Consider the following 252,925-nt stretch of genomic DNA (forward strand, 5'->3'; position numbering starts at 1 on the left):
AGTTTAGGTCGTTCCATGTTTACAGATCTAAAAAGGGCCGGTGATAAACCATCAGTAAACCCAGGCAGTGGCCATCTTTCATTCTTCTCTTTTTTTTTCTCCTCATGTCTCACCCCCAGCCTATCCACCTGCCCCTCTCTTTCTCGTTAGTGCAGGCTTTCTGAAAAAGAATCGACAAGAGGTCAGTCGACCCTGGACAGCTACAATCTTAGCCTGGGGCTGATCAACTGGCGGCCGGCGCTTGAGAAACAAATTTATTCACAGTCAGCCTCCCTGCTCCCGCCTCGCTTTGAAGTTTCTCTCCCAGCACCATCTTCTGACGCGTGACTTTGTGGCTATTACTTAATTACAATGAAGTGTGCGTGTCTGTGTGTGTGTCCTTGTCTCAGTGAAAGTAGGTTCAGCCTTCCCTTTCTGTCCTGCCCAGTGCTCAGGGGTATTTTCTGTGTGATTCCACCAGACTGAATTTTCTTTAAAAAACACAGGTTGCGCTTCTAAAATGAGAGTGATTCCTGGTATCCCTTCACCACACTCTATTCAGCCAAACTATATCTGTCTCTCATTAACATTGCAGCTGTTCTAGTCTGACCTCGCTGAAGAGGACACAATCATATTTTTTACATATGCGACTGTACCGATTCTGTCATGTGTTTTTGACTTAACCTCATCAAGAAACATTATTATGCTGTTTGGGACTAATGTGACTGAGGCATATTAGATGTCCAATCAGATGGTTTTATAGCTTTTCAAAAGCATGCCACACTAAACTAAACAGAAAGGAATAACAGAAAAAGCCATACTAAGGTATCATTTTATTGAATTTCTGTTTGCTTTTTGAACCCTGAGCATTTTTTCCTGAGCCTCTACTGTAATGTGAGTGTTCATTATTCAGCATAAAAGCTATCTACATTCACTTCAAAATTTTGATTTTCAGTGATTGTTCTACGGATATCTACGAAAAAGGCCCAGGCTTACAGTATATCTAAGAATGTCAGACTGCTTGTATTATTCTAGTTACAGCCTACACTCACACCTCTGTAGAAGACCATTAAGGAGAGACAGTTGTTTTAGTAGGTTGGTTTAAAAGGATACAATCAAATCCATTAAAAAATTCCAGAGCGGACGTATATAAACCTACAAAAGGATTAAGATATATTTTGTATTGGGACATCATCCATTATTGATCCGTTTGCTCTACATGTGGCTCCACAAGGGGTCCTGTTTTTTTATTTGCATAAAGATTTCCACTTTCCCAGCCCTTCCCGACACTATAGGTCCTTTTAAGGAGCACTATCTCCAAACTTCAAAGCCTGCCAAATGCATTCCACTTGTGAGTACGCTTCCTCTTGAAATATCCTCATATTTTACAAATGGACCTACAGAAACGCACTCATCTCTGCATTGTGGAGATGTAAATGGACAAGCTGCTGGGATACATCCTGGGGTTGTTTTTCACATAACCTTGATTGCTTTCTTTCTGAAGTAAGTAATATTAAAACTATAATATTAACCCCTCCTATACCCCTGCACAGCCTGTAACCCCTTTATACGTTCCCATTCCCACAATGAAGGTCCTCTGCATTTGTTCTCTGTTGCTGTCATTGAATTGCAGGAAATACACCCCACTATAGAATACCCATCACTATCCATCACCTTGGAAAGTCAGTCCAGAAGCTGTTTCTTGCTGAAACAGTCACCAGAGAAAGTGGTCAGCACCAAGGAATCACCACGGTCCACAAAGGCTATATTGTGCTATATAACACAATACAGCAATTAAGAAATAAAATTATATATGCACACAGATGGTAGAATCTGCTCCTCTAATAACCTCTTTTGTTCAGCTTCCAGAGGTTCATGTTCTAGCTGTCTGTCCACAGACTTGGTCCCTGCAACCTTTTGAAAGCAAAATGTGCACCAAGCAGCACGTTCCCCACATAAATCTTTCACACCCCGTTACATGGTTTTCCTCTCAGACGTGGGTGATTGCAGTCTCAGAGTCGGTCAGACAAGGAAGGTGAAGAGAGGTGCTCACTTACCACATGTTCATTCTAGGATGTAATGAGAAGAAGGTCATTATATTCAAACAAGACTATGACCACCAAAAGTATGGCATGAATGTTTATTTCTGCAGGACTGCAGACGTTTTTGTGGTACATCCTTACTATGTTGTGCTACAAGGAAACGGATTAAACTGTGCAAGGACCTGATGAGCTCAGAACAGACGATGTTAGTTCTTCCTGGAAAACGGCTTCATTCTTAAGGGTGCAACCTAGCTCAGCAACCAAGGGATTCTTTCAGATGAAAAGACTTCACCTCACCTCCACATAGCTAGTTTGCTGCGATTGTCATTGTCTTCTGCTGTGATTGCATTGCAAGAAAGTTTCACTGCTGGAGTCACACGCCCAGAGCACGAAGCTAACCTGATTCAGACTAATCGAAATCCATATGTGTTGTAAACGTTTGTTCAATATAAATCATAAATATAAACAAACAGAGCAGTACGTTTATTTTCAGGAAGACTTTCCTCCTTTTTTACTTTACAGTTTTCCTCTTTCATGTCTTACCTTGTTCCCAAGCCAGAGTCTGGGAACAGCCATCCTCAATCTGCTAGCCTCAGCAAAAAACTGTCCATGTTTGGAAGAGGTAAAAAACAACACAGGTGTTCTATCTCATTAATGATTCAGTCTGATTTCAACCCCTGAACCAGAGCTCATTCTGTACCCCTAGTGGTGACTTACACAGAGATAAGAACTCTTCTTTTAATGAAGACAGACAACCCTTATTTACACTGATAATTACTGGTTCTATTCCTAACTCACTAGGAATACTCACTGCTGAGTAATACTCACTGCTTTTTTCAGTGTACTTAACATTGTAAACTAAAATTATTTGGCAGCTTTCCAAGTTAATTGAACCCTCATTCATGCTAGCAGGTGTCAATAAAGGAGTCAGGTAAATTAACTAATCTAATACACATTTAAGTCACTTCAAATTAAATTAGATTGTCTTCTATTTATAACCAATCTTATGTTTTCAAATATAAAACCCCAAAGTCTTTGGAGAGATAAATACACCCTTCAATTATTACATTTACTAGAAATCTTAACTAGATAGATACTTTATTGATCCTGTGAGGGAAATGACTCATTCCTCTTGCTAAGAGGAATGAGTTTTCAATAAACTTAAAAGCAATATCACTGACAAATGAGTAAACAGTATTTTAATTATTTATTAAACTTAACACATTTGCAATATATAATTGTTAGAGATGGAAGATTTTGTCTGTGATAGTACATCAGTGAATCCCTTTTTGTTGCAACTTGTTACAAAATGTCTTTCTCATCGTTGGCCCAAAACTGCATTGATTATTTTTTAAAAGATTATTTGCAAATTGTATTCTGGAATTAGAGAGCCAGAAGGCAAATTTACTCAACATCTGGTAGCCCCCAACCCCTCCCAAAAGTCATACACACACACCTGATAAGTTTTTTAAAAAGCTGATGTGTTTGTCTGTTAAATATTTAAAGCCCTCTTTCAATTTCTCTTTAAAAACTTATTTGAAGCCACTGAGATGCCATTAACCTCAGGTCCTTCAAACGCCCTGGATTTACAGACACTCTGTCAGCCCCTGTTGTGTCTCCAAAATTTACGAGGATCATTAGGGAGAGAGGGGCTGGGGCTACCTGTGAACAATGGCTGATTGATGCAGTTGAAATCCTTTCAGCACCTCTTTAAAAGTTTCCTGTTTTATTATTTATATTTTGTCTCGCCTCCTCACTGCTCGTTCCTCCTCTTAAAGCTCCTCGTTCACACATTGGCCAATCCTGGGACACTTGACATGAGATGGGTCTCTCTACCATGTCAACCCCCTTGGGCAGGCTTGTAAATCCTTCTCGTTTCTTGGAGAAGCAAGCTGGGAAAAGGAAACACACAGCTCATGTGAAATTGCAAAGATAAATGTAGGAGGGAAGGGCTAGCCGTGTGCTGATCTGTCTTCGAAGCCCGGAAGGGGGGTGATTAAGGTAGCTGAAGCATGGCATACCCACATAAAAGTAAAAGCTACATCAGGATGTTTAGTAACCAAGAGAGAGGGCACAGGGGCTCAGTAGCGCAGTGATTAGATTTGCTAGATTTGCTCAGTGCTGGGACCTTGGGTTCAGTTCCTGTGGTGCTTTCTGTGTGGAGTTTGTATGTTCTCCCTGCGTCTTATAGCTCTCTTTCCACAGTCCAGAGACATGCTAATGCCTGGGATTGGCTCCAGCACTGGAGCACACCTCCACACTATGGTGCACTGGTTAGCGTTGCTGCCTCACAGTTCAAATCCAGACCTGTGTACAGTTCATATGTTCTTCCCAATGTGTAAATAGGTTTGCTCCAGATGCTCTAGTTTACTCCCACAGTCCAAAGACATACTGATAAGTTAATTGACTTCTGAGAAAACCGGCCCTGGTGTGAGTGTATTTGTGTTTGTAGCTGTGTGTGCCCTGTGATGTGCTGGTGTCCTGTCCAGGGTGCCTGTTGCTTGCAGGGATAGGCCTCATCTCCCCTACAACCCTATATCGGATAAAGAATATGGACAAAAGGATAATAGCCAAGACGACTTTCAGTTTTTCACTGTGGCACCTATGAATTTTTAGTTTCTCACTCAAATCCAGAAGAAATATTTTTTTAAATCAAATTTAAACTATGAATTTGAGAACTACTCTATTACTTATTTTTTTTAACATAAAATGTGGTGGGTTTACAATAGCAGGGACGTGGAATCACTGGGACCTTTCTAGTGACCTTTCAACCAGCGAAGCAAAATGGCTCAAGCCAGCCACTTCTGTCTAGAAATGTTACTGGGCTCTTCTCTTCTCCTCTTCTTTGAGAGATTAACAGAAAATACGCTTCACAGGCTGGGGACGACTGTTATATTTCAACATGGTAACTTTGTCTTCTGCACACTGCAGACATTGCTTCATAAGGTTATGGATGTGCGCAGTGTCAAACAATGTGAACATCGATATGACAGGTCTCTGAGACATTCCTGCATCACCACCGCGGCCTTGTCGTGATCACAGAGTTCCTATCTCGGATAAATTCCTTCATCAGGCCAAACACATGAAAATCCATGAAACACATGAAAAAGTTGTTTTTTGACAACTAAAATTACATTTTGTCTTACTGTGTAGTGTCCTGTTAGCTGCCATCTTTAGTTCAGACCCCCTTTAGTAGGATGATAAGGTACACTAGGTTCAAACCTGTTCCTGAATGAGAGTCATGGGTAATTCTCCAACACCAGACTAAAGAGTTTCTTCCATGTTAAACGTGTTACAGTGATTCATGTTCTCCTCCCAGTATTGGATAACCAGTAAACAGAAGTCCATTTCTGTTATATCTTTAAAACTTTAATTTCAATTATTTTTGTATAATGAAATTTGAATAATAATTTACTGTATGAGGCTGTCACTGGAGTTTTTCAGCATGCTCAGCTAAGAAAGTATGAAGTTATTCTGTGCATGTACTGTACAGGATTTTGGAGTTTTGGAAGTGTAAGACACTCTGTATTATACATTAAAAACACATTTGCTATTGGCTTCTAGTGCTTGAGACAGCTGGAAGTAACTTGACTCTGCCATGATTTATCCACCTAATATCCCTACAATTTCCCAGAGCCGCGTGTCACAAGAACAAAATTCCTTCTTTGTTTTGCTTTTGTCCTTGGGTTCTATGTGAATTGAGTCTTCCTTGCTTACTCGTAAGATCGCTGAAAAACATCAGCCATGTTAACATGGCCCATTCCTTTCCATGCTTTTATCTTCTCATGGCATATTCAGTAAGGGAGGAGAAACAGGGACTTTATGCAAGAAGTTGCTTTATACTTTTGTAATGCTCTATTAGTGTGTTTTGTAGCATTGCCAGGGTGCATTTTAGTGGCCTGTTTTAAAGATATAGACAGGATCCCCTTGAGGGTCATTTTGGGGTCAAGGGAAGAAGTCAGAGGGAGCTGGGGGGGTACAGCATGATGGTCAGGAAGATGTTACAAATCTATTTCCTTTCTCTGCCCTTGGGAAACTGCACAAATTCCACTTAACAAGAGAAAATACACTTGGATCTTGGGAATCGGATCCTTGTGTTTCTGACATTGTATGTGCTCACTGTTTTGGGCTGATGTAAAGCCACTCATTTTGAAAAGCAGAGCCTGGAATTTATCACTTTAAATGGTAACAAAGGTGAAGATCATAAAATCACTTCACAACTCACTTTAACAAGTGCAACTTAGGGAATAAGCTGCTTGGTACCTTTCCACTACAGCACACTTGTTTTGATGGTGGAAAAGATTACCGTACAGTAAAAATGTCTATTTTGAGAAATAGCCTATTTTGAGAGCTTTCCGCAGACCACAGGGTACAGGAATAAAATAAAAAAACATTCTGTTCAAATCTTTTTAAAGATTATGTTATTTCCAGTACTTTTGGATATGAGAACAAATGCTTTTTAGAAAGATTCCTTAGGAAGTTTTCTAGCAGCAAGGGAGATATGATAGTTTGATGGGTAAGACAGCTCTCACAGCAGAAATAAAAATTAAAACAGCATAGTATTGTTCTAGACGTTCACCAGAAAGAGTTACTTTTGCTGAGACCTGTATGTTTTTCAAAAAGAAGGACAAAATCAAATTTGAATGAATCTATTTAATTATGTCATATATATAATTTATGTACATTTAAAATCACTTTTAGAGAGAAACAAAGTTTGCATACCTTGTCTCCATAAATTAAATTTGAATTTGCTAGTCTTTCAAATCTCAAGTCTGTCCTTAATTTATCATTTGGTTTATTCTGTTAGGGTGGCGCAGTGCCATAGTGGTTAGCATTGCTGCACTCAGACACCCTGGGTTCTGTCTGCGTGAAGTTTATATGTTCTCCCGTGTTTGTGTGGGTTTCCTGCGGGTGCTCCACTTTCCTCCAACAGCCCCAAAAATATACCGGTAGGTTAATTCTAAAAAAATTGGCCTTGGTGTGAATGTGTGCATGTCTGTGTCTCTGTGCCCTACGATGATGGACTGGTGTCCCATCCAGGGTGTACCCTGCCTTGGACCTGTTGCTTCCTGGGATTGGCTCCAGCACTGGAGCACACCTCCACACTGTGGTGCACTGGTTAGCGTTGCTGCCTCACAGTTCAAATCCAGACCTGTGTATAGTTCATATGTTCTTCCCAATGTGTAAATAGGTTTGCTCCAGATGCTCTAGTTTACTCCCACAGTCCAAAGACATACTGATAAGTTAATTGGCTTCTGAGAAAATGGGCCCTGGTGTGCGTGCATGTGTCTGTGTGTCTGTGTGTCTGTGTCTGTGTCTGTGTGTGTGTGTGTGTGTGTGTGTGTGTGTGTGTGTGTGTGCCCCTGTAGTGATGGACTGGTGTCCTGTCCGGGGTGTATCCTGTCTTGTGCCCGTTGCTTGCTGGGATAGGCTCGAGCTCCCCCACAACCTGAATATGAAGAAGCTGTTAGAAAATAGATGGATGGATGATGTTTTGAAAAACTGAGAAAGCCAATGAAAAGCTCAATCCTAAAGAATTCTATGTTAAGATAACATAAAACATAATAATATTTCCAAATGTCGGAAATGGAAGGTTGTGGTTTGCAGGCTGTTTAAAACTTTACTGGAAGGGGGTATGTTTGGCTATGTAAGACATTCAGGCATAAATTTTGCAGCCACATTGCAGACATGCCTGACATTTATGTTTTGTGTATGTTTTTAGAAGACTTTATTTAAAGATGTTTTATACTTCTGTGTGTGTTATTAAGATGTCAGAATGTAACAAAATCCTATAGTGCCATAGGAACGTTGCAGCCGCTTTGCTAACATTATATTTTGGTTTTGAGAACTGAATCACTGTAAAAGTTGATTAAACAATGTTCCCCGGAGTCAATATTTCTTTGCTAAGTTGCAGCTTTGCATGCTGTTGCTGCAGTTGCATTTGGCTTGCTAGAGTATAATTCATGGATTGTTTGCTTTTTTTCCAGTAAATATGCTACTCATTGGTTAAAACGGTTAATTTTGAAGCAGCTGCCATTTGATTTCACGTTATTTCTCGCTACACTTAATACACTTTGTCTCATCTAAGTTTTAAAACAAGGTACAGTTAATTGGTAAAACATAACCTATTAAATTAATGAGAAAACTGAAATCAAGGGACATATTTGCACCAACTTGTTTTTTTTCTCTTTTTAATTGTGGTTGCATCTGGTGGGGGGGTGAAAATATCCTCTTGGATGCCAGGAAGCGGGAAGGGGCCTTCCAGACAAAGAGCAGCTCTATTCTTCATACACACTCGCGCACCATCTCTCACAGACATCAGCGCATTTGACAAATTAAACAAGCCCTTTTTAACAGTCCAGCCCACTCAGCCTCAAGGAGGACCAATCAAGGGGTGAGCACTGACCACTTCACTTCCACTCTCATCCACACAGCACCTGGTCGCCACACAATTAGGACCCTTGTTTCTGAAAGGAGGGCTCGTTCATCTGGGCTGAGGTCGCTCCACAGGCTTAATTTATTGTCCAGACGCCCGAAAGAAGAGTCAACAGGGTACCTCAGTCACCACGGCCTCATGCCCTCAACTCCCTTCCTCAGTGCTTCGTTCTAAAGGTGAAGACAAAGGACTGACTGACTTGAGTATTTGAGAAAATTGCTAACAGGGCATTCAAGCTCTTTGTTCTGTATGTCAGAACACCTTCATACTCATCCATCTTGGGAACTGAAAAAATCCCCTCACCTTCGAAAGAGAAAGAGATTCAATAAGATCTATTCAGATGTTTTGTTGTATTTATTATTGCTGAATTTGGACCTGCCCTTTTATTCTCCTATTTCTTTGGCTTCCACTTGTGCAATCTTTTTCTCTTCATCAGCTCTCCATGACAAAACGTTTACCAGTATGGGTGTAACATGAGGAATTTGCATAATCTCTTCCCATATGTCAACAAACAAATCCATCCATCCATTTTCTGACAGCTTTATCCAATACAGGGTCACGGAGGAGCTGGTGACTATCCTGGCAAGCAACAGGCACAAGGCAGGATGCACCCTGGACAGGATACCAGTCTATCGCAGGCCAGGCAGACTCAAACACACACACGCACTCACACCAGGGCCAGTTCTCTTAGAGGCCGATAAACCTACTAGTATGTCTTTGGACTATGGGAGGAAACCTGAGCACCTGGAGGAAACCCACAAGGGTAGAACATGTAAACTTCACACAGATAGCATCCCAGGAATCAAACATAGGGCCCCACTGTGTCACTGTGCCACCCTGTTACAATTTTTGTTTTATTCTCCCTACCTAATTTGATGATAAACATGTGTGAATGACTGAGAACAATTCCTTCACCTACACATACTGTAGAAGCTCAATTGCCACACCTCATCATCTTGCAAACTCCAGAGAGCCTGACAGGAGAGTTTGAGCAGTTTGGAGGAGTGGTGTCAGTGATGTCAAGGCAAACCTGCTGGTATCCTGCAAAGTTAAGGTTCAGGAGTTAAGGTTTACAGTTACAGGGCCTGTGATTGAGTGCTGTATTGTTATTTTTCGTCACTGCCCCAGCAGAGCTTAGAAAGCCCCGTCGCATAAAAGGAGTGCCATAGATCTCAACTTGTGCTCAGTGCAAGATCTGTCTTCTTTAATCTGGGTTGTGTCAATATCCGCCCACGATTGGAATTTCTCAAGCACCATTGGTTAGGGTGAGGGTAAACACAAGGATGCGTTTAAAGCCACAGTGCAGACAAATGTCGGAAAAGTAAGAGGTTAAGGTGGGCGTCAGCTGGCCCAGGACCTTCTTGGCTGTTGGTGAAATACAGTATTAGCTCCCACTGTTTGCTTGGCAGCTGCAGGTGTGAAGTGATGTCAATGAAAGAAGCACTATTCCTCCAATAGGTTATAACTCACCTGTGAAGTTTGGGGCATTTCAGAAGGTGATTGGCTCTGAAGGTGGGTGTGTCAGAAGAGGATGTCCTCTGGTCCTCGTTCTCCCTCTGTGTAAACTGGTCTTGTTGTCCACAAGCACTTAAGCAATGTGCAATTCAGGCTTGTCTGGCAATAATAGATAATGGACAGTTCCTACTTTCAAAATTCAATTTAAAAATGTTTTTTTGAAACTTGCGTTTGAGTAAATAGGATAAATATATTAATTCTTGAATGCAGCCATACGCAGTCACGAAGCGTTCTTTCAGGACCCTATGCAGACAGCACAATCCGGAGAGGAGTGAGAAAACACGGGGGGAAAAGCATGCAAAGGGGCTGGAAGGAAAACAGAAGGCGTGTTCTAGGTGCGCTGGTGTTCGGGGGGGGTGTCCGAGGCAAACAGTCCAAAGGGTGTCCACAGGGAAATCCTTGACAAAGCAAATGTCCAGAGCCGAGTGCTCCATCCAAGACAAAGACGAACAGAGTTAAAAGCCGGAGCGGGATCCGGGGAAGAGTTGGGGGAAGGGGGAATAAAAAAGGGGGTAACGGGACCAGACGCTCCGGTCCCGGACCCAGAAGGTCAGGACGCCGTTGTGAAGCCTATGCTGCCGAGTCGCTCCTGGACTCGCGGGTAGGCTGGCTTCCGGGCGTCCATCTTCCAAAGCTGAGCCCAGATTGGCAGGAGCACCTGGCTTTTATAGGACGGGGGGCGGGAACTGGAGGCAGGTGCGGGAGATAAGTACAAAACTAGGAAGGGCTGGAGCGTCCTTAGGAGGAGGGGTTTACGAGCGTAACATAGACAACACATTGCTTCATAGAGTGTAAAAATTATGACACCATTCATACTCCTTCATGAATATTCTTCTAAAAGACAAAATAGTTGGTCTTAAGTAAATTATAATAATGCATAAAATTTGTTAGAGCAGAGATTCACGAAGGTCATAAAAGTTTATTTGTAAAGGTCATAAAGGTTAGAGTTTTATTTGCAGCCTCCCAGAAGGTTTTGTCTTACCTACTGTACATACAACCACATTCAGATGAAGTGTTTCCCCAAGGAAGTGCAGTTTTACTGGTTAAGCAAATGGGAGCTTTGCTTACTTCTTGGAAACTGTTGGTATCTGCACAGATTTATAGAAATAGATATAGATTATTCTGGTAGAGGAAATAGACACAAAAGGGTGTTTATACCTGGTACAGAACAATTTCTCCAAACCATCTTACAAATTTGTTGTGGAGCTGCTCTTAGAACTCAGATCTGATTCCTGACTCAACAGATCCATCCAGCACCATGTAATAATTTAAAGGCTATTCAGTGTTTTAAATATCCTCCACACTAAAATGCTCAATACATCCTGTCTTCAAAATTGAACCTTTCTGTTTTGTACACAGTATTGAATATGTACTTAGAGAAGAGAAAAGAGTTAAATTGTGTGATAAACAGCTACTGCACAATTATCCAGAAACATTGAAGAAAGAGACTGAACACCATCACCCAAACTCGTGTCACTGCCTCTCATTTGGAGTAACAGTTTACCAGGTAAGCAGTATAAGACGCTTAGAGAATCACACAGGATATGTATAGTTAGTGGCTTTGCTCTGAAACTGAGGTACAAAACAACTGGAATTACTTTTTTTGCAGAGATTGACTGTTTCTGTCTCTACCAAAACTAGTACAGGTGAAGTCCCACCAAGCAAGGAGCCTGAGCCTGTAATAATCATATCTGTGGGAAACACGTAACATGCCTGTCCCTAGGAATTCTCCCCGAAGTGAGGCATAATAAAGACGTACAAACTTCTGGCCACCAAAGAAAGCGAGGGAGAAAAAAAGAGTTCTATACAAATGGAAAATTGACTACAGGCAATCAGGAAGTTTATTATGAAATGGTCTGTAGTTCTTTTGTGGCTAAAAACCCCCTTAACCCCCCCAAGCCCTTGAATGGAGAGTAGTTGAAGAGCAAAAGAGTGAAAGAAAAGGGGGGGAGAAAAAAAGGAGATTTTTTTCTGTGCTGCAGCCTCTTTATCATGACTCTCATCTGACCTCTCACCTCCTTTTAAGTCCCAGAGGAGCATCCTGTGACCTTTGACCCAGGGACAATGGAAGCTTGGCCGTTTCCCAGTGTGTGGAGCCGGAGCAAACAACAGGAGCACGAGGAGTGCTCCTGGGAAACAAACTGTTTATTGTATGGCAGGATGGACAGGCCCTCCTTCTCCTACTTTCCTGTTGGGGGACTCCGGAAAAGCATATTTGTGAGGGCTCTGTGTGTGTGTTCTAAACAAAAATGCAAAGCAGAAAGGTGAGGCAGCGGCCTAGTCTGGTTCCTCCGTTCCCATGAATCCTGTGCAAGAGCTCGCTCAGCTTGTTTTGTATGGGAAGTGAAAGTCAGGGATCTACACAGGTGACACATACAATTCCCCCTGGTGTCGAGAGCAACAAATCCGGGACTCCACACCTGGCCACCCAGCACTGTCTAGACTATCTCTTCTTTCCAAGCCGCCCTTCGTCAGCGCTGGCTCCAGTTACTTCTCTGATCTTCTCAGGCACAATTCCTATATAGCAAAAGAATTCCTCCAGTCTGCATCCCATGTGTCTAAGAATGTTTAGGAGAAACACCAACATTGGGCGGCAAGGTGTTGTGGCAGCTAGCATCTGTGCCTCACAGCCCTTGGATCCTAGGTTCAGTTCTGGACTGGAGAGCCTTCTGTAACACAAATACATGTTAACTAAGTTAGCTGGTGTCTCTAAATTGTCTTTGTGTGCTTGTGCATGGGTAACGGACTGGTCAGTCCATAGCGCAGTCTTGCCTTGTCCACTATGTTTCTGATATAGACCCACCAGCAATAGGCAGCTTTATAATGGATGAATGGAAGTGCAACAGCTTTATTACAGTGTAATCATAAACTATCCTCTGTTTATTTTTATGGAGATGATATCCTTGTAATTTAAGGTTCACCTACATCTGTTATGTATGAATATTCAGTAACTTTTTTCCGAACACAATATTAGTCATTCTGATCTAACCTTTTCCTTCAGCACTGCTTGTTTCTCCTGTGTTTCTTCGTTAAAATAATGAATCATCTTTTTTTTTTGTTTGTGTTTTAGGTTGAGTTACTAATGATTAGTTACAAACTTATAAGATTTCTATACATACTTGAATTTTGCTTTGCATTAAGTTTTCCTTCCATGATTTGGTCACTTATTTTAAATTCATTTTAAAAACATGTTGATTAATAGATTGCACTTCCTATATAACTTGTTCAATGGTGTAAATTGACTATCACCTATTGTTTCAGGGATCACTGTAAAGCTCTGAGGAGGTGACTATCACTAAAATAACTACAGACAGACTGGTTAAAACCCCTTTCTGCCACATTCTCCATTGGAGAAATGAGTTTCCTATGCTACAAAAAGCAAGCATCTTGAAAACAGTTGATTGGACTAAAACCAGAGATAATATGTAATGTCATCCACTCCAAGACATAAGAAATGTAGCTCAGATTACCTAATGTTAAGCTTTCATTCTGCCACTGAAATGAAGCTGAATTCCCATTCACCTTGACCAATCCCACTATGCATTAGCTTCTGCTGCCAGAGAGTAAAGACTATAGGGATGATAACCATTCATCTTAAAATCTTGTTTTAAAAGTGAGACTCTTTCTATGACGCGGGGGGGGGGGGGTATGACATCTGCCCATAGCTAAAATTGTGAATAAGGTTAATTGTGACAACAATCAGTACAGATATTTAGTTTTTTATGTACATCAAGTTCAACATGACAATTAATCAGTGTCAATGACACCACTATGTCCCCCCAGAGGCACAAGTCAAAGAATGTCTGTAATTCAATATCCAACTATCACAATCTCAATTCAAAGAGCTGTAACCTAGAGCACAAACTGCAGGAACACCCTATAATTATACAGCCAATTTCCAGGACCTGGGCATGAGTAAATGACTGTCATCTCCCCCCTTTCCTCCATCCCCTCTTCATAATGCTGCAATGCACTATCACACCGTGTGGACACAGTCAGCATTCACCGATTGTCATGACTGACGCTTGGTGCAGAGTCTGAATTATTGAGTCCACAATGGGGTTCGGGTCGAGTGACTGGTCAGACCATGGACAAGTTGGGACACTCTGACTCTTTTTCATCTGTGAGCTCCACAGGCAGTGTAAGCTCTTTAATAAAACTACTGCCCTACTGTATTTGTACAATGTCCCACCAGCATGTCCTTGGCGTCTTTGTGTAACTCACAGCTGAGATTATGCATTTTGATACTGCAAGCCATACCAGAGGCATCCTAACACTGCCACAGCCTGGGGAATCTCTGAACGTGAACTTCACAGAGCTCATGCATTCAACAGGGGAGAGGAATTGATGTCAACTAACAAATTGTAGCAAACAAATTTGTTTTGTGCTTTTTTTTTTATAACCGGAAGAATAGGTCATTCCTTCAGTGCTGCTGAATCTAAGAGTTAAGAAACCTTTTTCTTTTCTTTTGTTCTTTTTATTAAATAAAAAAGCAGGCTCCAAAAAGCATTACACGGTCCATTCTTGATTTGAAGGACAAAAATCAATAAAAAGGCTTGCTTCTATTGTATAACAAATAAAACGCATGTTCTGCTTCAACCTTGTGGCTTATTTGAATTCAAAACAGTTGCTAACAACCCCCTTGGAATACAAGGAAATGAATTGTCTGTGTCTGTTTGCCCACAGCACAGAAACAAGGTTCCTGTAAACAACAACACCTTGATTTATTTATTTTTTAGAGTCACAGAAATAAAGGCTTACATTATAAACATTAACATGTTGATAATTTTTAAAAAATGCAGTCTGTGATTGCATGATATATTCTGTAGTTCTTTCACAACACTTGCACCAAAATTGCCTTAACATATTCTCAGAGTGTTAAGATTACATGCCGGTAGCGATAATGTAGAAAAAAGTTTATTTGGTATTTTAAAACACAGATGCCTTTGTAGGAAAACTGATAAGACTCCTATTGCACAATAGTTTGATCATTTTCAGGTTCTACAACCTGCATGTCTGACAGCTTGTCAAAAGATTTGCAATTCAGATAAAATTAAATGTGTAGCATTTTCTGTGTCATGAGTCCAATTTGTGAAAGAGTAGGCTTGCCAAACCTGAAACAACCCAAATTAGCGTGGAAGTCTCACTCCTTTCACTGCTTTTAAGAAAACAGCCCTGAAAAGACCAGCACACAAAATAATTATTTTAGTAATATAATCTAAAGGACTTTATTTTCATTTGAAAACTATTCTCCACACAGTACAAAAAGCCCCAGAGTTACATACTGTAAAACAGAATTTAAATAGCAGGTTCATTTTGCTAATGTGCATTTCTGGAAATATTTTCATACTTTTATTTGGTGCACAGTGCATGTGTTGTGTGACGTATACATTTCACTGTGCATTAATTTTGTGAATTTGTAATAAACATAAAGGCAGTGCAAATTTTGATATCACAATATTTTCTTTTTTTATAGTAACAAGAAAAGAGTCACCAAACTAAATGACTTTTCTTTAACCTTGCATGGAGTGCAAACAATCCAATAACTATGGATCTAAAGATATCCACCCTACCTCTACTGAAGACAAGAAACTTGTAAAAAAAAATTAAATTACATATTCCACATGCTGCGGTTAAAAAAGTGAATTAAAAATGGTGCTTAAAGATGTTATCAGGAATATGTAGCAATAAAATATTTTCTATCCTGCTGTTAACCTGTTAAGACATGGTCCTCCAAGGATATTGCCTCAAGGGCTAATTTTGATTGTTAAATAGCAAGATTGAATAGAAAAGCATAAAATGACTATACAGATAAATAAGAAACAGTTATTTTACTAAGAAGGTTAAACTAACAGTTTAATTGTGTTGCATGTCTCAGGAGGCTTGGTCCTGGATTTGTACAATCTGCTACAAAACACATAGTTTTGTGCGGCTGCTTCAAAATCTTTGTGCATGATTTCAGCTGGTCTCAGACCCTGGGCAGTACTTGGAAGGGAGAGTTTTAAGGAAAACCAGGTTGCTGATGCAAGTGATGGTGGAATAGTAGGTGGTGGTCTTTCCTCTGGAAGCCAGAGCACTATGCTGTGGGAGGTATTATCCTTTAGATGACATGTTAAATCAAGATCCTGCCTTTTAGTTCATTTACAAAAAACTCATAGCACTGCTCACAAGAGTAGTGATGTTAACCCCAGTATCTTACAGTAGTTGATCTTTGCTCTGGGTTTGATCTGGCCTACCTAAAGTTCACAATAGAAAAGCTGAATCTCAGTTCTCCATGTGCTGCACTACAGTGGTAGAAGACATTGATATTCACTACACCAGAATTCCAAAATTACAGGGTGAAAGGCACTATATAAACGCAAAATAATACACTGAAAGGTATTGAAAATGCAGTTAATGTACAGTATGTCGCAGTTAATGGCATTTGTTATAATCATCCATCCATTTTCTAGCCACTACGTCCAATACGTCCAAAAAGGGTTGTGGAGGAGCCAAAGCATGTGCCAGCAAGCAGTAGGCACAAGGCAGAATACACCTGGACAGTTTTCCAGTCCAGCACAGGACACTCACAGACAGCCACACACACTCACACCAGGGCCAGTTTACTTCCCGAAGCCAGTTAACCTACCAGTACTGCATGTCTTTGGACTGTGGGAGGAAACCCATGCAAACAGGTGGAGAACATACAAACGCCACACAAACAGCACCTCAGGAGTTGAACTCAGGGCCCCAGCACTGTAATGCTTACCACTGCCCTACAATAATAATAATAATAATAATAATAATATCTTTTCACAGTATTAATCCCACAGTATTAAGGGTTACTTTTTATAAAAACAAAAAACAACAGAAAAGAACAAAAGGCAGGATTCTAGAAAAGATGTTGCAGACCTGAACAGAACTTGGTTACATGTAACCCTCTCCTTGCCACATCAGTGTTAGTCTGTGTTGTGCAGAATTATTAAGACATTGCTGACTGCAGTCTGGGCATGAGAAGCTGAGACCTGAAGCGTCTGCATGGCAGAGAGGGAGGGGGTTGTCTGTCCTGGCCTGGTGTTGGGTTAGCCTCAACACCCCTTGTGTTACACTCAGCACCTTTTACAAACACCACAGCCTATTGACAGGGTGTGCTATGGCTGCTGTGGTGCTCAGACGGTATTGATTTGAAATGCCTTTTTCCCTGCTCCCCTCCCCATTTGCTGCCCATCCAGCCTCTGGCACACTGTATGGAGAGGGAAGAAGAGGGATTAGCAGGAAGTAGGATCTATAGGTGGTGCCTGGGAGGCTGCCGGGCCTCATGCAGCAGCTGAAATCTGGGAATCTGGGATACACAGGGGGGATCCGAGTCAATTCCTCAGTCCGACCCGGCAATCCTGCCTGAGGCTTTACAATCTACCTACCTCACTGTCCTTCTTTCTGTCCGTCAGCACTTTTGAACAGCATACATCCTAGATGGGAAATTTGTAAAAGTTCACTGGCAGGCAGAGTAAAAGTGGAAGCAGTTTTGCACCACGGCAAAAACGTTTTGAATGGTGTTGTGTCAGTATATATCCACAAGACGTAGTAATGCCTAACCTCCTGGAGCTACCGCCTATGAGCCGGAGGACACAGGTGGAAACTACATGGAAGTGCATTTCAAGTAGAAAACAGGAGACTCTTCTTTACCAAAAGGGTTGTTGGAATATGTAGCAGGCTACCCACCCATGTGGTTGAAGTCAATACTTTGGCTTCCTTCAAGAAATGGATGGATGAGATCCTCAGATTAATTAACATCTAATTATCAAAGCCTCCTTTCATTTATAACCATTCCTAAATTCTTATGACCTAGATTGAATAAATTGTCTTCCCTTATTTGTAACGGTTCTTATGTTCTTATGAGTTAGATGGGCCAAATGGCCTTCTTCCATTTGTAATCTGTTTTATGTTCTTACAGAGAAATAGAATAACAGCATGGTTATTGAGTGAACGACACACATGGCATAAAACAGACTTTTATTATATGACTTGCATTTGAGATGCAATCTGTATACGCTGTGTATAGCCCTACCCCAGTACACAGTGTCCATGTTATATATTCATTAATTTCCTCAGCTACTCAAAATGGGAAGATGCCAAACAAAATCTGTGCTAATTGAGTAAAAAAAAACATAAAATATAATTGGAGATTGATCTGTCAAGTGGGAGACTGATTTTTTCGTCAAAAGAATAAATCTTTACTGCATTCTTTTATCCACTAAAACATATCCTGCCTTTGTATATGAGTTCAGTTAACTCTCAAATGAGGCACGTTTTTTATATATGTATGCAGCTTCACTGAATGTGAAAACCAGGTCTGTTTTAGCACTCAAGGGATTGCTGGACTAACTGGAGAAGGTTGATTGATTCTGTTGTGGGATGGGGACTGGCCAGTCTAATTGCATTGACAATGGGCTCCCTGATGAAACAGCTGATGTAATCCTGTCAGGGACAATAGCCTTCCTTGTTTTGCCAATACTGTGCTAACAGTAGTCTAATGTCACTGTTTGATTTGGCTCCCCTCAAAACCCAAATTCCACCGCTCTTAGGGAGAGGGGTCAATACATTGAAGTATTTACATTCGCTGTACATTGCAGCTTTCATTTTCTCCGGACTCCAAAAAATCAATATGAAGAAAATAACAATATAGGCCTGCATATAAACAATATAGTTCAGGTGGGTAGCTGCGTCAGCATGCGTAGGCTGCAAAGGAACAAGTAATAGGTTTATTCCATGCTGAAAAAAAGAAGAAAGAGAACACAACGTTTCGGCCGTGGAGCCTTCTTCTTGTTATTTTCTTCATATCACACCTTTGATCACACCTGAAGAAGGCTCCACGGCCGAAACGTTGTGTTCTCTTTCTTCTTTTTTTCAGCATGGAATAAACCTATTACTTGTTCCTTATAAACAATATAGGCTGGCAGTGTGAAATTAGTCCCAAACTCAGTTTGTATCCATAAGCATTTGTTTTGGATTGAACTTGATAAAAATGGCTTAGGGAACCATTATTATTATTATTAGTAGTAGTAGTAGTAGTAGTATTAGTAGTAGTAGTAGTAGCAGTAGCAGACACCCTTATCCAGTGTGACATACTACAGTATATATACACTAATAGTACATGCGAAAATTCTCATGTAATTACAGTAAAACAATAACAGCATGAAAAAAACAAATTACAAGAAAATAAAATTTATATTTTAATGATTTTTTAAGTTCTATGTTATTTAACTTGTTGTTGCTGCTGTTCTGCTTTTGTGTTTTTAGTGATTCCTTTAATGTCTTTGTATAGGAGCGTACAGGCAAATAAGCATTTCATTGCAATTGTGCGTATGACAAATAAACTGAACTGAACTAATCAAATCCACTTTCAGCTCAAAATATGTATTTTAGTATAATAAAAATAATTACAGCTTACAACCACGAGCAACTAGTGTGCCGGTGTTCTTTTTGTTATCACGGGTATTTTACAATTAATGACCAACCACTGGAACTAACACTAAATTAATTTATTTCATTTCTTTCTATCTTAGCAAATATTTCAAATACTTTTCTTGTGAATATTTTTGTTGTGTGGTATCACACCTCCCTATAAATATATCGTATGGTATTTTGATGAAGGATTAAACTTTCAGCTAAATAAAGGATATAACACATTTCCTCTATGTCTTTTAACGTCAAAGGAAGAAAACTCCAGTCTTGTAGTGGCAGATATGAAAATGTGCTGCCATTTTAAAAGAACTGCCAGTTTGAGATTCATTATCCAAAATGCTTCCATTTTGTTTTTGTGAGTACGACTAGTACTTTAGGAACACAAAATCAAACTAAAAAAGGCAATCTAAAGGCCTGGTGTTAAAGTGCAGCATGGTGTCAGTGCTCTCTGGTGCTTTCTCCATTAGAGCTTCTTAGCAAGGGAATTGAGATGGACTTATTATGCAAGACCTCCTGCTATGCTTGCATCTTCACCTCACCACTACTCCAATTAAGGCAATTAAACATTGAACAGATTTGGCCCTGGTAACTGTTAACCCAAACAATGCTATTTAAATGAACACACCCCCATAGTCTCACTGAAGCATCTTCTGCAGCAGTGCTTTATAGTCCAGTCAAACAAAAACTGTCACATTTCAGATGTTTTAAGGTAGCACTTCCAATCTCCAAAACAGCATTAATGCTGCTTGCTCAAAACAATGTCTGAGTAAGTGAGTCTCAGAAGGTAATGGTTTAGCTCATCTGTGTTTTACTTTCATTCTGACTTCCTGCATAAACCGTGATGTGTGTCTCAAGAGAGTCTACCATCGCTGCTCAAATGTTTTTTTTATTGTCCAGGTGCCTGCTGTAGGATCTGAACAAAGACGTAGAAGAAGGATTCTATTTACTATAACACGTCCTATGTCAAGTAAGTAGAAAATGTAATCAGGAGATTGACACAGCACACACACAACAGGATAATCAAGTAATTAAATAACAGGGAAATGCAAGAGATTTAATCTGCCCCACCCCAAACTCGAACAGAAGAGCTTTAAATGAGTGTTAATTTGAACACATGAGCTACACTAAGGAGTGTCAAGGAGCAGATAAAATTCAAAATGTATCACTTGATTGCAGTTTTCTGTTTACCTAAGCTTTCCTGTTTCTATGTAATAGAGAGCTACTGTCGTTACAGTATTGGTTTTAAACTGATTGATGGGGGGGGGGGTAATGATTTAATCAAGGCTCTGATCACAAATTTGATCTAGTATAATATGATGTAATGGATCTAGTATGATACCAGAGCTAGGTAAAGTCATTTTGCTTTAATAGGTGGGCAAAAAGCTTCATTTAATTTTAGATCACTTTAAATCCCACCCTTTTATTTGGAATAATATCATGAAATGAAAATATTTTTAAATATATATATATTCACATTTGGTTCTGCAACAGAAACTTAAATAATATATACAATAAAAAGATTAATTATAAAACAAATTACTTTAAAAAAACAGGTCATCTTCTGTATGAAAGGTGTTAAATATTTCTTGGAGACTAGATTCCTTTGTTTTTGTAGATGTATGAAGTAGGGTGGCTGGTTGAAAGCAAGGATCAATATTTGACAAAAATATCAGCCTTTGGAGTTTAGTACTCTCTAGAAGCTTTATCGCAGAACATAAAATCAATTCTCTAAATGTGAAAGCCAGCGAGTTCATTCAGAGGAAATGAACAATTTAATAAAACCTCAACAAATTTTAGAACCTTTTAGTTTATCTTCTGACCATCCTCTGTCAGCTTACTTCTTTCTTAATCAACAATAAAGCAAAACCTTCAACTCTTATTTTGAGAAAAAAACCAATTCACCACAATTGTACAAAATCAGCTAGCACTTCAGATATTTTATGTAAAGTTTCTAAAAAAATCTAGTTAAAATCTTAGTTCAAACTAAGAATCTCTACGGTAACCTGTACAACGCTTTGTAGAAAGCCACATCTGATAAGAAAATCCTCTGAAACCAGCCATTTTTATGAAATGAAAATATTTGTTTCTGCCTTCTGGGGGGTCTTTAAACCTTTAAAATTCATGACTTTCAGGATCCTACTCGCACACCATCTGTTATTCACCTAGAAATGAGGTAAGATTATAGATGAAACTTTAAAACATGTCCGTACTTCCAAGCACAATGGTGTTTGCCCAGTCGTTAATTGAATATTAATTCACGTACTTAATCAAAATGTCTTGAAAAATCCGAGTGAGCCATAGTTCTTAATCTGGTTTCCTAATTCAGTCTGCTCTACTGCCCTTCTTTCTTAAAAGAAGGTATTCATCAATGTAATTTACACCGGCAACTTTGGTGGTGAAAATGAGTGTTCCGGCAGCTTGTTTAAGGGTTTACAAGAAGCGGTGTGTGGCAGCAGTGTGGTCATGATTCCTGAACGCCCGTGGCTCTGCCTGTTGCCCTCTCTCTTTCTTCCACATGTGCCTGCAAACAGTGGGGATGGAGCCATACTGCTGTGGGAAGCCGGATTAAGCTTTGCCTGTGAAAAGGACGCACGCATGCATGGATTGACATGCTCATTGTGCGAGGCAGTCAGAGCTCCTGCGCCCACTGAGCAGGACTGGCCTGCCTGGAATAAGGTGTGATCAGGAATTTTAATGGCCCCCCATTAGCTCTTGCTGATAAGGGGAAGGGAGGGATTGTAAATTGGTTAACCCCAGGGGAGTGCTTGTACACAGAAAGCCAGTCTATCGATCTACACACCTGGAGGTGATGGTGATGGAGGGGGGGGGGGGGTTCCTAGCTCTGGTAATCACGCACAGACACTGCCTGTTCCTACAATTAACAGCCCAACAACCGAGAGGGAGTGCGTTTATGTGTATATATATATACAGTACATGTGTGGCCGTGCGACTTGCTGGTGAAAACTGTTTAAAAATGAACAAAGAAAGTAAAACTATAAAACAACAAAACAACTCCACATAAAGAAAGATAAAATGCTGTCACACTCTAATGTAGTTACAATATACTATATGGAATCTATTGCAAAGTAAATTGAGGATTTATGAATTTAGGTTTATTTTGATTTTTCTATTTTTTAAGGGAGGGTTTCCCAATTCTGATTTAACCCGACCACTATGCTGCTTTTCAACTTGGTAATGAAATGCATCTTAAGAAGCCTTTGACACTGCTATCTGTTTAAAATTCTAACTTAAAAAATATCAGATTAGCACGAGGCAGTCTGAATAATTCATTCGCAATAAAATCCAATGCAGACTTTCAACAAAAGGGTTGCAGGATTAAAAAAAAAACAATATTAAGTTTTAATAAAGCGTAGCTCTCACAACAGAGAAATGTTTATTATGATCATTACAAAAGTAGGTCTAGTCTGCATGTCAAATAAAATCTTTTGCTTTGTGTGAAGAAACAGTGAAGCTGTTACACAGTAGAAAAAAATGAACTGCAAGCTAAAAGAAACTCTTAAGAGATAAGGCACTTAAGAATGTTATAAGCAGTCAGGTATCTGATAATGTTGACATGCTGAATTAAATCAGAGCTAAGGAAATGGGCCATGCGATTGTATTTGCACACAAGATAATGTGCCTTGCTATTAACAAGTGAAAAGAAAGCTCTCCATTGTGTTACGATTGCTTTACTACATTGTAAACTCAAGAACTGCCTGCATACTGTAGCAAGACCATAATCAAATTACACGCATTAGGTATAAGTAATACACAAATACGTCCTTGTTGGCACTGACAAGGAGACTTTCAATGTTTAATAGTTTTTATTCATTTTACACAAGATTATAAATCTGGAATGAAAAGGCTCAGTACAGGAGCTTCAGAAGGTTGTGTTTGTATAATGCATTAGTAAAACTACATTTAGAATACTATGTACAATTTTGGTCACTACATTACAAAAAAGACATTGCTGCTTTGGAATTGGTCCAAAAAAAGAGCAACCAAATACATCCTTGGGCTTTAAGGAATGCCCTACACTGACAGTCTAAAAGAACGCAACATTTCTAGTCTTGAATAGAGAAGAGTACATGGGGATTTGATTCAGGATTTTGAAACCCTCAAACACATTGATGAAGCAACTCTGGGAAAAGCTAGGAGACACCAGTGGAAACTCTGGGGGAATCAATTAAGACTGAAAAAAAGAGGCACTTCTTCACACAAATGCTTGCGGGTGTCCAGAACAAGATACTCAGCCAAGATGTTAACACCTGCACCCTGGTTTTGTTCCACAAAGTGATGAATATCACATCATTTACTTACCAGCAACCAATGAATTTAGGTAAGCCAAACAGCTCCCTTCATTTGGTATCTTTTCATAAATTCTTATGTGTTCCTGACAATGAGTCAGTCTATATTAGTGTGTTATATGTTTAAATCAGATTACTGATATGAGAACAATAAGGCTTATTGAACATAACATGAAATAGATTTGAATATGGGCCCTTGACATATTGACATGATATATACATACTTTCTTTCTACAGACATACTGACTTCATATACATGTGCAAATCTGTTATTCAGATCATATATAGGGATGAAGTAAATCTTTTTCTGGAAGGTTTCAAATAGAGTATTTCAGATCAAATCTATGACCTACTCCTGCAAAATGGTCTAAATAAGTCACATATATCCAGACATAGTTCATGTGGGTAGTCCACAAAGGAACAAGTAATAGGTTTATTCCATGCTGAAAAGAGAGGAGAGAAAACACAACGTTTCAGCTGTGAAGCCTTCTTCAGGTGTGAGAAAGACAGGTATACTGTATATCCAGAAATAATGCTTTACCTTCTTTGCACGGAATTAACTGAAGACTAAAGATATTAATGCACATTATTGTAACTCGAAATGCAGAATCCAAATCCAATGCAGAAAAAAAATTACATTCACTATTTTTCCAAAATGGGGAAAATTCATTTCATTCATTATTACTGAGGATTAGAGTAATAATGAATTAAAATCGGTTACAAAAGACTGATATCCATAAAAAACACTGAATAGTGTAAATGCTAGTACATTGGTTAAACTAGCAAGACTAGAATTTGCCTCCTCAGCTTGCAAAAGGGGTGGCGATATAGTCTTCAAGTTACAGGTCTGTGAAACATGTCGACTTGTGGATTAGCAAGATGGAAAATGAACCACAGGCGACAGCTACTACTGCATTGTTTTAAACTCCAGCATATTATAGATGTGACACTGAAAACACAGTGATATGCACCCTTCCCAGCCCTTAACTAGGACTGCCCTATGGCCTTGTTCTCCTCTTACAGCAGAACAATTGGTTGTGTACCTTGTGAATCAGGCTAACTCTATATTATATCTTTCAACGGTGCACATAGAACAGTCATACATCACCTTAGCCCCTGAGGGCATGCACATACTTGGGACAGTGAAAGTAAACCCCCTACTGCCAAATGCCAGGCAGACTCAAATACGACAAAAACACACAGGATTATTTCAGCTCAGAATAGAATAAAGCACTGCAATGTAGAATTCATATAATCTTTTGCTCCATAAAGCTGAGCTAGGGCGTCTCTTTTCTAGCCTCTCCACCACATATGTTGACACTGCACAGGTTTTTAAAACATTTAAGACAACAGACAGTGCCACCAGGTGGTCAGCCCCTGAATTGCCACCTTCACTCAAGAGTGACCTTTAAACGTTAAGGCGAATTGTAATATTTTCTTTTAGTTTATTATATCCTATCATTAATTGCATTTATTATTATGCACATTCATAACGATGCCGTGGCTTGCAAGTACTTAAATTAAACTTGTAGTTCAACATCAGCACTACCAAGTGGCCAGATCATGTCAGAGCTCAGAAGTTTAGCAAGGCTGGGCCTCGTCACTACTGAGATGGGAGAGCTCTAAGTTTGTAGTCAATAAGTGACGCGTTTCCTTCTGGACAACAAGTTCCATGTATAAATACAATTAAGTAATTATGCTGTAATAATCATTTTTGTTTGGATGTTTTTATCTTCAGGGTAACTAAGGTTTTTTTTTTGGTGAAAGAAAGCCTAATGTTATCCAATTTCACTCCGGTCATGTGAAACTGCAACTAAACAGCATCTCTAATTCATGAAATTGAGAGGGCCTTGATTTAAAAAACAGCAGCTGAGTCACTGAAGAGAGCCTTTTGTGCGGTGAGGATGAGGCTGGAGGAGGGGGAGGTGCTGAGGACATGGCTGCTAGAGGGCTTCTCTGAGCAGGGCAGACTCAGTACCCGAGTCCCCTGCTGCAGGCCTGACCTCCTATCTTCTCCCCCAGCTGAATCCGATTACAGCCAGGCCCTGAGGACAGTGGGTCATTGACAGAGTGGGATGAGCAGACAATAACATATTATCTGAAGGAATCTCTGGGTTTCCCAAAGAAAGGTCCTTCTCAGTGTCAGAGTGATGAGACGATCCTCAACCTGACATCGAATCGTCCATTTAAGAAGAAAGAACACTGGCACTCATTCATAATTCCCAACAAAAATAATAGGAACCCTTTTTCCCCTAGATTTAAGAAACATAAAGGGAAACTCATAAGGGTTTTAAAGGCTGACTATGAAGAAACTGCAGTACACAACCACCTAATATATAACAAATTCACAATGAAAATGCATCCACATCGCCTACGGTACCTTTGTCTACAGGCTCTTATAGGGAAAACACTGTATCTTAAAGACTTTAATGCCCCTTTAGCCACAGATAAAATGATTACAAAAAACACTAATGTCAAGATTTGGACTGCAGTGATAAAACATAAAACATAAAACAAGTTATGAATTTCAATTTTACTCAGGGATTGCATTGCAAAGTTTATCAAATCTAAAAAGGAAGCTAAACATGTTTTAAATAAATACCATACATTACATTAAATAAGACAAATATGGAATTAAAGATGATTGGAATGAACCAATTTTAATATGTTGTCCCTCAACACTCAATGTTAGCTTGCTGGGATTATACCAAAACACATTTACATCTTTATTTCCACAGTTAATAGGTTTATTTCATGCTGAAGAAAAGAAGAAAGAAAACACAACGTTTCGGCCGTGGAGCCTTCTTCAGGTGTGTGTTTATTTCCACAGTTGTCTGCCATCCTATATTAAAAAGAGAATCCTTGCAGAAAAAAAGATGGTTTCATCTTTATGCCCTGGGTCTCCTAGTTCCTCCCTTCTTACATAGAGAATGTTGCTCCTTTGTGTCTCCTTCAACTCTTGCTTGCGTTTCACGTAACACTTTGTTTTTATTGCATTATAACAAAAGGCAGCTATATGAGCTTGCTCCTCAGATATGGCTATGAGGGGCAGAAAGAGATTAATCAGTTCTCTCCATAATGCCAGTCTCAATGAAATTGTTTTTCTCACTATTTTTAGTTCCCTTAAAAGCCTGCTTGCCATGTGTACATACTCGTATTCTACTGTCAGCCTCGATTTCCATTACTCTATTTTTATTTTAAAAATCCAGAGGTAAATAAACTAAGCATTCACTCTTTAAATACGTTTCTTTGGTGACATGTGACTAACAGAAAAACAGTTGTGTACATTTCAGTCACAACGCCACTCATGTTGCCATAAAGTTTCCTGGCAGAGCTCTGTTTCTTACACTCTCTCAACTGGTGTTCCCCATGGCTCAGTCCTGGGTCCCCCGCTGTTCTCTCCACACCCACTCCCTGTGCCCACTCATCTTGCTGAGCTGTTTTTATTCCATGTTTATGCTGCCAATGCTCATATCTCTCTCCTCTTTTCCTCTCTCTGATACTCTTGTCTCCTCCTGTATCTCTGCCTGTTTGCATTTCAGCCTTTTGAAGTCTTTTCTCCTTCCTCTTCTTCTATGAACTGCTACATCTCTTTTCTTCTTCACCTCCCACTTCCTCTGTCAAGAACGTCTGTGTCACTCATGGCTCAGCTCTCTCCTGCACCACACATTTCTCCTCTGGCACTTTCCTGATGCTTCTTCTGAAGCTTGATTTGTAGACTCCTCCCATTCCTCACCAGCTATTCTACACAGCTTCTAGTCCAGGTCCTGGTATTCTCTGATGTAGATTATTGTAACTCAGCCACCCTGCCTATGCAATCTATCCAATGTCTTTTCTCTTCCTTGCTTTTTGCATGTTACTCCATTACTTTGGCTCCCTATTGCCGATGCAAAACCCTAGTTCACCCCTACCACCCTCATCCACTCTTGTCATGTCTTCTCTTCAGTGTCTTATCTGTCCCTACAGCTCCTCTCGCTGTCTCTTTACTCCTCCTCTTCCTGAGCTCATTGACTCTCCTCCTGTGCTCCACTGTGTGGAATGAGTTGCTATACACAGAAAGAGAGGAGTGGCTCACTCTGTCTGTTGAAGACTGTTGCCCTGCTCCAGACTCATAAGGAACACGTATCTACAGGGTGTCTACATTATACACCGACTTGTTTAGGATGAGACCGTGGAGTGCGTGATAGTATTACTTTCTGCACATGCAATCATAATGAATGGGCCAGTGGTACCTACTGATTGGTACCTCCTGAGCCATTCTGTCACCTGGGAGGTGCAGCAGGTATATCCTTTACTTTTTCAACCACCCAACCCCTCCCTGATAACGGCCCATTCCATGGTCTGATTGCTAGCACAACAGCTGACATTACTGCAGTCCCCACTAGCAGTATATGCTATGGTTGTGGTTCTGGCTATTTCGTTTTGTTTGCTACAGCATTTGTGTTGCACTTCCTGTACTGTACTGACCTAGTTGTGATTTAATTTAATTCATGCTGTTTTATTGTATGTGCTTTCCTCTGTAGTTTATGATGTAATGCAGACGCTGTATTTGTAAGTTGCTCTGGATAAGGGTGGAAATTAAGAAAATATAACAACAGAGAAGTAATGATATTTAAAAATACAAATTCACAATTTTGATTCACAAACACTGGCAGTAGGGTAATTTAGGTCCTTAGGGTTAATCCATTTCAAGGAAAAAACACAAAATATGTCTTTGAAATAAAACAGAGTATCATAAAAATAGTTGAGAAGTGGATGCCATCTTCCCTGTCTTGTAATGTTGAATATGTGCACATTGGAAATGTAATGTACAAGAGAAATACAGGAAATAGCTTGTGTTCTTACTGATCCAAGGATCTCACTTGGATAGTAGTGGAGGTATACTAGGCAATGGGCTTTAATAACATGATCTGGTACCTCAATCCATTCAGATTAATATGTGCACAGACTTTTCTCTGTGCATTGCTTGGATGAACTGTATGCTACAGCACCGATACAAATAATTGATCTTTTCTATAAAACTGCTGGAAAGGTTCATCAATATCTTTCACTGAGTTTAAGACAGTAACTGTAGATTGAAATCCAGTTCCTCTCTGAGCTATATTACTGTTAGTTTTAGTGACAACAGACCAGTGTGTAAAAATTTTTAATCGTGCATCATGCGTATTTTCTGTCCAGCACCCATCCAGGATATATTTCCTATAATATAAATGGGAGTTGGAAGTGATGTGGTCTGCAATTTCCTGTTTACTTACTTCATTCTTACATGTCCTATTCTACGTGTTGTCTAATTCGTTGTGCTCTCCTTCCTCCTCCTAGTCCTCTTATAGATGAAGTGTATTTACCTTTTGCAAAGAATTCTTCAGATTTAAACAGTATGTGTTGTCTACAACAATTTCCATGAAATAATATTTTCAGTGATGAATAAGAGAAAGAAATGTACAAATATGCCAATATGTTCCACTGCCTGAAATGCACATGGCTCTATAAGAGCACTAAAAAAGCTGGGGTTATGGCGCTCCTCCATATTAAAGTCAACACTCCTAAATCTATAACATCGTTTTTTTACATGATAACCAGCATCAAGACCCTGGGTAATATCATGCCAACTAACACGTTTGCAGGTTTGGGTCTGCTCCATTTTGTGCTTGGTGTTCTGCTGTATCAATGTCTACCTTTTAAAGCGGCTCGTTTAATAAAGAAGGGCTTTGCACATCACTCCCTTGGCTCTTTCTCCAGCACTAATTTCTGATAATTTGGTTGAGGAGTTTTTGGTTATCTAGGTATCACAGTAATTGAAATTACAATGTCACAAGAATATACACCATGATTAACAAAACAATAACTGTGCCTTTGGAGTCTAAGAGCTCGATTTTAATTAACTTAATATAATGTATAAAGTTCTATGTTCATGGGTACATTCTCAAGGGTATACACGAGAGCACACATGTCTCGTTAAAACCCTGTATATTGATCTCCAGGAGAAGCGGGTGACATCACTGATTCAGAAGTTCAACTCTCTGACTCCTTCATTGACACCTGGGGAGGTTGTTATGTCAGCAATATGAACTGCCTGCAAAAGTAGGACTGATATCAGTGAAATAGTCTTTCTCATTTCTTAAGCATTTTTTTACACATATTTATATATGTGGTCTATCTAAAACTCAGTTTCAGAATTTGAAAGAATGTTCAGTTTCCAAAAGCAGCTCTGTGTATACTTTTAAGGTTTCCTGTAAGTCCTTTAAATTTCACAAAAATATCCAAACTGATCCCAAGCTAGAGACAAATCCTGGTATCACCTCACCCTGTTATAATGTGTTAAAGCTCTGTGATGATACACTAAAGAAGTGGATTCAAACTGAGATTCAACAGCAGCCGGTCTCTTCCCCTCATACAGAGAGATTAATTGATTAACTCCTTCTCATATAGAGTTTGACAGGACACAGCAGGCACCACTATGGAAACAGGTAATTCTGACCGAGAGCAAAAAGGCACTTTTAATTTATTATTTATACCCATTTGACCTTAAAAAAGGAAATGCAAATGGTGCTAAAAAAAAGATCATTCAGGCTTTTAAATGTCAAATGCCACAATTAAGATTCATTATTATTAGATCTCCGCAGGTTTTCGTTTCCAGCTGAGGGGTAAAAATACCCTAATTAACATTTGGTTAATTAGCCCATGCCCTCATGTCTCTATTCATGGCAGAAACAGAACTTGAGGGTCACTAATGACTAATGATATAAAACTCCAATAAGAAAGAAATGTTCATTCTGTTCAGGTTTGATGACAGACAGTCGATATTTCAAGAACACTGAATCTCACAAAACCTGTTTGTGCAAAGTTTCTGATCTGTCATTACAGATAAAGCCCGACAACTCCCCCTTACCCCCAGTGGACAGATTCCAAGTCATACTGAAAGCAGATTGTTTCATCTGGGGCTTGACAGTCTCTGCTTGAATAAAAAGAAATTCTCTCAAAGGCTGTGACTTCAGAAATCAAGGATTCATTCACCTTTAGCGAACTTTATCAGTTGGGAAGCACTCCAGAAAACAGTTTAAAAGGAGCAATATTAACTTGAGGAATTTAAATATGTGGAAGAAAAAAGAATGTGGAATATGTTTCTGCAAAAATCTGTATAAAATCTGAGAAAGTATATAGTTTTAACTAGTATCTTAACACTGTGTTCCAAGTTACATTCAATTAAACACAGTGCAGTCAGTGAACCTCATGAAGTGTTTGGGTTCTTTGTTCACAATCAGATATTCTCTTGGGTGCATGCTCAAAATAAATATTACAATCCAGGAAGACAGGAACAGATTAATCCACAACCATGCTGAGATTTTGCTGCTGTTGTAATTTTTATCTCTTTTTCATCTGTCCTCACTGGAACCTGCAGTGCGACAACATTGAAATTTTAATGGTCTGACTCTGTTTGAAGCTGCGATACAGAGATAAACTAAAGCACATTTTCTGGCCTCTCCGTGAGGGCTGATTGTGAAGCGGCAGACCCAAAATATTCATTTCTTGTACTTGTCAATTTAAATAGGTTATGTGAAGTGCAGGATTCCTACTCTAAAATACATAAAATGACACAATAACCAGAAAAGACCACAGTTCAGCATGAGAGGACTGTGATTTGGGCCACTGGGATCATAGCTTAATGTGGTTAACAGTTAAAGTCGGGAAAAGCAAATCTGATCGATTCATACAGCCAAAAAAATGTTTGCGATAAAATACACATTATGTTGTTTTATATCGCCGCCTGCTGGACAACGTCTGGCAATACAGCAGCTATTTCTTTAAGTGTCTAATCTCACTGACAATTGCATGAACAATCTGTATATTTTCCTAGATAATGTATATATAATGTAATCTTAATTATATCTCAAATAATGCATTGAAGGAGCCACACTGTGTTCAACATTTTAGTTTTTTACTAACCTTAATTTTTCTTTAGTGAAAATTTTTGCCAGTTTTATTGAACAAAAGTACTTTCTGTTGATATGAATTGCTATAAACGTTTTTAAATGACAAAATAAAAAAAATCCTATATCATGATATTTTAATTGGACAACAGATCAAGTCGATTGCCCAGAAGGTTTAATAAATGTAATAATAAGCAGTTTAGCAGAAAAAAAATAATACAAATTGTTAAAAAAAGACAGAATTCCATTAAAGAAAGGGAGTGAAATAAATTGCAATGATAGGTAAAAGATACTACATAGGAATCTGATTCAAGTTTTCGAAATCCTTAAAGGCACCACAAAGTCACCCACTGGACTTCTTCACAACAAGCATTAAAACACAAACCAGAGGATAATAGTTCAGGTGGGTAGCTGCGTCAGCATGCGTAGGCTGCAAAGGAACAAGTAATAGGTTTATTCCATGCTGAAAAAAAGAAGAAAGAGAACACAACGTTTCGGCCGTGGAGCCTTCTTGAACATGTTAACGCCGAGGGTATACTTTGAAATTGGAGGCACTTCATTAGGCAAAGTCTGGGAATCTGGGACAAACTAGCCAGAAATATTGTCAAAGCTGGATGTCATTCTCTCATCATTTAGCCACTAGAAGCAGCCACTTCTCATTCGTAACCTTCCTTACGGAGGTATATCCTCATCCCAAATCTGAGCTGAAAATAAAGATCTTTAACTCTGCGCAATGAAGCTCTTGAGAATGAAATAAAACGACATGCTTTACTGACACCTAGTGGTAACATCCTACTACTGCATCGGTGCTGTCATCTGTTTACTTGCACCCCTGTGTCCGTCTGGATACTTGAGGTTTGGAGATCCTCGATGATGATTGTTAGAGTAACTTACAACACGTACATACATCCCATACTTGGCTCAAACAAAATTTTTATTTATTTTTTTTTTCTTATTAATGAAACAATTTTATTGTGCCTATTGGTTACAATCTTCTTTTTCCAAGGTATTTCAAGATACACACATCCATGTCGGAGACACTATCTAGGAAGAGATTTGAATTGCAGGGGTTAACAAAAAAGCCTTTATAGGTGGCAACCTTCAGAGACCTTCTCAGAGGCCTCAATCAGATATAATAAAAAAAATACGATTCAAGTTCTATGCGTTCAATGGCTGAATAACTAAGCTGTAGGTCTTACTTGACGATCTCCTTTCATCTTGGATGGCCTGACAACAAACTTTCGCAAAGCTCTTTGGTTTCTGCGCTGCGGTCCGGTAAACAAGTAACTTCCTCTTTTGTTTTCGTCGGCAACATAAATACTGTGCTAAATCTGGATGGTATTCTTTGTGGAAATAAAATCTGCGTTAGATACTACTATACACATATTTTAGGGGGGACGTCCTTAAGAAAATCGTCTTGTTCTAAGTGTGTACAGGTCTACGTAAAAGAACCTGATAACCATTTGTAGAAAACACGACTGTATTAAAATACACCATCTTCGTTGGTTTAGCTGCCACGCATAGGATTAAATCTGAAAGACCGACCTGAAGTTAAATTACCACATAGACCAGAGCACTTCGAAAACGTAGCTGATCAATAATCGAAGCTGAACGATCTATCGAGTAGTCAAATTTTCTCCTTCTGCGTGTAGTTTCCTTGTGTATTCAACTGCTCTTTGATTTACTCAATTCATAATTTATTAAGGACACGGTCATTAGCGTTATTCACGGTTAAGGATTTCCGGTTCACTTCTTCGCCAGGGCTACTGTTTCGCTTAATGGAGGACATTTCCTACATGGCAAGAAAAACGAGACAAACCTGGCGAGTCTACTGGAAAGAGCCAGTAGCACAGAGGAGGTTTGGGTAATTTTTGAGAAATGCAACGTGATATCCAATCGTAGAACCCCCTGTCTTTAGGACAAACCACGGCTTTGCTTTTTGCTTCGCGTCACGTGTGATAAATCCTCTTCTGTAACCCTTTGCGACACAAGGAAGAGAGAGAGAGGTGACGGAGTCATTTTTGACAGCGTGTACAATTTGACTCGTTTCATTTCGGTCTTTTCTGCATAAAAATGCGCCGGGTAGTCATTATCCTGTCGGTGGTGTGGTTGTTTTTAGCAGCGGGTAAGTAAGGAAAACTGCTTAAATTACCGGTGTACTCCAACGTTTTGCTTGTCGCCAGACACTTTCACTTTGTTATGTGTTGTGTATTGCGGGTGTAGTTTTGGCGATTGTAATGTAACGGCCAACACGTTGAGCTCAGCTGCGTGAATCCAAGGTGTCGTTATCGGGGTATATAAAAGAGAGATTTATTGACGACCGATACGTGCCGATTTACTGTTATATCGACGAAATTTAAATCGACGGGATTTTATTTCCGTTCGAAGCTGCGTTTAAGCTAGTGTACAAAACCTGTAAATAGGCGGCCTGTTCAAAAACAATTACAATTGAAACAATCATATGAAAGTGTGCAAGCTGAATGCCTGCTTAAGTTCGTCGACAATGACCCTTGTTCCGTTTCTCGTCGTTCTTCAAACCCTTGCAAAACGATTCTAAACCGGGTAAAATCTGATGTAATGAAAGGGATGCACCGCAGAATGTCGACTGTAATATATGGATGTTACATTGTGGCAACGACAAAGATCACGGTTGTTAAAAATGTGATCCGGCTTCTCAAAGCACTACCTGACGTGAAACAGCTTTCCTGAAGTGCGTAAATATCATAGATTCATTATATGCTTACTTATCAATTATTTTAGTATTAGTAGTTCAGGTGGGTGGTTGCGTCAGCATGCGTAGGCTGCGAAGGAACAAGTAATAGGTTTATTCCCTGCTGAAAACAGAAGAAAGAAAAAACAGAACGTTTCGGCCGTGGAGCCTTCTTCAGGTGTGCTTTTAGTATTAGAACCTTATATCCTCTATATATGCCGCATCAGCTAAAAACAAGACTACTGTGACGGAGATAGTGTTACATATACTGTAGTATTGAGCTTGTGTCTCTTGCCTGTTCTACCTTTTTTGTCAACTTTCTCAAAGCATTTTGAGAGTGCCCAGTGTCTTTAGGAAAATAAATCTGGAAAAAGATCGTTACTGAAACTCGTTGTACTCCACCATGTAATTTTAGAATCTGCTGTGTACTTTTTCTGTTATATAGTTCATATAAACTTGTGAAAAATCTACGATTTAGCATTGCAGAGCAACATCTCTCAATGCTGGAGTGATCGCTGATCACTTTTAATATTGCACTAATGAGTCTGTGATATGAAAAGTTAAAAAAGGACAGTAAGACGTTTGGATCTGTGAATTACAGTGCAGAACTGCTATAGTACATGAATTAGATAAGAAACCTGACTACAATACAACAACTTGTACAGATAAGAACTCTAATAACAGATATATCTTCAACTGCAGGGCAGTATCATTGATTCACAGTTACGTATCGGATGTGTGCAGTAGGATTTTTAAGTGACATCTGGAGTTCTCCTCTTAACACAGGGATTTAATTGGTTTGGACTAGTCAGTCTTTAATTGTTTTATTTATTTTTTCTTTCCCGAATCCATTGTATCCAGAATGTGTTTTTGGTTCATTTAGCCTGTTACAAAGTGTAAGAAGTTTCAAATGTATGATTTTTTTTTCTTAAATGCAGCAAGTGCTGAAAACGCAGCAGGTGTAAATTCAAGTAACAACACCAGTACAACTTCCAAAGAAAATCCAAGCACAGATCCAAAACCTAGTAATACATCTCGTCAGGATCAGGACCAGACAAAAGATCAAGATGCCGCTTCACATGTTGAGTCCTCTACGACTGTTCAGCCACCTGTGGTCAGTGGTCCCAGCACAAGTGCCACCACGTCCGGTAATTCATCTGTGGCAACAAAGCAAATGCAAGATTCTGTGGCAGAAAAACCTGGAACAACGAACACTCAGGAACAAAGCACACCGGGTGAAAATGGCTCTGATGGGGCTAAGGACATAACCACAAACCCAGATTCTGTTCGAGACCCACAAAGTAAAAGTACTAGTGTGCCTGACAAGGAGACAACCTCTGAACCCATATCAGACACAGAAAAGACCCAGAGCACTGAAGAGAAACATTCTGGTGCTGCACCTGGAACCAAGATGGATACCGGTAGCGAACAAAGACCCCTTGATACTGCAGAGAAGCAACCAGAAATAGTCAGTACCCGAACGCCCACTGCCCCGATGACTGGGGAGTCGCAAGATAATGATCAGGACAAGAAGCCTACAGAGACCCAGGAGGAAGGAGAAGGAGATGAAGGAGAGGAAATAGAAGAAGATGAAGGAGAAGTAGAAGAAAAGGGGCAGAAGACCGATGACGCAAGTGTCGATGATTCTGAAGATAACTCACGGATCAACAACCAGGATAGCTCTGGCCTACAGCCCAAAGATGACTCTGAGAGCAGCCACTTCTTTGCCTATCTGGTGTCATCTGCTATGCTGGTAGCCGTGCTGTACATCGGCTACCACAACAAACGCAAGGTAAGGCTGATGTCTGCTCCCTCTAACCCCCCTGCCCTTCTTTACCTTGGCCAGATGCAGTGTGTTGCTAGTCAAGCAGATCAAGCACCAGACAGCCTGCAGATTCCCCTTGCAGTTGGATTTGCCGCAACAGCTTTTGTGTTGCACTGAGCTGTAGGAAGCCCCAGCGAGCTGCTATGAGTTACACTTAGAATCACAAGCTGCAAGAGCTTCAGCAAGGATTGGTAACAGTCAGCAATTCAAACTCGGGCTCATTTGTAAATGCAATCTGATATTGCACCTTACTTAACATTCCAATAGGCCTATAGTGTCATCAGGCCAGATTTGGTAGATCCTGCTTAACTGGTAGTGTGGTGTAGGAGGACCTAGTCACATTAACTACCTGAACTATTAGGAATTCTGGAGATGGAACTGTGCCTATGTTGAACATAGTGTGATAAAAACATTAACCTTCCGTAATATGGTCTGTAAGATACTTTTCTTGCCTGATTTTCATTTGTGTCAAAACCTCCTTCCCCAGTAGAGCAAACTGGCTCAAACGGGCATTTCCCTTCACATGTCTCAAAATAACCTATTCCTTCACTGCTGAAAAATACCACTGCAGTTAACACATGATGTAGTTAGTAAACCCCGAGTCAACTGGCAAGCGCTGAACACTGTTGCTCATGTGGGTGGAGACTCTTAACTCTCTTAACCAGTCTCTCAGAAAAAAACAATCTTTTGGTCTGACCTTAACAAGAAACTAGATACCTTGTCCAGTTTTCTTTCTTAATTGCTTTATTGTCCCAGGTGGGAAATATGCTTTGCAGGTAGGTGAGAAACGTAATACAACACATTTAACACAACACAAACCCATTGGCAAATAAGAAATGTACATGCAGAAGACAAGAGAAGCAAGTTAGCAGCTTAAGTCAACTTCACAATTTAGAAAAAAAAACAAATAAACTGTCATCAGTGTGCAAGAGATACATAAGATACATGTATGATGAAAAAAGAAAAAGTAAAATATACAGTACAATCAGTTGTCGATTTTAAGCAGGTTAATAACATGGGAATAAGGGATACCTTATTTCTATTGCACATAAATCTGGGTAGTCTAAATCAACAATCTGATGAAAGGAGCTCAGATTCCCCGTTTGTTTCCTCAAAAACCTACTTGAGATTAGCTGCATTAGTGTTCTCTTTGGCAACCTCTAGCATATCTGGCACTCTGAACCTAGCATGGACAGCTCTGAGACACAGCTGCTCCAGTACACAGGTACTATACAGGAACTCCTTACTTGTCTGCTTATTGACATTTTGAATTTGTTTCTCTCTCTGTCCCAGATCATTGCCTATGTTTTGGAAGGAAGGAGGTCGAGAACGTTACGACGGCCCAAATCAAATGAGTACCAGAGGCTTGAACAGAAGGTAACAATTTTAAAGGACAGTCTGCTTCATCAAGCCCCTCTCAGCACCCCATTTCACATTACCAGCTTATATTTCTAACCCATTTACTTTCAGATCATAGTTCTTGTGTGTTAGCAAGGCTGTAGTGACTATAGGTCACTAGACATTCCCATTTAGACACCTGTTTGTCTTTTGTTAAAGAGTTTTTGTTCAGACTGAAATAAGATTATATATACAATTTTAAGGCATTCATATAAAACCATTAAACATGATTGTTCATGAAAGTTATGCTTGTAGCTTTCTATTTTCAAACATGTAAGTAATCTGCATGTTTCAATCATCTGGACATTTTCTTGACCGTAATAATTTGTGAACTGTTTTGAAAAAATTAAGGGCAGTAGATACTATCTCTCCTACACGACTAAATTAATGTAATAAAAAGTGGTACACACACTATTGGAAACCTATGCAGTGTGGAACTCGAGCCTTAAGTATTTTTTAAAGCAGTTTTGTTTTAAATGTTTTTTTTTATTGAACATTAACATCTTAGAGATATCAAGCCAAAGGAACTCTTGATTTACAAAGAATAAACAAATTCCTTAACAGAACCAGAGAACATTTAAGTTCCTGTTTTTTATTTAATCATAAGTGATGACTGAGATAACAGCACTTCTAAGGCTGAGGAGTATATAATTGCTGTTTTTAATTTACACTGTGTGGTTAAATAATTAGTCTGTTTTATATAAAAACATTGTGGTTATGCCCCAGTATATACCTGTACTTAAATATAGACACGAATCAACATGCATGCCTTCTTCTAAATGTTTTTTTTCTTTAGTGCACTTTAGTGTATTGTTTGCATATCTTGGACAGTACTGTAACTTGGGATTTATATCTACATCACCTCTCACACTAATCCTCCATAATGTGTCCCTCTTTCCCCCAGCTGTGAAACACCCACTGATGTGAAGACAGAGAAGACCTCTCTGCAGATGATGTGAAGGAAGAAGAGACAGAAACGTTGCAATCTGAACGTTTTTTACATTTTATTTAATGCACTTTGAACGATCTGCAGTTTTTCAACTTGCTTCGTGCTTCTTGCTTGATTAGGTTATTTTTTTAAGCAAATCGTAATGAAAAGAAGAAAAGCATTTATGTATTTTGTGGCTGCATTCTCGTTGCATGCCGTGAAGAGGATAAAATTGCCTTATGCCAGGAGCTTGCTAACAAAACTCTCGACTCAGTGCTGGGAAGTAGACACCGTGGCAGGACTCCTGGGTGTCTTTCCTTTGATAAGACATCTTATTGGCAGTACAGTGCACGAATGTAGTGTGTATAGGCTGGACAGAGAAAACTCAAACCATGACTTACAAAGCAGATGAAAGTAAATATTACATTATTTAAAGATGCCAGGACCCGAGATCTAACTGAGTTAGCTAGCAGAAAGGCGGTCTGCCTTGAAGAGAGTTAGAACAGATGGTTTGTGTCGTCTCGTGGGTTACAGTGTTTGTCTGCTGATGAGAGATATGTAAGAAGTCTTGTGATTTTTTTTTTCCTCAAGAACATAAACAAGGGGCTGTAGACTGCTCACTGGTTTGTGATCTTATCTGTTTGCTATGGGACTAAATTGCACTGACACCTTCAAACTGAAAGGAGAAAAAAGAGAGAGCATGTGATCATTTCTGAGCTGGAAGCCAATCTTCTAATCTTCTACCACAGATTACTTCATCTGTATTTCCCTCTGTGTAATCTCTTCCTTGTGGCAGTGCCTGCAACTCTTTATGGTACTTTACATCTTGTGTGGATTTCAACCCAAAGTGATATTTCTGCAAGACGTTCACAGGACAGTGTATACTCTGATGTATTTCCCTGTGCACTTCAGTACAGCCAGTCTGCTTTTGAAAAGCTCCTTGTCCTGTTATTCTCTTGCAAGGAACTCAGATGACAGGCATTTTAACCAGTATCTCGGTAATGCATGTGTGAAATACAGATGCTTTAAACTGTTCTGAGATGTGGCTCTCAATGGATTTATTTCATATTTGCTAGAAAACATGGCTTGTTTTTTAACTGTGCTGCTATACAAGATCCCAGACATTTTTTTCAGATAAATGCCTCTCAAGAGCACCTTGTGAAAAGATTGAAACCTAGCAGTGTGTGAATACTTGAAAAAGTTTTGCTTTTTTGTGATTTATCTGACCAATCTTCTACAACCACTATGATACAGAGCCTTTGTCAAAATGAGCACCTTTGCCATAGCATAATAAGCATAAGATGGATGACTATGACACAATGCTAAGCACAAAGTGCAGCAGACAAACACTTCCATACCCAGCAGTTACTTGGGTCACATGATCATTCAGGAGACTGCTGCTAGTATAATGAGTGCAGAAAGGCTGTGAGGAACACTCGAGAATTCTGTTTTTTGTGAGGGCTTATGGGGTAACCTGGCCAAGCTCTTGACAATTCTCATTCAAAAGAAGCTGAGTGAGGAGTTTCTAAGGGAGCTCAACCAATCTCTCAGATGCAAGAGTAACATGGTGTAGCCTGAGTCCTAGCTGGAGGTGACTATCATTTCTCTGTGGCTGCCAACAGTCAGCTCAGGACCTCCAATGTTGTAGATGGGTTGAGTTGGCCAGGGATCTCTTGGTTCTATGACTCTTTCATCGCTTCTCGGCCTTTTGGCTAAGATCAAGTGTAGTGGTTCTATGACTCTTTCAACCTCCCCAAATGCCCTGGGTAATTTATCTGCCTCTGCTTAATCAGCACTGAACCCGCTGTGTAAAAAGAGGGTTTGTGGGTCAGATTAGAATGAGGTGTGTTTTCCCTGATGTACAGTAGGTACAAGGGGCATCATTAGGAGCTCAGACATAAAAATACAACAGACAATTTCAAATTGGGTGGGTATTGAATAATTAATTGGTGATTAAAAAAACAAATTGAGTCAAGACTGAGATGCAATAATGATGATGATGATAAAGGATTGTTCCAGAAAGTCTGAATTGTCTTGATAGCAGAGGACTACAGGTGTATCAGGAAGTGATTGTAGAGTGATTGCAGGTCATTTGTGATATTTATGTTCTTTGAAGGCAGCAGCTTTGCTGGGTTTTAGCAACAGACTGCAGTGCTGCAGGTGTATTAGGAAAATAAGCTTATTAATTGAATGATGATAGTTTATGTGATTTTGAATGTTTTATCCTGGGAGTGGGTGGGTGTGGAACTTAATTAAGATCATTTTACAAAGCAGGTCTATGATTGTTTTTTTGCCATGTGAATTTGTTAGAGAAATTACAGAAACAAAGGCACTTGCCACTACAATTGATGGTTTTGTTAACTTCAGTTCTGAAATGTGTTAATTGTGTTACTGGTTTGTTAATGTCTCCTATTTATTTAAAGTAGCATCTTGTAATGATGTGTTTTCATATACGTCATTAGTTCTCAGATTGCTAAAGATATCCTTCACTTTATTTAATTGAAATCAGGAATGCGGTACATTTTGAGTTTCTTCAAAAACTGCATTACTAGTGTGCTATGGAGATGATCAGTAAATATTAATATTCCTGTTGTCCAAATAGGTAATTTTCAGGAATCACAATCCATTCTCTGCAAAAGTAATCATGTTTAACCATGCAGAAAATATTTAGCAAATTAAGAGCACTTGCATTTGAAATGAGGAGCTCAAGAGAAGTGCTTTAGATTATGAGGTCCATCCTTTTTGTTATTGTAGTTTTTGCTTAGATTACTTTCTAAAAGTGGGCGACCCTAGTAAATTATTGTAACTTAAAATCTAAGTGAGTAAAATATTTTGTTTCAGATGTGGTAGAGTGTAGAAGAGTAAGACCAACTCTTACTGTGAAGGAAACTGTTAGGATCCTATAATTTGGTCTAAATGACAAATGAAAACAAGGCTTTCATTTCTTACCTGGGACCCTTTTGGACAGAACACGTTCCTGCCTTCTCAGATGTTTCCATAGTCTGTCACTGTGGTGACAAATGCAGCCGGCTGGTGCAAAGATACTGTTTTGTTCTTTATAAATATTTGATTCACTTTTTTCTGTCAATGAAAAATAAATTTGAGACCTGATTTAACCTGTTTGAGTACATCCATTTCAGAATTCTTTGCTTCTGCTTTCAGGGGACTTAAAGACCAATAAGATTTTCATTGGACGTCCTGGTATTCTTTCCATTACTATAACCAGGCTTCATGCTCCTGTTCCTTCAGCTTCAGAAGAGTTTAGAATATTTGAAGTTGGACAAAAAAAATCCACTGGGCACACAAAGCATTTTAGCTTTACTTCAAGCATAATTTTAATTAAATTAGAAGTATAATTAGGGGTTCAAAGCAATTACTGGAATTACTGGTGAAAGTCCCTAATGAGAATTTTAAGGCAGATAAAGTTTTAGGTATTCCATCCTTTTGTTGAAATGAATTATGAGTGCCTGGCAGATGAAGTTTAATGTAGACATGCACAATTTTGCATGTAGGTGCTAAAAACACAAGCATAAACTATTAATAAAATGGAAATGCTGAGCTAGAAGAGACTTAGAATATTGTGTACAATTTTGGTCATTATGTTCCAGAAAAGATGTTGGTCAGTCCAGAGAAGAGCAGAGCGATGCATGGTGAGGCTTAAACGTCATACACTGAAATGCTGAAGAAAATGAACCTTTTCAGACTTGAGCAGAGAAGACTATGAGGGTACCTGTTCCAAGTATTGAAAATCCTTGGCATCAAAAGTATTGGTCATCACCTTGCATACTGTTTTGGAATAAACAATGAAATACAAACCAGAGGACATAATTGGAACATACATGGAAGTGCACTTCAAAATAAGAACGTCTTTCCACAGAGGAGTGGAGTATGGACTAAGCTACCCAACCAAGCTCTTGAAGCTGATATCCTGCCTTCCTTCGGGAAACACCTGGTTGAGCTCTTTCGATCGATTAGCTGCTACAAAACAGACTAGATGAGATAAATGACCTCATGTTTATAACTGATCCAATGTTCTTAATTCTGCTATACAAACATCACTGCTTACATCACCTAAAGAGCATTAGTTTGGTTACTTGTTGTACAAGTTTTACAAGACCTGAAGTGAAATCCTATATATGTCCAAGTCTAAGATGGAAATAAAGTTAATCGTTTAATTGATTGCTCAGGACGCCACCAGGAGGGGCCATTGTCCCATCGTTTGTATTTCAGCAACGCGTACTACACGTTTTATTTAAAAAGTTGTTTTTCCCCCTAAAGATTTTCTTTTTCAAAATTTCACTTGTGGTTATTTCAGTAGTTTTGTGATCTGTCACAGACTAGAAAAGTCTTTCAGAAAAATGTATTATTATTAGGATAAGTCTAACAAAAGAAAACAAAATTATAAAATAGGATAAGGGAGTTGAACCTTTGATATTCCGTATTTCCTTATTACCCTTTTATTACCCTTTTCAGAGAGGGCAGTGTTAAGAGGCCAAGGTACAGTTTTATCTAAAGCACAGTATTGACATAAAAGAGCCACATGATTTTTTCGTATGTTTAGTAAACCACAACAGGCTTCTTGCTCAGTAAAATAGACTGATAAGATGCAACGTTTTCTATATGTATAACCCTCATGATCGTAGTTCATTTATAAATGACACGTTCGTGGTTTAAAAACATGTAGCAAGTTTATATAAAATGATGTTCACTTCACGGGACTTCGGTGCGGTTCTCGGTAATATTTTCTGTTCAACAATTTAAATCAAATTTAGGTTCACGTGGGAATTTCATAAAACAGATTTAAATGAGTGTCGTCCCAAAAAAAGAGGCTGCTTTTTAGGAAGTCAGATAGGTTCCACACTCCTGACGCTCATAGCTGTCAAAGACAGAAAATATTTTTTGTCTTTTGTTTAATGTGAACACAAAATTGGCACGCATAGTTTTACTTCCAGTATTTTTTTTAGTACACAGTAAATTCATTCAGGTGTCACAAGTTTGGTGTCCGGGTCATTTCACTAAAGATTAAACAACCGTGTCCGGGTTTCCCTTTCTCTATTTTTCTCAAGATGTTAGTAACCTCAGTTTTTGTGAGGCCAGGTGTTCTACCTGCACAGCCAGATCCTTTTAAATGAGTAACACCTGATGGGAGCTGGAGGGCAAATCCCACAGAGGTGATGACAGACGCATTTGTCTATCTATGCTTGATGCATTTCTTGAGAAAACGTGTTAAACTGTCTAGTATGTGACAATACAGAAAGTCCATTCTCTTGGTGGGGACAAATAAGTAGGTGAGAAGTTTCAAAAAGATAAATTTACAGTAGAAAGAATATACGCAGAAGGAGGTGAAGATGTTCTTTTTAATTTAATTCATTTAACCAGGTTAATAACTTAAGAACAAATTTACAATAACTTGGTGAAGAAGCCTGCAGCACAACAAAGTGTGCAATTTAAATCAAAGTATTATTTTTTTAATTAAATCCATACATTTTAAATAATTATTAAATTGTTAGATAGCATATAGTACTGCAATATATTCTGAAGAATTAAATTATTTTCTCAATTAAAGGTCTGTAAATTAATATTCCTCAGGCATGCGGAGAGCGCTGATCAATCAAAGCAGAAATATAACAATCAAAGGAGTTGCATTGTCACATTTGTGGCATTATTTAACGTTCCTTTTTGAATCAATTTCAAAACATTTCATGTATATTATTGTCTTGCAATGCAAAAATAAACCGTATTTATTTAAAACCTATTTTCAATGGCTAAACTTTAATCAAATACTGAGAAGTTGGACTATTTTTTTAACTATAAAATGGAACATGATGCAAAACAACCACTTAGCTGTTCTTATAATTGCACCTGTAACTTATAATTCCCTAAATGTCATTCAAAGAAACCAAAGCTCAGTTACTTATGCTCAGTAACTAGGTGGCTAAATGTGTAGAAGGCTGTGGGCTCAAATTCATGTGTGAACCAAAAATCTGCATATAAAGAAAACTGGTCATTGTAACAGTAGCGAGTTGTTTTGGATAAATGCATTAGCCAAATAAATTAAGAATCACGAGAACAATCCTAGAAAGCAAGACCCCACAACCAGATGCTGCTGTGTTTATATCTGTTCCACCGTGTGCATTGCATGGCATCACATAGCAGGTATCCTGCTGTCAATCCTGTTCAATTCCTTACCTCAGGGCTCTATATAAGTACAATATCAATGACTTTCACCACTAGTTACAAGATTAAATTAGAGAGCTAGCAGTGTTCTGAAACAGGAATAATTCAAGAAGACACTTGATAAAGCAAAGGAAATAACTGTTGTAGAGATCTTATTTTAACATGAAACATATACAGTATACCTACTAAAAATAAAAAATTATAATTTAGGGACCAAAAACCAGGACATTTGGGGAGCACCATATCTGTATACCCTCCAGTGCCACAAGCTAGACAAGCAGTGCCCAGTTTTTTTAGACCCATTCACAGGATGTGGAAACTCAAATGCCTCACTTTAAAGCATACGGGACAAGGGCATAGAGTCAGGAGTCCAGGGTGTAGGGCAACATCTGACATTTGTGACACAGCCCAGACCTTGGTCCGACTGCACCAACTACATAAGCCCTCAGCAGCTTCGCCATGGACCAGCTGCAGGAGCTGGATGGCAACGGGGCCTCGTCAAGCGAGGCTGTGAGCGGGGAGGCTGGGGACAGGTCTTACTGTGGGTGCTGGGCTCTGTCAGCGAACGGGAAGACCTCTCGGGTGAGTCGGGTGACAAAGCAGGGCATGACCTTCTTCCCACCCAGGTCCCTCCCCCTGGCTTCAAAGTTATAGGCCACACGGTAGTTGAGACGGGTGAGGAGCTGGTTGATCTCCAAGTTCTTCCCACCCTCCTCTTCCAGGAGGTCGCAGAGTGTCTGGATGAACACCGAGCCCAAGGGGTGAAGGAAAGCCGAGTACCCTGCCGATGACAGACCACAGCTGTGTTTAAGACTTCTGGCCCTGTTGATCGGTCACTCTCCCAGTCATTCTAAAAGCCACTATAACGTGCTTTCTTGCCAGTAAAATGAGCTGAATTCTCATTCTTCCATGGCTTCTCTTATTAAATCAAAGGTCCAGCACTTTTATTTGAACATTTTTGTATTCATTACTTGTTGTCCTAAAATGTCTAGAAGGCTAAGACTGCTTACCTTGTGTTCCCTTTGTTAAAGCCAAGAAGGTGTATCAGTCTCCCTGTTCCACCATCTTTCATTCTGGGTGATCCGGTACTTTAGCTTCAATAACGCGTTCAGCTTGTTCTTGGTGGCTGACTTTTCCGTGTGACTGGGTCTTACCTGGTGAAGTAGCGAACGTGACGGCGCAGTTGATGGGGATGGCGTGGCAGTGAGAGAAGCTATCTTCTTCCTGGCTGAGCTCTGGCGAGTCTGTCTGGAGTTCCACCCCACTATCCAGATCGGTCCCACGACAAGCCTGCGAAAAACAGAGAAACACAAGCCAATGCTATGGCTCTATGATTAGCAAAGACCTCTTTCTTCACAACTGTGTGGCACTCTCAAAAATGTTGAAAGACATGTCCATTTTGTTTGCAAAGTCAATACCCCAGTACAGATATGCTAGGAGGAGAGTTATTTTCACCCTGACTTAGGTCTTTCCATTAACTCTTCATCTTTAACATTCAAATTCAAGTACAGAAGACTTTTTGCAGTAGAATGTTAGCTCTTCTGTTTAGTTACACATGCTTGGCTTTATACAATTAGTTTTTTTGCAACAAGAAATGATAATTTTCAGTCAGGTTCTCGTACATTCCCAAGACACATTGTAAGAATTTCTGGAGCATAGCTTTTGATAAAAAAAAACAGAGCAGACTGGTTTTGTCAGAGAATTTCGAAGAGAAGTATCTAAGAATACCTAGGAGTATCTTAGGTTAAATGTTTGATTGAGCATGTTTCCAGCCTAATTCTAACCTGAACAAGTAGTCAAGATGATCTTTGTGGCACTGATTAATATAGATTTTATTTTCGTATCATGAAGGAATGTCACAAGATTAATAAACTCAGATCTCTTTTACATTTCACAATCCCTGAGGTCTTAAAGAACCTCTCCTGGGAAGAAATGTGGAAAAATCTGCATCTGGAATTATTTTATGGAAGAAATGAAACTCTGTGGCCTGGACAGTTAAAACTGTAAAAGTTAAAATACAGAGAACGGACATGACCTACCTGCACAAAGAAGACCTTAGTTTTCTCAGCCATGACAGGATTTCCAAACCATCCAAAAATATCTGCTAACCTCACTGCAGCCCCATCTGCCCCAAAAATTAGACCTTCCTCTCCGTGACTAGATAAGACCCCCACGAAACACTTGTCGACTGGCTCTGTGCTTGCTGGGGAGGGAAACGGAAGAAAAGGAGAAAGGAAATGGAAGGTTTGCATGACTGGCATTTTTCTGGATATTTCCCTGTTGGTCTCTTGCTCTTTTGTGATTGTTTTCTTTGCAAAATCTATCCGTCCATCATTTTCTAACTGCTTTATCCGATACAGGCTCGTGCTGGGACCTAAGCCCGTCCCAGGAAGAAATGGGCACAAAGAAGGACCCTGGATGGGACACCACACAATCGTAGGACAGACAAACACAAACTCACATCGGGACCAGTTTTCCCAGAAGCCAATCAACCTGTCCTTGGGCAGTGGGAGGAAACAAGAGCACCCAGAGGAAGCCCACTCAAGCCAGGGGAGAACATACAATCTCCATGCAGATAGCACCCTAGGAATTGAACCCAGGGCCCCAGCACTGTGAGGCAGCAGTGCAAAATCACTGCATCACCGTGCTACATCTTATTTTTAAAAATCATTTTAATAAAGCAGATTACACAAAGAACACATAATGGAGGAATTGAGTAGAAAGCACAGAAAAAATACCATCCTTCTTTTTCTTAGTTTTTTCAGAGTTTTACCTGTTTTCATGTTTCATCAAAACTGGGACCAAAGGTTTTTCTCTTTTAAGCAGTAATGTTTTATGGCTTCTATCAGCTGGGGCAGCCTCCTTGTGTAATATACTATGACCTAGTTGAAGTCAGGTGATTTATGACAATGTCAATTATCACTGCTTCCTTTAAAATCTGTCTGACTTAAATTGAAGGTCTGGGAATTCTGTCTGCAGGTTTACTAAACAGAGGTGCCAAATTGTCTGCCCATGTGAACAGATGCGGAAATATACATCTGGTGGGAAAAGCCGAGACAGTGCACATTAATATAACTGCAACTGCAGATTTATTTATCATGCCTTCACATTACATCCAGACAAAAGCTCTGTCGGATTACTGCATGCTTGGTCACAATATGAAACCCGAAGGGTGTATGACGTGTTCTTAATACCTGTCTTCATGACTGTGGGTTCTGCTGAGCTCTTTTTGCAAAGCTCTTATGATCCTTGTTTCAATTCAATTCAAGCTTTATTGTCCCCTAGGAGAAATTTGTTTTACAGCACAGTTAAACACAACACAGTGACAAATAAACATCACCAAAAGGAGAAAAGAATACAGTAGTGCTACAGCAGAAAAGAAACAAGAGACAAGGTAGATACTTTGCATTGTTTAAGAGTGTAAATGCAGTGGGAATGAAACATATCCTGGATCTGTTGGTTTTACACCTGGGGGCACATTTTTATCACATTTTAATTGATAAACACATTTTATACATTGATTGTTTGTATTGCATGGCTCTAGGCAATAACAATTAAATAAATACATTGCCAATTAACAGTTTAAGAGAGCAGATTTGTGTACTGAAATTCAACCCTGCAGTTTCAATGTGTTTCAGTGTGTGGTGTTAACTCAATAAATCACACCGGCAGAACTTGCTGTGTACAAACATATACTGCATTACATACTGTAATGAATATAGTGATGAATGTATATAAATACATGGTAGTAAGCACTGTTTTTACAAGAGCTGGTACATCGCTTACATGGAGCACCATAAAGACATGCAAGACATTAAATCACACAACTTGGGCCTACCTGTTTTAAATACTTGCTGGATCTCATTTGCAGACAGGTCATTGTGAATGTCCACCTGGAATCCCAGTCGAGAAAGGATCTTGTGGAGTCTCTTTGTGTCTCGACGCGCCCCATTTCGTATGCCCAAATCCACTCCGGGATCAAATTTTGTCACAGAAACCAAAACAGCCTTGTTACAGGTTAGGGGCTTCCTTGTCCGTAAGAATGGCATTGAAGAGGAGCTCAGCAACTGGGAGGAATTAAGAACTAAACCTGGATGGCAGCTTATGGGAAATCCACTGATCAGATATCCCCGTGATCTTAAAAACGAACACAAGTATAGACTTACATTGAACTCTCAAGCTAAAGAGACCTCCAAGTACTGGAAGATGCATCTACCAGTTCCAGGAAGAGAAGAGGCTGAGATCTATTGAGCAAGCTTCCCATAAAGAAAGAAAAGGACTCTTTACACTTCTGAATCATATACTTACCTAAGCGCTGTGAAGCATTTTAAATTAGCAACCACTCCCTCCTGCAGGATAGCCTTATAAGGAAATTGCCGTTCTCCCTTATTTCCCCCTTATGTAAGTTTCTTGATTTGCTTACGCACTTATCCCTGTTCATTCTAGTAAATACACCTGTGTTGAAATCCCAAGAACCTTGTGTTTTCTTCCATTGGAAATTGCCAATTACAAGCACACAGCTGAACATTTTAATTGTAAGAATTTTATGTTTAGTGTTAAACATTTTACAGACTTATGCTGTCAAAACAATTAATTAATAACATTTCATACAGGTTTTCTTGCTATGTTTTGTGCTTTTGTGGGGGGGCTTTTAATTGCATTACAAGAGAGATTAAAAATGTGAAAACTGAATCAGGAATCACAGGAAATTGAGAATTGTATTTTAGTTAATTGTGGACTCTACTTAATGTGCATTTTTAAATTTGTTGTTTAATGATAAGGGCATCAGGAAATGTCATCCTCCCACAACTAAGTTAAATGTTCATGAATGCATTTTTTTTTTAAATGTGCTGCTTCATATGACAGTTATGACACGTGGTATTGGACAGAATGACAATATGGCAAGTCCCAGAGATAGCATTTATACAGTATTGATATCCTGTCCAAGTTCATACAGATTTTACCCCCTGAAAGACCACTGTGGAATTACCTTATGCAAATATGTTCAGTGGTGTCCTGACTAATTTGTACCTGTACATTTCCTTTGGGTGTGTTCAAGATAAATATACATGCATCCCAGTATTGTGAAAGAGTAAAAAGTACCCCAGGGTACAGCAAGTACTCGACATGCTGCGACGTATCGAGTGTTTTGAGCTTTGGCGTCCCCTGACAGGCCACATTCAGTATTGTAAGTAAAACATGAAAACGATACGCAGACCATCAATGGCTTCAATTCTTGGTCGTAAAATCAAGACCCGTGTCTTCTGTAAAGGCGTATTTGCTGTGCTGACCTGATCTTTGTTTACTTTTTTAACGTTTTTCTTAAAGGGTATTTGTATTATAATATGAACCCCTAACGATGTTTTTGATTATATGTAGTCGTTTTTATTGTTTCCTTTTCTTGTTCAAATACAAAGTAAAAACAAACACCCGTGTCTTCCGTGTCTCTTAATTGCGGATAAAATTATTATTTGTATTTTAAACAAGGCACATTCTTAATTTTACTTTTAGGTATCAGCATTTTAATAGAATTTGTAATCAAGTCCAGTTTCTGAATTTCAGACGTCATCTCACATAAAATGATGTACGCTGCAGCATGCATTTTGTAATCCAAGAACGATTTGACTTGAAAATTGCCTTCGAATACCACTTCAAGTTTTTAAGCCGTAACTTAATATTAAATTCCAATTCGTACCGAATATTTCAGCAGGGTACTATTATTTCTATACCGTGACTATAGCTGGGAAATGGAGTCTTTACATGTTGCTACTGCGCAAGCTCGGCGTTGCTGGGGTGGACGGAAACGGAAGCTCGTTTGGGAACTTGTATTCGTCATCTGCCGGCACGAGGTGAAAGCTTTCAAAATATGCGGTTGTATTAAAAAAAAAGATAAGCGATTTAGGGTCGCATGCAGTTTAGAGGTCGTTTATAAGGAACATGTCTTTGTACGCATTTGATGCCTACAATATTTCAAGATCTTCAGGTTCTTCTATTTTGCATTTCATAACTAACTGCGGCTTTTCCTTCGCTTCTGGTATGCATACAACTAATGCTTTCTCTCGGTACGCAAATTAAAGCCGGACTACCGCATGGCTTGCACTGCACTACAGTTTTTAGTTTCAGTTTAAACAGCAGCAAGGCCTGCCTCAGCCTGCGATTAGCAGTGATTGAAAGCCCGAGGTGGAGATCACAGCAGCGAGACAAAGTGGCGAAGTCCCGTGCGGCGTGCCAAGGAAGAGGCGCCTTTTTAAATCCATGCAGGCGATATCACAGGAACAAGCCTAACATGGCGAATAAAATCCCGGACAGGTATGTGGAGAGAATCATTAACTATATAGTTCAGCGGTCGTACCGGTGCATCCCTCTTTTATATCTCCAACTCCGAAAGAACTGGCGAAAGGGATTTAATTGGTCTAATGAATCCAATAATTAGATGATTGATGTAGTTAGGAATTTGGGTAGAGACTCGCAGTTACATGTGCTGCATACTTGTATGCCTTTGATGATTTGGCTGGCTAATAAGTAATGCTGGATGATCTTGATTAATTAATATGCATTTAATGATTGATTTTACTCACTGTGCGGTGCATGGTCACGTGATTTACTGCTTTACGATTTTAATTACGACGCTAATTGTCACCCTCATTAATATGGTGACCACCATGGACCTGAAATATATAGGAACCTTTTCAGGCTCAAGAAACAGCAAAATGAACTTCATTGCTGTTGACACAGGTCAAATCAGACACGGATAATCGACAGTGTCCATAAAACCCAGGGATATCATAGTGCCTTCATTCTCAGTAGCGGATTAGCCCATGGGGAAGAGTAAAACGTTTCAGGTTTAAAGATGGGTGTTTTTACTTTGTTTCAGATGGACAAATTACCAGGCTTTGGGGAAGAGAATTCCAGGCACACGGTTCATTGCTTTTAAGGTCCCCCTGAAACGGGTAAGGTTACCTTACTAGTTCCTATCTCACTTTTGGGGGTTGTTAATAAACAGTTCTTTGAATTAATTACAATGGTTCAATAGTGCTTAAGGTACGGTAACGTTTGTACTGTGTTGAACAGTAATATTTGGTTGTCCCCAGTTTGTATGTATGATCAGTTCATCATTGTCATTCTTCATCACTGCAGAGGTTCCAGTGGGAAGATGAAGTATCTGTGCACTTTAATGTATAAAATTGTCCTATAGTTATTGATTGTCATAATGACAGATGTTTAGCCAAATAGACAATGTCATAAGATGCTTTGTAAGTCATGTTTCAATTAGTGGTTATCAATGAAAAGGCTCCTTACTTTAAGCCATCTGATATCTAATTGATCCTGGGATCATCCTGGAAGAAGTTGAGGTATCGGCTTTATCTTGGCTAGGTAGTTTCTTCAAGACTCCCACAAACCTTTGAGGCCCCTGCTGCCAGTTTTAAGTGTACTTCTGTTTCCATTTGTCTCTATTGGTTAGTGTTTCACTGTTGATTTCGTTGGCTTTAAAGATGTCCATTATGGACCTCTGGTTAGCTTTTCAGTGCCTTTGAGGATTTTGAATGCTTGAATTGGGTCACCTCATACTCTTCATGGGAAAAGAAGAGTTGGTTTTGAGTCTTGATTTCTCCAGACCTATTCAAGAGCAGCGTAATCTTTTTTTTTTTGTGTGACTTGGTGACCAGATGCGTGCACAACATTCTAAATGAGGTCTTACTTGTGAAATGCATGGTTGTAACATAACTTCCCCTCAGTGAAATGTGTAGTCTTTTAAAGTGTGTCCTGTCGTTCTCTGTCGATATTTGCCAGTCTTTTGAGAGTAGGCTGCAGCCCTCTCAATACTTTGGCCCATTTGACCTGGTTCAGCGGCTGCAGGAGGAGAATCAGGAGCTGGGCCTCATCATTGACCTCACCTTCACCACACGCTACTACAAGCCAGAGGTGAGTGAGCCTGTTTAGAAACTCCCTGGGACACAAGTTTCATCTGGTGTTGATGTAGAACCTCTTAAAAACACTACTTGAAGAACTCTTAACACCTTCACAAATCCCTAATTTAATCAATGACTCAAAAGCACTAGACAGTAATTCTAGGGCTTAACTCCCTCAGACGTTTAGCAAAAAGTCACTAGGCTTCTTCAGTTTTCTGAAAACAATTTGGTGGTCAAACTGTAAATTAGCAATAACTAGCTTTAAATAAATTTCAATAAATTGTATTAATGGTCTTCTGACTCACAGTAATAGGTACTGAGAGTCATTTGTTTTTCTTTTATTCCCATTCCAAGGACTTGCCAGAGAGTTTACATTACGTGAAGATCTTCACTGCAGGGCATGAAGTGCCGAGTGACAAAACTATCCTTAGTTTTAAAAGGGCTGTGAATAAATTTCTGCAGGAGAATGAACACAATGGTGAGTCTCTTCACCGAGCTATACCTACAAGTGTGCTGTAAATACTTACGTTACTGTGTGCCAGGGCGACGTAGAGTTAGGAACAGAAGGTCCAACAGTAATTATATCTAATTTATAAGATTTTTTCAGAAATACTAAAAATGCTGATAGAGAAAGTCAACACCAGGGGGCTTTATTAATGTTTAGGGGCTTTATTCATTTTTTCCACAGTTTTGGTTATAAAAAAACATATTATGTACAATGTTAAAAAACAAGGTTAATTTAAAATCAAACAAGTCTTCCTAACTTTCTCCCACTTCAAATAATAATGTGGTAAGCTTTAGATTGTCTGTTCATAAACTGTTTTTCTGGCACTATTTAAATTTAGTATTAAGTATATTCATGTACAGTGCCCTCCAAATGCAGGGACACAAACAATTATTTTTTAAATAGGTACTTATGATAATTGAAGTTGCTCTTTGCAGTGTTATAATGTAATACTGTAGTCATATTTTGAATTTTTTAAATGAGACATCATCCAATCCAGAACTCATTCTGCTGTGTCATCATTTTTATTCTTGCTTCATCTGTGCATGAACAAATCTGAAGAGCTCTGTATCATTCATGTTGATCTCATGATCACAAATACATGTCCTGACCATAAAGGAAAAATTGACTTTACAGTCCCAGTACTTTGAGAAGCTGTATCATGTACAGGTTACATTGCAGAATATGCATGTAGTTAACTGAGTCCAACTTTGAGCATTTACAGTTGGTATGGTGCTTGGCAAGTTTTTTTTTTTTCCTATTTAGACAAGCTGATTGGAGTGCATTGTACCCATGGATTAAATCGGACAGGTTATCTTGTGTGCAGGTATGTTTAACAAACCTTATAAAGGAACGTGCTCTCCATGGGAGTTTTGCTAAAGTGTGTGGGCCAGAGGTAATGTGAGACTGACAGTCTAGAGTGTGAGGAGGGAGAGAATGCTTTATTTAGCCAGCAGCCATATCACCCTGCAACTCACACCTGGCAACCCACTAAAGCTAAGCAGGTGTGAGCCTGGTCAGTACCTGGATGGGAGACCTCCTGGGAAACACTAAGGTTGCTGTTGGAAGGGGTCTTAGTGGGGCCAGCAGGGGGCGTTCACCCTGTGGTCTGTGTGTGTCCTAATGCCCCAGTATAGTGACGGGGACACTATACGGTCAAAAAGGCGCCACCCTTTGGATGAGACATAAAACTGAAGTCCTGACCCTCTGTGGTCATTAAAAATCCCAGGGTGTTTCTTGAAAAGAGTAGGGTAACCCCAGCATCCTGGCCAAATTTGCCATTGACCTTTACCAATCATGGCCTCCTAATAATCCCCATCTATGAATTGGCTTCATTACTCTGTTCTCCTCCCCACTGATGTCTGGTGTGTGGTGAGTGTACTGGTGCACTATGGCTGCTGTAGCATCATGGTGCAGCATGCAAAATTCCCTAGGGCGCTAAACACAAAAGTCCAGGTTAGTTGGCTTAATTGGAAAATGGAACCTAGGTGTGAATGTGTGTTTTGTCACGTGTGCCGTTTGCTTGGAGACTCTATTCTTCCCTGTGACCCTGAATTGGAAGAAGTGGTTAAAAATCTGTTGAATGCTTTAAGCAACATGCTGTACCACTTGAAAGTGAAGGCCCTTGACACACATTGGCCAGAACGCCTCTCAGGCTTTTGCTGATAAATGTGTTGGAATCAGCACTTCCCCAGAAACATGCTTCAAAATAATTTCTCTAAACTGCATTTGCAAAACATAGTTTTTGACAAACTTGCTCTGGTTGGAAATTTTCTAAATATTTTTTTCTGATAATACCAGTGGCTTGTTTGTCATGTAGTCTTCAGTATGCATTTTACCATATAAGTATAATGGGGACAGTACAGTAAACTAAGCCAAAGGAAATTCAACTTGATCAACACTTCTGTTTTCTGTAATTTTCTAAGTTATTAGTCGAGATTCACTTGACCTTTATCCCTTGATCTTTAGGAATTTGGGGCTCTCCAAGGTTGGGGTTAGAGATGATTAATGTCACACCCAGTGTTAATATATAGCAACAATCAAGGCAACAAAACATTCTAGATCAACATTTTTTAACATGTAGTTTTACCTTTCCACATATGTGAAAAGTACTTAAACTTCTGGTCTCATTTGCTGTGTAGTTTACATTTTCAGTGTTGGGTACTTTGTTGTTCTCTACTGTCTGTATTTATGAAATGTACACAAGGGATTTCTAGCCACCAAATCTTTTAAGTCTTTTAATCTTTCATGTTCAGGTACCTCATTGATGTGGATGGGGTAAATCCCAAAAAAGCCATGCAATGTGAGTAGATGGTGTTAAAAATCATGTTTCTTTTTGATTATTCGAATCTCCTTTTGATATGTTAAGTACTGTACTGTTTTTTCATTGAAGTCGTAATTCTTAAGTTCTTCTGGAAAGGCCCTTCTGAGATACTAGATGGATCTTTTAACACAGGTGTTGTCTTTAGTGTTCAACAAGTCCCGGGGTCACTCCATAGAAAGAGAGAACTACATCGAAGATCTTCGCCATGGTCCAAAAAGAAGGTGAGATTCCGAGATCAGTGTTGTGCCTTCATGTCACTGTTTCTTCCTGTGCAATAGTTGCTTGAAATGCTTTTAAATTTACTTGGCAACTGAAATGCATTTTCTGATTGGATCATAAAGGTTTAAGGTGCACAAATAGTGGTTTATAAGGAATATTACTACTAATGCTTTCCCACATAAAAATGACGGATTTAAGGAACATTGATTCATCTACCGAGGAATTTTGTAAGGTTTGAAAATGATTAATTGCATATCAGAGTGGGATCTCTTGTGCAGACATACTAAGTATAACTCAAGGGGTTCTCTTTTCTGTGGGGGCATGGGTTTGTTCCTTCAATGCATACCGAGTGTCTCTCTGTTCCTACAGCAATGCAGGCATGGAGGTGGCAGAGCAAGAGCCGGTCAGAGGAAGTGCAAGTCAGGTGCAGAGTGTTACACCATTCAGTAGGCCTGCACCCCACTGTGGACGGGAATCTCTGCTGGGGCCCTACAAATCTTGTCGGTATGATAAGTCTTTCTAATGTGGTGCAGTGCTGAATGTGCAGTGCCTTGAGTGGAGTGTCCAGAAATGCGCTATATAAGTGTAAGCAATTATTATTATTATTATTAATGTGTAGTAGCTTTTTCACAGATGTAATCAGAAAATGTGTGATCTTGTTAAAATAATTGCTTTGTCTATTGCCTACATATGTCAAACTCCTGATCCATCTGGTTTGGAATACAAAACGTTTAATTGACTTTGAGGCTGCCATTTTTAATGTGTACATACTGTACATGGTGTAGTGCTTAGTTTGCCCTCAATTATTTCCCAAATCTCAGCTGTTGTGTTTCAGCCTAGGGCCCTGCCAAATACACAATGCCAAACGGCAAGATATCACACCTACCCCACCCATTCTCTTATTTATTTTTGTCCTCTGTTCTCAGGCCACCATACCCCCCCTCTGGTATTCAAAGAGACCAGCCCTACCCACCTTTCCTTCCCCGCCCTCCTCCCTCTCGTGGGATGCGACCTCCTGGAGCCCCCAGACAGCCTTTCAGACAGGACTGGAGAGGGCCTGCCGATTCTTATCGCTCAGCTTTGCCTGTTTTCCACCACTGTGCTGGCTCAAGTGGCACCAACGGCCCCAGGCCAGGAACATCCATGAATGGCCAGCAGCCTCCACCACACACTGGCTCTCTGGAAGAACCCCGCAGAACCAAAAAAAAGGCTTACTGGAGGGCCAGAAAAAAAGAAAGGAGGAACCCGAAATGAAGCTAATCTGTATGATCAAGGTTTCAGTGGAAGAGCACATGCCAGCTGGCTACAGTACAGATGGCAAAACATTAAGATGTCAAAACATTAAGAATTTGTAGCTCATGTTAAGATTTGCTCACTCTTTTTCTGGGTGGTGGAAAACTGAAGTAAAATAGCAGTTGTGTTCAGCCTAAACATTGGTTGCTTGAAGTCCCGCACCTAGTACTTCTTACTACAACTGAACTGCTCCTGAACACCCAGATATATTTAAATCTGTAGGGCAAAATTATATATTTATAGCAAAATGGATGGGCTTTCCTGTCACTAGGTAATGTGGGAAAAGAGTGTCAGATCCTTGAAAAATGTCATCAGAAGGTGGACTATCACCATAGATGAGAGGGTAGTCAATAGGACTTAAAATCTTCTGGTATTTTATATCGGGAATTTCTGTAACATGCCTCAACTTGAAAACCTATTATAAATTTTACCTTATAAGAACTAAACATTTCACATTTTTGTTGTGAAATATTAAGCTAAGGCTGCAGATGCTCAAGAAACATGACCATTCTTTTTCTAAAAGATCTCCTAATCTCTAAATTCTTTGCTTTTGTAATGATGGGGAACTAAATCTATTCTGATGGATCGGTTCTGTTTGTGGTATGAACAATCTGCAAAGACAGACAGACATTTGGTTTCATTGTGCCCTTGGTTTGAATGGTCATGGTCTGTGTCCAGTTTAAAAAGTGATATTCTCCTTTTTTGCTTTGCTTCGCATGTTCCTGCTTTGCATCACTTGCGGTTGGATTACAGTCCAGTATTAAAAGCTGAGTGATGCAAGGTGTGCAAATATTTAAGCTGTGTCTAGTCCTTAACCTGTGTGTTTTAAAGGTTCTGGGTAAAAGCTACAAAGGATGACGTGGTGCCAAATTAACATACTTAGCTCCCATTCTTCAGTGTTAAAAGTTTTAAAATTGTGTGCTAGTTTACAGACGAAGACATCTCTATTGTTAATTGAAACAAGGCAGTGCACTGGGCTTGTTAAATCTTCTAGCCTCTATTCTGTTGCTAGGTTTCTTGTCTGATTTATAAAAAGAGGTAACTAAGCATTGGGGTTAATTTGATCATTGTGAATTGTCATCTGCCTGTGAATAGTAGAACAAATTAAATACTTTAATATTAAATTATTGATGCATCAATCAAAATGAAGAAGGAACATCAAGGTTTAAGATAAAAACATTAGACAATATTTAACCGCAGCTTTGTTAATGGGAATGGCTTTTTCACTCTGCTAATTTCTTTTTCTTTTTAGAAGAGAAAAGTTTGCATTATAAAATTCAGGTTTTTTGTAGTGTCTCCTGAAGGACTTAAAATTGCACCAGTTGGTAGTATAAACTCCAGGAGCACAAACACCAGAACCTATTTGTCTAGACTGTATGATTCAATATCATTTACATTTGACCTTTGGTTTTGATATTGTATTTGATTTTAATGGTTTTAACCTAAAATTCTGAGGTGCTCTTTCAGATTCAGTGTATATTTTAACACATGGTCTTATTCATTAGGGTTTCTGTACTTTGACCAGTTTCCAAAAGTGCCATTTCTATTAATGAACATGATGAATAAAGGGCTTTTGTTGAATAACGCACATTTTGCCTTAACGTTTGAATTATGACACTGTGCAGTGCTTTGCAAGAGTGCCACAGGGCACTTTTGAACAGTCTAACAGGCTATTTGGATACAATGGAATTTTATTATTTTTCTTTGGAAATGTATGCATGTTAAAATAATTCCCTGCATTTATACTGCACTTTTCATCCCACTGATTCCAAAGTATTGTTCATCCTGTATAGGAGGGAACACGCTTTTTTCACCACAAAAGAGATACACAAAATGTGTTGCATTTGCGAAGAAATGTACATTCACCTGTAAAAACAAAACTGCACTTCCACTTGTAGCTCCTACAGGTATCCACCCATTTTCGAACCTCTTTATCTCCTACGGGGTTGCAGGGGAGTGGTTAACCTTGTTGCCTAACAGTGCTGGGGCCCTGGGTTCATTTCCTAGGTTCCCGTCTGCATGGAATTTGTATGTTCTTCCAATGTTTGCATGGGCCCCCCCCAGTCCAAAAACACACTAGCTTCTGCTGACTGTGTGTGTACTGCAAAGGACTGGTGTCCAAGTCAGGGTGTATCCCAGCTTGTGCCCATTGCTCTCTGGGAAAGGCTGCACCTCCCCTTTGACTCTGTTGGGTAAAGGAGTTAGAAAATGGAAAGGTGATGTTAAGCCCTTGGGCACCTCAGGTGGCATTCCCAGTCACGCTTTGTACGTGTAAAATCTACACTTCCTCTTTGAGCTTTAGGTGTATCTGGAAATTTCCCGAGATGCAATACCTAAGGAGGTGCAGATTGTGTTTTTGTGAGAAACGCGGTTACTACATTCAAGTTTCATATCCTTCAACAAGGGATGATCGGGATTATTGCAGGGGGAGCTGTTAAAAATGAAGTGGTCTGTTTTAAAAAGAACATAACACATCTTCAAAATGTGTTCAAGGACAGGTTATTTAGAAAATCCAGTGGGATTAAGGGAAGACACTTGGTTTCTAAACTATTATTTTCATGACTGGGGGATATATCTTCCTTTCGGCGACGTTCAAAGATTCAGCCAGAGTAGAACTATTGAAACCATTTTCTCTCTCAGAATTCGATGGTACTCTTTGAGTTCACAGCGCCTGAGTAGCATTTCAATAACGCGGTTCTGCGGCCGCAACTCGGCGATGATGACCTCATTCCCAGCTGATCGTGAGTGGCTGAGACACGGGCTGCGAAACAGGAACAGGAACTGCTCCCGGCAGCAGGAAGTAGTATTGTGACAGGCGTACGCTTGCTTTTTGCATTGTGAAAGCTGCAAAAAAAAAATCAAGAGTCTTTATCAGAATATTTATAGTCGAATTTAAGGCACTGGGGATTGTATAGATAGGTAAGATGTGGATGGTGATAGAAAGTAATTTTTGGTGGTGGTTGTTTCTCCATGTAAACCGATTTACCTGTCTGTTTTTATAATCGTTGTTATTTTATTATCTTATTATAATTAATATAGACGTAAAAGCTTATTTGATCTTATTGGTTTGTCTTGGTTTTTGTCGGTGTAATCTGAACGTTTTGCTCCTATTACTAATTCTTTCATAGATTTTAATATAAAGACCTGGAATTTTGACGTTTTACTTCATGTGAAATTGAAGTTAAATTGGTAATGTGGGTTTTTATCGTGGATTGACGTCAGTCAATGAAAACTTATTTATAACGCTATAGGCTGTATCTGTGTTTTTCATTTCGTTTAAACAGGTGGTAGAAAATGAAAGATAGTCAGTTGCAAGCACTTTTAAAAGGCCTGTCTTTCACCTTGGAATCAGGACTGTGGTTGAAGTACAGTTATCTCCGAGCCTGGTCCGGCAAAAGTTAGTTTTAGAATTTGTGGTGATTTTCGGTTATGATTTGCAAAGCAAAAAATAGTTATTTAATGAAAAAAATGCCACCAGGAGATCAACACAATACTTTCCCTTTGTCATTGCGACGTTAGACGCATTAAATACTAATTAAAACATGTGTAGTAGCACAGAAACACTTCATGAATGCCAACAAGTGCATGAAAGCAAAATCGTTTCTTGATTTATGCGACTTCATCCTCATTGCCTCGTTTTATAGTACTCTTTCTCACTTAGATTTCAGCTGAACCGTATCAATTTGTGCTGTGTGTTTTTTATACTTTCTAGCTAATTTGAAGTAAGAGACGCCACCAAAAGGGGTTAAAGACAACCTTCATGTGAAATGTATTTCAAGATTTAAGTTCCATTTCCAGAACAGGTCTTAACTTTTGGAAGGCTCTGATTGTACACGCTGCCCAAATCTTCGTTTGGCTTCTGGAGAACTAAAGGCTGGGGACTCCCAGATCTTGCTGTGAATCTCTAGACCCCTGCTAGCCAATCCTTCTGTTTATTTCATTTTGTTCGAAGTACGTCTTTAAGTGATCAGGTTTTCCTCCAAATCTTGATAATACTAAAGTAGCAATAAAACCATCACGTTTACCCATTGGTACTGGAGCACCATTGATTGATTGTAATTGGCCAGGATGTGTGTGGACTTACTACATAAATCAATAAGTAATATTCGAGATTATTCTGACTATCAGTTTAATTATTTTTTGCTATCAGCATTCTTAATTAAATTATTCCCCCATGCCTCAAAATGCACAAGAAAGTCAGGAGTTTTCAGCTCTGTTCCTTGTGGACCACAGCTGTATCATGATGTTTGCTTCCAGTTTCGAAATTCTTATTCCGAATGCTGTAAATTCCATAGACAGTGTGGATTATTTAGCTAAATGGACAAATTCAAATTTTGTCTCTAGACTTCCAGGCTGTTTTCTGGATACTCTACCCAGAATAAAGTAGGTTTTGGAAATGGCAAGCTGAAAGATAAAGGATGTACAACAGGCAGGAGATTAGATGAGCTGAACAAGTGAGGTCTTAGGCTTGAGTGGAAGCAGGGATACTCTGCTGCTCTGGGAGGCCTGGAGTCCTGGGCTCTGAGTGACACTGGACGGATGACTGGGTGCTGATGGCACCAGGTGTGGTGTGTTGTAGGTGGAGACCTGCGGAAGCTGGCGCCACCATGCCAGAGCACAGCGATGCACACCTGACGCCCGAGGAGCGCGTGCGCGCCCTCACGAAGATGGGGAGCTCCGTGGACGTGAACGAGGACGTGCCCCCGCGCCGCTACTTCCGGTCGGGCATGGAGATGATCCGGATGGCCAGCGTGTACGCGGAGGAGGGCAACGCGGAGCGCGCTTTCATCCTGTACAACAAGTACATCACGTAAGGGAGTCCCGGGCTGTGTGTCCCTCGACTGCGTTCTGCACAGTGGCCCAGGCTGTGTGGGGAACCCAGACTCCTAAACACATAAAAGGGGCTTGATCTCTGCTCTCCTGGGGCTGAAGGGTTGGATTGGGGCTCCCATAGTGTGGAATCATGAACAGTGTGGCCTGCAGAGCCATTTCATGCAGCTTTCTGCTGGTCTCTGTGTTGAGCTGCATATGTCAGCTCATGTATGGTGGCCTACAAGCAATGCACTGAACAGCTTGAGCAGCAAGCCAAGCTTGAATAAGACGTGCAGTGCAGTGCAAAAATCAGAATAATACCTAAATTATTTTTTTCACACTATCAAGGTACTGGTTTTCTGTGTAGCTTAGAAGATGAAAAAGATGGGGGCAATAGTTGCTTACTTTCTCTTTTGTAGTACTTTAAATGGGGTCATGCTTTCGCATTGTAGCTTACATAGTACTGTAACTTAATATGAAATATGCGTGCTATAGCAATGCTTTTCTTTATTAAATGGTTTTTATAAGCATTTTTTTTGTTATTGTTTGAGGCAACACAGAAGAGAGTTGATAAATGGAGATATTTGTTTTGCTATGTTTGGGGGTTTAAAAGTTATAATAGTCATCTCTAGCAATATAAACTTAAAAAAGAAACTTGGCTTTTGCGATCCATGCGGCTGTTACGTTGTAGAGTCCGCTAATATCCTGAGTTGAGACCGTTCACCTTTTTGTCTCTCCACTGAAGCGTGTTGCATTTCAAGTGCTCTTGATGCTCTATCATCTTTTCTTCCTTAGGCTGTTCATTGAGAAGCTTCCCAGGCATCGAGATTACAAGACAGCCAACATTCCAGAAAAGAAGGAAACTATGAAGGTAGAATGATCAACTCTTCTCTGGTCTCTGCAGATCAAAGATTTATTTCTGATGCTTGATTCCTGTGTTGTGAGGTAATGCCAGTAAAGATTTAGACAACTATGTTAAACCTTAGCAACATCTGACTTTTTAAGACTTTCTGACTTTGCAAGCAAGTAGAAAATCTTTGCAAGCGTCTTTTAAATGTTCTTAGGTTTTAAACTGCAGTGCTGTATTGCTCTACCTTCAGGATGGAGGTTTTGTTTTGATTTGTTCTAGCCATAACTTAAAGGTTCAATAGGCAATTGTAATATAAATGCCTTCTTTTGTGAGACAGAAATTGAAAGAGATTGCTTTTCCTCAAGCTGAAGAGCTGAAGAAAGAACTCCTGAAGAAGTATGAGAAGGAATATGAGGAATATCTGGAGAGAAAAGTATGTAGCTGACACAGGGGGATAATTTAAATGAGTCTGAGAACCAGACTGTCTGATGCAATTGCAAATGTACATTTTTATACATGTAAAGCAATTTATGTCATCTGATCTTTTTCCTGTATTGTTTTCTGTAATATTTTTGTTTGCTGTCAAATATTGCATTATTCTTTTCCATTCTTTCTTTATTGTGTGCTTTTAAGCTTGATAAATCGAAAACTATTCTTTCCATTACTAGCTCTTTGAAACAAGATCTCTGTTTAACACTGTTATTAACATTAAAATAAAACATTGCTTTAATTATTTGACAAAAATTTTGAAAATATTAAGCAATTTACTGAAATCACCGAAGGTTATCTGCAAGAGGAAACCATTGTTTTAGTTTTTATGAACATGAGTAGCTCCTCTGGGCTGCTATGCAGTGTTGATGCCCAGGATGTGATCGTAGAGAAGATTGATAAGGTAGCTGACAAGCCCCAGCATCACAAGTAGCTCAACGGACTCTTGTCTGGTGCCGTTTCTTGGCTTTAACAGTCTTTTCCTGCCGTCAGAAAGCTGAGGAGGCAACCCTGGCTCGCGAGCTGGCCAAGCAGAAAGAGCTGGAGGCAGAGCGACAGCGCGTCGCGGAGCAGAGACGCAGGCAGCAGGAGCAGGAGCAGTTTAGCGCCTTTGAGCAGATGATCCGCCGCCAGGAGCTGGAGAAGGAAAGGCAGCGGATCCTTCAGGAGTACAGCAGCCCCAGCGCCCCTCCTCCTGACGCTCCCCTTGTCCCAGGCGTCCAAGAACCCCCCCAGCCTGTCGTCATGACTACCCCTACCCCCCCGCAGAGTCCGAAGGGGACCTGCGCTCATGTCCCTCCATCTGCACCAGCCTCAGCTCCCACCTTTGACCGCTCGCTCAAACCTGGGGCACTGGTTGCCCCAGGAAATAGTAAGCAAATTCTGTTCTTGCTTGCCTTAGGCCTGTTTTATGCGTTTCCCAGTCCTTACACTGTGAATCTCCTAAGAGTACCTATTTTTCCAAAATATTGTATGAAACGTTCTATGTTCCCATCCAACTATTACTTCTAAAATAACTCCTAATGTCAGGTCACGTTTGCAGAATTGAGGGGGTGAATGTGCAGGCAGACCACAGAATGCTTCATCTCTTTTATTCAGTATATCATAGGTTGGTCATTTTCAAAAGATCTGTTTTAGCCTGATTAGCTATTCGGTAAAGGAAGCAACAAGGTGCCATTGACCAACATACAGAACCAGACATTGCAAGAATTAACTATACAAAATAACTTGGACATTCATATGGTATGAATTTCTTAGTAAAATGCCTTGTGTAAGACCTGTGAAGTACCTGACTATTCTGGTTTTCAGGCTGAAACCTTAAAATATAAATCAAGTAACTTCACTTGAAACAACCTAAAAGAATAGCATGAGTACTCAGCATTGCATCTATTGGAGTTTTGCTGAAAGTTGCCTAATAATTAGGTAGTTATATATCTAATATAAAGCTTAACTACTCTGCTTGTTAGGTGTAAAAGCTCGACCTGTTACACTGGAGGTTGTGGAGAGCTGTGTTGTGGCAGGATTGGTGACGAGTTTCTCTCTATCCAGGTGTGGCGGTGGACAGACTCCGTCAGGTGGCAGTACCAGCAGAGCTGTGCCACAAGTTCCTGAAGCTCGCAGAGGCCAACACAGCACGAGCTGTGGAGACTTGTGGTATCCTCTGTGGCAAACTGGTATGGGGCCCGTCTGAACAATATGAAAGGCTTAATTAATGATTTGGTTGTTAGTGTGGCCACTAATTTTCTGTCAGCTGTAAAGTGGAGAAGCCTGGATGCAGAAACAAGAGTTTTCTGCTGTATAGTGTATATGTAACTTTATTTAATGAACTGCTGACAGTGCTTTGTGCTGTGCTAGTTGAAGTAGAGATTTGCATATGTTGTAATTTTGTTACCATTATTTACTAGCTATTTACTGAACCTTGCCTAGTAATTAGATATCTAATATAAAGCTTAACTACTCAACTTGTTACACTCTTAAGAATTAAACTGTGTGCTGGAGTGTATATATATGTAATACCAGTAATTAAAACATGTAGAATGACAGACAAGTCCTTTTCAACTTTAAATTGTTTATTGAGATGAATTATTTTAGTATAGATTCCTTTGAAAATCTGCTCTTGTAGACTGTTGTATTTAGGATATCAGTACAAGAAGATTAACCGGTTAGCATGGTCAACAATTTATGCAGTTCATACAGTTACAATATCATCTTACAAGAAATATGTTTCTTGGGATCAAAAATGAATTTCTAGATGCAATTTAGGAAAGAAGGTTAGATTAAGGTAGATTCAGTAGTTAGATGAGAATCTTAATAGCAGATTTCATCCACATTTAAATTCTCTGCACTGAAATTTTTTAGTCCTATTGCCACTTAAAAGATATATGATTTATAGAGATTTATGCTGATGCTTGTATCTCCTGTGCGACTTGCAGTGCTGTAATGTGGACATTTAATGTGTTAAGCAGTCGCTGTCTGTGTGAATTTCACCTGTAGGTCTTTGCTTGTGTTTCAGATGCGCAATGCATTCACGGTGACCCATGTCATTGTGCCCAAGCAGTGTGGGGGACCAGATTACTGTGACACAGAGAACGAGGAAGAGCTCTTTCTGGTCCAGGATCAATATGACCTTATTACACTAGGCTGGATCCATGTGAGGCAGAGTTGAAACACTTTCAGTCGTAACCAATCCTTCTCTTTCAGTGTCGGAGAAAAATCCACCCTTAAAATATTTCATCAGCAATTCGATATAAGCACAAATGAAGGTTTTTATTTCGCCATGAACATCTCTCATTGTACCTTTCGAAGTTGGTACAATCTGGAAGTTGGTTCTGGAAGTTGATCACTTCCAGAAGGCTGAGTTTCCTGATTCACAGAGGAGACTTTATATACTTAATACATCACCTTCAATCCCAAACCTTCTTTGACTAAATCTCATTTTACACAAGAGCATCTCCATTCATCACATAGGAATGACTTATTGTTCCATACCTTCTCTGATGGAGAATAGTTTGTGCCATTGATTTATTCAACAAATTCTAACAAATTAGAGAAAACAAATCCCAGAAAATAGAACTGTGCTTAATAGTTTTGTACCATTAATAGTTTAATATCATTGCCATTATGCTATTCTTGTATCATAAAATGATTTACCTTCTGTCTATCTGCAGACACACCCCACACAAACAGCCTTCTTGTCCAGTGTGGATCTGCACACTCACTGCTCCTACCAGATCATGTTGCCAGAATCCATAGCCATTGTCTGCTCACCCAAGTTCAATGAGTGAGTACAAGAGATGGAAAAAGAAGAGGACAGAAATGTGAGGTGGTTGGTGTTCACTGTAAGGATAAAGTAAATGGGTTGAGTTTCGTTTTTCCCTTGGAGAAATTGATTCTCCCAAAACTGATTTGCAATATAAAACAACCATCTACCTGCACTGTTAAACTGGACCCCTAACAGTTTAATGCTGGGGTATACACTGTCTTTGAATAAATAAGAAAACCTTAACAGAATATCTTTAGAGGTGAGGCAGTCACCTGCTTTATTACCACCTGATTTTAAATGACATCCTTTGCAAATCTAGCAGTTGAAAATCAACTTGAAATTAAGACTGTCAGAAAAAAATGGTGCCAATATAGTTATTATTGCAGTTTGGTTATCAAAGTAGTATAGTTCTAATACATGTAAAGAATTTGAACATTACAAAGAAGAACATTCAGACTTTGTTGTGTGATCTTGCTCCTTTTAAAATGTGTAATTGTCACAGAGCAAGACTGATTAATTGGAGGGGGGTTAAGAAAGATGTTCTGGTGAAGCTAGCTTGATAAAGGAAGGTACTTCCTTGACACCAAGGTGCAAAAGTGGTTCGTGAGCTTCTCAGGTGCCATTGTGTGAGGCTGAGGGAGTGTCTGTTTTGTAGGACAGGGTACTTCAGACTGACAGACTACGGAATGGATGAGATCTCATCCTGCAAACAGAAAGGCTTTCACCCCCATCCAAAGGAACCCCCCCTCTTCACTGTGAGTTACACCTCTCTGCCTTTTCACATGAAATTAAATCAAATTCACATGTATTTGTCGTTTCTGCTTGTGATCCATTTATGAAGTTCTGTATGGTCTGCACCGGACTCTGAAGTTGATCACTTCCAGAAGGTTGTTTATCGTGTTATTTTAAAAAGTAGTTGTAGGAGAACTCTGTGGCCGTGGAGTGTCCAGTTATGGTCATGCCATGTTCAGCAGTTTGCTTGTGCAGATTTAAATATATGCATAGGGCTTCTTTCTGTTGTTGGAGGACTGGGTTTGAGGATCAGTTAAAAGTTTGTGCCACAGCCTTTTATTTTCTCCATACAAGTTATCTGACAAGAATTTGTTGTTTGCAAGATTTTTTGTTGTTGCTCTGGTGCTTTTGCTGGTACACATAATGATCCCTTTACAGCAGGCCCAGGTTTTAAATAAGGATCTGGGCTCAGTGTGTACATTTCCTTGTAGGCAATGTTGGTATTGCTTTGACTATTTTAAAACGAACTTGTGGTCTTGTGCCAAACAGTGCAGATGACTTGTGTCTGAGTGCTGGAACACAATGAATAGCCAGGCCTGGCTCCACGTTTTCATGCGTGGGGCATTAGTCTTAATGGGACTGGTGTACGGTATAACTCATTAATCCAGGGGCGGAGTGGTGGCTCTGTGGCTAAGGATCTGCGCCTGTGGCTGGAAGGTTGCCGGTTCAAATCCCATGGCCGGCTGAGGAATCCTACTCCGTTTGGCCCCTGAGCAAGGCCCTTAACCCCAACTGGTCCAGGGGCGCCGTACAATGGCAGACCCTGCGCTCTGACTCCAGGCTCTCTCCCTATCTGTGTGTCTGTGTGATTCATGGAGAGCAAGCTGGGGTATGTGAAAAGACTAATTCCTAATGCAAGAAATTGTATATGGCTAATAAAGTGATCTTATCTTATCTTATGTATCTGTACCTTTCGCATCCAATAAAGTGTTCAACCATAATCAAACTGTTTATCCAGCCAAATATACATCTGTAACGAAGAAGCAGTGGAGTGCTCTTCAATTTTGACAGTTGCTTGTCTCTTTCTTCAGGCATGTGGTCACATAACCATCGCTGATGGGAGTGTGACAGTAATGGATCTGCGGTGATGATGCAGACTTGCATTTTGTCTTCACTTTTCTGCGGCATTTGGGGTTGGCGTGTACAGCACCTTTTTTTTTTTTCAAAGAAGCAAACCATCAAAGACGAACTGAAGTATTTCAGTCATACAATTCAGTCACTCCTTCTCCTGACACGTGTGGCAAGAACTGGAACAGATGTACCATGTGCTCATAATATCAATATGAAGTACAATTATATGTCTTCTACACTAAGCCTTTTTCTTGGATGTCTTTAAGTGCTGCAGAAATATATACCCAAAATTGACAAGTTCAGATGTCACAAATGGAGATTTTGAAGGCTGGTTGGTTTGTATTTGTATAAACACTAAAACTGTACGTAGAATTTACTATTGGATTTTTTTATTTCCATGTTTTGGTTTTTAACTATACTTTGTGATACAGGATGCTTAGGTACCTTAATCAAAAAGGATCATTTCACCAGGTGTGACTTCACAGTTAGGCATATTACACCTAAACATATCTATACTATGCTCTCATAACGTCACTAAATTATGCATACATCTATGACTTAAAATTAATTTAATGTACATTTAATGAGAAAGATTAAGTGTAAATATGCTTTAATCTAACAAAATTGTAAATTACAGATAAGTTTGGGAACTTTTTTCTGAGTTTGGAATAGTATATTGGCACCCTATTTATAATGGTATTAACTATATAAAGAACATTGAGTATTTCTACATGTTATTTCTAGTTAATATGAATAGTATTTTTAAAAAGTTTTAAATTAATCTTAAAGCAGGGAGGTGGTGCAGTGGTTAGCATTGCCACCTGGCAGTTCTGGGTCCCTGGTTTCAATTCCTAGGGTGCTGTCTGCATGGAGGTTGTATGCTTTTCCCATGTCTGCATGGCTTTCCTCCTACAGTCCAAAGATATATCAGTAGGTGAATCGACTGCTGGGAAAAATTGGCCCTGGTGCATGTTCGCGTTTGTGCGCCCTGTGATGGATATTCGTCTTGTCCAGGGTGTATCCTGCCTTGTGCCTGTTGCTTGCCGAAAGAAGCTTCAGCTCCCCTGTGATCCTGGATGGATGCTATAGCAAAATAATCTTGGCACTAAAACTGAATATCATCAAGGGCTCATCTCAAAATTTCAACAGTAAGATGGATGCTAAAACAAGAATTTCAGCTAATTTTCTTTGTGTAGTTGAGGAAGTAATATAACTCCTACATTCTTCTCTATAATTACATCTCTTATTTGTTTCAAAACCATAATTTTCTAATATATTTTGTTCACATCATGGTAAAGTATTCGTGCAGTGTTCACCTAGGAATTTAAATGAATCTGGCACCATACTTTTGGACATTTTTTTTTATATTGAGCTATTTCCTACTGGAGCATGACAATCTTAGGGTTTTGTTTGCAGCACTAAACTGAAAATACACATTCTGGTATCATATATCACAGTGATGCCACTCGGCCCTTCAGGAACACTGAAGGATGGACGGACTGTATGGACCACCTGTTGAATTTAGGTATTTCTCCTCAGGGGGTGTTGGGTCTTGTTGCCAGATTAACTGGTTGCTATTTCCTCCGTGGTTAAATAGAGTACATCTGTTATGGAGCTTTTTATGTACCTTAATAAAAAGGTAGAGTAAATACTGCTTGATGCAAGGGGAGTAGCAGGATCTATTAAAGCCAAAATCTTCATCCTAAGATGAAAACAATTGTGGAGCTACGATTTTGTTGTTCCAGTTTTAATTGGTTGATTGGATGAAAACTATAACTTGCACGTACGGTGTATGGTAGGTTACATTGTCAATGTATTAGTCACTTATAGATATGACTACTTACCAGGTTCTGGGAAATTCATCAAAATGCACTTAGATAAGTTACAATGTGCAGGAAATATTTATGCCCTATATACAAGTTCAGAGTGAACTGAAAACTTATTGCATTATTCTCTTAAATATGATGCATTAGTCCTTCAACAAAGGCTACAGGTCCTCAAAATTAGTACAGTGACCACATTTCTTAAATATTTAATGCAAAGCTTTCAGTTACAATCAACATTATGCCAAATGGAGCTTGCCCCCTCATATCTATTGGATGTTCTTTATCAAATATAATGTTAATATAATATTCTGAGTTTTATTAATACTAACATTACATTATTTCACTAACTGCAGTCTTTTATATCAACAGCAAGTGGTTTTACCTTTTGATGAAAATGGATTGAATAGGGGTTCTCAAGCTAGTAATAAGATGGATCAATTTACTTATAGAGACCATATCATAGAATTTTTAATAACTCCACAACAACAAATGTCATTAAAAAGCTAAATTACAAGTTGAAGGTCTTCAAACTTTAATTGTCAAACATAACATTTTCTCTCCAAAACCTGCTTATCTGATACAGTGGACATTACAAGGGAGCAACAGATACATGGATGCATACTTGAAGATACTTTACATACAGCCCAAAGCAATATAGTTAAGAATTACATTTGTCGGGCTTAATTTACAGTAACAGTACCAGAGTTCTCTACAGCATAAGGTAACTGAAGGCTATCCTATCTTTTCATGTTATTCAGAACATTTAAGGTCTCTTTAATAAGTGACTACTTTGCATACTGAGTACAGTTCTGATATTTTACAGGTTTTAGAAATGGAAAAAATGTTGTCCCAAACATTAAATAAGAAAAGAGAAAGAATACTTTAAAAATAACAGTAGTTACATGATTACAAATGTTTGTATGTTTACATAGGAAACCTCTGAACCCGGAGAACACTGCAAGAATATTAACAGGACAGGAGTGTAATCAAGCAAGCATCCCACTGAAGGATCGAAGCAATGACGAACATCTCAGTTATAGACTGTACCACCACCTTCTAAGGTTTGGATACACATCATAGGAGAAAAAGCCTTAGCTGGTGGGCAGGTCAGACTGAAAAAGTGCAATCACGCAGAACAAGACAAAGCAAACTTTGAAGTATACCATGTGCTGGAAAAAAATGGAGGCCTTTTGAATTTTGGTGTTTTGCTGATCTTGGCAAGAGAAAGTTTCATAGGAAATGTTAAGCGTTTCTAATGGTCCTGTTCACTTCTTTTCTGAGACACCTGTTTGCCCTTTAATTTAATTTATTAAAAAATCATATAAAATTAAACTCATTTCAAAATCTGCTGCATCTGGGGAACTTGGGTTTACAGTTTCATCTCCTTTGCTCATAGTGATTAAAAATGAAAAAAGCAAAATAAAAATACCCTTTTCCATTACTTCTTCCAGCAACTGTTCATTCACAATAAAGCTAATAAAGAAGCAATCCCAGCTGCCAACCCACCCCAGGCCCTGACAGTTACTGAGGTCAGGGCCAGCGGAGTGCTGGAAGTGCTGTGCTTTAGGCTGAGGTAAACGTTAAAACTCAATGTAATACTTTCCAAAACTTTAAATTCATACTTTTCACTAGGGAAAAAGACTAAAGGCAGCACCAGTTCATATGTAAAATGTCAATCATCCATCTTATACTTAAAATCACTTATTTTTGTAAAGATGGAGCCACACAAGAAAAGCGTCTGACTTGTGGTTTATGTGCCATCATTTTGCACGTTAATCATCAAAGAAAAAAATGTGCAACAGAATTAAAACTATATCAGAGAGGTTACAGTCTTCATTTAGGCATTTATAACTATCTGATAAAGTATAAGACACAAAACGTCAAACAACTAGTATGAAGAACTTATGCAATACAAGTTGCACCAATTTAAAAATATATATGATGTATAACTTCAAATTCATATTCCCAAATAATGCATATCTCTCGCAGTATGTACACAATATAAATATTTAAAAAGGTATATATATATAAACACATTAGTGATGCTTAGGATAAAGCCGAAAGCAGGCCAAGTAACCTTGCTATTTTTAACAGTTCTGTATATCCCCTGTCTTTGAGAATTAAGATGGGACCTTAAATTCAGCAGGGATGATGAAGTACCATTAAAAAAAAGCAGCTGTCAGCTGCATCCTAGCAGGATGTGGATGACAAGGTGGAATACTGACATTCCATGGTGAGAGAAGAGAGAAGAGTTACCAATTACAGTCCTCTTAGGTTCACTAGGGGGAAGGTATTTAGTCACCACCACAGAATGCAGTTTTGTGGCCCACTAATATTTCAAAAACTGCAAACAAATATACAATATTTACACATTTTACATAGAGCAAAGCTGTAGCCAGGAGTAAGGCCATTCTTGACATTTACTGAAGTTAACCAACCTGTCAGAAGTTCAGGGCTTTTTTATATAAAAGATATTCATTTAACAAACATGAGTTCCTGTCCTGAAACTGCTACATCACTGTAAATATGGTTTTGATAAAACCAGTGTAAACGTTAAGACTCAAGTCTTTACTGGAAAGTGACTGAAAGGCTGCAGTAGCCAAAAAATGTCAATTTGGAACAAAGAATTATATTTAAAAATAAGTGTAACTGTATAATCACACCACATGAGAACCTTGGGATAGCATGTTTACTGTCAAAAAGAGTTCTTGGAAACATCTTTACCAAGACAGGAGCAGTGTGCTTCAGATGTGAACACAACTGAAAAAGCTCTACTCCTCAGACAGTATGGCAACTTAAAGAAAATGCAGCAAGACCACGATGACTCTGGCCATGATCCTCCTGGTTTTAACAGGACAGCTCTTTGGAGTGGACGGCGTGAAACCAAATTACCTGTTTCCTCGGAGCTGTGCTCCAATGCTTTTCAAAGTAATTTAAGTTAGGTTTTAAATACAACCCATTTTCTCAGGGGTGTTCTTGAATATGTTTTTGGAGTACATAGAAATATGCCATTTCCTTGTTCTTCCCATAGCAGCAAACTGGCGAAGTCCATGCCATCTTCATATCTCTTTCTGCCCAGATCTAATCCATCTGGATCCCTCTCGGAATCTTCCATCACGTTCCTCAGAGGCTTCCCATCCCATTGGCACTGACTTTCGTTTTCTGCGTTTCCTCGGAACCCTTAGACTGGTCACAGCAAAATGACAAACTATGAGTATTCAACAGATCACTGAAGAGTCAAACACAGTAGAACCAAATACCTTTAAATCTACAAATAAGCTCTGATATCCTCATTTTATATCACGTGGTCATCCAAATCATAACTCTCTCTGATGATTGTTAGGGAAACCCAAGAAAAAGGTTTCTGCACATTAATGACTCAGTATTCATGAAGGAAAAAAGGTTTATATTCTGAGACAATGTGGCTTACCCTTCTTCACAACTATAATTAAACTATGTAATACTCATTTTAAGCAATGCACCTTAAATTAAACATCATAGAACTTACTGATGCTACTTGTGCGATTTGGGTACATGGCTCCGAAATGGCCTTAGCAGGTTTATCCCGTATCTCTTCACCCTGAAAACACGAGTTAAGACATCTGCTTATACACTGCTGTGGAAATACACGCCTCATCCAATGCTCATGACCTCTCACATATAATTACTGTGACTTACTGCAGTCTAGGCCTACAACACGCCATTAATAAGACAGAAGCCATCTGTTTGTTTTCAATCACAGAGCATAAAGAAGTGTCTCTTCTATCAGCTTTGCCAAGAAGTAAACTTGCAAAATATTTTTCAACAGAAAGGGAAGTATGCAGACAGAGCTCCTGTAGTCACCTATGGGATCTGTGATAACATGAAAAAGGCAACTTTGTCTCTCACCAATTTGTTTTTTAGGGAGCATGTCATGTAGTGCTGAAGTGAGAATACATGCATAGAAATGTACTGTTTTAAACCTAGTAATATACTGATTTCACAGGGACAAATTATATTCCCAAATTAGCAACACGCAATTATACAAAATATACATCATTGCAAAAAACATGCTGTAAGCTTGCACTGGCCAAGTCAATCATTACTTGCAGCTCCAGTGATACAAGGTAACTACTGCTTTCTTACCTTTACTCCCTGAATGACAGGAGCCGGGTCGACCAGTATTTCCAAAGAGGGGGCTGCTGGTTTCTCGTTCACTGGGGGTTCAGTGCTCTCAGTGAGGGGAGGGCTTACTGTCTGCAAGAGAGCATTTAGTCTTCTGCTTGAAACAAACGTCGGTAAAAAACAGCATTTACCAGCGTTTCAAGATTTCCCTTGCTTTGTGCATCGTTCACTATTGTGTGTGTTCTTAACTTTCCATGAGAATATTTGCAGTTTAGACTTTTTTCATGGACTCTAAAGGTGTTAAGAAAATGAAAATTGTGAGTGTGTGTCCAATTACCCAAAAAGCAAATGAGGTAGTTACCGTACAGTACCGTACTTACAGAAGGTATGTTTAATGATGTCTAACTAGGTTAACAGTGGTTTTATAATTAAAACACAAACTGCAGTATGAATGTTAGTTATTACTGTTTCTTTTTCATTTTTTGGTGAAAAAAGTAAAATTAGGGGGGACTTTTTGGGGAATTAATCAAAATTTTTCCCCATAAGAAATAATGGAAATGGTTTATCTTTTTATGAATTTTCGCTATACGAAAGGATTTCTGGAATGGATTATGTTCGTAAAAAGAGGTATGGGCGTACTTCCCAAAACATTCCTCCAGCACTCTGGTCACATGATGATAACAGGAGTGTCCATCAGTGCCAACAAGGGGCTGGAAAACTGGTAACCAGGTGGGAGAAAGGCATTCAGTCTCTTGTAACCCTGCTTTCAAGCTTGATATTCTCCCACAGGCTTCAAAGAGCGCACGTTAAGTTGGCGAGGGCTCTCACCTCCAGCTTGGGCACTGGCGGGATGATGGGCGGTTTTGGCATGATGTCGGTCAGGTACATGGCACGAGACAGCAGCAGCAGGGAGGGAGGAACATTCTCCTGAAGGTGCAGGTCCAGCCACTGCATTGGGGACAGAGAACGACTGCAGAAAACCACTTTCCACTGCTGCCCAGGTGTGATGTTGAGGCCAATGGCCTATCTCTTTTCAAGAAACATCTGGATAAGATGGTTCAGTTAGTTGCTATTATACGGCCTGAAAGGCCCTCCTCTCACCTGTTGTAGTCTTTTTACGTAACAATTCACTGACAATGGTGATCCTGACCTAACTCCATTCTTTGGAAGTATAAATTTCATATAAATATGACACTGTTCTGTGTTGTTTGTATACTGTTTACACCAATGTAGATTAGGAAATAGCTATTTATTATTCAATACCATTTGGCTAATATGGAGGGCATTAAACAACTGCAGAGATCTACATTACTCATTCTCCTCACAGCATCCGTTTATAGATTTTTAGTACCAATAGAACGCATCGTTTTTATTCATTTAATGTCCCTTTGTAGGAATCTTCTATAATTATAGAAAATTATCTTCTGATGGGAATGAGATCACAGTAGTTAAGGTAAGGTACTGGTTGAAAACCTTTAGCCTTTACTGTCTTCCTTTAGTAAAAACCTGCTGTCCAAACACCATGTGAATAGGGGGAGGACTTGGACCTTAAAAGGAACTGGGAATCCTTTGTACAGACACAGGGGTGGCGAAGGAGGTACCTGTTGCAGCTGTTGTCGCAGCTGATCCTCGGTCAGGCCCAGTGACCTCATGCCCCGACTCCGGCAGGCCGCCTGCAGTTCGGACACGCTCATGGCCGCCACGCCCTCTTTCACAATCATCTACACACACGGTGACACACGGGGATTACACAACATTCCTGCTGGCCAGGGCTCACGACTGGCTTTATGCAAGACAAAAAAGGTTGTGGAAAGACCAGACCTCGCAATGCACCACAAAGGACTGAGAGCTAGGCGTGAGGCTATCTGTGCTTCTGCAAGTACTAGCAGGCACTATCATACTTGTTTGGGGCTTTGTTTTGAAAAAGCTTCAGCAAAATCTGTCTGAACAGAACAAAAAGATATCCTTCCAAATCGGCACATGACATCAGACAAATTATAATGCAGTATTTAAAACAGGAAAGACAGACTAAAAAAACAATTTTGGCAGTCTTATAATTGGAATCTGAAGTATAACTGCTATAATAAACTGACAAAATACCCTAACAGCAACAACCACCTTCTCAACAAATCCCTCCAAAATTAAATAAAGCCTCTAATTTTCTCAATGGTTAAAGCATCCAATGTTTGGTTTCAAAACTGCAATTAGATTAAAGGTCAGTTATTCCCCAACTCACTGAGAACAGCTTTCGTTTGACCAAAAAAAGATTCAGGAAGGTCGTTTTTGTTCCTTGAATCCTGCCTCTTCAACTGTAGGTAGAAACAGCTGAGTTCTGACTAGAGGCAAGAGTAAGGCACCTATCTGTTTTTTGTTCCCCCTACAGTACAGATGGGGATACACTACAGATACACTATAGAGACCCCTTGAGGCCGACGCGTTGGCCAGGCCCGCGCGCGCCCTCTTACTTCATCGTCAGCCTTGACAGAGCGCAGCTTGAGCAGGAGCTGGAAGCGCAGCAGGTTGTTGGTGCCGATGGGCTGCAGCTCCAGCAGCTTGCACAGGGCCACCAGCTGGGGGCGCTCCAGGTGCTCCAGGGTCAGCTCGTCCTCAAACAGCTTCGAGAACCTCACAATGTCTTTGGTGGATGGCTGCTCCCCTGTGTGACGCACCTGCGCATACACACACGGCCCTGTGAGCCAGGGACAAACACCTACATAGCTTTTCACCGCCACACCTCGGAGACAGAGCTCGCCGAGTCTGGAATTGGTTAGGTCCTCTTCAATATTTTTCACTTGATTTCAGTCGAAATCAGGGCATTTGTATTCTTGTGCCCCACTTAGACCTTAGCTCAGGTTAACATAACTTAAAACAACACACCTGAACCATTTCAATCACAGTCAAGTTCCTCATTGTTAATTGTGGACCCCAGTGTTATTAAACAGCACAACATCACAGTGCTATGTATATCAAAGAAATTGGTACAGTATGCACTACACTATTGAGTAGTAAATTATATTTTTCTTGTATTAGATGGCATATTGTTCCTTTTCAATGACCATTACCTCGTTTGGTTGCAAATGTCTAATTGATCTAAGGGTCATCACATTCCATAAAAAGTTCCCTTGTGGGGCCATCCGAGTGACTCACTTGGGTGCAGACTGAGCCTCGTGTCACAGGTCTGAGCCCGAGCCACGCCACTAGCCAGCTGTGGGATTCCCTAACCAGCGGTGCCCAACTGACTAAGCACTGCTGGGGGCAGGGTGGGCCTGGAGCCCCCTGAGGCCCATGTGCGGGGCTGGATCACCTGTGATGTATTAAGAGGCAGGTGGCTCGAAGGTGGGCAGGTGGGAGGAGTCCGCGTGCACTTCTTCGTCTCTCTGGTGTGAGCTGCAGCTGTGGCTGTGCAAACACACACCTGGCCAATTTCAAACAACTGGCAATTCTGCATATTAGCAAAAAATCGTTCCCCTTGAACCGGGCGTCAATTCATCTGGAAATCTTTTCAATCACAGATGCGTTGCTTCCCGTTTTGTAAACGTACCTTCTGCACATAGGACGAGAATTTCTCCGTTTCGTCCGCAGTCTGAGCCTTGTTCCTTCTGGCCATCTCTGCAATGGTCTCCTGGAGGAACTTGGCCAACTCCAGCTTGGCAGCCAGTCCCTTCTTCTGTTTCTCCTCCTGAGAAGAGAACAGTGTCTCTTAAACCTCAGATACACAGGATAGAGCAGTACCTTGTTATAGCAAGACACAGAACACAATGTCATTAAAGCATAAGGTCATTTTAAATGTTATGACAGCAATAACTGGAACCACTGACTTGTAATTTACCATCAGCAGCTTAGCTGTTTCTTTTAGAGAATCTGACTTTATCATTTTCATTAAGTAGTTTAGTACATGTATGCTTTATTGAGAGGATACACAACAAGTTACTGAAATTGCATGCTAAATGCCACTCGATAAACCATGCTTGCTAAAAAACACAGAATACATCTATTGTTTTGGAGATTTGGGTCGGCAGCCAAATGATAGAGGCCTGGGGTACCTATTGAGTGTTTTTCATTTCTAATGTTACATGGTCACATGACATGCTTAACTCCCTATGAATGCAGGCTACAACCTGTTTCATTAGGTTTTGAGATCATATACTGTTAAAGGTGACTATGTTTCAAGAATTAGCAACCCAATTCTCACAACTGTTTTTTTTTTCTGCCGTTACCTTATACAAGACAAAAACAACTCCAGGTCTTTCATTGCAGGTGTAAAATTACTTACTGGGGTTGTGACTTACATCACAAATTAAACACTTACTTAAGTTGTCAAAGCTCCTTAATCTTAACTTAATCTTTTTAGTTGTGTTTATCAGATCAGTTGTCCGAGTACACAAAGCCATATATTCCTGGCCAGGTATATCAAACTCCAGTGTTTTCTGGTTCGTGTTCTACTCGAGCTTTCAGCTACATCGCTGGTCTTATTATTTAATTAGCAGCACCAATGTTAATACTTCTAAGCAGGCTCAAATGTGTTTTATAGGTAGCTGTACTTACTGCGGTGCATTTTTTCCCAGAAATTGAAATAGACCTGAAGAAAAATCTTATTGCATCCAATTAAGAAAATTCGGTTTATTGTGTAATATGCAAACTGGACCAAAAACAACAGGACGGAAGGCTATGCAGGAATTTGCTTTTAGTTTTTGAAATGGGACTTTCCCCATCTGTGACTTTTGATTGCTTTTGCTCTCCTTTTTTCAATCAAAATACCTTCTTGGACTCAGTCTCAAAGGTGGAGGGCAGCATCTCGGGGAAGAGCTTGAGAAACACGGGTAGCAGGAACTCCATGAAGGGCACGATGATGAACACGATGAAGGGCACAAGCCGGAAGAGGTCAGCGCACGTCCTCATCAGCTGAACACACGGAGGACATCAACAACGTTATTCTACATGTCTCAATGTCTCATGGTGAAATACCTATTGAAAGTTCATCAGCTTTACTCTATTGTGCACAGATGGTTTCATCATCATCATATTATTTATATACCACTTTTTATCCCAAAGGTTTCCCAAAACACTTTTACACATACCCTATAGGAGGGGAAACACTTCATTCACCACTGAAGTGCACTACCCAGCTGAGTGACGCACAAAACCCTTTAAACAACAACACCACAGTCATCCTTTTTATTCTAAGAATGACAAAAAAACAGGTTTTAAACTCCTGTAACATTCTAGTGCGGGAGCCACCAACATTTGTTTGCAGGATTCAGAATCCAGCAGGTTCTCTGTAAGCTATAAACAGCTTTGCGCCCAGGAGAAGAGTTTAATTGATCCGATTAAGATTTAACTAGACCAATTTATTCCTGCTTCACAGCCTTAAGCTGCTGGTGAATCAGAGAGAAACTGAATTCAGGACCCTGAGGTTTGTCATTGGGAGCTCCTGTTCTAGCTGAAGACTTCAACTTCATCATGAGTAACCATCATGAATAAAGTCTCAAAATTAGGCCTCGGTCTCTCTCTTCAAACACTGTTAATAAATTTAAATTTATTCTATCCTACGACATAGTGTGCAGGTATAAGAATAATGGTAACAGGCTAATGGTTCAGGCTTTTTTAGCATTTAATTTTAGCTTTTTTTGACAGGGTTTCTTAAAGCTTTGTTTCTTTTAAGGGATAATTGTTCTAAGAACACATATGGACACACCTGCACTTCAAACCTTCAACCACAACCTCAACTAAAAGTCAGCAAGGAAAGCCTCTGGAGGACAAAGTAAATGTCACTGATTCAGCAGTGAGGCAGTGAGGCTCGATTGAAGTAGCCTCGCACGTCACTGGCTATCATCTTCCATGAACCTGAAAGTGACTGACAAGGCCAATGATGGGGATGTGACATTGTCTACTGTGGAGAAACTGTTGTCCACACTTGTCATGACAGAACACAACCTGGACCCAACAGCATGGAGACCAAGACAATTGGAGGTTCCATATTGCTGCAACGTTCATCCACCCAATCAGCCATTGAGATATTCTAGGAGGGACACCACCTGTTAAATGTCCTGCTGTTGGGGACTTGTTAGGAGTACTAAGACAGGAACAAGAACCCCAGACAACAGGTTTACACCACACCAGAAAATATGGGTAATCAATACTTGAGTACCCATGAGAGAAGTGGCCACTTCCTCCACTGCAGGAAAATCAAATTCATCACCACACATGACTGTGGCCATGAAATTCAAACACCTGACTGCATTGCACACTTCTGCCCCAAGACAGAGAGCTGCTGAACTTCTACCAAACCAAATATTAGGCTAGAACCTGGCTTCAAAAGCTAAACATACTCTTTTCAAGTTGCAGATGTAATTACATCTATTAGGAAATTCTAAGAATCCCTCACTGTAAAAGCTTAACTATAATATCTTCTTCAGTACAAAATTCTACAATCTTGTTTGCAGTAACAGCCTGTGAAACCTTGGCCTGAAAGTGCAGCATTAAGGTTAGATTTTTCAGTGGACTCCATTAAAGTCCTTTATTTGCTAGGCCCACCACCTACCCACCCAGCCATCTTCTAAAACTTTACCTAATACTGGGTCACAGGGAATTCGGAGCCTATTGCTGCAAGCAACATTTGCAAGGCAGGATACACCCTGGACAGGACACCAGTCCATCTCAGGGCACACACAGACACAAACACGCACACACTCGCCAATTTTCCCGGCAGCCACTTCACCTACCAGTATGTCTTTAGACTGTGGGAGGACGCCGGAGCACCCAGAGGAAACCCCCACTAACACAGGGAGAACACACAAACCCCATGCAGACAGCACCCCAGGAATTGAACCCAGGCAGCAATGCTAAACCACTGTGCCACCATGTTGGCAGGCCAGGTTTTGTTAAATTTTTTAGCACGTAGCCGCCTTACCCTTCTCCTCTCTCTCCTGGTGAGCAGCTGCCCGTGCAGTAGCCTCCACACCATCCTGCCCGCAATCTTCGTGTCGATCCCCAAAAGCCGGAAGCCGTTATAGTAATGTCTGAGCTCGTCCAGCACCCTCTGCCGCAGGGACTTCCTCGCCACCGCTTTCTCTCTGCCGGCAGGGGAGGGCGAGACGGGGCCGGCAGCGGGCTGCGGGTCCTGTGCCACCGAGTCGGTGCCGTCCACCCCTGGCCCTGCTTGCGTGCCCTGAAGCCAGCGGTGCGAGCTGTGCAGAGAGCGGGAGGCCAAGCAAGCAGACCTCGCGGGAGGCAGAGCCCAGTAAACATACCCCCACTCGACGGGCCTTCTGGACAGGAACGTCCTGTTCCCGTGCTCCAGGTGGTAGTGGAGGCAGGCTGTGGGAGGCAGGGGATGGCAGCTGGGTCTTTGCGCGAGCAAGTAGGATCCCCTGCAAGAGGAGAGCACAGGTTAATGCCCTGGCATTCATTTCTAAAATCAGTACAGATTACAGAGCCCTGTTCGATGATCACTTGAGTATCTTGATGACTTGTCTTTCCTCTATAGGGTGCAAATGACCCTGAGCTGAGGTGATCATCGCTTACCACTAATGAAAAGCAACGAGGATTCGTACCAAGCTCTAGTCAATAAAGTATCTATCTCTTCATATTTCTGGCCTTCTCGTGAGCCAAACAAAAACATGTCACTCCTGAACAGCATTCTTCAGCTGTTAAATGTGCCATTCAAGCCTGAGTGCAGCCTACAGCACCCCTGACATCACCTGCCACGATTCCGTTAGCATGTAGTAATGTACGCATCCACTGTCACTCATGCCCAACAGTCAGTTATGAAATTTGATGCCATTTTGTTTTTACTGCTGCAAGCTGGCTTTCTACATTATTAATTTCTCATTGTATCTGCTTCCTGACTGTTGCAGAATGGAATTTTGTAAACGTGTAAAGCAATGCGTTTTAATTTTTATGTAAAAAAAAAGGATCCCATTAACCTGGGCCTCGAAATGCTGAAACTGGACGGAAGTCCTTCCAGACATATTCCCCTGTAGTTGCCCGTTTATGTCAGACATTTATTGGGTGCTGCAGAACATCAAGACATTTTTGACTGCTCTTCCAGTGTATTATTAGGCTTTACTGCAATACCAATCAGGCAACACGTTTACGGTCCACATGCATACACAAAGTGGTTCAGCTGTATCCGAGCACTTGCTGACAAAGGCCTTGAACGTCCTGCCTGCTGTCCGCTTTTAGAATAGCGGCCATAATAGTTGCTCTTCTTTGGAGGCTGACATTCGGTGATGAGATGTTCTGCCATAATTTTAAAAAATGATGTCAGAAGTGGGTGGGAAGATGGCGCTGTGTTCGTGTGCGTTTCCTCCGGTTGCTCCAGTTTCGTCCCACAGTCCAAAGACATACTAGTAGGGTAAGTAGCTTCAGGGAAAATTGTCCCAGGTGTGTCTGTATTTTTGTCTGTCTGCGATTGACTGGTATCACATCCAGGCTGTGCCCTGCCTTGTGCCCGCTGCTTGCTGGGATAGGCTTTGGCACCCCTGCAACCCTGAGCTGCTAGAAAATGGCTGGACATGAAAGTTCATATGCCCATGCCTGGCCCATGTACTGGAAGTAGCCAACACCTGCAATTATTCAGCTATTCCAATGTTTGATGTTAGTCATTGTCACAACATATGTGTACATACAACTGTTAGGTACAAAGTAGCTTTTATCCAAATACAACATTATGATTGTCCCATACAGTTTTCACATTCTCCTTTAGTCACATTACAGAATACCTGTGAACTTGTTGTAAATACATTTTTATTGAGCATTCTGTAGCCTCCGGGTAACAACTCACCTTGATCTGGCCACATTGAAAAGAGCCTGGGAGCCATAAGCAGCCATGATTTGTTCAGGGTCCAGATGGCTAAACTAAAAAAAATAACATTACATAAATCTCTCCTCTTCAAAAGACTGCTTTCAAATGCCTTGCGTTTGACAACACTACAGGTTTACCACATACTGTATATGATAGACTTAAATGACTCAAAAAGTTCAAAGGAAAACATTATACATGAGAAATAATTGATATTTCTGAAAGATGCCAAATGAAAAAAAAAACAACTTTCACACTATATCCCTGATCGGTAGGGATTAGTTGGATGCTAAACCTGTTTAGTTTACAAAACGAAAAAACATGTATCTAAGAAAAAGATCATGCACAGACGTCTAACATCACAGCTACATTAACTGGCTCCCATGGCTAGCTGGTCTGTGGATTTTCGTTTTGCTTATATAATCGCCCAATTATTTACGTTTTTATCATCACACTTTGCTGCCCAGAATGGGCACAAACATTGTTACAAAGGTAGATGTTTTGTTACAAAGTTACCGACGTTACTAAGGACTGCAACCCTTGAACTGGACCCCCACAACAAGAGTTTCGATTTGAATCGTGTATTTTTGCCGCGAAAAGAGCTGGAGGCACAGTACCCCCACGAACTCCAGCTCGGTCACCGCGCAACGGGCGCCCGGTACCCTGCAGGTCTTTCTTTGAAAAGCGGTACTTATTTTTTAGCGAGCTGTCATCTTCGGTAACCCTAGCGGCTACACTTTTGCAGTGGAAAACGAGCCCGAAACTTTTGAGAAAGGAACGCGGCCTGTCTCCATAAATAAGAACTTACCCGTCGTTAGGCACTACTGTTGCAAACTGCAGCTCAGTCGACAATTCTTTTCCAGCAGCGATATTTTTCACTCGTTAAAGCCGGCAAGTCCAGCTGTAAATCCCCAGTCGAACAGACCAGGCTTGACCGACAGGTTCAAACTACCAGCCAAGCTTTTCCACTTATACAAGGAAAATGTTACTCTGAGCACACGGCGGTTGGTTATATGCGAGGAAACACTCCCAAAACTTTCCACTGCCACGGAGAAGTTATTTTCTTCGGCCGACACATCGGACGGACGAGTAGGATTTAGGTTAACTCAGACGCCCTGGCACAGCGGCGTCAGCTTTCGTCTGTCCGGGCTTGTGAAGGGGATAGGAACGCGACTCCATTCAAGGGGATCGCTCGGCCGGCAACGACGGAGGAAGAGACGACAGGAGAGAGATGGCAAGAATAAATCCAAACCCATTGACGACCGGTTTCTCAGGACCTAATCCAAACGCTTTCCAGCTGCTAACAACCGCAGCAGCAGGGCCCAAGCATTTTCGAGAGGTTACTGCAGGTCAAACAAGCTCCACTGACGCGCTGATCAGGCGAGGAGGGAGCGCGTTGAGAAACGCCTCTCTACACCAATGGCTGCTGCAGAAGCACGCCGATGCAATCAGTGACACCAAGCCAATGAGCTGTGTTAGGACAAACCCTAGGGTCTTCTCTTATCCTGAAACACCAACAGCCATGCAGTCCCATAAAACCCATAATAAATACAGATCGGCTTCTGTATCAGAACGCAGTATTAAATAGTTATGATGCGAATCCTTTATTCCAAAGATAATTCTGCTGGACCACCATACCGTTTTAATTTACACATATGCGGGTCTTTCGGCAATTTTAGAAGGATTCACTAATAATCGTCTATGAATTACTCCTATTTTCTTTTACAATAAAAGCTTTGACCACTTATATTCGTTTGTGGATAGGCTATACGTTTTTTACTTCAGAGGTGAATTAGGTGTAAGCAAACTCGTAATTATTCTTATTACAACCCTGTAACAAACGAAAGCAGCGAAAAGATAAAATTTGATGTAGGTCTGCGTAAATAAGAAGAGATAATATGAGTTTTTCTTATTTGTGTTTTAAACTACAAAGTGAAATTGGCGTCAGCGCTTGAGAGATACACATCTTTAGTCCAGTATCGGTAGCTACTCATAACATTCATTGTTTTCGTTATTTCATTGTCCTTAGCCATAGAAAAAGGTCTTTTTCAATTTTCATATTTTCACAGTCTCCACCAGTGTATATACTGTATGGAATAATTAATAGGGGTTAAAGAAAATAAAAATGGAAAAACGACCTTCGACCCTAGTATATGGTGCGCCTATTCACGATCATGTGTTCTGTTTGACGTATTTAGGTGGGGTGTATGAAACAGGAGTTAAAAATGTTAAAAACACGAACGTCAGATTAACCTCAGTACCGCAAATAATTTCGTATTTTACCTTTTTTCCTCTAGAGGGCAGAAAACCCACTACTATAATTCAGAGCCTTAAATATCAAAGCTTTTCGTAAATTATATAATATTCCGTTAAAATTAATTATCACTATAATAAAAGATTATGTACACCAATACCCTTGAAAAGGATTTACAGTGATATTTATAATTATAATTCTGAGTTTTTTTTCTGAACTTGCTTTGCATCGTGTCCCTTGTCCAACCCCCTTGTCTTCTTGATAAAACGATCTTTAATAATGCAGTACATACACTTTAACATAACACGAATGTATAGAAATAAACGAATCTTTGCAATTAGGTTGAGTTACTGATTCGAATCACATAAGCATTTTTGATAACTTTCTCAAGTTATAAAATGACATCTGCAATTACTGGCAGTTGACACCTGCATCTCCAGAATGTAATAATGGTTAACGTATTTGAAGCTTTCTCTTCAGTGGAACCAGACTCTCCTTCATACAGTATAAATCGACATTTTCTTCAACGCATAGATTGTAAATTTCTGTTCTGCTTTAATAAGACTACATTACCCGGCATGCTGTTAGCCCGGCCGAAGCGGCCAATCGCGCGGCGCTGATTTTGGCGCTGAGCAAGGAGACAGGGCCTGAAGCAGGGAGCTTTTGTTACAGCTAGAGGGAGAGAGGGAGACAGTAATATTAAAAATACATAGGAACCAGATTTAGCCAAATTCCGCTCCAACATCCCGCAAAAAAAGCGACCCTCTAACAAGTCTACGGCCACCAATTCAGCCATGGAACCGCGAAGTGACTGAAAATTGCCCCCAATTTTATCAATACATAGAGTTAGCAAGCGAAGAGGCCTGTACTTTAGTATTCTCCAATCTTTTGTTGTATCTGTTTTTTTTTATATTGCACCAGGAAGCTCAAATATTGGGTGTATTTGTTTAGAATGGAACACGCTGAAGGTACTGGCATTTTTCTTCTAATTATCATCCTTCTCTCTCTTTTTTTTTCAGTAGCGCTCTCGCATCTCCGCATTTAAGGCTGCCTTTTTTAAGTGATGGGTTGATTTTTTTTTTCTGCTGTAGCGAGTGATGGAGGTGTAATCTGGCCAATTTGATTTAAAGGGGCAACGGCAGCCATATTGGTTTCTGCCTCCGCTGTTTAGTATTTTCTGCCTTCCGCATTTTTGCGTTTCCTTGCTGGGATTTAAACGATTTAAAGAGGGGGGCATTTAATTTTTTGTTGTTGCCGTGTCCGCGCGTGTGAACGTCGTTGCTGTTTTTGTTAATTAACACCAGTTAAATGTGGGCAGGAGCATGGGTACTGTCCACTGTGTGATAAATGGCACATCAAGTTTGACATGATGCATGTCTGTGTCGAATTTTTTAACCAGTTTTTTCTTTCCTGTGTGTTTTTATTTTGGTATTTTAACTATGGATTGGTTTGCGACCTTTAATGTACGGCAGTGTGCTGAAATCTCCTTATCCAGATACATCTTAAGTTTAGTTCATTACATTGAGTTTTTACTCTATTCCAATGAGATTCTTAAGTACAGGTAGAGATAAACGATTCCCCCTTTTCCCCGATTAAAGGATATTCGACGAACTTGATACACTCGTCACTTTACTGGACATCTTTATAGCTAGATTTTATTCAAAAAGTATGGATCAAATATATGTTGATCATTTGTGATGGCTGAGGTCTACCTGTGTTTCTAAAGATGAATGGCTCCTATTGTAATTTAAGCTGTTGGATGAAATGAGTACTTTGTATCCACAAAATAACGCATTTAAAAAAATAATATCAATATCTTATTATCGTGTTATTTTCTCTGTTGGCTTTGATCGTATCAGAAACAGCCTGTGCGTGCAGTTTTCATTTGCTCTGCAAGGTCCGATGCTTTCTAACACGTTTAAGGTCGAAGCATTTAATGTATCTCGGGACAGAAACCCAGTGGATTTATCGTGAGGCCTGTAGGAACAGGACGGGTAACATCACCAACAGCGATGCTCTCTTTGTCCTTTAACTCGTCTATTAATAATAATAAGAAATACATTTCTGATTGTTCTAAGCATATCCTGTTCGAACTTTTGTGCCTAAAGTTCTCTGGATTTTGTCGTATCGTCGTTTTCTTTTCCGATACACTTCCCAGCAACCAACTTTTGAGAACTGTTTTCAGAAGTTTTTTGTTTGTTGGATTTGTGTGGCATACGAAGGAAAAACAAGAAAAATATGTTTCGAACCCATAAACTAAGAAATTAAATCGCATAATCTTTATTGCATAAGGAATGCAGATATTAGATATTGTAAATATTGAAGTGGAGACATGCGTATCTCATTTTTTTAAATACAGATTATGAGATCAATTTACCCTCTTGATCATTATTTAGTGTGTAGTTTTGATTGTACATATATATTGCTATGTCAGATATTTAACAGGATAACAATCCTTAATACCTTCACATACCAGCTGTTAGATTTTATCTGAACTGAATATGTTGTACCACAGTGTGAAGTCAGAAAAAGCATCTTTGTCTATATTTTCTGCATGACTATGATTATTCAATTATTAGGTACTTAGGAAACAGGGAAACAATCTTCAATAATGTTTTCCAACACAAGAACGTTCATACTGTGGGACTAAATGTAGTACACAAAATTAAAATAGGAAAAGACCCAAAATGGGATGTGCTTTTTAAAATTGTAATGTGATCAGGTCTTTCCTCTATCAGGAAATTTTGATTTTTAGACCTCCCCAAAAATCATAAAAAGATTTATTTTACCCCCCCAGTTTTTCTTAGTATTCCAAGTAATGAATGAGTTCCTCAGTTTGGAGATGCTCATCAATGGGATTTGGCATTTACCTCAAACTAAACACTACCCCTTTAGATCTCAGCAGTTGGGATTTGACTGAGGGGCTGCTTCGCATCCTAACGAACCTAAATTAATCAAAGCACAGATCTATCTGACGACCGCCCCCCCATTTAGCCCTTCTTAGCAGAATTCTTACATTTTAAAAATTTTAGGTATGCCTGCTATTAGTATAGCAAGTAGTTTCATTGTTCCAGTTCAGTGTTGGATTGTGTGATAAAAGTTTAACAGGTTTGCTAATACAGAGGTGCTGTTTTTCTCTGACGTGTTGGAGAAATGTTTTTTTGTTTCTTCCGCTTAAACATTTTTTATTCCGATACATGCTTGTGAAATGAAAGCATTAGTGTTGAGTGTGTGAATGTGACTGCCAGGCCTTTTTAGTTATAGGGGCAGGGCTGACAGCCTTCTCAGTATTACATTTTCCCCTATAGCAGCACAAAGATGTGAAATGATTGTATTAAATTCAGCTGAAGACTGATTACTTTCTTTAAAGAGCCGTTACAGGGTGAACACATGAGTTTCTGTTGTTGAACTCTTGAGCAAGTTATTCCCATCGAGCTAAGTGCATACCTCATATGATTGAAAATTTCCACTATTGACATAATTTTAAAAGGAATAATTAAAAAAAGATGCTGAATAATGGCAGGCAGCTGGTAAAACCTGAAATGGATTCAAGTGCCGTGCACTGGGAGTCTTTGTTTTTCTGTTTAACACAGAACATGAACTGTAGTTCATCTTTGTGCAAGTTGTCTTTTTCTGAACATACAGATCATGTCAGTTTTAGGGAGCTGTTTTAGTGTCCAGCTGGTCTAGTGAATAAAATGCCTTTTGAAAGGGAAGCTGCGGAGGAATGGGTGAAGGTTATTTCCATGCCGAAACGCAAATAGAGAGAAAAAGATGCACTGTCTTTCTTCCACACACCTGAGGAAGGCTCCACTGCTATTGTGTCATGTTTTTTCTTCTTTCTCTTTCCTTTTCAGCACATAATTACCATAGATGATGAGGCACTTGCTGAGATCCTGGCTGGTTGGTTGTTGTCTGAAATCTGTGGGTTTACTGGTTATCGGTTTGGCTTCATTACACAGCTACCGTACGCATGAAGTAAAGATTCTGATTTGTCATGGGGGAGAAAAACAAGCTTGATGTACCCTCCTCGTGGATTGTAGAACCTGCATGCTGCTGTAAACACGGCAGAAATCACACATCAAAGCTGTGCCTTTTTACATGGAGGGTTGAATTTGGGAACTGAGATAACATTTTTTCAGGGTCTTTTTTTGTGAAGAACGAGCATAGATCAGTAAGGGTGTGAGTCTCTAAACAAGCACAAAAAGAAGATAGGCTGTATAAGGACACCTCTGTCATGCTTTGTCACACAGTGCTTTTATTGAAGCTAATAACAGCAGTGGACCTAACTGATAAAAAAAAATAAAGCTGAGATCAAATCAAAGAGTAATTTGAAGTTACCGTGCAAGCATAGATCATTGATAATTTGTTTTTATTTGTTTTTGTTTTTCTTTTGTGTATGTGTCAACAGCTTCTCGGTGAAGAAGTTTTAAAATAAGGCTCTAGTCCATTCCATACGAACTCAACCAACCTGGCAATGTGAGCCTCGCAGTCACAAGGTTTCACCCGACTTAACACCCTGTTTGTCAGTGTCTGCTGTTCCTCAACCAGTATGGCACAACTCAGAACCCTCAGGAGAAAGAAAAAGAACAGGGATCTAAACAACAATATATGGAAGAATGAGAAAAGCAGAGGCTACCCTGTCAAAAAAAACTGCCTACACAGAAATGATAAAATAGTTTTAAAATGATGTCAAAATTACCCTTTATGGTTTATGTGTAATGAGGATATGGATATCTTTGGTAGTGTGAGGGGTCCAAAATGGGTCACCTTTGACAACCTCTGTCTCCCTAATACTAGTCATTCTGATCCAGAAATCACAGTCTAGCCATTTCTCCCGTTGGTAAACATTTATAGAGACATTTATAGAAATGTTCATGAAAATCAAAGGGGTTGAGGTAAACAGGCAGTTGATTACAGATGGTATGGCTCTCCCATTATAGAGCAGGCGAATCCATTTCAGGTTTTTCTCACCACTATCTCTTGTACATCTGGTGCTGAAGATTTTGTTCTGGTCCTCTGATGTTGTGTCATTTTGCAGAGAGTTGTGGACTTCAAACAACATAAGACATTTGCGTCTCAGCATCTGAAACCCTTACAGAAGAGCCAGCATCTTGTCAGATCTGAAATGAATCAAATCTCTGTAAAATGTAGAATTCGCTGTGCAGACTACAGAAAAACACCCAACCCTATTACTGTTACATTTGGTAAACTAAACCTTGTGCATTTATACATGGTAGTGGTAGTCTGTTCATTCAAGCTGGTGATAACATCTCCAGGAAAGTGGCACTTGAAGTACTTCAAAGTTGTGGCTGCCACTGCATCCGTTTTTTTGGCTAGCAAGCTTGTGCTGATCATGAACCACTGAACTTCATGCACAAGAAATTCTTCATTTTGTACAAGGCAGCTGTGGTCGTGGGGTGTTTTTCCTTATGTAAGCAATAAAATCAGAACTGATTTTCATAGCATTCCTTCTGATATAACATTAGTGTTCTTTGGTTGACCTAATGTATCAATAGCTAAATTAAATTGTTGGAATTACAGATATATTTCATGACATGATTACATTGGTTATTTCAGTGATACAGTACCTTCAAATGTATATGCAATCATTTTGTTACATTACAGTGACAAGTTACTATGTTATGATAAATTCAGTTGCCAATTAAGTAGGTTGAAAAATTACTTTGGGAGAAAAAAAAAGTTGAGAGTTTCTCCTTCTCTCTTTCTGTCTGAGGTCGCAGTGACTTGCTTAGAGTTTCAAGCATTTCGTTCTTGTAAGAAACTATATGAGTAAGACTCTTCCCACCACAAAGTACAAAGGTGTTTTTAGTTTTACCCAAGCCTTTCATGTCTGGTCAAATGTCACCATGTGGTATTTTCAAATCTGTTAAGGCAATTGTTCTTTATCTGCAATGGCGATTTCATACACTAAACACACATGATTTTGCAAGAGATAAGCAACATAAACTGCCATTATCAGGCATGTACAGCCACGTGAAGCACTTTTTAAACATTATGCCCTTTTAGAAGTCTACTCTTTTGCAAATAACCATCCGGAAACTGTAACTGAGCTGTTGGTGTTTTGCAGTGAGCGTTTAATAATCTCATACAGCACAGCTTAGCCCCTCACAACACTACTGTTCATTGGAGGTTTGCGTTTAATTAGTTCAGTGCATTTTGGCCTGTTTTCATAAAGCATTTTCTATCTAATTGTGATGCAAATGTACCATCTTACAATGATACAGCAGAAAAAAAACAACACAGTGCCTATGGGCACTCATTTAGATGGTCCTGCTCTGATGGGTTGACACTTGACAGTTAATTGTGGTATTGCATTTAAAAAGGGAAAATGGGTGTACACAGTGTGGCAGAAAACATTCATGGATAGGAAAGTATGTCTCCTCTCTTGATTCTTGAATCTTGGGAATGATTCTTTGGAAGAAGTGGTGTTTAATAATAATAATAACAACTTACACTTATTTAGACCTCTTCTGGACACTCCACTCAAAGCACTTTACAGGTAATGGGGACTCCCTGGATGGTGCGATGGCAGCCATAGTGCACCAGAACACTCGCCACACATCAGCTCTCAGTGGGGAGGAGAGCAGAGTAATGAAGCCAATTCATAGAGGGGGATTATTATGAAGCCATGATTGGTAAGGGCCTATGGGAAACTTGGCCAGGATGCCGGGGTTACATCCCTACTCTTTTCAAGAAACACCCTGGGATTTTTAATGACCACAGAGTCTTTTTACATCTCATCCAAAGGACCATCACTATACTGGGGCATTAGGACCCACGTGGCCTGCAGGGTGAGCACCCCCCTGCTGGCCCCACTAATACCTCTTCCAGCTGCAACCTTGGTTTTTCCCAGGAGGTCTCCCATCCAGGTACTGACCAGGCTCACACCTGCTTAGCTTTAGTGGGCTGCTAGTTGTGAGTTGCAGGGTGATATGGCTACCGGCACACTTTACTTTTTACTTTAGTTTACTTTAGTGTTTTGAAGGCGAAAACTATTCAAATAAGGCTGATGTTTATGTTTCTTAGTATCAGTACCTGCAGAAATGCCCTTTATATTTAATGTGTTGTGGAGCTAATGACTTGTTTCTGTCTGCAGTTGCAGCTAAATGTGGGGGAAAAAAATTGAAAGCACATCAGTACTGTATTTTAAAATCCTCCATGACAGTTTGACAGTTTTCAAATGCAAATGATATAAGATTATAATATGTAGCATATAGAAAATTTAAAAATTTATCTAAAAATTTTATCTAAAAAAATAGATATAGGAAATTTAATTTAATAGGAAATTTAATTGAGCACTTTAATATTAGTTTCTGCTCTAGTGTAAGTAAGTAAACCAGGAAAGGGCAGTCCTGGTCTTGGGGGGCATGTGTACGTGCTGATTTGCTAGCTCTCAATGCAGCAGCATCTGATGACCTGGGAGATGTATTTAAGTGACCAATTACCAATCATGTAATTACCAGTGATGTAATGTATTGGGCCAATAGATCAATAATGATCTTGTTTATGGCAATAAGAGAGAATGAGTCAAAATGAAAACTGTAGACACACTGGCCTTTCAGGACTAGGACTGCCTGTCCCTGAACAGGAGTAAAGTGACCTTAAGTTCATAAAACCTGTCTGGCTAGAGAGTGCTTAACTGTTGTAATTTTCTTTATAAACAAATAAACATAATGTGTACTACAAAGAGCTATCAGTTGATATCAGTATCACCTTGAAACAAGACATGAATAAATACAGTACTTTGCCATATACTGTAATCGTCTTTGCTATAATTTTTGTCACGTGAAATTATATTGCTTTTATGCATCATTGTTTTTTATATAAAAAGGAAAGGCATAATTTTATTCCTTTCAACCTACTGTGGTTCTGTTTGTTTTTTCCATTTTGAAATGTTATTTTCTTATAAATCCAAATTAAGGCTTGAATTATTAACTCAAACCCACTTTCTGATTGACAAGCACGTTGAAATGTTTCCTTTATTTTTTTGTCATCTTCATTTTTGTTTCTTGCAGGCCCTGTAAGAGAAAGGGAAAGTTAAGGATGCTGGAGCAGAACAATGGATTTCTCCTTCTCTTTCATGCAAGGGATCATGGGAAACACAATTCAGCAACCACCTCAACTCATTGACTCGGCTAACATCCGCCAGGAGGACGTGTATGATGCCGGGAGTGACAATGGGGAAGACGGGGGGCCGTCTGCCTACGAAACTGCCCTGGAGTCGGGTTTCTCTTATCCCCCCTCAGCTGCAGAAGACCTGCCTGTTGTCACCAATGGCTACCCGCCCAATGTCAGCCTCTATGAGCCGCAGGCCAAGTACGCCATGTATTCTCAGTTCCCCAATGGCTCTGCAAACGGCTACAGTGCCATTCGCAGCTACAGCGATCATTGCCTGCTGCAAGGAGAGAACACTGTGTTGAGAGCCCCTGTTGTGCAAGAGAAACCCCCCTCCCCTTCTTCCCCTTCCGCTACACATCATCATCACCCTCATCATCAGCCACAGCAGCAGCAGCAGCAGCAACATCACCACCATCACCATCACCATCACCCTCCTCCACCTCACATGAACCCGTCCGTACTGCCCCCTCCTCCACCGCTGCTTCTCCCCTCCTCGCCTCCTCCCTCCTTGGCCACCATCATCACCTCCCCACCCCATCCACAGCCACCCGCCACGCCCAAGAAAACCAGCTCTCCCGAGATCAAGCTGAAGATCATCAAGACCTACCAGAACGGGAGAGAGCTCTTCGAGTCCTCGCTGTGCGGGGACCTGCTGCACGAGTTCCAGGCCAGCGAAGCGTCCCGCAGGAGGCACGAGAGGAAGAAGGAGAAGAGGAAAAAGAGCAGCAGGCACAGTCTGCACAGGGACCAGGAGGAGCAGCAACAGCAGCACGAGTTGTGTGTTCCGGAGCCAGCTCCTGAGCCAGTTTCAGAGCCACTTTGTGAGCCATTGGATGTGCACAGGCCCAAGCTCGAGTTTTCACAGAGGAACCGTAAATGTCCCGAAGCAGAACCTAAGGAACACAAAGTGAGCGCCGAGCCTTTCTCTGCCTAATCTATGCTGCTCATTTGATTATTTTCCCTAGAATACAGATGAATGATCTGCACATTAGTAAGGCTCCACCTCAGAATTGATTTTGAATAATAATGGGAAACAATTGCTTCAATGTTAAAATACCCTTTTGTAATATGGCTTGTGTGTGTTTAACGTTTGCTTATGTGAATAGGGTAGAACTGAGCAGTAGTATTGTTTACATAAGTGTAATATTTAAGAAATATTTTTTTTATTTAGTTATTTTTTTAAAAGAAATATACCAAGTGAAATGAGACATGCTATCCAAAATAAGACTTTACAAAGTACTTCTTAGTGACAGTCTCTAAAAAGGACCTTCATAGGAGTAAGTCAAGACATGGTCTTGCTCTTAATTACCGATGGAGATATGGTTATGTAAAGTATTTCAATTACATTTCATCACATGAAAAACTTATATACTGTACAGAAATATGGAAAATTAAATTAGACAAGCCTTATGAGAGAGTAGGTTGCAAATGTCATTATATAGTTATTACATTTTTTTGGGGTTGTCATCTTCCATCTCTTATATTTACCTGAATAAATAACTTGCATAGATTATGAACTTGTGAAGCCCCAGAAAATTGTCCTGAAAAATGTCCTGAATTAGATCATCATCTTCTCCTGCTGCACATCTGGTGTTCTCATTCTGTGCGCAGGTGGATAAATAAAACATTCTCATGCTCTAATCTGCTTCACCTTAGATTTAAAAGGAATGCTGTATAATATAATCTACAAACCAGCAACTTGTTTAGGTAGAAAATGTGCTTAGAAAGAAGTGAAAAAAAGGATGGAATGAACTTGTCTTTCTTGCAAAAAGTCATTTTCCTTCTGAAAAAGTGGTATATCTGTGATTCTCCAGATGTGATTTATTAATCATTTTAATCTCCAGATAGTTTTATGGAGAATGGTGTGCCTGTTCCTGTGGGTTTTTAAAATGCACTGCTCTGTTGGTCTCTACTCAGGTCCAAAGGTGGTAACAGGAACTGTGTTTAACTTTCTGTTTCTTGGCAGATTCAGAAGCACTTTCCTACAGTTATAACAGGTACTGGTTCTTGTAAGGACCATGAAGTCGGTGATTTGGTCTGGGCAAAGGTTGGGACGTACCCTTGGTGGCCTTGCATGGTATCTTGTGATCCACAGTCAGATGTCCATACCAGGATAAACACTAGAGGTAACATGGAGAATCCTGCAAGGTCTAGATTTTCTAGGTCTTGATCAAATTTTTCGGGCAGCAATAATTTAGCAGATTCAAGATTTACTGCAGAACAGGAGTGTCTGAAATAAAAGTGTGATCACACAGATTTGATATTGTGCTAGAAATTACTATAAATGTTGAGGGCTGTGTTGAGGCTCAGTTACCTTATTGATTGTAATACAAAATATGAAAATTGCAGTTGTTTCTGTAATTTAAACATTTATATGTTTATTTAATGAAGGGATGTTTTCTTACATGTTACACATCTACATTTCCATCTTAATATATTTTATGATGGTCTGCTCTTGTCCTGTTCAATTCCGTTGTTACATTAGCATGTTCTGTATGTTAATGCAGAATAGCTTCCTGGTTCTCTGGAATTACTTTGAAAGTTTACAGGGATAGCTCCTGTTCAACAACAGACTGAGCAAAGCCAGATGTTATGAGATGCAGGTTCTTGTTTATAGGCAGATGCTAGATGTGTAATATTTCATGCTGTTTTCTTAGTTTTGCACAGATAATTGTTGGTAAAAATCTTAAAACTTTTAATTTGATTTTCTGTAGCTTGTAAAACCTAAAATGGCACCAGAATGGGAATCTTATTTATCTCACTGCTATGAAGGGCAGAACAGATGTAAAATGATGTTTAATTGCATTGTAGTCTTTTTCCAAATGTGCACTAGCCTACCTTTCTGGTTTGTGCGCAGGTCACAGGGAGTATCATGTGCAGTTTTTTGGGAGTGTTCCTGAAAGGGCGTGGATCCACGAGAAGAGGGTAGTCGTATATCAAGGGCGGCACCAGTTTGAGCAGCTGCAGGCAGACACCCTCCGGCGAGCCTCAAATCCTGCAGAAAGACACAAGGTATTCAGAGATGGGGATTATTAGGAGGCCATGACTGGTAAAGGCCAAAGGGAAAGTTGACCAGGATGCCAGGTTAACACCCCTTCTCTTTTCAAGAAATGCCCTGGGATTTTTAATGACCACAGAGAGTCAGGACCTCGGTTTTACGTCTCATCTGAAGGACGGCACCTTTTTGATAGTATAGTGCCCCCGTCACTATACTGGGGCATTGAATTTGTATTGAATGTATACACTGAGTAATTTTCCTCTTTGTTGACCTTTTTGTCTGAATTTAGGACACTAGAATTTAGGAGGTAGCATAAGGAAGGCAGAATATAAAAAAGCAAAACCTTTCTCTATCGCCCCCAAGCCCCCCATTTCCTCAAGTTACAGAAGTGTGACAGGGATACGTTTGTTTCCTCTCCCCAGCTCCTCAAACCGATTCCCCAGAGGGAGCGTGCTCAGTGGGAGGTAGGGATTGGCCACGCGGAGGATGCCTTCCAGATGACCCGGGAGGAGAGGATAGAGAACTACACCTTCATCTACGTGGACAAAGAACCAGAAACGTCTCCGCCCCCCGCAGAAAAACCCGCCTCCAAGGCTGACAACAGGAGAGCCCGGCGAACTCGCAGTGCCGTTTCCAGCCCTCGACCTGACCCCTCGGGTGAGGTGAGCTCTGCCAGGCCCGGCCTCCCGCCACGCCGGCAGCAGCCCAGAAGGCAGTGCAGCATGACGAACTCCGAGGAGCCTCCGCAGCCGGCACAACCGGAGCAAGACGAGCAGCAGCTGCGCTGCCCTGTACCCCAAAACCAGCCGTCGGAGGAGCCCAAAGACCAGGGGGCTCAGCAGCCTCCAGTTAAAACAGCCTGGAAAACAGCCGCTGCCAGAAAGCTCCTCCCGCTCTCCATAACCATGAAGAAGCTGAACGTGGAGATCCAGAAGTGCGACTGGCCTCTGCCAAGGGACAGGACTCCCTCTCCGCAGGAATCTGAAGGAGAGGACAAGCCCAGCGATCAGCCGGTCTGTCCCCCCAGGGTACAAGCTCTTTGTTTCTTTTTGTCAAAATTCATCAGTTTCTTCTTGAAAGTTTTTCACAATTTAAAATACTGTGCGACATAATCTGGGGCGTGTCATAACAGGATCTTTAAAATGGGCTGCTCTAGGCCAACAGACAGCCCAAACACAGAGCTGTAAGGTTGAAAACACCAGTGCCTTTATTCACAGTGCAGGGAAAATAGGAACAGCACCACCATGAACCAAAACAAAAGCCTAAACTCTTCTTAGAGCTTCCAGCTAAGCTTCTTCTTGAAGTTCCTGTCTAACATAGCTGACCAGTTAAATTGCTTACCAGACATGAAAACAAAATTCTCAGAACAGTCTCTTTCTAAAATCTTTCATAAAGTATCCTAAAGTTCAGAACTCACTATTCCTTTACCAGAAACTTGCAAATCCTTTAGCCCACATCTACAGGTAAGTCCTTATCCCTCTGGTGAGTGGGGTTCTACCCTCAAACCCCTCAGATAGTAGCCATCCACTCACACAAACAGACTAATACTGGAAGCTTCCTCTTCCTGCTTTTTAAACAGTCAACTGGCCAGTTTGCTTCCTGCAGCTCATTGTCGCAGAGGATCCTGGGAAATGTGGTCCTTGCAGGCCAGTACTCCCACAAGCCATTATCTTTGGACGTTCATATGAGTTTAAAATTCATATTACTGGTAATTAGTACATTACACTTACATCAACAAGTAATAGAGTAACCTGTGCATTTGGTTGTCCATCAAGCACGTGTTATAGCAAAAGGCATGAAGGTGCTCAACCAGTAGCAATGGAATCAAGATTTGGCCACCAAATAGTGGTCAATTTTGGCTGAAAATAGCTGACCTTCATTGGAGATAAAAGCAGGTGTTCTCTCAGATGGGACCTCAAGGTTACAAATTAGAGGCTGCCATTTGTCTCATTTAGCTCTTTTGTTTGCTACTAGCCAATTGATCTAAGGATCTTGTCCTGCTATTTCTTCATGAATCCAGCATATAGGCTTCAACAACATTGATGTGTAGCTTGTAGAGGTTAGCTTGATTCCTTAGATGACAATACACTTGAATAAGTACACATTTATAATCTGTCTAAGAATTTGATTAAGTATAATTGGAATAAGATGCAAGGTTCACATTACCGAATATAAGGTTCATCTTGAATTTGCAAAAGTTTTTATATCATCTAAGGAAACACTTTAAACTTGTATACTGTATATGATTGAGTCAGTCTGGATTGGATATAGAAAAACCTAGTACTGTATAGATGACCACATGTAATTATCTGTTTGAATAAGTGTAAAGAAGTAGAAACAGCAAGGTTCACTGAAAAAATGTTAAAGATCAACACTGTAATCAATCTTACATTGAAATCCCAAGGTGTTAATGTTTTTAGATGATAGGTCCAATGTAATTCTCTTAAGAAAATTCCCTCATCTAAAATGTTTTATCTTTTCAGTTCCAAAATAAAATAGACCTGTAATGTTGTGCCATCTTTGTAGCACATTCTGAAGTAAGAGTAGTCCAAACGCAACGTTCTTTGCGTTCCTACATTCACAGATTTTAATCATTTGCAGAGACAGTAGATATTATTGCAGGAACTACAATTAATCACTCTTCAAATCGCAATCCTGACCTGGGATTAAAAAGCACTTAAGTTTTCTTGGTATAACAATGTTGATTGCATTTTCTACATTGGTATTTACCAGAAAGCAGTAATGAAAGTGTTGTTTTTTTGTGCATTATATGACAGATCTGTTTTATATGAAGAATTAGATTCTTAGCTCTACTAAGAAAGTAGTGTAAAAATATGCTATTCTTCGCTAGGTTTATCTTAATCCAATCTAGGCCAATTCAATTTAGAGTTTCCTCTCAAATTTACATTTTGTAAATTCATAATGAACTTTGTATAGAAAGTCTTTATAGTATGAATCTTGTATGTTTCTCTTGTCTGTTTACCTTTTATTTTTTATGCTTAATTGAATGTGACGATTAATAATTAATTGTCATGTTTGTCATCTGAACTATTGATTGTAGTTAAAGAGTGGAGAAAGCCCCAGCTTTTACTTCTGATGAAGGACGAGTATATTGGAGTAAATATCAGACTTTGCTTTGGTTTATTGTGATTAAAATAAAGTTTTGAATTTAGAGTAATTGTTGTGCGATGTCTTTTTTTAAGCATGCATGTTATGCCATCTCCTCTGTGATAGAAGCGTTGTGTTAAACCAGACATCCTCTCTATTTGTGTTTCTCTTTCTGCAGGGAGCAAGTAGCAAACCTGAGATGAGCTCCAAGGAGCAGGAGAGGCTTGTGTCACCTGTTGGACGTAGGAGTGACCCAGGAATGGTACAGCACTCTTCCACTGCAGAGGTGTCTTCAGGTACCTCCAAGATGTGACAGCTTTGTGTTATTGATCATCATCTTTTCATTTCATCACATCCTACAAATGTGTAATCCAGTGGAAGTTGGAAATCCATTCTTATTTCTAATAAACTTAACAATGTTTTGAAGGGGTGTTTGTAATTATTTGCTTTTCAGTGCTTGTTTTATAAGGAAGAAGTTCCTCCTTTGATTTTCCCTAATACTACTCTAATACAGGTTTGCCCACAAGATGGAATGAGTTTAGATCTGTCCTGAAATTTTGTTTTGTAAAACCTATCTGCCTTGGAAATGTTTTTCAAAATTTCCTGTGGTTTGTTGTCACATTTTCTTTGCTGTTTCTGAAGACTTCCACTCCTATTGACTGGAAATGGCCTGTTTTTCATTAGAGTCCTTTTTCATCATTCACTTATGGGTGAAGCATCCTTGTTCTTTTTATAAAAGCTTTTTTTTAGTTATATTGAAAAGCACAACATCTGTAGAATGTTGGTACAACTTGGGTTCACCAAGTGTATAAAACAGCTTTCTTTAGTGTTTTAGAAACCCGTACTACCTTGCATTCCTTCAGTTGTTTTTCTGTTTCAAGCTGCATACATATGTTTTGAGAAGCTGACTAAGCATCAGCAGTGTAGTCTTTCCATTCAATATATAGCATTCTCTTTGGGATTTCATAGGAAGGCTGTTAATGTATCATCTCAGCTTCTGAGGAAATGGATGCACATTAAAATGGGTGTATTTTCTTGTCCAAAGATCCAAAAAGACGGTTACTGTTGTATCAGATCTGATCTAGGCCTGTCACCCAATGCCCTGTTTAAAGTTCCTGTCATACGTTTGCTTTAGAGAGCTAAAAGATTTGAATCCTAGAGCCCCCTGAGTGGTTCAGTCAATGAGTGCTTGTTTAGATTGGAGATTGAGCCTCATGGCCTGGAGTTTGCCAGTTGAAATCTAGGATGTGCCATTAGCCACTGTGATGGTTTCCATAAGCAGCAGCACACAAATGCGCAAGCTTGCTCGGATTAAGCGGGCTTGAGTTCACCAGGGCATCATCAGTTTGCTGAACCTTCCTGATCGTCGAGAGCTGTGTTACCAGTTGACACTGACCCTCTTTTGGGACTTGTTGCATGAAAAGTGGCAGACCCTGGTAAATCTGATCTGATTAAAAAGTCCAAAGGGGGAGAGAAAATTAATCAGGGGTTCCATAAAACACAAAGTTCTCTTCAGCCTAGATTGGCTCAAATGATTTTTTTTAGTATGCATCCTAAGATGCTTTTGCATGATAGAACACTAAATACCATAAGAGGAAGTTTTTTGAGTTATCCTCACTAAAGTGATAATGTACTGAGTTTCCAGTGTTGCAAAGGAGAGCATGATGTGCATAATAAATAAAAAAAAATAAATGTAGGTTTATTTGCACTGAGAAGGGGAATTCTTGTATTACATCTGATTTTTTCCCCCAGGTTTGTTGGAAAGAAAACAACAGAGAAGGTCTGTACGAAGTCGGTCGGAGTCGGAGAAAGGTACAGACCCAGTGCCAAAGAAAAAGATGAAAAAAGAACAGGTAAAACATTTTTCAGGATTTATCCAAAACTCTGAAAAAATTATCCAGCATTGCTCTTTTATGCTCTGATTGTTAAGCTGGAAGTCAAAACTAAATATAACCAACATTCAAGCTTTGGAACAGTGCTATCAAGTATTCACCTACGACTACAGAGTACTTGTAAGGGAAATGTGTCACAAATGAATGACTGTCAAGAGTTTGTTGGACTGTCTAAGAATTCTGAACCACTAAACTGGCTGATGAAGTTGCACAGGCCTCAGGTCTAGGCTGTTCCAACAATATTTCGAGTATCAACTGTACCAAATTTTCAGCTACACCGTAGTTACCCTTTCCTAAAGCTGAGATATTTTTTCATTGCAGACAGAAATGGTCCCACAGGCAGCTTTGAAGACAGGATCACAAAAGGGTATTTTTTATTATTTATTCTATCATATATTTTTTATTTTAGGACTTTAGAGATAAGATAGAAATTTTTAAACCTCATATCTTTAAATTGGCTCTTATGTATGAAATCATACAGAAATGCATGTATGTCTTCTTTTGAAATATTTTCCTTTTTTGAAGCTTATGGACACTATTTTTAACAGCGGTTACTGAACATTTTAAAATGCTCTAGATAAAAGTGTTTTAAATACTTCTAATATTCTATAATGAAAGACGTCTAAATATAATGCATTAATTCTTTATACTGTCTAGTAATGGATGTAGTTCTCCTGCTCTGGGGAAGTAATGTGCTCCTTTAAATGCAGAACTTTTTATTGGAATCCATCTGATTTCAGTCTGTGAGAAAACTGTTCTCTATCACATAGTGTTTTTGAAACTGTTGCAAGTTGCTTTATTTCCTTGCGTGTCTCATCTGTGATACGGCTTTAGGTTTCTTACAGGTTGTTTCATTTCTTATAGGTGCTAGTGAGATTTCAGATTCTTGTAAACCTCTGAAGAAACGGAGTCGCGCATCAACTGACGTGGAGATGGCCAGCTACCAGTACCGTGACACATCAGACTCTGATTCTAGAGGTCTGAATGACTCTCAGGTAGGAAAGAGAGAAGATGATTCTCAGCAGTAAGACCTTACTATTTTCATCTGTTACAGTAACTGTTTTGAAAAACATAAATGGAAAAGTTAACATTGGCGACTAGAGGAATTTGCAATGCTGATTAAGCATCCTAATTCAGCCCTATTTTTGAATTGAGGTAAATGAGATTTAATTATGCAGGACACTAGTAGTTTTAGTAGTTGTGAGAAAGTTTTTCGTTTCATGTTCTATTGATCACATTAAATAATTTATTCGGCAGAAATGTTTAATCAGAGTGACTTAAATTTGTCCCCATTCATTCAGCTGGGTATTTTACTGGGGTAGTTTCTGGTGTCACACCTTGCTCAAGGGTATATCTTCTGTGTCTCACCTTTGAACCTACAGCCTCCATGTCAGAGTCTGGCACTCTAACTGCCACTTACTATTGTAGGAAAGCAAAGACAGTACAAACACAGATCCAGAGTCTGATAAGGTGCATGGTTATGAGGCTCAGAACATGTACAAAATGTAATACTTGCACATAAAACTAAGACCCACATTAAACCAAAACTTTTTCCCTCCCACCAAAAATGAATTATAAACCCAATATTTAATGCCGGGTTACCATAAGTAGTAACACATACACTCTGGCAGACATTGAGTTGCCAGGTATGTAACCTATAATCTGTGATTAGCTTTCATTGAAAATTTGATTTTAATATACACCTTATCCGCTTAGGTCTTTACTTAACCCTAATCCAGGCTGGCATTTCAGGAAACCACAAACTTGAAGGAAAGAATGTTGTAGGACATATCCAAATGAGCGTTAACACATTATATTATTCTGCATTCAGGTTTGTTAGTTTCGGGGACGTGTGCTTCTCTTGTGTTGCATTAGTGTCAGTGACGTTTGACCTGCAGGTGGGGTTTGGGAAGCGATCAGACAGTCCCACAGCTGCAGACGCTGATGCCTCAGATGCCCAGTCTGTGGACTCCAGTCTGTCACGGCAAGGCACAAGCACCTCTAAGAAAGACACCGTTTGTCAGGTGACTGCAGTGTTACTCTGTTTCTTACAGTGCTTCTCTTGGAAAAGTTGTGATTATCAATAATATTAATAATAGCAATGGTTAGTGTTCAGAGGTAAAACCTACTGGATCGGGTAATTCTAGTACAGTAAAAGCACATGTGAAGAAGGGCTTTTTGGCTTTTTAACTTGAAGTACGATTAAGCTTATATTAACTGTGTAACTCAGTTAGGAAAAAGGGTTTTCTAGAATTAAATCTGTCTAAGTGCTGGAAAGAACTGGCAAGGACAATTTTGCTTTTATCCAGCTCTTGAAGGGATGATTTTTAATAAATGAAGCTTGAAAGAGTTCAGTCGTTTATGCAGATTACCATTAACATTTCTCCCCCTTATCAGATCTGTGAAAACTTTGGTGACACACTTGTTTCCTGTGACGGAGACTGCTGCAGACTGTTCCATTTAGAGTGTTTAGGACTGACTTCCTTGTTGGAAGGAAAGTTCACATGCATGGAGTGTAAAAATGGTAAGTCACCTGGCTGGTTCCAACAGCACACAATACAGGCTACATTTGTTTCTATAGGAAAGGAAATGCTGTAACAGAGAGCACAGTGTTGATGCACGTCTTCATAGCTTCGATAGGAAAGAGTCTAAAATCCCTAACTCTTCCTTTAAGGCTCTTATATATTTCAGTAAATGCTTAGACAACCATTAGAGAAACATCTGGTCACTGAAAACTAAAGTCAAAACGTTCTCATTTGAACATGATGGCTCCAACACTACTTTGCATTAAGGCCAACATTTTGTTAATAAAATCAGATTTAGGATTAACAGAAGAAGTTTCAAATCTTCTGTAAGTTTTATTCTTTCAGTAGACTTTATGCTATACAGCTTGTTTCTTTTCTGTGATTTGCATGCCCTTTGCAGTACGTCATAGTTGTTATATTGAAAGTGCATAATAAGTATTAGTGTAAATTCTGAAAATTGATGTCAGGAAGCATTATCAATTCACATTGTTTGTACTAAAATTGTCCTTCCATCCTCAAGTGACATATCTCTTCTATGGATTTGCTTGGTTTTCATTCACTCTAGCTTTGTCGGGTGACTCATAGAATTGAGAAGTGTCGCTTACCAAATGCTTTCCGCTGACTCCCACTGATAGATGCAAGTGAATCATTGGAAGCTTCCTGTGAAATCTGACATTTGCTTGTAAAGAAAGACACACTGCTGATATGACCTTTAGGATATGATTCCTGCTAGATCTTGAACAGGCCTTAAAGCCCAGAATTGCGTACCACTTATACAGTTTAATTAAAACATGATTGCCAACAGCCCACACATTAACTTCAAATGAAAGGTCATTCCCTAGCAAAATGTTAAAAGTCAAATCTCTAAAGCACCTGCAGAATCTGTTCAAGAATTTCAGATAACCTTAAAATGAGGTTCAACTTTTTTAAACTCCCTTTTTCTTCTTTTCAGTCTTTTTCTTGTTGATCGTGGGCACTTGTTAAAGGGTGGCGCAGGCTGCATGGGTGTATACCGCTTACACGCACCGGCAGAGCTGGCATTAATTGTTGCAGATCTCAGCGTGCAGGGTGGCCTCAGTCCTGTTCTGTGTTCTTCCAGGTGCTCACTCCTGCTTCTCCTGCAAGGCGTCGGGCAGCGACGTGAAGCGATGCTCGGTCAGCGGCTGTGGCCGGTTCTACCACGAGTCGTGTGTGCGCAAGCACGCCAATGCCACCTTTGAGTCCAAGGGGTTCCGCTGCCCCCAGCACAGCTGCGCCACCTGTGCTCTCGAGCGAGACATGCACAAGGCATCCAAAGGTACTCCCTGCTGCTTTCTCAATATCTGTCCCAGGAAGAAAGCCTTTTCTTATTTCTAAAGACTTCTCTGTTTGTTATCCACAGAGAGATTTTTTTAAATCATTTATGTGTTTCTTTAATTTCATGGTGGCCTAATTGTCGGGTGTGCGCATCTTGGCTTATTTATAGAACATCATTGATCAAGTTTGTTTATAAAATATCTGACATCTAATGACAGTAGATTTCTTGAAGCATATTACTAAACCATGTGCTCTGAGGGTGGGTGAGTATTGGTGAATAAAGCGGAAGACAAAATGTACTTTAAATGAAGATGAAGAAAGTGAGGTAGGATATTAAGGTTTTACCAGCTGGAGGGCTCAGTTCTTACCAATGCAATTTCCAGCTTTCTGTGCTACTAATTGACTTCCAGCTAGCACAGCTCTAGTGCTGCATTTATTGCAAAACATTACTTTAGAGTGATGATATTCTAAACTAATTTTACAACAGCATTAGGCTGGGGAAAAAGAGTATGGAGCAAGTAAGAGGTAAAGAAAGTGATGTCATGGTCTAACTTATTCAGTCTCTTTATACTTGCTAATTGGTTAAATGGTTAATACTAGTAATGTTCATTGAAGTGCTACGTCTGCATTAAAGAAAATGGAAGGAGAATTGCACGTCGATCTCATTTTCTTGCTGGGAGATCACAAGGAATAAGATAAGAGACCCTTGGAGTCTTTAAGAAGAACCTAGATGCTTCCTTGAGAATTAGCATACTGTAGATATATCCCCTTTCTGAGACTCCCTGTAAGTCACCACTCACCTGCCCAGAAAGAGGCCGACCTGTCCAGCCACTGATTTCAGGAGTTTTCTTTCACTACTTGTTAGAGGTTTTTGGTGGATCACCTGAGTGCTGGTGGACCATGGTTAATAGAAAATCAAACTAGAATAGGTGGTCCAAATTCTGTTGTGCTTTAGATAATATTCTTATTTTCCCTGCTGTGGTACTTTGTGACCTTTGTCTTTTCTTTCAGACAGGGACCTGGGGTACTTACCCAAACTCTCTACTGTTAAACAATTTTGTTTTAAATAGTAATCTTTAGAACTCCTTAAAAACTACTCAAAAATCTGGTATTCTTGTTACATGGAATGTCAAAAGCTTTGTACAACTCCTCCACGGTGCCCTGTTCTGCTTCTTACAGGTCGCATGATGAGATGTATCCGGTGCCCCACTGCCTATCACACAGGGGATAGCTGCGTTGCAGCTGGCAGTGTAGTAATCACTCCACACATTATCATATGTAGCAACCATTCAAGTTCCAAAAAGAATGGACACATAACCTCACCTGTAAACGTAGGCTGGTGTTTCGTCTGTGCCCGAGGTAAGCTTGGTCTGACTCCTTTATTGCTTGAAAAGTCACCCTAGTACTGGTCTTAGGATTTCTGTTTTTTAAAGTTAGTCATGCAAACAGGATTTTTCTGGAGATCAAATGTCTCATACAGGACTGAAAACCTAGTTTTAAAATGGTATTTACACAGTCTCCCATTACTTGTGATCTTGTTTGGTGTATATCCCCTCTACATATAATTAGTATCTGTTGTTTTTTTCTGGATATAATTAGTTTAATTTACCACCCTTTTCAGGACGTATAGCTCCAGAATAGACTTTAAAGGCTGGTGAACAGAAAGGTTGAAGATCCTAAACAAAAGTTAAGCATTTTGAGATACACCTGGTGACATGAACTTGCTTCCCTAGGTTATGCCCTCTTGTTCACCTTTGAGCAGCCTTTCAGAAGAACTTGTTACTTCTTTTTTTGTTTTTTTATAAAGTAACTTGAGCAGTGGTAAAAGACAAAAAAAAAAAGCATTTAGACAGTAGGGACTTTTTCCCCAAATAAAACATTAAAAGAAAAGTTCAGATTATATATGAAGTGCAGTTTTAATAAAGTTTAGCATACATCATAAGTGGTGTCTGTGTCACTTTGTAAAGGCCAATCAGCAGTTGCTCGTGTCACAACTGCTGGCTCATTTGGAGACAGGGTCAAGGAACAGGGGTCTGCCTTCAGTGTGCGTTCTAGTGATGTGGTGAAACATAATCTGTAGCCGAGAGCTAGTTTGTTATGGGGGTCCGTTTGGGTGGTCTATCACTGTTGAGCTTGTGGAACCCTTCTGGGTTCTTATGATGTACAGGCAGTCCCCTTTTGGAGAAGCCTGCTCATTCCAAAAAAAAAAAGTTAATCACTCATTGGTTTTTATAGCAAAGTTAATCCAATTACTCTCATCACCTGCAGAGCAACTCTTCGATTTTCAATATAGTTGTCAGGAGGGCAGGAACAGGTAACTCCTCTTAGTTCTCAATTTATCTTCTTTACAAAGTATGTACTCTTCACTTTCTTTTACTGAAACCTCTGGCACACTGGGCTCTCCCTTCCACAGCTAGTCTTCCCTTCACTGGAAGACACTTGGTTCCTGTCTCATCAGGAACCTACTGGTGCGCCTCACCCAGTTTAACCTCTGACACCCAGTTTCCAACTATAAACAGCACCTAATCTACTGCTCATCAGTGCCTCTGGAGAATTAAAATTAATCCAGGATTACAGATTTATGTAAAATGATAAATTTACTCTGGATGTATCTTTGTTAGTAAATCCAACCCAGATCAAAATCCTTGCAAGTTTTGTATTAACAAACTCTTAGAATTCAAACTGGGTTTAGGGCTGCTGGCTGGCTGCTGAAGCACAGGAGAAAAATCACTTTTTTACAACAATATCTAACTTCCTACAGTTCATATTACTACTAACTCCCTCCCTGAACTGTAGGGGCTTAGACACAGCTTAGCCCCATGCCTCTGCACCTGACTGCACATATACAGTACCCTGACTGCTGCTCTTGAGGAATGTTCTTTTATCCACATGGCCAATCAGATGAACCCTTTACTGCCTGTGCAATTTTGTTCCACAGGAGGCAAATCAGTTAGTCAGGGCATGTGTGTCCAATTTACTCTCTAGCAGGAGGAGGCTAAAACAAAGCCTCCGCTTGCACCATCACTAATGGCTTGTCATGACGTGTCCTCATCGACACCTGCCATTGAGCTACTTCTCAGCAGCAGCCTGTCTGTTTGTATGCATATAGCTGCAGTTAGGGGTCTCCGAGATGAAAAATGCAATGCAAAAAGCAAAAAAAAAGACAAAATAAATTACTTTAGCCTTTGCAAACCAGACTTCAGAAATACAGCCTTAGTCTTTATTTGTGATCAAGTGTTTAACAAGTTGCTTATGTTTATTTAAGTATACATCTGGTTTATACATTGAATAGTGTCATGAATGAATGTGTTGTAGGAGTGTTAACTGTCTTTGAACTTCAGAAGTCAGCACTAGAATCACTAACATTGTGTTAAATCAACTTGAACTAGAGCATTATAAATAACTGAAAAATGCATGTAGTGCAGAAATGGTGTTTATGTGATGTGCTGTGCACTAATACCGGAGTTTGTAATAGCCCAAAATAATTTAAAAACCAAACACTTTGCATTCTTCCCTTCTAAAGCATGTTTCATCTGAGGTATGCCTCGAACCACATACAGTATTTGTATTCCAAGATTCTGCAGTAGATCTTGGGTGGTTGACTAGCTGAGAACTGTTTTGCATGATTACACATCTGCCTTAAACCTGTTTTAAAATAAGAAATGGACAGGAGTTCTCAAAGAACTTCGATATTTTCAGTTTTTTGCAAATGATGTCCTTCGAGTGTTCATAAAATATTATTTTACCAAGTGAAATTTAAATGTTAGTCCCTTTTACCGACATCGTTGTTTTCTATGGCTGGTATAGATCCAACAGTAAAGTGTTTCGTGTAAGAAATCCAAAAAGCAGGTTTGACCTCCATGTTTTTGAAACAAAAAGTTTCCAGAGCTTCCAAGTTTATTTCCCCTTTTCTAATGAAAACATTCTAAACAGATTATATGAAAATGTAGTGTTTTTAGACTGATATTGACAAATTGATTAACAGTATTTGTAAACCTTACAAGAAGGTGTGCAGCTGAATCAATCCACACAGTGTGTGAAAATATCTTGAATAATATATCTTAGTTTCTTCTGTGACTTCTATGAATAATATGTCTTAGTTTCTAGTACCATGCTGCAGTAAAAACACACTGTTGGCATGAGGACGTGTTTTAAAATTCTAATGAAATAAAAAACAATCCTGGGCGATGTAGCACACTGCTTTAAAGACTGATGTGAACATGTGTCATACTGGGTTTTAAATGTATTTCGTGTCACCTGATGTGCTTCTTCATCTTTGCATGTTGAAGTTGACATTTTTAGAACTCCATAGGTCCTATTTGTATGCAACTAAGGAAATGTATTATTCTTTAAACATGAAATCTATACTTAATTACAGATGAATTTAAATTATAGGTCATTTTATAATATACACAGCACAGATCGAGAGATATTGATTCTAAAATTGTATTTTTTTAATTTTCAGCCTCAGTTTATTTGAATAAGACTTTTATATTGCCTTTTTATACTTTATAGCTGTTCAACATAGTTATAGTTACAGAACATATGTTACTGTACTCTATTGGTTTTTAATTGGGAATTTGATTTTGAATTTGAAGACAAACTCCCTTTCTTTTTAGACAACTGTCAGTTTATTCTTCTGTTTTCTCACATTTACATATGTTTAATAGTTTGTCTTTTTTGTTGTTGTTTTGTTTTCTGGAATCATGGGTAGTTTCATTGCAACTCATCATTTTTCCTGTTTGTTTTATGTATAGGGCTATTAGTGCAGGACAATTCTGACAACATATTCAGTTCATATGCCTATAAGTCGCACTACCTTCTGACTGAGTCAAATCGTGCTGAGTTGATGAAATTACCTATGATTCCTTCCTCTTCGTCAGCTACCAAAAAGAATTGTGGGAAAGGTAACAGAAACTGTTTCTTTGTTTTTTATTTCTGTGTTTGTGTGTCTCTCTCTCTTGGCTATCTTCCTCTACTCTTTAATGCTTTATGGCTAGCAAACCTGTTGCTTTTGTATAAATACTTTTTAAAAAATCGTGCCTGCTGTTTATGCAAAATGCAAAAACTAAAAACAGGGCTTAAAATAACATCTGACTGGAGGTTCAACAGGGACTTCTGCTGTCTTGTGAAGTGCTGGAAGTAAAGTTGCCACATGATATGAGCTGGCAAACTAGAAAAAGAACATTTTTTTCTTCTCTGATGTATCCTGCAGCAGTTTGCGGGGGGGGGGGGGGGTTCCTGTTCTGTCACGCACAGCGTAAGGTTTTAGGCCCAGTTACTTTGGGTCGAATGGATATATTAAACTGACTCTTGCCCTTGTTGCAGTGTAACTTAAGATCCCCAGTAGATGCAAAAAAAAATCAAATGCAAGGGTACATGCAGTATTTCTTGCATAAATAAATGAAAACAAGAATAAGCATCAGGACCATCAGTATTGGATACAACTAAGAAATCTGTCTAAAAACAAAGAAATATGTCTAAAATAATGGAATATTTTTTTTAAATAGTGTTCTTTTTCACACCCCAGAAATCAGTATTTCAACAGTCCTCCCTTGATTTTCACATAGAGAAGAAGCATCCTGTACACCTTTAACAGGTTCAAGTGTTCATCCAGATTTTCTCCAGCTCATTCTGCTTCTTATCTACTTTCTTTAGTTCTTATCATGAATGTTCTGTTAGCCTTAGTTCTAGAGATTGTAATATCTAATGGTACTGTAAATAATTATGTTCCCTTAACCATTTGGTGATAGATTATGATATAGCTTCATAGCTTCATAATCAGTTTTGAAAATATATTTTCTGTCAACCTGATTAATTATAAATAAAACTCTTTTTTCAGACCAACTTTGTTTTTTTGAAACTTTGATAATCAGACTGAACCCTGTTATATGTTCTTTTGTTCACTCCTGGCAAAACTGCTCCAGTTCTGACACTGAATCGTTGATGGAATACAATCTTAAGTCTCATATTCAATTTTATTTTGGACTTAAGTCAGATCTTTTCTTATTAGACCACTTCAGTATGACTCAAGTCTTGTGCTTCATGTTGTTTTCCTGCTAAAATGCGTTTTTTTCAACCCAGTCTTAGATTCTTGGGTGACTCAAGCAGGTTTCCACTCAGTTCCACCTGTATTTTGCACCATCCATTTTTCCCTCAATCATGACAAAAGTCCCAGTCCCTGCCGTTGAGATGAATCCCCATAACATGTTACAGCCACCACCAAGCTTAAGCCTGAACCGTCTACATCAGACATAATGCTTAACAGTAAGACTAAAAAGCTAAATGTTTGTCTTGTCTGTGTCATGTCCGGGCTGGGAGCTGCTCACAGCCTACGGTTGCCACGAGTAAATGCAACATTCCCAGGAGTGCTCGCATTTCATCTGAGCCAGTGAGGACCAGGTCAGGCCACCTGTCTGTGTGTCAATCTCCCTTTCAATCCAAGATCCAAACTTGTAATCAATCCTCCAATTAAATGAGGCACCTCATTTAAGTCCCTGAATCAGTACTCTGACATTGAGCCCGCCTTTGCACTACCTGGAGTAGTGCAATTCCCAGCCTGCCTGCGATACCTGCATTTGCAAGATCTCAGAAAAGCCTCTTTCCTTGACTTCCTAATCTCCGCCCACAATCAGCCTGATTCCAGCAATGTGCCTTTTCTGTCAGCTTTGTTTCTCCAAGATTCCCATAGAGCCTCACTGCTCCAGGCGTCCCAGTCAGCCTCACTGCTCCAGACTTTCCAGTCAGCCTCACTGCTCCAGGCGTCCTAGTCAGCTTCACTGCTCCAGCCTTCCCAGTGAGCCATACTGCTCCAGACTTCCCTGTCTGTCTGCATGCATCATCTGGCTCTGTTTTTCACACTCTTCAGACGTCTGTAGCCTCCTGAGTCAACCCAACTCCTGCAGTTAGATTTCTGCCTGTCATTCCGGCACAGTGTTGCACCACAGTGCAACCAGCTATGGTGCAACAGTCTGACCAGTATTCAGTGTATCTTATATAAGATTTATAATGAGTCTTTTTCAGTAAAGACCACTCACCACATAGGCTAGCTTTGTGTAGAGATCAGGATATTATTGATATATCAACGGTGATTCCCACTTCAGACATAGAACTTTACAGATCTTTCAAAGTCGCATCCCTAATACGTTTGCCTGGATGTTTGGTTTGGAAAAGTGGCCTGTTCTAGGTAGCTTCTGTGTGAGCTTTCTAATGTTCCTGGTGTGACTTCATAAACTCCATTTGAGTTTTATCCAGCTACAGCATGTGTTCCCATTTGACTTGGGGATTCCATTAGTTGCTGTTTGGCAAGTGAATGCATTTTCTTTCAGTGCTGCCATTTCTAACATGAACCCCAGATTCATGAAGTCAGCCTCCAATTGTAATTCCGTAGACATTGACTCCTGATGATGAAACTCCTTTGTGGAAAATGCACAAAAGACTGTGCTATCTTCACTTCCCGGGGTGTGAGTTAGCTTCCCACTCCACTTTTTGAACTGCAAATATGTGTAAAACTGTTTTATGTCCTGTTCCTGATGGAGTAGCAACCATCTCATTGCCGTTCTTGGTGACGAATACCACAGCTGAAACAGGAATGTCTTTTGGACTTTGTTATAGCTGTTATTGGAGTTATTGAGATCTGTATGGATTATTGTTTAGTCATCACTTAAGTTGTCGAGGTCAGTAGTCTTTTACCTTCAGTCTTCAGGCCTTGTTTTGACTTCCTCTTTCTGAAGTGATCCTAAGTGTTCGTAGTGTTTTCCCACCCTCAGTACCCAGTGCCAACCAAGATGACTTCCAAAAGCTTTATTTTAAGCTCCAAAAGTGCTTTGTCAAACTAAAAGATGATTAAAAACATCAGAGATTAGAAATCTATTTTCAAATTATTAACAGGATGTGAAGAAATTTGATCATTAGGTAAATATGCAATTATCTTGACCAATCCAATACTAGTATTCTTAAAATATTCATATTCATATTTTCATTTATTGATGTAGTAAGTAAAGTACTCATGATTTTTTCTCCCTGAAATCGACTTGGATTACGCACATTATTAATGGGGTGTGAATAAATTTGAACACTTTGTATTTATGTAACTATGAAATTATTCTGGATTCTGTTTTTGATTCATCCAATACTCACAGTCTTACAATTGTTTGTGTTCTCATTTATTGATGGAGTGAGTAATGTACACATGATGTTTTTGCTGAAAACAACTTTGTTACATTGCAACAAGGGTATGAATACATTTTGAACCAGCTCTGTAGACACTAATTTTTTTAGGGTTGGCACTTAAAAATAGATGTGAATCTGGGAAAATATACCTAAAGTATTCTTAACCTAAATGTAAGAATTGCAGTCTTCAGACATTGACCACTTTATTTTGCACAAAAATGTATTTGTACAATGCCCTGACCATCCATACACACAAACTGTATATAAATACATTAAAATTTGTTTTAATTAAACAGGCCATTTTCATATAGCTTTTTGATTCTTAAGATGAAATATATATTCCAAGTATATTTTAATTGAACTAGAAACCTAAATAAAACAATGTTATTTTTGCTAGTTTGCTATTATTTGGCCATTTTGTAGTTGTTGACAATTTATAAATTCACAAAAGCAACAGAGCTATTGAACTGGTATCGGGATTATGTACTTGGTTATTTTGAGCCCTGAAGGTGCTTGGCTTTAAGCAAAATGTGCTGCTGCAAAGGACCTTTTCTGCTTAGCATTCCAGCTCATTTTTGATTTAAGATGGTTTTTTGCTTCCTGCTTATATTTGTTTTTACGCTGATCAATAGAATGGGGCTTTTATTCCTCTGATTAATGTAACACGAAGCATTTGTTGGCATGTTTGGTACATTTTTAAATCATTGCACGACTGCAAAATGAGCTAATTGTTTATGTATGTTTTGTATTCTGTTGCTAAAGTGTCTTATAGTGTTGTGTATCAAAGTTCAATAATATTTTTTTAAAAGGAAATATGGGAACTTGATTAAAATGTCCATTCTTTCTGCTGGTATTTGATTTGATTTACCAGTTCTGTCTAAATAGATGATCCTAGTATGTTTCATGATCTAAAAAGCATGCTTTTGCAAACACAGCCCAAAAAGAGTTATTTATCGCCTAATCTTCTCAAGACGTTATCTTTAAAGTTAAGCTAGCCAGATTGCATTTAAAGATGAGAACATTTCTGCACATCTTGAAGTTCAAAAGTAAGACATTTCATTGAAAAAAAGCACCATAAAGGTTTTTGTGATCGTTTAGGAGAAAAAAGTGTGACTTTTTGCTGATGTTGAAACAACTGTACTTTTGATACTAAAATAGATACAACCTTTCACTGGGACAAAGGAAGAGGCGCAACCTACCAAATGCACAACTTGTCACGTTCACAGACAAGAATGTAATGGGATATCATGCATGCGTGTCACTTTGTTGCTTTTTTTTCCATGTGCCTGTTTTTGAAATGTAGTGTTCGAGAATTATACAAAACAACTGTCATGCTCCAAATCAAAGTAAAACTTTGATGCATGCAAGCATTCCTGTGTATTGCTTTGTTTTCAAAGTTTTTCCTCAAGTCTTTAATTTACACCCAGTTACTAATATTATTTTCAAGTCTTTCTTAAGATAACTTATTGTAATATTCAGATGTACAGTATCTTAAAATAATCTGAGTACAATCCTGTAGCTCTTTTTGACATACTTTAAACCAGGGGTAAATTAAATGCTTTTGCACAAAGCTTTGAGGAAGGGGCCCTTGTTTGCTTTAATGAATGCAAGCCTTAAACCGCACCGTTTCTCTGTGTGAAGGTGGAAGATTGTTGTGCTGTGAATCCTGCCCTGCCTCTTTCCATCCTGAATGCTTGAACATTGAGATGCCGGATGGGATCTGGTTCTGTAATGAGTGTCGAATAGGGAAGAAGCCTCATTACAAGCAGATAGTCTGGGTCAAGCTGGGAAACTACAGGTGAGATACAGGATCAGATACAAGTGATTGTTCTATCAATCTTTTCGTTCTGACTGAACCCTGGCAAATGGCATACAGTATGTACAATTAAGAAGAGGACTTCCAAATGACAGGGTGTCAATTATTGTGAGGCAGTGTGGTCTTCTGTAATGTACGTTTTAGCAGACCATTTGATGGACACACAAAACATTGACTTTATAAATGCAGAGCATGTTAACTACAAAGCCTCACAATTTATCCCTCTACATTTTTTTCTTCACCGTTTTTCTTTCATAGACTCTAACCATTATTTTCTGGGTTAGTAGAAAGAGGTGTGCTTTGGTATTTTATCTTGAATACAAGTTTTAACTTATATATTAGAAGTATTTTGGTATTAGACTTTTCACATTTTGGCAAATAATTTAACCTAATAGTAACCTAACCTAACAATAACCTAGCCTAATAACGTAACTTTACCCAATCCAGAATGTGAAATCTTTTTTGGGGGTTTTATAAATTGCTGCATTCCTTTTCTGTACAGGTGGTGGCCTGCAGAGATCTGCAACCCTAGACTTGTTCCTTTCAACATACAGACTCTGAAGCATGATATTGGAGACTTCCCCGTGTTCTTCTTTGGGTCTCATGATTACTACTGGATCAATCAAGGTAGAGTCTTCCCCTATGTTGAAGGTGACAAGAACTTTGCTGATGGCCAAATTGGAATAAACAAGACCTTTAAAAAAGGTAAGGCAGACTTTGTGTTGCTTTAGTAACTTGATTAAACTGAATCATCTGCTTCTGACAGTGAACATCTCTGTGCCATACCTATCCTTCCTTATTGTGACTGAGAATGCTATGTAAATTAAGATTTTTTTACAGGCTTAGTTCTTTTATGACACATTTGTTGTCTGAGGAAATTTAATGCACACTTTCATTCTTTAGTGGTTCAAAGCAACAGCATTTCAGAAGAACTGTACAAAAGGAGCTGGTCATGGTTAAATTTGTGGAAACAGTGTATTTATAAAGATTAGGCCTCACTCAGCCTCTCGTTCAAGGCTAAGGTAAATATTCCATAGCAACAAGGATTCTAATGGTCTCCATGAGTTCTCTAGAATGATAGAAAAACTGCATACTTACAAACTACACAAAGCACTGGGCACTGTATTCTGCATGTATTTCAAGATACAGATTGACAATAGATCAAGTGATTGATGATTTTCTCCGTTCCCAGCACTTGAAGAGGCTGCTAAGAGGTTCCAGGAGCTAAAGGCACAAAGAGAGAGCAAGGAGGCATTGGAGCAGGAGCGCAGCTCACGGAAACCACCCCCATACAAATTTATCAAGGCAAGTGTGCTCTAGAAGCAGAATGTGAAAGCATCAGTCAGTCAGACTGTATGTTAAATAGCACCTGCAAGGAAAGCATCCTTCACTAAGGAGTGTGCATGAAAAGTTATTCAAAGTCAATAGATAACATTTACAATAAGATGAAACAATAAGAGCAGATAAATGGCAGTGCAATTAGTACAATTTCACCCCAGCACGTGAACGTTTCAATACGAAGGGTAATGCAAAATTAATAACTGTACAAGCCTATGACACAATCCCAATCCCAGTCTATTAGCCAATCACTAACATGAATGTTCAAACTCATGATTAGGGAAATACAACAGTTTTTGTTTTTTTAATCGTTAGTCACACTGGGCCTCTGTGTTTGAGTGGTTGAAGCACATGAATAATGAAGAGTAAGGCTCCTGCAGGAGACACTCATCATGTTCTCATCACCATCCTGCATTTTCAGCCTGAAAGTCTAACTATTCCTTGTACAGTACAGCTCACTGTAAATTACATACACTGTATGTAGCTACAGCTTTGGGAGGAAGCTGGAAGAAGAAGGTATTATTAAGATCACACTTCTCTCCTGATTTCTGAGTTGGGAGAGGCCAAGGGTGTTGAGCATGTCAAGGTACCGTGAGATTCAACCAGAACAGGAACTTGAGGAATCATTCTTTTCTTTGCGTAGGTATGAATGCTCCTCTTATTGTACCAGCATAACACCTGTGTGTGTGTGTGTTTTGTTCCCAGTCCAACAAGCCAGTTGGGAAAGTCCAGGTCCATGTGGCAGACCTGTCTGAGATCCCTCGCTGTAACTGCAAGCCCACCGATGAGAACCCCTGCAGCCTGGACTCGGAGTGCCTGAACAGGATGCTGCAGTACGAGTGCCACCCTCAGGTGTGCCCGGCTGGGGAAAACTGCCAAAACCAGTGCTTCACCAAACGCCTCTACCCTGAGACAGAGGTCATCAAAACAGAGGGTCGTGGCTGGGGTCTCAAAACAAAGAAGAGCCTGAAAAAGGTAAGCACAGTACTCTAATACAGGCGTATCTTTGTGTCATTAGCTTAGTTCTGTTGCCTTAGCTGTTGCACTGAAGGTACTTATTTGTATAGTGTTCTTTTAGGTCGTGACAGAGCAGGTTTACCTTGTTTGAGGTGCGTGATTGCTTTTCCCCACAGGGGGAGTTTGTGACTGAGTATGTTGGAGAGCTGATTGACTCAGAAGAATGCAGGCAACGCATCAAACATGCTCACGAGAACCATGTTACCAACTTCTACATGCTGACTCTCACTAAGGTATGGGTCTTCTTTTTTCATTTTTCATCAGATCAGAGGCCTTTTTCATGTATGCTGCCCTTACATTTTTGGTCTGTCGATTGAAACACAAAGTTAGTCCTGACAGCTCAGAGCCGTGGTCTCTAGACCCTGTCATTCGTAAGTCATAGTCTTTGTGCTATGACGTTGGACGATGACAATGACAGAAAATGCAGGTATCTGAACTGCCAAAGCCATTGCAGTTGATTCAGTTAATTAACATCAGAGCAAGAATAAAAAGCATATAGTTCTTTAGGGCCAGGATTTAACAGATTTCTGGCTTAGTAAGAGAAAATTCAGAGACCTATTAAAACAGTATTTATAAAGACAAACCATCTTGTTTGATGTTGGCTTGAGTGCAGAGCAGAGGTTGAGTTTTTTTTTTAAATAAAAAATGATTATGTTCACTGTTCAGATATTTTCTTTAATAATAACATACCTGTAAATTCTTCAAATGGAAGTCAAAGTTTTTCTTTTGCAGGATCGGGTCATTGATGCTGGGCCGAAAGGAAACTACTCCCGGTTCATGAACCACAGCTGCAGCCCGAACTGTGAGACCCAGAAGTGGACGGTGAATGGGGATGTCCGAGTGGGCCTGTTTGCTCTCTGCGACATCGAGGCTGGTGAGATAGAGGTTACCTTTCTCAATGATTTTAGGTCACATAAACAGCATTAGTAGCCCCCTTGTGTTGACTGTAATATATGTCGTAATGTTTGAGACATAGGTTTACTTTACAGTTAATAAGATTTATAAATAAACAGGGAAATTTACAATATTCCATTAGTGTACCAGTTTGATCAAGATTTACTAACTGAAAGTTCTTGCACAGTAATTAAAAAGGTGTTGTTTTTACTTTATAAAAAAAATGTTTTCACTTCTCCAGTGTTTGTGTGATTTAAATCAAAATATGGTCACAGACAATCCAGCGCCTGGTGATCTAGCTGTATGCAAGATCCTGTAGCTAGAAAAACCTGAATTGCTTCAAATATCTGGTCAGCAGTGGGATGGGACCCTCCAAGGAAAGCTGCTTCTGCAAGTGGTGTTGGTGGACCAGAATTACCAGAAACCGATGCCCCAGTGTAGTGTTCGGTGACCATGGCACTGTGTCATACGAAGTGTCTTGTATGAAATATTAAACTGTGGTCTTGACCACTTGATGGTTAATGATCCCATGGCAGCTTTGAGAAGCATTGAGATGTTAATGCCAGTGATGTGAATAAATTCCAGTCTGGGTTTAAACTATCTGGCCTCGAAGGCTCCGCTTGAAATTATTCAGTGAAGTATTTTTTGAAGAGCCTGAAATACTCTTTTGTGGTGCATAATAAAAGCTGCTCTCCTATTACTTGTGATGAATGATTTGGTCACTGTCCATTTATATACAGCACTTTGGAATCCTTTGGGATGGAACATACTACATACAGTGCCTTGCGAAAGTATTCGGCCCCCTTGAACTTTTCAACCTTTTGCCACATTTCAGGCTTCAAACATAAAGATATAAATGTTTTATTTTATGTGAAGAATCACCAACAAGTGGGACACAATTGTGAAGTGGAACGAAATCTATTGGATTTTTGAAACTTTTTTAACTAATAAAAAAATGAAAAGTGGGGCGTGCAAAATTATTTGGCCCCCTTGTGTTAATACTTTGTAGAGCCACCTTTTGCTGCGATTACAGCTGCAAGTCGCTTGGGGTATGTCTCTATCAGTTTTGCACATCGAGAGACTGAAATTCTTGCCCATTCTTCCTTGCAAAACAGCTCGAGCTCAGTGAGGTTGGATGGAGAGCGTTTGTGAACAGCAGTTTTCAGCTCTTTCCACAGATTCTCGATTGGATTCAGGTCTGGACTTTGACTTGGCCATTCAAACACCTGGATACGTTTATTTGTGAACCATTCCTTTGTAGATTTTGCTGTATGTTTGGGATCATTGTCTTGTTGGAAGATAAATCTCCGTCCCAGTTTCAGGTCTTTTGCAGACTCCAACAGGTTTTCATCCAGAATGGTCCTGTATTTGGCTGCATCCATCTTCCCCTCAATTTTAACCATCTTCCCTGTCCCTGCTGAAGAAAAGCAGGCCCAAACCATGATGCTGCCACCACCATGTTTGACAGTGGGGATGGTGTGTTGAGGGTGATGAGCTGTGTTGCTTTTACGCCAAACATATCGTTTTGCATTGTGGCCAAAAAGTTCGATTTTGGTTTCATCTGACCAGAGCACCGTCTTCCACATGTTTGGGGTGTCTCCCAGGTGGCTTGTGGCAAACTTTAGACGAGACTTTTTATGGATATCTTTGAGAAATGGCTTTCTTCTTGCCACTCTTCCATAAAGGCCAGATTTGTGCAGTGTAAGACTGATTGTTGTCCTATGGACAGACTCTCCCACCTCAGCTGTAGTTCTCTGCAGTTCATCCAGAGTGATCATGGGCCTCTTGGCTGCATCTCTGATCAGTCTTCTCCTTGTCTGAGCTGAAAGTTTAGAGGGACGGCCAGGTCTTGGTAGATTTGCAGTGGTCTGATACTCCTTCCATTTCAAGATGATCGCTTGCACAGTGCTCCTTGGGATGTTTGAAGCTTGGGAAATCTTTTTGTATCCAAATCCGGCTTTAAACTTCTCCACAACAGTATTACGGACCTGCCTGGTGTGTTCCTTGGTCTTCATGATGCTCTCTGCGCTTTCAACAGAACCTTGAGACTATCACAGAGCAGGTGCATTTATACAGAGACTTGATTACACACAGGTGGATTCTATTTATCACCATCAGTCATTTAGGACAACATTGGATCATTCAGAGATCCTCGCTGAACTTCTGGAGTGAGTTTGCTGCACTGAAAGTAAAGGGGCCGAATAATTTTGCACGCCCCACTTTTCATTTTTTTATTAGTTAAAAAAGTTTCAAAAATCCAATAGATTTCGTTCCACTTCACAATTGTGTCCCACTTGTTGGTGATTCTTCACATAAAATAAAAAATTTATATCTTTATGTTTGAAGCCTGAAATGTGGCAAAAGGTTGAAAAGTTCAAGGGGGCCGAATACTTTCGCAAGGCACTGTAAATGCATAAAGAACTACATGGCTACAACAACCTACAAGGCTCTGCATGGCTTGGCACCTCAGTACCTGTCTGAACTACTATAGTCCTACTCCCCACCTCTCAACTTCCGCTCTTCTAATTCTGGTCTCCTATCTGTCCCCCAAACTTACACTCTATGGGTGACAGGGCCTTCTCCTGTTATGCCCCCCAAAACTCTGGAACTCTATCCCTAAGGATTTCAGAGAGTCACCTTCCCTAAACCCCTTCAAATCTATTCTCAAAACCTTCTTTAGAAGGGCCTTTGCTTAACTGGTTCTATTATTTACCGCTCTGCTCCTACTGTATTCAGTACCCCATTTACTGTCTCCTCTCATTGTGTATTCTCATTTCATATCTATTATATATATCTAGATAGTGTATTTTTTATTATTGTTGTCGTTCTGTAAAGCGCTTTGAGAAGCCACCTTTAAAAGTGCTATATAAACTAAAGATTATTATTACTGGATAAATTGTTAATCTAATTTAGTCGGTGTGTAAACAATATCAGATGTGCCTGACCCCAAAACGTAGAGAATTAATCTTGAAATCAGTATTGCAGAAGTCAAAATAATGATTCTGTGTCAATTCAGTAGTTCTCTTTCTTGTCTCTGGAGGAAAATATGTTGGAAGTATAATCGGTCAATATTTCCCCCTGGTGTTTTGTTGTAGAAACTGAGCTGACGTTCAATTATAACCTGGACTGTCTGGGAAATGGAAGGACAACTTGTCACTGCGGAGCTGAAAACTGCAGTGGGTTTCTGGGCGTGCGACCGAAGGTAAGAGAACACCTATTTTATTTTCCCAGTGATAAATTAAAACTGTTTAGTCTACAAGCCACTCTGAAATACATTCATATTTAGGTGTTACTGTGGCACTTTATTTCAAAACCACTGCCTTTATTCAGTTTTTTAGTTGAATTTAAATTTTGAATATCCTTGGACTCAATGGATTGCATGCACCGTACTTTATTTGTTTTGTTTACATCTGTTTTTCCTTGCGTAGAGTGCGGTTGTTATAGAAAAAGAGGAGAAGGCGAAGAATGCCAAACTCAAAGCAAAGAAGCGCAAGATCAAGCCCGAGGCGAAGCAGAGCCATGAGTATTTCTGCTTCTGCTGTGGTGAAGGGGGGGAGCTGGTGATGTGTGACAAGAAAGACTGCCCAAAAGCATACCACCTCTTATGCCTTAACTTGACGAAGCCACCGTATGGTACGTCTCCCCACTTGTTGAATGCAAAGACTGACCCTTTTTGCACTAGGCTGTCTGGAGGACAAATCTGACTTCTTTTGACATCACAGAAAGTGTATGTCTTTCATAATGTGATAATATGTTTTAAAGTAGTGAATCTTTTGATAGTTCAAAGTTCTGCAGTTCATAAAAGTATTTGAGTTTCCCTGAAATCTACTGGTTGAATTTGATCTCGAGATACAGTATGATTTGAATCTGTTACTGAAATTATCCTTCCCTCTTGAAATCTATTTTGTCAATAAGATCCTCAGCTCAGCAGAACATAATGATTTTTTTTTCAGAGAATTATATCAGTGGTTCATTTTACTGTTGCTATTTCCCTGTTACTGTTTCTTTTACTGGACCTATTACTGTAGAGTGATCAATTTTTAAAAGTTTGATTTCTAAAAACAAAATACTTATGTGGCTTTTATACTTAAATGCAGTGGACTAACCGACAAACACATGCACACAAGACAAAACCTCAGCTGTGTTTTGGACGGGTTTAGAAAACGGAAGAGGTGTTTCTGACTGCCCTGCTGTCCTGTGTTCTGTGTGCAGGGAGGTGGGAATGCCCCTGGCATCAATGCAGTGTGTGTGGGCGCTCCTCCATATCCTTCTGCGAGTTCTGCCCCAGCTCCTTCTGCAAAGACCACGAGAAGGGGGCTCTGGTGCCCTCTGCCCTCGAGGGCCGCCTCTGCTGTTCCAGCCACAACCCTAAAAGCCCACTGACACCCGAGTCTCTCAACAAGGTTAAAGTCAAACTGGAGCCCCTGGACCCTCCTGATGCAATGGGAGAATGAGGCACCCTGAGTGCAGTTTTAAAGGGGGTGTCCAATGAAATGGTAAAAGACTCGAGTTCAGAGCGTAAGTAGAGGAAGTGGGCTTGTTGCTTTTCAGGCAACCATAGTTGATACTCTTATATTTCATGCACACATTTAAAGACTGAAAGTGTTGTTCTCATTACAGTCCATTCCAGTTTACAGCAGGTAGGAGCAGCAGGTATTGAGAAGTAGTCCAGATGAGGCTGACTTTTCAAAAAGATTGATGAACTGAACTTTTTTCCAGAGGTGAACCAAATATGACAGTATTGAATAATTGGCACTTTTTAAATGACATAATCTTAACACTGGTGGAGGTCCAATGGTTCTCTGCCCTGCTGTGTTTTTGTTTGTCTTTGAAACTCCTGTGAGATGTGGTTGCCTGGAGGCCTTTTGTTTTTCCAGTTTTGCACCATTTATAACACATCTTGCTGTCTGTACAGGGACATAAAACAGCAAAACCACATTCTGCCAGCTCGTAGGTCACTCCAAAAATATGAATATTGTTTTTATGTACCTCTTGTAAAACCTCTTTTTTGTGCAATTTTAACAGGAACACACTACTTTTCTGGACATTTACTAATTATGTATGTCTTTTACTAGGGAATTTCATTTTAAATCCTTCTTTTAAAGACAGTGATTAAGGTTTTAAACCCTTCCTTCACCTTGTGTAGTATTTTTGTACTTCTTCCTCAAAATTTACATTCTTGACTTTGAAATAGTTCAGTAAGTGTTTGGATGTCATTCTGTCAGGTTCTCAAAGGAATTCTTTAAGGTTACTGGTGTGACTTATGTCAAAGTGATTTTAATCTATTTTTTTGCTGCTTATGAAACTGTTAATGTGTTTAATGTTAAAGAAGCTGCTAGTTCATGTAACCTTTCCACCCTTTTCATCATTGATGGGTAATGTGAATGTCAGAATTGGGCAACGAAAAGGAGCTGAAGGCAATCTGTGAAAGAATGCTTCTGCACTGATCGGTGTCTTGAAACTGCCATTTCTGAACATGCAATCAATTAACTAAATTTCAGTTTCAGACTAAGGGATGTTAAAATTATTTAACTCTCTAGTCACTTTTCTGTTCACCTTCTCTCATGAAATCTAATGATCTTAATACATTTTCTTAATTGTGTATTTAGCATTGTTAGTAAAATCAACTGTGATCATGTTTTGTTAATGACATTGCAAACAGGCAAAATTCAGGAGAGCAGGAAAGGAAATTTTAGTTGGCCATTTTCTTTTTTAATATCCTGCGTATGTCAGAGTGCTTATTTGAAATTTCTGCAGGGCCTTCATCATAGTATGTTGTGTAGTGTACTTCAAACGTGTCATCTCCTCATCCCAACGTGTTCTTATACAGGTACTTCAAGTGATGTAGAAGATTTCAAAGTTAAGAAAAACTTGTTTTAATTTAAGAGGGGGCAGTGAGGGAGTAATAAAGCTGTATATTGACCAAGGTTGGAAGTGGGATTTAAAACATTTAACTCTTTTGTCTTTTAAATCTCCCCTGACTTTTTACTTTGGGGCACAGAGAAAACATGTTTCAGTACAGTTACGTTCACAGACTTTTTTTCCCATTTTGATGAACTAAAAAATTTTGAAACAAAATTTCGTATTTCACAAGTGTCAAAAATGGAAATTAGGAATGCCTTTTAGTTATCTTTTTAGAGACTCCCATCTGTTTAGGTGTTTTTTTCCCATTTTTAAGGAACTTATAGCCATTGCATCCACACTGAGTGCACAGTTATTGTGACTGGGTGTTGCGTGTCTGAAATTTGCACGTAGCTCCATGTTAGTATGTGTCATCACATTCAACTCACGGTCATGAATACTGCACGTTCAAAGAGTTGCTTTGGGAAAAGCCAACTTCTCATGCATACAGACAATTACGTTAATATCCTAATAGTGTTGCACAGCTTGAATTTTGTAGTGAAAGTTTGAAGTTATGGCATTAACAGTTTGCAGGAAGCCCAGCAGGTAATTAAAAAAAAACCATAATGCTTGATCTAAATTATCTTATTTTCACTTCAGTGGTAAATAATAATGTGTATCAGTTTGAAATGGTGCATGTAAGTGCTTTTTTGGTTTTGTTTGTTGTTGGGTTTTTTTTTTCTCTAAAGCACTAATCATTATATCAACTACATTGTGAATGACTTGTTTTTTTAATGGTCTCTATTTTCATAGAATAACAATGTTTTGAAGAGATTATATCTGTAAATATTCAAAGAATGTATTCCTTTATTTAAAGTATTAGTAAAAAATAATTTTAAAAATCCATATTGAGAATTTTAAGACTTAAAGGCATATTGCTTTATTTTTTCTTCAAAGGGTGCTTTGAGAGTAGATGTCTTTAAATAACAGAAATAACAGAAAGTCTGGTAACATGCATAGACCATTCTTGAACATGTGTGGTGGAAATGTGCTTTTACCAGGATTGTTTTACCATGTGTTCTTTTAAAATTAAGTCATAAAGTGTTTTAATATTGTTAATCTTTGAAGAAAGGGCATTTTTCTTTATACACTTTGAAAATGTGTGGTTACCAGGAACGAGCGTACTGTATCTCTCAACTGAGTTAATCCAAAAACCTTTTTGAGAGCCTAACTACCTTAAGCACTGTACTGTCCATTATGTTGGAATAATTCTGTCCTTCATACTAGCTAGAGCACTGCCTACCAACTCACATCACTACCATCAGAAAAATGCTTGGTATTAATTGCAATCTTACTACACTTTAGGGGTTTTTGCATTTTGTGATGCTGTCAACCTTCATAACCAGAGTAGAAATTGTTCTAAAATATGAAATGCTGATCTTTTGTGATGTCTGTTTTTATTCATATTAATCAGAATTTGAGGAGTTTACATGTAGACATTGCCTCTGTAAAATGTGTCAGATACATTCAGTATAATTCAGGCCATATAATTGTAACTGTATCTTGTCTTTTATTTTTATTTATTGTTTTTTTTTTAATGGTATTTCTGATGTCTTTCTGAACTCTTCCCAGATCCTTCCTGTTATTTCTAATGACATCATTCATTCCTTAGTTTAACTGCAAGCAATTAGCAGTTTTTATTATAGGTACTTTGAAACATCACTGACAACAAATACACAAAATATTACAAATGTAATTACATGCAAAATTATAGTAACACTATTGGCACCCTTTTTTTACCTGTGTATGTACCTAAAACTGAGCAAAACCTTCCGAAACATTTAAAAAATACATTTCATTTTGTTTTTGAAAGAGGAACTGTACAAATACATTTTTGTCTAATTTCACTCACTTCAAACTTCATAATGAAGATCAGAATAGAATTGGAAATGAAAAGAATGGGCCAATGATGCCTGAAATTCTTGTTTCTGGAGTCATGCAATGAAAATGAAAGTCTTGATTAGTGTATACCATCATCTTAATATGAACTTTAGAAAGCTCCTGTAGTTTATGTAATTTATCTCCTCAGTAACTCATTACTGGTTTAATGTTTCACACAAGTTGGGTCTCTGCGGGTTGTGAGGGAAAACAAAGAAATTAATTACCCACAATGGTAACTTTCCCTTCAGTGAAAGCCTCTCAGCTCTGTTAGAACTTTAACACAAATTATCCACCAAATAATGAAATAGCTGCACCACTGGCACATGAAGAGTCACTTTATTTATATATAAATCTGCCTTTTTTTTTCCTAACGTTCCACAGAGTTTACTTGAATGTTTTTTATGTTGCTTCCATTTTATTTATAATTGTTTTATACTAATATGTAATATTAAGTAGATTAGATGCAGTTTTAATGATTTTATAGGGGGGGGGCGATTGTAAATGAGGGCAAAAGAAGCAGAATTTGAGAAGACTTCATTTCCAAGCCACGGTTTTCTATGACGAGTAACAATAGTGTTTACCCCACATCTTTGCCACTTCTAGAGCTCTCACAGGTAGATAGTTGTAAATCACGTTAAATGTCATAAAGGCATGAGTAAAGTCATGACTGCAGGTGTTTACACTCACATACGAATATTTTTTAAGCTTTGCTACTAACCAACCTTTGTTTATCTCCAAATAACTGCTCAACACTCTTCTGCACTTTTTGTGTTTAAATGGCGAATCATCAGTTTTTTTCCTTAACGTGTGTAAGCACTTGTTAGCCTCAGTCTTGCTTTGTCACAAAATCAGTTCTTCACAGCTCTTTTATGTTTTCCTGAGGCAAGACTAGAGCCCTCACTGGAGAGCCATGTTGCAGAACTTCATTGAAAGGGGGTCCTGTAATTCATTTAGAAGCAAACGGTGTGCAGTCTATGTGATGCTATTCCCCCTAAATCTGCCGGACTGGTGCCTCTTTTGATAGTGTTTACTCTTACTCATGGGGCTAAGACAAAAATTTTAAAAAATATTTTTCTTTATAGAAGTTCTATCTCACATAGCTGCTTGAGGCATTGTCACCAAAGGGCTGCATACGTATAGCTACATGCATGCCTCTTTTAGGGTGCATATCAGGATTTTGTTTATCTTAAAAACTGCTTTACTGTGACTTCTTAACAATTATTCACTATTCTACTGCTTTATTTTTCAGACTCTTGCTGGCAATGAGATTGCACATAGTCAACCTAGCCTAAACTAGACTTGGTTTACACCTCAGGACTAACACATTGTTCTTATTTCAGATTAAGTTTGAAGCCAGAAGTATTACTACACTGATAATGCTTAATATGTGCTTACCCCCCCCCACACACGCACACAAAGGGTAGAGAGGGTCTCATTGTATAAAATGGTGCATTCTAGTTTTTATGTTTGAATTCTGTCATGGCCAGTCAGTATTCCATAAACCACAGATGTATATTCTTGAAAAAGGAAGAAATTAACATATTTATATACATATCATGTACTGCTTATGCTTCAGAGAGTGTATTATGGACTGTCTGTTGCTTATTTTTAAAGAAAGTCTTAAGATGAGTGTAACTCCTGTATAATTTGAGATGTACAACAACATAAACAATTTTTTTAGAAAAGAAAAACATGTAATTTTAAAGGGATCCTGTTCTAAATCTTGCAAATAGACTCATTTCCACGTGAACTTTACTTTTAAATTTGTTGGTTTTGTGAAATGTTGATTGTAATTGTTGACTATCCATCATGACATAAAATGAAGTATACACTCTGAATATTTGAAAAACTGTTACGGCTTGGCTAGAATGATAATTCATCTTCAAAACACTACAGTAGTGATACCTCCCTAAGATTTCAGCTGGGGGGTTTGTAATTGTATTAATTGATGTTGCTGTTTAGAATTAAAACACCAATTATTTTCATTTTGTTGTTCAGCCTATGTTATTGCATAGTGTAAAAGAATGATGCTTGTCTAATCCTGTATATAGTTAGCAAAAACAATTGTCATTAGTTGTAGTGTATTTAGACTGCCTGTAATATTTAGCTTCTGAATGTGTGTGACTGTAGGAACGTATAATTTTTTGTACATTATATTGACTGAGATGTCCTTTTTTATTTGAAATATTTTGGAATTCAGATGTGTTTTGCTTCTGCCAGAATTCATTCTGAAAGGTTTTTAATGACATTCCACAGATTTATCAGTTTCAGACTTTGCTTGAGGTTTGACTTCAATAAAACTGTTCTGAATGTTACAGTCTGAGGCATGAGTCTTGTCTTTCAGTTCCAGTGCCTTTGTGGGATCCCTATCTTATATAATATGTAATTTAATATGTAGTTTATTCATTCTCACCACTTAGTTTATTCCAAAGAAGAAAATGACACATTAAAAGTTGTGAAATGTTGCATAAATCTTTTGAGTGTCCATACTTTATTTTTTGTATTCTATAACTTTACATTCTACTGTAGCAGAAATGCTTAATTAATTTGTTTTTCAGATCAGTATTATAATTAGATGTATTGTAGTTTTTTTGCAGGTAAGTCTTGTTTTCTGCAAAATCATAAAGAATGATTTAGTATTATTTTGAATATACTGTAATAAGTTATTTGTATAGACTTGTATATTAAATATTGTATGGTATACCTGAATATAGGGTATATGACATACCATTTCCAATGCATTCCATACCTTGAGCTGTAAAGAAATTTAGCTTGCATGAGATGATTTATACAAATGTAACTGAGTGCTCTCTGGCCGTACTATTTTGAATGTGCCCAATCTCATCTAGTCATGGAAGTTAAAACAGGCTTAAGACTGATTAGTACTGAGACGGATGACTACCTGGGGAGAATGGTATCTTACCGATTGTACTCAAGAAAATAAGAGATGTAGTGCAGAAGTCGTTTACACAACTCTTTCAACAGGACCGAAGAATTACTAATGTAGTGTCCATAAAAGGGTTTTGAAAAGTATAGACCAATAAGTCTGACTTCTACTACATATAAGGTAAAGGAAACTATTATAAGGTCTAAACTAGGGGATCACCTAACTAGAGGGACATCATACCCTAGTGAGTCGGCATGGATTTAGAAAAGGTAGGTCTTGCCTAACCAACTTAAGAGGTTTTCAAACACATAGCACTGGTATTGTATACAGAATGGGTATATGATATGGTGCAGTATATTATGATTTTTAGAAGGCTTTTGATAACGTTCTCAAATTTTCAGAAATAAAAATTCTCAAATTGCAGGCAGTAGGCATTCAGGAAAATTTGAGTGTGTGCTAAGAACTGGTTGTTATAGAAGGCAATGTGTACAAATAAGGGGTGAATCCTGAAACTGGGGTGATGTAATTAGTGGAGCAGGGATCTCTAGTAGGTCCACTGCTCTTATATACAGTATTTTTTTCATTACTTGCACTGTGAACAAGCACCTTGTCTGATTCACTGATTTTATGGAGAAAGCACAATGCTCAGACAATTAAAAAGAGCCGTCACATATACATTGTAAAGTATATAAGGCCATACAAACTGATACAAACAGTCCTTTTGTATTTTGTGTGACAGAAACTATACATATTATAGTTCACTTAACAAAAGAATGCAGATTTTTTTTTGTCAGTTTTGCATGCTAAATTCTACCTCTGTAGCCTGGAGAACTTGGTATTTCAGATTGAAGTAGCCAGCTCAATGCTAAGAAGCTTTACTATACTAATAGATTTTTTTTTTTAAATAACATAGTAAGTTATGGTTGGCATAATGGTTAGCATTGCTGCCTCAAAGATCTGATGCTTTCTGTGTGGAGTATGTTCTCTCTGTGTTGGTGTGGGTTATCTCCCCCAGTTCAAAGACTTACTACTCTTGATCTTAGCCAAAAGGCTGAGAAGTTCACAGACGTACAGTACGTGTTGGCTTAATTGGCTTCTAAGAGAACTGGCCCTAGAGTAATGTGTGTTTCTGTCCGTCTGCCCTGTGACGGACTGGCGTCAGGATGTACCCTGCCTTGCGCCTGTCGTTTGTTGGGATAGGCTCCAGCTCTTCCGTGACCATGAATTGAAAGAAGAATTTGTTAGAAAACGGATGAATGTTAAAATTTAAAATCTTGTAAGTTAGGTAGACGTGGGCTAAGAAAGTGTGAGAATCGCGCCTGTTATAAATTCTGGATAATGCCAGGATTTCTCCACAAAATTCTGTAAAATATGTAAAGAAAATTCTTTTTAGAATTCTGAAATGCTGGAAACTGGAAATGAGAAGAAATATTACCTCATTGGTAAGGAGGAGCATGTTAAGTGATAAAAGATATGACCTGTGCTGGAGACAAAAAAAACAACATGTAGCAAACTATTTTTATTAAATGTCTTTTTTACTGCTTGGCTTAATGAATATACCCGAATGAATATCACACCGTGATAATGTTATCTCTTCAGTGTCCTATAGATGTCGCCGTGCTAAATGATGCACTTTTTTGTCTTCCTGTAAGATCTATTCCGAATACCTCGGGTTTTGTTGAACTGCAGACAGACGTTTCCCATTCAGAGCTTTGCAGCTGAGCAGATGCCACGTCTTGCGCCAGTCATAGGTCAGCGCTTCTTCCGACGGCCGACCGAAACGATTATAGAGGCGAAAACAAAACAGAAGGTATGTGCAAAATATTAATAAAAACGCTGTTTAATCAGAGTCGACTTGTACAAAGCTAAAGACAAGGAGGTTGTGGTCGGGAGCCCGGAAATTACGTTATTTGAGAAATGTTGGTGCATTATGTCTGCTGTTCCAGGACAAGACAGAAAGGGATGTTTCTCGTCTTGTGTTGGTTCTGAGTAACAAACGGTCTTCTATCGGTCTGTCCACATCGTGTTAGGGTGTAGCAGTCGTGCCGTGTTTTAAAAGATTAACTGATAACATCTACAGTACCAGTGAAACGCTGCAGTCGTCATGTAGTCGAAATCGTGAAACAACAACTCAATTATTGCGGATGTCCCTCCCGGCCGCTGAAGGCGAAGTACTGTAGGGATGGAAAGCTACAATAGGGCGCACTGTATGTCCATCCTGCTTTCCAAACCACAGGTGTGCTGTGCGCCTCGGCTTTCTCAATTAGGTGTTTACATTTCTTTGATGAAACTGAATCGATAGGCCCCAGTGGATGAACATTAACAAACTCCACATTAAAGATATCTGTGTAGTTGTTACATTATTTTTCTTCACCAGAATGTTAAATGCTCTATCCTAAAACGTTTGTTTAAAATGGTCTATTTTTTATCCAAATGGATGTTGTATACAGTACTACTGTACATACACCCTGTAGTAATTAGTTCTTGGTCAACTACGTGATAGTTACAGTATGTTAGGTGCACTTCTGTGTAAGGAAAGGAGAAGAGATTTTGTTGGTGGCTGACAATTTGCGGCATGGTGTGTGCTTTTATTAGAGTTGGACACATCCACTTTATTCTCACCATAAGGACAAGCGTAGTTGGAATTTTGTGTGTGACTCTGGAAAACTCTGAATCTGTATCCTTGCCTGCATTTAATGAAGTTCAATGACTTGCTTTCTGCATGTGCTTTTCTGATGGTCTGCACTCGGCTGAAGACCATACTGAAGGCTGTTGGTGATCAGTGCTGGCAGTCACACTAAACTTGCAGTGATTTACACTCATCCTAGGCAGACACCTAGTTCAAAGACTGAACCAGAACAAATGTATGACTTGGTGAAAGTGGGCCATGGAAAGGTGTTGAGTGGACAATGTCTTTTGTGCAGATTTTGGAATTGTGAAAATGTGCACGGATGTCTTTAAACCCTTAGTATTAGGGTATGTTTTTTTTCATCACATTTTATGGGTTGTGAGAGCATTTAGTTACACTTAGTGTAGTTATTTTGTCTTTGTCTTTTTCTCTGTATACAGGATACAAATGGATTTGCTTAAATAGATTTTTTGGATGACCCAAAAACCCACTTAAAAGATGAGGAAACAATTTGCACATGGCTTCATCTCTGAAGCTGCCATTCGACTGCTTCTCCTTATAGTTTTTCTGTAAGTACTGATCTTCCTGTATTGCATATTCAAACCTAATGTGTGTGTCTTAAACTTGAGGGAATAGGGTTAGAAATATCTAACGCAATGCCTATGCGGATTTAGAGCAGTGTCTAGCAGGGGGAAGGTGTGTATCTCTGTGTGCATGTGTTGAAAGCAACTAACTGAAATGATAAAGCCCTGTCTTTTGAATGATCTCTTTCTTTTAATGGGCTGGCCGTGGGCAGCAGTGTGGAGTAGTGGTTAGGGTTCTGGACTTGTATCAGGAAGGTTGTGTCTTCAGTTCCTGGGTGGGTTATTTTAACCAAATTGCTACATTAAATGGACTGGCTGTATGCAAATTTGGTGCAGTGTCTGTAATGTATGCAAATGGGTGCACATTTTTAATTTTGCTAATATTCTTACATGAATGTTGGTTGGCAATTGATTACCTGCCATAGTGATTATACATAGCCTGTTCAATCAAAAATACTGCTTGTTGAAACTGAAAGAATAGTGTGCCAAGGAGAGCTTGTTTGTTAAGACTAATTAGAGAAATAGGTTGGAAATACACAACAGTCAAAGTGGTGCACAGGTACACCAAGAAGTTTTGATTCTGATAGATTAGGAGTGAACGGGTTATGTAAATTTGGATTGTAAAGGCATGTAATTGTAAACCAGAAATGAACTTTGGCCTTCGGTTATGCAAATAGCATTACCGAAGGCCACAGTTCATTTATGGTTTACATTCTCAAGCTGAAGTTCACAGTGTGTCCTCAGTTACACGAGTCATTGACTGCCTTGCTGACTGCATTGTTTGTCTTCAGCATTACAGAGCAACTACCTCCATTCAATAGGGAAATTCAGCCTGAAGAGCTCTGGCTGTATAAGTACCATCATGTGGAGATGGACCATGTTCCCACCTTTCTCATGTTTGTAAGTAGCGCATTCGAAACCCTATGGGTGTGATTACCTTTCAGTGGTTGTCCCCTAGTGTTAATGCATGTTTCCCTTTTTATACCTTCTTCTGTCTTGCAGACCATTGCCTGTATCACCCCACTGATAGTCATATTATTATTCAGCTGTTCTAAGAAGACCGAAAAGGGAGACATCAGGGAAGCGTCTTTAGGTATCAGTTCTTCTACGTCTCACACTTAGTGCACTTCTACATTACAGCTGTACGTGAGAAGAGACTCCCAAGGGTTGCAATTATTAAAAAACAATGCCTTGTGTGCATGAGGTAAGCCCTGCCATAGCAAATCAGTCACAATTCAGTAGTTTGTTTTACTGCCGAAGCATGGTAATGTGACCACTGAGCCCCAGAACCAATGTCTGTGTGAGTCTCTGGAAATCTGAATCTGTGCTTCCAGAGGTGAAGGAGTTGGGGGATAAACTCCAGGGTCATCCCATGGTACCTGAGAAAGTGTAAATAGATTGTATGCCGTGTTAAGATGATGCGTCGTCAGTAGCTTTTTCTGATTCAGCACTATGCATTGAGTCTACAAGAGTACTGAAATGAGATTTGACCTAAGCCTATTTGTCATTAATACTTTGCCACTGGCTGCACTGCCTCTTGAGAGTACAGACATAATTCCTGCAGGTTGATCTCTGCCCTGTGAAGTTTATGAGCTTGGTAAGACCTGCTCATTTGGAATCAGAGCGGAGCTGGTAGCTGGCTCAGATACCAGATCTGACAAACTCGAGCAGCATTGAACTTGTGTGATGTTGGAGGTAATTGCAGCTGTTCCTCTTTTCCTTTCTTTATAGCTGTGACCCTGGCTCTAGTGCTGAACGGAGTGTGCACCAACACAGTGAAATTAATTGTGGGAAGGTGAGTGCTTGTGCTGAGGTTTACTCTCTGTGCCCAAACTCTAGATTCTACAGGACAGCTTCCTGTGCAGAAGACACTAGTCTAGATTGTTTGTCTGTTTTCATGTATGTTAATAGGGCAGTAATAATGATGGACGACTGTACTTGCTTAAATGTATAAAAGTCACCCCCTTTCCTTTATATTTCCCTCTGAATATAATAATAATAAACTTTATTTTATATAGCAAGTAAGAGAAAGAAAAACAGTAAGAAAAAAGCACACAATAAGAGACAACAGAATTGCACAATTATAATAAGTAGTTTAAGTAGGTAGCTGTGTCAGCATGCATAGGCTGCAAAGGAACAACTAAAAGTTTATTCACTGCTGAAAAGAGAAGAAAAGGGATTGGTGTGTGACTTGGGTGTGTGAAAAAGAAGAAGGCTCCGCAGCCGAAACGTTGTCTCTTTTCTTCTTTTTCAGCATGGAATAAACCTTTAGTTGTCCAATTATAATAAGCGTTTGGTATATAGTAGGAACGCAAAGGAGCAGACACTAACATCTGTAATATTCATTGTTGGAAAGGAGAGTGATTAAATAGAAGTGGGGAGGATACTGGACATTGTGAAGGAGTGATTATTAAAGTCCAGATGAGTTAGATTGACCCCCTCGCATGTGTGCATATATGCCAGCATTCTGGAATGTCTATTCTCATGTTTTTGATGAGAAACCTTTTTTTTTTATTCTTGCTTGCTCTTCAGACCGCGGCCGGACTTTTTCTACCGCTGCTTCCCAGACGGACAGATGAACCCAGAGATGCGCTGCAGTGGGGATGCTGAAACTGTGATGGAGGGCAGAAAAAGCTTCCCCAGTGGCCACTCTTCCTGTAAAGTCCCTCTCCCGTCACAGCGAGTAGTGTTGCAGACAGTGCGTCGTAGGGCCTTGCAGAGGAGTTAACTTGGACAAGCAATGGCAGTGCACACACCTGTAGTGTTTTTAATAGCAGGCGGCAGGATTATATTTACTAATAGGTATGCAAAAATGTAATGCCGTAGCACACCGTCTTGACATACTCTGAGAAAAGTATAATTAGTATTGGAATAATTTAATTACAACATCTGAACAGCGGATTGATATTGCAAATAAGATGTAGATCTGAAAAGATACAATCTTCTTTTAAATTAGCCAGGAGGGTTAACAAATACTGGTGAACCTGGATAAAATGTATGTCCCCATTAAGACCAGATTCAGAAAGTGAAGTCATATTTCTGTCTAGACTACTTTTTATTTTCCTTTAATTAACAATATGGATTTGACAAAGTAAATATATTTCTGTATTTAACTCCCCATCTTTGCTGGGACATTGTAGTTCTAAAATGTGCGATTTGAAACTAAAAGAAAAAATGAAATATATATATATTTAACTTGTAAACCATTTCATCAATAAATAAAAAGTTGTAAAAAATAATTAGGAATTGAAGACACAATATCAGATATTATGCTAGATCAAAAAGCAATAACTCAGTATTTTACTTAATAAGTAAACAAATATTTCTTTACTGACGTGTAGAAGTCTGCCAAAATCATGCAGACTTTCATGGACCTTGAAAACGGTTGTCTTTTTACGTTTTGATTGTGTTTGTTAATCTCATTGTGTCATCTCTGCAATCCCAGACCAAATAAATATTAAACCAGTTTGTCTTTTTGCCCACTGCTCCAATTCCATGCTCAAAAGTTAAAAAACAAAACAAAAACAGTGTAGAATTCTGTAGTGTAAAAGTGTAAAATATTCCCTGTCAGTGACTGCCCAGTTCTCTTCTTGTTTCCTCTGCCTCAATAGGAGGAAGCTTTCTACAGGAAGTGCTTTAAATGGGGAAGCATGATGTCCTCTGAGCCTGAATTGGCCAGAGGCGCATGTACTGTATATGTTTCTGCGCTTTCCCACCCTTCTTTACTCAGAAGACAGAGGAAGATTCCACAGTCTAAATGTTGTGTACGTTTTTCTCTTCCATTGTACTTTTCAGTGTGGACTTAACCTCTGCTCGTTCCTTTGCCAACCAAACTCTGGCACCCTCTTCTAACCTGTAAATAAAATACACATTTGTCCATGGCAGGTGTGGTGGACATGTTCAGCACAGTGCATTTTGAGTGTTAAGTTTAATGTTTTAAATGCATGGGACAGGACATTCTGTATAACCTGTGTCTGAATTGTTCATCTCACTGTGTTACTGTCAAGTCCTCTTACCCATGCTTTCTCTTGCTTTCTAGTTGCTTTTTCTGGCCTGGGTTTCACTGCCTTCTATCTGGCAGGAAAGCTGCACTGTTTCAGCCCAGCAGGCCAGGGGAAAGCCTGGAGGCTGTGTGGCTTCCTGATGCCCCTGTTATTTGCAGTCATGATCGCCCTCTCCAGAACCTGTGACTATAAGCACCACTGGCAAGGTGAGCTTCTTCATTTGCAGCAGGCTGGTCCCAACCATGTCTGCAAGTACACTTGACAGACTGAAAGCATCATTGTTAGTCTTATCATTACTAGTAAACATTCTCTTAGACGTTCAAGTAGGTAGCTGCTTCAGGAAGGACATGTAAGCTTGTATATTGGTATGCACAGTTTGCCATCAGATGAAAACAGAGATGAGAGCTTTTAATTAATTGTTACAAATTTGCATATTATAAGTATTAATGTTCTCATCAATTAAAAGCAGTCTCATTTAACACGCTCTTCTAGGTAACTCTGTGCCAGTCTGACTTCTAGCACTCAAAAGTGATCATTTCAAGCTTAAATGTACCTTTCGTAAGTAGCAAAAGGTCTGCAGCACTCAATTTGTTGCAGTATGAAGGAATCGTAGTGGTCAAGGTGAAGATGAGATTGATAGTTCTGATCTATCTCACAAACCAATCACAATTTATTTTTGTTCTGTTTGAATTCAATATATACAAAGTATTAGGTTTCTGGCTTACCTTTTAGCATATCTTCAAAAAGTATTATAATACAACATTCTGTTGCTTTTAAAGCTTTATTTTTAGCAAAAAAGCAAAACAAATAGGAATGGTACTTCATCTTACTGTGAAATTTAGCAGTGGTCCTGTAGAGCAGAACAGATCTGGGTGGCCTGGAGTATCAATCGTGTCTCTGGATCCATCATGTGTTCACTGCATTTGCCATTGGATTAAGCAAGGTACAGTACTTTACCCCAGCTGTTCCAGTCAACAAAACAGTAGATACCACCTTCAAACAATGATGCTCTCAGAGAGCACTGCAATCGGTTTACAGGGGTTTCCAACCCCGTTCTTGGAGAACCTAGTCTTATATGTCACCATTTTCTAAAGAATGGCAACACCTGTTTAGTTATTGATGACAAGCAATCAGTTCAGTGAAAACAGCTCTGGTCCTTGAAGGTTGAAGAGGGTTGATTGTGGTCGCAAATGATCTCTTAAGTACTTGCTTAATCTTCATAACTGGTCACAATGAGATTGCCAGTTTGGAACAATGTTATGGTGGCCTCCAAAAGTTGCTGGATAGAGGATCTCCAGGACCCGGGTGGGATAGCCCAGGTATAAAACTACATAAACTTGGATAAAAAGTAGTGTACTTTCATTTTAATTATTTATTGCTGCATGAAGGTGGTTCATTTACATTATCTCCACTGTTTGAGTCTGCACCTCTTCATACAACTTAAGACTCTGTAAGAAGCATTCATAACCCTATAATGAATTAAAACCCTTTTTTCCCCAGATGTGCTGGTTGGGTCTTTGATAGGCTTGACGTTCTCCTACATGTGCTACAGACAACATTATCCTGCACTGTCAGACATTGAAAGCCACAGGCCCCTGCGGAACAGAGACACTGTATCAGCTGTGCAGGAGAAGAAGCAGACAAGCTCGAGCTTCATTCTGCCTTTATAGGGATCTGAACTGTCCTAAGAGATGCATTTTAAAAACATCCCAAGACCCCTCCATTTCCTTCACACCACATTCTCTTTATACCTCACTGGATTCTAGTTGTGTAAGGCGGCTGTGTTCTCTAAATGCACACATCCAAGGTGATAGATTTGAAATTCCAGACACTGTGGGCAACAGCTGGAACAGTAATCTGGCATTTCGTTACAGTACCTTGGTGATTTATTCCTAGATCCTTTATCAACCTGTATTGGCTGTTGAGTATTTTGTCTTCTATAGACCTGAGTAAATATGCATGAATTACAGTCATGGATTACTCTACAAGTGTTTTTGATTATTCTGATAATGCCGGCAAATGTGACAACATAAAAAACTGGAGGCATTTCATGTTCTTCTGTACTGTAAAAATACAGTAAGAAAATATCTTTACTCTTTGCATTTTAACAGAGAATGTAGACAATGTCCTCTAAAATGTCTCTCAGATGATGCTGGTAATCATAAAAGCAGGGAGCCTTGACCACAAACTCTGCCTGCAGTTCCTCCAACTTCCTTGTAGCTTTGATATTGTGAGCATCCATACTTGATTTTTAGACTTTTAAAAGTGACATCTTATTAGATCATTTAGAAATCTTATTGGACCATTTATTCTGCTGCTTAAATTGTAGGTTTTAGGTAAATGTAACAGACTTAACTATTGTACACCATGACTACAATACCATGAGTGGTGCCGTGTCTATGATTAGTTATGAACATCAGGAGAGCACAGGAGTGGAATAGGTATAAATGTATTTTTTTGTGCCCAACATGATGGCTAATGTAATGTAAGGCCTTGAATCGCATATCTTACTTTCTGCATAGTGAAAAAAGTTTAGCAAAGACAAAGTGTTCCCATGCTTTATACACACCCTGTAGCTGAAAAGTAGTCAACAGTGTATACAGTATCTTCTAGCATGTTAATGTTTGTTTATTATCACCAGACAAACCTGACAAACCTGCTTTCATTGTGGTCTTTACAAAGTGTGTGCATAAATGTTGTACATATCGTCTTTGTCTTTAGCTTGTATTTCCAGCTGAGCTTTTTATTTTGTAGAATTTGCCCCTTTATTGAACTAATAACGTGATAAATATTAATGGTTTGTCTTAAGGTCTGGGGAATAGTGACATATACTTAAGATACCTCACTATCCAATCTCTTTTACTACAGCTCACAAGAAAAGACTTTTTTATATCTATGCAGTAAATGTTTTGGTATTTTGTATAAATGTATTTTTTAGTGACTACAGGACTCTTTAAGTGGTATTTAGGTTTTGATATTTTCTGGATAATACAGGGTAGCTTACAGTGAAGAGAGACCCGTATTCTGAAGGGAGTGAACTGTAGCTGTCAGGGACTAAGCTTATCAGTGTCAGGTTCAAGACTCAGCGTGTTTAGAAGGCTGAAGCTTTCTAGGAGGTCTTTCAGTGTTGAGGAATGTTGCTGCATGAATTCTGACTTGTTAATTGGTCTCCTATATTTTACATAAAAACAAAACTTGCGTTCTTGTAGGATTACACAGTCCATCACATGCTTTGAAGCCAAAGAGACCATGAATATCTGTCAAATTGTGCTGTTTTGTCTTGCACTGCATTTTTGTAAAAATGAGGGCAAGATAAAGTATATAAACAAAAAGCACCAGTATAATTTTTATGCTTGTCAGGAGTCTGCTTTCCTGCAGCAACCTTCAGAACTGAAACTACCTATTTTTCTGGATGAAAACAGCTTATAAGAAAAATAACTTCACTTGTTTTCTTAGGTTAATGCTGACTTTCTGTGCAATGCTCATGACATTAGTAGAGTCCTTCTGTCCTATTCATACCTCTTATCTCCTCTTTCTCTAAGCCGAATGTGCTTGTCCATCGTAAAATTGGGAGATTGCAATCCATAGCATCATATATTGGTTTCCTTTGTAAACATTGCTGAGTGATCTTAGAGTATTCCCCCAGTAAATATGCTTAGAAGTGTTCTGCTGTTTGACCAGATCTTCCAGATTTTAGCAAGTTCCGGGGTCTGGTCTATGTATGTGGCTATTGTAATTCAGTGAGTAAGAGATGATGGATTAGAAGTTGTGCAATACTGAGTGATTCCCTTTGCTAATGCACAGCACTGTGTGTGGGTGCAAGCTGTTGAGATTGTGAGATAGCTAAGGACGTGGTTTTAAAGAAATTTGGTTGCTTCCACCGCCAGCTGACAGGCAGACAAGCAGAGATTGTAATCATAGTGGTGGTACAATGAAGTTCCTCATTTAGACATTCCATCTCAACATTCCTTCATCAATCGTGTTTTTCATTATTGTTGACCCCTGACCTCTTTTGTGTATAGTGGCCGCTTCTCCACTTTGTGGTCAACAAGAATCTGACTCTTCCTCACACAACAAACCACAGCCTGACCTTAGGGACAGTCTAAAAGGGACATTAAGTGACCTGAGATGCCCAAACACTTATGGCAGATTTTTTAAGTTAACTGATGTCTTGGGAAATCTTAAATCTTTATTTGTGTACTGTACGTTATATGTATCCACTATGAAAGTACATAAACGCATGACACATTTATATACCTCATTTGTTTCAATGTCCCGTGCCTAACAAAAAAATGAAAAGGCCTGGAAACCCATACTCATGCAGTGCAAATCGTTTGGTTCAGTTAATTACTAAGACCTCACTGGGATTACAGCAAAAACCTTGGAGACTATCAGGAAATGGATGACATCACTCTTTCAGACCATTTCACTTTGTTTTATGTCTCTATATTAATCAAAACACAGAGATCATTGCTAGATCTGTTGCCAGCACTGGAAAATGACTCACAAAATGATCTAAATTAATCATCTAAATAAAGATTCACACCATATATCCTTATATGCAAGGACTCCAGTTAATAGGACTCATTCTACCGCACTATTCAAACATTGGAACATGTTGTTGTCTGTTAATTATGTAGCATAATTCTGTTTTGTTGGTGTATATATTGGTTGTCTTAAGGTGGAAAGTAATTCCAGAAATTATTTAATTTAAAAAAAATGCTGCCTTCAATGTCCTTTATACAATTGTTTGTCAGTTCTGATGTTTACTGTGATGCATTTATATTAAATCAAATGATTGGTTTTCCTGCTTGATTGTCTTGTTTCGCCATCTAGACAATGAACTGAGTAATTAACATTACCGAGGCAGACACTCTTACTGAACTGACCTGCTTGGTGGTGAATTAAAGTGCTGAAATGCGATGTGATGCACTTGTCTTCCCTCAAAATAGTCCAATATGTCTATTTTCCCTCTAGCAGTGATATACTTGTTCAGAGAGCTGCCTTGTCCTCTTGTGTTCACAGCAACCTGACCAGTTAATGACTTTATTTGACTTTATTGAATCAATTGTTCACTTAATTGGCATCTATTTGATTGTTCTCATTGAGGGTTTGTAAGTTGCCAATAAAAGCTGGAGGACTGCAGATCTTCAGGACCAGGAGTGAATGTCTGCTCTGTAGCAGAGATTTCCAGCTCCACCCCCAAGGGTTTAGGGGACAACGGGTTTTCTATGTTTCCTTACGTGACATTTCACTAGGGAGAACTGGTAAATGGAATCAGTGTTCAACTGGGCCAATATATCTCATCTCCTCAACCTTCGTCTGTTGGAATTGGGAAGCCTGCTCTATAAGATAAAGCAGCTAGATTAAGCTGGATAATGAATAGTTGGAATGGAATTCAGTATGTACTGTCTTTTTTATATATTGGGGCACAGACCATTGCCCACTGTTAAAAAAATATTCCATCCAGATTAAAGTGTACTGTTTGCTGAACATGAGTTTCATATGAGCCAGTTATAGGTTTATTCCACGCTGAAAAGAGAAGAAAGAAAATGCAACGTTTCGGCTGTGGAGCCTTCTTCGGGTGTGAGTTTCATATGTCCATGTATTAATTCCAAAGTGACTTTTTACCTTGTGTTGTGAATTTGCTTGTAAAACCTTTTTGTTTTGAGTCTGGGTTCTGGGATTTCAATTTGTTTTTTATGTAAATAAAAGTGAACTGTGCTTAATTCTTTGAAAGAGTGTCCTCCTTTGAAGCTCATACTTTGCTTCACACTTTTATTTTGTATTATTAGTGTGGTGTCAAATCCCTGGAACATTGATCCTGTGTTGTACAGTACTGACTGTGATTATGGGAGTGTGTGGATGTTTTAGAGATTGTGGCTAAAGATGTTATTTCACATCAGTTGTGCGGTTCTCGGCCCAGAGGGCCTGTCTTCATTCCATCAATGCCATTTTCACAGTTCATCAGTTTTGATATTTTTTGTGATGCTGTTTTATATTAAGTCAAATGATAGGTTTTTCCTTGGTTTGATTGTCCTGTTTCACCATCTAGGCAATGAAGTGAATGTTTAAGCTCCTAATTATTCAGTTCATTGTCTAGATCTCTGGTGTTTGAACTGAATAATTTAGCTCTTAATGACCTAAATTAGCTGGTTATTGGATAACGGGTTCAAGTTTTGAGACAAGTTCTCACGTTCTTCAGGTAATACTACTGTAAACAGACTTGGCAAACCTGCAGACACGCTGGCTTTCCAGACAGAAGCTGGACCTCCATGAAATGAGCCAAGAACAGTAGGGCATATAATATTTGTTCATCCATACAACAGGGATGGGCAGTCCTGTTCCTTAAAGTCCAGTGTTTCTCCGGGTTTTCATTCCAGCTCGGCTCTCATTGCCTTAATACGACCTGTTTTAACAGCTTCTCCAAGCCTTTCAGGGGCGGGTGCCTGAAATAGACTGGGAAAACCTGCAGATGTTTCACCCTCCTGGGATTAGGATTGCCAACATTTGATGTAGAGTAAAGCCTTTTTTGTTGTTTGTAATGCTAGTGTGGGACATATTTGAGTTAACATGTTCAGTGTTTTGTGTGTGGTAATTTGTTTGGTGTGAGTGAAGTTTTATTTAATCTGTGTCCCAGGAAAAAGGGTGGTGTGGACGGTTGAGGAGAGAATGCAAGCTCGCGCTGTCTGCTATTCTTTTTTTTCTTTTTGGTTGGTCGGTTAGTTTTGTTTTTTTATCAGTAAAGTTTGATAATCGGCCAGTGAAAGCTCTGTTTTCCTTCACATGAATGCCTAAAACCCTAAACCGAACCCAGGATTTTACACTAGTGAAGATATAACAGCTGTTTCTTTCTCTCTACATTTTAAATATTTTCCATTGCTGTAATTTTGTATCTACAGCAGAGAGTGTCTCAGTCAATTTGAGTCTTGTGGTTACACAATCCCTTGCATTTCTATAGTGTTGTCGATAAAAGATTCCAAAGGATCACAAAGCCCTTTTCATACAGACAGGACTCATTTTATCCACAACGTAAGCACATGGCCTACCTAGTGATATGTGGTAGCATGAGTGTACAAGCAGCATCACTGCATAGCAGATGATGTAAAGTGGAAAAGTTGCTTTACCTGTTTAAATTAATGGGGAATTTTACGGGAGCCAGATTGTGCATGTCCAGAATTTAGCCAGGACACTGGGATTGACAACTGTATTCATGGAAATGTTATGGGACCTTTAATGTCAAGGTAATCTTGGTTTAACTGCTCTGACAGAGGACAGCACCTCATACAACACAGTAACCCACTGTCACCATACTGGAGCATTCAAATTCTGCTCTAGAGAGAATAGCACTTCTTTATCAACACCGTTTACAGCTGAAACCTGGTTTTCTTAAGAAGTCTTCCATTCCAGTAAAGGCCAGGCCATGTATCCTCCCTGGACATTCAGCAGAAATTCATACTTACTAGGCAGGAAGCAAAGGACAACGACTTTTTTTGTACATGGAATAAATTAGAAAATCAAAGTACAAAACAGGAAAATCGACCTCAGCAGAAGGGGATTACTGTCCTATATCCAAAAAGTAACATAGTCTCATAAATGCTTTAAAAATATAATTAACATTTTCTTGATAAAAGGGTATTTCAATTCAAAACGATTTTATGGAATAAGATGTATTTTCAGGTCCTAACGTGTTTATCTGATTTCGCACTCAGCTTTGCTTTTTAGGGTGGAACATGTTGAATCTTTATCTAGCATAATTTAAAATAGGGCCTGCATGTATTGTTTTCAGAAAAGCCTTCTCTTGCATAAAAAAATCAACCTTGTAGAAAACTAAAATTGATAGTTAACACTCCTATTATATTCTCTATCGTCCCTCAATCGAACAATAATCCATACTCTTGTTCTTGTATTTGTATCGGATTAATCATCGGCGGTGAGCTCATCCTGTTTTCATTTCGGCTCTCATAAAGCTCAGCTGATTACGTCGTGTTTTTTTTTCCCTTTGGCGACCTTTAATCTCCTCACGGATGACGTCATCTTTCGTTGTCAGGAGCAGTCGCATCCAGCGTCGCCCTGCAATGGAAGAAACACGGGAGCTGAGTTGTGTGAGCATCGTCACAAGACTTTTTTTTACTCCCGAGAAGATATTAAAATGTGCACGGGACCCAGGCTTCCACATTACTTCGAAATAAATTCTAGTCACCCAAATCGTGCGTCATTTTACGAGCTACACGGAGTCGAAGATAGCAAATCAGACCTGTCAATACCGTCAGGTTAGTTGATATGAGAACTTGGGAGTATCCTCTGTCTTCTTTCGTCAGATATACTGTTTCCCAATGAAGTGTCTGGAGTTGCGTATTTTAGTAGTAGTTTTGGGTAGCTGCAGTATTTTAGTCCTGATTTCTTAAGTATAATAAAAATAAGCCGCTGATATAAGGCCCGGTGTGCGTCCAACATTTACCATTAGAGTAACTGTTTTAGATGTTATGTTACATTTTCATAATCATGTAACCGGGTTTACCACTGCATTTCAATTTTAGTGTTACTGCAAATAAATTAAAGTCTGTTGGTGTTCTCTTCGAATTTCTTCAAGTTGCGAAAAGAAGCTTGAATGTCTCCCCACGGTAATTCGATCTCTGAGCTCTGGTTCAGGGATGATTAATGAATTGGCTCACGTTTGTTATCCAAAGCGCGTTTACGCTCATGGAGTCAAGACAACAGGGTCGTCTTGTGTGAGTCAGAAAAACCGAAATATTTCGGCATGGCGTGACCTGATTCTAGTTTGAGTGCTGGGTTTGTAGCTGGACAGACTCGGCTTGTGTGGAGTCTGTGTGCGAGGGTGTTCTGTGGCAGTTCCGGTTGCCTTTCACCTTCCAAAGGCTGGGTTGATCGGTGTCATCAGTCATGACAGGTGGTGACATCATGCGCTGGACTTGCCTGTCTGGCACCCAGTGTTTCCAGACTGTCATAATGCTTAGACCCACACCAGGAATAAGTAGCTTTCTGATGATGGGTGAATATGGCACAATGATCTGACCATCCCCAGGGGATACACAAAGCAGATGGAAAGGGTTTTGTTGGAAGACAAACACATTTTGCTTTCTAAATCAGGATGGAGCAACTGCAGTGTTGCAGAGTTCACTTGTTTTCATTGCATCAGTGATCCTAGTGACTTCGTTGAAGTGATCATTTGGATAGAAGTCAGATTGCCTTTTTTCTGAGGTCTTAGTGCCTTGTTGAAAACTACCTGTAAAACATTTCGGATTCTAGCCCTGGAATTGTCCAGTGTCTTTAAATGGCAGATGCAAAGCAAAAAAGCTGCTGAGAAGAAAAAGTACCATACAGCCATACTTCGTTGGAAAAAATTGATTGATTAATGTCCAATAAATTATAGTTCATTGAAGGTATACTAATAGCTATTCAGTCATCCTGTTCAGTTCTGAAACAGTACTTGTGCAGTGAAGAGATATTTCACTTTCTTTATTGTGATGGTAAACTGGCATCATTTAAAGAGAAATGTGATACACTTGTGTGAAATCTAAGCAGATACGGTATTTGGTTTGAATATGAATTAGTGCATCTTACAGTCCTTACAATCAACAAGTAACGGTTGCTGAAATCTTGCTGTTTATTTCTCCCCAGGTGAGTCAGGTCTTGGTGTAAGAGCTTGGCACTGAGAGTCCAGCCTGTATTGTTGGACGCAGCCAGAAGTCTCTGCTAGGAGAAGCCACAGCCAAAGGTCGGGAGTGGCCAAGCCCACAATCCGATTACACAATGTTCCAGAGCCCTGAGCCTGCTGACAGGCCTCCCCTGTCTGCAGTCCTGGAGCCATCTCAGAGGATCAGTGTCCTCGCTGAGGAAGGCTCTAATCTCCCCGGGCAGTCTCATCCAACCACACAGAGGCATCGGCCGAATACTTCTTCCAGCACAGGCACCGAGCAGGTGAGCCGTGATTTTAGAATCGCTCTTGGCTTGTGTGGGCCTGTCACTTTAAATCACAGCTTCCAGCATTGAAGCTACACGTTGTCTTAAAGTGAATGTTGTAACACCTTTGAAAACCAACCTTAGGTAATTTATTACAGATTGCATTTGTTCTTTTTACTTTCTTTAATGGTTTGCAAAAAATACAGGTTCCCATTGTGTTTTTGTAGAAGCAGTGAGTAGCTGGTTATAATCTTGCGACACAATGACACTTGTTTTATGAGATTTATCTCGATGGACGTTTTGTTCCCAAGTTATAAAATTCTCCCACATCCCCGGCTGGAAAGGTAATTTACCTGCTGACTATGCTGTACATGATGTATACAGATGTACATACTGTGTAGATGTATATGTGAGTCAGTTGCAGAGGAATTTTAAGTTTTTTGATCCAACTCTTGTCACAAGAAAATAAAAAAAACAATGCACTATAGTTATATGTGTAATTAAATTGAAAATTGTGTTTTGTCAGTGTTATGATGTGTGCAGTTTTATTTCATGGAATGAAAGTTGGTATTTAGCATTTGAGCCTTTATTTGACCTTGAGTCACCAGGATGTCTTTAGGTTTTCATGTAGGAGTAACCCCTGGGTGGTGCTAGCAAGCCTGGAGATTCTTCATTCAGACACACTGCTCCTCAAAACAGTACAATCTGCATTATAACAGAAGTAAAATTCAAGTTTTCCTGCCTTCCCACTTGAAATATATCCAAAATATGTATTAGCACTGTGTTATTTTAGTCAAGGGTGGCACCGTGGTTAGTATTGCCGTCTTGAAATGCTGAGGCCCCCAGTTCAATTCTTAAGGTGCTGTCTGCATTGTGCATTTTTGTGATTGTGTCTGTGTGTCTGCCTTGCGATGGACTGGCACCCTGTCCAGGGTGTACCCTGCCTTGCGCTCGGTTGTTTGGATACAGTAGTTAGAAAATGGGTGGATAGTTCAATCAAGGGAGCAGAAGACACAGATCATCTTTGGCAGCATACAGTACAAAGTCATGCTGTTACAATTGTAAACTGTGCGTGGAATTTATGGTACAGTACATACAGCACAGACGTTTAACTATTATCAACATGTTGTCCAATGAACTGGAATTGTGAAGCATATTTCTTGGTTTGCTTTCTGTGTTTGTCAAGGATTTTAAAACAATGATCAAGACATTCATTGTTTCAAATGTGCTGAGTAAATTGCCAGTGCTGGGCGAATAATGCCTTGCTTTGTAAAGCTATGGTTTTTCTGTTAGAAGACGTGCCCCGAGATATTCTCAAGATCATTCTGAGCTGCTTCTTCAAGCTGCTGCAGTATTGTGTAGCTCAGAAGACTGTGGTGTCTTTTAAATTATTAAAACCTTTGCTGAAACTCTAGATTCAGTTTGTTATCAGATGGGAGCTTGACCGTACCCTGAATACAAGGTATGTATTTTTCTCCGTGTGTTTTAACGTATGTTTGGGGTATAAGAACAATGTGCCTTTATCCTTTTAATGCAGTACACAGAGTAAATGCTGATAAACGGTTTTGAAAATAATCTTTTTCAGCTGTGCTTTTTTGTTTTAAAACTGACAAAAATCAGTGTAGGTTCTACCTGCCTTGTTGTACAAAGCTCGTTGTGAAACATTTTAAATATATGTGTAAAATTACAAATGTTGTAATTTTGAAAAGTTTAATTGTCTAGCTTTTCTTCCTATTGGCTGACTTCATTAAGAATCTCAAGAAACTGCAACACCAGTATTCATCACATCAGGAAGTGTTTCTCATTTGAATATACTAATTACTCATTGTGAATGTACTTCCATATATAAAAAAACAAAATAAGATCCTCTTAAACTGGTTTGTGCACCAAGTTAAGTTTAGTGCGTACACGTGGTGTAAGATTTGCTTTGCCACCTTCAGAGCAAGTTCCTTGCTAAGCCGCAATACAACATGTTCAGTACCAGACAATCTCTTGTGATTTGAGACGAGCACAGTCCTCCAGCTATTTAGTTACTAAGTATTTCCTGACATCTCCCCATTGTTGGAAGCTGTTGGTGCAAGATGGCTGCTGTACTCCACTCCAGAGGCTGCTGTGCTCAGGTGTTGGCTGGAGTGAATTGGCTCCTGCCTGCTATGGATTTGAAAAGAAGGAATACCTTCAACAGCGGTGTTATTGTTGCTCTTCACACAGACCATGGCGGCTGCAGACCAGGCGGAAACCTCCCCGTCTTCTTCCGGTTCGTTTGAAATCATCGACATCGATGCTGTGCAGTCCCTCTATGAGCCAGTCCAGCCTCACTGGTTTTACTCCAAGCAAAAGGACTCGAAAGACACTTGGCTTCCGTTCAGCAGAGAGGATTCAAAGAAACTAGAAGAAGCGTACAGCCTGGGTAAGCAGCCGTTAGGAGTTTTGAGCAAAGATTTCTGACTGGGAAAGTTAGAATTATTAAGGAAACCAATTACTATTTACTATAATAATTACTATAGTTATTATTAACTAAAGTATGACCACTTGTGATCACCACCCTGAAGCTGTAGTGAGTCAAAATCCTACAGCTGAGCATCTGCAACATTTAGGGCTTTGACTGTTACACACTGGTGCTGTGGATGGGCTTTCATGCATTTGTACATTGTGGAATGCTTTACACACAATGCATTTGTGCAAAATGTTGAATATGTCAGTGGAATTTATCAATGTTTGCAAAAATGCTATGTACACTATAAAGAGAAGGAGCAATTGTAGGTGTATGTCAGAGAAAACAAATCTCATGGAATCTATGGTGCAGGTTTGAAAATACGTCTGTAGTATTTATTTTTTTATATTACTTTGATTACTTTTTTGATTTTTTTCATTTAAAGCATTATTACGTCAAATGTACAAAGCTGCTTTTCCTCTTTTAGAAGGTAAAGTGGTCATTTTTGACACCTAGACTTTTTTTTTTGTCATAAAGTAGAAGACACTGGTTTTTAACCACCATTTCTTTTTGAAGTGTTTTTGTTTTGGTGATTGAGGTTTACTTGCTGTGGGGTTCGAGTGCTGGGATTCCTCAGGAAATGGTTGCAGTTTGTAGGATTTTTGTTTTAACTCGAGTCGGTTCAGCCGGAGCGGCGAGGTTTTCGTCCCCGCGCTCGCTCGCTTGCTCGCGGGTCTCCAGCGCTGCCGCTGACTCGCTGCCTGCTGTTGGTCGTTGGTCCAGGCGAGAAGACGGGGGACGTGGTGGTGGCCACGGAGGGCGGGCGGTACGACGTGCGCCTGGCCGACAGGATGCGCTTTGCGGTGTTTTGGGAGCAGGCCCCCTCCGAGGTCAGACGCTGCACCTGGTTCTACAAGAGCGACAAGGACAGCTGCTACGTCCCCTACCCTGAGGAATTCAGCGAACGCCTAGAGGTCAGCTCTTTTAAACTGGTTGTTTCTAATGACACTTCCTCTGTTTCAGCACAGAAGCTGGATGTTTTTGGCTGTAATTCGCTTTTTTATTTCTCTTTGCCTGCAATGTGTTTTATTTTTCTTCTCCAATACATTTGTTAGCCATCCATAAAGGGAAAAGATGAATTCCTAATGCAAGAAATTGTATAGGGCTAATAAAGCAACATTATTATTATATTATTATCATTATTAGTGAGAGACGTCAAGGCTGCAGGGTCACGACTATCCTGTGTTGGCCCTGTCTCTCTCACACCTGAAGAAGGCTCCACGGCCGAAACGTTGTGTTCTCTTTCTTCTTTTTTTCAGCATGGAATAAACCTATTACTTGTTCCTTTGCATCCATAAAGGGAGCCTCCTATGAATCTCTCAGTGCCTTGAGTGGGTGTTGATTGCGGAGCGGTGGCTCTGTGGCTAAGGATCTGTGCCTGTGACTGGAAGGTTGCCGGTTCAAATCACGCAGCCGGCAGAGGAATCTTACTCTGTTGGGCTCCTGAGCAGGGCCCTTAACCCCAACTGCTCCAGGGGCGCTGTACAATGGCTGACCCTGCACTCTGACCCCAGGCTTCTCTCCCTGTCTGTGTGCCAGTGTCTCATGGAGAGCAAGCTGGGGTATGCGAAAAGATGAATTCCTAATGCAAGAAATTGTATAGGGCTAATAAAGCAACATTATTATTATATTATTATCATTATTAGTGAGAGACGTCAAGGCTGCAGGGTCACGACTATCCTGTGTTTCAACAGGAGACATACATGATCGCCGTGACGCTGGATGAGTGGAAGAGGAGGCTGGAGTTTCCCTCTGGCGAAACTGTCATTTTACACAACCCGAAGGTAGGAAGGCTTCTCAAAGGTGCTGCAAGGTTGTGGGGGATCTCTGTCTCTTCAAGTCTGAACCTTTCAACCATCAACGCCAGCTACAGCTCCTTCAAGTAGAAAGAAGAGGGGAACCTTATTTAAAACTAAGAACAGGAGGTGTTTCTTTACACAGAGTGTAGAGGGAGTGTGGAGCCAGCTGCCCAGCCATGTTGTTAAAGCAGATAGCCTATCTTCTTTCAGGAAACAGCTAAATTACATCCTTGGATAAATTAACTACTAAAAATCCAAATGAGGTAGATGGACCAGATGGTCTCCTCTCATTTATAACCATTTTTTATGTTCTCATTTGCTTCTTTCCTGTACCACACCACTTCTGGCAGCAAGGTGACTTTCCTTGGATAACTTTTGCCAGTACTGAGCAGGCCTGTATGGTGTTATAGTTACTGGTACAGCTGGTGTTATGCATCAGTAAACTTAACAGGCCTTTATGATGTATAACACTTATGAACTGAGATTAGCTGCTGTGTTTTCCTGCCTCTAGCTGATAATGCAGTACCAGCCTATCATGGCCCAAGATGAATGGGTGTCCTCGCCCTCAGAGCACACACGGCCAAGGACAGTGAAGCGAGGCATCGAGAACATATCGGTCGAAATTCCTGAAGGTCAGTTTCTCCGATTTTCACCAGCTTTGAAGGTTGCTAATGGGTAGCATGCGATAAAGGTGTTTTGCTTTCCCTATGTGTTTAGCCCAATGTGTGTTGGAAAAAAGCAGAGCCCACTATGATCATATCAGCTGTTGTGGCGGAGGTCTGAATGTCACATCAGGCTATAGTCAAATCTGTGTATAGACTCTGCTAGCAATAGCAGCAACACGTTCTGTGTTAAATTTGTCTTTCCTGTCCTACAGGGGAACCCGAACAGGTGGACCATTTAGTTTTTATGGTCCACGGGATTGGGCCTGCTTGTGACCTTCGTTTCAGAAGCATTGTTCAGTGTGGTATGTACTTTCACTGCGTGGCACCGCACACCTTCGAGTTCATGTCGGGTGTTTTACTGTACTTTTATTTGAAAAAGCGCTTTTTACTTCATGATTGATTTTGTTTTATTGTCTTTTCTCCCTTGCTGTGGAGAATCATATGAAGCTAGGGATATCCTTATGATAAGCTAGTCCTAGGAAATGGAATCTTCTAAAATATATATTGTATATTGATCGATTTCAGATCAGAAATGTAGCAAATGCTATAGGTTTCAGTTCTCATTTGATGCATTTTCAATGACTCTCTTTACACTGTTTATACTAGTTTTTTAATACAAAATGTGCAAACTGTGCATGGCATCCCTTTCATGTTAACATTCCCCTTCCTGATTGACTGCTTCTGGACACTAGGCCACTGTGTACGCCTGTGAGGAACAGACGTCAGCCCTTTTGAATGTCATTGTCATAAACCTTATATGCAAAATGGGAAATGGAAGAACGGCTACTGTACTTCTGAAAAACACTTTGGTTTATGTTGACACATAACTCATGTACATCTTCCAGACCATGTGAGGAAGCTTGCTGGGATATAAAGCAAGGAGAGTATAATTCAAATCAAGGTATATTAAGTTAAATTGGTGTAATGGTTTAGTCAGAGCTCATTTAGAATACTGTGTACAGTTCTGGTCACCACAATATACTAAAGATATTGCTGGTCTGGAATCAATCCATAGAAGAGCAAGCAGTAAGATACTTTCTGGGGTTTCATGGAATGTTCTACACTAACAGATTGAAGGAAATGAACCTTTTCAGTCTTGAACAGAAAAGACCACAAAGGGACCGAATGCAAGTATTCAAAATTCTCATGGGAATTGACAGAGCCAACCCAGAGGACTTCTTCAAGATGAACAATGAAGTATGAACCAGTGGACTCTAGTGAAAGCTACATGGAAAACCAAGAAGAAGTGGCACTTCACTATCCAACAAGCTGTGTTTGAAGCCAGTACCTTAACTCACTTTATATTAGCTTTAACTTTCAAGAAATCACCTAACTAAATCCTTAGATCAATAAGATACTAACTACCAAATGGGCCAGATGGACTGAATGACCCCCTCCTCTTGTTTGTAAACTTAAAAAAAAATGTTTTATTGCTGAAGTGTCTGTTTACCTGTGTCCATTTCTGTCTTGCTAGTGAATGATTTTAGGAGTGCGTCACTGAGCTTGCTCCAAACCCACTTCAAGAAGGCTCAGGAGGAAAAGAATATTGGTCGGGTAGAGTTCCTTCCTGTCAACTGGCACAGTGCCCTCCACGCAGATGCCACTGGAGTGGATAAGTAAGGAGACAGCCGTTAGCACTGCCCCAACACTGCTTCCATTTCAACATGGCCGATTATCGGGACACCTCATACAGTTCCGGTTTCTCCAGGTTCCTGTGAATTAGGAATGTGTTGAAAAATAAATACAGGTCTTTATTTAAAACAAATTCAATTACTCTATTTGAGTCAAACTTGTCTTGTGCCAAAGCAATGTATCGCCTTCAAACATACAACAGGATTGTTTTATTCATTTTTTCCTTGTCTTTTAGTGTATTAATCGAGTGTATATCATCATAAACTTGTAGCAGGTAGTCACTTTTAGCAATGAATACTTTGCAATGTTAATTGAAATAAAATGAGACAGTTTTGGGGGGTTACTAAACCTGATGTGTATCATATGAGGCTTGTCTTGCCTGTGGGCTTCTGTTCCACATCTGGTCTTCTTAACCTATTCGATACTTTTCAGAGGTCTTCATTTTTCTTGATTTAAAAAATGTTAGAAAACTTGCTGGACTCTGACCTCAAGGACTAGAGTTGTGTGTTGTACTTACGTTATGGATCCATATTGACATTGACTTGGGTTTTATTCCTGAGAAACAGCTTGACTGTGTTAAATTTATGTTCCAGGAAAACTTATTCTCAGCTTGCAAAGTTCAGTTTTTATCATTGCGATCCCTTCCAACAATAATACCTTGTACAAGGTATTTGCAGTAAAGACTGCAAAACCCCCTATACAGATGCTGCGCATGTTTTGAATTAAAGCAATGGGTGTGTCTGTGTCTGTGCATGTGCCCCACAGAGATATCCAGAAGATAACACTGCCCAGTATCAGCAGGCTGCGCCACTTCACCAACGACACGCTGCTGGACCTCTTCTTCTACAACAGCCCCACCTACTGTCAGACCATCGTGGACACGGTGGCCTCCGAGGTCAACCGGCTGTACAGTCTGTTCCTCAAGAGGAACCCCCAGTTCCAAGGAGCTGTCTCCGTGGCCGGACACAGCCTTGGTCAGTCCCAGCTGTCCTGGGTGTCACAGTTTCCCGTGAGATAGAGAGATACTTTATTGATCCCGTGGGGGAAATTGCAATGAGAGTGAGAAACAAAAAACACCTACTGTCACAGAATCCAAGAAAGTATTGCAATAACAGACACAGTGAATATGGCCTGTTTCTTTATCTTTTTAAGCTCATTTTGATTGATGTTTCATCTTTCAGTGTGCTGATTTCTTACTTGTCTGGAATATAATTGCCTCTCGTGTAATTGCACTGAAACACCGAAAAGAAGCCTAAAGGAGCAGATAACTGGCTTATGATGAATATAAATACAGGATTTATACTTGGAATGAATAGGATTGAGTATTTGTTGAAAGCTATTGTGCCAGTTGTAGCCTTCTGAAAGGTGAACCTTGTTTTTTATTTCAATATTGTCATGTCCAGGCTCCCTTATCCTCTTTGATCTGCTGACCAATCAGAAGAGTAACCAAGACAACACTAAGCCTGCAGAGGTACTGTATTTTGAAAAAATTTTTTTTCATTAAAGGAAATCAAACAGAATGTTGCACCAGCATTAAGACACCTTAGTTTAGTGCTGCTGTCTACAATTTATGTTTCTAATGACAATTTTGTGATTCAAATGAGACATAAAAAAACAATTTTTCACTGCATAAGACAATTGCTTTGAGAAATATATGTGTAAATGAATTCTTTGGAACCCGTGCAGAACATTTTAGAATTTGTCATTATGATAGGGCTTTCGAGGAGGAATCAGTTTAATAGATTTGTCATTATACAGCATGTGACCAAAGAGAAGAAATGGAATCCAGTAAGCCTGAAGCTGAATTGCTTTAATGATATAAAATAGCATTGTCAATGTCTCCTCAATGCTTAATGGATTTGTCTAGGATTAGAGCTCCATCTAGTGACAGACAGCTGGTAAGTTATTTAATTTAAGAGATGTGCATTGTTGTACTGTAGTTATCAAGAATGAGAGTGATAACATTACCATTCATTTCATTTAATGGAAAAAGTCATTAAATGTCAAATCTTAAACTGAAATATTCAGATAATTTCAAAACCTTTAGGAATTACTTTTTATTTTTCATTTTTCTTGCAAAAGGTATTTGACCCTAAAGTCGTTCCTTCAGTTGTTTTTTGAATTCAGTATTGCTGCCTGGTTTTTAGAACAGTACCTTTGGAGTTAGTATCTGCAAAGGAAGTGAATAGTATACCTAATAGTAATGAGTTGCATTATTTTTTTATACATACAGTGGGCAATAATGCTCAATAAAATGAAAAAAGGTTAACATTAACAGTAGACTGAGGAATAAATGTGGTTTTAATTTTAAAAATACCAATAAGTAATCAACTTCTGAATCTGCACACTATGAGTATGCACCCTGTGTTTCAATGGAGCTGAATCCTGTGTCCTCTCTGAGACCAGGCTGTGGTTTGCTGTCCGATAAATCTTAAATAAGTGTTGTTTTGTCTTGTGTTTCAAGTTGTCGCAATGCAAAGCAAGAAATGCCTCTGTAAGAGGGGATGTTCAGAGCCTAGAAGAAGCCTTGGAGAGAATGGGGTTGGGAGATTATATCAGTGTGTTTAAGAAAGAAGAGCTTGACGTTGAATCTCTGGTAAGTGTCTGCAGATGTCTTTTTTTGGTTGAGATGCATTAGGCCTGACATTTCCACTGGCGCTGGTCTTCTTGAGCACTGCATGGCATTTAACTCATCTTTAGGTTAATTAAGCCTTAGCGGATACTTTTTTTAATTGGCAGATGATGAGTTTTGAAAAGGGCATTCGGATTAGCTCTGATTAAAAGTATAAAAAATGAATTATCATGAGACAGTCTACTGTATGTGTTGGTATGTGAGGACTCTCTTTCATTTGCTTTAACAAGTTTATAGAAAAAAAAAACTGCTTTAAGACAAAGGAGGCAATGTGTCAGCTGTCACCCTGCACAAGGCGTGAAAGTAAATAAGACTTTTACAACTGAAAATCTGGAAACAACTATATTGTACCAAATAGAAATTCCAGGCAGTGAAACAAACAGTAGAAAGTACAAGTAAGTACAAGTACAAGTAAAAAGAGTACTCAACACTTAATTAAAATAATACGTTTACAAAGTGTTGCTGGAAATTCAATTTGTTTGCTTAGTATGATTTGTTCTGCTTTCTTTACTTGTGTTGCAGTTCTGCGTAGGGAAGTTCAGTAAGGCTGTTAATGGTTATTAGACGTGGCTGATGAGGACACTGTTTGCTTCTTCCTGTTTCCTTTGGTACTTTAGGCCCTGTGCACAGAGAGGGACTTGATGGAAATGGGAGTCCCTCTTGGACCCAGAAAGAAAATTCTGAGCTTCATGAAGAAGAGAGAGATCCTGCAGGTTTGATAACACAGTCTTCCTGACGCTTGAAAGATTACTGGACAATAAAAATATAATTCACATACAGCGCACCGCATCAGTTATGTTGTTGTACATAACAAATTAGTTCTCTGAACTGTTGTCTTCTAAATTCAGCAGCTGTAGCTGGAAGAGTTTTCATTTGTGTTCTGTTTCTAATTTCACACATCTTATAGAAGTTACAGATTAGGAAAGGATACCATTGCAGTGTCAAATGTGCCCAAAGCACTCAATTCCTTTTGTAGATTTCAGTTTGCTGAAAAAAGTCAGACGTTTGTTAAATATCTATTTCATACTATCCATTTTAATTATGAAACATATAGTTAATACTACCCTCACACCATGGAGATAAGGAGCGAATATATATTGTTACAAAAGGGGGGTTACAAAAAGGAAAAAATGAGGAAATGACCAAACAGATTAATCAATAAGTAAAATAAATCAGAACCCACAACTTGTAAAGATTTTGGCCACGAATATACCCGAGCAGTTGTTGCAGTTAGAGGCACATGAATTCTTTATTCTCTGGCAAAGCTTTGGTGAAACTTCGTTAAACATAATATTGATTAAGAATGACAGTACACACTAAACGGAACAGAAACATAAACGTGCAACACAAGTTACACTATGTAAAGATTTGCAAATGAGGTGTCCCAGAGTTCTAATGTCCTAACTGCCCAGAAAAATCTGAAAAAAAAAATCAATCTCTTATATAATGCCTACAAAGGCCCAAAGAAGAAATGCCTTCTGAACTAACCAGAATACAACCTACAAATGAATCATTCTCTCTGTAAACCCGCATGCCATTAACCATAAGAAGCCCGTTTTATTGGAGAGATTCTTTACACAGGAAATCAGAGTTCCCTAGACCTATAGAATAGCAAGCTCTCTTAACAAGGTTCATATACTTAGCTCCAATCTGGTCTTACTGGGATATCTGGAACAAAGAGCTCTCATCTTCTATATCTTCCTTTCTCCCCTTCACTCTGCCTCACCATCCTCATACTATATATAGAATCTATCTGGGCTGTTGATTGACACCTAAACATTTACCAACAACCTATGTAACCAAGGTAAATCAAGGTAAACTTTAAGATTGCTTTGATCACTCTATCTGGACTCCCTGCATGTCAGCCAAATACCCCTTTGCTTTGAAGCTGGAAATGTTGATACTAGTCAGGTGTTACCCGTTGTATCTGGATTCTTCGAGACACTTCCGTGGACACCTATAGCTATAACAATATACTCTGTAAAGATGTTGTAGCCATATGGCATTTCTCTGCCTCTGCCTGCAGGGATGTAGAGCAGGACCTGCACGCCTTGCACATGGCCTTCATGGGGCCAAAGAAGACACTGGGCCTTTGGGTTCGGAGCCCCCCGGAGACACAGACCACCCGCTCCTGCGGACCCTGTCCTCCACCAGCGTCAGCCCTGTTGACTATGAGTACTTTGATGTTGGAATCGGGCAGGTAAAACAAAAGCTCCTGAGAATAGCGTAAAAGTTGTTTTTTACTGTGCGTCTGAGACGTTATATTTTTTTTAAAAATCAGTCTGGCAGTTCTTAGGCAATTCTAAAATTTCCAGATTTATAATGGGGCTTCTGATAACTGTGCTTTCTGCACCACAGAAGAGAAACTTTTCCTTAATAGTGGGATGCAGTAGGCCCCTGCAGATAAGTCCACATTCTGTTCATGAGGTCATTTCCGATGTGTAGCTGATGATGCTGTGGACTTTTCCTGGCTTCAGTCAACCTGAGGAGAGTATGACTTTGTCAACTGTGATTTTTTTTCTTACAAAAGAAATCTCCAAGGAAATGCATTTTTTGCATTCTTTTTTTGCGCGCTTTTTCATATTTGGCCAAGGTGCCAGGACACTAACAGTCCTCCTGTTTTTGCCCCCTGCCTGCCTGCCTGGAGAACAGAATCAGGGGATTGGTACAGGCCAGGTTGGTGCAGTGTGTTGCAATGGGCTCTTTTTCTCCTCTGCATCTTTGGCCCCCACCCCTGCCTGCTTTGTATTAAAAGAAAGGCCCCTCATTACCGTTCCTCCTCATGGTGATCAGTCATCTTTATTTGTATTATTCCACTGTGTGTGATTATAGTAAGTGGAATTCATTATTTTATCCACCAACTTGCTTGTGCTGTGCCCACTCTTGGAAAGAGCTGGTCTTTCCTTCGGTCATTCTCTCATCCTAAGAATGTCTGGCATTTTGCACTGGAATGTAATCATGGAGTTTTGACTATTGCCTCCGTTGTTACCATTGCCTTAATTGATCAGAATTATTTGTCGAAAGGTAAAATGTCTTGAGAGGTGTAAAAACTGTTTTCTGCAGAGAAAATGTCCTTGTTTCTATGTTATAAACTGAATCTATACTGTGTAAACTGTAGGTACTTTACAATTTATACTTTTGCATGGCTGTCAAATTATACATTGTTTCTAAGAATATTTGAGTTCTTATTTACTCATCATGATTTTTTGTCAGTGAACTGCCAAATTCTGATTGAAATTGCAAATACAGCGAACGTTTCACATTGGCGAATCCTGTCAAATCACCTTTCTGTGTCCTAAGTCATGGAGCAATCCCCTGCCTTAGGTGTCGTTCACCATCACAAGGATATTTTTTTCATTTAAGCAATAAATTAAAGAAAAAGAAAATTTCCTCAGGAGGTGCCCCACAGTTTTATTAGTCAGTGTGATCAAAAAAAGTTGGACCTGTTATAAAGTGACAGGAGTGTGAGTGAAAACGACAAGCTGTTTCATCTGAACTATTGATGTAGTTCCACTTGAAGAGTGTTTTAGTATGATACGGCAGAGGTTTCATTACAACTCAAGAGAATCCCATATGTTGGAGATCTTAAATATTAAAACTGACTGCTGACCTTGAACCCCTAGGTGTGTATCCGATACCCCCAGCTGACGTTCGAGCCACAGGCTTTCTTTGCCTTCGGGTCCCCCATCGGAATGTTCCTCACCGTTCGGGGTCTGAAGAGAATCGACCCCAACTACAGCTTTCCCACCTGCAAGAGCTTTTACAACATCTACCACCCGGTGAGCTCAGGGGGCATCAAGTCCACGGAGGACAGCCAGCTCAGTCCTGCTGCCGTGATTTTATACAGTACATCTCTATTTGTGTAACTATCTATCAGGCATTTTTTCTGTCCAGTTTGGTAGTGTTTTTAATAATAATATTTCCTTACAATTATATAGCTCTTTTCTGGACACTTCATTTAAAGCACTTTACAGGTAATGGGAACCACCAATGTGCAGCCACACCTGGATGGTGCGATGGCAACCATAGTGCACACAGTACGCTCCCCACAAATCAGCCATCAGTGGGGAGGAAAGCAGAGTGATGAAGCCAGTTCATAGATGGGGATTATTAGGAGATCATGATTGGTAAAGGTCAATTGGAAATTTGTCCAAGATAAATTAGCTGGGATAACACGTTCTTTTCGAGAAACGACCTGGGATTTTTACTGACCACAGAGTGTCAGGACCTCAGTTTTATGTCTCATCCAATGGACGGCACCTTTTTACAGTATAGTGTCCCCGTCACTATACTGGGGCATTAGGATCCACACAGACCACAGGGTGATCGCCCCCTGCTGGCCCCACTGACACCTCTTCAAGCAGCAACCTTAGTTTTTCCCAGGAGGTCTCCCATTCAGGTACTGATTAGCCTCACACCTGCAGAGCTTCAGTGGGTTGTCAGGTGTGAGTTTCAGGGTTATATGGCTGCTGGCATGTTTTCAGCATGCATTGTGCTGTTTCCAGCCCTCTGAGTGTGTAGAAGCAAGCGAAAGTAGCTATCTTGATTTCATTTGTCTTTTGCCAAGCCACTTCTCCTGAATAGTCCCCCTCTTCCATGGGTTAGAACTGAATTCCACCTTCACTACAGGAAGGTGTGTTTTGTATTGTGAAAGTTTTATGAGAGCAATTATGAGTTTCTTCAGAGAAGAGATATTCTCCCAACAGAGAAAAGATACAACATTCATCTCCCAGAGGAGTGTTGCTCAGTGTAGACACACAAATCAGCTTGCATGGGAGTCTTTCAGGATGGAAATGTTTGAAATATCTAGAGACGTTCTGTGCCAGGGGTCTCAACCATTATCATTATCATTATCATACCGTTTATTCCCTAGGGTAAAATAAATATTTCAGATATGTACATAAACATTGAGCATATACGTTGTGTATGCAACAGCACATTAACAAAATAGGACACCAATAGAGCGCCTTCCAGTCCCTTTCTCTCTCATAGTGTTTTAATAATGTTAGCGCAAGTAAGCGATTGTCCTTCCTAAAATTTAGCTCCAAAATATTTCAATCTGCTTATGATTTCTGTTCTTCCGATCTCCGTGAAGTTCGACCCAGTGGCCTACAGGATAGAGCCCATGATTGTCTCTGACGTGGAGATTGATCCCATGCTGATTCCCCACCACAAAGGCCGGAAGAGGATGCACCTTGGTGAGTAGCACTTCACACTCTTAGCCATCAGCGTTCTTCTTTTTCAGTCCCTTCGTTCTCTTTCTTGTTAACAAGCTACAACCGTAGCAGGATTTTTTTTTTTTTGGTTGGTGCCCTTATCAAAGACGACATGCAAGATTTGGGTCTCAAAATAGAATGTGTTACGTATGCAAACAAGAAGCAGTCAGACGGACAGTCGTGAAATCAAGCAGTGGTCAGCTGTGTGAACGTACTACGACGCAGAGTTCAAGATTGGTGTGATACAGGTGTTTGCAGAATGCATGATGCAGGAAAAGTGATTTAATGATATGCCAAAAGACAATACAGTGCATGTGTGCAATGAAATGTTTTTATCCACTGGTGAGTTGATAAGTCTATAAGGCATGGCAGCAAGACTAAGACTTAATTGGTTTTTCATGGTAACCTGAAACTCTGCAACTGTCAACAGAGCTGAAAGAGAGTCTAACTCGGATGAGCACGGACTTGAAGAACAACTTCCTGGGCTCTCTGAGAACAGCCTGGCAATCCTTCTCACGCTTCCCTACCCCTGCTCTACCCCCGCTGGCTGATGGAGAAACTGCGCCTGGGTCGCCTGCAGTAGAGGCAGATGGTGAGCATCATCCCCACCCTGTTTTCTCCCTGTTTTTTTTCCAAAAGTCATTTGGTCTTACTGGAAGCATGTTTGATGCACAGTGCTGCAGAAATCACTGTGCTTTTCCAGACCCTTCCAGGCTTTCCATTTGAATGCATTCCTATAAAATGACTTCCATGTAACTGCTTTTCATTTACATTCAGGGTACTGTGTGGCTCACACTTCATCTATTCCACAGACATTGAGTGCTCTTTGAAACCATTTCCGAACAATAAAAAAGCATATAAAAAACAGATTAAAACAATTAATTTGTGTTCTTTTATTAGCCTCACAGATCCTTATGTAAGGTGTTAACTGGGAATTTCTGCAGAAGTACAACATCCGTCTTCTTTTCATACAGGAACGTTTATGTCCCCAAAGCCCAGGTCTAAAGCTGGAAATTAGCCCACAAGGTCATCTGGAAAAGTAGCAGACTACAGTAGGGTCATGGCATTCATGAGAGTTCTGTCCAGAGAACCATCACAGATAACCAGATTCGCATATAACCAAGTCCACCCCTATATCTTTGCATAATGTACTACAGTATATGGTATGTACAGTACCATTAAAAGCCATAAGAGTATGTCCCTTATATGGTAATTAAAGTACTAATACTTTGGCTTTAACTTGTCAAGCCCCTACTGTACTTTAAAATAATGGCACCATGTCATCTTTGTATATTATTGAACAAGCCATTCTGGTTATTTTCTGTCTTAACTGACACCATAGTGTTGTCAGATAAATAAATTGTTAAGCTCCCAGGATTAGGAGGTCCTTTGGATAAGCACCCATGAGCGTTTCTTTTGGATTCACCATGATAATCACAGATTTTCTTTTTTGTGTGACTGAAACATTTCTACTTTCAATTTGAAGACTTACTTTGTTTTTTCTTTTACTTATCCTAAATACTGCTCCTGTAATAGAAGGAGAAAGCAGATGAATGGGGAGCCCTGTGTGTGACCGTTTCTGACAGTTTCTTCCCTTGCTTATAATCTTTGCATGGAGTCGTCTGTGCAATGTGCTGGACTGATATGGTGATTTTCTTCTGTGATGCAGCTGAGAGGGGTAGCAGGAAAAAGTGTAAGCCTGAGTTTTGGAAAGGTGTGCTGGAATGGCCAAAAATAATCAAATTTAATTACTTCCAAGGTAAGGCAAGTAACCAGTGAGGTAATGTGTGAGACAGTAACAGTGCTGTAATGTTGCTTCTTATCCTCCAGAACATGTGCCCATTCAAAACAAACTTTATTTAAGAAAATATGATTTGGTTAGTGAGAAAATCATTTTATCAGGGGATTAGAGTGCTGTTCTTGAGTTTGCTCTCCAAATTTGCAAAAACAAACAAAAACTAATGTATAAGGAATGTGTGGTAAAACAAAAAGTAGCCACCATCATAAATATTTCTGTCACTTTCGGTAGATGTACATTTACTGTACATGGGCCTTATAGATAAAACTAAAATTATGAGAAATGACGCCATTGTTCTTACAATACAAAATTGTATTGGGTGTATTGATATTTGAGTATTTTTATTAACTTCATATCTGAGTAAATCCCTTGTTTTTTTCCTTTAATATCATCCCTTATTAAGCTTTTAAAATCCTTAAATAAAGTGCAGTCCCAGCTTTGTGAACTTTATTCTGCTATCATTTATCAGCAGAGACTTCTTTCATCTGGCTGCTATAATTTTTATTCCTCTTCCTCTTGTTTTATTCCTCACACACCATTATTACCACTGTGGCCAGCACTGTTTAATCGTGTTTCCCCACATGGTAGACGTTTGGCTTCCTATATTCGTGTAATATAGGAAAAAAGATGCCTGTTTTTTTCTAATACTTCTTCTTTGAGCCAAAACAAAAGCCTTTCAGTTATTTTGGAGAAAAAAGGCTTGTTTCGCTTTGTTTGACACCAGCAGTCTGGCCTCTCCTTCCTACCTGTGAGTGTGCTCCGTGCTTCCACATTGCAGCTTTGCTTGAAGTGCAGCATGCTAAAGGCTAGTTTCTGTCGTATTCCTTCAGTGACTCTTGCTTTCCCTGGTGTACTCTTCTACATACAGAATCTTCTGAAGTAGGCAAATGTGAAGACGACATATTATTGCTCTCCTACTCTCTATATACTGGCTTCTGATATTAAAAAATGTGTGGTAAGCAGTAAAGACACCTCAGCTTTGGCAAGGAACCTCAGCCTGAATCTCCGTCTGTATTTCTCAATTGCGGCAATAACAGTTAGTCCTTTTATTGAGACCGTACTTCATTGTTTTCTGACGGAAATAATCCAATTAATAACATCTGTAGATTTTTAAAGCTTTTCTGAGAGGAATTACTGGCAGTGCTTACTGACTAAAAGGCATTGTATGTAACAATAATGACAGAGGTTACTTCTAGTAATAGAATAATGAAAACAAGTAGTACCACAAACTCATAATGAATATTTACCTTCACTGCATCGTGATATTTATCGTCTCATCTATGTTACAGATGAGTATTTGAAATGTGTAAATTGGTAATTACATCCAGTAGATATGATTGATTCAATAACAGAAATGATTGCTAAACCTTCACATTAAATAGCTTTAATTGTATTTGTAATGCAAATCTTCAATACGTTTTCATGCTACTGGTATAAAGCGCTTTATACCAATATAAAAGTGACTCACTTGATTAGCTGAGAAATTGATTAGCCATATTAAATGGACAATTGATTACTACAGAAAATACTGAAACTTTCAAAATGGCTTTCAAGAATAAATAATGGTTTCGTCCTGAAAGGTTTCCGTTCACTAGTGTGAGATGAAGTGCTATGGACGCCTGCAAGGAAGGGGCAGAAATTCATTCCCACGGCCCGAGGAACTGACCTGTTGTCCGAATCCATGCAGGGGCCAAACTAGAGGAGGCTGAACCGCAGCCAAAGGAGGCGGACAAAGAGGAGGAAGAGGAGAACGTTAGTATTGGGATGCTGAATGGGGGGCGGCGGATCGACTACGTTCTCCAGGAGAAGCCCATCGAGAGCTTCAATGAATATTTATTTGCACTCCAGAGTCACCTTTGCTACTGGTAAGTGTGGGACAGAAACACCAACAGCCTAGTTAAGATGGGCTGCGCTGTGGTAGTGTATTTGGAATATACCTTGAGCAACATCTGTCTGGAAGTTTCTGCTCCATCAGTTAGGTTTAAATAAGACTTTCCTGGACAGTGATTGGAAATACTTTAAAAAGTAGCATTCGTAATACTTTAACTTCGGTTGTGTTAGTAACAATGTTTGCCAGTATATTAGAATTCTGATGAAAACGTGAATTTAATTTGGATTGTGTTTGCTGCAAAACAACTTTGAACTTTATGATCCTTTTAAAAATTATACTGGGCATATTAGCATAAAGGAACATTTTATTTCTATTTAACTATATTCCCATTATCTTAAAAATAGCAGAAATCTAACAGCAAGCAAGAAATGAGAAAGCCAAAGTTATTGTGTCTAGATTTTTCTTTGTATGAACTATACTTCTCTAAAAGGGCAGAGACATGATTTTTAAAAAGATATAAAATCACTAATAACTTTCAAATTACATGGAACACTGAAGTCTGTCAAAACATCTTAAAGTGTTTTTTTCCTGTGTGGTGTACGTCACAAAAAAAATACAGTGGCGCCGAGCATATTTCTGTGTTTTGAAATCAGCACTGTATACTGTATATTGTGGGGTTTCAGGGGGTCAGGGTTCAGGCCTATAGGCCCCACATGTGAAAAGAAGGAGCAGCTAACTCTCCATACATCCCATACATGATATTGTACTGTGGTAGAATATTTTGGTGCAGCTTGTTTCTGTTTGAAATGGGCATATTCCACCTTTTGAAAAACGTCAAATAATATCTGAACAACCATGTAAAATGTCCTGTTTCTACCTCTCATTATGTCATTGTGATATAGTCGGAATGGGCCAATCATGGAGCTAGTATTTGTTCCTCCTGTTGCCAAAGTAATCAATTGAACAGCAGTTAAATACACACGGTGCTTCTATTTGATGAATGTAGGAAATGAACAGGATGTCAATGGGAATAGAAAATGCTCTAAAAAGCATACATTTTGCATTTTTCCACAGTGCGCAGTCAAATACACGATTTCCATGAAATTCATGAAATTGTGAATTTTTCACTGACCTATTTATCAGTCATAACCCTTGCAGTGTCCTGAAATACGTCCGCGTGCTTTAATGAAGGTGTCTGTTCTTGTGGCTATGTGCTGTGCACATACAGTAGCATCACTCACAATCAAGTGAGAAATGTCTCCATCCAATCGTTGATAAGTCTTGTTAATGGAAACTTATTTGTGGGCATGTGGTGGAGTGACTTTTCGCTCAGCCACAAGAACACTTGCAGTATTGCAGGCTGACATCTTGAAAGCAAATGTAGTGGATGTGTATGTTTAAAAACTTACCAGCACATGAGTAATGACAACAACAAGATTCTGCTACTTACTGTAACTTCCCAGACTAGTCGGACAAAAGGGGACCAGTTCATTTTTGTTGCAGTTATCTTGCCAGTGTGTGTAAATATTTTGAGGGCTCTTGCAATAATAAAGGCCCAGAACAGTATCTCATTTCTTCCCTCATTGTCTTGTAGGGAGTCTGAAGACACAGCGCTACTGGTCCTGAAGGAGATTTATGAGAAACTCGGAATCACCCTAGAACAACCACAACAGTAGACCTTGAAATACTCAATAACAGCCCGTTGCAACAAACATTTTCCTTGTTCATATCCATTTTGGTTTTATTTATAGAACCTTTCTAAATTGTCATTTTGGGGGTTTAGGTGATACCTATTGATTTATATAGAGCATTTGAAGGACTTTGATATTAATGGCTTATGATCATTTCAGTGACTTTGTAAATGTGCGTTGCAAAAATGATGCAGACCCCTGACATGCCATGTTTTTTAAACTGCAGGTATGTTTCATTATTGCATGAAAGCTTTGTTATTTTGCTGTATTATGTTGAACTTCACCAAAGGTGAAATTAAGTCCTGTTTTCTCTGTATTGGGGTCCAGTTAAAGAAGATCTTTAAGGCAGAGCATGTCAGTCACATAAACTACCTTTGTCTCTTTTTGCTGCTGAAGTGGACTTGTGCATGCTAGTGATTAGACTGCCAAAAACTACACTACCTGCCATTCCAGCGCACTTCTGATGCTGTGTATCTCACTCCTGTATCCAAGGTTTCAGACTAAAAGAATGGTTAAGATACCTTCTTGGGTTAGATGGTGCTTTCAGACTTGGAAGACTTGCACAGAAATGCACATCTGTCCCCTTTTTTTTTAATCTGAAAAATATCAGCCATCACACATTTCTTCAGTTTTACTTTTTGCATTTTTATGTAAGTTCATGTTTGTAAGAAGAAAACAGCATCCACCTCACACAGCTTTTTAAACTGAGTTCATCAAAACAAATAGGACATCTTGCAAAGCAAGTTGGTCTCTTTAATGTGCTTTCAAAAAAAGGAGGCAACATTTAAGGTGGCAAGTTCCTGTTTCTAAAGTCTGCAGGGCCTTCTTTGAGTTGAGCTTTTTGGGGGGTCATTTGTAATGTGCATCTGCTACTTAATTGTGCAATATGTGGATTTTATGAACGCAGGTTCAAGACATGTCTCATTATAGCAACACTAGAATTCTAATTGGTTCAGCAATTCAGTACTTAAGAAAACATCCAAAAAATGAAAAAACACAGCTGGAGTTTCATGGAGGAAGGCTTTAATTTTTCCCCATTACGATAAAATTGATAATTGATAAAATTATCATTTGATAAAATTGATAACATTTTAGTCTTTCTTTGATGCATTAATGTGAGACACATGACATTTCTCATTGAGTTTGCTGAACTGGAATATGCAGATGTAGAAATGCTTGTGTATTCTATTAATCTGTTCCAGTTACTTTTAAAGTTCTTTAATGATGGTGTTTCAATCATTGCCTCTGGGTTGATGGCTTGTGACTGATGATAAGTTTTCCCGTGCTGTTAATACCTCATGTGAAAGCTTCCCTCGTGAATGTCCAGGCTCTGGTCATCCACAGGACGCTGTAGGTTTTTGTTTTGTCCAGGGTTTCAAGAAATTCATGTCCCAGTTATTGGGTATAATTGATCAAATGTACAGTACTTTTTGCTCCACATATTTATTAATTTAGTAATCCTGCAGAGCTGTAGTCCAGTTGTGGTCACCCAAAATGATTCCCCAAATTGGAAGATTTGTAAAATATCAATCTAAGCAAGTAATTTGTTTAATTGTGGGACCACAGTGTGTTAAGATTTTTATTCTAAAATATCTGTACATTACTTAATTTAACTAACCAGGTTAATTGATTAATTAACCTCAACTAAAATGTTTAGAGTCTCTAGAAATTTATGATTTAATGTTTAACCTGGACCTGGTTTGGAGATTACAGATTTAGAGTGACCTTCATAACAGAAGAGGATACCATTTTGAGAACTGCATTGCATATCCCCCCTTAAATTTCCTCCCCTAAACTAGAATATCCTGTATTTTCTTCACATCTTCACTTCAGAACATAAGAAAGGTTAGAAACAAGAAGAGGCCATCAAGCCCATATAATGTAGCCCTTTTGGTAGTTTGGTATTAAGTGATCCAAGTGCATCTTTAGCTTCAGTCTTAGATGGTGATCACTTGAATTCAGAATGAAATTCTTGTTAGAATTTCACCTTTTGCTTTGTTTATCTCTGATCAGTTTTTCCAAGATGGCTTGCTCACTACTTCTTGTGTTCATCCAGTCTCTGGTTCAGTCTGGCACTATGGAATTAACACCAGTGTCACCTTGGTCCATTGGGAATGTGAACGGAACTCTGTAACCAAAGTGGGAAAGATTAACTGATTTAGGAACGAGTAAAAGCTTATTCCATGCTGAAAAGAGACACAACATTTCAGCCGTGGAGCCTTCTTCAGGTTCTTTACTTGTCCTTTACTTGTCTCTTTGCAGCTAATGCATACTGACACACCTGCCTACTTGAACCACATATTCAGCTTTTTTCCTTCTTGCATTCAAATCAAATGAAGTAGACTTGCCTTGTTCTTTTAACCTATCAAAGTCTTGCCACTTGTTAAAGAACGAGGAAGATGATGGAGGAGTGAAGCTATGTTCAGTTTGCACTTTATAGCATATTGTATTTAAACCAAATGTTTTTTTTCTTTTTTAAAAGCCTATATTATATGTTTACGTAAGGTATGTTTGCCATAATAAAACTATTGTTGAATGGATATTCCCTTGAATTATTTTAATGGTTTAGTGGTCTGTTAAGCTTGTTAATATACTCTACAAGGAGAAAAGTTTTTTTTTTTAAATCTGTGTTTCTGACAGGCACATGAGCCACAAATTAGAGACTGACGTGTTAATGTCGTGGGTCTTTTGACAAGGGGTCCCCCACACTCCCACTCTGGTTCCAGTTGGGATCTGAAATAATAATGAAATAATTAAAGGTACTTGACAGGTAAGTTTGCATTTTTTTTGTTCAGAAGCTGGAGATCTTCAGTTGCTTATGAAAATGCAATACCAACCTCCAATATATTTAGGAACTTACAACATCTAAATAATTTAATTTACTTAAAGATTAAAAATCTTTATAAAGGTTTAAAATATTTTAAATTAATCCTATTAGGGTTTTATAATGTAACTGAGAGCTCAGCTGGAAAACCACCAGATGTGAGGAGTCCCATGACGATGGCTGAGGACCCCTATATTCGCCAGCAACAATAAGTTCTGCTAATTGCAATGTGCAGTGTTGGGTAAAAAGTGTTGCATTGCAGCGCACTGTAAATTATACAAGTGTGAGTTGATGCCAGCCGTTTGTCCATTGTATTGCATCTGTAGGGAGAATTGAGTGATTACGATTGAAGTTAGAGATTTACCACAGAATTGTGTTATATCCATATGAACACTACTTCATTTAAACAATAGCATACTGTATATCCACGTGGCATTTGGCAAGTTTGTTCGGGTTTTTTTTAAAGCTTTTACTTCACAGTAGTTTATGCGTTGAAGACTAATCAGAGCTACTTTGTTAACGCTAAAGATGGTTTCACCTCTTTCTTCAGTGACCTATCATTTAAATTTGATACACAGTATCTTTAAGCTATTTTAAGTATAATGTTAGCGGTATTGTAAGATAAGCAAAGGAGGAGTTAGTATTCCTTAAGTGGACAGACTTAGTTCAGCTATTTTTTCCCCCACAAATACCTGTAACAAAATACTGTCATGATTACTGTACGTCCCCCTCAAATTAATAAAACGAATGAAAAGATATGATGAGATGCAGCGCCGTTTGATTGCTTTCTATTATAGGGCAGGCCGAGTGAATTGCTTTGGCTTGGTCTTCCAAAGCGTTTTCTACTGGTGTTTATGCGTGAAGTGTTTATTTTTTTAAATAATGAAGCCGAGCCACATGTTTTCTGTAATTATGTCGGTCCGTATGCTACTTAAAATGATCATTTAAAAGCGGCTGCTATATTTTCACGCGTAACTCATAGCTTGCATTGCCCCAAGGGCATTAATTCATTTCCTTTATGCGCTATTGGAAGAAGCCAAATATTACAAAACATCCTTTTCCTCTGCATGGTAGAAGCCAGAAAATCCCTATCGCAGCCCTCCCTTCCTTTTCCCGACAATTCCAGTCTTGCATAAGGAAGTATGCTTAGTCCAAAGAAGGAAAAGGGGTTAGGTATCTTTCATTCCTCAAGTTTTAGACATTAATGTATCTGTTTCATGTCTTTGTATTTTATCGAAAACGTGATTACTTTTGGTGACAATATTTGATTTCTTAATATTTTCAAAACTTGAGCGTTATTTTGAAATGTGTACAGGTGGAATGGAAGGTGGGAACTTGTTAAGAGGTATGTGTTGTTTTGTAAATACTTTTAACGATAAAAGAAAGCATTACAAACCATTATATTTATTTGTTTTCTTGAAGGGTGTTCGGTAGTTCATGCTTTGGTTTCCTTTTGACCTTGTTAGTCTGTAGTCCAATTTTAATGTTTCGCTCAGAAACTCTGTAACACCCCCGGAGACATTGCATAACCTTATTCGTGAAATTTGCTCATAAGATATTTCACGTTATTACACTTTCAGTGGTACGAATACCTGTTTTAGCTAAAATGACTAAATACTTAATGAAATGACTGAACAGCGATAAAAAGAAATGTCGTATTTTCGTAGACATTTTCTATGCTGACATTGAATTTAGAGCTTCTTATTCCCGATTGAATTTTGACAAAGTACATTATAAGACGTAACTTATAGTTTTTATAACCTTTATAGGAATGATATTCCTATATAGCATTTGTAATGACAGTTGTTTTCCAAAGTGTTACGCAATAGTAAAAGTCAAGTTTCAATTCACATTTAAACTTTTTAAATCATGAAAAGCTTTTTGAATCGTGTTTGTGGCTCGTAATATGCAAAAGAAGTCTGGAGAAGGTGTAGTGTAGGTGTAGTTTTTTTTTATATTCGTGGGAAGGATAGCAAAGATTTATGGTGATTTTTTTCAAACGAAAACTACGTGTGTTCAGAAATATTTGGGAAATTAGCCCGTGTAATTCTCCTGAACAATGGAAGAGCCAGTTGCTAAGGACAACCGTGATAAACATCATCTGAGGTCTGCACGAGAAAACTGTGGTTTCCGACCAGAAGTGCCAAGTTTAAATACCGCGGCGCTACTGGAAATCTCTCTGAACTGCTGTCTCACATCTGGGCGGCTTTCTGGTGAGTCCTATAATTAAACACCACGTCAGGTTAAGGAGTTCCTCGCTTCCAGAGATGCCAAATGTTTACTTCAGAAATACTTGTAGATGTATGATTACAACGTCAGGATGTGGAAGCTTATGCACGTTGTATTAAGGAGAGAGAGACCCTTAAGCTATAAAAGTGCAATTAAAGGTGCTGCATTTTGTAGTTTTCTTTTAATTCAACTGAAGGAGAAACTGGGTACCTCTTACTTAGAATTAAGTAAAACTAACAGTGGGAACAGTTGCACATACTGTACCATCCTTTTACTGCTTCCACACATCTACATACTGTATGGAACTGTAATGCTTCTTATGAGCAACAATATCACACTAATGTTCATTAAGTATATCTAATTTGTGCCTCAGTGTACAGAAAACGAGAAAAAAAAACTTTATCTGAAAGCTTTTTTTTAATAATGTGCTCTACAGTACATCATGTCTAATACTTCTATAACAATACAAATTCAAATAGCACAATATCTTCTGGTGTGGAACAGACAGCAAGGGTGTGGGAGAAGGCTGCTGTCAGGAGGGTAGAGCTGATAAGCAATTGTTGTTGTAAGAAGGTTCAGATTATCAGTGTCCCTCAGGGTGTGTGGGGAAAAGCAGTTGCCTTTAAAAACTCATTTGTCACTCCTGTTGTTAGTAGACTGTAATGGAGCATTGCTATACCTGGCGTATAGTGCTAATTGGATACCCTCTTAATTTCCATATGAACTTACCAACTTAGCAACTGCTGCTTTCCACAAAAGGGCTAAGAGCAACTTGCCCAGCCAAGCAGTTGAAACCGATTTAAAAAAAATACTTCAATGTGTTAAAGAAATCAGGTAAATGCTGAGGGTCAAAGCAAAACAAAATTGGACCAAATGGACCACTCCTTGTTTGTAACCTTTGTCTTGTTATGCCTACTAGTTTCTTAGTGACCTCAGATCCCAGTTAAAATGGTTTATTGAAGGCTGCTAGTGCACTGTCTCAACTGGTTGGTATGGCAGTTTGTGAAGCCAAGAGCATGATGTGTGTAATGTGAGGGAATTTGAAACTCCCTGTGATTTTTGGCGTTTTTGTTTTTTTTCTTCATGCTTAAAACGTGGTGCCTACTTAAAACAGCACCAGGCTGAGCGCTCCACATCACAGAAGTATCTGATCGTGGTTTAGTTTAGTGTTTCAAAAAGGGTGGAGGACCAAGGAAAACAGATCTTTTTACATAGCATTCTTTGACACAGCTCATCGGCACAAGGCTTTGAGTCATGGCAAGAGATTTCAGCTCTGACATAGTTAGCGGAGGGTGGTGGACCAGAGTTTATGTGTGTTCGTTCAACCTTGTATGATTTTCCACACAACTGTAATTATAGCTGTCTGGAGCTTGACTGCTAGTCTTCCCCCTGTAGAGCGTGAAATTTGTTAGTTGTGCCTCTTTTATGAGCGATCTTAACTGTAGGAAACAGCTGTTTGGCTTACACAAGATCAGTTCCTTTGATACCCGGTGAGTGACGTTCTTTTTTTTCCTCTTGTACTTACGTTACAGACTTTCTAGGTTTTGCTGTGCTTTCATTTCTCCTAACCTAGTTGATTCAAGAGCTTTTTAGAGAATGTTTTTTTTTTGTTTCCACTATGGATGTTGTCTGGTCAAACAAAGTAAGGAAACCATTCCAAAATTGAGCAGGAATGGAAAACTGTTTAACAGAAGAGAGACATTTCAGCTCTGAAGTGTTGATGGGATTGATTTACTTTATAATATACTGTATTCAGTCTGCAAGGATTAATGAAAGGTGATCAAAAACTGTATTTGGACAGTATTAGCTTTGCCTTTCACTTGTTTGAAAAATGTGTTAAGTGCTGAAAAGGTTTGATTTGTTTTAGATTAGTATGGACAGTGCTTGGCAAAGGTATTCGGAGCTTCCATATGTAGTAATGTCCCAATTTGTGAAATAACATTATGATGCATGCACATTTTTTACTTTTAAAATATTTTATTCCAAATCTACTGTAAATGCTGAAACTTGAGATTTCTAAGAGTAAGATAAATTACAGTAAATGCCCACAAAAACTAAAGACAAAGACTGAAATTTGTTGATTGTTTATGTACTCAGACTCTTGAACTTAAAATTTGGTGGAGGCAGTTTTGGCAGCAGTAGCATCCAAAAATCTTTTTGGGTAGGTCTCTACCAGTTTTGATTACCACCCTGGTGCAATGTTTGGGTATTTTGCTTGGCAGTTTTGCGCAAGCTCTCTCAAATGATGGGCAGTAGTTTTACATTTTTCCGCAGATTCTCAATAGGAGATGGGATTCAAGTCACTGAAGTGTAGATTTGGCCTTGTGCTTTGGTCCTTCTGCTGAATTTTGGTACCAATGTCGCAGTAGGTCTTTAGCAAACTGAAACAGGTTTTCCTCTATGACTTGCCTGTAATTTGCTACATCCATTTACCCCTTAGTCTTGACATGTTTCTCAATTCTCTGATGATGAGAAGCAGCCCCATAACATTATTCTGCCACCACTGTGCATCACTGTAGAGATGATGTTGATTGGGTGATGCACTGTTGTTTGCACTAGACATAACGTTTTGCATTTAGACCAAAGTGTTCTCTTTGTCTCATTTGACCACAAAACAAAGTTGTCCACATGTTTGCAGTATCACTTGAATGTTTGGGTGTGGATTCCATGCAGGGTTTTAGATGTTTTCTTTTCATTAATGGCTTCCTTCTTGTCACTTAGGCCAGGCTGGATTTGACTTATGGACATTATCTCCCATCACAGACAAACAAAGGCCACTGAACTAACTGATTGGCTCATTATTTTATGTTTGCCACAGCAAAGGGTGTGAATACTTATGCAACCTTCACTTATTTTTTACTTTGAATGTGTGGAGTAGCTTATGTATATAACTAATATTAATTGATACTTCAAAAGGCCTTGACTGCAACTTGTAAAGCAATGCTTTATTTACCTTTGCAAATATTACACGTGTTTTTAATCCTAGATGTCAGACAGGACAAGCTCCATAAAATACTTCAAGAAAAGCAAATATGTTTGATGTTCAGATTTACAGACTCAGCTTGAGCACATCACACCTGTACTTTATAAACCTAAGCTGGTCACTGACTAAAATGTTAATACACACTTGGTTTTCTCATTAATTTTGTCGAATATGTCAGATATACATCCTAATATGTATTGAAAATTTAACAAAACCATGAAAAGATTGCACAATTTTGGGGGATTTCTGGAAATACACGTGAAAATAAAAAATATATTAAGTGCAGCTTCATTCTGGAAATTGTGACTGTGTAGTCCACAAAATGTGAGAGACTTCAAGCCACAAGGTTTGGAAATCCTGTGTGGGAAAGGCATAATTCTTAAAAAGCTGGATCATCATAATACTGTTCCTGTCAGGTGGCATTAAATCAGGTTCCCTTGAAGAGAAAAGTATTTTGAAGTTTTGAGGGCTTTTTTAGCTGAAAGTTAGGAAGATTAGCAACAACTGAGCTAAAATTTAGAGCAACAGAGTCTTTTCAGATCAGTGTCCCGTCTCGAGTCTGGAGTGGCTTATGTAAGCAATTTTACACCTTGAAACAACAAAATTCTTCCAGCTCCCAAGCAGCATTTTGTCACATGTGACTTCCATCTGACTGGATTGAGCTAGGCAGTGGTCCGTAAAATTATCAGATGTCAGACTACTCTATGAGCCAAAGTGAAGTTGAGCTACAAACTGCAGATGGGTTCTCTTGAGGTATGAGAAGGGGGCCTTTCAAGGTAATTTCTTTGAGCTTCTTCACTTGCTGGATGCCGTGCAGACACATTTTAGTGTTTGTATCTACTTGTCTTTCTTGTTAATCCTTTCCGTTGTCTGTCCAGAGGATCATATTATAAAGTTCACGTTTATCCATTAACCAATGTGCATTCGACACATTGCCAGATGTGTAAAAGTGTTTATATTAGATATTTAAGAATGTGGTTTTGTATGGATAGTTATGCTTAATGTTTAATGTTTATTACAGTTTTGGTTGTTTCTCATGCACAATGTCATAATGCCTTTACTCCGCCTTGACAACATTTAGAAGAAATAACTGACCTTGAACATATTTTTAGCCTTTGAAGTCCCGGTGTTTATTAAAATAAACTCTTGCACAGTGCATATTATAAAAGCACCATCTAATAAAATCTGCGCATAAGCTTTATTATTTAAAATACATTTTAAATGTATTTTTATGGCCTTTGCTTTCTTAGTCCTGTTGTGTACCAGAATCAAACTACAGTGAGTCTAGTCCTCAGTACTCAGAAGCTGTTGCTGACATTTTATGATCAAAAATAATAGGTTCAGAATGTTTTTCTGTTGGAGATTTATAACCTTTTGTTGTAATTAATTTCAGTATGCTACAATACATTGTCAGTTCCTCGATAAGTAATTCCTAATTTTACTTCCTTGACATTATGTATGGCTTTTGTTTGAGTTTGATTTTTGGTTGTGGTTGAAGTTGTAAACTTTTCTACTGCTGTATACTGTACTTATTTCATGGTCTTTCTAGGACCTTAGTTGGTCGCTGTTGATAAGGGTGAATCCAGAATTCACCAGATAACAGCTTCATGTTTTCAAAGGCAATCTAAAAAATGCAAAGTGGATGAGACACTTGTAAAAGTAAGGGATACACTAGTAGAGAGTAAAGTATCTATACTGAGTACTATTAGAATTAAACAAATTATTTTGGTTCCTAGAGTCAGTTGTCATCTTTCTAACTCCTGTTAGTACATACAGTACTGTATTATCATATCTAAGATAATGATGGCACTGGCATTCATCATACAGTTCAGCATATGATGAAAACTTTTGTTCCTTTGCCCTTAGAGCTGAGTGCAGTCTGGGTGCTGTTGGCTCCATTTCTAAATCCAAGCATCAAAATGAGGTTGTGAAGCCATGCGAGGAAATGTATTGTCCGGTTCTATTGGAGGTGTAAAAATAGACTGGAAAGACAGATGCTTGAAATTTGGAAGACAGTCGTAACCTCTATGGGAGCACCACACAGACATGGCAGCTGCCTGTCTGTCAGTGATGTGTTCAGCACAGCTGAAGCCTTCTTTTAAAGGTTGGTTCTCTGTCTTGTTAGTGGCACGTGATTATGTACTGAGTCTACATCAGCTATTGACCAGCTCAGACTGTTCTCAGATTCCTTATGGTCTCCTGCTTCCCAAAGCCTAATGGAAACACAACATTAGTCAATGCAACATTGCCCCTGCAGCAGAGAGAGCTGTTCATAGTATCATAAAATGATCCTAGTAATTACAGTAGTAGCTGCATTTTCAGATGAATCCTGGTGCAGACAGCACAGTGTTGTGATCTCTGCTTTTGACAGTTTACTCTTTAATGAAAACATTAGGATCAGGGACAGCACGGTGACGCAGTGGTTTGTAATCGAGCCCTGGAGTGCTGTCTGCATGGAATTTGTATGTTGCCCCTGTGTTTGTATGGGTTTCCTCTCACAGTCCAAAAACATACAGGTGGGTGGGTCTGTGTCTGTGTGTGCCCTGGCATCCTGGCCAGGTTGTATCCCACCTTGCGCCTATTGCTTGCTGGGATAGGCTCCAGCTCCCCTGCGACTCTGATTTGGAAAAAGCGGTCAGAAAACAGATGGATGGATATTAGGATCAAGATAAAAATGACTTCATCAGTCCACTCTATTGCTAGGCTCATACACTGCTGGACAATGTATACAATTTAAAGTAGTCATTCTCTAAGGATTGTCTCTGGCGTAAAATTAATGAAAATGAAAATTTAATTTAGTTTTCACAATTGCTTTGGAATTTAATTAGAAAAATCTCTTCTTATTTCTTCTCACAGAAGTAAGGTATATTGTAAATCTTGTAAAAGTTTGGTGTCTATATATCAGCAAAATTAAATGTCCGTAGATATTACAATATAGACTTCTAATTAAAATCATTTGAATCTTTTGAACCGGCTTTGAACTGATTAAATGATTAACATTTAACACATTTTTATAGTCAGTTTTTAAGTAACGGTGAACTAGTCTTACTTTCATCAAGAGAAACTTTAAAAATGGCCAAGCGCAATTCATCCACTTTATTAAGGGAACCGGTTTGTACCGTTGAAAGTAGCGTTTGTGCTGCTTTCATTTTCCAGATACAGCGCCTTGTTTTTTTGGCGTCGTGACGTCACTCAGCCCCCCTACAATGTCGGAGGAAAACCAAACCCGTCTCATTCGTTAGTGCTACGTTTGCTGCTTTCGTTCCCGAGGTATAGCGCCTTGTTTTTCCGGTGATCATGTGACCATGCACGGTGACTTTGACCTCCAAAGACCCCGTCTGCCGAGTTCAAGCGCTCTGTTACAGTTTAGCTCGTACCCTTAACATTTTAAAGACAATCAATATCCATAAACATATGAGCCTCCTTAGATGTGAATAATACTAAGACATGACGCATACCATCAAGTTAACCATCTTTGACATAAACCTGTGGTTGTAATGTATGTAAAATCACCGTGATTGTAAGATCTATGGTTTTTATTTTCTAAGGCACGTTTTCCTTTTCTTTCCCTACCGTGACACGCTGTTGCCAAGCGCATAACTGTGGGATACCATCGCGACAAGACCTCCGCAGCATGTCATGATAGGGACCCCATGTATAAGGCATGTACAGTATATCGCGGTAGTGTACAGTATATCACGACTGGCGCCTTGCTTCCATGCCACCCTGGCACTGCTGTCGCAACAAAGGTCTCATATCAGGACATGATATACCCAGATAGGACGCGTCGTGATATATGGACTTTGTATCACGACATGGGGTCAGCATATCCTTTCAGGGTATCTCCTATCGCAACAAATGGACTCCATGTCGCGACATGGGGGCGGGGGCATTTTGTCGGGGTATTTCATATCGCGATATATGGGCTTTATGTCGCGACATGGGGGCGGGGCAATTTTTCGGGGTATGTCATATCGCGATATATGGGCTTTATGTCGCGACATGGGGGCGGGGCATTTTTGTCGGGGTATGTCATATCGCGATATACGGGCTTCATATCGCGACATAAGCGTGCGGGTGGGGGGGGGGTACTCCATGTCGCGATATGAAGCCCGTATATCGCGATATGACATACCCCGACAAAAATGCCCTGCCCCCATGTCGCGACATGGATTCCATATGTTGCCATAGGAGATGCCCTGAAAGGATATGCTGACCCCATGTCGCCATATTAAGATATGTAAATCCATGTACCCGTACAAAGGCTTAATTGCCTGGAAGAAAATTTTCATTAATGATTTTTACAAAGGCTCAGATAACGGAGCAAAAAGCGGCTGTAGGCTGCATTTGAGGTATTTGAGAAATGTGATTTAGAGACCCGATGATTTATCCTAGTCAGATAGTTTTTTTTTAAAAAAAGTGGAAGGAAACTGGGATAAATCCCACTTGAACACAGGGAGAACATGCAAATTTAACGCGTAAAGTAAAGTACTCTAGTCTGGAATTAAACCCTGGACCGAAGAACTAAAGCAAGCACTAACTCCACTGTGCTGCTCTTAACATACGTTTCAAGAAAACGTTCGTCTTTCTTATTGTAGGAAAACGTTTACAGTTTTATTCAGCTTATTTGGTTTCACCAGATAGGAAAGGATATTGGTTATCAACAAGTTTATTTTTGTTTAACGTCTTCATTTAAAGTGGCAAAATAGAACTAATATGGGGTTCAGTAATGCCTCTTCATCGGTCTCTGTCGTCCTCTAGCGGTGTGATTTTATTATGTTAAAATTATTTGAGATCTTTTACGTTGTCCGTATACCAGCGAAAACATCTGTCAAAAAAGCCTCTAATTGGGTACAAGTAATTATTTTTAAACTGCTTACAATTTCAGTGTTGAATGCCTACAATGTTCACAAAACAGCAATGGTAAATTGCTACTTTCTTTAATTACTCTTTGAAATGAATTGATTGAATGAACCTCATAATGCACCTACCGAGGCTGTAGCCCAGATGAAACGTGATAAATCCTTATTTTTCAACAGTACCAAAACGAACATTGATTATTTGATAAACTTATTTGATATAAGTAAGTCTGTTTGGAATGACTTTTCTAATGATATGGACAATAATACTGGTCATATATTCTTAGGTAAAATGTGTTCAAATGAGAATTTTCATCAGGACTAAATATGGTAAATTTACTACTATAAATAGTAGTAGTACTACAAATGAAGTAGTTTCACAAGTCAAAAAAGTGGCCAGTATTCTTTACTAAACCTTACCATTGCATAACAAACCAAGATCAGAAATGTTTAATTAGTATAAAATATAAACAATTTAATGCCAACCCCTGCACATATTGTGACCTATTTATACTTTTCTTTACCCTCTTTACATCTAAAGATATGCGGTATTAACCAGTTGATTGTGTATCATTAAAATGTCACGTTTTAAGAAGAAAAGCATGCGCATAATTTTAATCTCTGCCGTGTAAAGATGGCAAATTTTAATTTACAGCGTTCCACAGCTCAGCAGCACAACAGGGGATTTGAATCACAGTTTTTGTTGCGTTTGCGCTGATGATACCTACATCATTCACGATGTGATGTAATCGATGGTGATTCTTTTTAGAGAAAAAAATCGGCAATTCATTTTCGTTTTCGCTACAAAATAACCTGGTTGTAATGCATCATTGATACAATTATTAAGAACAAATGGAACGAAAAAAAAATCCAACATTCTATTTTTAATGTAATTACTCAAAGGGTTTAGTAGCGTGTTCGGCGGTTTTCCAACACCAGTCATGAGATCTATCACAAGGCAGCGTATTGAGGGCAAGAGAACGCTCAGGTGTATGGGGGTGTGCCTTTCAATCTCAGTCCTTTAAACGGGTCTTTTCGTACATTTACAAATAATCGTATTTCATTTGTATATATCTTCAGTTCCTACCTTATACTTTTACGCCATAAGCAAGTCATCTGTGGGTTAGCTTGTGCTTCGCTTGATAATACCTTAACAACTATACTGCACAGTAAACATTGTACTTAAGCAGTCAGTTTTGCTACGGGCTTTTCATATAGTTTTTTTTATTATTTCGACGCTATCACGTTGTCTGCTTATTAGATAAATGTGTATTCCTAAAAGAACTTCAGACTCCACAGATTGGAGTAAAGCTTTTCATTTTATTTTAAAGATACTGTATTTTAGTCATATCCTAGCCACTAGGTGGTGTATTATCTAAAATAAGTAGCAGTGTGTATTAATAACTCTTTGTTAAGCCATAGTTATGTGACAGCCTAATGAGGAATGTGTAGTAGCACATCATGTTGTGTCTTATCTGCTGTGCCTTATGTTATTAACTCATACTAGATAGCTATGGGAATGTTAGATTTGTTTCTGGATATTCAAGTGAAATTTTCTTATAAAAATAGATTTTTTTTATCTGATAATAAGAATATATTGTTATGTGATCAATTCATCTTCTCATATATCCAGTTATGAACAGTAGCCTAGATGAGTTTATAGTCTAATGCCTGAATCAGATCATATCTTGTAATTCCATTTCTGAGAGGAAAACTGATGAACTCACAAATTTAATTCACCTCACCTTGCAAAGTTTCATGATGTCTCCTGAGTAGCTATCTGAAATGATCACTATGATTAAACTCGAATGTTAATTCCTGCTGTTTTGCTGTGGGCACACTTTGCCAGAAGATAGGGCCTTTTTTCAGCATAGGCTGGCTGTATGGTGCCAAGATGGGTATCAAAGGAAGGAAGGTGATTTGATGCATTTTGCCCATTTGCTTTTGAGTAGTTTATTGTTCATCTATTTCTTGGCAAATCCAAGGTGGAGTGCTTCAAAAACATGGTTACTTGGTTAGTTTTGTAAGAGACACCCTCAGCCCTTTTTTAAAGAAGTAGTCTCTGTTCTTAATAATAGCATATTTCAAGTTGTCACAATGCTATAAAAGTACTTTCCCACCTCTGTCGCCACCAGCACCAGAAATCCATTACTGATGTTGTATTCTGTATGCCTCCTGAGGCATCAGCTTACGGTTTGTCAACGATTCACTTGTAGGCAGGTATGTGGTAATGTTTTTTTTACTTTTGATTGCAGAAGTAAATCTGATCACTTTCACCTGACATTCTGACTCATTTTGAGGCTAATAATAGCGCCAGAGGCTGTTTCTCTCTGTCTACCAGAAGACCACAGAACCGCATGGTCTAAAGTATGTCTGCTTAGGAAGTAAGTGATTGCTGACCTGAGAAAATTCAATAGCACCCACTGTAGAAACAAAAATACCGGAGGAAGACGAGCAAAGTGCTGCAGTGAGTCGAAAAATGCAGTCAATACGCTCAGGCGTTAGGCCTCCTTGACTTGGCTCTTTGACCTTTGTTCATCACCCCTGGCATCAGCTGAACACATTTTCATGCACTGTCTGCATTTCCCATTGTGTGAGTTGAGGCACTTATCTGAATTGCAAATTTGTTATGCAGTTTGTGCCCCATAGTACCCCAAAAGCTTGCTCTTATGTACTACGTGAAGGCAAGTTTTATATAAAAAAGTCAGCAAGGTTGTTAGACAAGTTTATGGTTCACTTGGAGAACCTGTTCCTGAACAAACATTTGTCAAACGCCCTGAAGTGAAATGTAAGTAGATCTTGCTTGTTGTGTTGAATGGACATGTGCAGTGTGTTAGAAGTCAAACATATTGCATCATTTTCCTTTTACTATTATTAAATTATAAATCGATTTATAATAAGCAACTAAAACAGCTCACCTCTCTTGGCAGTTTAGTATTTTTGAAAATGTAGAACTGTGATGGTATTGTGAGCAATGGATGTTGAGCAGTTTTTGAAGGCATTTATAAAGTTAATTAAACTACTGGCCATTATCTTATCAACCTTTTTGTTATCTTATCAGCTCAACTGTGACTCTCCTGAACAGAGCTTGCTTTATTCATTTGTGACAGGGTATAGCAGTTTTTTATTACACCGTTGATATAAGGAAAAGTTGTATTTCCATAGGTATACATTGGGATTTACATGTGGCTGTAGATTAAATGCCCTTAATTTTAATATTTCTGCTTTCAGTGTGTGTTTTTTTAATTCTTGTTGATGAGTTACTGTAGGTGGAGGTTGAAATTAACTTCTGCTTCATTTTCTCAACAATACTGTTCACATTTCCACATCTCATAATATCTATCTTTCTTTGGGAAATTTTGTCTTTTACACAGTCCATGTCAATATACTAATTAATGCTAGTTTGAGTTACATTAGAAAAATGAATGTTTTAAAGTTGGAAACAAAAACTTCTGTATTTCAAATATGGATTCTTATTGTATCTGTGTTGATGAAGGCTCTCTTCGGGCTGTCCTGAGGGACTCCTGCTGTTTGAGAGATGATCTTCGAAGCTCATTGATTTAGCATTGTTTTGTTTCATGAATGACCAAATTCTTTTTAGAAGCCCCTATCTCCATGATGTAGTTCAAGAAGGAATCTCCATGATGTTTCTCGTCTGCCAAAATTTGATTGAGGTGCTGGGAAGAAAACAAATATCCCCAGCATCGTTTATGTGAATGTCTGTATGTAGATGAGAAAGAGTGAAGGCTTACACCTGTAACCTTTTTTCTATTTGTATTTAATTACTGGGATAATTTAGGTCATAATTTAAGATTTAGCAGAGCAGAATTCTGGGTTGATTTTAGAATTTCTTCAGAAAAGGATACAGAGATTCTGGGCTAGAACAAGTAGATAGATATAGGAGTATTCTAATTAAAAAATAATTCCATAAGGCCCTCCCAGGTCCCATATCAAAAATGCTGAGAGTACACTTAAAATCTAATTTTGCATATTGACCCTTTTGCCCTCTGTTATGTTACACACAATGGCTTCTGAATGCCCTGCAAAAAGAGAGGTCTAAGGAAGAGCCCCTGTCACACAATGCCAGCCTGTGTGAAGTGCTTTCTCATGCTAATGTTACTCTTGCTACATGTATGGGAACTCTTGACAGGCAGTGCGGACCATTGTGGGACGGCAGGTAGATGACACACTAAAAAAAAAACCAACTACAAATAAAGCACAAAAGGAAAGAGTTAATCCTTTAGACAACAACGACCTTAATCCCGTCTATGTTCCACCTGAGCCTTCCAGGATCTGCTGTGTGGCATTTCAAAGTCTGTCCTTGGGGAGAAAAAGCAGTCCCTCCCTTCCTCGTGCTCTGTAGAACGATCCGTAGTGTTTTAATTCCTTCCGAGTGACCGTAGCCTGTTTCACCGGAGTGAGCAGTCATGTGTGTGCGCTGCCTTGCAAGGGCTGGCCGGCGTGAGACGGACCTGTGATTGGCTCAGAAAGTTGGCAGGGGATCAGCAGCACAGCCGTGCCTGTGGACCGACAATGCAGTTGCACTGCAGCACTGTGCTCGAGTGCTAGAGGGTTGGGATGGGGATGAGATGAGCCACCTTTGCCTGTGCTCTGGGAAGTCTTACAAACCAGCCTGGGACACCGCTGAGCACAACAGAGAGGCAGGGAAGGAAAACACGCACTGTAGAAACCATGGGAGGCTCACTCTCGCAGCACAAGAAGCCGACTGGATCGGCCAGTTTGCCTAGGCAGAAGGAAAGCAGCGTGTAAGTGAGAAACTTTTTGGTTCGTCGTTCCTATATATTTTCAACCATTTTAGCTGCTAGATCTCTGAGCCTTTTTCTTTTTTTCTGTCATGTACTGTAACTTTTGTAAGCTGTCAGAAAATATTCTTGCTGCTTCTCATTATAAAGCTGGTGGCTGGACATTATTCCCCCCACAGAGATTATTTGTCACATGAGAAGTCAGATGTGAATGTTTTGCTTTTCCAGTGCTCTTATTATAATTTAACCTGCCATTTTTAAAAGCCCTGATGTTAGTGGTGTCCTGTCAGTACCGGGTGTTGGTGCTGCATGGTGTTTATTATCAATGACCTACTGTATTTCACACGAATGTTTTTACTTATACTGTATGTGTTTATCAGTATTCTGTGTGCTAGCGCTTGTCTAATTGAACACTGTCTGCTTCACATGTTGTGTGAAGTGTTGATTTAGTTGTTTTGCCCTGAGCATGTCTTTCTGAGATGTTGGGTAAACGCAATCTTGCAGAGATCGCCCATGTCGGACCTTTGTTTACTGCTTCATTAACCCTTAACAAGCCTGCTTCTCAACTCATAGGACATACAGTACAAGCTGTTCCTTTCATAGCATCAGACAGCTTTTAATTGGAGTTCCAAATACTGTTTTCTGTGGAACATCTGAGGTCTTAAGGAATTTGTGCACTGTATGTTAATATCATTTTTTAATTCTGGATTGAGAAAAATCTGTTTTGAATTGCAAAACCTGATTCTATTTTTGCTCAGAAGAGAGATGAGTAGGTGATTTACTTTATTTTATGAGTTTTAATTTGGAAACTAGGTATCTAGTACGCAGTATGCATGACTATATTGCTTATGTACTCACACACACCCACAAAACACACTCAAATGAAGCACTTACTGTAGCACAGCTGTAAAGCAAAACTATAATTCAGATATTTGACAACCCAGACTACATGCATTGATGTGTGCTTGTGTCTTTACGTGTATTAACTGGATTGCCCTGAGAAATACCAGGTAACTAGTTCAAAGTAAACATGATTTATATTGCAACATGATTTTAGTGTCAAATGGCAGAAAGTGCAAGTTACAGTCTGCTTTTACTGAGAGTGACTGCTCTTATTTACAGTACATTAGCAAGGCTTTTCTTACAATGCTAGGGCACCTTGGAAAGACCGGAAGTGCCTTCACTGTACAGCTTTCCTGCTATAAACATTTGAATCAATTTGGTTTGGCATGGTGCTTTATGGCCAGTTTATGGTGCCTCTGCATGGGTTGCAGTCTCTCTGCAAGGTGGGTGCCAGTGAAAGTCCGCATTTGCTTCTGTTTCTTTTCGCAGACAATAATATCGAGTCCCAGGAGAACATGTCGATTTATGGGTCCCCTTATACAGGGTTGAAAAACTGACTCCTGATTGTTGAATGGAGAGTGTCTGGGGGGAATTCAGAAAATTCCCATGGACCAGCACGAAAGAGAAGATATTAATGAGCTCAGAGTTAATTGAAGTCAATGTTGTAAACAGCTAGGCAGTGAAAAAGATTATTGCCTCTCCTCTACCCAGAATTTTTAGAACAACACTCACTCTCCTGTCACAGCGTACATCTCTCTGGTATTCCCAGTTAACTTTTTTGGTCTCAGTTCAACTTAGGTAGGAATGTCAGAGACCACAGTTCAGAGTTCAGGATCTCCCAGGATTAGGACCAAGATGTAATGTTAATTTAGAAAACACTGCTGGCTGGTAACCATTGCAATGCATTTGCCTCTTCAATTTAATACCTATGTTTAGAAGGGATTCAGGAAAGGCATAACTATGTTTCTGATAATATATAAACATATGATCTCATGCAAAATGAGGTTCTGTAAAGTCTGGTTACATTGGTTTATCCTTAGACAAAGAATTACTTGACTTATAAATAAGCCTAAAGAGATAGATACATAGATGCCTGAAATCTAAATTATATAATGTTTTTTTTTGTTTTACTTTTAAGGTCATATTTTATTTATTTCTGCAGCACACTGAAGCCTTCTAAGAACAGTCTTCTATGAAATGACCTGTGAAAATAACAGTCTGGGAGCAGCTTTAAGCTCTTCATTGCTTCTTAAAGGAACACTATTGTGTGTGTTAATTGATCTTTAAACAGCACTTGACTGCAGCGGAGCACTGAGGCCCTTCTGTCTGTGGTCTGTGATGACTCACCAAAATAGAATTCATTCTATCCAATAACCGACATTATTAAGTGTTACACATTACTATCATGGCTTAAGGAACTCTCTCTATGTTTTGCAAAAAGAAAGGAGCCCTTTGATTGAAGAGGCATTTTCTGTGAAGTTGCACTGGGGAGCTAACTCCATGATGTTTAGGAAATTGACATTTTGTTTGGTTCCCTCCAGAAAACAGTCAAGAGATTAATATTTTGTTTTTCTCTTCCTTACCCAGCATAAATAAAATCAGACATAGCAACCAACTGATTTCTGTGTTGTTTCCCCTACTGTTACACTTACTTGCCACTGTTTTTCCGCACACTGCCTGTTAACGGTTATCTTTCACTTTACAGTGGAAATGGATCATAGAGGAAATATCTGAAAATGAACTACCCTATAAGAGCCCAGCATCACAGAGCAATAACCATGAAGTCTTACCTCTTGAAGGTTTACCTCGTGCATTTCTAGATATATGAGCTACTCACTCCCATTTTGTTTGAAGACAATTTGTTTTCCATCCTTTCATGCCCACAATTCCGAATAACAACCTGATTATGCTCATCTGTTTTTTGAAAAACTCCCAGGTCTTCATCTCCTTCTGGGCCTTAAATATGTTTTGATGTAGTGGTATTTTTAGAATTACTTTCAGTTGCCTCTTTTTAACACACATTTTGTACTAAAAAAAAATAAATCTGTCAACATAAATAATTTAGTGCACCAAAAGAATTAAGTAGGCTATATCTCTTTATACCTAAGATCCACTGAACTAGAAAACTGAGATCTGCTTGTCTGTTAGCAGAATACAATAATAAAAACCCAACAGGCATTTTTCAGATGTTAAAAATATTATGTGTAACTGCACACCAGTCTGATTTCTCTGTTATAAAGTGTCATGCATTGAAATGTAAATGAGCATGGACTAACATGTGATGTTCTGTTAAATTCATTAGAGGTAAACATTGATTCAAGGCTTCATGACAGCTGGGTGATGCTCACCTTCAAGATGAGATAATTGTGTCGCAGAAATTGCAAGCTGAAGTGTCTCAAGGCATCTAGATTAGAAATAAGAAAGGAAATGTGACTGTCAAGGGTATCTTAGTTTCCTTTTTGCTAAACCACCATATTAATACTTAAGAAATGGGAAAAAATGCTGCTGAAATTATGCAGCCAGTGCAGGTGCTTGGTGGGAGTAAATGGTGAACTCTCTAGTCCACACATTACTGTTTCTGTCTTTAGTTGATAGTGGCTGGCATTTCCCAGACACTGATCTGCTGTTGGCCAAGAGTCCCCAGCTTTTAGTGGGATTGAGCAGGCCATGATATTCTTGTCTTGTTGTGCAACAGGAGCAACTGGGGCTTACAGAGTTTGACATCCGTCTCCCATCAGGAGGACAACTAACCCTAATCTTAACCCTAACCCTACAGGAGGCAGGAGGCTACACAGTTTCCCTAAATGACAAGAGTTCTTGGACCTAAATCTTCCCCAGCTGCTAAAGGGTCATCAGTGTTAGCTGTGTTGTTGAACAATTATTTAATTTTTATATAATAAGTGTCAGTCAGGTGAATTTATTTGATTATACCTATATCTACGTCTTTCCTCTGCCTTTAAATTGCAGAAGTAGTGGTACAAATAGTCCTTTTATGTATTACCTTTTAAGGAGACAGGTACCTTTGAAGTATTTAGGTGACTGGAAGGATCATGGTGCCTCGCAAAACATTTAAAATATACTGTATGATGGAACCTCATTGTCTTCCCAAAACGTGAAGTTTTGGAACTGTGAGTTTTGTGCACCTGTAACAGAAAATATACAGATGATTCTCCCAATCCTTGTGTCAGGCTGAATGCAGGGAAATTGATTTAATCCAGGCAGAAAGAAGGAACTGAGAACAACAGCAATCAGCTCTTTGTCCCTACAAATACAGAGCAGGCCTGGGAACTCCCATGGATTGTTATTTCAAGATTATTATCCACTGTAAACAGGCGTAGACCCGGATAAACATAGAGTTCTGGATTATTTCAACGTTGTCGTATTTGTAAGGAGTGTGCATATTATGTTGTGTTTTTATTCACAGCACCCATGTGCTGGTCTTTTTAAATTTGCTCAGTAAACAGTACCTCAATGGGTATTTGCAGAGTGGTGTTGTAAATTTCCAAACAACACAGTGTAAAAATAACCAAATGGAAGTTATTTTATTACTTTAAAATGAGGTCTATAATACAATTACTGTTTCAATGGTAAAGATCAAATACACAGAGTATATCGGTTATGTGCATATTTTTATGGTATCCCCAGTGATTGTTTTCCCATTTATTTGGAAAACATGAATTACTGTTTCTGGTATGTGATGATAGCAGACGTAACATTCCTGTTAACAATTTTTCCTAACAGTGGTACCATCTGAAAGATTAAGAAACACTAAAATCCCCAATTCCCAGGTTTTTGAACTAATTGGCATTTATCATTTTAACTGTCTTTGTTTTACATTAACATTTCTATATCTCCCATATCATGGTTTTTATTTTGACCTTATGATGTAAATTCCCAGAAATATCTGGGTATTTACATCATAAGAATGCCAATGTTATGGAAACAAACTTTAGGAGTGAGGTAATGTACACTGTCAAGGGTTTCAAGACAGAAACCTTACATCCCAGGCTAGTGGTAGGGGTAAAAACCTGATAATTTCTGGCCTTTTGATCAGAAGCAGAAATTGCTGTTTTCACACTAATCACAGCCTCACAGATTTTCTCTAAATGACATGAGAAGGATTACTCAGTCTTGAGGAGATAAACAGATGAACTGCCAATATCTAGCACCAATAAAGAACGCAAAAAAAGTTTGCATTTTCCTTTCTCGTCTCTGCTCCCCCAAGTGAAGGAGTATTATTGCAGTAGAGAGGTTATCTGAGCACCATCAGTGAAGTAGTTTTCACTGGAAATGCCGGATTTGGTTATCATTAGGTTTAACTGTCACGTACAATACAGGGAAATTAATGAGAGACCTATTAGTTTGGATTTTGATACATTGCAGGTTTTAAGGGCTATAGACTCTTTTACAAATTGCACAGATGGCACAGAAAAAAACTAATGTTGTTAGTGTTATTTGAACTCCACATTTGTATATCCAAAGGTAAGAAGCTTGAAATGGTGTTTCATGATACTGGCTCACATAAAGATCTTGCCGTTTGTAAAAATTAAAATTCATGCAATTACTATAGGAGTCACATATAAGTGTCTTTACAGAGCAGGATTGAAATTTTGATTTATCTCTACTCCCATGGCAATCTTTTAATGTCAGCTACATCATTAGCATTCAGGCTCAGGGCAGCTCCAGCTTTGCTTTGTTTCCCACATGATAATTTCTTCATTGCCCTGCTTTCTTTAGCAGAAATGGGAAAAAGCAAGGTTGCTTGTGGAGTGTACTGTATAACGATCAGTATTTAAATGTCACACTCTTCATGACTCTTTTGGTCTTAATAAATAAATGCCCAGATATATTTCATACACAGTTATGAAGTACATTGCTAAATGCTTTATAAAGTCCGGTGGAGTGAAGGGGAATGTCAGTAATGCATAAGAGATGTTTTATAGTTGTTTGTCGCATGTACAGGAACACTTGTCAAAGGATTGATGAACTATGTTCAATCAAGAATAATTGCATAATCACAGCCTTTTTGTGACCATTTTCCCTGAAAATATTGATAGTTGTCTCTCTTCTAAGCACCCTACTTTTCTGGATTGCTCCTTCAAATGGCTTGCATGTTTCCCAATCATCTCATTAGTCCTGTCGTTGAGGAACAGTGTCTTCTTTTTCCACTAGATGGCATCCTCGTTCCCTAATTAGACGTCTTGTAGGTCACGTTGCAAAAACAAACTGCTTTGGGCTGTAATGTAACAGGAGGGAAGGATAGTGTCTGAAAATAGAAGCCCTTATGTCATCAGAATGTCTCAACCCCCTTCTTTCAGTGTCTTTTAACCTAAAAGTCACATGGGTTATGCAAGCAGTAGGATACAATAATACTGGTCTTGTTTTTAAATATGATCATTTGTCTCTAAGGGTTTCTAATATGCCACTGCACTCAATGTCAGATTTTGTATGCATCTCCTTGCTGATTGCTGCGGGTAAATACCACAGTGTGTCAGGAAAGGTCAAGGTCTACAAATAAGTGATTTAGTAAAATGCAACCGGGCTGCAGTAATCATATCTTTGAAGCATTCACTGCAAGATTGTGCCCTGATGATCTCAACCAACAGTGCTCCCTTCTGGTATGTGTGTGAGCTGGCTGACAAAGTGTATAATATCCTATTACATAAAGTCCAATTATTGTCTGTAAATTATATTGGATAAAGGCACCAATGTAAGTCAGACTAACAGTAGGTAGATCAGATTCCATCAAACTGGCCCAATAAGTCTGGTTGTGTTTGGTTTCAGTTTAGTTCAGTTCTGTTGCTCTCAAAGAGTATAAAATAGTAAATGTTTGTGATTAAAAATACAAATTATCACCAACTAACAATTTTATGTGCAACTTGTAATTTGTTTAATATTTTTGTCTGGTTTATTTTAATATAATATAGAATACGTCATGTAATTAGTGTTCATTAATAGGACTGTTGACTGTCAAAAGGATACTCATCCAGGCTTTTCCAGAGGGGATTTGGGCTCAGGAGTCATACATTGCCTGTGAGGTCACTGACAGGTGTGTGGGCACAGGGTGATGGGGTTACAACCTGGCTGGTGAGGCCCAATGCAACAGGTGCAGGAAGCTGGACAGGCACACCAGAGTGACAGCCGGAGATGAACCAGCAGAGGAGTCTTTCACTAGGACTTTCACTGATGCCAGCTGGTGCTTTTGTTGATGCCAGCTAGAGGAACTGTTGGCACAAGAGTTTAATGGTGTCTTAGCACTATAATGTGTAAATTAAAGCTTTGCCTGACAGGTTTTTATTACTTGTTTTTAATGTCTTTCTTCTGTTTTGAAGAGGCACTGCGACATTATATTAAAATTTGGTTTATTCCTCGGTAGTATTGAATTTATGAACTCCACTCTCACACACAGACTTTTTTCTTGAAAAGAGAGATTTAGAAGAGCCAACATCGGTGATGTTATTACCTCTGCGGAAATCATTATGTTTATACTTGGAAGAGGATGTTTGGCATGCACAAGACAAGCAAAATGGCTAGTAGTATTTATTTGACATAATTTGTGTTATGTATTTTGGCATGATTTGTATGGCTTCCCTGGATATGTATTATCTACTAAAATATGCATCTAAAATTCCAAAGTTGAGAATGTTGCTGATTCTAGTTTTAGTTTAAATTGATTCTCTTATTGATTCTTTCTCTTGATTGTTTGTTACAACAGTACAGTCAAAGATCTGAAGTGGGAAATTTAGTGTGAAGAGCCCTAGTCCAAATGCAGTACTTTCTAGTACAGATTGAGCCTGCAGAAACAGCACTCAAAAGAGAAAGTACTAACCTAGACTGGCCAGTAGAGGGAGGCTTTCCCTTCAGGCTAGCTGTAGCTCTCTTCTTTCCACTTTTTCTGCAGCTGTGTCTCCACGTGGCTGCAACTCGGAGAAACAAAACTAAACCTCAAAGTGGTATAAAACACTCGTTTACTCTAATGTGGTATTTGAATATTACTTTCACCGTGTCTTTTAAATAGACTGGAGACCTAGGGTGACATTTAAAAAAAACATTTGTATGCACATTGTTCTCGTATGAAACTATTTTTCACATACATCTAATAACTTCAATCGTTTGTGGCTGTGTCTCCACATTAAATCTTAAACTTTCTTTAAGATATTTATAATAATGGTGGTGGATGCTGTGATAGTAGTGATAGTAGAAAGGTATAAGCAAGAAAGCTCAAGTGAGGTCTGTTGTCAATATGTGATTTTAGGCAGGTCCTTTACGTCAGGTGTGTCAGACTAGTTAATGGAGTGCTACATAGTCTTCTGATTTTACTTTATATGTATTTAATCTAATTATAAGATTAGATAGATATTATTCATTTTTTTATTTTTTCTCCCTTTTAATGTTGAAGAAACTGCATCAGATATTAGATGTTTTACTGAGGAAGTATTCATTAGCAGGCATGAATGATTAATTTCCATAATTTGACTAATTGAATGGGTAAGATTTTTCGACTGAAAAAGAGCCAGAATAAACTGCAGCGTTCACACTAGATTTTGACATTGCTGGACATGAAGGCTTTAAAAAGTTAATATTGAATTCAGGCAAATTTGATTTTAATAAACCCTTTTTGAAGCAATCCTAGAAAAGTTCAACATATATTTTGAATGTTTAACAGTCTGCAGGCTATCCAAATGGAAAACATCTGTCCAGCAAGGCATGGATTTTGAGTCTTTTAGAACTGGCGCCTTGGGTCGGATGAGCTGCACAGCCAGCACTTTCTATCCTGGCTTGCCTATTTCTTTCATTATAAATTTATAATCAGCAATTGATTTTTTTCAAACCTCAGCTCTTAGTTACAAACCCTGCGACCCCATACAGCTGACAATTAGGAAACACAGGCAGAATCCTTCAGCCTGCCCACGCTGGAGCAGTTTGTCTTTAAACATGTCACAGGTAACACAGCTATATATTGGAGGTTCAACATCAATTAGAGGAGACTGACAGGAGCACGTCTGCAAGCACCTAGGAGGCCGACTGGGATCTGTGTTGCCATGATGAGCCGAGAGAGCCCTGCCTGATGAAACCCACCCAGTTCTCTGTCACACGCAGTCAATGGCCTGCTGCTCCTTGAGGAATCCCAGTCACAGTTGGCGAGTGACGTGACCCAGGCTCGAACCCGTGATCATAGAGCTCAGGCTGCGTTCAGGCGAGTGTCCTTACTGATTGAGCATATTCAGGAGGCTCTGGTGTACTTGTTTCTGGCACCAGGTGAAGGGGCGCTGTGTAAGACTTCTGTTTCCACTCTTGTCCTGTGTTTGCAGTTAACCCTGTGACAGCAGTACTCCTTTCCAGAAAAGCGTGCCAACAGCACTTCCTTGTTCCCTGTTTTCTCTCAGAAGTATGGGTAAAAGCAAGAGTTGGGTTTGGCTGCCCTGAGAAATTTGAGGAGTAATATGATCTGGCGTTTATCGAAGTTAATTATCACTGGTGAGTGGAACTTGGGGAAGTTATGAGGAGCCCAAATCGCAGTTTACAGTTTTCCTTTCTGCTTTCGTTGAGATGCCTCTCCTAAAAATTATTCACTATGGAAGGTAAATACTATGAAAGTAGTAGTAGTAGTATGTAGTAGATGTTTAGTTTGGAAGTCATGTGCTTTATTGCTGCCTTAAAGAGTACTGTAAGTGCCAAGAGATGGAAGTAGAGACTCCGGAAGAGCATGCTTGTGATATATTTTCAAAGGGCTGGGAATCGCACCTGTGACCAGTAACCATAGTAAAGTGGGTATCTAATAGTGAAAAGTGTGACAGTTTGACTTAATATACATTTTACAGACTAGAAAAACACAGCAAATATTTATAAACAAACGGTTCATTTAATTTCTGAGACAGAGTAGAATTTTTAGGGGCTAACGCCAGCTTAATTTTTTTTTACATTATATATTTTTTATATAGAAAAACATAGCCCTATTTACTTCTAGAAACAACAATACAGATCACCATTAAAGCTTATTTATACCATATTAAAATGTAGTGCACATAACAATCTATCTTGCGACTGCTGCTGTCCTTTTCATTTTTAAAACCTAGCGTTTTGCTGCTCTGTACACTCCATTAAATGAAGCTCACTCATGTGTAGAGAATGAAAGGGCTTGCCCTCTCACTCTCTGTCCTCCTGTTCCTTCCCTTATTATTATTCCATAAATCCGTGAGACACTGATCCATTTTTATGAGATCAGTTAACTTTAATCACAGCTCAAGGACGGGGGCCTCCTGAGAATAAAAAGCTCTGTGTCCCTTGCTTTTGAAAGGTTATCGCTTCCCTCTCACCTAAATATTAATGCCCGTTTTGCCTGAAGCGCTCCTATTGAGACACTTGGAATTCCTGGAATTCCTTATGGTGCAACCTTAGTACAACCTTTTTGCTAGCAAAGAAAAACAAAAAGGGATCTTGCACTATGATAAAGCTTTGTTGACTGGCGTTGGGAATATGTAATTCCTATGAATATGTGTCTCATTTGAAACACATTCAGAAATGTGGTCGGACACTCTTCTGAAAAAAGTACAGCAGAGTCTAAATAAATCACATTATTGTTAATCCAAATACTGTAAAACACAATAAGAATAAAGATGTTTCAACCACTCTTTTCATTGGAGAATCTCAGGTAAATACAATTAAAAAGTAGTTTTTTCTTCATTTTTTTTAATTGTTGTTGTTATTAATAATAAAGTTGATAGATATCTGGTATCTGATCACTGATTTGGTGGTTCACAGTTTGAGCTTTGACTGTGCAGTTCAAATATCTAACTAATGTACTGTATAAGGAACACCAGCCCTAAAAAATAAATTAAATGATATTAGAAATGGGCTAACAAAGTTGCTTTCATCTGAACAGAATGAAAAGTAAACTAAGGAATTTTTTACTCTTCTTGTTTTTTTAATACGGAATTGTGGTTTTAAGCATGCTAAACAATCAGGGATCAAAGCAGCCATTGGAAGTTTAATGAGCTGAAAGTAATTTTGCTTTCAGGTGGTGTGTATTTGCTTGTAAATAGCTTGTCTTTGTGTCTGAGCAGCAGATTTAGTCCTGAGAAAGTTTCAGCCAGGTACTATGAGTCATTAAATACTGCTTTGATCACTTGAGAATGCATTTTGAGATGGAGCACTGACTTGAGAAGGTTTAATTGTGCCAAAAAACACAGATGGATGCAAAGTAAATAAAGCTCTCATGATACAATTCAGAATATAATATTTTGTTTTAGAAAAAAAGTGAAAATGTAGGGAAAAATACAGAAACAAAGACATTTAATGGAGTGTCTTTAAAAGTTTTTATAGTATGTTGTTTTTTTTACTAATTTGGTGTCTTGCATTGGGGAATTTCTTTCTGGTTGTTTGAAATGTGACACCTCCCCTTGTGTACTTGAACCAACATACTCCAGTTGTCAAGAGAAGCACACATGTGTGACATTGGTATGCTGGATCTGCACCTTAGGTGGACTTGCCTGTAGGCGAGCCAAGGTATCTTTAAAAACGAGTCAATGTTTTGTGCAGACAATCCTAATGGACAACAATGACGACAGTGTGCAGAACAATACACTCATTCATGTGTGCAGCAGTGCAATTGAGGTTAAACAGTTTCAGTTCTTACTATTTCAGGTACAGTATTTTTCTTACATTTTTTTGCTTGTTAGAAGAATGTAATGTCTGCGGCTTTGGCTATATAAATATGATAATGATTAATACTGTGGGTGACTCCCTTCCCTCTGGACCACAATATCCACACCAATATCCACCCATTACTGTGACAGGGGATGCTGCCAGATGTAAGATGAGATGTTCTTTGGACGAGACATTAAACTGAGGCCTTGACTGTTAGTTTCTTTCTCATAAGACTAGGGGTGTTATCTTAGTGGCTAATTCCATGTTGAGCTTGTACAATCTGGCCTTCCTAAAATTCTTCTTTTATTCACTCAATGAAGTATTTTTGTACTTTTCCACCAAATCTGATGTGTTGTGGGGCTCCCAGTGCAGACCAACAAGTCACATCACTCAGATGGGAGCTGCACTTCATTGGTGAAGTACTTTGAGATCATTTGGGATGAAAAGTGCTATACAAATGCATGCAATTATTAATATAAGTATTAATTGAAGCAGGTATAATTCCAGCAAAACTAAAAATATGTGTTTTGCCTATTTTCAAATGGGCTGACAAGTCATACATTAACTGTTGGAGATTGTATCCATTTTGACTTGGCTTTCTAAGATCATGGGAAAAAAACAAGCAGTTAGACTTTTTTCTGTAGAAATAATTCAGGCTGCTCCTTTAGTAATGATAATAAACATTTACCATTAAATAAGAAAGGTTAGAATACGATTTCTTAAAGATTTATAAAAATCTAGACATTAGACTAGACATCTAGAAATCTAGACATAAATTAGACAAAAAAACAAAAAATAGACAAAACTCATACAGTATAACGTAACTACAAGCTAAAGTCAGATCTAGACTTAGATTCTTTTTTAAATCAAATTGTCATTTACACATTCTCCTGTGTATACAAGAGTTCAGATAAACTTACTCTCCATCTCCGGCTATGTTGATGTAGTTTAAATAATGACTTTCATAGTTCTTGGGAAACCTTGATGTATTAAGCCATTCTGCCATAAGATTTGTCATTGCTGCCCCCTATTGTACTCATCAAGGTGTTAATTACACTTTGATCTGCAGGCCCTCACTACAAAATAGATCAATGCTTAGCTGTTTCAAATTAATGTACTGATCTTTAATTAGAAGAACAACATCATGGTTGAATTATCTGCAATTCTCTATCCCATCTTACAGTTTAAGATTTGATATCAAATTTTATTAATTGAACCTCCCAAGAGAATCTCCTAACTCTGGGTGCAAGTCATTTCAATTTGCCGCTGCATTGGACTGGAACTATCAGTAGAGTGATCTGAAACTATCTACCTTTGTATCTGACATTAGTTATAAATGTTTGCAATGTAAATGTTTTTTAATTGTTATTGCTCTGACAACATTGTAATTCATTGGTCATGCCGATAAAGCTAATTGAATTTGAATTAGTTAGATCCAGACTCTCATCTGCCTGATGGTGAATTGAAGTGTGAGAGAAATGCACCTTGATGCCACAGCTATAAAGACACTGCAGATCTCTTTTCTTAAGTATGTGGTAATCTATTCATTGAATTCAGTGTCCATCAGCAATACATGATTATCCCATATCCTGCAGTAGAAGTGTTTAAATGCAGATTGAGATTGGTTAGCCCAGAGTGATTGACATCTTCCACAGTGTTGTAAAAAGCAAGGCAGTTCAATGGAGTATTTTTTACAGGACTTTAATTACAGGGGATAAGGCATCTGACAACAATGACTGTGTTTCCCAGGGATTAGGGAGAAGGGCATTACAGTGTGTGTTTGAAGTTAATTATGACCTTTTGGTAGACATATATTATTACCCCAGTTCTATGTCTCAGCAGCTGATGGGTTGGTACTTGACTTCATTTTCATCACCTGTAGAAAATAGTATTATGTTTATTATTGTGAGTTTGATTATGAGCTACTAAAGTAGTTTTTCTGAGTAGTTGTGCATTGATGCATTATATCAAATCATACTTTGGAATTTTTCTTGAACTGTATAGGTAACAACATTGGAAATAACAAGTTTAACTATTCAGATGAATTCCTATTCAGTCATGACAAAATATTTCTTACAAAATGCCCTTTTTGGAATATTAGAATATTAGTTTTCTCTACTATAGCTATGCAGCTATGTTAGTGACAATATGGAAACTGTATTTCAAATGTGATATACAGTATGTGATACTGTATGTTCTGCTATGTACTATATGAACTCTAGAATGGCTTTTTTCACTGAAACCTTTGTTTTCAATGTGAAATGTAAGGGATGGGTGTGTCTATAACTCAGTTTATTCACGCGGATATGGCTTTTGATATCATCGCACTGCATTTGTAGGTGACTACAAGTAATATGTACATGTTTAAAAGGATGAATTATTTTAGCATTAATGCAGATGAGAATTCTGCCTCACTTGTTGGGACACCTACAGTGCGTGACTCATCCTGTTTTACATATTCTTAATGCCCATGAATGATCTGTATGCAAATCAATTGTAATACAGACGGTGATTGCGGCTAACAGTAAGCTGTTAAACTAGACTGGATCATGTCAGATAAGTGTGATTGTGTGTGCATGTGTTAGGGTGTGTACAGAATGTGATGGCTAACTTTGTGTTCCCTGCCATTCCTACCTTCGTTTGGAGTGGGTCTCTATTACTTGAAAAGCCAGCAGAACCAGGGCTGCCTGGGTTGAGTGGAAAACTCACTGGGTTTCTAATGAAAACATCATGACTAAACCTTGGAGCCTGTGATTCACTGTAAAAGCAGCTCCACTTCAGCAGCATGACAACCCAGCTTGTTTGGCATTCCAGTCAGCAAGCCTCCTGTTTGAAATTGTAAGGTTTGCCGAGCCTCAGCTTCTCTGTTTTTTTAAGAAAAAAAAAACTTGCTTCCAGTCTTGGTGAGAGTGACATCAGTTCTCTCCTCCTCCAGCGCTGGCTTCAGCCAATCCCCAGCAGAAGGATGCCTGGCTTGTGTGCTGATTACACCGGCTGGCCTTTTGAAAGAAGAAACTTTCCACTCCCCCCTGTTCTTTGACAATAGCACGGCCCTGAAAAAAGAACTGTGGAAGGGGGGGAGGCGGGCAGTTAGAGGCAGGCAGTCTGTGGGCTGGAGAACGTGTGCACTATCTGGCAGCCAGCTGATCTTTGCTTTGGCATTCAGTGCTCAGAGGTAGAGTGAGAGGGAGTGAGGAGGCTGTGAGCTCTCAGAGAGTGCTTTCAGCTGAGTGAAAGGGGATTACAAAACTGAGGAGAGAGAGAAGGGGAAAAAAAACAAACAGGGGAGGGCTGCTCTAGCCTAGTTAGAGGAAAAGAGAAGCATTGGTGATGAGAGCACAAGCTGCTAGGAATGCCTTTAGAGGAAGTGAAGGCAGAGGCAGTCGTTGAGGGACTTGTGATGTTTTAACCACATCCGTGCTTTAGTCAGAAAGCGAGAGAGAGAAAAAGAACACATTTGCTGTCAGATCCTGTGCGAGTTTGCACCCCTCCATCTTGCGGAGTTCACAGTAGCAGGACCCAGAGAAGAGGAAGAACAAGGGACGATGTCTTTCAGTCCGTGGCAGATGCTGTCGCCTGTGCAGTGGGCAAAGTGGACCTGGTCTGCAGTTCGAGGAGGGGAGGGAGAAGGGGGGGAGGGGGCCGAGGACGAGCCTGGAGATGATGAAGACTTTTCTCAGGAGGAAGAGAAATCCCAGGGCTGCAGGCGAGTTGTCTTTCCCTCCCCCTGTTCATCTTTTTAGCAGGTTTGGTGTGGCTTGCCTGTGTCCTGCATGGGAATTTGTGTGTGTTTATCTGGTAGGAGGAGAGATGCTTTTCATTCCACCTGTGAGATAGGGCCCAAGGGATTATTGTCATTTTCCTAGATTTGGTATGCTACAGACTCACTGACAGGTGACCTGACAGGTAGACAGGTGTAATTGCAGCTCTGTATGATGGCGGAGAAAGATTTTTCCAGTGAACATGGGCACACTACCCTGTAAATAATTTGTACTGTATATGTCAAACCTGCAGCTTCCTCTGATTTGTGTCTTTTTGTACGCATGTCAGCTTTGGACTTGTGACTGTTAAATGTATATTGTCCTGAAGCCTGTCTGTTAAAATGGGATTAGGAATGTACAGTATGTGCTCCTTACTCCATCCCTACATTGTCATTCTTGGTCAATAGTTGGCTTATCTGCCCTTGAAAACTGCAATCAGGGTTATCTCATTTAGACTGTGTGGGAAGACAGGGGCAGTGAATACATCTGTAGGCATTTCCTAAACAAACTGGAAAGGAGGGAAAAGGCTGAGACAACCATGTTATTTTGCCTCTCTTGTGTATTCTAAGTCTTTAGCTTACAGAAATGGGAAGGAAGAAGCTTTTTTTTAAAGACAGGGTTATTTTTTTAGCATGTCCTAGTTTCCAAGTAGCTATCCAAGACGAAAGACTAAAGCTATCCAACACTGCTTTCCAAAATAGTCGCAAAGCTCTTGCTTGGGATCATTTATATTTGTGCTCCTTAAGGATTTACTGACAGACTTACTGACAGTATGTGCAAGAGGCACTGTGTGAGAATGACACCTGAAGTGGGGTTGTCATCTGCTGTTTGTTGCTGGTTGTCTTTTTTTACAGTGATGAAATAAAATGTAAGACATAAATGGTCAGTGTTGGGGGGAGGGGGGGGGGGGATCCTGACACATGCATGCTTCCCCTTTTCTAAAAACCCACAGCTTGGAAATTAATTTACAAAAACTAAAGCCAGACCGATTTGGCAGTCCTGCTCTCCCACGGGAACGAGGATGCTATTGGACAGACATGAGGCAGGAACTGGAGAAATATATTTAACCTTGGGCACAGAAAAGTTGAAGGCGACTATTTAACAGATCAGCCCAGAGTGGGATGTTTGAGAGAAATAAACCATAGTAGTTTAGAAGGGAAGTGGCTGAGGAAAGAAGATTTTCAGGTCTTTTCCACAAATTGGGACTTTGTGACCCCAAATCTTCTTTTAACTGGAGATGGTGTTCATTTATTTATACAATTTATACATTTGATAGAGAGTCCTATTTAAGTGTTTTTTTTATATTCCACCTCCATATTGTGAATTCTGTATTAATCTGTAATAATTGTAAACTTCAGTTATCTTCAATAAAGCTCTTTTCTGGAAGAAAGACATTTTAAAATTAAGATGTAAACAAGGGAAAGATTTAATTAAATTTATTTCTAGTAATGCAAATAGTTTTGGGTTGACATTGAATCCAGAGCAATATCTTCTGATCTTTTAGAAATCATCAATGGCCTGAATTTTAATACTATACTATAATAATTATTGCTTTTCCCTTCTAATGTCAAACTTACCTTTCACATGGGATTCCTATAGCCTTGCCAAAGACAGAGAGGTTTTTTTTGTAAATCAGCTGCTAATGAAACAGCTTTCTTTTTCTAATCAAATCAAAGTATATGCACTAAAAAGCATGTGCTATAATAAATCTGACTACTGAAATTTGCTCTTGTGTCCAATTTGGGTTTTGAGTTATTAATTTTTTTAAAAAGAAATAACATAATACCACGCCTGCACCTTTTGTGAAATTTCCCAAGACTTGTACATACTTCAGTCAAAAGCAGAACACTGTTGCAGGGCTGATGACTCTGTTTATTTAAATTCTCTTAACTTGAACAAACATGGCACCTCTGTGTCCTTTTCTTGACATCCTTTGTTTTGTCATTGGCCTGAAGGCTTTCCTGAAAAGTCTAGTCTGCCAAAGTCTAAACGACAGGTGGCTCACAGAACAACAGCAGGAAATTCTTGTAGGGCTAACATTCTTATTTGTCAGATTTCCTGAAGCCAAATCAGTAGCCTCCTTACCCTTCAGACCTGCATCGGGACATTTAGAGACTTATAATAAAATTAGAGGAAAATGCAGCCGCTGATTTTTTTCTGATGCAAACAGAATAAAGTGCCAAAGTCAGATTTTTCTTCCCCATGTGAAACTTGGCTCACAGATGAGCATCTGTAAATTAAAGGTAACTATTGAGAGCTAAATGAAAATTACATACAAAAGCCTATCTGTGTTTTCATATCTGTACTATTGGTGTTTTCTTCATGCAGAAGCATATTTTTCCCTGTGTCCAATAGTATATGAAAACTGCTCTATGAAATTCAGAAACAACTCCTTTTTGGTGTCCTTCAGATGATTTGGTGACTTTAGTTGTTTGTCCTGTAAGCAGTTCTATAGATAGAAAAAAGATATACAGTAGGTTTCAAAGAACTACCTCTGCATTTGAATCTGTAGAAATAAATTAAAACATCAAAATCCCCATATCATTGTATTGATATGTATCAACCTTTGGCAGAAGATTCTCCAGTGTCCAATAATGTTGTAAATGCTGTTGTATCTGTGTTTTCTTGTAACATAAACATTGTTCTTCATTAAGCTTTTTCATTACATGGTGATGAAAAACATACAAGAAAACAGACTTCAGGTACAGAAAGTCAACCCAAACATGGATTATTAGGTGAATTGCTTTTGTCCTTTTTTTACAGCTCAGACTCTGAGGGAAACTTTGAGACACCTGAAGCTGAGACGCCAGTTCATGGCCCTCTAAGAGACCTGGGAGAGCTGGATAATTCATCTGCTAAAACAACAGGTAAAGCTAAGATCCCTAGTTAGGCCCTGTGTGATGTAACAGCCCATGCTGATGCCCCCCTCTTCATACACGTTGTTCTGTAACACTGAATATAGGCTATAGGATAATCAAGGTAACCAAGGCAACAACATAGAAGTGTGGGCTTTGCATTAAATCAGCTCCCAGCCTACAGCATCATATACTCATGCAGGCAATTAAAGAAAGCATTTGAAAAAGGGATTTGTCTCACCAGTTTGAAGACCTGTTAAAGCACTTAATTTACAAAAACAAAATGCTAAAGCATAAGGAAGGAGAAGCTATAACCAGTTCATCCAGTGAATGGCAGATTTATTGAGAAGTAAAGCTGCTTTTGAAAAAGCAGGAAACTAGTTCACTAAGTGCTCCTGTTTTTGTTCCCTCTGTATGTAAAAAACCTACAAACTGTTGCACTATAAAAATATCTGTCAGCAGCTTCTTTAGTTTTAAACAGTGAAAGAGTGACATATCTAATCTATAGTAGGGATGATTTACTTGCACATATTGTTCCATGTATTACATTGCCATAAGTAAGTAAAGGAATAGAAGTGAGTGGAATTCATTGCACTGGCAGTTTTGAATGTGTGGTGATTAGCCAATATCCATGATGTGCAATTTACATTGCATCTGCCTTTAAAGAGTGTACATTTAGGTTTGTGGAGAACCAATATCCTGCAGAAATGATGTGTTGTAGTGTTCTATTTTTGCAACTGCCCTCTTGAAATCTAAATCAGAGGAAAATGTGCTGGAGCTAATGCAAAGTGGCAGTGTGCCATCTCCAGCAAAGTGCAGTGAACATATTTTTTCTAGGTTACTGTCGTAAATAAAAATGTCTTTTATAACAGATCGTTTGGACAAACTATATATAGTCTTTGATATCTTGGTAGAAATCTTAAAGCACTCTGCTAATGTTGCAGAAGCCTATACAGATTTGTGACTCTTATGTAGTCATACAAAACTGTTATTAAACATTACATGCATGCTATACATTTAAAACCTTTAAAACATAAAATAAATACATACCTATATATTCAGCTTTGATAGTATATTCAATAAATACTTGTATAAGCCTCAGAAAGATTTAAAAAATCTTTGGTATTTCATTGAATGTACTAAAAGTTCAACATTTCCTGTAATGAACTTAACGTTTTAAGAAAATAATGCTAAGTCACCTTTTGGAAATAAACTCTCGGTTTGTAAAAGGTATATCAGCTCTACTGTTACATTTTAATGATTAAAAACATTACAATTCTCCAAAATCACTTCAAAAGAATAATAATGGAGATAAAAAAAAGTGCCTTATGGACTGTTTACCACATATAATACTACAACACATTTGGTATTCTATTATAAAGATAAACAATGTCCTAAACTGTGTTATTATTAAGCTGCATTTAATATCAGAACAATTAAGTAACTGAAAAACACAGTCCAGACTTTTCAAGGTCTTTGTATCTAAACCTTGGTATTCAGTTAAAGCTGTATGTAAACACAAGAAGTCCAGCACAACCCAGTCATCTCTTTCTTATTTATTCTTCTTAACTTGGCTGCCAAAGTTGACACCAGATGATCAAATCTGATTTTTTCTCGTTTCTCCTCTGGGAATAGACTGTTGTGAAATAAGAGCCAAGATTCACAGCTGTAGAAAACATCTTCTGCATAGCAAAACAAGCTGTTATTATGAAAAATATATTATAAATATAAAAGAATAATTTTTTGTACAATGTGTGATTTGAATCTTTGAAGATGGGATAGGATGTCCCCTGTTGTTTAATATACTGAATTAACACATACTGTACACTGTTTGATACTTGTACCAGATTAGGTGATTCTTAAGGTGAAAGGACATGGGTATTATTTATTGGAAAAACAATAATATCCTACATTTTTGATAAAGTATATGTTATGTTTAGCATAAAAGATCACATGAACATAGTAATCATTTTTAGGCTTGCTGCTCATAAAAGTAACATTCCAAATAGTATGATAACTAAATGCTTTCAATTTATAAGAATTACTAAAAATAAAATTATAAAACATTGTCAACATAAATCAAATCAGGTGCTGGATATTTAATGTTTGCCAGATTAATCCAAATAATTCTTAATGTCCAAAGATGTGGAGTTAAAATTATATGAAACTATGAATGTACAGTACATATCTTTGTCTCCTTGAACAGTACAGTTTGTATTATACTGTAGGTTGCAACTTGTAAAAACCTGAAACTGATAAAAAAAACTGCTATGTGGTGAGAGTCTTATTTCAATCTCTGTTTTACTAAAATGCCAGGAAATGTTTTTTTTTCTTAAAAGCGAGTCATCTGATGTTCTCATACATCAGTGGCTAGAGCTTCATTGTTAGAGAATGTGGCAGCAAATTTCCTGTTTGTTCCACAAATATCATTAGGGTGTTTGATTTAGCAGCAGTACACAATGAGAATGTTGATAAGCATGGCATTTCTGCATTCCTGGCAGCAGGTTTCTTAAGATTGTTTGTTGGTGTCCCAGCTTGAAAGAGCTAAAATAATACACACAAATATAAAAAAACAACCAGATAATGTACTGTTTTTATTGGTTGTATAAAATGCAAACTAGACTAAATTTCATACACAACTAGCATCCTTCATGTAAAAAACAAACACTGAAAAAAAGAAATAGCTGACTCTATTTTGATGGATTATTTTAACTTGAGCCAGGTTTGAGGGGGAAATTTGCACAATATGGTGCTTAGCTTGGAAATCATAAGTTATATTTTAGCATGAGTGAAGTTCTGAGTGTTCTGTGTTCTGTGGTTTTTAATTTCTGGGAATCATGTGGTAGACGACTTGTATAAAAATGGGATTTAGCACTGTAGAATGTTTTGAATTTAAGATGGGGGAAAAAGAACACATGCATACATCAAAGGGAAAATTGAACAGGCTCTTAGTCCTTATTCTAAGCTCAGTTATGTTTGGAGTGAATACACTCCATGTACTTTTATATAAATACATGAAAAGGCTGCAGATACTTCCCTCTTGATCAACTTTATTCTGCTTCTGTAGTTTCTGTTCACGTCTCCTTTTCTTAGAATCTATATATGTGATTCAGATCCAAAATAAGTCATATTTTAATGTGTGTGATTCCGTGAATGTTTTTGTGTATTTTTACATGTAGAATTCAAAAGCAACAAAGCAGAAGGGAAGTGGTCAATGAAGAATGAATACACAGGACAGACAAGGTTGCTTTACACATTAACAATGAAACCTCAGGCAGTGCCAGAGGTAGTCCATAAGGCCTACGACACTAACAGATGTAACAGATTAATTGTCTTTATAAATGAGAAAGATGTGTAAAAGCTCCCTTTAGAAATGTACATGGGACTAATTTCACATATTTTGTAGGGTGTATCATATTTTTAGTCATTGAAAATGATGTTGATTCTGTGATTTCGGATGTACTGGTGCTACTGACTTTTTGAGACAAAATCACAGAACTATTTCAGTTTCATATATCATAGTTAGTAACTACTGTATAAAGAAGGGATGTCAAACATACTGGCCCGCCAAGCCCATTTGTTCAGTCTGTGTGGCAGCTGCGGTCAGAACCACTGGTGGAGATTTAGTCCATGCCTTGTCTGAACCTGCACAGCCCACACACAAAGGAAGCGCTTTTAATGATGTTCCTATAACAATCTCATTGTATTATTGTATTATAAGGGAGTCTCACATTTCTCCCTGTGGATCCCTACCTCTATTGTAAGTATGCAAAAAATCCATTGCATCACTGTACTCCTGTTTAATGTTGTCGCAGATCTATTGTAGTTTGAGTAGGGGCAAGTCTTTGCACAAAAATAGTGAGAAAATAACTGACATCACTATATTTGTATACACACTTCCTTCAAATCTTTGAGTGAAGAAATATAACTTATGTGGTTTAAGAAAAGTGAAGAAATGTATATTGCTTTGTATAGGTGAATGCAAAACTAACATGTTTGACTTGCCAAAGAGCAATAGCAATAGTAATGGAAGTGAATTCATTGCCGTTTATATATCTTGGATATCTTGCACATACTGTAGGATCCCACATTTTTGGCATTTAAATTTGTCATACGATGTCCCTCAAGCAGAGGTTACTAATACAGTGGTGAGCATCACTTGAGCAGAGTCTACAGTATATTCTGTATAACTTGTGTTTCAAATACACAAATATACAGTACAGTACCAGTTGATATACAGTTGATTGATATACGCCCATTCCTCGGTTTGCGATGTCAATTTATACCTCAAAAACTGTTTGTAATCTTGAAAATTCACATAATGAAAATTAAATTCCCTTTCACTTTACAGAAAAAAGCTTACAGCTCCTTCCTTTTCCGTACTAACTGTAAATGGCTTTATTTCTGTCAACTGAGACCTTGGTTCTACACTACATAAAGCATATTTGCATTACATATTTGGTGTTCAAGTACTTCTTTCTGGCACGGTGGAATTTCCTTTCTGGAAATGTCAGGGACTGGAGGACAGAAGACAGGTTGTGCCTCCCTTTCCATCTCTCTCTTTCTCTGGCCTTCCAGTTGTGTTTCATGTCTCCAAAACAGGCTGCGCAAGCTGGCCTTGTACAAAGTTACAATCCACCCTTCAGTCACTAAAATTTGTGCTTTTTTGGTGCATTGGGATCGGCTATCTTTGGAATTTCCTATAAAGTCTGGACCACCTCTGGTAGCAGCTGGAAGCATGCCATAGCTTCATAAAACAGATCCTTTTCACAGTCTGGGATGAATTAAGCAACTCATCCTTTTCCATGATGTAGATCTCAGGATTCTGATATTACTCTGCCTTGTGGAATCTTTTATTTTATTTTTCTAAGAAGTTTCCATTTTATTTATTTTTACATGTTCCATGCCTGAGTTAAAATAGGAGATGTGTAGAAGGACCTTTGGCAGGGCTTTAGTGCGTGCTGTGAAATAACGTTTTTTTCAAATTGCTAAGCATCTGAATCCCAGCATTGTTTCAGCGCCCCGCCACAGACTGCTTCTGTGCATTTCCAGACATTTCTTGTGCTTTTACTTCATTTGCCTTAGTGGGTAAAGAAGGTTAACTGCTTGCTGCACTTATAGGACCTCATTCACCCACCTGAAAGTTTCAAATTAATTGTTTCAATGGATTAGCTATGGATTAACTAATTCTAGATTAGTTAACAATGGATTTTATGGATTAATGTATTATTTCTATGAAAAAATAGCCAAAGACTAAGAAAAAATAGACTAAGGCATGAAAAATAATCCCTGCATGTTATTATTATTATTTTAAAGAATTTTAAAATAGAGTGATTGTGCTGAAGTCCTATGGTTTAAATATATGGGAAGGTGTGGTGGTTAAGTATCCTTGGATAATCCTGTTTTAAGAGACACTCTGAAGACACCCCTATCTTCTTATCAGCCGCAATCCTGTTAATCTCTTTAATTTGATTTCCCTTGCTGTTCTTTAGAGCAGATCCAGCTTCAGGAGAAATGGCTGATTACACACCTCTTGAAAAGCAGTGGATTTTGAAACACTGACTCTGTTAAGAGCTGACATTTTCGTTTAAATATGAAACCTGCAGTACAGTTTGGGTTGCTGATATATTATAGATACTTAGAATGTATCTATAATATATCTAATGTATTTAATGTTGCTTGCATTGTGGACTTGGATTGTAGTGTTTTCAGTGCCCTTAAAGTAACAGATTTGATATTAGTAACAAAGACAAATGCCAACACAACCAGACCAGGAGAAGTAAAAAGAATTTGAAGTGATTCTCTTTGCTCTTGCATCTGCTAACTTTGTTGTAGCAGGTTATTTCAGTGTCATTTCCTTGATGCATGATGTAGTGTCAGATTTAGATCTCTTGGCTGGAATCTCAAAGTTTGGTAGTCTTTGCAAATCTTGTGGTATCCTACATAAATCAAGCCATAATATTAAAGCATTGACATGGATATTTAAAAAAAAAAACGTATTAATTAATTAATTTTAAACTGCATTGATTTTTATCATTTATTTAGTGTGGTTTAATAATTCGTGACGGTGGGCTGAAGAGAACAGACTATGAGCTGTGGGTCAGAGTTGCAGTGCAATAGTTTTATCTTCAATGATTCACCACTTAAAACTCTTGTTTTGTGCCCAGCTGTAGACAGACATGCGGTTATTTCACCATTTGAATTAAAGGAAAATTAAATTTTTCCTTTGTTCAATTCATTCAGTTAACGTTGTTCAAAACCTAAGTGACAAAAAAGGAATCATGCTGATATTTAGCAGAATGATAGCTTAGTTTGGTTTTTTCATTTCTTAAATCAACTCATTTTTGCTGGCTTGAGGATAGATATCAAAAAAGAAAAAAAAAGCTTCCTAAAAACAATGTCATTATAGAACTTCCATTCAGAATCTCTCTTGTCTGCATGGCTTTCAGGATCCCACTCTTTCAAGCAAGTTTCCACAGAAACTCAAGAATTATAAACTAGTGTTCTTATCTCTTTGAATCCTAGTATTATCCTAAAAGCAGAGGCTCTGATTGAAAGATTTTCTTGCTTATGATAGTGCACGAAACAGTACACTGTTATCCCAGCCTATCAGAAGCAAGAGTGATATTATTGACAGTTTGTAAACAGTTGCCTTGAAGTCTGCACTAAGACCTGAAAACAAAGCTATTTATTTCTATATGTTTGAAGTTTGTGTCAAGGCCAGGAATTAACTTCTTGTACAGTTGTATCATTTTGTTCAATGTTTTACTGCACAAACAGGCAGAATAACATATTTAAATTGAACAAGAGTGATTAAGAATATTTCTTCTTGAACTATTGCAGCACATTAAGCCAGCATCACACTACATGACTTGACACAACATCTAGTTGGAGAGCATGTCAAATTTAACGACTGCAGTTGCTGAATCTCGCTGCCTTTTCTGTCCTAGAGGGTGTCAAATTATACGACTAGGAATCACAGGGGGTGACTAATTTCACGATTCCCTCCCGACTTTTCGTCATGGTTCCAAATCTTGTGGTGTGCTGTGAAAGTACTGCGAGGTCGCCTCATTTTGGCAGCCAATCACTGTGGAGCACAAGAGGAGCACCGCACGAAAGTAAACAAACAACATGGAGAACAAGCACGTAAACATCTTGAAAAATGTAACACAGGCATTGTGTTCCACAAATAAACATCTTCAAAAATATAATTCTTCTTTATATAGAACAAATTGACAGAAATAAAACACCTTTAAAACAAATATTGTAAACAAATTAGTATTGCACTATAACGTGTGGGCACATTTTCTCACAAGAATACATCTGGCTCACTGCCCACCGCTATGACTTGCGACTTGCTAGGAGAAAATTAAACCAGTTAGATTTTATCGTAGCGAGTCGCATTGAGTCGTGGGGACTGTTAAGAGCACTTTGACTGAGTCACTGGGGGTGTCACACTACACAACTGACGGTAACGGGCGTGCGCTGCGACTCTCTACAACTCGCTGTGATTTTATTACGATTATGAAAATGAAGGCTACGACTGAAAATCCTAGGAAAAGTCACTTAGTGTGATGCCGGCATTAGCCGGATAGGCCAGAGAAGCTTCTATTCTACTCCATAAGAGTAAGGCAGGCCAACTAGTGTCCTTTCATTCGTAACCTTCCTGATGATCCTGCTTGAAAATCTACATTTTGATAAGTGAAAGATATGCAGTGAGACAGGGATCTACACCCGGGGCCAGAAGTACAACAGTGTCTTTGATCTTTATTCATCTGGAGCTCTGCAGGACTGAATTAAACAATTTTTTTTGGCAGAGTAGTTAACATTTTCCAGGTGCCTGTGTATTGATTGTTGAAAACTACTCAGAAAAAGGTGACTTTCCTGAACTAGTTTACAGACCCCTCTAATAATGAAAAAAACAGTAGTGCTGCCTTTTTCAGGGGGCTGTCAAGCTATGGGTGGCTGACGTAGCTCAGAAGTGCCACGTGTGTGTTTTGTGCTGGTAAAGAGCGAGAATCAGTGGGTCAGGTCCTGCTGTGTGATCTCTCTTGGAATTGTGGCAGATGTATGAGCCACTGCAACAGTAAATGTCTCTTGGCGGGTGTCCTTGTTACCAGAGACCTGCAGGTCAAACCAGCAGAAGCCTTTGAAGTGAGCTGGAGATAAACTGAAAGAAAAGCAGGAGACGGCTCTTCAGGAATGCTGGTCAGCTGCCTCAGAGAGAGCTACCTAAGACATGTGAAGACTGTAATCGTACTTCTAACAAATGTGCCACATATACGTATTTTATAAATCATAGTGCAGTGCAGGGATGTAATTTCCCACTATCCCATGTTAAACACAAGGTAATAATACCATCTTATTTTATGAGTGCTTTCCAACAGGCTCAAAGAAAACTTTGATTTTTTTTAGTGTTAAATACATGCTTGGAAATGCTTTTATATTCCTTTAATAGAACCATTAATATGTGTAAAGTGTTCGAGAACATGGGTTAAGCTGGGGAAAAAAATGAAAAATTGGAAGCTGCAATGATCTATAAAATTAGTTTATCTGCTCTTTAAACAGTGTTACCATGACAAATAAAACATGAAATCCCAAATGAGCAAACCCTACCAAACATGAGATAGTTTCTTTTCGGACACTATACTGATAGAGGCAAAATAACTTTATATCTGTATGTATCTGTATGATAGGGAAAAAATAGCTCATTTTGGTCATTATTTGCCAAGAGATGAGCATTTGAACAAGATATCTGAAAGTGATGCTTGAGTTACATTGTTGCTTCTGAAAAAATATTAATTAATAATATTAAAATCTTAGTAAAAATATTACTTAAACCCATAAAAGTGACCACAGAGGCCATAGCAGAGGAGTGAAATTGCTGCATCTTTGGTGGTGAGTTTTTTCATGAGCAGCAGAGATACCAAACCCTGTGCTGTTGACTAGTCATAGATACAGCACAGACAGTTTCAAATAAATTATTATAAAGAGATGAAAACCAGAGGTGCACGAAAATGTTGTAATGATATGTGTTATCACTTTGTGGGATGAGAAACCTACTGCCTTGTGCAAGTGACTGCATGATTTTGGATTATTAGATGTTTCTGATGTTATTATTCCCATTCTCTGGTTCCCAACTAGTTGTACTTGTGTTAGTAGTGAATTTTTTATATTCTATGTAAGAAATGGCTGAATATTTACACATCTTATGTTTCCAAATTACACCACATCTGGAAAGTATAAATATAACAATTCATTGATTTGTTTGTGATTAAGAACTTTTAATTAAGTAGAATGTTAGTTTTAAGTTTCAGAAAGAGGCTTATATTCAAACAGAATAAGAGGAGAACATCAATACTTCTGCTTTCCCATGAACAGATCAAATAAAGCTAGTGTTACGTAGCTTTAAATAAAACTGCTAATTTTCTTTTTTAAGAGCAGGGCTCAGACAGCGGTTTCTGGAACATCTCAATACACAGATGTGTCAGTCATCACAGAGCCAGTGTATTATTTTTGTTTCTTTACAAGACATCAGCTACAGTAAATTGGTGAAATGTTTAAAAATAATTTCACTTTTCATCTGAAGCCCTTTGATCATTCCCAGCTGCTGTCATTCCTACACAACATCCAAAACAAAACATTTCTTTCATTGTCTAACTGCAAGTGCAGTGAATCCATTCCATTTTAAGCTTGTTATTGTAAAACAGCGAAAACATGTATTTTAGCTTGGGAACCAATTCTTTCACATTCTTCAGAGTTGCACAGAACAGTGCAGAATACAATCTTAATGAGCTATGACATAAAATCTTGTGAGAAGTTCTCTTCTTGACTAAGAGGTGTCCATATTATTTTTTTCTGACTGATGCCAAGTTTTTACAAATTTCATTTTTGAAGAAATGGATAAAAATCAATACCATGTCTGCAACCTGATGGTAAAAATGTAATGCAAGTTCAGGAGATATGTGGAATTAAAGGAGAATTGGGTGCTTTTTAAAATTCACTGGACTGGAGATGGTGTTGTTTACAAGTGTCTTTAAAGAATCTTTGTGTTATTAAAAACAAAAAGATGGATTGTGGCAGCTTCTAGGTGGCTCAGTAGGTACTGTAAAGATATGAATTCAGATCACAGGTTAAGCCCAGACAACACTTTTGTATTTGATTCGGGTACAGTATATCTCATGAGACTGACTGAGGCCAGGCTTTCCCCCAGTGGGCGGCACATTAGTGGCCAAGTCCTGCTGGACTTGAGCTATCCATTGAACTTGCAGTTTTGTCAGTGAGAGATGCATCAATCTTGCATTTGAGACTAATTCTTCTGTAAAGGCACTGCAAAGCTTAGAACAAGAAGAATGACAGATGACCCTCACAAGAATTGTTTCATCTCCCCCACATCTACAATATGTGGATGATCAGTAAAGGATCATTACATCATGTGTTGATTATGTTTTAAGTGTTTTCTTGCCAGAAAGTCTTGTATTTAAAATAATTTCAAATGGGACAACACTTTCAGTTAAAAGGTTTTGCTTTTATGCTGTATTTTGAATCTTTAAATTCCACTGGAACTCCAGTACATTTACAGTACTTAGAAATCTGTTAGTCTTTGTTAAATTAAACAAGGCCATCAAATTAAATGAAGTAAATTACCTTGGGGGTTCACTTTCTTTATTTTCAATGAATGAACCCAATTGTTTATAACCAACCTTTTTTTGTAATGAAATGAAAACAAGCTTTTAACATGGCTATTTTGTTGTTATTTTTCCAGAAAAAAATGTAGTCTCCAGTCTCCAGTAGTTTGGGCCAAACCCCCATCTCTGTGTAAGGAAAGACGTGTCTATTTCCAGTTTTAAATGCACATTATGTTAATTGTCAGTAGTCCTATACACTGTTGGTTGCTCTGGCAAAATAGCAAAACCAAGATGGGCGATTATAGTCTATATATTGTTAGTCTGATTAAGGTTTATAAAGAGAGGACACTCCAAAATAGGGGTGTAAAACACATTTGCTGTGGCTGGCCAGATTTGCTGCTGTTTAAAATGTGTAACCTGAGTCAACTTACAAATTAAAAAAACTATACAGTATATGGCTGTATCATTTCAGCATCATCTTCAAACAGACAACAAAAATACAGTGCCTGTGAGATGAAGGAGAAGCACTTTGCCTTGCTTCAGAGTTAACAAAGTTAACTATGGAAATTCAAATTAAAACAGGCAAGGGATGTTGCGCGACAAAAAATAAATAACAAAATATATACCAGGGTCTACGTCTGATTGCCCTACGTCTGTAAAAACCTGTATGCTCTAGTTTTTATTGTCTTTTTCTTTATTCACATTGTACAGCATCCTTGGGTTTGGAAAGGCATTTCATAAATAAAAGTTATTATTATTATTTATTTGTAAGAGTTCAGTAATTCAGTATAAAACATCTATAAATTCATTTAAAAGGATCATGTAATGTTAATTGACACCTAAAATAAGGTTGAACACCTAAAACGCTGTGCTTTTTCAACATTATATGTTCCTTTGTAGTCAACATTCACAAAGTTGATGCAGCATCCCACTCTGTAAAAATTCACTTGTACAACTATTGCTATTGCTCTTTGGCAACAACTATCCGTTGTGCAAATCATGCATGTCTGTTTTTCATTCTCTACATATAAATATAAATTTCTCCTCTTCTCTCAAATCACATGATTTTGTTTATTTATTTTCCTTTAACATAATTAAAAGACCTTATTACTGAGTTCAAAAATTTCCTTTAGGGAATATAAAGAAGGAGGTTACGTTGCTGAGGTTGCTTCAAGAAGTGATTGGAGAAGGAGTTTAAAGGAAGTTTGTGTACAGGTCTTGCAATGTCAATTTATTCTCACTTTTTCATGCAAAGATATGCCCCTGTCAAATTAGATCTGTGACAACACTGAACAGGGGCACTATAATTGCATAATGGTGAAGTACCACAGAGGACAGCTGTATCTTTGAGATGGTACAGTAACATTACCGGGTGTGCCTGCTTTGTATAGCCATGCTCAGATAAGATGTGAATTGAACTCCATCTGATCGCTGTGATGTATTGAAAAAATAGGTTGGTGAGCCTCTACGCTCAAAGAATTAATAATAATATGAATAATTAATATAAATAAGGCCATAACAAGTATTAAGAAGTAGGTAAACATGGTTTAAACAAGTGCAAAAGGAAAGGTGTTTTCAAATGCTTACTCACTGGGAAAATGACTTTGTAGATCAATACACTTTATTCATATGACAGTACTGTGACATAAAACTGTATTTTGGAGGTATCTTGATGGTCCCGGTATTGAAATGGTGTTGAGAGTGATACTGAAATACAGCAGTGTGTGACAGGAAATAGTACAAGGCCTAGTACATGTGGAGCCTCATTTCCTTCCAAAACAGTTAGACAACAGCTGATGAGCAAGCATTCAAAAAAATAACTGAACAGTCTCTTCCTTTTATCATTAGTGTCCGGGCTTCAGTGTACATATTGTTTTTAAAGGGAACACATACAGTGCACCAGAACATTTTGAGTGATGTGTTTATATTCTCAAATGCAACAAGGAACACCTGATGGATTTTGCAGCTTTTGTTTGGGATTCTACTGACAGAATACCCTTGACATTCTAAAGAAAAGAACTTGCTACTCTGATGGAAGAGCAAAACCGGTTCCTTTACCAGCAGGAATTTTGGTCAGCTAAAATCCTGAATCGTAAATCATTTGGTGAGATGATTTATATGTTCACATACAGATGTATACATGTGTATATGGATAAAACATCAACCTTCAATCAAACATTGTACATAACATAGTAAAATAAATGAGTTCATCACCAGTTCAGACCTAGTATACAGACTAGGGAGGGTGGTAGATTGTAATCAAGACACAACAGCTTCCTTGGCCAGAGTTTATCCTATGCTGATTCCTATGGCATTAAGCAATCAGAAAGCACACCAATTCATTACAACAACTACCTCTAACAAATGCTGGTCTCAAGAACTGTACATATAGCTTTTGTGGATGGGAGTGATTGTGGTTCAGCATATCACTTAAAAGTACAATAGCAGTGTCTGTAGTAGGGACTTGAACCCAAAACCCAATAATTATGAGCCCAGAGACTCACTCACTACACTATGCCCTCCTTTGCTATGCAGGCTATAAATAAATAAGCAAAATTGCAGTTCCTAGCCCAAAGAACAAATTGAGAGTTCCTATATTGCTTTTATTTTTTACTTAATCATGTAGCATTGTTGTGAGTCTTTTCATAGAGTCAGATCAAACATAACATTAGCCCTTTTCTTTCCAGTAATGAAATTACTTACGAAAGAGTGTAATAGAAAACCTGTGGGCTATATCAGATATCTATTATGAAAACCAACTAAAAACCAACTAAAATTCCTACACAGAAATTGGTACTTAATTGATCTTTATTTAAATAAATATCAATAGTCCTAGCTAAAATGACAACAAAATTGGAAATTGCTACATTTCCTATAATTGATCAAGTTTATAATTTTCTTGCAAATATTGACTGAGTCTATTTTCAAGTTATGGCTTGTATACCAATTGCTTGTGCAGTTCATCTACATGTGCTTTAGAGAGGTATATTTATAAATGTTGCAAAGATATAGAGTCAGGTCAAACATAATTTTGCCTTTTACTTACCAAAGAGTGTGGTAGAAGATCTGTTGGCTGTATCATATATCTATTATGAAAACCAACTAAAAATTCCTTCAGCATTTCACTTTGGCTAAAGTGAAGTGAATCCCTCAATTTTCTCTGAACTAGCTGTTTCAATACTATTTGAAAACTTGAAATAGTTTTATTAATATAAATATATATCAAATTATAAATTAAAAATAACATTGTTTTTTCATTTCTGCAGGGCTGCAGGAAAATGATGAACAGCTGATCTCTAAATCAAGTGGGAATCAGAATACTTATCTGGATAAAAATTCAAACCAGCATGAGATCACCCTGGTTCCCAAGATCTCCAGTGCTGAGGAGTTAACTTCAGCTGAAAAGCAGAATGTAGACGCACTTAATAACATATCTGATGTGACCCAGAATCTAACAAATCTCACTGTCACTGGGGACATAGGTTTGAAAAAGCCTGTGAGTCAGCACAAGCTCAAAGTTGACTCTGAGCCAGCTCAGGCAATTGAGACTGCAGCTGCTAGCCTGGATATGTCAGCTGAAACAATGGTGGTCAGCACAGAGGAAGCAGGTCATGAATCTGGTGATGAAACCACTTTGGATCAGATCAAAACGAAGAAGGTCAGGCCCCCACCCCTGAGCATAAAGGGAGTACAGGGTGTCACCAACCAAGCTGAAGTAGAAGATGAGATCCCTGTTCCTAAGGCAACATACTGCTTCAATCCAGATGATTATGATGATAGTGCCAACCCTTTTGCCAGTGGTGGTTCCAAGCTGCAGAACTCTCCAACTTCTTCTTCAGGCAATTATCAGATGGAGTATGCCACAAATGTTCCCAAGGGTGCTCCAGATGAGGCTAAACCTGTCAAGATGGAATTTGGGTTAATGGACGATGGTGAGAATGGGGAGGTTAAGAAGCCACCACCAAGAAGACTGGGAAAAAAGCCTGGCAGCAGACTTACCCCCAAAAGACAAAAGTCTAAACCAGCAGAGCCGAACACAGATGCTGCTCCTACCATCCAGAATTTAGAGGATGTCCCCATCCCTAAGGCATCCTACAACTTTGATCCCAGCCAGTGGGATGATCCTAATTTCAATCCCTTTGGTGGGACCTCTAATTTGGGCAGCTCACCCGTCCTTCCCAAAGGATCTTATACTTTTAACCCTGACAACTTTGATGACTCCATAGACCCCTTTAAACCCTCTAAGGGCTTTCCTGAGTTACCACAGGACTCTTCTACAAATGTCAATCTTGAAGAGGATACAGAGAAACTTGATCTCCCCTTGGACTCTGAAGGGAAAGGGAGACAGTCACCAAAGAAGACCAAGTCCAGATTAATTACGTGAGTTCTAAAATACTCTTGGTTCCTAAAGTAGTCTAGATGACTTAAGAATTTAAGAAAGGTTGTAAGCAAGAGGAGGAAATTCTGCTTGTTTAGGTATCAGTAGCTTAATGAACTTCCAATCCCATCAAAATGTTTCTTTAAAAATCCCAGTCATATTCAATGAATGGGCTGGGTTAGTGTCAGATTGGTTATTTGAGACACTGGAGTTTTTGTGTAAAGATGTGTTTCCTGTTTTTTAAAATACACTGTACTTTGTAAGGCTGAGTTCATTTAGTATTTACCTCAATAAATCACCATTTTGATCGTGGAAGAAAACTGCATGGAAAAAGCATGAGACTCAAAACAAGAAAATTAAAGTATTGTTTTTCTTCAAGTCTGTACCGTAAACAAATCTGCAGTGCCCCTTTTTTCTTTTTCTTTTGCTTTATTTTATAGCTTTTCAGACTCTCACATTACTAGAGGCTTTGTACTCTGCTCAACTTAAAATAAGAAGTATTTAATTTGCATTATAAATCCCAGCAACAAGAAAAAATAAAAAACGAAAATGAAAATCTATCGTCCTATTTTGCATCTGACCATTTTTAAAGAGCGTCATAAATGTGTAAGGAGAGGCATAAACTCATATTATATTGATGCAGTTCAGCCTAGTGAATCTGAACAGGAACATTTATATCATTATATAATTACTAATGGATAGACTATTATTTTATTAATAGTGTTATGAAATCATAGAGCTTTACAGAAAACAAGCATATTAGCCCTTTTGTTGTTTTTGGTAACTTTTAATTTAAAATTATTTTCTAGTATTTTTTCCATTCAAAAGTAACTGTTTTGTAAATATATTGCCTCCTTAAAAATAAAAATATAAATTAATATAATTATATTTATAATGTTTTATATTATGCATTTTCTGGAGGTGAATGTGTCTATTTCTTTGCAAAGCATAATATACTGTACATGTTGTATGTGATGCATGATATGAAAATCATGATACAGTTTCTGCGTGGGTTGTGGCACTTCAGAGCATCTACCCTGTACAAATGTCTTCTAGTCACAACATGCATACTGTTGGAAACCTTGAACTGAAAAGAGTTTACAGCCCTAACTTCTGCAGCTACTTTTGTTTACATCTATATCAAAATTTTACATGGCTCCCATTTCTTCCAGTGTTCTGAAGAGATTTTCCTCCCACAATCCTTTGCTCCCTTCTATTAACCAGCCTCTTCATTCTGGGCTTGTCTACCCTCTGTGTGAGCAACAGGCTTATACTCTCACATGGTATCTTTATCTCTCTCCTCATCTTCTAACTGTCCATCTGTCTGTCTTCCCTGTGTTGTGGTCGTCTCTCTTCTTTCCTGTCATGTGTATACATCAGGACTTCTGAGCAAGTGAGGTTTCTCTGTTTTCTGTTGTAAGTACTTCTCCCATCTATTTGCTTGGGCGCTGCTTGTGCTTTGCCTCTGGTCTTTCTCACACACCTATCTGTGCATCCCATTGCATGGACATTGAGTCCCTGGTCATGCTGTCACTGTGGCCTGGGTTGCGTGCTGTGTCAGCTCACTGACTTCCAATTCTCGACCCCCTCCTGCTCAGTAAAGCACTCCTTGGTCTCCTCTCCATGTATCAATACTAAAGCTTTTGTCATGATTTTAAAATTTTGAAAAAATATGTACGTTTCTGCGACATATTTTAATATAAAATAGTAGTTTCAAATTCAAAAATTTGCATTTATACATCATCCCTATTATTTTAAATTGATATTTTCATGTGTATTATTAAGCAAGGAGTTTTCATGGAAAACAGCCAGCTGATTTATCAAAGAGGAGCTTTAGGCTCCTTCCTATTTGCTTCCTTGATAGTTTTACACATTACAATGTGGACATTTATCCCTCCCTCCTCAGACTGCAGTAAAAGCATCTTTGCATGCCCCTATTCTTTATAAGATTTAAAACAAAATTATACCTTAATACTTCCTAATACTGTCCTAAGATATTTTTACAGGGTATCTCTGAAAATATAAGGAACTCCAGTGATCTGGTTATCTGATAATAGCAACTAGCTGTTACTTGGTTAGAGTATTTAACAGTCATACACAATTCATCAGAGACAATAAAAACAACAAATCACAAACTTTGTGAGCTTCCCACTGTGATCACACTTTAATCAGATGTGTAAACTATTCTATTAAAAGGGTACATTAATAATTATGCTTTCATATTTTATGTTGGCATGAGTTATATATTTCTAATAATAAAAAAATAAATATTCCAGAAACACATTACATTAAAAAGACATGTTAGATACTGTATTTTATTGCTAGTATAGCTACTTTAGTGCTTTTAATGATATTCTAAAGTTTATCAAGCTGTTTGATTATAGAACACATCTTTCCATAACAAACCCTCCTGCAAACTCCATCTTTTATAGCTGTGGAAACCTCTGCATGAACACAAGGCAATCACACTATACTGTATAAGAACAATTAACTATTTAATGACTATTTCAAAGCGTCATTAAATAGTCAAATTTTTTCTTGCTACCTGCTGCTTTCCTCTCCACGCTAAAAAAGCAATGTGTCTCATAACCCATGAGGCATCCTTTGGCCTTGATCAAAAACTACACATAACTAAAGATAATGCAGAGAACCTGGGTTACACTGATAATATGACACTGTTAGAGAACCTGTTTGACTAAACCAGTTGGTTAATATGTAAATGGGAGAAGCCCTGAATGATCCAAAATGTTTCACTTACTTTAGTGGTATCATATAATTTAGACCTTTTAAGCCTTCTGTTTCTCACTTACAAAGGCAAACTGAAGTGATCTTTGCAGATCAATTGAAAGCATTAAAAATGGTGAGCTAAGGTATGAGCTGAGGTATGTGGTGTCCAGATTTGGGGGTAACTTTTTTCAAATCCATTGTTGATATTATCATGCAGTGTTAGTACTGTATTTCTTGTGATGGCTTTTTAAGTGCAGTGAGTCAAAAGCTTTTTTTTTTAAAAAGTACCTTTCAGTCATGTTGAGTTCCTAACAAATCATGCCTCATCTTCATGGAAGAACAATGCTGTCTTTGGTGTCCTGCCCATGACATTGATCTATGGCTGAACGCATGCCTTACATAAGGGGAGTGGTTTGTTTACAGATGAACTGGTTCAAACAGGATGATGCAGGTGTCAATTTAAAAGTCTTTTCTGTGTTTGACAACAGCATGCTGTCATTTTTAGGCCTTCAGCAAAACAAGAGGTCCTCAAGGCAAACAAAACACTTGTTTTGTGGTTTTTAAAAATTTAATCCCAAAATGTTCTTTTCTATCCTTTGGGAATTTACAGTTACATAGAGAATACATATTGGTATTGAATTAGTAGCTGGCCAGGTTCAGTAGTGTATCTTAATTACAATTTGTTTAATATACTTAGAAGAGACATTATTGATGTGACATTTAAATAGAATATACTCCATAGATTAGTGAGTTGTCTTAGAATAAAGGAGTGCCGTTACTTGCATCTGCATGTGCTAGATGATGTCTTTGTGAAAAATAGTGTTTCTTTGCTTTGAATCCCTCTCTTTTGTCGATGGAAGTAAATCAGGGAAGGCCCAGGAATGACGGGACATTAGCACTACAGGTTAGGGTCGGTTGCCTTCAGTTGGTTTTTGTAAGGCATGACATTGCCTTGTACTGGAAAACTAACATTCCAATTCTTTAAATCTTTTGTAATATCTTAAATGCAACAGATGTGCTTCATTTGTGTTTATATGATCTTTCCAGGAAGAGTCAGGGAAACTATAGCCCTAGATTTTAATTCCATGCTTTTTTCAGTTTCTGCGTTCATAAATTCACTTTATCTCTTTTTCCTAGGGGTGCTTGCAAAGTGAAGAAATATGAAAACCAGTCCTTGGTTTTGGATATCTGTGGTCAGGTAAGACTGAGTACCAAAAATCAACATTACTTTAGAATTAAAGAATAGCTTTCTTGTCAGATATCCAATAAAGTGTTTTTAATCAATAAATCATGTCAGAAGCTCTCTTGTATCTCTGAAATCATACAGTACTTGGAGTGAGACATGAAATTTATTCTGGGAAAAGAGTGCTTGGGCTTTCTTTTTCCCAAACGCAGTGTTACATAATAATGAATAACAGTACAGAGTCAATGTATTTTGAATTAATTTAAAATAATACGCAGAGTCAGCAGTTTCCATTAAAAAAACCTGATGCACATACATTAATATTCCTTTAATCAGGTGTCAAAAATATACAGTATGGAAAAAAATACAAAAACTAAATCCGAGAGATTTTATTTATTTAATATGATACCAAATTTCACATGATACACACACTGCTACATTTTCAATATTAACCCTAATTAGTGTTTAATTTTTACATGTTCACATGCATCCATTTGGTACTGTGCACTTTTCAGGTGCTCCTCAGCACACCAGTGAAAAGTTCTCACGCCCACGATAAAGCTGTTATTTATTTTGTCCTTTTTTACAACATGATGTACCTGCGGGAGTTCTTTTAGGAAGGGGATTTCTCTTTTTGCGGTGACTAATTTGTCATTCTCTTTGTCTCCCTGCTTGGCATCCTGACAGTGCATGACTCACACCCTATGTATGTGTAATGCATTTGGGTGGCATTCTAACAAAAGCCCAGCAGGCAACAAAATCCTGGGCAGAAACTCAGTGCGATGTATAGTATGTGCATCTGTGTATATGCTATTCGTTCCGTAGCGTCATGTAATTGAGCTCATTCTATAATTCATCATATCCAGAATGCAAAGAGATAGAGAAGGATTTTCATTGCAATTGATTATTGTAATGTTGTAATGGCAGGACTGGCAGGTCTTTTTTCTTGTGGTAAAATTAGAACTTTCAGTAGGTTCTTATGATGAATGAAGTTACCAAGGCCTACAGTGCCTCCCTCAGCTTTCGACACACTAGAGAGAGATGAAAGGTAATGAAAAACACTTAACAGGCATACACAGTGGTTTAATCTTACTCTTTATTCTTACTCCTATGAGAAAGCCTGTGCAGGAGAGCCCCCTTTTAGAACATAGAAGATAAGGAAGGTTACAAAATGCTAAGATTTATTCTCTGTTTGTTAGTAGTGAATTGATCTAAGAATCTCATGTCTTGGTAGCTTGTTCCCTACTCCCACACACTTTAAAAGAGGCTTTCTGAGAGTGGCAGTGGCAACTGAAAAAGTGAAGAGTGTCCTGAAAAGAGCTATATAGGTGTGAATTATTATTATTATTATTATTATTATTATTATTATTATTATTATTGCGGCATTGTAGTTAGCTTAGGTTTGTTCATTCAAGTTTTCATTCTCTTCAAAGTTATTAATATTAGGCATAAGCCCAATTTTCTTGTGTTGATAAGAGAAAAATCTGTACATTTGCCATCAGAACACAAGAAAGTTTACAAACAAGAGAAAACCATTATGCTTTTCCTCCTAATTTGGTTGCTAGAAGGTTGATGATCCAATGATGATCTTATGATCTAATTTCAACAATATGAGATCGAATTCGCATCCCCTGGAGTCAGCTTCAATCATGTGGCTAGGCAGTTGTTTCCAGACTCCTGCTCTTCAACCTTATAAGTCCAATTACTACACATACTGTATCTCTTGTTTTCTGTCTCAAATGTTCCTAAATGTATTTTATCATGTTTTCCCAGGTCCCTGTTTTCTTGCTGATGTTGAATAGATTTCCTGATTTGAGGTGGCCAATGCCCTTTGGTACCTCAAGTCTCCAAGTTAATTAATCCAAGATTAATGTCCTTTAATATGAATCATTTTGTAGCTTGGAACAAAGGAGATTATATAGGGACAAGTTCTGTTTTGTCAGCTCATTTTAAAGTGAGTTGCTTAGGCAAGAATAAAGTGTCATGTATCCATGCTATTGACAGGACAATGAGCCTGTGGTATCAGAAGTCCCTGATATCGCTCATCGTGAGGGGCATGCCACAGACGAAGAGAAGCTTGCATCCACTGTTTCCAGCCAGAAACCTGGAAAGCCAGAGATGAAGGGTGAAAATGAGGAGGAATTCTTCGAGTGCTCCAACTTGCCAAACTCAGTCAATACAAAGAAACTGTCCAGTGAGGGTACGTCCTGTCTTCTTTTAGAGTTGTGTTACCATGGGTTCATCCTGCCTGTATTTTGATTTACAATTTTATTTGACAACTTGAAATTGAGGTGTGAACCTTGCTCTAGAGGCACATTGTGAATAGGATCACCTCTCTTCACTCTACAATCAGACACTGACTTTGACTTCCTCTGACAGGCCTACTTTGGTTTCACTGTGTAGAATTCTCCACTTGATGAGATATTGGTACTAATGGAAAGAACATTTTACCGACGGATAACCATATTATCCTGTATGTAAACACTCCCCTACTCCTGAGCCCTATTTAAATGTCATGCTGATGTTTTCACAACACCTGTTTACACGAGAAAAAGAAAAGCTATAGACTATTAGTAACTAGTAGTAACCAAACAAATGAATTGGGCTCTTGTAATTTATATTTTTTTGTGTTATCATGTATCCATGTAGAAGATTCTAATGAAGACAAATGGAACATTTATTTTAAAACTATGTATTTGATTTGTCTTTCTTATTATGACATTACTATTGCAAATTGTCGCTTGTTTCCCTTACAGAAATAATCCTAGATTTGTAGAGGCATTAACAACCCTTTAGATTTCTATTCTTCTCCTTTTTTATGCAAGATAAAATAAGATCACTCTAGTCGTCAGGCAAGGACTGCAGATGAGTAGCACAAACTCACTTATAATTCCATGGATTGAGAGAAGACTTCACCATGGCAACAAGGCCTACTTTTTCTGCGTGACTAGTGATGAGAACCACAGTTTACCAACTGTTAAATGATACAGCTCAGTATTTTACTGTCTTCTTTGGTTAAATAATGTAAATAGTAAATATAAGACCTTTAAACATTTCTCATGTCAGTTTTTCTCCCCAAATAATTCAACTGTAGCATTTTTAGTTGTATATGTCAGGCATTACATCCGCATTATTCATAGAGTCCCACCCTCCCCCTCTAAGGGAACTGCTGAGGGAGGAATGAGTAGGAAGAGAAATCAATATAATAAATTTCATTTTATCTTACTACTGAAATCGGCACAGTCATTCTTCTGCAATCACTTGCTTTTCTCGCTTTTAGTTGTAAAAAGGTAATGGAATAATGGATTAACTTGCAATGGAATAATGGGTTAACTTGTTGAGGCATCTCAGCTGTGCTGCATTAATATATGCAAATTGGGAAAAGCACTTGAAAGCTACAGTTTTAGATTAGGTTTGTTCTCAGGCCTATATTTAAAGGGGAACTGCAACTCTATTTTTGTATTTCAGGGTCAGAAAGAGTCAGCATTGAGTGCATTTCAAACTGCAATAAAAGTAATATGTATACAGTAACTAATTTACATTACAACATAACTTAAATTTTCAGGTGTGCATAGCGCCATGTTCTGCGATTCAGAACGCAGCAAAAAACATCCGGTGACAGATTTGTGTGGCCCTACAACATTGTGAACAATCAGGCTTGTGAATACATATCTTTTAATCCAATGGAAATCCAATAATCCATAGAAATCATGCTTTCAATTGGTTTTGCCGACAAATACTATTTACTTGTTAACTCTGCATGCAGATCACATTAGAATTTGTGCAGTGAAATGTCTGCTGCACATTTCATCCTATATATATATTTGTTCTACATCACAATACATTAGTACGGAGCCCGGGAGGGGCCATCGGTAGGAAAAAAAAGTTATATCGAGGGAACAATTTACAATTCGTGCGCACTAAATAGTTATATCGAGGGAATGATTTACAATTCGTGCGCACATAATAACTAAATCGTTCCCTCGTTTTCTTTAATTTGTGCGTACGAAATAAAATTTTCTCTTTCCTTTGTTGCCTTTGTGTCATGGTAGTCGTGTGCACATGGAAAGCTTCTTGAACGCCAGCATTATCCCCAGCTCCTAACAACGCTATCAAACACTAGTTAACAAGTTACTGTGTCTTTATGTTAGTACAATAAAGCCTAACTGTCTGACACTGTTGCAGATTAGGATAATGGATAGAGATGAATTGAGAGATGTTTTATTTTGGTTTGGGGATGAGATATGAGGGCATTGAAGCTACTCTTGAACTACAGGGCATCACCGTCAGCAAGTGGGAACTGAAGAGGATTCTCAGGTTTAATGGGCTCTACCGATGGTGATATGCAGACATAGAAGAAGTGATTGGCTTTATTGTTGACCAATTGCGAAGGAACGAGTTAGAAAACATTATTTCGTACACACGAACTAAAAAAAACGAGGGAACGATTTAGTTATTTCGTGCGCACGAATTGTAAATCATTCCCTCGATATAACTTTTTTTCCCTACTGATGGGCCCTCCCGGGTTCCGTACATTAGTCATTACGGAGACTAGTGAGCAGGAAGGTCTGCATCACGTCGTAATTTGTGGGAACTCGAATGCATTACTTTCACAAAGTTCATGGTTTTGTTTAATTCAAAATGTGTATTATTTTCTATAATGTCAATACATTATTTTTTTTAACCAAGACTTAATAACTGGTCTGAGAAATTGGGATTGCAGTTCCCCTTTAAATAGAAGTATCAAACAGGTTGTACATGTTACAGCTTTATACACAGCATCTATATGGCCATTCTTCTCTTTTTTCTCCATTTTTTATTGATACGTTTCTTTTATTTCATTAAATTGTTACAATTAGTTTACACACCATATTGCAGAAATAGAATATCAGAGCAGTTAGTAACAATACTATAAAAATCAATACAGGGTGACCTGCAGGATATATATTACACTACAGTAAGCTGTAGCAGCAGGCACAATGAAGTCTCTTATAAACCATGGTTGTGATCTGATTTTCTGTTGTGGACAGTGTAGAAACACAGTGTTGGGAATAATGTACAGGTTACAAAATCACAGACATGCATTTTTTGGGAGTGCAGTTTGAGGAAGTGCATCTATCTGAGATAGATGTGGAACATGCAGTTGGAGCTCTAACAGTATTTTTTACCAAGCAGAAATGATGTACCAGTGTTCATTGTATCATATTCTAAAAAACACTTTTTACATATTCCTGACTGAAGGCACTCTAAGGAAATCAGTGACAGGGTCTCCAAGTATACCTCTTCTCCTGCTCTCCCAGACAGATTTTAGGGCTGTTTTTCAACAAAAACAAGTACAATTATTATGATCAATCTGTTTTAGTCAGCAGAATGTAAGAATGGAAAACCATTTCCTAGCAATACTCTGGTATTGGCAGCTAATACGTGTTCTGTTACTGCATTCTTGTTTTCATGGTGATAGTCCTAAAGTGTTGCCAGTTTTGTAATTTTATTTGTCTTGATATCTGGTACATGACTTCTTCTGCTTATCAGTGGCATTTTCTTGTTCGTAGAAGGCTGACAATTCAATTACCCAATAATGGAAGCACCACAGACATATTACATAGGCATGCAAAAGATAATCATTTTAACTTTAAATGTGATATTGGTCTAAAACCTGATAGACATGGATAGTAGATTGCATGCTTGATATTCATTTGAATTTAATCTAGTAGTAGTGGTCACAGCAGTAAAGCACTTAAAGTTATCTATAAACCTTTGCACAATGCTGCCCTCTGCTGATTTCTTTGAAGGAATTCAATTAGAATCAAATCTGTAAACCATTTCCACCAGCTCATCAATTAGCAGGTATTTATAGTTAGGAGAAATGTTTGTGGACTGGGATATTGCACTGAAATGGAAACTCGCTTCAAAGAAAATCTAAATTAACTGCAGGTTCAAAATCACAGACAGGAGTAATATTGGAATGTTGTGTTTTCATTTAAAGGAAAACTGAAAATCGGTCTCTACCAATTGCAGTTTATTAGAGCAGAATCTAACATATGTCAAATTGAATGAAAGGTAATCCAGTCTTAGGTTTACAGGTCTTCTTATGATTATTATGTGCAGTGGTTTTAATGATAATAAGTTGGACAACTTACTTCCCCACAGGACTTGAAATTGGAATTTCTGACACTCCAGATGATCTGGAATGCAAAGATTCCTGCTCTTTGGTGAGTACATATCTCGTAAATAATTAAAACATTATTAGTCATCTTTTTATACTGTAGTTAGATATTGGAAGAAATCCTATAATATCATACTTGTAAATGACAATTTTGGATGAGCTGATCATCTGTGGTACTGGTCATTAAAGGTACCATGGCACTGTTTGAATATGAGTAATGGCTCCAGTGTCCTGGATGAATTCACCTCTGGGCCAGAACAATCTGGCCGAGCTAACCTTTCCCCTTTATTCAGTTTGTGAAGCTTCTCAATTCTCTACCCAATCAGCTATGTAGTGGGGCTGCTGTTAAACAACACCCAGGTGGGTGCTAAACTACAGCAGTGGATGAGAAAAAGCTTTCCTTTTATAGATAAGGACATAGAGAAGGAACACTTTGAAATGCATTGGGGTGAAGGCACTATTATTATTAACTGAAAAAACAGCAGCCACAGTGCCTTTCCACTAGGTGGAGGTAAATTGATGAGACATGAACATGCAGCTCCAGTCCAAATCCAGAGTATGAACATTAGTGTTAGTTCCAGAAGAGTCCATTACATGTAGTAAAGAGAAGACTAGGAGGGGACCCAATTCAATTCAAATTCCTCAGGAGGCCTCAGTGAAACACAAACCAGAGGACACACATGGAAGTGACAGAGATTGTGAATTGAAAACTCAGGACAGGAGACACTTTGTTAAACAAAAGCTTATGGGAGTATTGAACCAGCTGCTCTGGCAGGTTGTTGAAGCCCTGTTTTCTTTTAAGAAATGGCGTGGATTTGCTCTAGCAACAAAAACAAATTAGACCAAATAGTCTCTTATCGTTTGTGACCTTTTCAAATACTCATTGCATGTTAGGGAACATAATATGCCAGCTACCGTTAAAATAATGAAAATGGTTATCTCCTTGTCATAGCATAGAGTTTGTGATAATTTATAGTGTGGGTAATTGTGACCTACTTCAGTGCATCTTCCCAGCTTATAAAAAAACGCCCATCAGTTATTTAATCAAATGGAAAGGAATTCTACAACGTAGTGTATACAGTAGGAGCATGTGTTCTTCTGAATAATGAATAAGTAGGTTATCCATTGTAAGAAAGCTATGGTGTGTCTCTGTTGACTGTCAATATACACCATTCATGCAAATCATGAATGGTGCATTCATGCCAGTGCAAGCATGGTGGACCATATTTTTTAGAGAAAAAAATCCTGTCACAGGCACTTCACATTCTGCTGAACTTTCTATTCTGACTTTTCTCACACATAAGATAAATAGTCAAGATTTTTTTATCTATTACATGCATTTTTCACTGGTAAACAGCACAGCATTTGTATAATCCACTAAGGCCTAGAAGGATTTTATGACATTCTTACCATTGGATGTTTACTCTACTGTTTTTCCCAGTGTACGAGGAGCACATCAGTTGTAATCTTACAATCTCGAAAAACATTGCAAGAAATACGACAGTTCAGTAATGTTACAGTTATCTAGCTCTGGTAACATTAAGTTTACAGGGATGTCACCATTGAGATAATAACTTGTTATTACTTTGCTTTTATAGTATTCAAAATATTTTAGGGCCTTTTCACCTCTTAAACTTTTAAGTAATTTATGTATCTAACTATATGTCTTGATCAATGACACAGTAATTAGAATTACATTAACCAAAATTTTCATGTGTCCCTGATGATAGCTTATCAATAAATTGTACTAGTCTTATTTTTCAAAAACACATCTGATCAAATATGAAACTTACCACTGGATAGATTTAGTTTCTATATATTTAGTGCTTCACAAAGTTAATGATTATTGACAGTTCTGCGAGCGGACAGGGAAAAAAATTCACGGTAGACATATTTACCAATAATTAACAATATAGACAAAATGCTTGTCACTTTTTATTTAGGTGATGTAAAGGTAATCCTATCAAATGCAAACACAATTTGGAAAATTGAACATTTTTGTGTTGCAGATTTTCTAGCTCCTACATGTATGTAGCTCTTTAGAAAATCTCTTTTCTTTTAGTAGGACAGCTGGTGACAAAGGGATTAGGATTTTCTAATAAAGGAGATTATCAAAGTGTGGATTAATATCGGTGTCATAATCCAGTGAAGGGCACTTAGAGAACAAACACTATTGATTAATAGGAATCTAATAGACTGATGGTTTAGCTGCACTGAACATGGTAGGAATATTCAATGATGTTTCAAATTTTCTTCATGATTTATTTTCTGTATACAAAGAAATACTTTCTTAGGGTTTAGACTGTATAACAAATAATTATGCACAGTTAAAGTATGAAAACATCTGAATGAAACAATGTAAGAAAGTATAATCATAATATCATACCATTTACACTATTTAAAAATGTGTCCAGTTATCAAAAAGAGAGTGTTCTCTGTATCTGTTGTGGTGCCAAAACGAAACACTGATTGCTCACAGAGGGCTCAGGAACCTAGAGCAGAGATCCATCGTTTCCCCAGTCAACTATGAAAGGCTTTCTGTTTCTTAATCTTGTTTGTTTTTCTTATGTGGGCTTTTAGAATTAGACATCACCAACATACCTCAATGCCACCCTTGAATTCACACCTCTTCCTATCTGTACAAGAAATAAAAGTGAGATGGAACATTCAAATAGACTGAATAATACTAAATAAACAGAAAGAATGAGAGGGTTCTCAGTTAAAATCCATGGATTGCCATTGACTCATTGTGTATGCTACCTTCAGCAAAATACTAACATCATATTTGCATGTTTTTTGGGTGTGACATAAAATGAATTACTATTGTAGGTGATGCTGCAGCAGCAGATATTGATCCATAAGTAAATATAATTAAAATGCATTTTGTTTTACTGACTTTGTGTTTCTGCTGTTTCCACAGTATGATGTCCCATCAAAAACCAAAAGCACAAAGCTGACAGGAAGTGAAGGCCAAGGCAAAGGGAGTCCAGTTTTAGACACCATCTCTATCAGTGAGGCTGATAAAATGGCTGTCCTCACCCTTATTCGAGAAGAGGTAAAGAGGAACAGAGCGTGTGTCTTTCCCAGAAGCAGTATATGCCCAAATTTGCCCCAGATGATGTCAAAATAACACCTGGCTCAGCCAGTTTGAAATCTGTTGCTCATCAGTAGCAAATTTCAGTTTCCTCTCTTTATAATTGTTCTAGGTTTACCAGACACTGTTTGTATTTGCCCAATGGAAAGCCATCTTTCAGGTTCCGGGAGGGGGTGGGGATGGAGGAGAGTTGGAATTTTGGTTGAATCTTGTTTCATACAGTATCTGGTTAGTGCTATCACAGCCTGAATATGTGAAATCGTTTTCCTAATCTTTCTCTAAAATCAAACTTCGTATGCACATTAGAGTCCGATAAATTGTTTATTTATGAATATGATTTTTTGAACTGTGATTGACTAATGTTCAAGTCTCCAGCTGGGAAACAATCACTTAAAAAGGTTTGTCCTGCTGTGACACATTCTTGTGTATGACCTCTTTGTTGAAAGTGTTTTGAAATTAGTTTTAAATTAATTTTATGGCTATGCCTTCTTGGCCACACATGTGTAGCCTGTGCAGGGGATGGGCAGTGTAATTTTGTGATGTTTGTCAGTACAAGTAGTTTAAAACATTGATTAAAGTCTGCAGGTTTGTTCCATTTTTGGGAGTGTTTAATATTCAAGACAAGTAAAAGGGTTCTTTCATTGTTCTTCTATGGGAGCCATACGTCTTAAGTAAGCCATGTGTCCCTTTATTACAGATCATAACTAAAGAAATTGAAGTAAATGAATGGAAGAGGAAATATGAAGAAAGCAGACAAGAGGTCATAGAAATGAGGTACATGATTGTCATCAGTAGATACAATTTTGAACACATTTAATACATTATTGAACAAAAACATAAAGATTTTTAAATACTGTTGAACAACAAGTAAATTATTAAAACATTTTAATCCTACCTCTGTTTCTTTCCAGGAAAATTGTGGCTGAGTATGAGAAAACCATTGCTCAGATGATAGGTGAGTTTGAGTTTGTATTGAGTGGGTTTACTGCTTTGAAAGCTCCCAGCCAGCTAGAGGATTTATCATGGCATCCCTTTTCTCATTAGTTAAAAATGTCAAAATGAAATGAAAACTCTTTCATTACATTATTAAAGAAAATAAATAAGTTATATTTAGTTCAAAATTTTAAGAGCTTGATTGCTGTTTCTAAAGTATGTTTTTTATTTCTTGCACCACTTTTATTTGACATCCGAGGCCAAAGAGGTGAATGTGCATTTTTTTATTCCTGTTTTTACTTCTGTTCTGATAGTAAAACTCTAAAGCACACCTGTCTGGCTAAGAAGAGCTGCTGGGCTTAAAACCTGTCCTTTTATTTTTCTGTATTCTGTAGAGGATGAGCAGAGGACAAATATGAACTCCCAGAAAAACATACAGCAGCTCACCCTGGAAAAGGAACAAGCCATCGCAGACCTCAACTCAGTGGAGCGTTCCCTGTCTGACCTCTTCCGGAGGTATGAGAACATGAAGGGAGTCCTCGAGGGTTTCAAGAAGGTATGTGGTCTTTCCTGACATTGACCAGTGCTAATGGATACATTTTAGCTGTACAACACAGTGATGCAGTGAAGAAGAAGAGAGGCAAGTTCATTCCCAAATGTAATTTAATTTATCGGAAGTAGAGACAATCCACAAAAAGCTAAATAGCCTTGAGAGATGTGGAAGGACATATCTCCTTAACTATTATTGTTATCGCACGCCAGAGATAACCTTCTCCCAGGCCAAAGCAGAGTGAAGCAGCTTTTCATGTTCTATGTGTATCTGTGTATCCCAGAACGAGGAGGTGTTGAAGAAGTGTGCCCAGGAGTATCTGGCCAGAGTGAAGCAGGAAGAGCAGCGGTACCAGACTCTCAAGATTCATGCCGAGGAAAAACTCGACAAGTAAGTAAAACAGGATACAGGAGACTTGTCTAAAAGGACATCTTCATTTGATGAATATTGCTGAATTCTCTATTTGTTAGAGATAGAATGAGCTAGAATTTTTTAATGAAAAACACATAAGCTGGCATTTACAAAAATGTTTTGTTCTTCTGTCTTTTATAGTCCCAGAAGGTTATATATTTATACAGTATATATAATGAAAGGACAAATGGGAAATAATCAGAACATTAAGAAGTGGAACTGTATGGACTATTTCAGTAATATAGTCTGATCCTAATAAATGTGATATAGATATGAAATGTATTAGATTTTGTTCAGAAAAACACACCTAGATGAGGGAACAGCAGCCTAACTGTATGGGTGACAGAACCCCTCTCACTTTTGTGAGGAATGAGCCAGGGGAGCTGCTGGAAGGGTGAAGATGAGGTGGCAGGAGTGGTGTGAGAAAAATGCGCAAAGGGGAGTTTGGGACGTGATATACTACATGTACTGTATGTACTGTAGGAGAGCTGAAGTAGGATTAGGGTCTGACTTTCCTCACGAATTTGAAATCCCATATTGATTACCATATATAAATATTTAATAGTTTTGGTAATTCAGTGCTCTTCATATTGGAGCTTGAATTAGTTTAGATCAGAGCCAGTCAGCCTCTGATGTCCTTTAAATTACTAGTCTTGCTGCTGAAGATAACAGAAACATCAAAGTTTTAGTTGGAACAAAGTCTTGCAATAAACCAGAATGAAAGAGACAAGCTTGCCTTCCCTTCAGTGACTGTTTTTTAGTATCAGTTTTTTATTAGTTCCTAATTTTCACAGAAAGAACAAAATAGATAATGGTAGAAACCCAATTAAATAATATTAAAATAAGATGGAACTCACAGGAGGTTTCTTGTGTGGTGTGGGGAGATCAATGTGGTGAGACCAGCCGTCCACAACTGTTTCTGCTGGTGCGAGATGCCAAGATTGGTGTTATCAATTAGCAAGAGCACCAGACATTAGAAAAGAAAACAGCAGCGGGTCACTAAGCATTTGCATCTGTCTTGTGTTTGAAGGGCCAATGAAGAAATTGCTCAGGTTCGTTCCAAAGCCAATTCTGAGAGTGTGGCTCTTCATGCCAGCCTCAGGAAGGAGCAGATGAAAGTGGAATCCCTGGAGAGGGCTCTTCAGCAGAAGGTAAGTCAGTTCAGGGAAAAAGCCAGATAGGACAAGTAGACAGCAATCTCTTTTACTGACCAAGAAACATGCCAAATCTAAGTACACTAACCAGTGAAAGCTCACTCAGGCTGCAGTGGTTTTAGCCTGGGTCATGTCACAAGCTAACAGGGAGCAGGAATTCCTATGCAACGGCTCACAGTTGGCAGTGTGCTACTAGGTTAGGTTGAGTGTTAGTCAGCCAGGGCACTTCAAGCTTTCAGTGAAACAGCTCGCTCGCCAGGTATCTGAAGGGTTCCAGTGGTGTCGGCAACAGATGAACTGCTTCTCAAGCCTGTGGTAAATCTTCTGTAAGGCACTGTATTCCTAGGATAAGTGGGTGTGGTGGAGGAGCATGTCTGTAAGTCCTTATTCTTCCCATGCAACACAGAAATTATAACTATGAGGCCGAGTCTTAAACAACTGAAGAATAAAACATTGCAGAGGCTCCAAACTTTAAAAATGTAATCAGACTAATATAATGGAGCTCAGCTGCAGAACTCTGATGTCTTTGAATATTTTTGTAAGCCTCTTTTTATTTTTTTATAAAATTCAGATGTAAGTACCTGGTATAACTTGGTTGCTTCATGTATGTAAATGCTACAAAAATGAACAGTAATGAACAACATGAACCCATAACATTTTGTTTGGAGCTTTTAAAGTTTCACCGTATGAAATCTGTCTTGGATGGAACTGAAATTGCTTTGGCTAGACAGTGTTTAATCAGTGTCTGTCTTCTTATCTTTTCTTTTCAGAATCAAGAAATTGAGGAGCTCACCAAGATCTGCGATGAGTTGATCGCTAAACTGGGAAAAACTGATTAAGTCTCCAGTTTTAATCCTTTATATAGGCTCTTGCCACTCTCCGAACCCACTCCCAAAATACCCTCTTCAACACTGTGCATGTGACAGCTAACCTTACCTAGTGATCAGCTGTGTCCATAGAATGAAATCAGCCCCTCTGCACTGGCTAAATTAGGCATTAGGTTTTCTCAATTAGGAAAAGAAGCATACCCCAGCCACAGATCACTTGTACATGCAGTGTCATCTGATATTAATATTTAGCAGCAGTTCTTGGAATGAAGACTTGAAAAACAAACAAAATGAGAGAAACTATAAGAGCTTGTATTTTTTTTTTATTTCTACGTGAAGATCGTGATCCTTGGACTGCTTTTGCTGATGCTCATTGATTGCAGTTGGCAAATCGCTGGAATATTTAATAGAATAAGAACTGTGGTTTCATCGCTCTTTTATTTTCATCCACTAACTACGGATGGATAACAATATGTGCAAACCATCCATTTTGAAATTTTGAATTTTAATGTTTTAAAGTTACTGAAGGTCTGATGCCAGCTGAAATGTTACATGAGAACTGGGAAGTGGGGTCTTCTGACAGTTCGCGATGTTTCACAAAACTGAAAAGGAAAGACCTGAAATGAATGGGGGCTGCGTCCCCAGATCAGCACCTGTACCCTGGCACAGGGAAAGCTTGATCCTAATGTTTACGCAACCAAATTGCTGCTACAGTCGGATTTAAAATGAAAAAAAAATGGTGACCAAATTCTTTTAATTTTTTTTCCTCTTCACTCACAAATCTTAATTGTATATAGAATGATTCGTTAACTTTTATTTCCTTCTTATGAAAAGCTATGACTTGGTAATACTTCATGTTGGAAATACAGAGAGCTATTGTAACGAGCAGAATGACTAAAGATTTTCATGTTCCATTGTGAAAGCAAAGCTTGATGATTTTCATTCACCACTCATCACAACTTATACTCTGTTGCTCTGCTGAGTTCCTGTTGGTTTTGCTTGGAGTGGAAGGGAACTAATGCATTTAATGTCTCTTTTTACTGTTATAGATCCCTGTAGAACATTTTAACACATTTACACCTCTTGCAGTTACATTTCAACTCTAAACTACTCCAACCACTATCAGCAATGACACCGCTGTAAGCCACAGAAGATAGTGCAGTAAGTGTGTCTATATGAACTATTGTATGGTGAAAAAAATTGAAAATGTAACAGATGATATTGGTTCCAACACTTTTTATAAGAACAAATTTAAAAATGTTTTATGTTTTGTAATTTTATTATTATTATTTAAAGTGATCATTATCTTTCTGGTGACTGACTTTATTTGATCCTTTTAAACAAATGCATTCATCCCTCCTAAAGATGAGAAAAATAACTTTGTGTGCCCACATTCCCCCCCAGTATTTGCCATCAAATAATTCTCAAATAAGCTTTTTATTATGCTAAGTATTGGCTTTTCGAGTGGCAAAGTAGGTGATGACAAAAGAATGCTAATTTAAAAACTAGATTAATTAAATTAAACATTAATCTCATTATTTCCTGAACAATGTCTGCTATACTTTAAGCTCCTGTACTTTACTGTTAAAATCACAAAGCCTAGTCTTGATCTTAAACCATTTTTATTCTTATTTGGTTTTATTCGTTGTTTGTTTTTTTATTGTAAGCATGTATCCTCCAAAGAACCTATTGAACACTGTATGCCTGTAAAATAATCTCTTAGATTAAAATTTAGCTAAAGAGAAGCTAAATTCCGGAAGGAAAAATCAAGAAATAATGGCAAATAAGATTCCATTATTGTCACTATTTTTGTAGAAGCTTCAGGGAGGCACATTTTGATGTTTTTTCAATTACATTTATTCTGATAGAAAGTTCTCCTGTGATTTAAGCCTGAGTCAGAATAACTCCCATCCCTAAAGACTGCATGGGCTAGCTGCAAGAATTGCCAAGCTCGTATTGTATAATTTTCACCCTGTTTTCTAACAAAAATGCCAGATTTAAACAAGGAAACCTTTCAAGACCTGATGCAGTGTCAAAACTGACATCACTCCAGCAATACTCATGCAAATTTACTCTTAATGCACTTCAATTTTTTAATTACATCAGCCGTGTGACACATCAATACACTATTTTCAACTGCCAAAACACTTCGCTATCTTTGTGCCAAATGTAAACAGTATTGTTAATTTTACACAGAGTATAGAAAATCTGTTGCTGTGACTAATATGTTCTTTTTTCTTTTTTGAATTGCTGCCATATGATCGTGTATGTTTTATATGCAAAAAAACTTCTTTTTTAGTGTCATTAATATTTGTAAAGTGGAAACATACACAGATGTAATGAAATTATAATGTTTACTAATATATATTTTTGTCCATATCTCATTGCCTGAATAAAAATTATCATAATTATCACCAACTTTCAGAATCTACTTGTAATATGTGCTTTATTTAGTTGTTTTTCCACCAACTTGATGTAAAATGAAATTGCTCATGTATTTTTGCATGTGTATTTCTAGATATTTTGCAGGGCTACTGGAATATTACTGGAATATGTCTACTGGAATATTAAGCAGTAGTTCCATCAGAAGTACTGTCTATTTGAGCTGGACTGTAATTACATATACCTTTACTGAAAAACAGTTATTTTCAATGACTACGGCAATCAATGCTGTTGTTCTCTACAGATTTGTCTAAGCGTGGTATAGGTCATTCACATCATTACATTATTTAATTTTCATTTTATGAATTTTTTATGGATTTCTGACAAAATATACCAAGGAGAAGTGCATCAGTATTGTACAGTAAGGGGTTACCATAAAATTCTATTTTCTCTGGCACATATATATCATATGAAAGTGGCCAAAGAAGCTGTTTCCATGGAAATGTATCAAAAGAACAGCTAAATGAGGATCTTTAATGGTATGTGGCAGTTGGTAATTATTTGATTAACAATCACTAACCAAAAGAGTCTCATGCTCTTAAATACTAATCTAGAGACAAAACAACAAAATCCCACACAGGGTAATAACATAATTTACACAGAAAAAAAGAATGGAAGAATGGAAATATGAAAAAGTATTTCCTTCCGAGTTGCTGCAATGAATTTTATAGCATTTATATTAAATGCTTGCTTTGCATAGTGTATGTAAAAAGGTTTTAGTTTTATCGTACCGTGTCTGGGGTCAGGGCTGTCATAGAATCCTCTTACACTCAAGAATAATTACATATGACAGTCACCAAGTGGATGTCAAGCCAGTGACAATTTGTAATGAGCAATGAGTGAGATTACCCTTGTGAGAAAGGGCAGTGTAATCTGGTTTGTCAAGGAAACATTCACCAGGGGACTGAAAAACAGACGGGTCCATAAATATAGCTTTAAAAAGAATATTCTTAAGTACTCTGTACTGTGGAAACAATTAATTTTATGCAGAGATTGGAAATTAGCTACTGCACTAATTAACGTGTTAGTCCAGATCACTTCATAGGAAAGATCAAATATAAGAACTGAATCCTGTGTTAAAGAAATACTGCACAGTGGTCAGCAAAATATGTTACTTGATTATTATCGATTCCAAAAAAGAGGTTGGTAAGCATAACAAATCAATTCTCAAAGCCATTGTGTCCACAGCTCTTAGGCCTTGACAAATTTAAAGCAGTGTACTTCAGAGTAGAGAACACAGCAGGAAACGATGTGGACATACATTTAAAACGAAGACCAAGAGGCACTTCTTTACAAAATAAATTGTTGGATGTTGCTAAGCAGTCTCTTCCTTTAGTCCTGGCTTCCTTTAGTTGGAGATCGTGGTTGAGATCCTTAGATCAGTTAACTACCAAATGGGCTTGGTGGTCCCAAATGCATTCTCTTGTTTGTAATTTTTCTCATGTTCCAAGGTCATGTTTAAGGAATATATTAATAAATTAGCGAGGTTTGACATTGGTTCCTTGGTTCTATGATCCCACCAACCCGCTATATAATTTGAAAAAGCAAGTATTTCACCTAACATAGGGATACTTTAAGGAAAAGGTCCAAGATTTATAAAAAAATATAAAAAAGAAGAATTTAGTGTTGCTTCATTTTTGAGTTTGAGTTGAAAACCAAAACCAAACACAAGCCTCACAAAATTTTAAGCTATTGTTTACTCTTCAATGTCTTCTACTTTTTGGTTTACTTAATAGAATCAGAGCACTGGTTATTATATTCCAACAGCTTGGCAAAAGAAGGGCTAATCATTTTTGACCGCACTGCTGCCATATTCTAGCCTGATCCCATCAGTAATAAGCTTAGCAAGGCTGGGCGTGGTTGGTGCTACAGTCAATATGATCCAGGGAAAACCAGTAAGGGTGCAGTACAGGGACAAGGTCCTTTGGATAAGACGATCAATCAATCAATCAATCAGTCTTCATTTGCTGCAGTGCCCTCTGTAACGGTTTGTGACAGGGCAGTTTACAGCATTATACAGCACTTGACAACATTTCACACCAGCAGTCAACCATGTGGCCACAGAGGAGAGGAAAACAAAAACTTCCTGTGTGGAAAAAAACACTGGGGTTACCCCCACTCTAGGGAGGGATTAGTATGTTACTCACATCAAAATGAAGTCCTGACCACTGGGCCATTACAGATCCATTGGCACTGTTTGTAATAGGGGTGTTATCCCAGTGTCCTGGCTAAATTCCACTTTAGGCTTGCGCTTAATTAAGATGGTGAATTAATCTCTCACTTCTCCACCTAGTCTGCTGCATAGTGGGGCTGCTGGTGCATAATATGAACCCAACACAATAGTGGTGGTCTAAGTGGGTCTTCTCTTATACAGTATGTAAAGCAATTTGGGATCAGATGGGATAATATGCTATAGAATGCTATAGAAGTGCTAAATGTCTTGAATTATTAATAAACCCAAGATACAAGATGTGATGCAGGAGATATACAGGTACAGATGATATGGGTTTGTACACTGCAAAACAACGGTCTGGCGTTCACTTAAGAAAAAAACGACCAAAATATTTACAGTGCCATTTTTTTTCACATAGACCTTAAGGCTGATCTCATGAAAGCCCTGCGTTTCCCTGTGAGGCCTATCTATAGGGAAGATCTAGTATTAAACACTGCCTCATAAGTGCATTATCCACAAGTGTTGATCTCCTCAGACGGGAAGCAGCTTAGTAATTAGACCTTAATACCAGACAGTATTTTCTTTTCTCATTTTGAGCTGCATTCGGCTAGAGGACTATCAGCACTATGAGGACGGTCTTGGTTTTGCTAGTCTTTGCCTCCATCGCAGTCCAGAGTGAGTATTTGATTATTTGCTATTGAATGGAAAGCTGTCAAGTGAGGAGTGTGTTCTCTTAAGGAGTGAGCTAGTCATTTATTTTCCAGCGCCTTACTCAGAATCCTGCTGCTCCAATAATAATCAATTCTAGTGGGCAGGCCAGTGCAATCACTCTTTAAATGCACAGCCCGTCTCTCTCTAAAGTGCTCCATCAACTATTTAAATATCATTTGCAGCTCATGAAAAGAGGGTATAAAAGCCCAACAAAAGTATGTTTTTTTTTCAGAAATGACAAAACATTGTTACTTCCTGTGTACAAAAACTAAAAGCCCCATTATTTCTAAGGCCTTCGTACTCTCTGGCTAGTAATCACATGAATACAGTAAATATTCAAGCTGTCAACTTAGAAATACTGAATCTTTTAAAACTGTCAATAAAGCAAAAATCAGCCTGTTACAGAAAAGGGGAAATGTCCAGAGGAGAAGGAAAAAGAGATTAAATTTCCATGTACATTTCAAAGTATCACTAACTGTAAACCCACAATATGTTATTAATTCTGTATCAGATACATTTCATGAAGGAGGCAACTACTGCAGTATACTGTAGGTGTGTAGATACAGTATACGGTGCTGTCATACTTCAACAGCTCCTCTTACTTAAATGCTTCTTAAAACTGATTTCAAAACTCAACAGACTGAACCTGGTATCTCACTACTACATATGTCATCTTAGAATACAACGATGACAAAAAATAATCCAATTACAAGTGTATTCTAATTTTCTGTATTCCGTATTCATCGAAATGTTGAATCTAAATTATTTTTTTTTCCATTGGATACTGTATGTATTGGGTACTATATTTTTGTTTCATCCTGGTTAAGATAACTATTTTTGCCTAAAGGCACAATAGTTTGAAATTGTGCAAAGTATATTTTTGTACTTTATACATTATTGTACTGTTTCTGTTTTCCATTGAATTACCTGAAACATGAAATTTGTTTTGTTGCTGGAGTAGCACCTGATTAAGTTCTTTTATTTCTACAGTCAGTAGATTCATTCTAGTTTACTCATGTGTTTGTATTGATTATATATGTACATATAGACCACTGTGTAAAAGGCTTAGACATTTTGCAGTGCTTTGCTCTTTTCAGTGTTTTCACTACTTAATGCAGGAGCAATATGTTTTGACAGTCGTACTGTATACTGAACTATTACACATTTTGTTTTAAAATTGATAGAGAAACAAAAATTGATAGATAAACAAATGTTAATGACAATAATTACCTGACAATAATTAAATTAGATTTGATAGGTAATTGTGATGCACAATATAAGCAACTATAATACCTCATGTTTTAGGAGATTCTGATCAGTGTGAATTAAAGATTGCTAAACATCTAGTTTAATTTCTTTTACCTGAATTTTCAGTTATAATAAATTGTTAACGCTTATGACATGTATTGTAACATTGATAATAAGATGTCTAAAACAAGAAAATCTTTGATTAGCACAGCAGTATACACATGTGAGTAAGAAGGAAAGAATTTCAGAACTGGGTCTTTTAAAGAAAAATTTTTAGATCTTGTAATTGGCTTTCTTAAAAATATTTAAATCAAAACCTGAGAGAGAATTGAGCTAGTTCTGACAGTCTCACTTGATATACAATGATATCCAGCAGGGGGCGACTTTAAACAATAAGCACATTATTTTTATAATGTTGTTACAGATTTATTACAGTCATATTTTAATGTTTAAAGGCTGCATTTACTAAATGTATAGCATTACTAAATGGAATGATAACTTTTTAAATACTTTTTTAAATTATTTAATCATGTAGCCTATAAAAATCTCTCTCAAAAATAATTATATATTTCTTAAACATTTATTATCATTGCATTTCAGTAACGCAGCACTGAAGTCTAAAGGATTTAGGCAAATGTTTAAATAAAGATATCATAATATGACAAGAGAACAACAAAGTACAAATTAAAGATTGAAAAAAATTCAAAGCACTGTTAAATGAAAACATCACAAAGTTAGTATTGTATTGGGTACAACCTTCCTGAACATTAACACAGCCCTAGCAGTGTGAACACATAGAAATGAACAGCCTGGACAAGCTCCTGTGGGATATCCTCCTACTCTTCATGTGCAGTTCCATCTAATTGATAGTATCAGAAATATTCCTCCGTGGTCAAGACAAAAGCTGGCCCTGACAAGCTCTCAGCAACGTTTTTGAACCCATGTCATTGTATTCCTAGCACTGTGAGAACTCCCATTGTCTTGGTGCAAAATGGACATTACCTTGTGAAAAGCAGGAATGACAAATGTAGTTGTAGTTCCTAAACATATTGCTGAGTAGTAAGGTTGCCCTGAGTCTGCATAAGAGATGTTCCTGTGTTTAAGGATATTTCTCTCCACTTTCACCACTCCACTGGTTAGCCTGAACAACATAATACAGTACATTGCTCACCATGATGTCTCCACACACATTGTTTTCCATTAGGTCTGTCAAGGGCAACTGAATGACATTCAGCAGTGAATAAAACACCCCAGCATTCACTGTGCTGCCACTCTTCAGACATTCCTTGGCCCAAAGAACATGTTGTCTGTACCGTTCAATGACCTCTGAGCATTTTCATTCAGAAGTCGAACTAGTTTTTCTGGTCATGCATGGGTTATTTTTTCCTGGGGTTTTTCATGCTGTAGTACTGTAATTAAATAGATGGATAAGATGTGATGTGGTGGTTCTGGGTCTGTGTAGGGACCTTGTGCAGTCTAGACCTTTGTCAGTTTTAACACCCCTTCTCTTCCAAACCGTGCATCACCAAGTCATCAGCACCTTGGTTTATCATCTCATCTGAAAGATTGCATTTTACTGCAGTACACAGTCACATGTTGCCGTACTGGGGCTTTGGTCCAGAATCTTTGGGTCTTAGGGAAGCGCGCCACCTACTGGTCCACCAACAACACTTACAGGGGAAACCTGATCACAGGCGTCTCCCATCCCACTACATCCTTTGTGGTCATCCAAACAAGCTTTGGAGTTCTGAGGAGAACACAAAAATGTCCTTCTCAAAATAATCAATAAACCTTTCTGCTCAGTCTTTAACATGTAAATAATGTACAGTATGTGCCTGATAAACTATTGATTCAGAATATTTTTTGCACTGTGCTGTGGGGTTGGAGTGCTTGCTAAACCTTGATGCATTCTGCAGTCTGTTGTGGTTTGCAGATGACGTCCTGTTCTCTCCCCAGGATATGGATTTTTTTTCCCTTTATGGCAGCAGGTGGTGGGATCCCCTTAGTTCAACCATGCAGAATCATAACATGACTTGTTCTGCTTAGTGTCAAATCAGTTGTCTCTTCTTGTTCGGTTTGTAAAGGCGAGGGGCTGAAATGCCACACCTGTGTGGCGGCGAACGAGGAGGAATGTTACCGGCAAGGCTCACAGAACTGCCCGCAGTATGCAGACGCCTGCTCCACCATCACGGGGCCCAGTAAGTATAAGGTGAACAGGCTGGAGTCCCCTGTCCAGCCACTGTGTCTCAGAGAGGAATATGGAGCAGTGCTCTATGTTCCTTGTAAAACTGTTTTGTCAGCAAAGCTAATGCTAATACCCAAATGTTGTACAAATGTTTGTAAATATAACATTAAGTTTTCTGTTGAGTTATAATTTAGCAATGTTAGGAGTGTTTTGATTCTTAGTAACTCCATATGTCAATAATTTTTGAACAATAAGTGGAGAAACATTGGCCTTTGTCTGATGGATCGTAAACAGAAAAGAGTATAGGGCCTGGATCTACAGGAGTAAATAGACAGGAAATTAGGTGTGTCATACAATAACTATATTACCTGTTGTAGGAGCATACTGTATTCATCCAGCTGGAGACTATTTGCACAGTAATGCCATAATAGAAACTCAACTATGAAGACTTTAGTGTAGCTGGAAAAGCATCTCCCTGTTGCAATTATAGCCTGAGCCCAGAAGGTGACAGTAGTATGCAGACTATTTTACATTCTTCCTGTATAGTTCTACAGATAGTGGTAATATCCGTCATGTAATCTGCAGGTTCGGTCTAAAATATGAATCCTTAGGGTGTGGAGTCCTTCCTTTATTAGACATGCAACAGATGCAAAACAATACCCCAGGGAAGTACTGCTAAATTACTGTTATCATTCTGCATAATTACTATGATCTTGAGAGTAAGATAAAAAAAATGCAGCATGGCTGTACGTACTTTAATAATGGGGGCGTTTTCCGCTAGTATCATTCTAGTACTCAAATTACTGTATAAAACAAAATGGTATTTGTCTAAAATCCAAGGTTCATTATTTTGTAAGTTTGGATTTTTTTTGTCCCATGTGTCTCATGCTCAGAGATTTACTGTTTCCTGTTATAAAATGTACTCCCCTTTTGTATACATATTTCAGTTGATTGATCACTGTTAAAGTCAGAGAGGGTTTTATGTGCATCTGTCCTGAAGACTGATTTTTTTTAAAGAAAAGAAAATGGAGAACATCTGATATTTTTAAAATGTCAAATGTAGGTTTGTATGTCAGATCAGATGCATTTCATTTATTAAGCATGCTATCTGGTTAATCTAGATTTGCGTTTCTTTTTATCCTTAATAATCAGCATACAGTACGTGAACTATACTGTTCTATTTGGGTTTAGGGGGTAACTTGGTTGAAAGCTTCTCATGATTTTTGCTTGTTTTTAAAAGCCCCACTCACAAGATTTATGAAGAGAAATCCAGGCATGCCTTCTTAATGTATGTAGGAGATGGTGGAGGTTACAGAAGATTATGCCTCACTCTGTATTTTCATCTGGAACCTGTTCAACTCTTGGGCCTGCAGGCTAAGGCTTTTGATTAGTCCAAGTTTCAATGTCACCACAATGCTTTTAATAGCTTCGACCAGATCTGCTTCTCACTGAGGGAGGACTTACTGGGAAAGAATGATTCAGCATGACTGTGCCATTGATATTTCATTACTAAGCCCACACTAACTCCCTCCACATGTGAACCCTGAGAATCTGCTGAAATGGCTTTTCAGAAAAGCCACATCACTTTGACACATCTAACTCCTAAGAGCAAGGAGAAATCACTGTCTCACTGGAGCCAAGGGGAAATGGCAGAGGTTAAAAGGACACTTTGCCAATGGGGTTAACCCTTTAGCTATCCCTTGTGGATGTGGTCATCAGTGACAAGCAAAAGCTTCAGACTGTGGTTGCTGATAGACCAATTGCACTAAGTGAAAGCCTTTAACGTAACCTTGAGTAATTCCCCACAGAAAAGACAGACATATTGTCAGTAGAGGAACAACCACTATGCACCTGGGTACATTTCCAAAACTGTAGTATATTTACAATAAATACTCCAGAAACGCCACCAAACCTAACCCTCTTTCTAACCCATTGTTGATCTAATCAGAGCCCTAAAATTAATTATGGTCTTATTAAAATGAATGCCTTTTTATGTGGCAGTGATGTTAGAGGAGGCTAGGACTTTTTTAAAGAAGCTTTCTAATACTTCTTTCTTTAAACATATACAATGATTTAATTGATTACATATCACTTAACACTAATGATTAAAAAAAGATTGCTACTTATTTTTCAGTTATCACTCAAAAAGTATAAATAAAAGGGCAAATCAGAAATATAACACTTACGCATGACAATTTCTCTTCAGAGCTACAGATCATTAGCTTCTTAAGGTGATATAGATCACTTTGATTTTATTAAGGGAGGTTTAAATCTTATTCATTTTTTGAAATGATCAAAATCTTTAGCAGGTCTTTGTTTCTCGAAGGTAAGATTAACAGGAAATTGCACACAATTTTTTGGATGTTACAGTACTTCACAATGAAAAAACATCTGGTCTTTATTAATTACAAATACTAATTAATACAAATATAAAATGTACCAAATGATAGCTGATTTTCTTAGATAAGATAGTAATCAGGTTAGTATTAGCCTATAATATTCACTTCTAACGTCTATGGTTCAGATTACTGGACAGTTTCCAGAATCAAGATTTTAGACTGAAAACAAAGATTTAACACAACACATGTTCTCATTTTGCAAGTAACACCTTTTTAGAAGGTTTCTCCTTGCATTCACATATCTAGTGATTTAAAATCTGTTTAAAAGGAGATTTTTTTCTAAACCTCTTTAGATTAGCCTATAGATTTATTGTAGGATTAGATTAATTAGGACTAGTCTCTGTTCACAAGCCATCACAATATTGTAGAAACAATTGTACAGCACACAATATAATACAAAACCAAAATACAATGACAAAATACAGACAAGTGTCAAGATCATGGAGCTGGACTGACAAACAAAGGGTTAAAACTTGAAAAGGCTAAATCAAGATGTCTCTAAAGGCTGACTACAATTTCTTTAAAACAATGGCTGACATTATGAAAGTAGCACTTATACAAAGCATTAGGAACAATTTGTGGGTTCGATGACAATTTGCGGGTAACAATAACATTCAAACTATGGGAATAACACGGTTAACATGTTAAAGGAATATGAGAGAAATGATTAAAATATAGAGGCACTTTACCTGGAACAATGCAAGGCATTCAAATACTGGACCTTCTAATCCAATCCACTACAGCACTGCGGTCCACCTGACTCTTTCATTATTTGACTTGTTTGAAAGTCAGATGTTATATGCTTAAGGATCTGGCTATAACGGGTTGTAAAATGCATTGGAAGGTACAATATGTGACTATCCCTGCACTACACAGTGATGAGCACTAGATTGTGCCCATTAGCCTATGAAGAGTGCCCTTCCTTCTGAAGCAGGACTTTACTTTCAGGTGTTTAACATCTGACACTCCAGGAAATGGATTCCTGGTGTCTTCTGCCTCATTCCCTCCACGCTGTCTTTTATTTACATGGAATGCTTTTGTCGTGGCTTGTTTTTAGACACCGTCATGAAGTCCTGCTCCTACAAGTCCTTCTGCGACAAAGCGCACCAGAGCAACTCAGGCGTTAAGATGGACTGCTGCTTCTCTGATGACTGCAACGGGCCGCCCAAGGGCCGGAGCGCCAGCCAAGGGGGTCGCAATGCGGGCTCTGTCCTGCACTGCAGCCCCACCCTCATGCTTGGGGTGCTGTTGGTCAAGCTGCTCTTCAGCAAACTCTAAGAAAGGACACAGCCCAACACATAATACCCCCCACCTTGTTCTCCTTTCCTTTCCACCCTCTATCAGGTAAGGAGCCAGATACAATGAGCTCCTTGTCTTCTGTATGGTTTAGAGCACAATTATATTGGATCCGATGGGTGTGTCCTGTCTTCTGATTGTCACATGCTGTGGCTGGTAACCATTCCTAATCAGTAAAAAACAGTACAAATGTTTACTTTATGCTGTAATTGCACACTGATACTGTCCTTTATATTGTAGGAGCAATTGATAGGGGCTGGGATGTACTGTAAGTCACAGAATCACTCTCTTAACTAGAGGTGCACAGCAGAGCTTGCCATAAAGCTCCCTGTTTTGCGGTTTGCTTTATTCCAGGGAAGAAGCTTTTGAAAACAAGACTGGGATCTGTTTTTTTTAGCTTTTTCCATTGCCCGGTTTCAAGACCTGTTCTCGCTTCACATGCTTCATTGCACCAAGTACAGTTTATGTGAGTGAAATACACCCTGCAGGTTTGCAGACCACCAAGTAAAAGTGTGATGTTTAAGGATAGAGTTAAAATGCTGTAGAATGCAAAAAAAAAAAGCACGAGACTGCAAAAAAGAGGCACATGGAGAAAGAGGAACAGGAAGGGCTGCTATAACGGGTACTTGTTCTGCAGACATTTACACAGTACTGGTTAGAAGCCTTGCCCTGTACTGTCCCCTGTTTCCTTGTGTTCAATGTCCTTGCTTCAACAATACCACCCTTTCTCTGCTGTCTTAAACCATGAGTTACAACCTGATCTAAAGCACTGTGTGTCAGATGTTGACCAGATGTACAGAAAAAGAAGACCTGTGAAGTTTCAGCCTCATTGCTGCCCTATTGCTAGTGCTAAAATAATTGGCAGGTGTCTTCCTGGCTTTTTCCTGCACTCATGTAAAACATGGAAAATACTGCCAATTTCCCCATTTAACATTCCCATTTGTGGAATTTTAACTACTGAATTGCAGTTCAGCAGTCTATTCAGTGTAGTGGATGAGGGCTGTCAGTACTCTTTGCATCAAGTACAAGATAAAGTTAATTTAAAGTGACCTCACAAGCCAACATGTAGGACTGGAAAGAGAAAAGAGGGAGAAAGGAAGGAAATTTGAAATATGTGGATGCAAATAAAATGCAATTAAAGGTCACCGATTCTTCCCAAACACAAAAAATAAAGTTTCAGCTTACTTTTTTCTTAACCTTCGTATTTTGGGAAGACAGCTTTTGTCTGAAATGTTTCCTGCGATGGACGCTTTTTAGAATCTAATAAACTGTGCCGTATGGTTAATAAGAGATGGACTTGCCTCATTTGTCATTTGACTTTGACATTCTGTATACAAAATTAAGAGCACAACTTCACCTTCATTTTATGGCTCATTCAGTGAAGAGAAAATTTGGGAACAAGGGGATGATAAAATACTGACAGAAAAAGAAAAGAAAAATGATTAAACCTCAAAAGCAAGGAAGTGTTAAGAATATCCTGAATTCACTTTATGAACTTTGCACTGAAGACAGAAGGGGACATTTTCCACATTTTGCTTAAGCAGTTGTTAAGTTTTTTTTGCTCCACCATAAATCTGAAGCATATGTGTGTCCACCGAGTCCCTTAATGCCCTGCTGCCTCTCACATTACTGTAGGAGGTTGTTGGAAAGTCATTAAAATCCTTTATCTTTTCAAGCAATGGAATATAAATTAAACAGAAGATACAATCAGATCCTCACCTAAAAACTACTACGAGAAAAAGTAAATATATATAACAAGCCCGCTGTTCTACATACTTCCATTTATAACTTTCTGTGGGGAAGTACTGTAGCATTGATTTACAAAGAAATACTAATAATTCTGTATTCAGAAGCCCGTGCTCTCTCTTTCGAAGCAAAGCAGTTTAACAGATTTCATAATATGTGCAGTGGTTAGATTGTGCTTGCAACGTTCTGAACGAAGTCGCTGTAATTCCAGTTTAACTATACACACCGTAAAACATGACTTCCTTTTGAGGTCAAACTGATGCATACAAAATAAGCATACACTCGAGACTGTCCACGTTATCTCCTTCTGGGAAGCCGTAATGAGCAGGCGCTTTATTTGACGTATTATTCGTTTTCCAGATGTTACATTTTGCTAGATACACATAGACACTCTCGGTGCTTTTAATTTCATATATACTAAACTAGTTTCAAATAGCGCTGCTTGGAAAACAGTCTGTCTTTTAAAAAAGATTAGATCATTCTTCTCACTTTATATAAATAATATATATATATAGAAATTAAAATAAGTGCATGATGATCTCTTAAAGTTTTGAATAAATCTAATGTCCTGATTTGAGACGTCCCATCATATTTAAACCAGAATGTTTTTTGTAATGATGTCAAAATTTTGTAATAATATCAAAAATGGCAAATTTAAACAATTGTAGATTATTTGAAAAAAAAAATCGATAAAATGACATCATACAGGCGAGGTCATATGTCTTCTGTGCTTTCCTGATGCTAAATGTCTTTCTTATTGCTTCAGATTCTCCGTGGTTTCATATACTGTAGGTCCTGTTCACGTGTTTCATCTCTACCCTCTCTGCAGCCAGATGAGTTATAAGAGGATTCGACGCAGACGCATCATCAGGAAGTGCTAAGGGAGTAAGGTTTAATTGTTGCACAAGCACTGTTGCAGACCAGTTGCAACCAGGGCCGTGCAACTCCAATAAGCTTCCCCAGGTAATATTCACGAATCCTCAGCAAATTTTGTGCATTGCAAATGTAGCGTGCAAAATGTCGAGAACTCCTGTCATCTTAACACAGTTCTCTTGTAACCTTGGTCAATAAAGTAGTATCCAGTTCTTAAATGTTTTCGTTTTAGGTTTGATACAAGGAAGTGCGGTGTTTCTCTACTCTACTTGACAAGATAATCTTATTTAATAATGGTTTTTCCTGAGCAAAAAAAAAAAGCAATTTTCTTTCATTTTTTCCTTTCGGAAATATTGTTCTCTCTTGTTTTCGCATTTCTTCAAAGAAGAGGGCAATGCATCCAGTTCTGCACTTTTAATTCTGAGGCACCGTGGAACGGAGATGTCTTCTTTCTGATGTGATGGTATTGTGGAGAACTGAGTGGGTGGCGGAATTAGCGGACAGCGCACGAGGAGTGGAAACTGCGCATTTTTTTTTCTTTACTATCTCTGAAAAAACCCACAGGAAGTGTAATCTGCAACAGGTGAAACATTTTCGAGATAAAAAAATATTTATATATATTATCACAATACAACTATAATAATTTTAACCAGGTTGTAAGGGTTGCAGACCTTTTATAATACAGGCGATGAGTTATGATAGAGGATGATAGAGTACACTACTACGTTTTAATTTAAAGTTCGCTTAAATCTACCCAGTCACATATGAGAGGGTGCTGTGATTAGTGGCATAGTTTTTATTCTTTAAGGGTCGCCATGGAAAGATCGGAAGTACTCTCATCTTGTTTCGTCACGTTTCTTAGTTATGTTTTCTTTATGAAGTGGCTTTTTGATTCTCAGGAACATTTCAATTCAGTGATTATCAAAGACACAGCTAGAACTCAGCTTTATAGAACCAGAAGAATTCAAATGATACAAAAGAGACATAAGATGGGAGATAGTAATAACGATCGAGCATTTATGTGAAACATGATAGCCAATATAAGACACGTAATATTCGAAATATTTGAAGTGCCTTAGAGGTTGGTGTGGAGTGTGTCCAGAAATAGTGTCATCACATTTGGCATTATTCACAGATTCTGCAATGTATCTGAGTTTTAAAATCTCCAACAGATGCAAAGTGCAGAAAATAAAACACGATACACATAATGGGATATAACCCTAAATATATGTAACACATATGTGGTTAACATATTCTGGATATATAATGTGGTACCTTTAAGATGCAGAGAATGACTTAGTGACCATGGCATTTCCTCCTGTTGGCATGGGGAGCAAACATCTGATTAACATGTGAGACCTCCAGCTCTTATGATGAACAGTTCCTTCTGAGCATCATCGAAAAAGCTGATGTTTCAGCTGAGCGGCTCTTGCAAAGAGAAGTTCTTTTAAAGGAAATAAATGAATAAAATTGTAAACAGGAGCCCTTTTTAAGAAACATCTTTCAACATTGAAAGAGTCATATGATTTATCCTTAGCCCAGTTCTCACAGCAGCATTGCCAGTCATAAAACTTTCGGAAAGGGGTGGAAGAAAGAAGTCATGCCTTTCCTACTCTGCTATTGCATTATTTTAAGTGGCTGGTCAATAAATCAGCAAGCTGTCAGGGTGTGGTTCCTAATGAATACACACATTGTGTTGTCAGAAATGGTTTGTAAAGGATGATTGTTCATTATCCTTCTTTAAAAATGAAACCTATGCTAGATGAGCTACCATCCCCAGCGACCTATTTATTTGTACATGTTCTTTGCCAAACATGCATACAGACCCTGGTTAGAGAAAGAAACTGATAGCTGATAGCTGATGATCAGTGAAACTCTGAAGTTGCAATGTCTTTGGAGTGAAATTCTGCAATACTTCTGTTTCTTATTTGGGGATAATCGCTGGGTTTGTAGACACTGTGAAATGCTCTATATGATAATAACATTTTCTTTTACATTATGAAGAAGAGGAGGCTTTGAGCACATTCTTGATTTGTCAAAACACCTCCTGATGAATCTGCAGACCCAGGAGTACTATACTTGCACATTTCTCTAAAAAACCCAACTCTAAACCTCCCATTCTAACCATTCCTCTAGATGAAAACCTAACATCCATCTATCTCATATCAGAAAGTTGCTTGTACTGATGAAGGTTGGAGCACTCCTAGGAGACTGAGTACAGACAACTATTCTTTCCCTGGATGGGATGCCAGTCCATTGCAGGGCCACGGAAAAGGCACAATTTTGAAGATTCAATCAGACCTAGTCACCATTTCTTTGGGAGGTAAGAGGAAACCAGAGCACCTGGAGAAATGTCAAGTGAGTGCAGGAAGAATTTTGCAAACTCTACACAGACTGACACCCGCAACAGGAACTGACCCTAAGACCCTGGAGGTGTGAAGCAGCCCGTAGTACCTGCCCTGCCCCTGGACTACCCAGAAACCCTGAAATACAGAACATGCCTGCACAGACTGCGTTCAATCACGCCAGCTAGTTTTTTTAAAATGCAGTACTCATTATTATATTTAGCATATTAGAAAATCGTAGTATATTTTTAGTAGTCATTCAACATATGCAGCCTTGCCTTACATTTAATCCCACTCACTCCTCTTTGTATATAGATGTGCTTTTCCCTAAATTTGCTTCTAACCAATTTTAAGGTATGGTGCAAACTTGTGTTCCCCCTAAACCAAGTATTAAAGGTAACAACTCCCTTCAGCATTTTGACATCTCTATGTGCTACGATTCTGTAAAACCCCGAACAATGCAGCCCTAGTTACCAGGTATTTCAATCCCAACCTTCAGAAAAGGGTCACCAAAGCACAAACTAATACTGTATGTGCTAGACTGAGAATACCTCAGCTACTGTACCAAAGTGTGCAAAAGCCTTCAAGGAGTAAGTTATGACACATGTACCTCCCTGTGTTTTAGTTGCCTGTCCTGTTTAAGGTGCTCTGCGACATTCTCTGTTGTTTCTGCTTCGTTTAGCAGTCGTGTTGGCTCTGTCGGGAAAGAAAAAAGAGGAATTTCGCTAATGGGCTTTGTTACAAGTCACTCTTTGCCCTGCACGGCTGTAGACACTCACTACATTGTACAGTAGGTGCATCCACAGTCCTAAGAGAGATTTTAACTGTCTTGTGCGTACGGTACTGTGCACGACATGAATTGAACAGTGCTAGAAAAGGGCACACTTTGCAAGCAGCTTGTTACCACTTTCAAAATAGTAGGTGTACGTAATCTAGCGTTTTGTGGCAGAACAGAGGAACAGTATCGATTGTGCTAGAAAAATATGTTTTAAAAGATACGCTACAGGTAGGAAGGTATTACACCGTATACACTTTTCCGTCTTCTATTACGAATAAGCAGAGAAGACCTACAGACAAAATTTCTATTCTGAATTTATTACAAAGATACTACCAAACATGTTACGTTTTAGGTCTCTCTTTACTTCTGTTTCTGATTTTTCTGTTTTGCAACCTTCTCAGTAATTGAATTTACACGTGTTACTTTATGTACTGTAAGTGTGTAGATCGGCGTGAAGTACAGTATATTACGATTTAGAAAGAGTTAACTAGCAAGTTAAAGCAACCGCTGTGATAAATAGCTTACTAGTAATTGAATTTAGAAATAAGATATAAGAAAATTTAAAGAGAAAACCACCGTTTTTTTAATTTTCCATGTTGGTCTTGTTATTGAATTGAAGTAATGTTTTACTGAGAACATGGTGATTAACTTCTCAGAAAATCCGTTTTGGTTGTTACGATTTATGTTTTTACACTACAGTATGAATACTACATATTGTAATCGCCTGTAAAATGAAAGTGCCACCATTTTTTCCTAGCTTTTCTCTTTCTTCTTGAACAGAGTGAAAAGACATTAAGAGAAAAATAAATTAATACTTGACATCCAAAATAAATACAAAATGTCGAAACATTACGGTGTGCTGCGGGCTACAAGGCAGTTACTGTATGTGTTTAACATACCCCAAAACTGCAAGGCTTTGTCAAAACATCTGCCTTTAAGAAAAAAA

At 38.7% G+C, this 252,925-nt stretch overlaps 10 protein-coding genes across 18 annotated transcripts; 8 read left to right on the forward strand and 2 right to left on the reverse strand.

The window, feature by feature from the left end:
* The first annotated feature begins 33,592 nt into the window (after positions 1-33,592).
* LOC148839089 (uncharacterized) lies at positions 33,593-41,623 on the forward strand. Its single transcript, XM_088932361.1, has 4 exons — positions 33,593-33,776; positions 35,300-36,153; positions 37,480-37,563; positions 38,489-41,623. The coding sequence occupies exons 1-4, from the start codon at positions 33,725-33,727 to the stop codon at positions 38,492-38,494; spliced, it is 996 nt and encodes a 331-aa protein (XP_088788487.1). The 5' UTR covers positions 33,593-33,724; the 3' UTR covers positions 38,495-41,623.
* Positions 41,624-43,852: 2,229 nt separating this feature from the next.
* On the reverse strand, positions 43,853-51,078 carry LOC148839090 (caspase-7-like). 3 transcript variants are annotated; one of them, XM_088929951.1, is made up of 4 exons: positions 48,528-51,078; positions 46,729-46,892; positions 45,844-45,979; positions 43,853-45,470 (listed from the first exon to the last, which is right to left on the reverse strand). In XM_088929951.1, the coding sequence occupies exons 1-4, from the start codon at positions 48,736-48,738 to the stop codon at positions 45,226-45,228; spliced, it is 756 nt and encodes a 251-aa protein (XP_088786077.1). In that variant the 5' UTR covers positions 48,739-51,078; the 3' UTR covers positions 43,853-45,225. The 3 variants fall into 3 exon arrangements, with proteins under 3 accessions (XP_088786077.1, XP_088786086.1, XP_088786095.1); XM_088929960.1 differs by lacking the exon at positions 48,528-51,078 and adding an exon at positions 47,884-47,966; XM_088929969.1 differs by lacking the exon at positions 46,729-46,892 and having other exon boundaries at positions 48,528-48,723.
* dusp11 (dual specificity phosphatase 11 (RNA/RNP complex 1-interacting)) lies at positions 50,474-58,527 on the forward strand. Its single transcript, XM_088929938.1, has 9 exons — positions 50,474-50,998; positions 51,564-51,639; positions 52,481-52,612; positions 52,954-53,077; positions 53,870-53,930; positions 55,360-55,406; positions 55,573-55,648; positions 56,016-56,150; positions 56,573-58,527. Exons 1-9 carry the CDS (start codon positions 50,739-50,741, stop codon positions 56,898-56,900), a joined length of 1,239 nt encoding a protein of 412 aa, XP_088786064.1. The 5' UTR covers positions 50,474-50,738; the 3' UTR covers positions 56,901-58,527.
* A 1,186-nt stretch (positions 58,528-59,713) lies between these two features.
* LOC148839092 (STAM-binding protein-like A) lies at positions 59,714-68,587 on the forward strand. 4 transcript variants are annotated; one of them, XM_088929986.1, is made up of 10 exons: positions 59,714-59,858; positions 61,519-61,749; positions 62,547-62,622; positions 62,939-63,034; positions 63,583-63,961; positions 64,639-64,763; positions 65,603-65,740; positions 66,258-66,370; positions 67,008-67,107; positions 68,176-68,587. In XM_088929986.1, the coding sequence occupies exons 2-10, from the start codon at positions 61,547-61,549 to the stop codon at positions 68,230-68,232; spliced, it is 1,287 nt and encodes a 428-aa protein (XP_088786112.1). In that variant the 5' UTR covers positions 59,714-59,858; positions 61,519-61,546; the 3' UTR covers positions 68,233-68,587. The 4 variants fall into 4 exon arrangements, with proteins under 4 accessions (XP_088786112.1, XP_088786123.1, XP_088786117.1 ...); XM_088929991.1 differs by having other exon boundaries at positions 59,787-59,858; positions 61,503-61,749; XM_088929980.1 differs by lacking the exon at positions 59,714-59,858 and having other exon boundaries at positions 61,368-61,749.
* A 1,962-nt stretch (positions 68,588-70,549) lies between these two features.
* letm2 (leucine zipper-EF-hand containing transmembrane protein 2) lies at positions 70,550-84,311 on the reverse strand. The gene is made up of 11 exons (XM_088929976.1): positions 83,757-84,311; positions 82,931-83,004; positions 81,056-81,515; positions 78,904-79,047; positions 77,687-77,824; positions 76,611-76,814; positions 75,747-75,866; positions 74,974-75,093; positions 74,167-74,277; positions 73,550-73,621; positions 70,550-73,227 (listed from the first exon to the last, which is right to left on the reverse strand). The coding sequence occupies exons 2-11, from the start codon at positions 82,975-82,977 to the stop codon at positions 73,165-73,167; spliced, it is 1,479 nt and encodes a 492-aa protein (XP_088786102.1). The 5' UTR covers positions 82,978-83,004; positions 83,757-84,311; the 3' UTR covers positions 70,550-73,164.
* A 1,528-nt stretch (positions 84,312-85,839) lies between these two features.
* nsd3 (nuclear receptor binding SET domain protein 3) lies at positions 85,840-128,497 on the forward strand. Its single transcript, XM_088932371.1, has 23 exons — positions 85,840-86,170; positions 93,242-94,251; positions 95,311-95,470; positions 96,202-96,356; positions 96,765-97,370; positions 99,629-99,746; positions 101,203-101,303; positions 101,664-101,709; positions 102,207-102,337; positions 103,241-103,366; positions 103,740-103,866; positions 104,967-105,164; positions 106,343-106,522; positions 109,921-110,070; positions 114,977-115,133; positions 115,654-115,856; positions 116,344-116,456; positions 117,195-117,464; positions 117,623-117,739; positions 118,239-118,380; positions 121,496-121,602; positions 121,829-122,033; positions 122,613-128,497. The coding sequence occupies exons 2-23, from the start codon at positions 93,286-93,288 to the stop codon at positions 122,852-122,854; spliced, it is 4,620 nt and encodes a 1,539-aa protein (XP_088788497.1). The 5' UTR covers positions 85,840-86,170; positions 93,242-93,285; the 3' UTR covers positions 122,855-128,497.
* Positions 128,498-130,756: 2,259 nt separating this feature from the next.
* plpp5 (phospholipid phosphatase 5) lies at positions 130,757-142,011 on the forward strand. The gene is made up of 8 exons (XM_088907060.1): positions 130,757-130,879; positions 132,139-132,267; positions 133,074-133,182; positions 133,285-133,375; positions 134,014-134,077; positions 134,815-134,939; positions 136,322-136,492; positions 137,787-142,011. Exons 2-8 carry the CDS (start codon positions 132,197-132,199, stop codon positions 137,954-137,956), a joined length of 801 nt encoding a protein of 266 aa, XP_088763186.1. The 5' UTR covers positions 130,757-130,879; positions 132,139-132,196; the 3' UTR covers positions 137,957-142,011.
* Positions 142,012-144,327: 2,316 nt separating this feature from the next.
* Positions 144,328-168,508, forward strand: ddhd2 (DDHD domain containing 2). 2 transcript variants are annotated; one of them, XM_088935327.1, is made up of 19 exons: positions 144,328-144,559; positions 145,929-146,228; positions 148,422-148,620; positions 149,428-149,618; positions 150,399-150,488; positions 151,015-151,135; positions 151,381-151,470; positions 152,643-152,784; positions 153,566-153,774; positions 154,204-154,271; positions 155,265-155,396; positions 156,050-156,145; positions 157,459-157,632; positions 159,056-159,211; positions 160,528-160,630; positions 161,079-161,240; positions 162,318-162,407; positions 164,134-164,311; positions 165,872-168,502. In XM_088935327.1, exons 2-19 carry the CDS (start codon positions 146,061-146,063, stop codon positions 165,951-165,953), a joined length of 2,451 nt encoding a protein of 816 aa, XP_088791453.1. In that variant the 5' UTR covers positions 144,328-144,559; positions 145,929-146,060; the 3' UTR covers positions 165,954-168,502. The 2 variants fall into 2 exon arrangements, with proteins under 2 accessions (XP_088791453.1, XP_088791445.1); XM_088935319.1 differs by lacking the exon at positions 162,318-162,407 and having other exon boundaries at positions 165,872-168,508.
* Positions 168,509-183,268: 14,760 nt separating this feature from the next.
* On the forward strand, positions 183,269-236,201 carry tacc1 (transforming, acidic coiled-coil containing protein 1). Of its 2 annotated transcripts, none has more exons than XM_088930079.1 (13): positions 183,269-183,629; positions 201,641-201,744; positions 215,627-216,740; positions 220,603-220,663; positions 222,653-222,848; positions 226,799-226,860; positions 229,735-229,869; positions 230,606-230,682; positions 230,820-230,863; positions 231,237-231,397; positions 231,675-231,781; positions 232,833-232,953; positions 233,727-236,201. In XM_088930079.1, the coding sequence occupies exons 1-13, from the start codon at positions 183,556-183,558 to the stop codon at positions 233,793-233,795; spliced, it is 2,325 nt and encodes a 774-aa protein (XP_088786205.1). In that variant the 5' UTR covers positions 183,269-183,555; the 3' UTR covers positions 233,796-236,201. The 2 variants fall into 2 exon arrangements, with proteins under 2 accessions (XP_088786205.1, XP_088786215.1); XM_088930089.1 differs by lacking the exon at positions 183,269-183,629 and adding an exon at positions 198,292-198,822.
* Positions 236,202-238,940: 2,739 nt separating this feature from the next.
* Positions 238,941-247,530, forward strand: LOC148839098 (uncharacterized). Of its 2 annotated transcripts, none has more exons than XM_088908779.1 (3): positions 238,941-239,073; positions 242,415-242,555; positions 245,999-247,530. In XM_088908779.1, exons 1-3 carry the CDS (start codon positions 239,025-239,027, stop codon positions 246,217-246,219), a joined length of 411 nt encoding a protein of 136 aa, XP_088764905.1. In that variant the 5' UTR covers positions 238,941-239,024; the 3' UTR covers positions 246,220-247,530. The 2 variants fall into 2 exon arrangements, with proteins under 2 accessions (XP_088764905.1, XP_088764909.1); XM_088908783.1 differs by having other exon boundaries at positions 242,442-242,555.
* Positions 247,531-252,925: the final 5,395 nt, after the last annotated feature.

The sequence above is a fragment of the Atractosteus spatula genome, chromosome 2, assembly GCF_055471065.1.
Source record: "Atractosteus spatula isolate fAtrSpa1 chromosome 2, fAtrSpa1.hap1, whole genome shotgun sequence".
NCBI classification, from domain to species: domain Eukaryota; kingdom Metazoa; phylum Chordata; class Actinopteri; order Semionotiformes; family Lepisosteidae; genus Atractosteus; species Atractosteus spatula.

Coding starts and splice junctions, on each gene's coding strand:
- LOC148839089 (XM_088932361.1), top strand. CDS start 33,725: ATGCGCCGGGTAGTCATTATCCTGTCGGTGGTGTGGTTGTTTTTAGCA. Junction 33,777..35,299: donor GTGGTTGTTTTTAGCAGCGG/GTAAGTAAGGAA, acceptor TCTTAAATGCAG/CAAGTGCTGAAAACGCAGCA. Junction 36,154..37,479: donor GCTACCACAACAAACGCAAG/GTAAGGCTGATG, acceptor TCTCTGTCCCAG/ATCATTGCCTATGTTTTGGA.
- LOC148839090 (XM_088929951.1), bottom strand. CDS start 48,738: ATGCCATTCTTACGGACAAGGAAGCCCCTAACCTGTAACAAGGCTGTT. Junction 46,893..48,527: donor CCAGCAAGTATTTAAAACAG/GTAGGCCCAAGT, acceptor TTCCCTCCCCAG/CAAGCACAGAGCCAGTCGAC. Junction 45,980..46,728: donor CTAAGGTCTTCTTTGTGCAG/GTAGGTCATGTC, acceptor TGTTTTTCGCAG/GCTTGTCGTGGGACCGATCT.
- dusp11 (XM_088929938.1), top strand. CDS start 50,739: ATGCTTTCTCTCGGTACGCAAATTAAAGCCGGACTACCGCATGGCTTG. Junction 53,931..55,359: donor ACAGGTTATCTTGTGTGCAG/GTATGTTTAACA, acceptor TTTCATGTTCAG/GTACCTCATTGATGTGGATG. Junction 55,407..55,572: donor TCCCAAAAAAGCCATGCAAT/GTGAGTAGATGG, acceptor TGTTGTCTTTAG/TGTTCAACAAGTCCCGGGGT.
- LOC148839092 (XM_088929980.1), top strand. CDS start 61,493: ATGGCACCAGGTGTGGTGTGTTGTAGGTGGAGACCTGCGGAAGCTGGC. Junction 62,623..62,938: donor AAAAGAAGGAAACTATGAAG/GTAGAATGATCA, acceptor TTTGTGAGACAG/AAATTGAAAGAGATTGCTTT. Junction 63,035..63,582: donor AGGAATATCTGGAGAGAAAA/GTATGTAGCTGA, acceptor TCCTGCCGTCAG/AAAGCTGAGGAGGCAACCCT.
- letm2 (XM_088929976.1), bottom strand. CDS start 82,977: ATGGCTGCTTATGGCTCCCAGGCTCTTTTCAATGTGGCCAGATCAAG. Junction 74,278..74,973: donor CGCCAGTGCCCAAGCTGGAG/GTGAGAGCCCTC, acceptor GCTCTCTTGCAG/ACAGTAAGCCCTCCCCTCAC. Junction 73,622..74,166: donor CTGTCATTCAGGGAGTAAAG/GTAAGAAAGCAG, acceptor TCGTGTTTTCAG/GGTGAAGAGATACGGGATAA.
- nsd3 (XM_088932371.1), top strand. CDS start 93,286: ATGGATTTCTCCTTCTCTTTCATGCAAGGGATCATGGGAAACACAATT. Junction 96,357..96,764: donor ATCCTGCAGAAAGACACAAG/GTATTCAGAGAT, acceptor TCCTCTCCCCAG/CTCCTCAAACCGATTCCCCA. Junction 103,367..103,739: donor AGAAAGACACCGTTTGTCAG/GTGACTGCAGTG, acceptor CCCCCTTATCAG/ATCTGTGAAAACTTTGGTGA.
- plpp5 (XM_088907060.1), top strand. CDS start 132,197: ATGAGGAAACAATTTGCACATGGCTTCATCTCTGAAGCTGCCATTCGA. Junction 133,376..134,013: donor CATCAGGGAAGCGTCTTTAG/GTATCAGTTCTT, acceptor CTTTCTTTATAG/CTGTGACCCTGGCTCTAGTG. Junction 134,078..134,814: donor GTGAAATTAATTGTGGGAAG/GTGAGTGCTTGT, acceptor CTTGCTCTTCAG/ACCGCGGCCGGACTTTTTCT.
- ddhd2 (XM_088935327.1), top strand. CDS start 146,061: ATGTTCCAGAGCCCTGAGCCTGCTGACAGGCCTCCCCTGTCTGCAGTC. Junction 154,272..155,264: donor ACAACACTAAGCCTGCAGAG/GTACTGTATTTT, acceptor TTGTGTTTCAAG/TTGTCGCAATGCAAAGCAAG. Junction 161,241..162,317: donor GCCTGCAGTAGAGGCAGATG/GTGAGCATCATC, acceptor TCTGTGATGCAG/CTGAGAGGGGTAGCAGGAAA.
- tacc1 (XM_088930089.1), top strand. CDS start 198,662: ATGTCTTTCAGTCCGTGGCAGATGCTGTCGCCTGTGCAGTGGGCAAAG. Junction 226,861..229,734: donor GCAAAGATTCCTGCTCTTTG/GTGAGTACATAT, acceptor CTGTTTCCACAG/TATGATGTCCCATCAAAAAC. Junction 232,954..233,726: donor AGAGGGCTCTTCAGCAGAAG/GTAAGTCAGTTC, acceptor TTTTCTTTTCAG/AATCAAGAAATTGAGGAGCT.
- LOC148839098 (XM_088908779.1), top strand. CDS start 239,025: ATGAGGACGGTCTTGGTTTTGCTAGTCTTTGCCTCCATCGCAGTCCAG. Junction 239,074..242,414: donor TGCCTCCATCGCAGTCCAGA/GTGAGTATTTGA, acceptor GTGTCAAATCAG/TTGTCTCTTCTTGTTCGGTT. Junction 242,556..245,998: donor CTCCACCATCACGGGGCCCA/GTAAGTATAAGG, acceptor GCTTGTTTTTAG/ACACCGTCATGAAGTCCTGC.